Raw genomic sequence first — 288,358 nt, 5'->3', positions numbered from 1 at the left:
ATATATGGTATAAATGCTGGCTAAATGTTACTTGCAGTAAATGTAAGCAAGAAAATGTTTAAAATGAACTTGTGGATCTGAAAAAGGAGACTTCCAGGCAGAATGTTGAAAGCACCAACTGGCTTCCTTTAACTGACTATGAAAAAGTACATGACCCGAGGAGAGGTGACTTCAGCATCATGGCAAAGTGAACTTGCGTGGGACTCTCTCCCCTCCAACATACACCCAAAGGAGCAACCATATTCTGACAGAAAATACCCTAAAAGCACAAAAATCCTCAGAGAGTCATGGCAGCCACATGATGAAGGGCAGAGAGGCTGGAGACCCCTAGGAGGAGCTGGAATGGAGTAAGACAGATCTTCATTCCCTCCTCTAAAGACTGCAGTCGTTGCTGCAAAAGGCTCTTTGGGAGGCTCTGCAAGGGAGTAGGGAAGCGGTCACACATTCACAGGATCACCCAGGACTCCCTAGGGGCCTTGAAGCCTAGAGGGAAGCCCTCTAATGGGGCAAAAGCTTTCGTGCAGGGTGACCTCATCAAACGAAGACCCCAGGAGACCAGATAGTGATAACCAATCAGGAAACACCAGACTGGACACAGGATAAAGTGCCCCTCCCCTGACCTGCACACTGCACCATCTTGGCTGAAGGTGGAGGGCAGAGACTACACAGCTCTCAACTACCATTCTGTGGTGATAGGCTGTAACTGCAACTGAATAATAACACAGTGGGAAAGCCCTGTCCTTCCAACATCAGGCAGTTCATCAAATCTCCAGACCAGAGAGAAAATGATAAAGACCCAGAACTCAGTCCTGAGGATATGGAAATAAGCAAACTAAATGGCAATAATTCAAAATAGCTATCATCAAAAAAACTCAATGAGGTAAAAGAGAATATAGAGAAACAATTCAATGAGCTCAGGAGCTACTTCACAAAAGAGATTGAAATGATAAAGAAAAATCAATCATAAATATTAGAGATGAAAGGCACAATGAACAAGATAAAACAAAAGAAGCATTCCCTGAATTCTTGTGTGGACACCATAGAGTAGCGAATCAGCATAACCAAAGATAGACATTTTCAAATGGTCCAGACAGAGGAGGAGAGAGAACTGAGACTAAAAAGAAATGAAAAAAGTCTCCAAGAAATATCTGACTCAATGAGGAAATGCAACATAAGAATTAAGGTACGAAAGAAGGTGAAGAGAAGGAGAATGGAGCAGAAAGCATGCTCAAAGAAATAATAGCAGAGAACTTCCCAAATCTAGGGAATGAGAGGGAAATATGTGTGGAGGAAGATTTCACAGTTCCTAGATTTATCAATGTAAAAAGACGTACTGCAAGACATATAGCAATAAAACTGGCAAAAAATGAGTGACAAAGAAAGAATACTCAGGGCAGCAAGGCAGAAGAAAATAACCTACAAAGGAACCCCTATCAGACTTTCAGCAGATTTCTCTGCAGGAACTTTATAAGCTAGGAGAGAATACAATGATATATTCAAAACTTTAAAAGATAAAAATCTTCAGCCAAGAATACTCTATCCAGAAAAAATATCCTTCAGATAGGAGGAGAAATTAAATCTTTCCCACACAAACAAAAGCTAAGGGACTTCATAGCCACGAGAACCCTCCTACAAGAAATGCTCAAGAAGGTCCTCGTACCTGAAAAAAGAATAAAAGGGAGAAAGGGGTCACAAAACACAGAGTAAGGAGACAAATACATAGACAGCATCAGAATAGGATAGCAAATATTCAACTATAGCATTAGGCTAAACAGAAAGAAACACCAAAAACAAAGACAATCTTGTCACCTTAACCACAAACTCACAACACAAGTTGGAATAAGATATGAGAAAAATAACTTAGGAGGGGAGGAGGAAAGGGACTGAATCAGTTTAGACTAAGGAAATAAGAGTCCATCAGAAAATGGACTATGTTATGCACAAGATTCTGAATACAAACTTCAGGGTAGCCACTAAACTAAAAAGCAGAATAGAGACACAAAAAAATAAATAGGAAAAAAATAAAAAACACAGTATAACAGACTGCATAATTCAATGGGTAGATCAAAACACACAGGACAGGAAAGAAAGGAAATGCAGGAAAACTGGAAAACGAGTAATATAATGACAGAATTAAGCCCTCGTACATCAATAATCACCCTCAATGAAAAAGGATTGAACTCTCTAAATAAAAGACACAGAGTGGCAAGATGTATTAAAGAACAAGATCCAACAATTTGTTGCCTCCAGGAAACATATCTCAGCTCCAATGACAAAAACAGGCTCTGAGTGAAAGGGTGGAAGACGATCCTCCAAGCTAATGGCAAACAAAAGAAAACAGGTCTTGTAATACTTATATCAGACAAAGTAGACTTCAAAATAGACTCTTCACGTAAAGAGAGACAAAGGGGGCAATATGTAATGATCAAGGGGACACTCCATAAAGAAGAAACAACACATAAATATCTATGCACCCAACACAGGAGCACCAAAGTTCATAAAGCAACTATTAACACACCTAAAAGAAGATATCAAAAATAACACAGTAATAGTAGGGGACCTCAACACCCCACTCACATCATTGGACAGATCATCCAGACAGAACATCAACAGGGAAACAGTGGAATTAAATGAAAAGCTAAAACAGTTGGACTTAATACACATTTATAGAACACTCCATCCAAAAACAGCAGAATACACATTCTTCTCAAGTGAGCATGCAACATTCTCAAGGATAGACCATATTTTGGGAAAAAAGGCAAGCCTCTATAAATTTAAAAGAATTGTAATAACAAGCATCTTCTCTGATCATAATGCTATAAAGCTGGAAATTAATTATAAGAAAAAAGCTGAGAAAGGCACAAAGATGTGGATACCAAACAATATGCTATTGAACAAGCAATGCATCATGGAAGAAATTAAAGGAGAAATCAAAAAATATCTGGAGACAAATTAAAATGATAAAATGTCATACCAACTCATTTGGGATGCAGCAAAAGCTGTATTAAGAGGGAAATTCATCACAATACAGGCACACCTTAACAAACAAGAAAAATCTCAAATAAGCAATCTCAAAGTATACCTAGCTGAATTAGAAAAAGAACAAACAAAGACCAAAGTCAGCAAAAGGAGAGAAATAACAAAAATCAAAGCAGAAATAAATGCTATTGAAACAAAAAAGGCAGTAGAAAGGATCAATGAAACAAAGTGCTGGTTCTTTGACAAGATAAATAAAATTTACAAACCCCTAACCGGACTTACACAGAAAAAAGAGAGAAATCTCAAATAAACAAAATCAGAAATGAAATAGGGTAAATAACAACAGACTCCACAGAAATACAACGGACTACAAGAGAATACTATGAAAACCTATATGTCAACAAAATGGGTAACCTAGAGGAAATGAATAAATTCTTAGACTCTTAAAACCTCCCAAACCTGAGCCAAGAAGAAACAGACAAGCTGAATAGACCCATCACAAAGAAAGACATTGAAACAGCAATCAAAAGCATCCCAAAGAATAAAATCCCAGGACCAGACAGCTTTCCTCGGGAATTCTACCAAACTTTCAGAGAGGATTTAATACCTATCCTTTTCAAGCTATTCCAAAACATTAGGGAGGATGGAACACTTCCTAACACATTCTATGGGGCCAACATCACCCTGACACCAAAGCCTGACAAGGACAGCATAAAAAAGGAGAACTACAGGCTAATGTCACTGATGAACATAGATGCAAAAATTCTCAACAAAATTTTGGCAACCTGAATTCAGCAATACATCAAAAGGATCGTACATCATGACCAAGTGGGATTCATACCAAGGACACAGGTATGGTTCAACATCCGCAAATCAATGTGACACACCACATAAACAAATTAAGGAATAAAAACTACATGACCATCTCAATAGATGCAGAAAAAACATTTGACAAGATCCAACAGCTACTTATGATAAAAATTTTTAACAAAATGGGGATAGAAGGAAATTACCTCAACATAATAAAGGCCATATATGACAAACCCACAGCCAACATCATACTCAATGGGCAAAAACTGAGTGCCATGCCCCTAAGAACAGGAATGAGACAAGGATGCCCACTATCACCACTCTTATTCATCATAGTACTGGAGGTTTTGGCCAGAGCAATTAGGCAAGAGAAGTGAATAAATGGAATCTAAATAGGGAGTGAAGAAGTGAAACACTTGCTGTTTGCAGATAACATGATCTTATACATAGAAAACCCAAAAAAATCCTTTGGAAACTAATAGAAATAATTAACAACTACAGTAAAATTACAGAGTACCAAGTCAACTTACAAAAATCAGTTGCTTTTCTATACTCCAGTAATGAACTTACAGAAAGAGAACTCAAAATATAATTCCATTTGCAATTGCAACTAAAAAAATAAAGTACCTAGGAATAAATTTAACCAAGGAGGTGAAGGACTTATACAATGAAAACTACAAGACATTACTGAGAGAAATTGATAATGACTTAAAGAGATGGAAAGAGACTCCTTGTTCATGGATTGGAAGATAAACATAGTTAAAATGTCCATATTACCTAAAGCAATCTACAGATTCAAGGCAATCCCAATCACATTCTCAACGGCATTCTTCACAGAAATAGAGCAAAGAATATTAAAATTCATATGGAGCAATCAAAGACCCCGAATTGCTAAGGCAATCCTGAGAAAAAATAACAAAGCTGGAGGTATCATAATCCCTGACTTCAAAATGTACTACAAAGCCATAGTGGTCAAAACGGCATGGTACTGTACAAAAACAGGCAGTCAGATCAATGTAACAAAACTGAAAGCCCAGAAATAAAACCACACATCTATGGACAGCTAATGTTGACAAAGGTGCCAAGAACATACAATGGAGAAAAGACAGTCTCTTCAACAAATGGTGTGGGGAAAACTGGACAGCCACACACAAAAAAATGAAGGTAGGCTATTTTCTCACACCTTACACAAAATGGGTTGAAGACTTGAAGATACATCCTGAAACTATAAAACTCCTGGAAGATAATATTGGTAGTACACTCTTTGACATCGAACTAAAAAGAATCATTTCAAATACCATGTCCTCTCAGACAAGGGAAACAAAAGAAAGAATAAACAAGTGGGAATTCATCAGACTAAAGAGCTTCTGCAATGCAAAAGAAACTAGGATCAAAACAGATAACCCACCAATTGGGAGAAAATATTTGCAAATCATATATCTGACAAGGGGTTAATCTCCATAATATATAAGGAATGCATACAAATGAACAATAGGAAAGCAAACAACCTGATCAAAAGGTGGGCAGAGGAGATGAACAGGGATTTTTCCAAAGAAGATATACAGATGGCCGATAAACACAGGAAAAGATGTTCAACATCACTAATCATCAGGGAAATGCAAATCCAACAAACTACACTAAGACACCACCTTACACCTGTTAAAATGGCTATAATCATTAAAACCAGAAATAACAAATGTTGGAGAGGGTGTGGAGAGAAGGGAACCCTCACACACTGCTGGTGGGAATGCAAACTGGTGCAGCCACTATGGAAAACAGTATGGAGATTCCTCAAAAAACTAAAAACAGAAATACCATAATGACCCAGGTAATCCATGACTGGATATTTATCCAAACAACTTGAAATCAATAATCAAAATTAACATATGCACCCCTATGTTCATTGCAGCACTATTCACATGAGCCAAGACATGGAAGCAACCCGAGTGCCCATCAACCAATGACTGGATAAAGAAGATATGGTATATATACACAATGGAATACTACTCAACCAGAAAAAAAGACAAATTCGTCCCACTTGCAATAACGTGGAAGGACCTAGAGGGAATTGTGCTATGCGAAATAAGCCAGTCTGAGAAAGCAAATCCCAGATGATTTCACTCATATGTGGAATATAAAAAATTACATGGACAAAGAAAACACTTCAGTGGTTACCAGCGGAACGGGAGTAGGCGGAGTACAGGGAGTGAAAGGGAGCACTTATTTGATGACAGACAAGAAATAATGTATAACAGAAATCTCACATTGATGTAAACTATTATGAACTCAGTAAAAAAAAAAAAGTATATGACCCAAAACGAAGAAAAAAAGGACTTAAAAGGAGCCATCAGTTTTTAAGGAGAATTTAGGGAATTTCCAACACAGGACTTGCTGAGTTGAAAAATAAAATGTTTCCTCCAGTTTCTCCCACTATCCAGAGTTTGATCAAGTAAGAAATGGTTCCAGAGCAAAGAGCAATTCCAGGAAGCTGCTAGTGTAAAGGTTAAGTCAAGGATATGGCTATAAGACATATCAGAAAGATTGAGAGAAGCCTATCTGGTAGATATATGGGTATTGCTTTAATATTATAGAGTGGATTGTAGTTTGATAAATAGAAGTCTAAACACTATTAAATGAGGTATTTTACTTGGACTGAAAGTGACGGAAACAATTCAAAATGAAAAGATGCCTTTAAGATCCCAAACATCTATGTTCAGGAAACAGACTTAGAAAATTACTCAGTTGCAAACATACTCTGTTTTTTTATGGAACAGGAACACAAAGGGCCCAGATGGTGAAGCCAAGAGCCACAAAGAAGCGTTCTCATTAAACGGAATTATTCCTAACCAAGGACCATTCACTGCCCCTGAAAAGGGGAAATTGGCAGCATGTGGTTGCCTGGATTCAGACTACTGCAATCCAGTGGCTGTGATGTGTCTCCCATATTTCCCTCCTGTATTGGGAGGTGGATTAATGTCCACCCTAATGGCCTCAATTTAACTTAATCATCTCATTAAAGGCCTTCTCTCCAAATACGGTCACATTCTGAGGTACTAGGGATTAGTACCTCAGCATATGGATTTTTGGGGCACACAATCCAGCCCATAACACCTCCTATTTGAACAGGAGTGTCATGCAGTTATCCCCTTTTTGTCACCCCATTTTGTATTGGGAGTGAAGGGCAGCAAGGCAGATAGATCTCTGAACTTGAAAAAACGTTCACGCAAAGAACCTCATTTACAGTGGGACTTGATTTAGATGATGAAATCTTGCACCTCAAACCTGAGCATGGTGCCATATAGGATGAGAATTCAGGAGGTTTTAGGGAGGTGAATGTACCTTGTATGTGAGAGGAATGTAAATAATTCTGCAATGATAATCAAGGTAAGTTTCAGTCTCTATATTTTTGTTTGAGTTTGCTATGCAGCAATAAGTAACTGAAATTGTCATCACATATACAGAATTATTAATTAGCCGTTGGAAATAAAGTCTGGAATTTGATTCCAATTGGAGGTAAAAATTTTGGAGACACTTGCCTATGGAAGGTTTTTTTTTTTTTTGATTCTTCTCTTTTTTTTTTATTGAGTTATTGATAGGTTACAATCTTGTGAAATTTCAATTGTACATTAATGTTTGTCAGTCATGTTGTAGGTGCACCACTTCACCCTTTGTGCCCACCCCCCACCCCACCTTTCCCCTGGTATCCACTAAACTGTTCTTGGTCCATAGTTTTAAATTCCTCATATGAGTGGAGTCATACACAGATTATCTTTCTCTTGCTGGCTTATTTCACTTAACATAATTCTCTCAAGGTCCATCCATGTTATTGCAAATGGAATGATTTTGTTGTGTTTTGCAGCTGAGTAGTATTCCATTGTATATATGTACCACATCTTCTTTATCCATTCGTCTGTTGATGGGCACTTAGGTTGCTTCCACGTCTTGGCTATTGTAAACAGTGCTGCAATAAACATTGGGGTGCACAGGACTTTTGGGATTGCTGACTTCAGGCTCTTTGGATAAATACCCAGTAGTGGGATGGCTGGATCGTATGGTAGTTCTATTTTTAGTTTTTTGAGGAATCTCCATACTGTTTTCCATAGTGGCTGCACTAGTTTGCATTCCCACCAGCAGTGTATGAGGGTTCCTTTTCCTATGGAAGGTTTTTAAAGTCACATGATAAATATTTATCACATTGAGTGAGAATTCTAAGAGAGAATAAATTGGTAGCAGCATGAGGAATAAGAAAGAAGTTTAAAAGCAGAAACGTGAATGTGCACAGGAGAATTGGGAACAGTGAATACATAGTCTGACGTAACTGGAGAAAATTATAGAGCAATGGGCAGAGAGGTGCCCTATGTCCTGCACAATAGTGACTAAAGTACAATATATGTCTTTTGACCTTAAACTCATCTACATCTAGTAGGTTCAACAAGTCCTAAGAAATAAGAAATACATTCTACTGCAAGGGAAGAAGTTATAAAGAGAGAGAATTACAGCAGAGAAAATGATCTCCTATGGCTATTGGAGGTCAATACAGGGAGGAGGCAAGACTAAGGAGAGGTGAGAAGAATCTCTGTTGTCAATATTATTGGGTAAATTTAATTGACTGTGTGTCACCTTTATATTTTGTACAACTTCTATATATCAAAATCTTTCTAAGAAAGAGATTAAGTTTTGTGTTTGTGTATATTAACATTATATATCATATCATAATCTCATTTTCAAATAAAAGTCCCATTTCTCATTAGAGAGCAGCAAGAGTAGACTTAGTTTTCTATTATTTAATCTTTAAAATTCATTGTATTTTCAAAAAGGTCTAATTATTTCTAATGGAGAGAAAAATGAAAAGTTGTATCAACTATCAACAATTCAAACTCATCCTTTCTCTAATCTGCACGTTGACAAGTAATTCTAGCTCTTTAACAAAGTCCCTCATCTTTTCAAGCTCACCCCACTCATATCAGCTTTACCCAGACTAGAGGTAACTTCCCACTCTTTCCTTTACATTATCCACCCTGCCTCTTTCATCTTGTCTCTCTGTACTGTACCCTCTCCTCCAATTCACTTCTGTTAAAACCCTGAACACTCTTCAGGCCCAGATCAAATTTCATTTATTACTCAAACAGTCTCAACACAACTGATTGGATTCTTCTCTTTCCCTGAAACTACGAATGGCATTGAAATACGTGTTTCTTACATAAAAACAAAAACTAGTTAGAAATTATAATAGAAGAAAAAGAGTTCCAATTAGGATAGTAACAGCAACAAATAAATTGATAGGAATAGGCTTAGGAAATGCAAAGTGATATAGTGAAAATACTGAAATTCTACTGTAGACTGGCCTGGTTCCTTCAATGGATAAAATAACCCAGTATTGCTGAATGGGAGAGGGAGTGTGAAATAATCAGATCAGGATAAAGAAAAAATGGAGGCCAAACACTCTGTAATATGTGCCTGTGTGCCATATTAAAAATGGGAAGTTTCATTTTAGGATAGATGGGAAACCACTGAAGACTTTTAAAACTGTAGTTGCATAACCAGATTTTTATTTATGAAAGAGTATTCCTTTAAAAGGCAGTAAAGTAGACTGTATGGGTGTGAATATTAGATATGAAGAGAGATCTACTAGAGGGCTAGAGAGATATATGGGTGATATTTAACAATCCCTGGAGTAATCAGTTCAACTTTCATAGTGTTTTCTGAAACACAATACACTCAGCAGGAGCAGGCTTAGTGGGGAACACAATAAAATTTGATCATTGAGATTTGAAGCAGCTGAAATTCATCTGTATACATAGGAGGACATATAGTTCTAAACTCAGGAATGATGTTTGGGCTGGTCCTTTGTACACTTTCAATATGCACATGTTGAATAACTATATAAATGAGCCACTAGCATATGTTGGTACTTGAGGTCATGGATGGGATAAATTCAGGGCATGTGTGTATCATGAGGTGAGAAGGCTTATGACAGAGGCACGATGAACTCCAACTTTCGGGATGAGGTGAAAGGAGATCTTCCAAAGGAGAATGAGAGAGAACAGCTTTTGTTGTAGCTGGCACACCAGGAAGACCAAGGAAAGCACATGCTTTAAAGACTGAATGGCTCACAATGGCAAGTGCCATAGAGGAGCCAAGCATGATCAGACTTTAGAAAATGTCTCATTTATTTAAAGATATCAAGTTAAAAAATGCCTTTAGCAAAGCTTTTCAGTGATGTGAGAGGAGTCATGAGTTGAAGAGTGACTGAGACAATGCTGGCAAGTATCTGTCAATGGCTCACATTGATGATGAGATTCATAGAACTTAGTTAAATTTTAAATTAGAGAATCTTACACAGGTTTACTTGATGGTGGGAGGGATCCAGCAGTCAATGGAGAGAGAACAGTTACTCGCTGAGAAGGCAGAGGTTTTGGAGTCTGGATTGCAGGTTGGAGGCTTGGCCTTAAACCAGAACCTGGATCTGTTGTTTCTTTCTCCACGTGTTTTAGTTCCCATTCTGAGAATTTCTCAAGTTGTCCACTATATTGCTGATTTTATTCCCGCAGGTTGAGATTTGTTCTTCACATTTTTTACCCTGTCTTGCATTGCAATTTCACTCATACTTTCCTTGTGAGATGTAATTTCAAAAGTAAGCTTTTCTGCCTCAGCCCAGATTCCTCTTTCCCTTAAATTGTAGCATCCTTTCATAACCTCCATTTCCTAAAATGGAGAAATATCAACTTCTGTCAAAAGATAAAAGATATAATAAGAAGATAATTGTTTATTACAGGCTTATAGATTTTTTTCTCTTATGTTTGTGAAGATATTAGTATTTCTTATTTTTTACAACTAAACTTGAAATTTTATTAGCTAATTCACAAAGTAAAATGAAATGATAGACATGTAAACTATTCTGTATATCTCCTTCCTTGAAATTCGGTGCACTGATAAATTTTTTAGTATCTGGAAGGCATACTCTGAAGGAAATGAAGGCCATCTTTCTGGGAGGCTACATGCAGAGTTGAGGACAGGTCATGAAATTTGCATTAACAGATGTAGGCTTAAGCTCCAGATCTTCCACTTATTAGTTATTTATCTTTGCATAAATTGTTAAACTGATTGTAAGCTTTTTCATGTGACAACTAGGTGGATAACACATTTAATTCACAAGTATGTTGAGAGATTTAAATGAGATAATTTAGTGCTATTAAGCTCTGAATAAGCACTGAAAATGGAACGCTGTTATTATAAAATAACGTTTAAGTATAGACACAAAAATTGTCAATTCATTACCGTATCAATCTGAGTCATAAGGGAAAAAGATCAAAATATGTACATATAGATGAGATGGAAATTATGGACAAATATCAACCACTAGCTTTAGGATATATTGCTTATAGGGAGGTGACAGGAGATGTCCCAAATCACAGGATACAAATCAATCATATATTTGACTACAAACACACAAACAAAATTTCTTGGAGAGACAGAATTTAGAAGTTAAGAAAGTACAATTGGTTCTCTATGAATTGAAGTTTTTATAAAACAGTTTTTTATTCTTAAAGCTTATAGTATTTTCATCTCGTTCTCTTGCTAGTACTTGGCCTCACAATTACTGCTCTAATTTCTGAGTAGGTACTATAGAGCTGACAGGAGCCCTGTTTTCAGTTCAGCCTCTTATCTACTCACTGTTTTAACTGTAGACAGTGTTGTCACTATTTAACTGACAGAACTCTTATCTTGATACTGACAGTTTCCTCCCTACTTGGCTATTGCAAGTCAGAATTTCTCTGATCTCTGTGTAGTCATTTATCTGTGAGTTACTTAATAATCAAGTTTACTGAATTATTAGTAACAACAATGGATGGAATGCACGTTAGCCTTGATGCTGTTCTGTCAGTTCTTGTTACCAACATCAGTAGAATTTGACAGTAGATTCAGTTCTGTGTGGTTTCCTTCACAAAACCATGCCTTAAGATATAATTAGAAACTTGGCAATAGTACCATGATAAATGATCAGTATTCTGATATGATCTTTTTCTTTCTCCCCACATCAATAAGCTTTATGCTGCATCTAAAGGCAGTCATTCAAAATTTTTTAATGATGGTGATTGCAGTATTTTGCTGACTATTCTGCAGTCTCTATAGCTGTAAGAGCTGACAATTAACTTCAAAGAAACTAAATTCATGTCACAGTCTACACTAAGCATAATCCACAGGCTGTCCAAACTGCATATGGGCAATTCAGACCTGAAAGATTACTCTGAATTTTGCTATGTTAGCAGCAGTTCTAATAAACGAGGAACTCAAATACCAATAAAAAAAATCAGATTTGACAACATCTGGTGTTAATGACATGTGTATAGAGACACGTATAGAGGATCCAAGAAAAGGCAAAGAAAAAAACCATTGAGAGCAGTTTATGTGAATTTCAATGACGTCAAGGAGAACCAGAGCACCCCAAAATGACCAGTATTCCTTAACAGATCACACCATCCTACTCTGATCTTTTCCTTCTATTCTGGCAAAGTCAATATGACAGGAATCATTAAATATATGACAACAGGTCATTTCAGAGGACAATGTTGAAACTGTCTATGATACCTGCCTGATAACATGCTAGAAACTAAAATAGAAACATTGATTCTCACAGTTGGAAAACAATCAGTAGGTAATTGATGAGAGGAACTCTTCTCTGCAGCCCTGATATATGTTTGCTCGTGAGACCCTTAATAGTCCTAGTTTTAGGGAACTCGTTATACAGAAGGTAAAGTGATATCTATGGGTTTGATAGACATGAATTTGAATCCTTGATCTACTTTTCTAGTAAATGACCTTGAGAGATTTAAATAAAATCTCTAGTGTTCAATTCCCTCATTTTGGAATAGGGAGATAATCTCAAGCTAAAGACCATACTCACTATTTTTCAAAGATCATGTAGTGGTGTTTTCTCTCTCTTTTTCAAGCTGTCCACTACCTTAGTTCTGAACCAATATTGACCGATATTGCCGCTAGTATATTATTGGTTTATGTGTTCTTTCTACATTCACCTCCAGCATGAAGACAGAAGTGGAGGTAATTTAAAGTCACATCGCCCTCAGAAATGCAGACGTCAGTGATTGAATCATCATTTTAAGTTATGTTTTAGGATTTATACTGCCAGTTAGACCCAGAACCTACCAACCTCTAGGCTAGTTTAGCACCCAGGAAACTGCTCTCGCAGGATACTTTTGATCTTAACAGGAAACCAATGTAAAGCTAAATAAATTAAATTCTGACTCTTATAATTTCAGACAGGTGGGGTTTGATACATTAGGTCAGTGACATCAGTCAGGATCCACCTCCTTTATGTCCTTCTGTTTTGTCTTCTGAATTATCAGTTTCATTTTAAGATCAGTGCCCTCACATTGCAAACAGTTGATGAATGAATGACAGATGAATGTTAACAATTCCTAGGATCATATATTTAACACCTGCACAAAAGCCCTTGCTTTACTGCAGATCAACTGAATGTGTATACCAACCCTGAAACATTCAGGATGTGCAGACTACATGCCAATGGTCTTAGATGTGGTTGGGCACTCAGCCCTAACGCAATCACTGTGCCTTGGGGATGTGCAAGGGGATCTAGGGATGGGATTAAGCCATCTAAATCATCCTGCTAAATGGATGTCAGGGAGGCAGTTACACTACCCCCTACACCTGGGTTGCCACCAAGACTTCTATGTTCTCCTAATGTCCTATTGTGTTTCTGGATACTTAGTCCAATATTGATACTTCCCTCAGGACAGGCAATTTATGGTAAATGCTTTCTCATGTTTAGGTAGCTTAATACCTACTTTTCTGCTGCTAGTCCTTCATCCTATCTATGGAATATTTCACAAAAGTCTTTATTATTAAATTTATTTTGTTTTTGTGTTTTCTTTTTTTGAGGAAGATTAGCTCTGAACTAAACTACTGCTAGTCCTCCTCTTTTTGCTGAGGAAGTCTGTCCCTGAGCTAACATCATGCCCATCTTCCTCTACTTTATATGTGGGATGCCTACCACAGCATGGCATGCCAAGCGGTGCCATGTCCGCACCCGGGATCCAAACCGGCAAACCCTGGGCCGCTGAGAAGCGGAACATGTGAACTTAACCACTGCGCCACTGGGCCGGCATTTTATTGTTAAATTTAAATTTTAAAGGTGCCAAGATAAAATAGGTATAACAAACCAAGTACGTTGTGAGACAGACCACCTTTTGGGATTTGCTTAAAGAAGATAAATAAAAATCAGTTACACTCCTCATAACTCATAAGCCCCTCCCTGTCATCAAGCATGAGAGGAGATTGGAGATTGCAGGAGGCTCTATATGGAATATTTTTCTGTAATGATCTTTTGGAGTACTTCAAATTCTACTCCCCTTCCCTCCGAAAATTGGAAGTAATGAAGACACTTCTCAATATCTCAAGTCAAGGGGAGGGGCCTCACGGAGACTACTCTGAGAAATGACTATATGTCTTATGTCTTATCCCATGCAGCTTGACAAGGGGTACAAGGCACACGCAGTGGACTTGTGTTAACTTCATACCTTAAAAACCTAAAGGATCCATCTCTTGGTGGACTGGTTAGCTCTTGATATAAGTAGTGAACAAGTGGCCGTGCTGTTCGTAATAGTAAAATATAAGTTTGATTTTCATGTGGCCCAGATCAAGTCAATGCAAAAGACTCAGTCATTAAAGGGATGTATTCAGATCTGCCCAGTGGAGAGGGGCAACTGCAGAGGTTTACAGTGTGAATCTATTCTTCCATTTGGCTGACAGTCTTTTGCAAATATAATTTGTCTGTGAGTCGTTTATCTCCACCTTCTACGCTCTTTGTAACCAAAGCGGGTCCAGGGAAGCTTCTACTGCCAGCTGTTGGACCCCACTCTGTTATCGTAAACAAGTAATTTAGATGCTGCATCTCTGTGGACCTTGCCTCCAAGAAGCATTCTTTACTGGCTGTTTCTGAAAGCAGGAGCCACAATGTCTTTTCCTGATTGTTTTTACAGTTCTTCTTTCTCAATTCCACTGTTTTTGGCAGATTTGCATGTTTTGTGTTTGGAATTTTAAATGTTTTCTAGTTCTGACAACTATTGAATTTGTATTTTTGTTTCACATTATGTTTCTTCTTTTTAAATACTTCCCAAGAAAAAGGATGGAAAGTAACAGCTTTTGTCATTATACTGGAAATCTCTCATTATTATTATTTTTTTTTGGTGAGGGAGATTCACGCTGAGCTAACGTCCTTTGCCAATCTTCCTCTTTTTGCTTGAGGAAGATTGTACCTGAGCTAACATCTGCGCCAGTCTTCCTCTATTTTTTGTATGTGAGATGGTGCCACAGGATGGCTTGATGATCCAAACCCACGAACCCTGGGCTGCCAAAGTGAAGGGAACAAATTTAGCCACTACCCCATAGGGGTGACCCCTCTCTCATTATTTTTTAACAGGTGAATTTGATGCACATCAATCAATAAATTTTTTTTCAATTTCTCTTTATATTCTCTCCTCACATCATGCTACTCCTGTGTTACCAGTCTTCAAACATAAATCTCATGTTATTCAGCTATTTTACTGATTTGGGGGGCAATTATATTTATTTTTTTGCAAGATTGGTGATTATTTCTTGTATATAACAGCCTATTCTTGTTTTGTAGATGTGATATCCTCTTTATTTACTTTACTCTGTCTCTCTAGACATGAATTCTACTGGTTTTAATTTTTTTATATTTGCTCATTTAGCACATTATGTGTGTTTAATCTTCTCCTTAGTTTTCATACTATTTGTTTTTATCAGATAGTTGTGATTCTTGGATATGTATTCACACTCACAAATGAAAGACTTGATTGATAAGTATAGCTCTAGTGTACGTCCTGCTACTGACATAAAGTTTTTTACTCTTCACCAGTGATGCCCACACAATTTTGGGCCCTGTGTGAACTTTAGGCAGTCTTACCATTCATGTTTTCAGGAAGTCTTTCTCCAGGCTTGAAAGTGCTTTCCTCATGCATTGATCAGTACTTAAGTGAATAATACTCAAGAATGACCCTCCACAGATCTCCAGAGAACCTTCCATGCAGCTCTCTCCTCTCTAATACCTTGTCTCATGAACTCTAGCAACTGGGTCTTGCTAGACTCCCAGCTCTGTCTCCTTCACTGAGGAAGTCTTTCAGACTCCTCCAGGTTTCCCATTCAAAGGGATTTTAATGGAAAAAAAGTTACACATATATTCTCTTTCAGTGTGGGTGTGCTTCCGTTTAGTCAAGTTACCTGAGTCAAGTTTTAGAAATGTTAAGATGTGAGCAATTCATATATCACCTTTATAACTAGAGGTGGGAATTGCTATATTATTAACAACTTTTACCTCCAGAATGATAAGAAGGGGTCTTTGGACTTGACATCCTCCTCATTTGAGAGGAACTCATGAATCATAACATCATTATACATTAGAAGATCACCCGGATCATGAAAGTGAATTGTCAATTTGCTTCTTTTTAATGTTTACATTATCATATGGATCAAATGTGTTTCATCTTCAAATTAATACTTACAGCCAGAAATAAAATTTTAATTACCCCAACTTTCAGGTTTAATAAATCGTTAATGGTCACTATGTGGAATTAGCTTAGTTAAAATATAAGTTTTTTATTTTGATTCATGATCAGTCCCAACATCTAAACATGGCTTATGAGACTATAAAAAAGTGTCCACAACTAAAGACTTAGTGTATACATTGTACACGTAAGTCAAAGGAGGCCTATTTTTCCTGAGCTTGAAAAAGTAAAGTCCTGAATTGTTGTGTCTGACAAAATACAGATACACCCACAATGTGTATCCCCTAGGCTTTTGCAAGGAAAAGAAAAAGGGACATGTGAATAATCAAATTAGTATGTCACTGTCATATTTATTTCAAAATTTTGTAAGAAGCTTAAATCAAACCTTTGCTTATAAATCTCTAAGGAGTATAAAACATTCAGTTTTTATTTGATTTTTTTTAAATCATGTTAAAAATAATATTTGTGTGCAGTGTTCTGTATTGATATTTGTCCTGGAAATCGGGAGAGGGCATAATTTCAAGGTAAAAAAAAAGCATAAAAAATTCTACTCCTCCTGAGCATTTTAAAGATGTGTAAGTCCATCTTCAGTATGTGAGAAAGTAGAATCTCATTCCATCCTGTGCTAGAAATGCTTCCTTAAGATCACCCAAGTCTCTCTGTTTTGATACACCAGGAAATGGCCTGCTGTTACAAGGTTGAAATGTAGTCAACAGAAACTAAAGCATTTACATCTCTGGAAATGAATATCTCTAAATATCATTGATGCAGTTACTGAATTCATATTTTCTGTGTCCCATGAGTGTGTGTAATTACGTGAGCTCTCATCATAGGTGGTCTTTGTGACCAAGCCAGGTTTCTTCAATGACAATATCTTTCTGAGCTTTCTCCTTAATTTTTTCTACCACTTAATCTTTTTTTTCACTACCTTAGATTATATATGGGTATTCAAATATATCACCTCCTTAAACTTGGAAGCTCTTTTCAAATCACCTACTGTGCTATGTTCATCTTTGCTAATGACTGTGGAGCCAAGGGAAGTACTCTGCCTAGAGAACAAACGGAATGAAATTAATAAGAATATCAACAGAGCAGAAGACAGATTTACGATTCTTTGTGAAGAGATATTGGCAGGTAAAATAAGAGGCAAACCTGCATGAAATACACAATTATCTGTGTCAGTAATTTCAAAATGCTTATCTCACAAATTTACTTTGGGTATTTCCAGTTGTTAAGTTTGTTTCTAACGCTTTAGTTAAAGAACACATTTAAGTATTGTGGTAGGACTATCTGAGCTTAGTTGATGGATCCTACTGAGTCTTATAGGTACAATGCAAAATCAGCATGCTGACAGAGACAGTTACAGAACTGGATTCCTGTCCAGGAAATTATTACCTTTGCACCAAGTGTGGCGGCAACAGAGAAAAAAGTCACAACACCTGAGAAATAACCAATGTCAGAAACTTTGAAGTTAAATTGGTTTGGAAGTTGAGGCCATCCTTAATGAACAACCTTTTACCTGTACCTCTGAGAGACTGATAACTTACAGGAAAACAAAGATTATTGTGGAGATATGACATTATAATCTTAACATATTAATTTTTCTCTACAATACAATCTCTATAATACTACTTGTTAATGATTTGTTTAGTGTTAATTATTTTAGAAACTTAAAATATATATAAATCAGATGGTGTTCTCTGTGTGTAGTAAAGAGAACATAATGTTTGTAAGGATATCAAAGAATACTTTTTAATGCCTAGCAAAATGTATCTTGGCATTGCGGATCAGCTAAACTAATTTATGGTTGTGTTGATATGATATACTATTAGAGGTGCACACAGTAACCTATGGGAACACAGAGGAGGGCCTCAGAAACAGACTGTCTCTTCAGAGATGGTTATCATGATGAAATCAAAGACTGAGACTTGAAGGATGAGTAGAAGTACTTGGGGGGTAAACAATAAAAAATCAATGTGGTAGACAGAGATCATGTGGAATTCCTCTACTCTCCACAGCACTCACAAACCAGTCACATAGATACATAGATATTTATTATAAATGCAATAATTCATATACACACACAAATACAAACATATGAGTATCAAAGAAATGAAGCAACCTTCCAGGTATCAGATAAAGAGGAAAATATATCATAAATGGAAATTAAAAAAAAGTGGAAATTGAGCCATTTTCTCAGAAGTATATGGAAAACAAAAGTAACTTGTTGGTGGGGATTCTCATGACCATGTGGAGGATTAGTAATTCAAACTGCATGATCCATGCATATTATGGAGCTAGAACTCAAGTTTTTTCTTTCACAAAACCAAGACATCTGAAGAGACAATATTAAAAATAGAAACTTGGAGTTTTTTGGAATTGAGGAAAGATGTATTCTAAGATAGAATGAAGCACTCTGTATCCTGAAAAAGATAACTAAAACCAAATTAATCCCTGTATGCATCTAGTGACACTACACAAGAAAAATATTAAAAGTCTAGAGAGATAGATAATATAGGCCACTTAAATAGGAAAAAGTATCACAATGAGAGCATCCAACTCTTCAGGGAATATAGAAGCTCAAAGTTATTGAAATAATATATGAAATAGTAGAATAAATTAACAGTAAATTCAGAAATCTACACTCAGTAAAATAAATATTTAAGAATGAAATTAATAAGGTAATTTTAGGCATACTAAAAGAGTTCATTAAAATACACATTCACTATTGGATTTTTATATATATTCATTGGAGAAATGTCTACTCAGCTATTTGGTCCATTTTTTAAACTGAGCTGTTTGTCTTTTTCTTGTTGTGTTGTAAGAGTTATTTATGTATTCTTATTACAAGTCCCTTATCTGATATATATCCTTTACAAATATTTCCTCCTATTCCATGGGTTGTCTTTGCCCTTTATTGTGGTGTTTTCCAAAGCACAAAATTCTTAATTTTAATGAAGTTAAATCTATCTATTTTTTGTTTTATCACTTGTGATGTTGGTGTCATATCTAAGACAAAATTGCCTAATCCAAGGATAAAAGTTTTGCTCCTATATTTTCTTCTAAATGTTGTATAATTTTAGTTCTTACATTTAAGTCAATGATTCATTTTGAGTTCATTTTTGTATGTCATTTAAAGTGTCTGTCTTCATTGTTTCTCATGGATATAAAGTTGTCCCAACATCATATTTTGGAAAATATTGTTCTTTCCTGAACTGAATTGCCTAGACATCTTTGTCAAAAATCAGTTGATCATAGGGGCTGGCCCGGTTGCCTACTGATTAAGTTTGCGCACTCCACTTCGGTGGCCCAGAGTTGGCAATTGCATCCCCAGCACAGACCTATGCACTGCTTATGAATCTGTGCTGTGGCAGGCCTCCCACGTAAAAAATAGAAGAAGATGGGCACAGGTGTTAGCTCAGGGCCAATCTTCCTCAAGAAAACACACACATACACAAATCAATGATCATGAATGTAAAAGTTTGCTTCTGGAATCTCAATTTTATTCTATTGATCAATATGTCTATCTTTACACCGGTATCATATACTGTCTTGATTATCATAGCTTTCGAGTAAATTTTTAAATAACAAACATTAATCCCTCAACTTTATTGTTCTTTTTCAAGATTATTTTTACTATTCTTGGCCCTTGCATTTACATATGAATTTTAGGATCAGTTTATCAATTTCTGCAAGAGTGACATCTAGATTTTGATAGGGATTGTATTGAATCTGTAGATCAATTTAGAAAGTATTGCTATCTTAATAATTTTCAGTCTTTTTATCAATGAATGAGATACCTTCCATTTATTCAGATCTACTTTAATTTCTTTCAACAGTGTTTCATAGTTTTCAGTGTATAAGATAAATGTATTTCTAAGTATTTTATGTCCTTTTGGATGCTATTGTAAATGTAACTGTTTTCTTAATTTCGTTTTTGGATTGTTCATTGCTAGGGCATAGAAAGACAATTAATTTTTGTAAATTGATAATGTATCTTGCAACTTTGATGGACATATGACTTTCAATAGTCTTTGTGGTGTGTTTAGCATTTTATATCAGATCAGATCGTCCGCGAAGCGGGATTATTTTACTTCTATCTTTCCAATCTTGATGTTTTTTTATTTCTTTGTTGCCTAATTTCCTTAGCTAAAACCTCTAGCTTAACGTTGACTATAAATGGAGAGAGTGGTCATCCTTGTCTTGATCCTGAATTTAGGAGAAAATCATTCAGTGTTTCATCATTATGTACGATGTTAGCTTTGTGGTTTTTATAGGTGCCTTTTACCAGGTTTAGCAAGTTCTCCTCTTTTCCTAGTTTGTAAAGTGTTATATCATGCAAGCATCTTGGTTTTTAACAAATGCTTTTTTCTGCATTAATTGAGATGATAATGTTTTTCTCTTCTTTATTCTGCTAATATGGTATATTACATTGACTGATTTTTGTCTATTGAAACAATTTTGTATTGTGGTGTAAATCTCTCTTGGGTAATGATTTGCGATCATGTTTACATAGTGCTGGGTTTGGTTTGCTATTTTTTAGGGGGGAGGATTTTGTATCTATAGTCACAAGAGATATTGATATGTAGTTGTCTTTTCCTGTATGTCTTTGCCAAGCTTTTCTACTAGAGAAATACTGCTGCATAGAATGAGTTAGAAAGTGTTCTTTTCTCTTCTAATTTTCGGAAGATTTTATAGAGAATTGATATTAATTCTTTTTTAAACATTTGATAGAATTACTTATAATGCCATCTGGAACTGCTAATTTATTTTTTGGTAAATTTTTAAAAATTATTTACTAATTGACTCTCTTTCTTGTTTTCAGTCTATTCAGACTTTTTATTCTCTCTTGACTAAGTCATAGTAGTTTATGTATTTCTAGTAATATGTCCATTTTATCTAGGTTATGTAATTTGTTGGAATATAATTGTTTATAGTAATCCATTTTAATCTGTTTTTTTCCTTCTGTAAGGCCAAAAATAATGTATATTTCAGTCCTGATTTTAATAATTTGAGTCTTCTCACTTTCTTTCTTGGTCAGTATAGCTAAAGGTTTGTCAATTTTGTTGGTCTTTTCAAGAACGAACTTTTGGTTTCATTGACATACTCCATTGCTTTTCTATTCTCTATTTCATATATTTCCATTCTAATCCTTATTATTGCATTCTTTGTGCTTGCTTTGGGTTTAGTTTGCTCCATTCTTTCCAATTTCTCAAGGTAGAATGTTAGGTTACTAATTTTTAATTTTTAAAAATATAGGTTTTTTGCAGTTCTATATTTTTCTCCTAGCACTGCTTTAGCTGCATCATGTTGGCTTTACTTTTTACTTTTATTTTCATTCATCTCCAAATATTTTTTTAATTCCCTACATGATTATTCTTCAACTCTGCGTTTATTTGGGAGTGTAATTTTAATTTCCACATAATTTTGAATTTCTCAAATTTATTCTGTTTTTCATTTCTAGTTTTACTTGATTATGGTAAGAAAATACGCTTTGTATGATTTCAATTATTTTAAACCCATTAGTATTTGTTTTGTGGCCTAACGTATACTCTATGCTGAGGAATGTTCCCTATACAATTGAGAAGAATTTGTATTCTGTTATTTGGGGTGGAGTGTTTTATAGATGTTTATTAGGTCTAAATGGTTTATAGAGTTGTTCAAGTCTTCCTTATTGATCTCTGTCTAGTTGTTCTATCCATTGTTGAAAGTGGGATATTGAATTCTCCAACTATTATTGTTAAGCTTTTTATTTCTCACTTCATTTCTGTCAGTTTTTGCTTCATATAATTTGGGCCTCTGTTGTTAGTTTCATATGCATTTATAACTGTTATCTCTTTCTTATTGATTGATGTTTTCATAGTGATAAAATATCCTTCCTTGCTCCTAGAAACAATTAGTGTCTTAAAGTCTATTTTGTCTTTTTCAGTATAACTACACCAGCTTTCTTTTGTTTTATCTTTGCATGATGTGTCTTTTGAATCTTCTCATTTTTTAACCTCTTTATGTCTTTGAATATAAAATGTGTTCTTTGTAGGGATCATGTAGTTTGGTCATGTTTATTATTTTATCTGTCTGCCTTTCAATTGGAAAAATTAATTTACATTATTTAATGTAATTACTGATAAGGTAGAATTTATGTCTGCCATTTTGCTATTTGCTTTTTATGTCTTATTCTTCTTCTATTTCTCCATTGCTGTCGTTTTTTGTGTTAGATAAATATTTTATAGTGTACCACTTCTTCTTGTCATTTCTTCTACTATATAATTTTAGTTATTTTCTTTCTGATTGACCTGGGAATTACAATGAACACCTTAATTTATAAATACCTAGTTCAAATTAATACCAAATTAATTTCAATATTAGCCACATACTTTGCTCTTATGTACTTCCATTCCCTTCTTTTTACCCTGTGTTATTGTCATAAAAATTGCATATTTATACAGTATAAGTCCATCAACACAGTTTCATATTTATTGTCTTAGACAGTTATTTTTTATATAAGAAGGAAAAGAGAAAGTTGTAAATGAAAAATATCTTTAAAGTGCCATTTAAAATGACATTTGCTGGTGTTGTTTCTTTTATGAGTTTGAATTGCTATCTAGTGTCCTTCATTATCAGCCTGAAGGACTCCTTTAGTGTTTCTTGTAAACCAAATCTGCTAGAGACAAAGTCTTTCAGTTTTTGTTCATCTGGAAAGTCTGAATTTCTGCTTCATTTTTGAAACATAATTTTTCTGTGTATTGAATTTTTGTTGACAGTCGCTTTCTTGCAGCACTCTAAACATGCTATCCCATTGTCTTCGGCCCTCCATGGTTTCTCATGACAAATCAGCTATTAATCTTATTGCAGATTCTCTTGCACGTTAGGAGTTGTGTCCCTCTTGCTGTTTTCAAGATCCTTTACTTGATTTTGGTTCTCCATAGTTTGAATATGATGTATCCAGCTGTGGCTCTCTTTGAATTTGTCTACTTGGAGGTTTTTTTAGCTTTTGGAATGTGAAGATTAACAGTTTTACATCAAATTTGGGAAGTTTTGGCCATTATTTCCTCAGGTATTCTTTCTCTATATCCTGTCCTTCTAGAACTCTCAAAATTTGTATGTGGGTATGCTCAATGGTATCTCACAGACGTCTGATGCTTTTTGATTTTTCTTCATTTTTGTTTGTGGTTCTTTGACTGGATCATCGCAATTAACCTATCTCCAAGTTCACTAAATCTTCTGCCAGTTCACATCTCCTGCTGACCACTGTAGTAAATATTTTATTTTATTTATTACAATTCTCAACTCCAGAATTTCTATTCAGTTTATTTTTATAATTTATATCTGTGTATTAATATTTTCTGTTTGGTGAGACACTGTTCAGATATTTTCCTTTAGTTCTTTGGGTATGATTTCTTTTAGTTATTTGAACATATTTAAGATAATTGATTTGAATTTTTTGTCTCATAAATTTAATGTCTGGGCTTCTTAGGGACAGTTTCTGTTGACTTTTTTTCCTATATATGAGCCATACTTTCCGTTGTAATATAGTTTGAAATCAAGGATCATGATGCTTCCATCTTTGTTCTGTCTCAAGATTGTCATGGCTATTTGGGGTCTTTTGTGGTGTCATATAAATTTTAGTATTATTTGTTCTATTTCTTTGAAATATGCTTTTCAAATTTTGACAGGGATTGCATTGAATCTGTAGATTGCTTTGTGTAGTATGAACATTTTAACAATATTAATTCTTTCCATCCATGAGCATAGACTATCTTTTCATATGTTTGTGTCTTCCTCAATTTATTTCACTAATGTCTTACAGTTTTCAGTGTATAGGTCTTTCACCTTCTTGGTTAAATGTATTCCTAGGTATTTTATTCTTTTTGATGCAACTATAAATGGAATGGTTTTCTTAATTTCTCTTTCTGGTAGTTCATTATTAGTGTATAGAAATTCAATAGATTTTTGTGTATTGTGTTCATATCCTGTAACTTTACTGAATTTATTCATTAGTTCTAACTATTTTTGGCAGAGTCTTTAGGATTTTCTAAATATAGTATCATGTCATCTCAAAATAGTGACAGTTTTACTTCTTCCTTTCCAATTTGGATGCTTTTTCTTTCTTTTTCTTGTCTAATTGCTCTGAAGAGGACTTCCAATACTATGTTGAATAAAAGTGGTGAAAATGAGCACCCTTGTCTTGTTCCTGATCTTAGAGTTGAGTATGGTGTTAGCTGTGGGCTTGTCGTATATGGCATTTGTTATGTTGAGGTACATCCCCTCTATACCCATTTGTTGAGAGGTTTTATCATAAACGGATGTTAAACTTTGTCAAATGATTTTCCTGAAGCTATTGAGATGATCATATGATTTTTATCTTTTATTTTGTTAATGTGGTGAATCACATTTATTCATTTGTGTCTGCTGAACCATCCATGCACCCTTGGAATAAATCCCACTTGATCACGGTGTATGATCCTCTTAATGCTTTGTTAAATTTGGTTTGTTAATATTTTGTTGAGGATTTTTGCATCTATGTTCATCAGGGATATTGGCCTGTAACTTTTTTTTTCTTGTGTTGTCTTTGTCTGGTTTTGGTTTTCAATGTAATGTTGGCCTCACAAAATGAGTTTGGAAACGTTCCCTTTTCTATTCTTTGGAGGAGATTGAGAAAGATTGGTATTAATTCTTCTTTAAATGTTCAGTAGAATTCACCAGTGAAGGAGTCTTGTCCTGGACTTTGTTTGGAGACATGCTTTCCTGTTTCATTGCATGTCTCATAATTTTTTGTTGAAAATTAGATACTTTAAGTAATATAATATGGCAACTCTGGAAGTCAGATCCCTCCCTGCCCCAAGTTTATTGTTATTGTGTTGTTATTGCTGTTTGTTCATTTAGTGACTTTTCTATACTAATTCAGCAAAATTCTTATTTTTTGTCATGTGCAACCACAGAAGTCTCTGTTCAGTTAGGTCAGTGGTCAGCTAATGATTGGATATTGATTTTCCTGAATCAATAAGAGTCCTAAACTTTGCTGAAGTTATGTGTGTGTTGAGGCGTGCATTCAATGCTCTGGCAGGCAGTTTACAACATTGCCTTATTCTTCACTTTCTGCTTGCACAAAGCCTCAAGGTCAGCCAGAGATGAAAGATTAGGACCTTCTCAAGTCTTTCTTCTGCATGTATGCAGCCCTGCACGTGAATGTGGTCCTCTAGATTCCCAGGAACATGTCAAAGCTTTTCAAAGTCCTTTATGGTTATCTAATTTCATATCTTTTCCTTTTAAGTTTTTTGATCAGTTTCTTGGTAGCCCTAACAACATCACTGCCTCAGGCAGATGCAAAAATAAACCAATTGATGCTGATTTTGCCCAACAAATATCCCAGGGAAAAAGCTATTTGCATTGAGCAAGCTGTAAGTCACTACGAATAAAGACAAGCCTTGTGTATGGTGTTTTCCAGTAACTTCCAGATGAGTCAAATAATGACAATTCTCTAGGAATAAGGCGGTTGGGAAAACTCCAAACTCATTCTTCTCCCTTTAGTGGCTACTTATTTGCTGGTTTTCATGGCCACCATGATTATAAGACTGTTGATTTCTAAGGCCCTTTTGGAGCTGGAGACAGTGGAAGGGGAAAAGGGAAATTTAACATGCCACAAAAGTCAGTCTTACTAAGATTTAGCTGTTTATCTTGAACAAACTTCCTCATATTATTTCCAACCTTTGTTAAATTTCCAGAATTCCATACAAGTTGATTTTGACAATTTTTACCAGTATTCTCATTGCTTTTTTGGAGGAGTAAAGTTTTGGAGGTTCTTATGCCATCATTCTGGAAGTGCTCTCCTATTTATTGTTTCTAAATTTCAGTACTGCCTAATAAATCTGCGCTGAAGCCAAAGACCTAAGCCTTTAATAGCCTTAGCATAAAAATATCTTTCAGAGGCCAGCCCCATTGCCTAGTGGTTGATTCGGCACCCTCCACTTTGGCAGCCCAGGTTCACGGGTTTGCATCATCCCAGGCATGGACCTACACCACTTATTGGCCATGTTGTGGCAACCTACATACAAAATAGAGGAAGATTGGCACAGATGTTAGCTCATAGCGAATCTTCCTCAGCAAAAAAAGAAAAAATATATATAAATATATCTTTTAAATCCAAAGTTAACGCCAAAGTTTATGTATTCATCTGGGATTTATGGAAAAATTCTAAGAAATGTAACAATTGAAATATTTTGTGATAAAACTGAATACAAAGATAATTGAAATTAAATAAGGTTAATTCAAGAACCTACAAAAGAGGAAGTAACTCAGAAGGAAATAGAAGAAGTAGAATAATAAAAGTAAAAAGAGAAATTAATAAAAGAAGGAAATAAAGGAACTACAAGGATAAAAACTTATATAAATATACATGGAGAGAGAGAGAGATTTTTATTTTAAGGAATTGGCTCACACAGTTGAAGGGGCTGGCAAGTCTGAAATCTGTAGGGAAAACTGGGAGCCTAAAGATTCAAGTAACAGTTTGTGTTTCAGTCTTGAGGCCAAAAGCTAGAAACTCAAGCAGAATTTGTATGTCACAGTCTGGAAGTAGAATTCCTTCTTCTCTGGGAAACCACAGTCTTTGCTTTTAAGGTCTTCAGCTAATTAGATGACCCTCACTCACATTATGAAAGGCAATCTGCTTCACTTAAAGTCAACTGATTTTAAATGTTAATCATTTCTAGAAGCTACCTTTACAGCAATATCTGGACTAGTATTTGACCAAACAACTCATCAACATAGTCTAGCCATGTTGAAACATAAAATTAATCATCACACTTGCACATACAGGCAAAGTTAGAAAGGGATTCAATGCTACTTTTTGTAGTGACTTCAGGCCCATTTTTCTCCAGTTCTCTTGCTTCTCCCCATCCATGTCTTGGCTTTATCTTCAGACAGTTAATTAGATATTGCAACATTTCCAGGCCTCATATTCATGTAGGACAAATCCAAGAAGAAGGAAAAGTATCTTCCAATAGCTCACTGTAAGGAAAAAAAATAATTACTTTGCAAATATCAGTTGGAATCACTTTGAGCCAAGTGTGTCACAGAGTCATTTGAGAATTAATCACTGTCTAGGAAGATAGAATTGACCCTGACCTAATGAGTTCTATTCTATAGATGAGTCTAGGGTCAGCTTCTCTGAGTTCTGTAGTATGGAAAGGAATAGATAACTGAATGACCTGGAACTCTTTTGTAAATGATGAAATGGGATGGATACAAAGTGGCAAACAGCAATGTCCCCTGCCATCAACAAACCAAAAGCTGGTTCTAAAGACAACAGCAAAAACAACAGCATCAGCAGCAAAATTCATGAAAAAGACAAAGGGCAGAAGAGAATAATTAAATAAAAATAGAGACACCTAAATAAACACTATGGAAATAAAAAAGAAGCATGACTGTAGCTAGAATATTTTTTAATATTAAAGAACACCTTGAACAAATTATGCCAATATATTATTTTGAGCTCATTTACATTATTATGAAAGGAATAAGTTTAGAAAAGATATAAATTACAAATATTTATTTTAAAATGAGTAGAAATCCTAAGTAAAACAACAAAATAAATAAATAAATTAAATTGTTAGTTGCCTCTACTCCTTAACCAAAACATCTAGATACGGACAGTTTTATAAACAAGTTCTGTCAACTTTAAGGAAGAAATAATTCCTACCAACAGGAAAATGATTTAAAGAACATGAAAAGATATGAAACTATTTTATTATATGAGTGGAGTATAACATTAACACTAAAATAAGTAGAGACAAAAAGTAGAAAATTATGGTCCAATCTAACCTATGATATATATGAAAATATTCTAAATAAAGGATGGCAAGTTAAAACTAACAAAGAAAACATTACTAGATAAATTTGGTCCCAGGTGTGCAAAACTATTTCAACATTATAAATCTATATATGTAAATCAACACATTAATGATTTATGTAGAAAAAGAAGGATATAAGAAATATAATCAGAAGGATGTAAGACAATATATAAAAAATAAAGTTAAAAAACATTAATAATGAAAAATTCTAAGACATTTAATACGTACTACTGATAAATTTTCTGGGCACACAAAAAGACAAATTTGAAATGAAAAATGTCTTTTACAATACTTGTAGTAAACCTCACACTTAGTGCTTAATCTAATAAGTATTCCAATTAAGCTTAAGTGGAAACCAGTCATAACCCTTATAACCCTTAGTGTTCCATTGTCAAAGAGAACCAGCACCAGACTCCAGTTAAAACAATAAAGATAGATTATATTCAGGAACTATTACAATAGAGAAAAAGAGACCTCTGTATAGAACTGGGCTCAATTCCAAATATAGTAAAGACAGCTGGGATTTAACAGCCAGGGAGAAGATTTAGAGAGGGGGACATTCACTAGATGGAAAATACTGAGAAGAGACAACAAGGGTGGGTGAAATTCTTCCTAGATTGACCTAATAGGATTCTTGCTGATGCAGGCCAGGATGACCAGATATCAAGAGTGGAAGATGAGGAATTTTACTAGATATTGAGAGTGCTCATATAGTAAGGATGAGGGAGAGTCTCTCTAAAGTGACAGCAGGATTCTTGCTAAACTGGGCTATGCATATCTGGCAAGGATGGGAGTCAAGGTCAAGGTCTTGTCAAGAAGAGACTGAGTTTGGTCAAGGATAGTGTCTTACTTTATTGGAAATCTAAGCCAAATAATGAAACAAGATAAAAATTAAGACATTTGGAAACAGAAAGATAATTTTTCTTGTTTTAAAATTATACTTTAGAGAGTTAGATCAAGATGGCAAAGTAGGAATATCCTTAGCTCACCTCCTCCCATGGACACACCAAAACTACAACTACATATAGACCAACAATTGCTGAAAATGGCCTGAAGACTAACAGAACAGATTTTCCACAACTAAGAATATAAAGAAAAAGCCACACCAAGACAGGTAAGATGGGCAGACATGCAGTCTAGTGAGAACCCTCACCCCTAGTGCTGCGACACACAAGTGAGAGGGATACCAAACAGTAGAGGTCCTCCCAGAGGAACAAGGGGCTCTTGCCCCACCTCTGACCTGCACTTGGAAGATGGGTCCTCAATGTTTGGCTTGGAAAATCAGTGGGGCTTATGTCCAGGAGAATCAGAAGGCTAGAAGGAATCAAAATCCCACTCTTAAGAAAGGTCTTACAGAGGCCAGCCCCTGTGGCCTAGTGGTTAAGCTCAGCATGCTCCACTTTGCTGGTCCAGGTTCAGTTCCCAGGCATAGACCTACACCACTGGTCTGTTAGTGGCCATGCTGTGGCAGTGGCTCACATAAAAGGGAAAAAAGGATGAATATTAGCAACAGATGTTAGCTCAGAGTGAATCCTCCTCTGTACAAATAAATAAATAAATAAAAAGAAAGGTATTACATAATAATAAAGGGATCAATCCAACAAGAGGATATAACACTTGTAAATATCCATGTGCTCAACATGGGAGTACCTAAATACATAAAGCAAATATTGACAGACATAAAGGGAGAAATTGACAGGAATACAATAATAGTAGGGGACTTTAACACTCCACTTACATCAATGGATATCATCCAGACAGAAAATCAATAGGAAAACACTGGACTGAAACAATACATTAAACCAGATAGACTTAAAAGATATATACAGAACATTTTATCTAAACTGTGGAATACACATTCTTTTCAAGTGCACATAGAACATTCTCCAGGACAGATCACACATTAGACCACAAAACAACTCTAATAAATTTAAGATTGGAATCATCTCAAGCATCTTTTCTTATCATAATGGTGTGAAATTAGACATCAATTATAAGAAGAAAATGGAAAAATCACAAACGAATCTAAACAACATGCTACTAAACAACCAGTGGGTCAATGAAGAAATAAAAGAGGAAATCAAAAAACACGTTGAGACAATGAAAATGTAAACACAATGTTCCAAAATTTATTGGATGCAGCAAAAGCAGTTTTTAAGAGGGAAGTTTATATCTATACATGCCCACATCAGGAAACAAACACAAAAAAAGTTTAAAATAAACAATCTAACCTTACTCCTAAAGGAATTGAAAAAGTAGAACAAACGAAGCTCAAAGTACTAGAAGGAAAGATCAGAGAAGAACAAAACTAAAAAAATAGAAAAGATTAATGAAACTAAGAACAGGTTCTTTGAAAAGATAAAATTGATAAACATTTAGCTATACTCATCAAGAAAAAAAGAAAGAAGGCCCAAATAAGTAAAATTAGAAATGAAAAAGGAGATGTTACAACCAACACCACAGAAATACAAAAGGTTGTAAGAAAGTACTACAAACAATCATACACCAACAAGTTGGACAATCTAGAAGAAACAAATAAATTCCTAGAAACATAGTCTGCCAAGATTAAATCTGAAAGAAATACAAAATCTGAACAGATTGATTAGTAGTAATGAAACTGAATCTGTAATCAAAAGACTACCAAGAAACAAAATTTTAGGACCAGACAGTTTCACAGGTGAATTCTACCAAACATTTAAGGAAGAGTTAACATCTATCTTCCTCAAACTATTCCAAAAAAATTGAGGAGACATTTCCTAACTCATTCTATGAAGCAAGCACTACCCTATTACCAAAACCAGACAAAGACACTACAAAAAAAGAAAATTACAGATCAATGTCCCCAATCAACATAGAAGCAAAAGTCTTCAACAAAATATTAGCAAATTGAATTTGACAATACATTAAGAGGATTATACACCATGATCAAGTGGGATTTATTCCAGAGATGCAAGGATGGTTCAATATCTGCAAATCAATCAACAAGATACATCACATTAACAAAATGCAGGGTAAAAATCATATGATCATCTCAATAGATGCAGAAAGTGAGTTTGACAAAATTCCACATCCATTTGTGATAAAAACTCTCAACAAAGTGGGTATAGAGGGAAGATACTTCAACACAATAAAGGCTATATATAACAAATCCACAGCTAACATTATACTCGATGGTGAAAAGCTGAAAGAATTTCCTTTAAAATCGGAAGATGACAAGAATGCCCACTTTTGCCACTCTTATTTATCGTGTTATTTGAAGTCTTAATCACAGAAATCAGACTAGAAAAATAAATAAAAAGCATCCAAATTAGAATGGAAGATAGAAAAAAGGTCACTATGTGCGGATGACATGATACTAAATTTAGAAAACTCTAAAGACTTTACCAAAAAATATTAGAACTGATAAATTAGTTCAGTAAGGTTGTAGGTTACCAAATTAATATATAGAAATTCATTGTCTTTCTATATACTAATAATGACCAATCAGAAAGAGAACTTCAGGAAAAAATTCAATTTATAATTGTTTCAAAAAGAACAAAATACCTACGAATAAATTTAACCAAGAGAGTAAAAGAACTGTACTCTGAAGAATGATAAGACATTGATGAGAGTTTGAAAACAACACAAATAAATGTGAAGATATTCTGTGCTCCTGGATTAGAAGAATTAACATTGTTAAAATGGCCACACTACCCAAAGCAATCTATAGATTCACTGAAATTCTTATTAAAATACCAATGGCATTTTTCAGAGAACTAGAAGAAATAATTCTAAAATTTATATGGAAACACAAAAGACCCCACATAACCAAAGCAATTATGAGAAAGAAGAACAAAGCTGGAGGTATCACAGTCTTTGATTTCAAACTATATAACAAACCTATAGTAATCAAAATTGCATGGTCCTCGCACAAAAACAGACACATAGATAATGGAACAGAATAGAGAGTCCAGAAATAAACCTATGCTTCTATGGTCAATTAATCTATAACAAAAGAGGCAACAATATACCTTGGAGAAAAGACAGTTTCTTCAATAAATGATGTTGGGAAAACTGAACAGTTACATGCAAAAGAATAAAACTGGACTATTTTTACGTGATACACAAAAATAAACTAAAAAGGGATTACAGACTTAATTGTAAGACATGAAACCATAAAACTCCTAGGAGAAAACATAGGCAGTAATCTCTCTGACATTGGTCTTAACAACATTTTTTTTTGGATCTATCTTCTCAAGCAAAGGCAACAAAAACAAAAATAAGCAAATAGAACTACATCAAACTAAAAAACTTTTACTTGGTGAAAGAAACAATCAGCAAAATGAAAAGGCAACCTGCTAAATGGGAGAAGATATTTGCAAATGATATATCTGACAAGGAGTTAATATCCAAAATATATAAAGAACTCATACAACTCAGTCCTTTTAAAAAATATCTGATTAAAAAATTGGCAGAAGACCTGAACAGATATTTTTCCAAAAAAGACATACAGATGGCCAACTGACCTATGAAAGAATGCTCCACATCACTAATCATCAGGGATATACAAATCAAAACCCCAATGAGATATCACCTCACATCTGCCAGAATAACTATTATCAAAAAGACCAGAAGTAGCAAGTGTTGCAAAGGATGTGGAGAAAAGAGAGCCCTCATACACTGTTGGTAGGAATGCAAATTGGCGTAACTATTGTGGAAAACAGTATTGAGGGTCCTCAAAAAATTAAAAATAAAACTACCATAGAATCCAGCAATTCTGTGTTTGTGTAGTTACCCAAATAAAACAAAACACACTAATTCCAAATGATATATGCACCTCTATGTTCATTGCAGCATTATTTACAATACCCAAGATATGCAAGCCACATAAGTATTGTGGTGTGTATATATGTGTGTGTGTATATATACACACACACACATATATAGATATATGAAGGAATATTATGAGGCCATAAAAAATGAAATTTTGCCATTTATGACAACACAGATGAATCTAGAAAGTATTATGCTTAGTGAAATAAGTCAGAATCTACAGGCAAATTGTAAAATGAGCAGATTTGCCAGATAAATTAAAACATGGGAAAATCAACAGGATTCTAACAGCAGTTCCCACTTAGAAAAATCAAAGTACCAGTAAGATGTCTTACCTTTTCATTCAAAAACATCTATTTAGATTTGAAAAACAATTGTGGCAAAAAATATAAAAACATTATTGAAGTACCTAGAAGGTGAACTGAAAAAATGAAATAACCCATTTTCATGACTGCAGGAATGCAATTCTGATAAAATTATTAATAATAAGACTTAAAACCAACAATTATTGACACTCTCCATATGCCAGACACATTTTCCAAGTACTTTACAAAATGTATTTTATTTAATTCTTACCACATTATTTTGAAGATAGTTTATGATTATGTTCGTTTTAAAGGTGGAGGAACCAGGTGGACAGAGATAAAACAATTACTCACTGTCACAGTTAAGTAAGAAGCAGAAGTGGGATGCAAATTTTCAAATTCTGATCTAAAAATATAATTCAGCTCCAACAAAGAAATCCAAAAGGACAAAGTATTTTTGAAATTTTATAGAAGATTTATTCTCAGAATATTCAGAAAATTTTAATTTATTAATTCATTTAATCCTTAAAAGATACCCATGAACAATGTAGTATTATCTCTATTTTGTATATGAAGAAACCAACACACAGAAAGTTAAAGTCATTATCCTATGGTGGCTCAGCTAGTTGGTGGCAAAGCTGGGGTTCTGGATAATCCAATTCCAAAATCTAGGCTCTGAAGAAGTACACATTACATATATTTGTATATGTTTCAAATGTGAGAAAATGACAACGTTGTTTAATTCTTGATGATGTTTTTGTTATATACCTCTCTAAATTTCTTTATATAAAATTTTTAATAAAAAATAAAGCAAAGCATATTCTAAGTAAGCAAAGTTTTAGTGGCAAAATACAACAGTGTTTGTTCACTATTACTGACATGTAGGGCAAAGTAAGCTGTATTTGGAAATGCAAATGTATTTGAAATAGTGTAATTTCAACGTTTGTCAGGCTAATGAATTTAAGGTAGATGAATCTTTGATGAATTTTGGTAAATGATCATGATTCCTTATACATAATTCATCCTGTCTACAATGTATAAGTTACAGTTAAAAGATCAAAGAAAAGAGGCAGAGAAAACAATTAGAAAAACACAATAATAGTTTAAATGAGAAACAATGCTTACTCAAAAAGTAAACATAGGACTAGTGAGAAGAGAACATAAAAGTAAAGCATTAAAGAAGTAAAAATGGCTAGACTTGGTGATGATGGGACACTACAGTGAATTCCAGGCATCTGGCTTCCCTAATTAGAGATAGAATGGAATAGATCTATATACTGAGACCCAAAAATTAGGACTGAAAAGGAAATTATTTAATATGCTAAGCTTGATTGTGAGAAATCCAGAGTATCACTTCTGCAGCTGATTTCAAAACTCAGGAAAGAAGTCAGCAAAAATCAGAGTCAGTTCAAAATTACAAAGAGTATGGGGTAAAGACAGATTGTTAGAGAATCTGAGGTGTTATCCACAAAGAAGGAAAAGGAGGACTTTGGGGAAAAAGCATAAAAATGAGAGCTTAAAGGATAAAAAGAATCATGACAGAGGTTGGTAATGGGAGCCAAGAGGATAAAGTGTAAGTGAGTGAGTGGCCCACGGTATAAACAACAACTTAGTCAACTAAGGTTGACTATAAGGTTGAAAATAAGAACTGCAATAACCCATTGTTTTTGGTGGGATGTTGAGCATCAGACAATTTTGTCAGAATTATTGCAATGTAGCATTAGTTACGGCAGATTAAAAGCCCTCAGATATCAGAGGATGAGAAGAAATTGAGTTAGAAGGGTGGGCTATGCCAGTGAGAAGTTTGGCTGAGAAAGGTAAGGGTGGGGGAGGCAGAGGAGAAGAGTAGCAAGAAAGGGAGGTGGAATAAGGGAGAGGGGATATTGTTATTGTTGTTGTTTCTAATTAAAAGTTTCCAATCTTAGGGGAAAGAGCTAAAAAAGGAAGAGGTTTAAAGAGGGAAGTAATTCATGAAGAAACTTCTTAGAGCTTGCAAAAACTTTGAGCAAAAGTGGAACCCAAGTGCATGCTATATCAGAGTTAGATATAGCACCTAAGAATGAAGTGTAGTCTGTGAATTGGCCCAGTACTCCTCAATGTGTGGGTCACAGATCAGCAGCATCAGCATTACACTGCATTAGAACCTCTTGGAGTGACACCCAGAAATCCACCTTATAACAAGATCCTCAGGTGATTACTATGTACTTTAAAATTTTAGTAATGTCATAAGTGATGAAGAGTTCACAAAGAGGCATAGGAAGCCGTTGCAGACAAGATTTTAAAATCCACCATCAGAGTCAAACATAAGTAAAGAGCTAGAACACAAGGAAAGGAGACAGGTGTTTGAGAAGATGACCTACATGTTGGAATCTTTCAGTTTTCCTTTTCACATAATGTAAACTGCCATCAGCTCTATCAATTGTATTCAACAATTCCAATTTGCATATTGCATATTACGTATTTAAATGTATGGAATATGTTTTTACATATATGCAATCTGATAAGCCAAAAATAGCTTTCTTAGAGAGTCACCATCTCAAAATATTTCTGTAAACCATATTGTTGAGCAAACTTTTAAAAATTAGATGATTAAAATTATCATAAATGAGAAGTGACTTATTATTAAATACACCATATATAGCGAATTACAAAATACATATGGTATGTCATACACATATAAAATAATTACTGTCTTTTGACCTGTTTCCCACTAGATTTGACTCTTTATGCAGTGACAACTCATTCCTGAGAAGGGTAGCACAGGTTGAACAAGATTAGATTTACTGGCCCTTTATTCTGCTTTACATACATTTCTGGCCCTTTCCTTATCATGCCTCTTCTGGAGAGTTAACTCATCTCCTGAGATACTCACTATCCTAGTGTGACCTACTTATTGTGTTAGCCAATGAAATTGATTGAGTAAGGAGCCTACTGTAACCCTGAAAAGAGCCCACATTCCCAGTGAGATGCTTTTTATTCTAATATAGGGATTAATTCCAAGACTAGAAATTTGGGTATACAAAAATTATATAGTTTTTTCTTCTAAAACTTCACTTAAGTTCTAATTTGAGTCCCAAATTCTGCATAATAACAAATAATTGAATATAGTAAAATAATTTTTTGAGTTATTCCATTTTGATTCCAAAATTATGTATTCCTTATTTCTTGCTTTTCCTTTTTCCAAATGACATCACAATTCTGGGAGTCTTGAGTCATTAGAGAAATATATCTAGGAAATTTATGAAAATAAAACTTGAAACAATGACAACATAGCCATAACTTTTGCTAGATAGAAAATCTAAATAGATATCAACCTCATCAGACCCAACACACTCTCCCATTGTAGCCAATATTTTGTAATGTCTGTTTTAATATTGAAATTTAAATAGACTTCATAAACTATCTACACATATGAGTTCTAAAATAATTTATAGTATTCTCATTATAATATAAAGGTCTTATAGGAAGTATTTTATAGGGGAATAAAATCTTGTTTCAAAACTAAAAAATATAATGGATACTCAGATGTTTATATACATTTAAAATGAGTAAGTTTGAATTTAAGAGAAATAAAATGACCCTACACCATTTTCTTAAAAAATTAAAGAGAAATGAAGGAGCAGATGTAGATTTTAAATTAGACACTAGAATAAAAATTAGTATAATAATAAGTAAGAATAAACCATTCATTCATGTCTATGGTAAGAGATTAAGTAAGGACAGCAAGCCAGGACAAATTATTTTTAAAGACAAGAAAAAGAGATGTCTTGCATATGACCTGGACCTTATTTAAAGTGTAATATCAAAATAAACTTCTTTGTCATATTATGGAATATGATTTTAACAAAATATGGCAGGAAATATATTTTGTACCTTGTGACCTATCACATACAGACAAACACATTTAATCTGGAGATGATATTTTAAATAGGTGACAGGGAGAGAAGAAATAATATGCAATTTAATATTAAACATTAATGGATAGTATCAGAGTAAACCTGAAGATAAAGAGGCAACCCTTAGATAAATGAAAAATAATATTCAATTTTTAAAACATGGATTTTTAAAAATTCTGCTTCAACAACTATAAAAATACATGCTGGAGAGAGTGACATCAGCATCATAGCAGAGTGAGCACTACTGGTGATCTCTCCCCTCCATGATACAGTGCAAATAACATTCATACTCCAACAGGGGTCATCCATGCAACACAAAAGACATCTGAGAGACACATAGAGCCATATGTCAGAGGGTAGAGAAGCTGGAGCCCCCCTCGAAGGAGGTGGAACAGGGTAAGAGAAAACATTGCTCCCTCCCCAAAAGACTGCAATCCAGGACTGTACGTGGCCTCTGAGAGGGAAGGAAGTGGAGAGGGAGAGCCCATTAGTGAGAACATCAAAGATTACTGAGGCTGCTCGCAGCCTAACGGAAAACCCCCTACCGAGATGAAAGCTATTGCAGGGGTGACTTTATCAAGCCAACACCCCAGAGAAGCAGAAAGTGAGGGCAAAATGAGTAAGCCTGCAGGAGCACACAGAAGAAAGCGCCCCTCCCTCTGACATGCCCAGCATCTGCTCCAACACCTGGGATCTCTGCAGAATGCAGAGGGTTCAGAATACACAGCTCTTGACCCCCACCCGGTGGCAATAAGTAGTAATAGTGATCAATAATACCAGGATGTGAAAAACAGAGCCACACCCTCTAGCAGTATCAAAAATCATATTAAATCTCTAGACCAGAGAGAAAATGACAAGTACCCAGAAATCAGTCCTGAAGACACAGAAATATACAATCTAAATGATAAATGAGAATTCAAAATATGTATCATCAAAGAACTCAATGAGTTGAAAGAGAATGTACAGAAAAAAATTCAATGAGTTTAGGAGCTACTTCACAAGAGATTGAAACTATAAAGAAGAATCAATCAGAAATATTGGAGGTGAAAGACACAATGGATGAGAAAAAACAAAATATGGATTCCCTGAATGCTTGAGTGGACGTCATGGAGGAGCTAATCAGCATGATCAAGGATAGACATATTAAAATGCTCCCAACAGACAAGAGAGAGCTAAGACTAAAAAGAAAGACTCCGAGAAATCTCCAACTCAACTAGGAAATGTAACATAAGAATTATAGGTATCCAAGAGGGAGAAGAAAAGGAGAATGGAGCAGAAAGCTTGTTCAAAGAAATAATATTGGAGAACATCCCAAACCTGGGGAAGGAGATGGAAATCCACATGGAAGAGACTATCAGATCTCATAAATATAGTAATGTAAAAATACTTGCTGCAAGGCATATATTAGTGAAATTGGCAAAAGTCAGTGACAAATAAAAAATAATAAGGGCAGCAAGGCAGAAGAAAATAACCTACAAAGGAACACCATCAGACTTTCAGCAGATTTCTTTGCAGAAACCTTACAGGCTAGGAGAGATTGGAATGACATTCGAATCTTTGAAGGACAAAAACTTTCATCCAAGAATACTCTATCCAGTGAAAATATCCTTCAAGTATGATGGAGAAATAAAAACTTTCCCAGATAAACCAAAGCTAAGGGAGTTTGTAGCCACAAGACCTTCCCTACAAGAAATCCTAAAGAAGGCCCTCATACCTGAAAATAAGTGGGATAAGGGAGTTACAAAGCATGTAGTAAGGACTTAAATAGGTAGACAAAATCAAAAAATTGTAGATATACATAAAATAGGTTAGCAAATACTCAAGTATAACACTAAAGATAAAGGGAAGGAAAACACTGAAAACAAGGGTAATCTTGTCATTCTAACCACAAACTCACAACACAAGATGCAATAAGATATGACAAAAACAACATAACAGGGAAGAGGAAGGGGACTGAATCGGTTTACTCTAAGGAAATAAGAGGCCATCAGAAAATGGATGATCTGACCTATGATATTTTGCATATAAACCCCATGGTAACCACTAAACAAAAAATTAAAACAGACATACAAATAATAAATAAGGAGAAAACAAAGAAACCCAACATAAAAACCCCACATAACTCAATTGGCATACTGAAACACATGGGACAAGAAACAAAGGAAATACTGGAGAACTGGAAAATAAGTGATAGAATGAGGGCATTGAGCCCTCATATATCGATAATCACCATAGATGTAAATGGATTGAATTCCCCAATAAAAAAAAAACAGAGTGGCGAGATGGATTAAAGAACAACCAAACAATATGCTGCCTCCAAGAAACACATCTCAGCTCCAGTGACAAACATAGGTTCAGAGTGAAGGGATGGAAGACAATGCTCCAAGCTCATGGCAAACAAAAGAAAGCAGGTGTTGCCATACTTATATGAGACAAAGTAGACTTCAAGATAAGACAGGAAAAGAGAGACAAAGAGGGGCAGTATATAATGATCAAAGGGTCACTCCACCAAGAAGAGATAACACTTATGAATATCTATGCACACAACACAGGAGCACCAAAGTTCATAAAGCAACTATTAACAAGCCTAAAAGGTGATGTTAATAACAACACAATAATAGTATGGGACTTCAACACTCCATTCACATCAATGGATAGATCATCCAGAAGGAAAATCAACAAGGAAACAGTGGAAATAAATGAAAAGCTAAAACAGTTGGACCTCATAGACATATATAGAGCACTCCACCCAAAACAGCAGAATACACATTCTTAGCAAGTGTGCATGGATCATTCTCAAGGATAGATCACATGTTGGGAAACAAGGCAAGCCTGAATAAATTTATGAAGATTGAAATAATAACAAGCATCTTTTCCTATCAAAATACTATAAAGCTAGAAATTAATTACAAGAAAAAAGCTGTGAAAGGGACAAAGATGTGGAGACTAAACAGCATGCTATTGAACAACAAGTGGATCCTTGAAGAAATTAAAGGAGAAATCAAAAAATATCTGGAGACAAATAAAAGTGAAAATGTACCATACCAACTCATACGGGATGCAGCAAAAGCTGTATTAAGAAGGAAATTCATCACAATACACGCACACCTTAACAAACAAGAAAAATCTCAAATAAGCAATCTCAAACTACACCTACCTGAATTAGAAAAAGAAGAACAAAGTCCAAGGTCAGGATAAGCAGAGAAATAAAAATCAGAGCATAAATAAATGCTATTGAAACTAAAAAGACAGTAGAAAGGATCAATGAAACAAGGAGATGGTTCTTTGAGAAAATAAACAAAATTGACAAATCCCTAGCTAGACTTACAAAGAATAAAAGAGAAAAAGCTCAGATAAATGAAATTAGAAATGAAGGAAGAGAAATAACAACAGATACCACAGAAATACAAAGGATTATAAGAGAATACTACGAAAAGCTATATGCCAACAAAATGGATAATGTAGAAGGAATGGATAAATTCTTAGACACTTACAACCTCGCAAAGCTGAATCAAGATGAAGGAGAGAATCTAAGTAGACCAATCACAAGTAGAGATATTGAAACAGTAATCGAAAGGATCCCAAAAAGTAAAAGCCCAAGACCATACAGCATTCCTGGAGAATTCTGTCAAACTTTCAGAGAAGATTTAATACTTGTCCTTCTCAAGCTATTCCAAAAAATTAGGGAAGATGGAGCACTTTCTGACACATTCTACAAAGCCAACCTCATTCTGATACCAAAGCCTGACAAGGATAACACAAAAAAGGAAAACTACAGGTCAATAATGCTGATGAACACAGATGAAAAAATCCTCAACAAAATATTGGCAACTTGTGGGGCTGGCCTGGTGGTGCAGCAGTTAAGTTCATACATTGCACTTCTGCAGCCCACGGTTTACCAATTCAGATCCAGGGTGCAGACCTATACACTGTTTGTCAAGCCATGCTGTGGCAGGCATCCCACATATAAACTAAAGGAAGATGGCTATGGATGTTAGCTTAGGGCCAGTCTTCCTCAGCAAAAGAACAAAACAAAACAACAAAACAAATTAGCAACTTGAATAAAGCAATACATCCAAAAGATCATGCATCATGATCAAGCGGGATTTATACCAGGGTCACAGGGTTGCAAATCAATCAATGTGATACATCACATTAACAAAATGAAGAATAAAACCACATAGATGTAGAGAAAGCATTTGACAAGATCCAACAGCCATTTATGATAAAAACTCTTAAAAAATGGGGATAGAAGGAAATTATCTCAACATAATAAAGGCTATATATGACAAACTAATGGTCAACAACATACTCAATAGGGGAAACTGAAAGCCATCCCTCTGAGAACAGGAACAAAACAAGGATGTCCACTATCACCACTCTTATTCAACATAGTACTGAGGGGTTTGGCCAGAGCAATGAGACAAGAGAAAGGAATAAAAAGAATCCAGACAGGGAGTGAAGAAGTGTAACTCTTGCTGTTTGCAGACAAAATCTTATATATAGAAACCCTAAAGAATCCATAAGAAAACTATTAGAAATAATTAACTACTACAGTAAAGTTGCAAGATACAAAATCAACTTACAAACATCAGTTGCATTTCTATACTCTAACAATGAACTTACAGAAAGAGAACTCAAGAATACAATTCCACTTACAATCACAACACAAACAATAAAATCTCTAGGAATATATTTAACCAAGGAGGTGAAGGACTTATGCAAGGAAAACTATAAGACATTGTTGAAAAACATAGATGATGATATAAAGAGATTCCATGCACATGGATTGCAAGAATAAACATGGTTAAAATGTCTATAGTACCTAAAGCAATCTAAAGATTCAATGCAATCCCAATCCCATTCCCAATGACATTTTTCATGGAAATATGAACAAAGAATCCTAAAATTCATATGGGGCAACCAAAGGCATGTAATTGCTAAAACAATCCTGAGAAAAAAGAACAAAGCTGGAGGCATCACAACCTCTGACTTCAAAATGAACTACAAAGTCATAGTAATCAAAACAGCATGGTACTGGTACAAAAACAGGCAGATCAATGGAACAGAACTGAAAGCCCAGAAATAAAACCACACACCTACAGCCAGTTAATCTTTAACAAGGGTGCCAAGAACATACAATGGAGAAAATATAGTCTCTTCAATAAATAGTATTGGGAAATCTGGATAACCACTTGCAAAAGAATGAAAGTAGACCATACACAAAAATAAGCTCAAATGGATCAAAGCCTTGAAGATAAGTCCTGAAACCACAAAACTCCTGGAAGGCAATATAGGTAGTATACTCGTTGACATCAAGCTTAAAATGATCTTTTGAAATACCATGTCTTCTCAGACAAGGGAAACAAAAGAAAAATAAACAAGTGGGACTTCATCAGACTAAAGAGCTTCTGCAAAGCAAAAGAAAGTGGGATCAAAACAAAAAGACAACTCACCGATTGGGGTAAAATATTTGCAAATCATATATCCAACAAGGCATTAATCTCCATAATATATAAGGAACTCACACAACTTAACAAGGAAAAAACAAACAGCTCAACCAAAAAATGGGCAGAGGATATGAACAGACATTTTTCCAAAGAAGATGTACAGATGGCCAAAAAGCACATGAAAAGATGGTCAACATCACTAATCATCAGGGAAATGCAAATCAAAACTACACTAAGGCGTATTACTTACACCTGTTAAAATGGCTATAATCACTAAGGCCAAAAGTAACAAATGTTAGAGAGGGTGTGGAGAGAAGGGAACCCTCATACACTGCTGGTGGGAAGGCAAACTAGTGCAGCCACTATAGGAAACAGTATGGAGATGCCTCACAAAGCTAAAAATAGAAATACCATAATGACCCAGCTATCCTACTACTGGGTATCTACCAAAAAAACTTAAAACCAACAATCCAAAGTGACATATTTACCCCTATGTTCATTTCAGCACTATTCACAGCACCAAGACATGGAAGCCATCCAGGTGCCCATAGACCGAGGATAGGATAAAGAAGATGTGGTATGTATATATATACAACAGAATACTACTCAGCCATACAAAAACACAAAATCATCCCATTTGCAACAGCATGTATGGACCTGGAGGGTATTATGCTAAGCGAAATAAGCTAGACTGAGAAACACAAACACCATATATGATTTCACTATGTGAAGTATAAACAAACACATGGACAAATTAAAAAGTTCAGTGGTTACCAGGGAAAGGGGGGTGGGGGCTGGGCACAAGGGGTGAAGGGAAGCATTTACATGGTGACAGACAATAAATAATGTACAACTGAAATTTCACAATGATATAAACTATTATGAACTCAATAAAAATAAATATTTTAAAAGTTGCATATATATATATATATATATATATATATAAAAACAATAAACCATACCTACACCAAACCCAAAAATTAATTCAAGGTGAGTCATAGACCTAAATGTGACAGCTAAAAATTAAAGTTACAGAAGAAAACATCGGAGAGCAAATTCACAGCTTTTGGGTAGGCAAATATTACTTAAACATGACAGAGAAAGAACTAACCTTGAAAGACAAAACTGATAAATTTGACTTCATTAAAATTGAGAACTTCTATTATCAAAACACGTCAGCAGGAAATTGAATATATTTGCTATATATATATATATCTGATATATCTGATAAAGTACTGTATCCATAATATATAAAGAATTCTACAGATTAATATGAAAGTTTTTTAAATGGACAAAATCTTTGAACAGGCACTTCTCAAAAAAGGAATCTAAATATACATCTGCCTTATGATACAGCAATTCCATTCCTAAGTATGCCCTCCCCAAAGTAGCATATAAGGGCGTATGTCTGTAAAAACTTGAACAAGCATGTTTGTAGCAGCTTTGTTCCCAATGGCCAAAAACTAGCAACAACCTAAACATCCCTTAACAGGTGAATGGATAAATAAATTGTGCTGTATTCATACAATGGAACATGATCCAACAATTGAAAAAGGAGAAACTACTGATATGCAAAACATAGATAAATGTCTGAAATATTACGATAAGCAAAATAAGAGAAATGCAAGAATACAAACTATAGATTATATTTATATGAAACTGAAGAGTAATTCATGTGATAGAAGTCAGAAAACTTATCTTTGAGAGATGGGATATCAACTAGGAGGTAACAGAGTTTCCTTGGAGGCTAAAAATGTTTTGTATATTGATCTGGGTGGTGGTTACACAAGTATATACATCTGTAAAAAAATATCCATGCTTAAGATTTATTTTACTATATACAAAATAATCTCTAATTTTAAAAAAGAATATATATATATATGTTGGAAATACAATTTTGATTTATAGTTCTTAAAATTAATAAGATTCTTGTATTTAATTGATGTTAACATTAATATTAGGCCTAAATATCTTATGAGGAAACTCAAAATGATTTTATTGTTTCTGCATTAATTACACAACTACACTGAAACCTCTTTCAACCAAATATGTAACTGAGACAGTCCACAATAAATAATTTAGCTTCCTTTAAAGAATTTTAAAAGAATGTGATTTGGGTTCATTTAATCTGAAATAATGCTCCCAGGTACATACTTATTTAGAATTATTATGCCTTTTCAATGTCAACCCTTTTATCTTTATGAAATGCCCCTCTTTATCTTGAAGTCCTCATTTCTGGTATTCCCATACCAGTTGTCCTAAAATTGAAGTTTGTGGGGCCCGCCCAGAGGTGCAGCGGTTAAGTCTGCACATTCCACTTTGTGGGCTCATGGTTCACTGATTCAAATCCTGGGTGCAGACCTACACACCACTTGTCACGCCATGTTGTGACAGGCATCCCACACAGAAAATAGAGGAAGATGGTCACAGATGTAGCTCAGGGCCAAGACTTCCTCAGCAAAAAGAGGAGGATTGGTAGCAGATGTTAGCTCAGGGCTAATCTTCCTCAAAAAAATTTGAAGTTTGCATGGTATAAATGTTTCAATCATTTAACTTTCACTTTCAACCTGTATCCTAATATTTCAAATACCTTGTTTTTAAACAGAATTACTTGAGCCCTGATTTTTTTTTTTTTTTTTTTTGGCAATCCAGCATGACAATCTCTGTCTTTGAATTGGAGTGTTTAGTCCCAATTGTATTTAATGCAATTATCTATGTGGTTGAATTTAACTTTACCATCTTGAAATTTGTTGTCTATTTGTTCCATCTTTTATTTATTTTCTCCTCCTTTACTGCCTAGTTTTGATTAACCAAGGGCTTATTTTAAGCATTCTTTTTTACATACTCTATTGATTTTTAGCTTCTTGGGGGTTTTGTTTGTTTTTTAAAGTAAGTGCTCTAGAAATTGCAATACACACCCTTAAATTGTCACACTGCCTTGAATTAATATTATATCACTCTGTGTATAATGCAAAAACCTTACAATATTATAACTCCATTTATATCCTCTCCCATTCTTTGTGCAACTATTCTTATATGGTTTACTTCCAAATACTTTATAAACCCCATCATACATGTTTATAATTTTTGCTTAAACATATCAATTGTCACTTGCTATTAAACAATGCTAAAGGAGATATATAAGTGTTAAAGGAAATATATAAATTAAAATGAGTGAATTTCTAAGAAAAATAATATAAAATCATTATATCAGAATTTATAGAATACCTTAAAAGAATGGATCAGATGAAATTTGAGATCACTACACACTATTATAAATACAAATTAAAGAATGAATATAAATGCATTAAACTCCCAGCCCAAAAAATATAGAAAAGGAGCAATACAGTGAACCAAAGAAGACATGAGAAGGAAAATAATAAAAGAATGAATTAAAGTAACGAAGAATAGAAAGAGAGTAGATTTGATGAATAAATAAAAATCTTGATTTGTGAAAAATTTTATAAAAATATAAACCACTACCTAAGTTGCTTAATGAAAAAAAAGCTAAAGCACAAAAATACATGATAAGTGAGCAAAAATAACCAGTGATATGGAAGAAGGATGTGGTAATAATAATAATAATAATAGAATAGACACATATAAACATACACAGATAATGGCTCTAAAATGGTATGCCCATGTCCTAACCCTTAGTATCTGTCTTGTGTCCTTATTTGAAATAGGGTCTCTGCAGATGTAACTAACTTAACAGTGTTTCCTAAATCCAATGATATGTGTCCTTAAAAGAGACAAATTTAAGACTCAGAAACACACAGAGAAAAAAAGCCATGTAAATATGGAAGAAGAGATTAGAGGCCAGCCAAAAGCCAAGGAATGCCAAGGATTGCCAGCAGCTACCAGAAGTCTTGGAACAATTCTTCCTGAGAGCTTCCAAAAGGAACCACATTACTAACAACTTGATTCTGGACTTCGGGCCTCCAGAACTGTGAAAGAATAAAATTCTATTATTTTAAGTCACCCAGTTTGTGGTAATTTTTTATGGCAGCCCCAGGAAATTCATACAGATTTTGGTGCTAGGAAGCAGGGTGCTGCTGTAACAAAATCCTGGAAACATAGAAGTGGCTTTGGAATCTGGTAATGGTAGAAACTGGAAGAATGTTGAGGCACATGATAGAAAAAGCCTAGATTGCCTTGAAGAGATGGTTGGTATAAATATGAACATTAAAGGTGAGTGCTCACATAGAAATAAAGAATACAATAAAGAAAAGTTCTACTTTCTTGGAGAACAAATATATTGTCATGACCACTCCATTGGTAGAAGCATGAACATTGAAGGTGTTTATGTTGAGATCTCAGAAAGAAATGAGGAACATATTAGAAACTAGAAGAAAGGCCATCCTTGTTATAAAGTAGCAGAAAATTGGCTAAATTGTGCTCTACTGTGGGGTGGAAAGATGAACTTGTCAGAAATAAACTTGGCTATTTAGCTGAGGAGATTTCCAAGCAGAGTGTTAAACAGGAACCCTAGTTTCTCCTTTCTGCTTACAGTAAAATGTGAGTAGAGAGAGAAAGACTGAGGAAGGATTTGTTAAGCAAAAAGGAACCAAGACCATGATTTTGTAAATTCTCAGTCTATTCAAATTTCAAAGGATGCTAAAATTAAGAAATCCATTGTTGGGAAAGCATGCTTTAAAAAGAAGTTCAAGGATGTGGCTGGACCACCTTTAGCTGAAGAGATTAGGTGTATGAGTCATCGACCTAATCAAGTATCTTAGCAGAAGCCAGAAATAAAGATAGAATTTTCCAGAAAAAATATGTGGAAGGCTCTATTGTCTAATGGTGTGGACCTCCATGACATAAAAATGAGACCTACAAGAGTTTTGACAATACTATACTACTGAAAACACTGCCAGCCTAGACTGAAAGGGACAGAGATGTTATGAAGTATAGGAAGGCTCTAAGAACTTCTGAAATTCTAGAGGCAGGAAATGGAATGATAGAACAGCTAAGCTATAAACATGTGCTGTCTATCAAGGAAAAGAAAGAATGATTCTAAGCGTTGAGTTTCAGATAAGAGGCAGAGGCCAGGGAAATGAGGCCAGAGGCAGGTGCTAATGGAGCCTCCATGTTCCCAGAGAGCACAGCATCAAGTCACACAGGATTATTCATAGGCCTTGAGATGTAATATACTTTGCCCTGCTGGACTGAAGTGACTCCTTTATTCCTTCCATTTCCTCCCTTTTGGAATGGAGATGTCTGTCCTATACCTGCTACACCATTTTATTTTGGAAGCAGATAACTTGTTCTCTAGTTTCACAGGTCCACAAATGGAGAGGAATTTGCCCCAGGATGGATCATACACAGAATTTCACCAATACCTGATTTAGATAACTTAAAAGATGAGATTTAGAACTTAGAGTTGACGCTCTAATGGATGGAGATATTTGATGATGTTGAGATGGGATGCATGACTTTTGCATATAAGAAGACATGAATTTTGAGGGGCCAGATGGCAGACTATAGTAGATTTAACTTTGTCTCCAAAAAGATATGTTCCAGTCCTAACCCCTGGTACCTATGAATGTAGCTTTATTTGGAAATAGGGTCTTCTCAGATATAACTAAGTTAAGGATCTTGAGATGAGATCATCCTATAATTAAAGTTAGCTCTAAATATAATGAGACAGGTAGAGACACAGAGATACACAGAGGAAAAGACCATGTGAAAATGGTGGTAGATACTGGAAGGCAGCCACAAACCAATCATCACTAAAGATCACCAACAACTACTAGAAGGGATGGAATATATTCTGTCTCAGCCCCTCCAGAAGGAACCAACTCTGCCAACACTTTGAGATTTTTTTTCTTCTGGCCTTTATCACTGTGAGAGAATAAATTCCTGTTGCTTTAAGCCACTCAGTTTGTGATTATTTGTTATCTCCAGGAAACAAATACAATATACATACAGATACACAGATGTAAAAGTATCTGTAAACATATGCATGCGCATATATGGATGTTGGTTAAGGGTACAGAAAAATTCTTTGCTCTATTCACAACTTTTTTGTAGGTCTGAAATTATTTCAAAAGGAAAAGTTGAAAAATGAAAATATATTTTGAAAGTCAATTGACATTTAAAGGAAATTATTAAGAGAAAACCTAGTCTCATGTTTATGCACATATTCCTGTTTCCAGCAGTCTTCATTTCCTTCTGTATATAAATTTTTTATCTGACATTTTCCTTCAGTATAAAGAATTTCAATGTCATATAGATTCTGACAATTGGTGACAAATTCTATCAACTTTTATTTATCTAAAAATATCTTCATGTAATTTTGCTTTCAATCTCTAAGCTAATTACCTGGATATAAAATTGTAAGCTCAGATTGGTTTTTTTAGCACTTTAAAGATGCCATTCCATTGTCTTCTGCTTTCAATTTTTAAGGAAAGTAGTCAAATTTCACTCTTACTGTTTGTCTCCAGTATGCAATGTATTATTCTTTGCTGGTCTTTTAAAAGATTTTTCCCTTTTTCTTTGGTTTTCCTCGATTTGACTGTAATCTACTGAAGTAAAAGTTAATTTTTAATTATTATTCTTGGGGTTCACTGGGATTCTTGGATCTTGGAATTGATGTTTTCATCATAGATTTAAAAATTGTAGCTATTATTTTTCAAATTTTTTTCTGCCACAATCTCTTTCAATCAATTGTTCATCAATTGTTCAACATTGTTAAATCAATCAATATGATGCACCACATTAACAAAATGAGGAATAAAAATCACATGATCATCTCAACGATCAGATGCAGAGAAAGCATTTGACAAGATCCAACATCCATTTTTGATAAAAACTCTCAATAAAATGGGTATAGAAGGAAAGTACCTCAACATTATAAAGGCTATAAATGACAAACCCACAGCTAACATCATACTCAATAGTGGAAAACTGAAAGCCATCTCCCTAAGAACAGGAACAAGACAAGAGTGCTCACTCTCACCACTCCTATTCAACATTGTACTGTAGGTATTGGCCAGAGCAATTAGGCAAGAAAAAGAAAGAAAAGGGGTCCAAATTGGAAAGGAAGAAGTGAAACTTGTTATTTGCAGATAACGTGATTCTCTATATAGATAACCTTAAAGAATCCACCAGAAAACTGTTAGAAATAATCAACAACTACAGCAAAGTTGCAGGGTGCAAAATCAATTTTAAAAAATCAGTTGCATTTCTATACACTAATGATGAACTAGCAGAAAGAGAAACCAAGAATACAATCCTATTTACAATCACAGCAAAAGAACAAAATATCTAGGAATAAACTTAACCAAAGAGGTAAAAGACCTGTACACTGAAAACCCTAAGACATATTGAAAGAAATTGAAGAAGACATAAAGAAATGGAAAGATATTCCATGTTCATGGGTTGGAAGAATAAACATAGTTAAAATGTCCATCCTATAAATCAATCTACAGATTCAGTGCAATCCCAATCAGAATCCCAATGACATTCTTCACAGAAGTAGAACAAAGAATCCTAAAATTTATATGGAACAACAAAAGACTCTGAATAGCCAAAGCAATCCTGAGAAAAATGAGCAAAGCTGGAGGCATCACAATCCCTGACTTCAAAACATACTGCCAACCTATAGTAATCAAAACAGCATGATATTGGCACAGAAACAGATCAATGGATGAGAATTGAAAGCCCAGAAATAAAACCACACATCTAAGGACAGTTAGTCTTTGACAAAGATGACAAGAACATAGAATGGATAAAGGAAAGTCTCTTCAATAAACAGTGTTGGGAAAACTGGACAGCCACATGCAAAACAATGAAAGTAGAACACTATCTTGCACCATACACAAAAATTCACTCAAAATGGATTAGAGATTTGAATGTAATACCTGAAACCATAAGACTCCTAGAAGAAAATATAGGCAGTACACTCTTTGACATTGGTCTTAGCAACATCTTTTCGAATACCATGTCTACTTGGGCAAGGGAAACAAAATGAAAAGTCAACAAATGGGAAAACATCAGACTAAAAAGCTTCTGCAAAGCAAAAGAAACCATGAACAAAATGAAAGGACAACTCAAAAACTGGGAGAAAATATTTACAAATTACTTATCCGACAAGGGGTTGATCTCCAAAATATAGAAAGAATTCAAACAACTCAACACCACCAAGAAAAACAACCTGATCAAAAAAATGGGCAGAGGATTTGAACAGACATTTTTCCAAAGAAGATATACAGATAGCCAACAGATACATGAAACAATGTTCAATGTCACTAATTTTTAGTGAAATGCAAATCAAAACTACAATGAGGTATCACCTTATACCAGTCAGAATGGCTATAATTACCAAGACAAAAAATAACAAATATTGGACACAATGTGGAGAAATGGGAATCCTCATACACTACTGGTTGGAATACAAGCTGGTGCAGCCACTATGGAGAACAATATGGACATTTATTAGTATATTTTAAAAAGATTTTTAATAGTCATTTCAAAGTCCTTTACATTAATTCCAATATCTGGATTCTCATGGGTCTGTCTCTATTGTCTCTTTTTTTCTCTTGATTTAAAGTTGTATTTTCTTATTTCTTCCTGTGTATTTTAGTTTTGCATGCTATTCCAAATATTGTTTTTAAGTAAAGATAGTGCAGAGTAGAGTACATTTTAAAATTTTATTTATTATTTTCCCAGACAGTATACGTCCTCTGCTGTAAATGGCAGTTATAATGAAGGGCTGATCATTTTGATTCCTTCAAGGCTCAGTTGGGACTGGACCACATTTTTCTTTAGATTGAGTTCATTTCAAGTTAACTAAATCTTTAAACTCTATGCCACTATCACCAAAGGGCTGAAATTTGACCTTATATGATTTGAACTAAGAGGGAATTGTTACAACTGCAGATAGTTTTTCTTCAACTTTAGATTCACTTCTTTCAGGACCCCAGAATCCAAGAACTTTGAGGATGCATGACATCACATAAATTCCCTTTGAGTTACTCCCCCTTTGCTACTGATCCCTTAGTTACAGTCTGATGGGAGGGAGGCAGAGAATCATTGTTACTGAGCTATTTATTTTCCCATCTGGAGCTTTCCAGACACCAACCATCCCTCTAGTTTATCCTCTCACCCAAAGCTTGACTTATTTTTTCTCAGTTCTGCAAATTTTCCAGTCCCAGCCCCACTCTTCTGCCTACCCAATATATAGAAGATGTCATGGTTCTCTGCTTATATGACAGATTGGTACTTCTCTAAATTTAATCATGCAAGCCTTTTTGTACCCACTGGTCTTCAATAGCCTCATAGAAAAGTATGATTTTATCTTATCCATTAAGTTTTTATCTTTTTATTAGGAATGATGATCATTAACATCCTTCTGCATTCTAACTAGAAGTGGAAATCTTATCCTTAATTTTTAACAAATGGCTTAAAATGTCATTAATATTATAATATAATAAACATTATGTATTTAAACAATTTCTTCTAGATACCTATCTTACTTCCAATTAGATAAAATGTTAAAATTCTTCCTCATCATTGTTGCAGTTTACTAAATAACTGTCATTCAAAGGACAGATGTTAAATTAATTACCACTCATACCATATCATTCTATAATTGGTCAAGTATTTTACTAAGAATTTTAATAAATAAATGTCATCAGTAATAATTAAATAGCTAAAATGCTTGATATGATCTCTGAAAGTGTCTGTAACGTAAATGCATGTTACAGACAAATTATAGCTATTTCCTCTGCTATAGAAGAAATGACATTGGTAAAAGGAATTTTTTTCTATGAAATAATGTTTTTTTAAAGATCTTATTTTTTTTCCTTTTTCTCCCCAAAGCCCCCTGGTACATAGTTGTATATTCTTTGTTGTGGGTCCTTCTAGTTGTGGCATGTGATATGCTGCCTCAGTGTGATTTGACGAGCAGTGCAATGTCCGCGCCCAGGATTTGAACCAACAAAACACTGGGCCGCCTGCAGTGGAGTGCATGAACTTAACCACTCGGCCACGGGGCCAGCCTCCTCTATGAAATAATTTTTAATGGCTATGTACACTGGCGATCTCTTTGTATCCTTCATAAGTAATTGTGTTAAATTAGCATTTTCTGTATGATTTTTTCATTCTTTTTTTCACACAGGATGCTTTCATTGACTTGCTATACAAACGTGTTGGATTCTAGTCTGTTACATGGTTATTTTTGAAATGTTTTGACAACTCATTGATTCTTCTTAACACAATATCATTGCTCAATTGGACACAAGATGTTACTTCATTTAAATTTCTTTTTTTTTTTTTTTGAGGAAGATTAACCCTGAGCTATCTACTGCCAGTCCTCCTTTTTTTTCTGAGGAAGACTGGCCCTGAGCTGACATCCATGCCCATCTTCCTCTGCTTTATATGGGTGATCCCTACCACAGCATGGCATGCCAAGCAGTACCATGTCTGCACCAGGGATCTGAACCAGCGAACCCCAGGCCACCGAGAAGCAGAATGTGCAAACTTAACTGCTGCACCACGGGGCTGGCCCCTTCATCTGGATTTTTTATCAGTGTATTAATAGCCCCTCTCATACTTGGTAAGATTAATTTTCTTCTAATATTCCATGGCTTATCACAGTTATTACTTCTTGCTACTGCTTATATACAATTGATGCTTTTGTCCTGCCGATTAGAAGGGTTTTAAATATTCCAAAGATAATATTTCATGGTTTTCCTCTGCATGTCAGAAGCAAGATATAACTTTCCCAAATATTTTAGTACATATAGGCAAAATATTTACTTAATCTTGACTGTTTCCTTGCTTAATTAAAACATGTTTTTACATAGTAAGAACTGTACACAAATATATAAAAATAATTTCAATTATTCAATTGAATGTCAATGCTTAAACTTAATTTTATGAAAGAAGTTTAAAAAATATATTTATACATATATGTAGAATAATCTCAAAAGTGACAATAAAAATTGAAGACCCATACAGGTGTGTTGAGTTGGTGGCTCAAATACTTAGTTATTGACATAATTTCCCAAAATAAGAAATTCTTGGAAAACTTCTAAGCAAAAACTTTATTTCCCTAATAATAAATGTATATGCATACCTAGACAATTCAGTAACTAAAAATACTTCAAAGTGTAATTTATTGATACCAAAATGGAACATCATAGACAGTTTTTCACCTGTCTAGATGTTCTGTGAGACATTTATTTGTCAGGTGGGATGCATAAAAATTTTTCATAGGGGGCCAGCCCAGTGATGCAGCTGCTAAGTTCACATGTTCCATTTCAGTGGCCCGGGGTTCACTGGTTTGGATCCTGGGTGCAGACATGGCACCATTTGGCAAACCATGCTGTGGTAGGCGTCCCACTTATAAAGCAGAGGAAGATGGGTATGAATGTTAGGCAGGGTCGGTCTTCCTCAGCAAGAAGAGAAGGATTGGTGGCAGGGCTAATCTTCCTCAAAAAAAAAATTCTTCATAGACAAGACTTTCTCAAATATCATGGGTCACCTATAACCCCCAAGACAACATGGCCACTTATAGAATCATGGCCTAAATAAATTAATTAAAACAGAAATCACAAAAGTCAAATTTTTCAATGTAAAAACAAAAGCACTGGAAATTATTGACCAAGGGATATAATGTTAGGTACTGTCTGGGATGTTGGGGGAGACCAGTCCATTTTTCAAGCTGTACTTCTACCACAGATATGTGAAAAATCTAGATAAAATATGTCCCTGTGAAAGCAACTGGGTCATGCTGGTTTTCATGGGAGCTCTTTAACCATTTTCACTATTTCCTCCATGCTAATTTGAATCTGTCTCTCCTGGAATATATTTTTTGATTGTACATTTTTTAATTTCTAAGAAAGGGGGCTTTTATTTGAAATTAATTATGGTAATATATTATGGTCAGAGAATGTTCTTTAGATTATTTCTGTCTTTTATAGTTTAATTAAAGTTTTCTTTGCAGCCTACACCATGGTAAAATTTCACATAAACTTGAGAAGAACAGATATTCTTCGCTATTTTTGTTGCAATTTTGAAACATAGCTGTAAAATCTGCATTGCTGGTTATGTTGTTTAGGTCTATATTCACTTATCTGTCTTGTATTGAAAAATATGTGTTAAATCCTCCCACTATTAGTTTGGTTCTAGTCTTCCTAGCATCTTTAATTCTGTGTTTTCTCCTCTAAGACAGATGTTGAAGTGATACTGGAACAATTATAAATAATGATAATTGTTATATTTTCACTGTGAACTATACCTTTCAGCTTTATAAAGTATCCTTCTTTGTATCTTTCAATGCTTCCTAGTTTGAATTCTACCTCATCAAAAAACAAGTTTGATACTTTTTTCTACTTTTCATTTACTATTCCCAGTATATATTTGTCATTCTTTTGTTTTTAAATTTTATGAATACTTTTTTATAAGATGGGTTTCTTTTACATAGTACAGTGCCAGATTTAACTTTGTTAGCTATCTGAAAATCTTTCTAATTGCTGAGTTAAGTAAGCAAAGTTGCATTTTTATGTGATCAGATGTTTGGTTTTGGTTCTATCATGCTGTTTTATTATTGGATTGTAGTCTGATTATGTGAACTATTTTATTTATTTTGTATAGTTCTTTTGCTCTATCAGAAGCAGATCCAGGGAAAAACACTGCCTGGGTTTTTGCATGTTCATTACAGCCTGCCTGGCAGTTTGAAGGTTAGTTTGGCTGGATATAAAATCTTTGGTTCCTATTTTCTTTCCTTGATTAGTTTAAATCTTCTTCTCCATTGTCTCTGGGCATAAGCTGTGGGTATCAAAAAGTCTGATGTCAATCTGACTTTCTTTCCTTTATAAGTAGAATGATCGAATGTTCATTTCTGCTGGGATATTCCTGGTTTAGAATGGTTGTCCCACTGCAGTCATTAATATCACTCCTTTTCCTCTCAGAAGTCTCCTGGGTTGCAATGACAAATTATCTGATCACTCTAATTAAAAGCAACCTAGTCTGTTTCCTTGGATGCTCCAAGGATATTTTTCCTCTCTTTTTCTTTAGAATTCAAAAGTTATACTAAAATATGTCTCAGCATTGGCCATTCAGAGCTGATTTTATCTAGTATGCAGTGTGTTCTTTCAACACAGACTTCCAAGTCAGCTTTATTTCAGAAAAGTCTTCTTTAATTACAGTTTTTGCCTTTTCTTCCATTCCATTGCTTTGGTTCTCTTCTTCAGTGTGTCCTGTCAAACACACACTGTGTTGCATAGCTGTCACTCTTCTGTCAAATCATTTCTATCCATATTTTATTTCTCTTATGGCATTATCCCTGGTGTTAATTCACTCCTGTGCTCCTTATAGTTTAATCTTCTTTTCAAAAATGATTTTTATTTATTTCATTATCGATTCTTCCTTAGTTCTGTCAGCTCTTTTCAAACCCACCTTTTCTGCAATCATCTTGCTTCTGAGCATTTGTAATTCTAATGTGTGATTTACTTTCATAAATTTTATAGTTCTTATAATTTATTTTAATTCATTTTGAAATGTTAAGTTATACACTGTATCCACGTTGACATCTTGTCTTCCTGGTTGGTCTAGCATTGTCATGTTTTTAGGACTCATTCTCTTTACTCTCCATAGAGTTTTCATAAGACTTTTATGGGATCTGACTGTAGTATTTTCTCTTGTTCATGTTAAGTGAGGTGATTTTTCCTCTATTCTTAGAAGAGGAGGTGGATTTGATAACTTTTCTAGCTTCATCACTCTACAGCTCTTGATGTCTGGAACTTCCTCTTATCATTACAATACAGTTTTCAAAAATATGGCTTTAAACTTTTTGAAATATGCAAACACAGTTACTTCTCCACCTTTTGTCTGGATAATTTTTCTCTTTTGCCCTTACTGACCATATCCTTGTTAATGTGGTTCCATTCACAGAAATTTCACCTTTGTGTGAGGCTTTTCTTTGGAAGGATCTTTGGTTGATGAATTAGAGCTATTAGGACTCAGACTGCTCTGGCACCAACTGTTGGTATGAAATCTTTCATTCACCTGCAAATTGCAACCTGAAAATTTTATGGCCAGTTGTGTTGCCCTCCTTAGCTTTCCTTCTTTCACTTGTGGAAATTAGCTGTTAATAAATGTTATGTCCTCTGGTTCACAGACACATTAGAAATTGCTTTACTTTACATCCACTTCTTACTCATAGCTGAGGAAATAACTCTGGTGTTGTCCCAGGTTTGTCTCCACCCTTCTATGTTTTGGGGCTCACAGGGCTACCTTATCACCACATATTGTAGTAGATGTGTCCTTGGGTCTTTGGCTTTACTATCCTGTAGATAATAAAGTTATCCTGCCTAGAATAGTGTGTGGAGGGGTGGGAGCGATCAGGAAAGATTTTTAAACTATGCTGTTGCTGCCACTCCCTTGTCCATCACATTTCTTCTTCATTTTTTTTGTTTTCAATGGAAGATTTTTTGCCTCTCATTATTTTACAGTCATTTTTGGTGTCTATTATTTTACTTTCCTAGGGCACAATTTCTCTTGGTTTGGATTTTGCATACAAAAAATATATATATATATATATATAAGATTTTGTGTACAAAAATATATATAAATATATATATATTTATATAAATATATATAACTTTTACATATGTATATGATTTTGTTTATAAAATTTTAGGTTGGCTATAACCTTCAGTGGAACTCCTCTTTTTTTTCTTGTTTTGCTCATCTCTTCATTTCTGAGGTTTTGTGGTTACCTCTATCCAGACTCTCAGGACCCCCAGTAAAGCATCAGATGTTATAATGACAGTGGAGAGCGCTCACCCACTGGATTGGCCTACTTTCAAATTTGGGGTAGTTTAGTTCTTTCCTGTCTTATAGCACCTTTCAGGATAGCAATTTCTGACTAAGGGGTATGCCAAAGTGTGGTCACTGTCGTTTCCAGACTTCATTCACAGGCTTTTACACAGGCTTCTGGGTCCCCCTGCCCCTATTATAACCTATTTTTTTCCAAGAATGAACTCCTTTTGTAATTTCTGTGTCAGTCCCAGTGTCTGGGTGGCATACAGCTCCACCCCAAAGCTTATGTAACATATGCTCATTGTCTTCTTCATAAAGATATATCTGGTTCCTGAACACAGCTATATCTAATAATTCATTGCTTATTAGGGAGTGAGGGTGTGTTATGGGAATGGTTGCTAGGAATGTTCCTTTTTGGGTGAAATCATTGGGCCATTTTTATTAGAAATCATTATTAGTTACTTTTTCATGGTTTTACAAATCATTTTAATTAAAGCTAGTGAAATATCAGTGTACTCCTGAGCAATCAGTTACAGGTTGCCCAAAGATGAATGGAAACAATAAACAGTCCTCAGGGAATAGAAGTCTCAATACATAGATAAGGCATATTCAGAAATATCTTCAAAATGGATACCAAAACCCTGCCAAATATAAATGAATAGTTAATATACAAGTACAAATATGCTAGATTAAAGAGCCATGAGGTGGTAATCTGAATGAAATGGAGACAAATGCTTTGCTTCAGAGGAAACATTCTGACACTTCTATGGTCATTTTCTCACTAAGAATTAAGTAGATGTTTCCCCTAGAACGAAGTGGCATTTACTACACAAAAAAAGTTCCGACTAAAGTCCTTGATATCTTTATAAATTACCATCGTCAATTTAATTAGATAGGCATTAGATGAAGCAAAGTGGCCTGTCCCAACTGGTAAAGCTTGGGTCAGTTTGTTTCCTGTGATGAAATTTTAGGATGAACCAACACTTCTGAAGAAGGTTTCCGTTGAAGTATGCTTAATAGAGGGCTACAGAGTCAGTGGCATCACTGAGGGGTTCTTCTGGCCAGCAAGGTAGGTGCCCTGTCACTCAATCTCCTCAGCCTATACATTCTCTCTTCGACACTGAAGATTAACCAGTTCCTGAGAACAGCTGCCACTACGAAGCTGGTTCATGCACCTTGCAACCTCCTTTAGATTTTCATGTATTGTTGAAATGATTCAAGAAAATATGCACCATATTTATGTGTGACTTTGTGTGCTCAAAGCAGCTTCTTATCTTTCTTATCTGATTTTAAGTGAAACTGCTCTTGATCAGCTTAAACTTTGGAACTTAAATCCTCAAGAAATTAGCTGTGCAATTATGGAAAAACGGTCCTAAATCATTGTTTTTGCTTTGCCAGCAATAACTAATTTGAGGGATAGGACCCACACATATCAACATAAAGTAGTGCGATTTAGCAGTGATTCTCAAAGGTGGATCACACTTCCTTCCTCTATTGCAAAGTATTGATAAAGCATACTGTGGGAAAAATACACCACAGAATATTATTAAAAATATACTATGTATTTTATATCAGAGATATGTGTGTGTCTGGGAATATAGTAAATTTATATATTTTAAGTATTTGTATATGTATATCAATTATTTGAAATAATACATTTCTTGATAGTACAGTTTTTATCTACATTGTTAAAATGACAGTCAAGGAAGAAATATTCCCATGGCAAATTATAAAGCGTGTTACCTAACTAAAAGTTTATAATTGCTCGATGAGACATTTTACAAAGATAGCCAAAATTATTACTTGGAAGGTGGTTTGTTATTCATTTTGAAGCTATAAAACTTAGTTCCACTGCACATCTCCATTAATATTTAAGGAATGTAAATTATACAACTATTTACTTTCTCATCTATAGTGATAAACTTTAGTTACAATTTCATGACTCTAAATTTGACTTACTTTGTAAACTTTCTAAGTGCATGGGTACAGAGAGGAGAGTAAAAAGCATTTAATGGTGAGTGATAAAAACAAAGTAGATATTCATAATGATTGATGGGTTCAAAAGGACTGCCGTATCTATCTGAAATCAGAGACCAACTCATTTTTTAAGGTTAGTTGTTAAAGGACAATGTAATCTCTGTTTAAAGTACACCAAGATGACATATTTTCACTAAAATCATTAATAGATAATTGGAAAAAGTGCATAACATATTTTAAAGGAAAAAATAACCAGCACACAAAGAGAAATAAATGAAATCAACAGAAACAATCTACAGTATAAATAGACTAACAAAGCATCTTATATTAGAATTATAAGGAATACAATTTAAAATTATTAGGCTATGTTCAGTAATTATCTGTACATTTCTATATTAAAATTATTATTGCTACTATAAATTCAATTACATAAAATGTTTAAAATAATTCATTCATTTAAAAAATACACAAGACCCAGAAAATCTATAAAAGAAAATTATACAACAAAAATTTACAATAATTTAAATTATGATCTCAGGTGAGAGGTTTAAAAGCAGGTTAGAAGAATTAAATAAAAACTAATAACCTAAATTAGGGGAAAAAGCAGTGCTTGAAACTCATCGAAAGACACCATTGTATAGTTTCAAGAAGCCCTAAGAACTCAAGCATAATTAAAAATACATAGGGGCCAGCCCCCTGGCTGAGTGGTTAAGCTTGTGTGCTCTGCTTCATCAGCCCAGGGTTTCGCTGGCTTGGGTTCTGGGCCTGGACATGGCACCACTCATCAGGCTACACTGAGGTGGCATCCCACACCCCACAACTAGAATGACCCACAACTAAAATATATAACTATGTACTGGGAGGATTTGGGGAGAAAAAGCAGAAAAAAAAAGATTGGCAACAGTTTTTAGCTCAGGTGCCAATCTTAAAAAAAAATATGAAAACCACATCTAGAAACATTTATAGTATAACTATGATATAAATTACTGAGAAAAAAATCTTAAAAGAAGCAGAAAGCAAAACAGAGATTATCTCAAAAGAAGCAAGCATTAACAAAACTGACTTCTCAGCAGAAATAGTTGAGGCCAAAATAGAGTCAATGGCATCTTTAAAGTGATAAGAAAATAACTACCAACCTAGACATAAGAAAATAACTGCCAACCTAGACATCAATACCCAGGAAAAATATACTTGAAGAGTGAATGTGAAATAAAGACTTTTCAGGGAAAAGAAAAGCACTAATTGTATTTAGTGCATCCATACTAAAGGATACACTAAGGGGTATTTCTTTAAGACAGAAAAATATAATTCCACATGAAAGGCAAGAAATTCAGGAAGAAATGAAAGACAATCAAATAGTAAAATACACAGTTTTGATTGAAGATGCATAAATGCATAAATACATGAATTGTGAATGATTAAATATGTAAAAGAAATAGTAAAAATGTCGTGTGGAAATGTATGTGTTTGTATGCATGTGTATATATATATCTAACTATATCTCTATATAAAAATGATGTTTGATATTTCTCTTATTATTCAGTTTAATTTTCTTTGATCTAAGGGTTTAGAGTTGTATATTTTAGTTTTGAAACAACTATATTTCTTTTTGTTATATATATAAATATATATAGATATAGATATAAATATAGATGTATATATATCTATCTAACTAAATCTGTGTTTTCTCTCTGTGTTTTCATATAAAGCTATTTATTGATAAATATATTCCAAAATATATTAGATTAAAATAGAATTTTAATAATTCTATTATTAAATAGAAAATAGATTAACCTAAAAAATGTCCCTCACTTGGGAGGGGAAGAGCTCAGCCCTCACCCTGTGTCCCCCAGTATAGGGCTGAAATGAAGAGAAAACCTCTAAGCCCCTTTCCTGCTTCCTGAGTAAAAGAATTTCCCGTGTTGCCCCATGGCCTGGGACTTCCTCTCAACTTCCAGGGTATGGCCTTCATCTGGGCACCTGGGCAAGGAGGTCAGCATGGGACGGGAAGGGTCAGGTGAAGGTAGGGGCAGCTTTCACTGAAGGTCTCATTCTTCTAGGTATTGGTATGCAGAGGTGAAGCCTTTCTTCTTCCATTGGCCCCTTTATCAATCTATCTATCTATCTACCTATCCATCCATCTATGTATCACAGAGAGAGAGAGAGAGAAATAAAATAAAATATCAGGAGGAGGTAATTAGAGGAGGTAAACAGAATTAACATATTATAAGGCCTTTGTATTGATTGCGAAGAAAGGAAAAGTACCAAGTAACATTACCTAGATTTTGAAAGGTAAGAGTTTATACTGAAATCTCCAGGAGTAGTGAAAGAATGTATAAGTCAGAAACCATTAGAAGAAATGTTGAATAACAAAAACAAGATAAATGAAAGCAGTAACAGAAATAAAAAAGAGATCCAGAAGAGGGGAGAGAGAGAGAGAGAGAAACAGAGAGTAAGTGGTAGATTTAAAATAAATTATCTAGTTACAAATATTTTTGGGAAAATTACCCTGTATAGACAACTGAAAACTGGATAAAAAGAACCCCAACAACAAGGGACAGTCCTCACTAAAGTGGAAGAGGCAGAAATTCCTTCTGTAGAGGAAAACATCCACCTTCAGGAGAAGCAGAGTTTCTCAGCCAGGCAGGTGGGAGCCACCCTAAGGTGTGCAGCCCTCCCTGGAGAAGTGAGGTCCTGAGCAGGGGCCTGATACTGCTATAAGCATTGTTTAGACTCAGCACAACTGAGACAAAGGTCTTACTATTTGGCTTTCTTGGCTATTAACTGCAGCAGGGAATACACCTTGAAAAGCTATTGGATGAAAGCTGAAAAGACCGGGTCTTAAATGGCCCATGCACAAACTCACCCATCTCAGAGAGCAACCTAAAATCACCAGAGAGAAGGCTGACAGTCCTTTGGTGAAAAGAGACTCACTTGGTAGGCTCTGGGTGCATCTCAGTGAGAAGAGAGATCTCTCCATAGACTGAGACATTGGTGGTGGCCATTGTGTCACCTAGTCCAGGTGTGCTGACACACACAGTCAGATGCCATTGAAGTTCTTCCCCTGACCTGTTAGCCCAGAGGTCTGCCACACCCACTAGAGTGCAGATTTAATCTAGTTCAGCCAGGGAAGACAGCCACCCTAGGGACAAGCCTTGCCCAACAGTAAGCCCTCAGGCTACTTGTCGGCCTGCATTGAGTGGGTGCCTTGATCCTCTACAGGTAGGTGAGTGTGTCCAACCCTGTGGGGCAGGGCTTGTGTGAGGACCAGGTGAACTGTGGGGGAGCATTGTTGGAGAGGTGGGGGCCTCTGCAGTGGGGTGTTGGGGTATGCTCCAAGGGCTTTGGAAGTGTGCACAGACCAGGACTATGTTGACAGTTTGTGTGGTTCTGTGGGGGGTGAGGCTTATCAGCTGGCAGAAGACTTGTGCTTCACAAATAGCCATAAAAAGGATCAGCCCCACCTTCCAAAGCCTGAAACAATTGAGTGTTACCATGCATAGGGCCAGACCCACTCAGTGGTACTCCCAAGAAAACTGACAACAGCCTTGTAGGCCTGAGGCCTATCAGAACTGTAAGCCCCTGAGCCTAGCAACCAGCTAGACTGGGTACCTACCCAATTAACAGGAAAGTTGCAAGAGGAATGTGCTGTTAGACCTTGTAGCCAATGGTGTTGAGGATCCTCAAACCAGATTTACAATCAGCTGGCCTGGGAAGGAAAGACTAGACTCCCTGGGTACCTGCATTAAGAGCAGCCCTGCCACAGCAGAAGGACACAACTAGCCCACAAAGAGTCCTAAATTAGTTGGACTGGTGATGAGAGGGAAGCACACTGGTGGGCCTCAAAAGGCATCTCTTACATAAGACAAGCAAAAAGAGAAAGGTATGACACATTTAAAGTGCTAAAAAGAAAAAAAAACATACATCCAAGAATACTCTGTCCATCAAGGTAGTAATTCAGAATGGAAGGAGAGATAAAGAGCTCCCCAGAAATCAAAAATTAAAGGAGTCTATCACCAAGAAACCAGTTGTACAAGAAATGCTAAAGGGACTTATTTAAACTGGAAAGTGATGAACACAAATAGGGATAAAACAATTATCAAAAAAAAATCTCCCAAAAAACTAAGCACTAAAATCACTGGTAAAAGTAAAAATATAGTAAAGGTAGCAGATAAACTACCTGTGAAGATAGTATGAAGGTTGATAGACAAAAGTACTAAAATTACCTATTTCAATGATAAGAGGGTAATGGATAGACACACACTAAACAAGAGACTATATATGATTTGAAAAATACAAAATGTGGGAGAAGGGGAGTGAAAAAGTAGAGCTTTTAGAAAGAGGTCAAGCTAAAGAGTCTATCAACACAATATAGACTGCTATGTACATAGAATATTATATAAGATCCCCATGGAAATCACAAATCAGAAACCTATAATAAGTAAGCAAATAAATAAGACAAAAGAAATCAAACATATTACTAAAGAAAGCCATCAAAACACAAGAGAAGAGAGCAAGAGGAAAAGAAAGGAAAAGGGAAGAACTACTAAAACGCCCAGAAAAAAAAGTAACAAAATGGCAATAAATACATATTTATCAATAACTACTTTAAATGTCAATGGACTAAATGCTCCAATCAAAAGGCGTAGGGTAGCCAATTGGATAAAGAAACAAAAGCTATATATATATATGCTGCATACAAGAGACACACTTCAGACCTAGAGACACTTATAAACTGAAAATGAAAGGATGGAAAAAGATATTCCATGCAAATGGCAAAGGAAAAAAAAAGCAAGGGTAGCAATACTTATATCAGACAAAGTACACTTTAAAACAAAAACTGTAACAAGACACAAAGACAGGGACTACATAACGATAAAGGGAACAATCCAAAAGGAGATATAACACTTGTAAATATCTATGCATCCAACATAGGAGCACCTAAATATATAAAGAAATTATTAACATAAAAGGAGAAATAGACAGTAGCACAATAACAGTAGAGGACTTTAACACTACACTTACACCAATGGATAGATTGTTCAAACAGAAGACCAAAAAGGAAACACTGGCCTTAAACGACACATTTGACCAGATGGACTTAGAGGATATGTATAGAATATTCCATCCAAAATCCACAGATACACATTCTTTTCAAATTCACATAGAACATTCTCCAGGATTGATCACATATTAGGCCACAAAACAAGTCTCAAGAAATTTAAGAAGATTGAAACAATACCATGCATCTTTTCTGACCACAAAGATAAGTAACTAGGAATCAACTACATGAAGAAAATCAGAAAAAGCACAAAAACGTGCAGATTAAACAAAATGCTACTGAACAATGATTGGGTCAATGAGGAAATCAAAGGAGAAATAAAAAAATTCCTAGAGACAAATGAAAATGAAAATAACACAGGCCAAAATCTATGAGATGCAGTGAAAACAGTTCTAAGAGGGAAGTTTATAGCAATTCAGGTCTACCTGAATAAAGAAGAAAAACCCCACATAAAGTCTAACAGCGCATCTAACAGTACTGCAAAAAGATGAACAAACAAAGCCCCAAATCAGCAGAAGGAAGGAAATGATAAAAATCAGAGCAGAAATAAACGAAACAGAGACTTAAAAAAGTATAGAAAAAATTAATGAAACCAAGAGCTTGTTCTTTCAAAGTAAACAAAATTGGCAAACGCTTAGCTAGATTCACCAAGAAAAAAAGAGAAAAGGCTCAAATAAATAAAACCAGAAATTAAAGAGGAGAAATTGTAACAGACACCTCAGAAATACAAAAGTTAATAGAGAATACTATGAAAAGCTATACTCCAACACACTGGATAAGCTAGAAGAAATGAATAAATTCTTAGAAACATACGACCTTCTAAAGTTGGACCAAGAATAAGTATAGAATTTGAATAGACCAATAATCAGTAAGGAGATCAAAACAGCAATCAAAAATCTCCCAAAAAATAACAGTCCAGGACCAGATGGCTTCCCTGGTGAATTCTACCAAACAATCAAAGAAGACTTAATACCTATCCTTCTCAAACTCTTCCAAAAAATTGAAGAGGAGGGGAGGCTTCCTAACTCATTCTGTGAAGCCAAGATTACCCCGATACCAAAACCAGACAAGGATAACACAAAAAAAGAAAATTACACGTCGATATCACTGATGAACATCAATGCCAAAATCCTCAACAAAATAAGAGCAAATCGAATAAAACAATACATTAAAAACATTATACTTCCTGATCAAGTGGGTTTCATTCCAGAGATGTAGGGATGGTTCAACATCCAGAAATCCATCAACGTGATACACCACATTAAGAAAACAAAGAATAAAATTTCTTGATCATCTCAGATGCTGAGACAGGATCTGACGAGATACAGCATCCATTTATGAAAAAAATCTAAACAAAATGGGTATAGAAGGAAAATACCTCGCCATAATAAAGCCCATATATGAGAAATCCACAGAAAATATCACTCTCAATGGAGAAAAACTGAAAGCTATCCCTCTAAAACAGGAACCAGACAAGGATGCCCACTGTCACCACTCTTATTTAACATAGTATTGGAAGTCCTAGCCAAAGCAATCAGACAATAAAAAGAAATAAAATGGATCCATGTTGAAAAAGAAGAAGTGAAACAGTCACTATTTGCTGATGACATGATTTTATATATAGAAAACCATAAAGAATCCGCTAAAAATCTTTTAGAAATAATAAATGAATACAGTCAAGTCACAGGATACAAAATCAACATACAAAAATTGGTTGTGTTTCCATACACTAAGAACGAAGTGGCAGCAAGAGAAATTAAGAATACAATACCATTTACAATTGCAACAAAAAGGATAAAATATCTAGGAATAAACTTAACCAAAGAAGTGAAAGATCTGTATGCCAAAAAATATAAAACATTGTTGAAACAAAACGAAGAAGCCACAAAGAAATGGAAAGATATTCTGCGCCCTTGGATTGGAAGAATTAACATAGTTAAAGTGTCCATACTTCCTACAGCAATCTACAGATTCAATGCAATCCCTATCAAAGTTCCAACAACATTTTTCACAGAAATAGAACAAATAATCCTAAAATTTATGTGGAACTACAAAAGACCCCAAATAGCCAAAGGATTCCTGAGAAAAAAGAACAAAGCTGGACGTGTCACTCTCCCTGATTTCAAAATATACTACAAAGCCATAGAAACCAAAACAGCATGGTACTGGCACAAAAACAGACACATAGATCAATGGAACAGAATCGATAGTCCAGAGACAAACCCACACATTTATGGACAGCTAATATTTGACAAGGGAGCCAAGAGCATTCAAGGGAGAAAGGAGAGTCTCTTCAATAAATAGTGTGGGAAAACTGGACAACCACAAGCCAAAGAATGAAAGTAGATCTTCATCTTATACCATGCACAAAAATCAACTCAAAATGGATTAAATACTTGAATGTAACACCCGAAACCATGAAACCACTAGAAGAAAAGATAGGCAGTATGCATTTTGCCATTGGTCTTATCAGCATATTTTCAAGTACCATGTGTGACCAGGCAAGGGAAAAAAAGAAAAAATGAACAAATGGGACTACATCAAACTAAAAAACTTCTGCACAGCAAAGGAAACCATCAATAAAACTAAAAGACAACCTAACAATTGAGAGAAGATATTTGTAAACCATATATCAGATAAGGGATTAATATCCAAAATATATAAAGAACTCATACATTTCAACAACAAAAAACCAACAACCCAATTAAAAAATGGGCAAAAGATCTGAACAGAGATTTCTCCAAAGGAGATACACAGATGCCCAACAGACATATGAAAAGATATTCATCCTCATTAACTACCAGAGAAATGCAAATCAAAACTACAATGAGATATCACCTCACTCCGGTCAGAATGGCTTTAATTAACAAGACAGGAAACAACAAATGTTGGAGAGGATGTGGAGAGAAGGGAACACTTGTACACTGCTGGTGGGAGTGCAAACTGGTGCAGCCACTATGGAAAGCAGTATGGAGTATCCTCACAAAATTAAGAATAGATCTGCCATATAATCCAGCTATCGCACTGCTGGGTATTTATCCAAAGAACTTGAAAACACAAAGGCATAAAGATACTTGAACCCCTATGTTCATTGCAGTATTATTCACAATAGCCAAGACTTGGAAGCAACCTAGGTGCCCATCAAGGGATGAATGGATAAAGAAGATGTGGTGGTGTATATACATAATAGAATACTAAACCTTAAGAAATGATGAAATCTGGCTATTTATGACAACATGGATGGACCTTGAGGGTATTATGCTAAGTGAAATAAGTAAGAGGGAGACAGTCAAATACCGTATGATCTCACTCATAGGTAGAAGACAAAAACGACGACAAACACATAGCAACAGAGATTGGATTGGTGGTTACCATAGGGGAAGTGGGGAGAGGGGAGGGCAAAAGGTGTGATTAGGCTCACATGTGTGGTGATGGAGTTTTTGGGTGGTGAATATGATGTAATCTACACAGAATTCAAAATATACTATGATGTACCTCTGAAAGCTATATAATGTTATAATCCAATGTTACTGCAATAAAAAATCAGTCAATAAATAAATAAATAAAATAAATTATCAAATTATATTGAATGTAAATTGGACTCAAAACTCCAACGAAAAGACAATCAGACTGAGTAAAAGTAAAACAAAAGAAAACAAATTTTTATACTCTTAGTGACACATGCCTAAATCATGAGGATGCAGAAATCTTGAAAGTCGAAGAATGATAAAAGATATAGATCATTTAAACTCCCGCCACAAGAAAGTACCCATATTAATATCAGAAAAGAATTTTAAAAATTAATCAGAAAGCATACCAGAGATTAAGAGTAAAAAAGATTTTCATATACCAGAATGGATTCAGCAGAAACATTTGCAACTCTAAATTAGTATGTACCTAAAAATATGGCTTCAAAACATATAAGGCATAAAATTGGCCAAATATAAGCATATAAAGACAAATCCACAATCTTAATGAGAAATTTATTTTCTCTTTTTTAGTACCTAATAAAAGAATCAAAAATATTGCTGAAATATATGATTTAAGCAATACAGTCAATTTCACCTAATAAATGTACATAGATGTTTATGAACACACAAATATAAAATACACATTCTATTCAAGCACGTGTAATATTTTAATTATGACTAGATCATAAAACTAGTTTCAAAAAATTGAAAAGATTGAAATCATAAATAGTACTTTCATTGATGAAAATTTAACTAAATTAGAAATAAATACAACATAAAGAAATATAGATGTTTCAAAATTAAAATGTATAGCTCTAAACCCTTAGGTCAAAGAAAATTAAACTTGGGCCAGCCTGGTGGCATAGTGGTTAATTTTGCGTGCTCTGCTTTAGTGGCCTGGGGTTCATGGGTTTGGATCCCAGGCACGGACCCAGAACTACTAGTCAAGCTGTGCTGTGGTGGCATCCCACATAAAATAAAGGAAGATTGTCACAGATGTTAGCTTAGTGACAATCTTCCTCACACAATACACACATACACACAAACACGCAAAAGAAAATTAAACTGAATAATAAGAGAAATACCACACATGAAAAAGTGTGATACAACTAAACAGAATTTAGAGGGAAATTTATAACCTTATATGAATATATTACAACAGAAAAGAGGCTGAAAATCTCCAAAAGTTAAGGGAAAAACATAACAAAATTAAACACAAGAGTAGAATGAGGTACAAATAACCAATGTCTGAAATGAATAAGGGTGCATCACTTCAGGTCATGCAACCATTATAAAATAATATGGACAAATTTATGTCATTATTCAATGAATTAAAATATATATGAAATATAAAAATCCTTTGAAAAATGTAATCTATCAAGACTGACTTGTGAAAACTTCCAAACTTGAATTTGCTTATAATTATTCATTTGAATTAGTGATCAACAACATTTGCACACACACATCTACACATGCACACACTCATGCACACACAACACACACAATCTCTACTTTTCAGTGGCTTCCCTGACAAGTTTACCAAACATTCAAGGACAAAATATTTTCCACTTGCACACTCACCTCCAATTATAGGGGAGTAAATGAACACTCCCCAATTCATATTAGCTTCACCTTGCTTCACAATCTTAATACAAAAAATTTTTAAAGAAAAGTATATAAAAAGAAAACGAAAGTCCACTCTTACTTATAAACCTAAATGCAAAAATTCTAAAGAAATATTAGCAAAAGAAATTTAATTTTATAGAAAAAAGACAACATAGTATAAACAAATTCTGCTTATACCTGGTATTAACAGATTGGATTAAAAGTAGTAAATCAAAAAAGGAAAGAAAGAAAGGAAGGAAAGAAGGATAGAAGAAAGAAAAGAAAAAGAAAGAAAGAAAAGAATCAGCAGCAAAAAGCAGGCCTGCTAACAAGCCTGGGTACAGGTCATGTACTTTAAGAGGTGAAGCTGAGTTGATACGCAACTGTTGTGCTCTTATAAGGCTTTACTTGTTTAGAGAATTTGTGCATTTTGATTTATAAGTGCCGTTGCTGTATCAGTTCTTTATCATTTTGATGATTACCTCTGAGGGAGGAGGGATCCAATAAGGGGGATATCCAACTTAAAAAAGTAGTGAATCAAATAGTGTGATTCTCTACACAAACAAAATAAAAAGAACAATCTTAGGATCATCTGATAGATGCAGAAAATTTATGTTATAAAAACAAATATCCATTCATAATAAAACAACTTAACAATTTTGGAATAGAAAAATAACTTTTTTAATGTGATAAATCATATTGCAAAACATAAAACAGTTATATTACTTAATGGTGAAATGTTGAAAGCTTTCCATTTGAGACGCAGACCAAGACAAGCATGTTTGACTGCAATACTTCAGCTTCACGTTGTGTCTTAGGATTGTGCCAGTGCAATAAAACAAGAAAGAACAATTGACCAAATGAGTGGATGAATAAATGAATGAATATTGAAAGGGAAGAAATTAGGCAATCATCTCTCTGATTGCTACTACAGAAAAAATTGTGAAATTCCTAAGGAGACACATTGGGTGCACTAACAACATCACCTACAGATAAGCTAATAGAATTATTAAGTTTAACAAAACTATTTGATATTGGGACAATTCATAAATCATATTTACAGTCATGCATCGCTTAACGATGGTTATATGTTCTGAGAAATGCACCATTAGGTGATTATATTTTTATGCAATCATCATAGAGCATACGTATACAAACCTAGATGGTATAGCCAATCACATATCTAGACTATATGGTATTAGCCTATTGCTCCTAGACTACAAAGCTGCACAGCGTGTTACTGTACTGAATACTGTAGGCAATTGTAATACAATGGTAAGTATATTTCTATAGAACCAGATCTAAACATGGAAAAGGTACAGTAAAAATGTGGTATACAAGATAAAAAATGGCACACTTGTATAGGGCATTTACCACGAACAGAGCTTACAGGACTGGTACTTGCTCTGGGTGAGTCAGTGAGTGAATGTGAAGGCCTAGAACTTCACTGTACACTACTGTAGGCTTTATAAACACTGTACACTTAGGCTACACTAAATTTATAAAAAGAAATATTTCTTTCTTCAATGATAAATTAACCTTACCTTACTGTAACATTTTTACTTTATAAATTTTTTAAACTTTTTAACTCTTTTGTAATAAGCTTAAAACACAAACACATGTTATAGCTGTACAAAAACATTTTCTTTCTTTATATCCTCATTCTATAAGCTTTTTTCTATTCTCAATTTTTTTTTTACTTTAAACTATTTTGTTCAAAACTGAGACACGAACATACACATTAACCTCGGCCTACACAGGGTCAGGATGATCAATATCATTGTTTTCCACTTCTATACCTTGTCTCACTGTAAGCTCTTCAGGGGCAGTAATACGCATGGAGCCGTCATCTCCTATGACAACAACGCATTCTTCTGGAATACTTCCTGGGGACCTATGTGAGAGTCTTCCTTAGGAGGTGCCATTCTTTTCAGAAATATGTCCATAATGTTTTGCTTGGCTTGTTTCTGTTTTTCATCATAGATTTGCCTGTAAGCTAATAATGCATCATGAACATTCCTCTCTATTAATGAAAACTTTTTGGTGTTGGGGTTCACATTTTCATATATTTTAAGGAGCTGCTTGTCTGTAAAAACTTCTGCTAAACTCTTCACTGTGAATTTTGCCTAGGATTCTTCTTCCTTTTCTTCTCTTGCAGTTTCCTTTTCTCTTGCCTCTTCTTCCTCTGTGCACACTTGCTCCAGTTCCAACGACTCCTGATTAGTCACTTCCTCAGGAATCAATTCTAGGATCCACACCCAGGTTAAAGTTCTTTGACATCTTGATTACAACCATGTTGATTTTTACAACCTTCTCATCCTTAGCAAATGCTCTGAAGTCATAGATGAACCTCTTGAGTCTTTTCTTCTGGATGCCATTTATACCTTCCTTTGCGACATCACCCAGAGATCAAGCAAGGTTCTTGATGCAGTCATAGATGTTGCAATTCTTCTAGAACTGCATCAATAATTTCTCAATGTCTCAATTGCAGCAATAGCCTGGACAAAGGTCCTTCTCAAGTAGTAGGCCATAAAAGCTGCTATTACTCCTTGATCCATTGGCTGGATCAAAGAGGTCATGTTTGATGGAAGAAACACTGCTTTGATATTGGGATGAATATTGCCAATAAAACAAGGATATCACAGAGCATTATCAGACAAATCTTGAAAGGTAAGTTATTCCCCAAACAGTACTTCTTCATTTTGCTGGCATAGCACTTTAGGAGGGCATCTTGGAAGAGAAGCTGGGTCATTCATAATTTCTTATTGCTACTCTACTACACTGGCAGTGTGTGCTTATTGATATGCTTGAAGGTCTTGGGGCTCTCACTCTGCCAGATCACAAAGGGTTTTGATTTGTAGCCTGCAGCATTGGCCCCAGGCAAGACTGTTATCTTGTCCTTGAAAGCGTTGAAACCTGGCATTGACTTGGCCTCCTTAGGGCTGAAAGTCCTTTCAGGCATCTGTTTCCAGAATAGGAAGTTTTCATCCACATTGAGTATTTCTTCTGGCAACTAATTTTTCTCCACAATCAACTTATCTAGAGTTTCCAAAAATTCTTCAGCTGCCTTCACATCAGCACTCACAAACTCACCACTAACTTTCACATTATGTAATGAATAACAATTCTTGAATCATTTAAACCACCCAGAGCTAGCAGTAAATTCAATATCATAATCAGGTCCAGCTTTTTCTTTTGACATTGCAAACAAACTTTTTGCTTTGGCTGTGATTGTCATGGTGCTAAGAAGGATATGCTTCTGTGTCTGGTCTTCAGTTAAGATCATTAGAAGTTTCTCCATGTCTGACAGAGGACCTTCTCTAATTTTTGTTAGTCTCATTGCCTTTGATGAAGCAGGACCTTTAACAACTCTGTCACTTTGTTCTTGTTCTCCAAGAGTGTAGCTATGGTGGAATGGGACATGCCTGACTGATGAGCAATAACCCTCACTAATTTTCCATCTTCATAGTCCTTAATCACTTTCATTTTTGTTTCCAGGTCAATCACTTGATGTGACCTCTTACTGACAACATTAGCAGTGGATTTTGTATGCTTAGGGGCCATAATGAACAAAACAAAATGAGACTAAATAGAGCACAAAAGAAAATGATGCAATCAAGAGATGTGGTAAACAGGAGATGTACGAGGCTGCTGCAAACATAATATGGCATACTGTTATACTGTAAACAGTTTTTCATATTAGCAGAAAGAGTACATTCTAAAATAATGAAGAACAGTAGTACAGTAACTACATAAACCAGTAACATAGTTGTTTATTACCATTATGAAAGATAATGTACTGTACATAATTGCATGTGGTATACTTTTATATGACTGGCAGCACAGTAGGTTTGTTTACACAGCATCACCCTAAATTCATGAGTAAGGCATTACACTATGTTATGGGAACTACGACGTCAGTAGGCGGTAGAAATTTTTCATCTCCATTATTATTTTATGGGACTACCACTGCATATGCAGACCATTGTTGACTGAAAAGTTATGTGGCATGTGCCTGTGTATACTTACAACAAAATTTAAAAATGAGGAATTCAGAAATACAATTTTCGATAACTTCAAAATATCAAAAACATACTAATAAATTTTTTAAATGTGTATAAAATATGCAGAAAACTACTAAATATTATTGAAAGAATTAAAGAAGACATAAGCAAAAGGAAAAATAGATGACATTCATGCATTGGAAGTTTGAGTATAGTCATGCATCACTTAATGACAAGGATACGTTTTGAGAAATACATCAGTAGGTGATTTCATCATTGTGCAGAGTGCACTTACATAAACAGATAATACAGCCTTCCGCACACCTAGGTTAAATGATATTAATCTTATGGGATCACCACTGTATATGTGGTCCTTCATTGACATCTTGACATCATTATGTGGTGCATCACTGTGTTATAATGAAGATAATTTTCTCCATATTGACCTAAAGATTCAATGTATTCTCACCTATTAGAAGTTTTTTGATTGAATCTGATGAGCTGATTCCAAAACATATGTGAAAATAGTGAGGACCAAGAACAGCTAAGGTAATTTTAATGAAAAACTACGTGAGAGAACTCAGTTTTTCCAATATCAAATCTCAATATAAAACTACAATAATTAAAATGGTTAGCTGATAAAGCAAGAAGAAACAAACCAACAAAACAGAATTTAGAATCCCCCAAAATATCCACAAATACATGAATATAGATTTATGAAAAACTGGCACTGTAGAGCACTGGAGAAAGGAGATGTTATTGAGCTGTAACTGACATATAACATTGTATAAGGTTAAGGTGTACAATACAATGATTTGATATATGTATATATTGCAAAATGATTACAGTAAGTTTAGCTAATATCCATCATCTCAAGTTACAAAAATTTTTTTTTCTTGTGACGAGAATTTTTAAGATGTAGTCTCTTAGCAACTTTCAAATATATAATACAGTATTATTAACTATAGTCACCATGCTGTGCATTAAATTTCCAGAACTTATTTCTCTTATAAGTGAAAGTTTGTACCCTTTGACCACCTTCACCCATTCCCTACTCCATCCTCTCTGGTAACCACCAATCTGTTCTCTGTTCCTGTGAGTTCTTCTTTGTATATACCCTCATGCATGGCATAATGACATTTCAGTCAACAACGGGCCACATATATAATGGTAGTCCCATAAGATTAGTATCATGTAGCCTAGGTATGTAGTAGGCTATAATGTATAGGTTTGTGTAAGTACTCTCTATGATATTCGTACAACAATGAAATCACGTAACGATACATTTCTCAGAATGTGTACCCATTGTTCAGAGACACATTGACACATAACTATACATACCACATTTTCTTTATCAATTCATCCATCAAGAAATTGATTTTTCCATGTTTTGGCTATTGTAAACAATGCTGAAATGAACCTAACTAGACACTTTTTCAAAGATGATATTCAAATGGCCAACAGGTACATGGAAAAATACTTAACATCACTAATCATCAGGGAAATGCAAATCAAAACCACAATGAGATATCACCTCATACCTGTTAGAATGGCTAATTATCAAAAAGACAAGAGATAAGTGTTGGCTAGGATGTAGAGAAAAGAGAACACTTATGCATTGTTGGTGGGAATGTAAGTTAGAACAGCCACTATGAAACCAGTATGGACGTTCCTCAAAAATTAAAAATAGACCTACTATATGATTCAGCAATTTTACTTTGGGGTATATATCCAAAGGAAATGTTATCATTAGCTCAAAGAGAGATCTGTACCCCCCGTGTTTATTGTAGCATTATCTACAATAACCAAGACAGAAAGGATTATTTTCCATTAAATGGTGCTGTGGCATTGGAGATCTATGTGTAATGATAAATATAACATGATTTCTATCACATACCACACATAAATAGCAATTCCAAATTAGTTGTAGCTATATAAGTCAAAGGAAAAATAATAAAGCTTAACCAATAATGTAAAAGGAGAGTTTTTGATGTATCAGTCGATAAATAGTTTTATAGAACACAAAAAACAATAGGTATAAATTTAAAGATTGATACATTTAGCTACATTGTTAAGAAATCTTTGTCAAACTACGCTATTAAGAATGAAAATGAAGTCATCGAATGGGAGAAGATATTTGCAATACAAGAAAAATTGTCAAATAGCTCATATTGAAATGTATAAAGACTTCCACATACATATGAAATCAGACAAACTAATTGAAAAAAATGTGTAAGAGACTTCAATAGTCACTTAACAAAAGAAAGTATACAAAAGACTAATAAATTTCTAGCCAGGGAAATACAAAGGAAACCTTCATTGAGAGGTTACTGGTGGATACACACCAGAAAAGCTGAAATTCACATGACTCATCATGGCATGATTTAGAAAGAATGTGGAAAAAGAGAAACTCTCTCCCAGCTAGCAGGACAGTAAATTGGTGTAATTACTTTGGAAAACCATTTGTCTATACTTAATATGTTAAACAGATACAAATCCAATGGTCCAACAAATCTACAGGCATACAACCAACAGAAATGAAGGCAAGTGTGTACTAAGAGACATTCAATTTACTTTTCAGTACATAAATTATATTTCACAATTAAAAGGTTAAAACATAAGAAAAAAAATGCAAAGATTCCACAGTGTATCCAGGGTACATCCTTAGTAAAGGATCACTGTCACATTATGAATTTCCTGGGCCATAGGTTTGCTGGCATTTCATATCTCAGCAATCCTCCTGTTCCTCTCCGGTTATGTAGCAGTCTTTGTTTTTCTTTTGTTTTTGCAGGTGCGATTGGGGAATGACATTGACCCAGTTCTATGGTAAACACTGATTGCTTCTGACAAATCAAAGTCACACCTTAGTTAGAATCTGAACTAATCTAATCATGAGTAAGCCATTCAACAAACAGAATTTGTATAGCTAAAAGAATTGAATTAGAAATTGGAGTCTGATCCAATTAAACTGAACCATGAAGAGAGATTTATTGAGACTTTTGTGAAACAGCATTGCTCAATCATCTGAAAAATCTACCAGAAGTCATGAATTTGAAGCCTGGAGCTGTTACCACATATTTTCCTGAGTGTGAGAATCCAGACTTAGGTGAAAAAGAAATCTGTCGTACTTGAAGAGAGAGAGAAACTGGGTCTTTGCCAAGCGTAGCCACTAAATCAAAGCAAACCCAACGCTTGCTCTACCTACGGACTTCGTAGTTTTGTGAGTGATTCAGTTCAATTTTTTTGTTATTTGCTTAAACTGATTTGCATTGTTTTTTTCTTTTGATTACTTGTAGCATTAAAAAGCCCTAATTGACAAACAGGAACCACAAAATTGCATATAATTAAGATACTATCATCTGATGTGATTGAAAGAATAAATAGAAGACTATTCTGAGTTAACTATGTATTTATGAGAAAGAACACTGCTCTGACATTTAAATCAGTCTGAGACCCAGCTGTGAGCAGAATTCGAGCAGAGTATGAAATGTGACCTAGGGTAAGGACATAACCCCTTTTGGTTTTAGTTTTTCATCTAGGAAATGAGGTTAAGATTAGAAATATATTTCATTGGGTTTTCAGGATGTGGCATTATAGTTCAGCACTTAAGAGCATAAACACAGAAGCTGAACAAAGTTAGATCTTAGTTCCAGCTGTAAAATGTGGATGATAATAATACTGAGGTTATAGGATTTTTTACAGAAATTAAAGGAGTTATTTTATGCAAAGTATTTTGTAAAGTATTGAGCACTTAGTATGTTCCCAAAAAAAATCACTATTAATATTCATAGCATTATTGCCTCATGTATAGAATGAAGGAATTTGGCTTATATAGATTCCAAGGTTCTTTCTACCTCAAACTTTGTAATCAATGGTTCATGAAACCAGTCATTTGGAAAGACAAGGAAATTCCAAGAAAATTTCAGTATCTTATGTGAGTTTGTCAAATGGATGTATTTATATCTATTGGAGTAACAAAATTAAGAAAGAAATTCCTCTGCTGTCTGCATTCTCATTATTCGGTTGAATCATATGAAATTACTATTTCTATTAGTCAAAATGGCCAAATAGATTGCTGACTTCCCCATTTACATTTAGAAGCAAGATTGCTAATTTGAGACTGACTGGGAAGAGATCACTGGTAACAGACAGTGCTGAAGTTAAGCTGGCCATTCTATAAACAGTTGATCCAACCAAAATACCACTGCCTTAAGCCCTCTGTCAAGGTTCCCCTGATACATTGAACTGTGCTTTGAATTCACTAACAAAAATCTATTGTAGCGTCATGTTTTAAATTAGACAATTATAGGAGCCATTTTCCCCACCTGTTTACTGTTATTTTTTTGTAGTAATTAAGACGTAATTTTTATTGTTGTTTTACCGTCACAGGGAGTCATATAAAAGTTCTGGTCAGGAGGGAGTTCTTAATCATAAAGTTTTTATTTAAAAAGAAAGAAGAAAGAAGGCAAGAGATGCCCATTCTCCTAAACTATTTAATAAGCATCTTTTCTAATACGCTTCATAATTTTTTGCTGGGTATGATTTATCTATCTGTCTACCACTTCTTGACTATTTTATATAACTCTGTAGTTTTCAGATTATCAGTTACATTATGAATTTAATGAAATGATGATAGATTTTGACTTCGTGTGTGTGTGTGTGTGTGTGTGTGCTGAGGAAGATTTCCCCTGAGTTGACATCTGTGCCAATCTTCCTCTATTTTGTATGTGGGTCACTATCAGAACATTGTCGCCAATGAGTGGCGTAGGTCCACACCCAGCCTAGGTTTTGACTTCTATAACATGTTTCCTAAACCTAATCTGATCAACAAAATATGGACTCAGTTCAAGAGGGTCTAAGTTTTTCTAAATAATCACAGGTAAGAAAAGGCTGAAACATGGATCTCCAAAGTCTCAGTACCATCTTAAATTTTGGCCATAGCATTCCAAGAAATTTGTTTCAACGCTCATAAATTTCCCTGTGGTGTTTGCTACTATGTTAATTTTGCTTTGATTTAAAAATTATAGAAAAATAAAATGCTAAAAATAAGTATAATAGTAATAAAATTTAAACACTGATCACTCAAAAATAAAAAAATACAGCCCCTATGATTTTTTAAAACAGGTCTTACTATTGAATAATGAAATCTCAAAATCTATCTTAACATTAAATATGCTCATATACATGGAAGAAGAAGAATGTATTTCATCATCTTGATGTTAGAACTGTTTCATGTTTAAGTCAAGATGTTTATTTATATACACAAAATACTTAACTATCAATTAATGATTAAATTGTGTGAAAAATGTTTGAAAGAATGACAGGCGGTTTCACTTTTCAATCAATCAGTATAAAATCATTTACACACAAGGAGGGGGAAGATAAGAAATTCTTCAGTGAATTTAAAATATGGAATGCAGAAAATTTAATGATCCAAGGCTCAAAAGATGGGATCATTTCTTTGTAGGAAAAGCATAGTCTCTTAGGAAATAGAACATGCAAGCCCCACAAGATCCATTTCTTGAAGCATTCTATTCACGTAAGAAGTCTTAGTAGGTATTGTTCATTGAGTGGAGTGAATTTTTCTATTTCTCTCTGCAGTCTGTGCTTTCTCTCAAAGAAAATAATGCATTCCAGTAGGAACTGAGAAAGCAGCCTTAAATTTGTCTCCACATTGATGACTACCACTGCCTATCAGTCATTACTGATTCTTAACCATACATTGAAAAATTTAGTATAAAGTGAGGTCCAAATGAATGTTAGATAGGCAAGAAGCTTCATAAATAAACAAAGCAATCTATATTTACTAGGATTTCACCTGAAATGTATGTAACAAACAACGGCAATGGAGTGAGTTTTACATATTTGAAGACTAGTAAAGTTCTGACTTATAGATTGTTTTTCTAATTTTCATTTTTAATATTAGTTATAATCTTCTTCATGTATAAGTCTAGAGTGCAGGTTTTCTAAATTTTTTTATTTTTAAATACAGTCAAATCCCTTCATTATTTCCTTTTTTATTTCACACTTTGGGATCATGCTTAGAAAGTCATCCATAAATACATTACCTGATAGTACTTACTTCACATGAAATATTTCACCCTCCTAGATTTATTTTGATTAATAGTGTAAGGCAAATACCTAATTTTACTTTAAAAATTATTAGTCCGTTGTACATAACCATTTATTAAATTAATATATCATTTCTCCACCAATTTTATATAAAAATCTTTTTAGCAGAGACTCAATCCATTCATTAATGATGTTTATTTTCAGTGCTATGGTTATTAGACAGAGTGCTAAACTTAGGGAATACAGTGATAAGCAGCAGACAGATCACATCCCTTGAACTTCAGCATATGGAGAGGGAAGACATGTTAGCCAAGTATCACACACAGAATATTGGAAGAGAGTGTATTAAAATGGCACCTGACCTAGATAGAATGTGAAGGAAGACTTCTCCAAAGAAATGCTACTGAAGTGCAATCTAGTCGATGAGTAGGATCAAATTAAATAAGCAAAGAGGCATGCTGGTGGTAAAAGGTTCCAGGCACAGGGCATCACCTATGGAAATGCCCAGTGTTTGGAGGCAGATGATCTAATGAAGCTATAGAAAGTTAGTGTGGCTAGAGTGAGAAAAGAAAGGGGTAGTGTGGTGGGGAGTAGGGCTGGAGAATGGGACAGGAGTCAGATCATACAGAGCCTTGTAGGACAACGTAATGAGTCTCTTCACAATGTAAAGTCAACTAGAAGCCATTGAAGTGTAATAATCATGGGTTAAATGATTAACAGTTTACTGAGGAAAAGTGATTCTAGCAGCAATATGAAGTGCAGACTGGAGGGTCGGCTGGACAGAGCTAGGTGCGAGATGATGATATATTGGACCAGGACGATGACATTGAAATAAATGCTAGTAAATGGATTCCAAAATGCTTCAGAATATAAAACATAATGACAGATTGGGTAAAAGTGTACATGCATAAGCACTAGCTTTTAGATTTATATGCATGAATGAATAATGATGTCATTCACTGAGTGAACATTGTTTGAGAAGGTGGAATGTATAGACTGTGAGTCCAGGCTTAGTTGATTTTTAGGAGACTGAGTCATCTAAAATAGAAGTTACCAAATTTTGTCTGTAAAGGTCTGGATAGTAAATATTTTGGGTTTTATGTGAGACACATAGTCACTGTTACACATTCTTCTGTTTACTTACTTTTTCTATATCTACAATTCTTTAAACATACAAAAACCATTCTTAGCTCCTGGGATATAGAAAAAAGGGGGCAGGATTTGGGCTGTGGTTGCAAGCTATCAATATGAGTGTCTGGAGTGAAGACAAGGCCATCTGAGTTAGAAATGTGAATGTTTAGCTTTAGTTATCGTCAGTGAGTATTTATGCAGTAAGTGAAGCTATGGATATAGATGAATTTGCCTAGGGAGAAATTGTAGAATGAAAAGAGAAGAGAGACTGTGACTGAGCACTGAGGAACTCTGATACACAACTGTCTAGTAGAGAAAGAGAAGCTTTCAAAGAACACTGAAATGACTATGAGAGAAGTGGTAAGAATGCGATGTCATGGAACTCAATGAGAGTCAATGGAGATTGTTTTTAAGATGGGAAAAACTCAAAAACCTTAAATGCTGATGAGACAGATTAAACTGATAAAAATCTTAATTCAATACTGGAAAGATATTTGATAATGAATGTTTTCTGATAAAATAGAAGGAGATATAACGATTGGACTTTATTTATAGGAGATACACATCCCCTATTACAGTAAAAAAAAAAAAAAAAGGAGCGGGGAGGAGTGCAGATGGAGGTAGGTTTGCAGATGTGGTAGCAGCTAGTTCCTATCTGGAGAATGTTACTTGACGAGAGTGAATGGACAAGTAAGGAGTGGGTATAGTAGGTTTAAGAAGAAAGATAGAGGAAATTAGTAGACTTGCTTGGTAGTTTAAGGGCCTATAAATTCATAAATTCATGGAAGTACTTTTTATTTCTCTGAGATTTTCTAGAACAGTGTTTAGTGCTCTGATATAGGGCAAATATCAAGTAAAAACAAATGAGCAAAATGATATATGCACTTATCCCTTGACTTATCATGCTCCCAAATAAACATTAGCAAAAATATAAAATGATGTATGCATAAAATTATTAGTATGGGCATTGTTTTAGATAGAAAGTATCTATGTAAGAATAGGAAGACCTGTTCTCTCTTCTCTCCCAACCCAATCATCTGGGTTTTCCTCTGTTTGTAATTTCATTCTGTAAATAATGTAATAAGTATATTCTGTTTTATAACTTACTGAATTCTTCAATACTTTTTCCAATAGGTTCAACCAAATAATCTGAATTTAAGATAACTGATTGTGCCAATATTTTTCATTGTACAAAATGTAGAAGGATTGTAGCCATAATTTTAAAAAGTAACCCTATGTCTTCCAGATGTACATAGGTTGAGGGGACTCTTCCAAACATCAGGCTAATTAATCATTTTTTATTGTTACTAAATGCATTCATTTGTTCCTGGTCATATTCAACTGTTACTCTTTCTTGCATCTCGCATGAATGTAGGAATTTCTTTCCCTTCAGCCTATGTGGGTAGTAATTCTCATCTTCTTCCCTCTCCACCTTCACTACTGTGGCCACTGTGGGATAAGCAATTAAGCTATAACTCTTGTTTGTGTTCTTTCTGAACCTGGGAGATTTCCTTATTAGTGTGTATGTGTGTGTGTCTAGAAAGAGACAGAAACAGAGTCAAACAGAGACCAAGAGAATGAAAAGGAAATACACTTTCTAGGACCCAAAGTCAAAATTTGAAGCAACAAGAATATTTAGATTTGGGGCTTAAAATATAAACAGAATATATCCACACAAATGACAACTAATCAATAATTCCATGATGATGTAAGTCTATACTTTATTTGTATGGATATGTGTTCCACACTATATAGTTATATTAAAACATCAGTGTACAATACAATCTGAATATTAAAATTGCATTTTTAGAAAGTCTTGTGTATGGACATCTCATAGAAAATAATTAAAATCTATACATTATCATATCACTTTGTTTTGAGTACGCTTATAAGTAGCATTGCTTTCTTCTAACTAGCTTCTTGTAATATTTGATTTACTTTCCAGTGAACATGAATTATTTTTAAAATCAGAGATGAAATAAAAGCATTTCTTTAAGACTAGAATGCAGACATATTTAAATTATTGATGTAAAAGGAAAACTCCAAATTAATTTCTGACCACAGCATACCTAGTATCTAACAATTCAAAGTATGCTTTCTTCACTTGTAAAACACTAATGCAAAACTGCAGTCCTCCTTACACTTAGCCCAAAAGTCCCCAAAGATATTTTCAAAAATAAAAGGTAGGAAAAGAATGCCTGGATTCATTTTTTTTTTTAATTTTCTGAGCATTCGAACAAAGCAACATGACAAAAATAAGAGACGCATCCATTGAAAACAGGAGAACAAATTTTTCATTGTACATGATATGGTTGTATAGACAAATACCAAAAAAGTAAAATAAATAATAATAGAACAGGGACTGGCCCTGTGGCCCAGTGGTTAAGTTCACGTGCTCCCCCTTGGTGGCCTAGAGTTTCACTGGCTCAGATCCTGGGCCTGGACGTGGCACCGCTCATCAGGCCATGCTGAGACGGAATCCCACATAGCACAACCAGAAGGACCCACAACTAAAATATACAGCTATGTGCTGAGGGAATTTGGGGAGAAAAAGCAGAAAAAAAAAAAGATTGACAGCAGTTAGCTCAGGTGCCAATCTTTAAAAAGAAAAAATAAAACAAGTAAGAGTCCACTAAGATGGTAAATTGTAGAATAGATATGCGAAAATCAACTGTTTTTCTTTATATTAGCAAATATTTTTTAAAGTTAGTAAAAATTCATCTGTAGTTCATGTTAAATTTTGAAATTGAAATAGTGTATTTTCCCCACATGATTAATTATATCCATAAAAATATTTAAAATCCACATTTCCCACTAAATAATATTCAGCTACTGAATATACGAAAATGTCTTTCAAGTAAAGAATTTGTTATTTGGCTGACCCCAACAAGTACTGCTCTCTTAAGGAATGGCAGAACAGCACTTCAACATGGCAGAGAAGCGAGCAGGGGCCAGCACCCCTCCCAGTTATTATCCTCGTGTTAACTGACTCAGTTTGCATGGAACCCCTGCTTACATGTGAGCAAATCCACAGGAAATCACACTTTTCACATGCACGATTTTAACTAGTTGTTTTTCCCCCATGAGGCACCAATATATTTTAACATATACATGCCAAAGGAAATAGAAGAATAATATTTGCCAACTTTTAATAATGAGGTACTTGTTTTAAGAGAGGAAGACTTGCAGATTTACTAAATAGCTTACTTTAAATAAAAGCATGCACAGGAGTTGAGCTTAAAACAATTGCAGATAAAAGTATTTAATTCAAAATTCAGATATTTCATTTTTGCTTCTCTTTTAGTGGTGATTACATAGAGCTTGTGAAAATTAGAATATATTATCAACAAATATTCTAAAAAATAAATTTGCAAATAAATGATTCATATAGCCTGAAATAAGATGAAGAAAGCAGGAAGGGCTGCATATGTGACACATCATAACCTGTTTCAAGGTTTTGCATGCTCCCTACCCTAGCTGGATATGCTGGCGCAGAAAAAAATAGTGCAGAAGAAAAAAGTCACTACCATTCAAGAAATAATTACAAGTAAAATATCTTCAGTGTATTCTTTTAGTTTCATATTATTGTTTCTCTGTTCTGGAATGTCAGAAAAAAATATTACTGCTATCATAAATGAAGCTATATGAGATACTTTCCAAAGTCATAGAGACTGAATAATGCTAGGGTTATCTAATGAATACCATAAGTGTTTTAAATGGGCCAATTTAATTTGTCCAATGACACAAGAATGCTGTTATCCACGAAAGACCTTGTAATTAAGCTGAGGACTGTTTTAGTCCATTAGCACAATATGTATCACAGAACTAGAGTGAACTAAAGCCTTCCAGTCCCGTGTGCTGCCATGGGTAATAAGACTTCTTTTTGTCTACAATTTATATGCTTTATTTCCATTTAAATAATCAGACAGTACTATTGGATATAATATATTTGGTTTTTGCTGCTTTGTATTTTCAGTGAATCCCTGGAACACTGTAAATACAAAATGGGCGGTCCTATAGAATTGTTGGCAGGAATCCAAATAATGATCTTTCTGTCATGAAAAAATAAAATAACGTCAGCAAGATTTCTCGTCATGTGACTCTGTAAATCAATATCTAGCAATGTTTTCATAAACATCACAAAATTTCTTATGTATCTACTTTGAAATAAATGTGGTTACAGGGCCATGTTTTATGGATTTCAGATAAAGTATAGACTATTCACATTGAGTTTTTATTCTACTTAACTAATTTTGAAAAGAAGTTTTCTTATGAGTTTTATTTTACAACATCTTCCTAATTTTAAATTAATAAAGTGGAAGATTAAAGAATATAAAGAAGAAATTAATCTTTCATAATTATGCTGTATTTTTAATCTGCGCATAAAGTTAGACACATATTTGATCCTATTGTGCAGAAGAAGATTATAGCTTGTTTTTTAAACTTAAACTAATAGTATACACATTAAGTATGACATTAAAAACAACTACCTATACGTATTTCTTGAGGGAAATATTTTTATTTATAAAAATTTATTATATTAATTTTAGAAATTACTTAAATGTAGAAAGAAATATTAAAAAATTAGCCCAACTCATGCTACTCAAAAATACCCCCAACTAAACTGTGATGTGTATTTCAGACGGTTATAATATATATCTGAATGTGACTACGGTGCATGAATGTGTGAATATACTTTACATTAACGATGTGCTAATAAAAAAGTTGAAACATCTCTTCCAGAGGTTATATTAATATGTCATAATATATTCACCAATTCTTATAGGAAGCTTCAGATCTATATAGATATGAAAAGTGTGGAAATAAATATTTTCATCTACAAACCTTTGTTCAGAATCCAGGTTACTTTCTTAAAATAAACTCACAGGAATAAGGAAAGGAAAAATATAAAATAAAAATCACTGTTGGCCCAGAAATAGATTACTATTACAGTAAAATAACTGCATTAGGATGTTCTACATGTTGCCTGCAATTCCAATTATTTGGCTCTCTGGATGTACCAAGAGTTACTAAACCACGAATATCTACAGGAGTACAGTAAGATGAATTCCTAGAAGTGGCCTGTGAGAATTTTTGTTTTTGTACCTTGCCATACAACTTGTGGGAAAATTTGACAAGTCTTCAAGGCCATTAGTCATGTATGAAAACCCTTTGTCTTCATACCTCTATCAATGATGGATATCATTGCTATATTTGCAATATATAATGGCCTTTAAATAGAATTTCATTGTTATTTTATTTTCCTTTAGTTACAATGAAATTTGAATATTTATTTAAAAAAATTTTATCAGCCAAATGGGCTTCTTTAGTACATCACTTGCTCATGTTTTTGCCAGTGTTTTTATTGCAGGTGCTTGTCTTTCTCTAAACGACTTGTAAGATTTTCATTAAGGATGCAATACTTGGGATATGTGTTGCATTCACTCTTGAGATGGTCACATGACTTTATGTTGTCACATAACAATTGCTAATGGTAATTTTTGACGTATGATATATGGTTTCACTTTTGATATTCTTAGGGAAGTCTCTTTTGTTTCAAGAGAAGTATTTATCAACATCTTTACTATTTATGCTTTATTGTTATTTGCTTTTAGCTCATTTTCTATATTTTGAAACATGGAGTGGCTTAACTTTTTATTTATTCTTTTCCAAAAAGCCTTTGAAAATAGGACTACTGTTCGAATAACCCATTTTCTCTCTTCATAAACACCATATTTATGATGTAATAAAGAATAACATTCATTTAAATCAATTTTTCTGCATTTAAGGATACTTTCAAACACAGGAAAATAATAACTGATATTTTCTTCAGCTCACCAATGGTTTGATTAAAAAGAGGAGATAAATATACAGATCTGGCATCTTAACATACATTGTGAGATGAGGCTCTCTACTGATCTCAGACGCCACCATAATTAATGAATAATGAAAAGTTACTTCCTTACCGATTTTGCCCAGTGTGGAAACTAGAATCTTTGATTCTACTTATCAATTAAGATATGTCTTGTCCAATATTTATCTATATATACTGACATATGGAGGGCTCCTTATCTCATAATTTTATAAAAACAAGTAGAGACTGACTGAACACACATTCTGTGATGAAAACTCCAGAAGATTTGTTATAAAAACTCATACAATGAACGGTACAGGATTTAAAGTGTATTGAAATGCGTGTCTTCAGTTCCTTCTCATTAAAGACCTAATGAGATTTCTTTATCACAGTGGCTAGAATCTTGCTCAGTCTGAATTTCTTTCCTAGTTTCTCATGGTGAAACTTGGATATAAATTTCCTTTCTCATGACTCTCATTTACAATGTCAGGCAATTCCTAGTTTTTCTTCACGACCAAGGAAGTGTTTAGACAATGACGCACCACTCTGTCTTTAAGAATACAGTGCAAGAGACTGCCTTCTCTTTGGCAGTTGTGTTTTATCCATGGGCTCGGCAACCCAGTGTGGCAATGAGGGAGGTGAGAAGGCGGTTAGCCCTCTTTTTACAAAACTAGTCACTTCCTGTTTGTTGTCTCAGGCAAAACTAGCTCCCTTGTGACTTTGCATTGACATACTTTGTATGTTTGTGGCATCGTAAAATATCCACCAGTCAACAACTTGGCTAACATTTTATACATTTGAATGCCAGTTTTTATCTTTTCTAGCAAATATGCCAATTCTATTATTTAAATCTGAGCAGTTGGTTTATAAAAGTATAGCTTCTGCCAGAACCCAGCACTGCCCTGAACCATTTTGAATAACAATGAATCCTCAGGGGTCAGTATTGCTCTGTGTTCACTGACAGCTCACATTATTAAAGAAAGTGTTTTTTTTTCCTTTCTGTCAAATCAAAATGTGTCTCTACATTTTCTCAAGCAATTGCTTATTTCGAATATCTGTCAGATTTGCCATTGCTGTTAGATTAAGGTCAAAGTTGACAACTGAACAGACATTGATAACATTTCCCAATAACCAAAGGGGACAATCCTGATAACCTATTTTCACGCTGGAAACTTAGTTCTTACTTGATTCTACTTAACCACCTAAATATTGTACTAAGTAAGAACATATCTGCTAAAGGTATGGAAAAACAAGTTTGACATTTAACAGAGACTGTGTTCTTTAAAAACATTCTATCTACCATGATTGTATTCTTAAAGTATCATTACAAATTCAAGCTAAGTGTCTAGAAATATTTAATATAAGTGAACCTAACAGAGAGGCAGTAGTTTCTAAAATATTTATTGTATGCACACATCTGTTGGTTACACATGACTAGCTAATCCCATCTTGGGACTGATTATGTAAAAATACTTGCACCATATGTCATTATCCTAGAATATTTGCATGGGCAAGTTCATTAACATTTTCACATGTCCTTTTCAAACAATGAAATAATTTTCTTTGTAGAATTAAGAGCAATGCTATTAAAAAATACGTATAAATTGTGATGAATATAGCATTTGTGGATAATGCACTGATGTCCACACTTATAGTTATTCAGCTGAAACTTGTTCAAAGTCACCTCTAAGATGCTACAATTGATTTTCATGCAAATTTCATATGATAAGATTTAATAGCAAAAGGGAAATGTTTCACAAATTAAAGAAAGAAATTCATTTCCAAGTGCTTCAACACATCTCTTGATTAAATTACTTTCAATAGGACGACTTTATTTTGAAGGTCAAAGGACTTCCAACAAAGAAAATAGAGGGCTCTCTGACCCTCTCAAAAAAGATAACTATAAAGTGCACACATTTATTACTAGAAAAACTCTAAATCATTTGAGACCATAATATACTGTATTTTTACTTTCTTAGTAATATCTCATATATACTTGTAAACATGTTTCCAAAAATAACCTTTAAAAGCTCTATTTTTCTTGACTTTATTTTTAAGAAATGAAAATACTTAAATAATGTTACTCAAATTTCACTTCTATATTTTTTGGATGCATTTGTGTTATTTGTATCTGAGACAAAATATCTGTACTCAACACTAAATATAATCCCAGTTCAAAATAAGTCTAAAAAGGAGCTCATCCACAATAACTTCTCTTCTAAAGCTTCCCAAAGGCTGCTGAGTTCACAATGGTTCATAGTAGACAGCATTTTCTACATTATGTTCTCTCTCTTTGACTGAATACCATGAGAATCCCTGGATTGCAAAGAACTCAGTAAGTAGAACTCTGTCAAAAGAAATATTCTGCTGGGCAGTATGTATTTGAAGTAACTCTAGTCAGAGCTGAAAGACTTGAATTTTCTTGCATTCTTAAAATTACAAACAGAATTTATTTTTATTTTCCACTGCTCTAAGTCTTGCATGCCTTTGGGCATTGTATGGGGATTCAGAAGAATAATGAAATTAGATGATTTTATACTGCATGACATACTAGTTGTGGTAATCAGTGACAAAAAAATATCTTTAGATTTAATTAGTGGGCACTTGTATATCAGGTTTCTTTTTTTTAGTCTAAAATTACTTTAAAGTTTAGTTTCTCCAATTTTGCTCTATATTGTAAACACTTAGGAGAAAAATTTATTATAGCCTCTCACATATTAAAACTAATTACATAAATTCATATATCATGAAAACTAGCACTATTTGTATGGAGACAAGTCCTTATTTGAGAGAGAAATTATATTCACAAAATTAATTTGTTGCTTTAAAAAGTCATTGAAAACTGTTTTACTGCTAATAACAAAAGTTCTCTATTGTAATGATAGGCATTACATTGAAAGAAATCAGCTTCTCTCTGAAAACTAATGATGCTCAAGATGTCAGTATGTATAGGTACTACTCAGGAACCTAGAAGAGATTGTAAGAAAATAGAGTTTGAACTTTTCCTTTTTTAGTCTGTAAACACTTTTTGCATTTGACACAAAATTCATATAGCATAAAATTAACCATTTTAAAGTATACAATTCCTTGGCATTTAGTGTATTCACAATGCTGTGAAACCATCACCTTTCTAACTTCTGTGGTTTTTATCACCAAAGAAGAACACTTTGTACCCATTGAATAATCATACCCCACTTTTCTCTCCCCACATTTCCAGGCAATCTACAGTAAGCTTTCTGTCTTCATGGATTTGCTTATTCTGGATATTTCAGATAAAAAGAATCATTTAAGGGGCCAGCCTGGTGGTGACCTGGTTAAGTTCACACATTCTGCTTCAGAGACCAGGGGTTTGCAGACTTATGCACCGCTTATCAAGCCATGCTGTGGTAGGCATCCCACATATAAAGTAGAGGAAGATGGGCACAGATATGAGTTCATGGCCAGTCTTCCTCAGCAAAAAGTGGGGGATTTATGGTAGATGTTAGCTCAGGGCTAATCTTCCTCAAAGAAAAATAGTAGTGAAAGAAAAAAAGGATCATTCAATATGGGTCCTTTTGTGTATAGCATCTTTCACTTACCTTATTGTTTTTGAGGATCATTCAAGTTGTAGCATGTATTAATACATCATTCTTTTTACAGCTGAATAATAGTCCACTGTATTTATATACCACAATTTATCTATTCATATGTTGATGGCTATCTAGGACAACTGAAACATCGACTTTTTGGCTGTTATAAAGAATGCTGTTTTAACCATTTGTGTATAAGTTGTATATTGCCATAAATATTCATTTCTTTTGTGTATATACCCAGGAGTGGAATTACTGAGTTATATGATAATGCTCCACATCCTGGCCAACGCTTGTTATTTTACATGGTTTTGATTATAGCCATCCCAGAGGGTATGAAGTGGTATCTCACTGGAGGTTTGAATTGCATTTTCTTAATCACTAATGATGCTAAACATCTTTTCAGGTGCTTGTTGGTCATTTGAATATCTTCTTTAGAGAAGTGTCTGTTCAAGTAATTGGTCCCTTTTTAAATTGAATTGTCTTTTTGCTGTTGAGTTGCAAGTGTTCTTTAATTATTAGAGATACTAAACCTTTATTAGGTATGTGATTTGCAAATATTTTCTCCCATTCTGTAGATAGCCTTTTTACTCTCCTGATAATATTTGTGATGCCAACAGCTTTTAATTTCTATGTAGTCTAATTTATCTGTTTTTTTCTTTTATTACTTATGCATTTGGTGTCAAATGTATGAATCCATTGACAAACCCGAGATCAAAAAGATTTACCCCTATGTTTTCTTCTAAGAATTTTATAGTTTAGGCTGTTATATTTAGATTTTTGATCCATTTTGAGTTAATTTTTGTATATGGAGTGAGGTTAAGGGTTTGACTTCATTCTTTTGTATTCTTTGCCTCATTGGATAGTCTTGACACTCTTATCAAAAATAAATGGGCCATAGATATTTGGGTTTATTTCTGAACTCTCAATTCTATTCCATTGATCTATAGGTCTATCCTTATGCTGGTACACACTATTTTGATTATTGTAGGTTTGTAATAAGTTTTTAAATCAGAAAATGTGAATCCTCCAACTTTATATTTTTCAATATTATTTTGTCTGTTTGGGACGCCTTGTGATCTCAAATGAATGAGCTGCTTATTAGTACAAAAGAGACTGACATTCAAATAGAACATTTGAGGACGGGATTCTGTGCTGCTTCTTATCTGGATAAGATGCCATCTTCATATTTTGAATTTAAAGATTATTGGTATTTTGGGTTGTAGCTATACTAAAAATGTTTTTATGGAATCCAATTTGAGGACACATTCCAAATAGTCTGCTTATTTATTTTCAAATCATGGCCATTTGATTGTATTGTTAGTGGTAATGGAAGATTTATTATGTTTATTTTAAAACCTTAAAGACTGTGCAGTAAACACGGGACTAGAATTATATATGGTGAAGAATAGGTGCTACGACAATGTCTTAGCAAGAAATTAGCAATGCCCTGGCAAATTCTGAGTGCCACATTAAACGTGCAGGAATACTCCTTGGCATGTAGTTTTCTTCTGAAATCCTTGATTGTAAATTGAATTCCTTCTCAAAGTGCCTAGACTGCTGGATCCATGAGGCAGTAAAGAATAGGAATACATTGAGGACATTTTTCATATCTTGTCTTCATAGCCCCTTATCCTGGATTCACACCATTGAAATGGTGTGGAAAAACCATGTGAGTTTCAAGTTTTTTGATAAGGACAAATGAGTCTGTATAAGACAGAAAAGAAAATAGTCATATATAAGGAAAGAGATTGTAGTTCAGAGAATCAAATCACTTTAAGAAATTACATCAGATTTCCACTTATAACAATTTCTTCAAACAAAAAGAAATTTTTAGAAAACTTTGCCAAAATAGAGAAGAACAGATGATTATGAAAATGAAACAATCCAAGAACAAGAAAATTACACAATGGCTATGTATAAAACTAAGTATGGTGAATGGACATCAGGCTGAATGCTAAAGAAACATTAATCAGAGGAAAATTTTAAAACTCAAAAACATCAAAAGAAGGGGCCAGCCCCATGGCCAAGTGGTTAAGTTTGGCATGCTCTGCTTTGGCAACCCAGGTTCCATTCCCAGGCATGGAGCTATACCATTTGTTGGTCGAAATTTTGTGAAAGTGACCCGCATACAAAATAGAGGAGAATTGGCACAGATGTCAGCTCACAGTGAATCTTCCTCAATCAAAAAGAGGAAGATTGGCAACAGATGTTAGCTCAGGGTGAATCTTCCTCAAAAACGAAAAGCAAAAGCAAAAAATAATAAATTTATGAGAGGATAGGTAAGACATAAATCAAGAAGTTCTAATCTGTGTAAAATATAAGTATAAATTAAAAGGAAGGAAAATAATGAAAATGATAAAAACTTTACAGCGCAGGAGGAAGCTATAAATTTGCAAAATGAAAGAGAATAGTCAATATTAATAAAAGAATACTGATCACAACACACAAGTTGGTGAACACTTTCAATTTCAGGAGCAAAGAAAAATCTTATAAACCACATAATCAGAGAGTATAGTATCTGTTTTGTTCACCACTGTACTGCCAGAACAACATAGTACCTGTCAATAGTAAGTGCCTAATAAATATAAATATTTGTTAAATGAATATATGAATGCATAAAGTTCAATTTATTATGGACATTATGCCTAACATAAATCACACTAAAATCCATATACAGAGATTTGAGAATTGTTTTGATTCTATTATTATAAAACAAGATAAATATTACTTGAGGAAAATGGGCATCAGAAATGAAAGCTATGATAAACTTGAGACATACTAGCTGAAGAATCTTTCTGAGGCAAAAAGGTAAAAAAAAATCTTCCGCAAAAAGTTACAAATAAGAGTCATGTCAGCATCATGGCAGAGTGAGCTCTCCCCTTAAACTCTCCCCTCTAAGATACAATGAAAAGGACATTCATACACCAACAGAGGACACTCACACAACACAAAAGACATCTGAGAGGCCCACACAGCCATATGTCTGAAGGTGGAGGTGCTGGACCTCCAGGAGGAAGTGTAAGGAGTTAAGGGGAATCTTTTCTTCCTCCCAAATGGCAGTGACCCTAGGACTGTGCATGGCTCTGAGAGGAAAGGAGGAAGGGATGGTCCTCCATAGGAACACCATTGCTCTCTGATTTCCCTCATAGCTCATGGGAAGGCCAAACACAGAGATTATTAAGCTATTGCAGGGGTCTCTTTATCAAGGTAGCACCCCAGGAGAGCAGATAGTGAGCACCCAGCAAAAATGCCCCCAGGATGGTGCAAGCAGAAGAAAGCACCACTCCCCATGCTCAGCAATCCAGGTCACCCCATCAGCCAGAGTGCCACACAGACAGAAAAGCAGGCAGCAGCTGGGGGTATTGCACAGGTGGAAGAAAACGCCCCTCCTCCTGCCTGGCACTCCAGTCAGCCGATTGGTCAGAGCATTGCACAGACAGAAAAGCAGTCAGTTGCTGGAGTGAGGCAGCAGCAGATTGCAGTGAGCTCCTGACTCCCACTGAGTGGCAGCAGGTGGAAGCTGAAAATAGATACTATCACCATGCAGAAGCACAAATATATACTCTTAAGCAGTATGAAAAAAAACATCAAATCTCCAGACCAGTAGGAAAATCGTAACGAGTACCCAGAAATTAATCCTGAAGAAGCAGAAATTTATAATCTAAATGACAGAGAATGCAAAATAGCTATCATAAAAAAATTCAATAAGTTACAAGAAAATACAGAAAGACAGTTCAATGAAATAATGAACTCCTTCACAAAAGAGATTGCAATTATAAAGAAGAACCAATCAGAATGTTGGAGATGAAAAACACAATGGATGAAATAAAGAAAAATAAGGACACCCTAAAAAATAGAGCGTATTTTTGGGGTTCAGAGTTGGCAATTTAGAGGACAGAAATATAGAAATGCATCATATGGAGGAGGAGGGAGAACCAAGACTAAAGAGAAGAGAAGAAATTCTCTGAGAATATCTGACTCAAGTAGGAAGTGCAACATAAGGATTATAGGTATTCCAGAGGGAGAAGAGAAAGAGAAGGGAGCAGAAAGCTTGTTCAAAGAAATAATAGCTGAGAACTTCCCAAACCCAGGGAAGGAGCTGGGAATACAAGCAAAAGAAGTCAATAGATTTCCTAACTATATCAATGTAAAAAGACCTTCTCCAAGGAATATAGTAGTAAAGCCGGCCAAAATGAATGACAAAAAAAAAAGTATGGGAAGAAAGATAGAAGAAAATAACTTATGAAGGAATCCCTATCAGGCTTTCAGTGAATTTCCCAGCAGAAACCTCACAGGCTAGAAGAGAGTGGAATGATAGATTCAAAATTCTAAAAGACAAAACCTTTCAGCCAAGAATACTCTATCCAGCAAAAACATCCTTCAGGTATAATAGAGACATAAAATTTTTCCCAGATAAACAAAAGCTAAGGTAGCTCATTGCCATAAGACCCCAACTACAAAAAATCCTCAAGAAGGCTGTCATAGCTGAGAAAAGAATAGGAAAGGGGCCACAAAGCCCTCAGCAAGGAGATAAATAGGTAGACAAAATCATAAAATTTCAGCTCTTTATCAGAACAGGTTAGCAAATATTTAATTATAACATTAAAGGTAGAGGGAAGGAAAACCTCAAAAATAAATATAATCTCATTATTTAAGCACAAACTCACAACACAAGATGGAATAAGATATGACAATCATAACTTAGGAGAGGAAGAACAAAGGGATGGAATTGGCTTAGTCTAAGAAAATAAGAGGTTATCAGAAAACGGACTATCTCATCTATGAGATTATTTATACAAACTGAATGGTAATCACTAAACAAATAAGTAGAACAGAGACACAAATGATGAATAAGGAGAATAAGAAAATCATCATAGAAAACTGCCTAACTGAATTGGTAGTTCAAAATACATGGGATGAGAAACAAAGGAAATGCAGAAGAACCAGATAACAATTGATAAAATGGTAGCATTAAGCCCTCATATATCAATAATCACTCTAAATGTAAATGGATTGAATTCTCCAATCAAAAGACACAGAGTGGTGAGATGGATTAAAAAACAAGACCCAACAATATGTTGCCTTCAGGAAACACATCTCAGCTCCAAAGACAAACACAGGCCCAGAGCAAAGGGATGGAAGATAATACTCCAAGCTAATGGCAAACAAAAGAAAACAGGTGTTGCCATACTTATATCAGACAAGTAGACTGCAAGATAAAATAGGTAAAGAGAGAAAAAGAGGTGCAGTATATTATAATAAAAAGGACACTACACCAAGAAGACATAACACATAAATATTTATGCACCCAACGCAGGAGCACCAAAGTACATAAAGCAACTATTAACAAACCTAAAAGGAGATAGTAACAACAGCACAAAAATAGTAAGAGGACCTCAACACTCCATGTACATCAGTGGATAAATCATCCAGACAGAAAATCAACAAGGAAATAGTGGAATGAAATGAAAAACTAAACCAGATGGTCTTAATAGATATATATAGAACACTCCATCCCAAAACAGAAGAATACACATTCTTCCCAGGTGAGCACACAACATTCTCAAAGATAGACTATATGTTGGGAAACAAGGCAAGCCTCAATAAATTTAAGAAGAATCATACCAAGCATCTTTTCCAACCATAATGATATGAAACTAGAAACCAACTACAAGAAAAAAGCTGGGAAAGGGACAAAGATGTGGAGACTAAACAATATGCTACTGAACAACCAATGGATCATTGAAGAAATTAAAAGAGAAATCAAAAAATAAGTGGAGACAAATGAAAATGAAAACACACCATACCAACTCATATGGGATGGAGCAAAAGTCATCCTAACAGGGAAATTCATAGCAATGTAGGCCCACCTTAACACAAAAGAAAAATCTCAAATAAGCAATCCTAAACTACATCTAACTGAATTAGAAAAAGAAGAACAAACAAAGCCCAAACTCAGCAGAAGGAGAGAAATATTAAAAATTACAGCAGAAATAAATGAAATTGAAACAAAAAAGATAGTAGATAAAGGATCAATGAAGAAAAGAGCTGATTCTTTGAGAAGATAAAAAAATTGATGAACCCTTAGCCAGACTCACTAAGAAAAAATAGAGAAGGTTCAAATAGATAAAATTAGAAATGAAAGTGGAAAAATTACAATGGATATCACAGAAATACAAAAGATTCTAAGAAAATACTGTGAAAAACTACATGCCAACAAATTGGACAGTCTAGAAGAAATGGATAATTTCTTAAATTCTTACAATGTTGCAAAATTGAATCAAGCAGAAATAGAGAATCTGAATAGAGCAATCACAGGTAAAGAGATTGAACCAGTAAGCAAAAACTACCAAAAATTAAAAGTTGAGGACCAGATGGCTTCACTGGAGAATTTGACCAAACATTTAAAGAAGATTTATTATCTATCCCTCTCAAACTATACCAAAAAATTAGGAAGACAGAACACTTCCTAACACATTCTATGAGGCCAGCATCACCCTGATACCAAAGCAAGACAAGGACAACACAAAGAAGGAAAATTACAGGCCAATATTGCTGATGAACATAGATGCAAAAAACCTCAACAAAATATTGGCAAACTGCATACAGAAATACATTAAAAAGATCATGTAACATGATCAAGAAGGATTTATACCAGGCACATAGGGTTAGTTCAACACTTGCAAATCAATCAATGTGATACACCACATTAATAAAATGGGGAATAAAAACTACATGATAATCTCAACAGATGCAGAGAAAGCATTTGATAAGATCCAACATCAATTTATAATAAAAACTCTCAATAAAATGGGTAGAGAAGGAAAGTACCTCAACATAATAAAGGCCATATATGACAAACCCATAGCCAACATCATACTCAGTGGGGAAAAACTGAATGTCATCCCTCTGAGAACAGGAATAAGACAAGTGTGCCCACTCTCACTACTCCTATTCAATATAGTACTGGAGGTATTGGCCAGAGCAATTCGGCAAGAAAAAGACATAAAAAGGATCCAAATTGGAAAGGAAGAAGTAAAACTGTCACTATTTGCAGATGATATGATTTTATATGTATAAAACCCTAAAGAATCCATTGGAAAACTATTAGAAATAATCAACAACTACAGCGAAGTTTCCAGGTACAATATCAACTTACAGAAATCAGTTGCATTTCTCTACTCTAATAACAAACCAACAGAAAGGGAACTCAAGAATACAATCCCATTTACAATCACAAAAAAAGAATAAAATATCTAGGAATAAATTTAACCTAGGAGGTGAAAGTCCTATACAATGAAAACTATAAGACATTATTGAAAGAAAATGATGACATAAAGAAATGGAAAGATATTCCATGCATATGTATTGGAAGAATAAACATAGTTAAAATGTCCATGCTACCTATAGGAATCTACAGATTCAATGTAATCCCAATCAGATCACCAATGACATTCTTCATGGAAATAGAACAAAGAATACTAAAATTCATATGGGGCAACCAAGACTCCAAATTGCTAAAGCAATCCTGAGACAAAAGAACAAAGCTGGAGGCACTACAACCCCTGACTTCAAAATATTCTACAAAGCTATAGTAACCAAAACAGTATGGTACTGGCACAAAACAGGCACACAAATCAATGGAACAGAATTGAAAGCCTAGAAATAAAGCCTCACATCTATGGACAGCTAATCTTTGACAAAGAAGTTAAGAACTTATAATGGAGAAGGGAAAGTCTCTTCAATAAATGGTGTTGGGAAAACTGGACAGCCACATGCAAAGCAATGAACATAGACCATTATCTTTCACCATACAAAAAATAAAACCTCAAAATGGATCAAAGACATGAAGGTAAGACCTGAAACCACAAAACTTCATGAAGTAAATAGAGGCACTATACTCTTTGCCTTCAGTGTTAAAAGGATCTTTTTGAATACCATGTCTACTCAGACAAGGAAAACAAAAGAAAAGATAAACAAGTAGGACTTCATCAGACTAAAAACCTTCTGCAAGGCAAAGGAAACAATGAACAAAACTAAAGGACAACCCACAAACTGGGAGAAAATGTTTGCAAATCATAATCTGACAAGGGGTTAATCTCCATAATATATAAAGAATTCACACAGCTGAGCAACAAAAAAACCAAATAACCTGATCAAAAAATGGACAAAGGATATGAACAGACATTTTTCCAAAGAAGATATACAGATGGCCAATAGGCACATAAAAAGATGTTCAACATCACTAATCATTGCAGAAATGCAAATCAAACCTACACTTAGACATCACCTTACACACACTAGAATAGCTATAATCACTAAGACAAAAAATAACAACTATTGGAAAGGTTGTGGAGAAAAGGGAACCCTCATACACCAGTTTTGGAATGCAAACTGGTGCAGCCACTATGGAACACTATGGAGATTTCTCAAAAAAATTAAAAATAGAAATACCATATGACCCAGCTATCCCACTACTAGGTATTTATCCAAAGAACTTAAAATCAGCAATACGGAGAGACTTATGCACCCCTATGTTCATTGTGGCATTATTCACAACTGCCGAGACATGGAAGCAACCCAAGTACCCATCAACTGATGATTGGATAATGATGATGTGGTATATATATATATATATATATATATATATATATATATATGTGTGTGTGTATATGTATATATACACGCAATGGAATACTACTCAGCTATAAAAAAGACAAAATCATCCTATTTGCAACAACATGGATGGACCTTGAGAGTATGATCTTAAGGGACATAAGCCAGACACAGAAAAACTAACACTGTATGATTTGACTCATATGTGGAAGATGAACAACATACAGACAAAGAAAGCAGTTTAGTGGTTACCAGGGGGAAGGGGGTTGGGGGTTGGGCAAGAGGGGTGAAGGGGTACATTTATATGGTGATTTACAAATAATAATGTACAACTGCAATTTCACAATGTTATAAACTATTATGACCTCAATAAAAAAACTGTTACAAATAGAGATACAATACCACATGGAGAGAAATATCAAAGTGAAGAGTGACCAAGTGATGAAAGCTTAGAATGAGAGATGTTTTGATTAAACAAGCTAAGAATTGAATTAAGAGCATGAATTGAAGTAAAATTGTTGCACAATGGAGTATAGTTATAAAGGGCAAAAAACAGCAAGTAACTTGGAACAAATTTTCCATATTAACGTTAAAGTAATATTAGGGGAAAAATGGTTGTTTCGATAAGGGTCTGATTATTTGGCCTCATTCATAGCTCTCTTGTGTCCTTTAATCTAGAGTATCTCCTACATCTTTCCTTGTCTTTAATAACTTGACATTTTTGAAGAATCCAGGCCAGTTCCTATGTGGAATATGCTTCTGTTTTCAGGTTTATCTAATTTCCTCATGATTAGGCTCAGGTTGTGCATTTCTGATAGGAATAACACAGAAGCAGTGTGTGTTTCTCTCAGTGTTTCCTATCAGGAAGCACATTCCTCCCATTTCTGGTCACATTAGCTTTGACCTCTTTGGTTAGGGTGATGTTTGTCAGAGTTCTCCACTGTAAAGTGATTAATAAGTATATTGCAATTAATAAGTATTTTGTGGGTCAATACTTTGAAGCTATATAAATAGGTTGTTATTCATTCAATTTTTATCCACCAGTTTTAACATTCATTAAGTGTCCCTACCTGAATCAACTATTCCCCATGAAGGATAAAGGAGAAGAAGGAAAGGCCAACATAAAGCTTGGCCCTGGATACTCTGGGTGCTGCTTCAGGGCTGCCTAGCCTGAAGAAGGAAGATGGAGGGAGGAGAAAGGAAGAAAGATGAAGCTAAAATTAGTGTGTACTGATTTTACAATAAAAACATAAGTAATTGTTAAATAATTTATGTTATTTTGGGCATATTCCTTCCAGGACCTGTCATATTCTACAGTAGAGATAGAAATTCATGCATTGGCAAGGAGGACAGAGCTTCCTCTGGCCATGGAAATAAGATAATATATTTAAGTAAAAATAAGTAGAGCGTTAGTGTCTGAGGAGAGGAAAGTTATGAAAATTCTTATGTAATGATCTCTGTTTTCTCCTCAGTAGAAGTGACATTTATTTGCAGAATATGAGATGGAGCAAGAAGAAATTTAGGCCTGAAAAGAATGACCAACTGTGGACTGAACAATTGCTGAGAGTCAAGTGGCTTGGGAAGCGGACTCTGCAATGGAGATTTGCCTGCACCATAGTGGAAAGAGGATTGGCAGAGGGATAGGAAGCTGCAACACAGTCACAAGAAAGGCCTCAGCCATTCCACAGGGGTGCTGGAGCTGGATGCTTGCCCATTTAGGGTGTCCCAATTGGGGTGAGGGGCCTAGGCCTTTATCCCCCCCCCCACTGCCCTGTCACTGGAAGCAGACTGCCTCCGGGAAAGTGGTGTGACCCTGGCTATGGCAACTTTTTTCACAGAAGATTAACAACCTGGAGGGGAAACACAGAACTAAGTTCCTAGCTGTCAACACTCCAGATTGCCAGAGCCATGGATCTCAGTCCTGGAGAGGAGTGGGAAGGATCTGAGGGGCATGGCCCAGGATCATTGCACAAGGACACAAACACTCTTTAAATCCAGATGGATGTGTAGATACAAGGGCAGAACCTGCAGCAAGAGTTCGGTGTACACAGATCTACCAGAAACAGGTCCTGTCTATCACATATTTGTCAGCTTCAGCGAATTTGAGATCTAGACTTCTGTTAATGGTAATCAATGATACAAGCAGAATATTGCTTTAAACGCTTGTTTACAAAGTGCTGGAACCTGAATTTGCTATGTTTCTTATAAGTTAATTTATTTACGGCAAGGGGGGAAAGATGTGAATAGAAAAATCACAGATGAGAACATTTTTTTAATACTCAGAGGAATGTGCAGGTAGGAAACTGGTGCCGGGAGAGTAGAATAATTACAATCTTCCTGTCAATTGGCTTAAGGGGTAAAACATCATCTTCCTGCTTTATGAATAAACAAAATTTGAACATTTAAGGCCTCATCAGAGAGATCTGTCACTGAGAAACATTCATTTCTTTGCTGCCTACAGGGCAATCTGTCGCCATTGAAGGCCATTGACTATTAAATGCTTAGATGAATAAGTGCTTATGACGTCTGCAATTTCTAATTAGAAAATGAGACAAAGATTAAAACATTTTGAGACAAGGCTTTTTATGGTTTCTGTTTATAAATCTTTAGGTAGTTCTGTTGAAATTAAATACTGCATCAATGCTTAAACTTCTGACCATTCTTTCTCATTTTGTTACATTTTGAAGAAGAGAATACATTTTAATATGTTGTAATGTGTCTACACAGACAAAATAAACTACAGGTTGAGTATTTAGTGAACACTGACCAATGTGTAATTCAGAAATTCGCCAAGTTTATCGTCTTCTGACCTCTTCTGACTGTTAAAAATCATTTAAGACACCAAATAGCTTTTGTTGATGTGGGTTTTATCTATCATTACTTACTGTTTTAGAAAAGGAAATAGATATTTTCAAAATATTTATAACTTATTGAAAAATAATTATAAAAGTATTATTGTTTACCATTGAAAGCATATTTTTAAAGAAAAATAAGCACATTTTCAAAAACAAAAGTATGTATAATGAGTACAGTGGCATTGATTCACATTTTGCAAAATTTTTTAATGTGTGGCGTAGAAGTCAGCTGGATTCTCACATGAGCCTCACATTCCGTCATTTGCCATATGGTGCTTTGGTTGAAACATATGAGGAAAACTTAGCCCCATACAGATATATATTGGAAAAGGAACATTTTGTAATTAAATTTTTTATTTTGAAGTCATTGTAGATGCACATGCAGATGTTAGAAATAGTAGGGGAGATCTTGTGTACCCTTTACCCAGTTTTCCCCAACAGTAACATTTTTCAAAGCTATAGGACACTTTCACAGGCAACATATTGACTCTAATGCAGTCAAGATCCAGACATTGCCATCACCCCAAACATCCCCCCGTTGCCCTTTTACAGTCGCATCCACTTTCCTCATTAACTGCTAGGACAATTAATTCTCTTCTCCCTTTTTACAATTGTCATTTTAAGAATAAGATATAAATGGAATGTGAGATTGGCTATTTTCACTCAGCATAATCCTCTGGAGATTCATCCAGACTGTTGTGAGTATCAATAAGTTTTTTTCCTTTTATTTGTGACTATTACATATGGTAAAGATTACCATAATTTGCCTTGAAGGACATTTGGATTGTTTCCAGTTTTTGGCTATTATGAACAAAACTGCTAGAAATGGTAGAGTACAGGTTTTAGTGTCAACAAAACTTTTCCTTTCTCTCAGATTAAGTCATATGGTAGATATATGTTTAGTTTTTTAGAAACTGCCAAACTATTTTCTAGAGTGCCATTTTACATTCTCAGTGGTCATATGTGAGTAACCCACTTTTTGTTAATCCTCATTGGCATTTCTTATTGCCACTATTTTTTTATTTTAGCCATGCTGGAGGGTTGTAGGAATGTCTCAATGTGGTTTTAATTTGTATTTCCCTAATCGCTAATGATGTTGACATCATTTCTCATGCTTATACGCAATTTCTATATCCTTTCATTGAAATGTCTCTTCATGTATTTTGCCTATTTTCCAATCAAATTGTTTTATCTTTTACTGTTGAGTTTAGGGAGTTCTTTATATATTCTAGATACCAGTCCTCTGTTGGATATGTGATATGCAAATATTTTGTTTCATTCTGTAATTGTCTTTTATACTCTAAACATGGTTTTTGACAGAGCAAAAAGTTTTCATTTTGATGAAATCTAACTTCTCAATTTTCTTTTTATGGATCACACTTTGATGTTAAGTCTAAGAACTGTTATTTAGAACAAGACTTTCTTATCTTGAAGACTTTCTTCAAAATTTTTGGCTAATAGTGTTATAGTTTTATATCTTATGTTTAAGCCTGTGATCCATTGTGAGTTAATTATTTATAATAATCTTGTATATTAATTTTTGTATAATTTCATATATGATTTAGATCGAGGTTCTTTTTTTTTTGTCTGTGGATGTCCGAAGACTCCAGCACCATTTGTTGAAAAAGTTAACTTGTCTCCATTGAATTGCTGTTGCATCTTTATCAGACTTGGTTCTGTATATTTCTTGGGTCTATTCCTGTGTACTCACTTCTGTTTCATTGATCTGTATATCTTTCCCTCCACCAATAGCACATTGTCTTGATTACTATAGCTAGATAATATATCTTCAACTTGGGTAGACTGACTCTTCCCATTTTATTCTACTTTTTTCAAAATTGTTTTAGCTATTCTAGTTCCTTCTTCTTTCAATATAAATTTCATAATAAACTTGTCTCCACATACCAAATTTATTGCTGATATTTGGATAGGAATTGCGTTAAACTTGTGTATCAATTATTGGTGAATTAACAACTTTGCTACATAAATCTTCCAATACATGATCGTAGGATGTTTATCCATTTATTTAGCTATTTTGTTATTTATTTCATCAATGCTTTGTAGTTCCCAGCATATAACTCAAGTACAAGTTTTGTTAGATTTACACAAATTACATTTTACCCCATTGTAAATTATATTAAATTTTTAATCTCAAGAATCTATTCACTGCTACTCTCTAGAAATGTTGTTGATCTTGTATCCTGTGACCTTGCTGAACTCAATTATTAGTTTTGGGAGTTATTTTGTAGATTCCTTAGTATTTCCTATGTATACAATAATGTCACTGGCACAGAGGGGCGATTTTATTTCTTCCTTTCCAAACTGTATGACTTTTTTTCTTGTCTTATTGCTCTAGCTAACCTCTGCTCTTGACTTCACTAGGCCCTCTCTGGCACCAGTTCAGTGGGGAGATTGAGAGGCATCTCATCACCACCTGGCAAGGGTGAAAGTCTGTTCTTCTGCCGAGCCTCTGTTATCTGGGTGAGGGTGGGGCCACAGTTTTGTCTGAGTGTTTGTCTAGAGTAGAGCTATTTTTATTTAAAAGTTTTATCTTGCTAGGCTGCCCTTTTCCCTGACCGTTGGCTAGAAAGAGCAGGCTTTCAGGGGCTTTTGAGTCTCTGCTAGTTGCCAGCACCCAGAGGGAGAAAGAACATCCAGGGACTACCCTTGTGCCATTCCTTGGGTTCCAAGGTCTGTGATCAGTCTCAAACTTTCAGAATATTCTTAGGCTTGTTTTAGATAGACTCCAGGGTTTTTATGAGTACTTAGCAAGAAAGAGTAGGGAAAAGTATGTCTATCTCATCTTCCCAGAAATGGAAGTCTCAAAGTCAAGGGTATTTTGAAGATATTGTCCTAAAAATATATATATTTTAAATTTTCTTATTATTTTTTATCAAAGATGAGACCAAATTAAAATAAATAATCTATTTGGCAAATACCTTGATGATATTATCTTGCATGAGTTAATGACAATGATGAAAGTTCTTTATCATCAATACTATTATAATATATTTTAAGACCAAAACATGTAAGTAAGTGCTTACCTAAAGACTAAAAATTGACAAAATGTATTTTTTCCTAAATATTCTTTTTTGCACCATTAGATATGAAAATGTTTGATAATTCAAATTTATCCAACAGATTCACATATGATTTTTATAGATAAAGCCAGTCAGACATAAAAACATATAATAATCAAAATAGGACTTGGTTATTTGAGAGTTTATGTAAATCAATAATAGACTTCTAGGTCAGTCTTTTAGGTATATCTTAATTCTTACTCAGCAATGCCATTGAATGCCTTATAACATAAACCTGATGTTATCATGAAGCTACATCACTTTAAAAAAATTGTAATATTTGCAAATGTTATAACTTATTCAACACATATCTTTTAATAAAATTATGATTTGAATGTGTGTGAAAAGATAAGAAAATGCTTCTGGATGAAAAACGGCAAATTCATGTCAGGGAAGAGATCAATCTTGAACCAAATTCTCTGAAGAATTAACATAAGCAGAGATGCAGTAGGTTATATTAATATGACTGGAATTTGAATTTTGAATTCTGACTCATATCCTTCTGATAGGACCTTTAGTTTTATTCTGAAGTAACCAACTAGTATGTATTTTATTATCCCAAATCTTTGAGTTCTGAGTCCTACATTTTACTTCTTATCCACATTACAAATGACAAAACAAACTTCTTCCTGGAATTTTCTTCTTGGCCAGGTTTACCAAAGAAAGAAGAGGAATGATATAATAATCAATAGAAGTTACTGTTCCTACAATGTAATTATAAAAGTCTCTGTATTTATGTCCACATAAAGAAGGAAATCTTATAAATGTGCCCTAAGGTAGCTTTAAAATAAGGAATATTTTATAGTTTTCAGTGTGTAAGTTTTTCAATTCTTTTGTTAAGTTTACTCCTACATATTTTATTCTTTTTGTTGCAATTGTAAATGGGATCGTATTCTTAACTTCTCTTTCTGCTACTTCATTCTTAGTGTATAGAAACACAACTGATTTTTGCATGTTAATTCTGTATCTTACAACTTGTGTGTATTCATTTATTATTTCTAAAAGTTTGTTGAAAGAAATTGAAGAAGACACAAAGAATGGAAAGATATCCCATGCTCTTGGATGGGAAGAATTAACATAGTTAAAAAGTCCATACTTCCTAAAGCAATCTACAGATTCAATGCAATCCCTATCAAAGTTCTAATAACATTTTTCACAGAAATAGAACAAAGAATCCTAAAATTCATATGGAACAACAAAAGACCCTGAATAGCCAAAGGAATCCTGAGAAAAAAGAACAAACCTGGAGGTATAACACCCTCTGATTTCAAAATATACCACAAAGCTATAGTAACCAAAACAGCATGATACTGGCACTAAAAGAGACACACAGATAAATGGAACAGAATCGAGAGCCCAGAAATAAACCCACACATCTATGGACAGCTAGTTTTCAACAAGGGAGCCAAGAGCATGCAATGGAGAAAGAAGAGTCTCTTCAATAAATGCTGTTGGGAAAACTGGACAGCCACATGAAAGAGAATGAAACTAGACTGTTTTCTCACACCATACACACAAATTAACTCAAAATGGATTAATGACTTGAATGCAAGTCCTGGAACCATTAAACTTCTAGAAGAAAGCATAGGCAGTACGCTGTCTGACATCAGTCTTAACAGCATATTTTCCAGTACCATGTCTGAACTGGCAAGGGAAACAATAGAAAAAATAAACAAATGGGACTACGTCAGATCTAAAAGCTTCTGCACAGCAAAGGAAACCATCAATAAAATGAAAAAACAACCTCAAAATTGGAATAAGATATTTGCAAATCATATACCTGATAAGGGGGTAATATCCAAAATATATAAAGAACTCATACATCTCAACAACAAAAAAACTAACAACTCAATTAAAAAATGGGCAAAAATTCTGAACATTTCTCCAGAGAAGATATACAGATGGCCAAGAGGCACATGAAAAGATGTTCAACATCATTAACTATCAGATAAATACAAATCAAAATTGCAATGAGATGTCACCTCACTCCCATCAGAATGGCTATAATTAATAAGACAGGAAACAATAAGTGTTGGAGAGGATGTGGAGAGAAGGGAATCCTCATATACTGCTGGTGGGAGTGCAAACTACTGAAGCCATTATGGAAAACCGTATGGAGATTCTTCAAAAAATTAAAAATAGAAATGCCGTATGATCCAACTATTTCACTTCCGGGTATTTATTCAAAGAACATGAAAACAATGCATAAAGATGCATGCACCCCCACATTCATCACAGCATTATTTACAATATCTAAGACTTGGAAGCAACCTAGGTACCTGTCAAGGGAGGAATGGATAAAGAAGATGTAGTATATATACAATGGAATCTTACTCAGCCATAAGAAACAATGAAATCTTGCCATTTGTGACAAGATGGAAGTACCTGGAAGGCATTATCCTAAGTGAAATAAGTCACAGTGAGAAAGTCAAATACCATATCATCTCACTCATAAGTAGAAGATAAAAGCAATGACAAACAAACAAATAGAAACAGAGATTGATTAGTGGTTACCAGAGGGAAAGCGGGGAGGGAGGAGGATGAAAGGGGTGTTTAGGTATATGTGTGTGGTGATGGATTGTAATTAGTTTTTGGGTGGTGAACATGATGTAATATACACAGAAGTTGAAATATATAACCATGTACACCTGAAATTTATGTAATGTTATAAACAATGTTACCACAATAAAAAAGAATAAGAAATTAAAAATAAATTAATTAAATTAAATAGAGAAAAATAATAGAGAAATCTGAGACAGTCAGATTGCTGCAAGGAAAATAGAGAAAGGGAAAGAGAGAAAAGCATAAGTGGAAAGACTTAAAAGGAGGGAGAGGGGACTAGACAGTGGAAGTGTTCACAGGCACAAACCTAGAACTAAACAGAATCAAGGCCCAGGGCAACTGAGAGTTAAGAAGCAAAACAGAAGAGAAAATGGTGTCTAGGAGGAAAGGATACAAATTCAAAGGGCAAACACCATATCTTCATTTTCACCAGAGAGCAACAGGCTTGCAACATAATTTTCTCTCTGCGGTAACTTTCTCCTGGAATCCTGAAGTTACAGTTCCCCCTCACCCTTCCTAGGAGAACCAACTCCTCCTGGCCAGTTGCTTCAGAGGACTCCTCTGCTCCTTGTGCTCAAGTCCCCACATCACACTCTCCAGAGAGAATTTCTTACCCTGAGGGGCCATGGACAAAATTCAGTATAATTCACGTTGTTCATCAACCTGGTTGCAGAAAATCATTACACTTTTATTTTCACTAATCAGAAAAGGCTGACTGAGGACCTGAACTTTCTCCAAGGAGGCAGCCACAACGTCCTGCCCCCAGGGCCTAACCCCACTGTCAGTGGATACCACCCCCACCCTGCAGTAAGAGGAGAAAACAATCAAAACTGCTGTGAACAGAAGGAGCAAAATGGCGGGGTGAGCTGACCTGGGATTCTCTCCCCTCCAAAATACAACAAAGGAATGGAAAAACTGAATTTCAGAGAATAAATCTAATGCCAACATGTTAGAGACCTACAATACCAAGAAGGCGGAGACCATAAACCTTACTTACAGCCTCGGAGACACTGGAACGGTAGGAGAGAACATCGCTCCCTCCCCTAGAGTCTGCGATCCTTGCTGAGTAGCTCGGGAAGGAGCGGGGGAGGGGCCGCGCGACCAGGGGATCATCCAGGACTCCTGCCACTGGTTCAGTGGAAACCCGCTGACGGGGGGAAAGCTTCCATCTGCAGGGACCCCATAAACCCAGGGCCTCAGGAGACCAGAGAACAGAACTAATCTGAATCCAGATCGGCGCTCGAGAACAGCAGCCCCTCCCTCCCAGTAAAGCCACTGGGTGCAGCCATCTTGCCCGAAGGTGGAGAGCTCATAACACGCAGCTCTCAACCCCCATCTAGTGGCGACAGTCTGTAACTGCAACTGAATCCTACCACCATATGAAAAAACCGCTACTCTACCATCCAGCAATTTATAAAAGCCCCAGACCAGAAGGAAAACAATAAAAACATAGAATTAAGTCCTGAGGACTTGGAATTAGGTAAACTAAGTGATAATGAGTTCAGAGCAGCTATAATCAAAAAACTCAATGAGGTAGAGAGAAAGATAGAGAAACAAGCCAAGTTCTGGAGTTACTTCACAAAAGAGATTGAAATCATAAAGAAGAATCAAACAGAATTACCAGAGATGAAAAACACAATGGACCAGATAAAACAGAATACAGATTCCCTGAATGCCCGTGTAGACACTATAGAAGAGAAAATTAACATAATTGAAGATAGGCTGAGTGGGTCCAGACAGAGGAAGAAAGAGAACTAAGAATTAAAAGAAAGGAGGAAAATCTCCGAGAGATAGTGGATTCAATGAGGAGTAAGAACATAAGGATCATAGGAATTCCCGAGAACGTGGAAAAGGAAAATGGAGCAGAAAGTGTGCTTAACGAAATTATTGAAGAGAACTTCCCAAATCTAGGGATTGACGGAGAAATGTGTGTAGAGGAAGCTTTCAGATCTCCTAGATTTGTCAATGTAAAAAGACCTACTGCAAGGCACATACTAGTAAAATTGGCAAGAAGCAAAGATAAGGAAAGAATACTCAGGGAAGTAAGAAAAAAGAAGAGAATAACCTATAAAGGAGCCCCTATCAGACTGTCAGTGGATTTCTCTATGGAAACCTTACAAGCTAGGAGAGAATGGAGTGACATATTCAAAGCTTTAAAAGATAAAAATCTTCAGCCAAGAATACTCTATCCAGCAAGAATTTCCTTCAGATATGAGGGAGAAATTAAATCTTTTCCAGACAAGCAAAAGTTAAGGGAATTTGTAACTAAAAGCCCTCCACTACAAGAAATCCTCAAGAAGGCTCTCATACCTCACAAAAGAAAAAAGGCAGAAAGGGGTCACAATCCACAGACTAGGAAGACTGATGGATAGAACCAGAACAGGATAGCAAATATTCAATTATAGCATTAGGGTAAAGGTAAGGAAACTACCAAAGCAAGGATGATCTTATCACTCTAACTACAAATTCATAACACGAGTTGCAATAAGAAATAAAAATAATTATTTAGGAGGGCAAGAGCAAAGGGTCTAAATCAGTATTGGTCAAGCAAGTAAGAGACCACCAGAGAATAGACTATATTATACACGAGATTCTAAATACAAACTTCAAGGTAGACACTAAAATAAAATACAGAACAGAGGCACAAATCATAAATAAGGAAAAATCTAAGAAACCCAGCATAAGAAATTGCAGTATTAAATGGGTAGTCTAAAGCACACAGGAAAAGAAATGCAGGAAAACAAGATAATGAGCGACAGATTGACAGCATTAAGTCCACATGCATCAACAATCACTCTCAATGTAAACGGATTGACCTCTCCAATAAAAAGACACAGAGTGGCAAAATGGATTAAAGAACAAGATCCAACAATTTGTTGCCTCCAAGAAACACACCTCAGCCCCAAGGACAAACACAGGCTCAGGGTGAAGGGGTGGAGGACAATACTTCAAGCTAATAGCAAGGAAAAAAAGGCAGGTGTTGCAATTCTTATATCAGACCAAGTGGACTTCAAAATAAGACAGGTAAAGAGAGACACAGAGGGACAATATATAATGATCAAAGGGACAGTTCATCAAGAAGAAATAACGCTTATAAATATCTATGCACCCAACACAGGAGCACCAAGACTCATAAAGCAACTATTAAGACCCAAAGGAAGATGTTAAAAACAACACAATAATAGTAGGGGACCTCAACACCCCACTCACATCAAGGGACAGATCATCTAGACAGAAAATCAACAAGGAAATAGTGGAGCTAAATGAAAAACTAAAACAATTGGACTTAATAGACATATATAGATCACTTCATCCTAAAACAGCAGATTACACATTCTTCTCAAGTGCACATGGAACATTTTCAAGGATAGACCATATGCTGGGAAACAAGGCAAGCCTCTACAAATTTAAAAAAATTGAAATAATAACAAGCATCTTCTCTGATCGTAGTGCTATAAGGCTAGAAATTAATTACAAGAAAAAAGCTGAGAAAGGCACAAAGATATGGAGACTAAACAACACACTACTGAACAAGCAATGGATCATTGAAGCAATTAAAGAAGAAATAAAAAAATACCTAGAAACAAATGAAAATGATAGCATGCCATACCAACTCATATGGGATACAGCAAAAGCTGTATTAAGAGGAAAATTCATCGCAATACAGGCATATCTTAACAAACAAGAAAAATCCCAAATAAGCAATCTTAAAGTACACCTAACTGAACTAGAGAAAAAAGAACAAATAAAGCCCAAAGTCAGCAGATGGAGAGAAATAATAAAAATTAGAGCAGAAATAAATACTATGGAAACAAAAAAGGCAGTAGAAAGGATCAATGAAACAAAGAGCTGGTTTTTTGAGAAGATAAATAAAATTGACAAACCACTAGCCAGACTTACAAAGGAAAAAAGGGAGAAAGTTCAAATAAACAAAATCAGAAATGAAAGAGGAGAAATAACAACAGACTCTGCAGAAATACAACGGATTATAAGAGAATACTACGAAAAACTATACGCCAACATAATGGATAACCTAGAGGAAATGGATAAATTCTTGGACTCCTACAATCTCCCAAAGCTCACTCAAGAAGAGGCAGACAATTTGAACAGACCAATCACAAGGAAAGAGATTGAAACAGCAATCAAAAACATCCCAAAGAATAAAACCCCAGGACCAGATGGCTTTCCTGGGGAATTCTACCAAACTTTCAGAGAGGATTTAATACCTATCCTTTTCAAGCTATTCCAAACAATTAGGGAAGATGGAACACTTCCTAACACATTCTATGAGGCCAACATCATGCTGATACCAAAACCTGACAAGGACACCACAAAAAAAGAGAACTACAGGCCAATATCACTGATGAACATAGATGCAAAAATTCTAAACAAAATTTTGGCAACCAGAATTCAGCAATTCATCAAAAGGATCATACATCATGATCAGGTGGGATTCATACCAGGGACACAGGGATGGTTCAACATCTGCAAATCAATCAACGTGATACACCACATCAACAAACTGAGGAATAAAAACCACATGATCATCTCAATAGATGCAGAGAAGGCATTTGACAAGATCCAACAGCCATTTATGATAAAAACTCTGAACAAAATGGGCACAGAAGGAAACTACCTTAACATAATAAAGGCCATATATGACAAACCCATAGCCAACATCATACTCAATGGGCAAAAACTGAACACTATTCCCCTGAAAACAGGAACGAGACAAGGATGCCCTCTATCACCACTCTTATTTAACATAGTACTGGAGGTCCTGGCCAGAGCAATCAGGCAAGAAAAAGGAATAAAAGGAATCCAAATAGGGAGGCAAGAAGTGAAACTCTCGCTGTTTGCAGACGACATGATCTTATATATAGAAAACCCCAAAGAATCCATTGGAAAACTCTTAGAAGTAATCAACAACTACAGCAAAGTTGCAGGGTACAAAATCAATTTGCATAAATCAGTAGCATTTCTATATTCTAATAATGAACTAACAGAAAAAGAACTCAAGAACACAATACCATTCACAATTGCAACAAAAAGAATAAAATACCTCAGGGTAAATTTAACTAAGGAAGTGAAAGACCTATATAATGAAAAGTACAACGCCTTTCTGAGAGAACTGGATGACGACATAAGGAGATGGAAAGACATTCCATGCACATGGATTGGAAGAATAAACATAGTTAAAATGTCCATACCACCTAAAGCAATCTACAGATTCAACGCTATCCTAATCAGAATCCCAAGAACATTCTTCACAGAAATTGAACAAAGAATCCTAAAATTCATAGGGGGAAACAAAAGACCGCGAATTGCTAAAGCAATCCTGAGCAAGAAAAACAAAGCCGGCAGAATCACAATCCCCGAGTTCAAAACATACTACAAAGCTACAGTGATCAAAACAGCATGGTACTGGTACAAAAACAGGTCCACAGATCAATGGAACAGAAATGAAAGCCCAGAGATAAAAACCACACATCTATGGACAGCTAATCTTCGACAAAGGAGCAGAGGGCCTAGAATGGAGAAAAGAAAGTCTCTTCAACAAATGGTGCTGGGAAAACTGGACAGCTACATGCAAAAGATTGAAAATTGACCATTCTTTTTCACCACACACCAAAATAAACTCAAAATGGATCAAAGACCTAAAGATTAGGCCAGAAACAATAAGTCTTCTAGAAGAGAATATAGGCAGTGCACTCTTTGACATCAGTTTCAAAAGAATCTTTTCAGACACTATAACTCCTCAGTTGAGGGAAACAATAGAAAGAATAAACAAATGGGACTTCATCAGACTAAAGAGCTTCTTCAAAGCAAGGGAAAACAGGATTGAAACAAAAAAACAGCTCACTAATTGCGAAAAAATATTTACAAGCCACTTATCCGACAAAGGGTTAATCTCCATAATATACAAAGAACTCACACGGCTTAACAACTAAAAAACAAACAACCCGATCAAAAAATGGGCAGAGGACATGAACAGACATTTCTCAAAAGAAGATATAAATATGGCCAATAGACACATGAAAAGATGTTCATCATCGCTAATCATCAGGGAAATGCAAATCAAAACTACACTAAGATATCACCTTACACCCGTTAGACTGGCAAAAGCATCCAAAACCAAGAGCGACAAATGTTGGAGAGGTTGTGGAGAAAAAGGAACCCTCATACACTGTTGGTGGGAATGCAAACTGGTACAGCCACTATGGAAAACAGTATGGAGATTTCTCAAAAAGTTAAAAATAGAAATACCCTATGACCCAGCCATCCCATTACTGGGAATCTATCCTAAGAACCTGAAATCAGAAATCCCAAGAGTCCCTTGCACCCCTATGTTCATCGCAGCATTATTTACAATAGCCAAGACGTGGAACCAACCTACATGCCCAGAAACTGATGATTGGATAAAGGTGATATGGTATATATACACAATGGAATACTACTCAGCCATAAAAAAAGACAAAATTGGCCCATTCGCAGCAACGTGGATGGACCTCGAGGGTATTATGTTAAGCAAAATAAGCCAGTCAGAGAAAGACGAACTCTATATGACTCCACTCATAGGTGGAAGTTAACATATTGACAAGGAGATCTGATCGGTGGTTACCAGGGAAAAGGGGGAGTGGGGGGAGGGCACAAAGGGGGAGGTGGTGTACCCACAACATGACTAACAATAATGTACAACTGAAATCTCACAAGGTTGTAATCTATCATAACATTAATAAAAAAAACACAATTAAAAAAAAACACTAAAATCCAAATTGGAAGTAGTTGCTCACAGAGGATCAAATCAGCCTTGTGACAAAACACATGGGAATCAAGTTTCATAATAAAACAAGACACAGAGAAGACAAGTGAGGGAAAAGACAGAAGAGATGAAATCTGTGGGAGAAAGAGAAACATGAACAAATATACAAAAACAATAGTTCAATTTATATCTGAAGCAGATAGGCTGCCCTCCCCACAACTTCTGGTCAAGTTAGATACAGAGAAGCTTATTTTCTGAGAGAATTTGGATAAAAATGAGCTGAAGTGTGGTAGGTACAGGGACAAGACCCCCAGAAGGGCAGCACAGAGGGGTTGTGAAACATACTGTGAAGTTAAGTTCCTTCCATGATCAGGTGTGAGGCCTTGGCTTCCTTTTTCTCTGTGTCCTTGTTCCCTCATTTGTAAAAGGGACACAATATTGTCCATCTCACAGAATTAAACGTTACCTCTATTGAGCACACATAACAGTGACTAACATACAGTAAGCAGTAAGTGAATATCAGCTCTTACAAGTTGGGGACATCAGTGCTCCATTTCAAAGGTAAAATACATAGTTGGGACCTCCTAATTTAGGATTCATTGCCATCAATGTTAAAATCAGTAAGCAATCCAGCTGGACTTTGGTCTAAACTATTCCCTATGCATTAGGTTCTGGTATTGTTTGGGGGACTGTCTTTACAGCAATGGCAATGCTTATTATTATCATTTTCATAAATATTTTAATGCACATTCAGAGAAAGTAAATTAAAAATATATTGTCTGCTGCTAGGCTAATCCAGACCTTCTAAGTCAAGTTTTAACAAAGCATTGAGTGGAGAAACTTGTCTTCATCATATTATCATCTGAGTCCTCATTTAAATTCCTTCCCAGAATGCATTTATCCACAATCCTCTCCTCCCATCAACAAAAAGTCTTGCTCTGGAATGCGGTAGTTCATCAGTTAAGTCAAGTCCTTTCCACATGATTTCCAGTTGAGGGCATCACCCTTCAGCACCAAGGAATGGCATAAAGGAAATAAGCATCTTTAGGCTGGAACATCTTGAACACGACACAGGTAAATGAACACTGACTGGTGAATAACCTTGTTGGTCAGTATAGCTGAATGTGCGTCTACTCTCAAATTCCACATGTTGGTATCTTTCAGGATCAAATCTCTTTTTGTGAATACATTGGCTTCTGTTCAGATCTTAGCACTGATTACTTCTTACAATCTATTGCCAACAATTTATCAAAGTACTGGTTAACATAAACCTTTATGATTACTCATAAAATTACTGAGGCTCAATATTTATTTAGCCATCTTACTGTGGCCATGAATTCCACAAGGTGACTATTGGTTGGATAAAGAAGTATTTATTTTACTGTGTTCTAAATTTACTACCCTCTTAATTTCCCTTAGTGTTTCTATGACAAACTTTATACTCAGGCATTTGGAAAGTCACACTCGTTCATCATGTTGCTCATAACTCATTTGCAATCTGAATAACATTCATGCTCTCCCCAATTTTGGGAATGTTTCCCTAGACCTTAACAGGTTTAAATGCCAAATTTTAAAAACAGAATTATGATATTTCATCACCTCATGAGGTTGAACTGTTCCTGTTTCACAAGTGCTTTAGATATTGTTGCTCTTTTTGCCAATTTTTGCACATTTTGTCTGAACACTAACGCATAAGATGATTCAAATAATCGTTCGATTAAATGTAAAATTATGCTTAAAATAATCAAAGTAAACAGATTTGCACTACATTTCAAAAAATTATATCTATATAATTTACGTAAGCTCTTCTCATCTTGGCTTCATTATAAAAAATTATCTTGACTTAGTAGAGAATAAAAAGTTATACTCTAAAATTTGCACGGTGGCTATTTCTTGGAAGTAATTTTTTCTCAATTACTTTCAAATATTCCTCTGTCTTCTTCATTCCTATAATTTTTACTATTAAATTAAAATATTTATAAATAAATAATGTTTTAAATAAAAATTTTCAGTTTTATGAAAATGCTACATTGTACAAATTAATATCTATTTATATTTCCCTATCTGAAGATACTGTTCATGTCACTGTCCTTATTTTTCATACCTTTTTTAAACAGCTTTGTTGAGATATAATTTACATATTTATGTCTATAATCCAATTGATTTTAGTGTATTCACAGAGCTCCATCATCATCACCACATCAATTTGAGAATATTTTCATTACCCCAAAAAGAAATCCCATAGCCATTAGTAATCACTCCCCATTCTCCAAACTCCCAAAGAGAAAGAAGGAGATGGGATGATGGAAGCAGATCTTGCAATGATGCAAGGAAGGGCTGTGCATCAAGGAAAATGGGCAGCATATAGGATTTTTAAAAGACAAGGAAATGAATTTTCCACAAGAGCCTCCAGAAAGGAATGGAGGCCTGTTGACACCTGGAATTTAGCTGACTGAGATCCATGGCAAATTTCTGACTTAGAGAACTGAAGGGAAGAAATTTATTTTAAGACACAAAATTTGTTACAACAGCAATAGAAAACTACCACACTAGTGTATAGAAACAAAATTGATTTCTGTGTATTGATCTTGTATGTCACAATCTTGCTGTACACACTTATTTATTAGTTTTTAGCGAATTCCTTAGGATTTTCTATATACAAGATCATATCATCTTCAAATAGACAAAGCTTTACTCCTCCTTTCCAACATGACCACATTTTACTTCTCTTTCTCGACTAATTATCCTAAAACCTCTAGTACAATTTTGAAGTGTCAAGAGCAGAGATCTTTGTCTTGTTCCTAATCTTTGAGACCAGCACTCAGTCTTTCAGCATTAAGTGTGATGTTACCTGTGGGTTTTTCATAGATATTCCTTAAAGGTTAAGACGTCCCATTCGATACCTAGTTTGTTGCATGTTTTTATCTTGAAAGAGTGTTAGATTTTGTCAAATACTTTTTCTGTGTCTAGTGGGAGAATCATGTGATTTTGCCCTGTGTTTTAAGGGTAACTTGGATTTGTTTTAACCAGATATCATAAGATATGCAGACCAAAAATGACTGTTATGAAGGAATGAGTTTGCTCACAGTTCCCTAGACACAGGAGGCATGGCATGCTGTTCAGGGTCACATAGGGAAACACCAGGGTTGGTCAGGAGGCAGAGAGAGTGGAGGAAAAACATGTGCAAGAATCTTTGTTGTAGTTTCTGCACAAAGAAACAGGTGACACAGAGTAAGCAGATATAGGATTGGCTAATTTGAATAATTTCATTGGGTTCTAGGACAAAGGAACTGTCTCTAATTGTCCGATACCTGGATCTGGGGTAATTAGGGCAAGGAAATAGTAGCCCTGAGTGTGAGAACCAGATAGAGAAGGTGGTTGAGGTGTAGACTCTGGATTAGTTGATTGGTTTGCACATGAATGGTGCTCTTGTAGGTAAGTTGTTTGCTATCTCTAGGAATTGGCTAACACTGGGAGGGGCAGTCCTTCCAGGGTCAGTAAGGCCCCAGATATCAAAACATCAGAAAACAGAAGAATAAAAAGACATGCTTAAAACGCTCTGTATTCTATTGGAATGGTATATTGCATGAATTGATATTTCATTATTAAACCAAAGTTGTATTTCTGGGATAAATTCCACTTGATCCTGATGAATAATCCCTACATGTTGCTGGATTTTATTTGCTAGTATTTTGGTAAGGATTTTTGTGTCTATATTTATCAAAGATATTGGTCTACAGCTTTCCTTCTTTTTTTTCCTTGTTTTGTTATCAGGGTAATGATGACCTCATAGAATGAAATGGAAAGTTTCCCTACTCTCCTTTTTTTTTTCCACAAGAGATTGTGAAGAATTGGTGTTAATTCAATACCAAACACTTAAAATTTGATAGAATTCACCCATGGAGCCATGTGAGTCTAGTCTTTTCTTTGTGAAAAAATTTTAAATTGCCAATTTACTCTCTTTGCTTGTTATAGGCCTATTCAGATTTTTTGTTTGTTCTTGAGTCAATTTCAGTAGTTTGCGTCTTTTTAGACATTTTCCCCTTCTGAAATCTTTTGAGTCAATTTTTGTTTTTATTTATTTATTTTTTTGCTGAGGAAGATTCACCCTGAGCTACCATCTATTGCCAATCTTCCTCTATTTTTTGTATGTGGGTCACTGCCACAGCATGGCCACTGACATGTAGTGTAGGTCCACTCCCGAACCTGGGCCACCAAAGGAGAGCATGCCAAACTTAATGACTAGGCCACCAGGGCTGACCCCTTGAGTCAAATTTTAAAAGCATAATTTTATGTAAATTTTCAAATTTATTAATACAGTTGTGTAAATATTTCTGTACTAAGTTTTCTCTAGTTTATATTTGGTATTATGTCTCCTTTCAGTAAAACACAGTGAAAGACCAGGCAGAGGGGAACATTCAGCAAGGGGTTTTTTCAGAACAGACATGCAAATATTTATTAGGTTGTTCAACGTGAAATTGCCTTTTATAAAACTCAAAAATGGTCAAATATTGCTATATATATATAGTTCTACCTTATTAGTTACCAAAAAATATTTCAGTATTGATCTGTTCAAAACTAAACTAAACTTGGTTGACCTTTCTTTTCCTATTGGTTGTTCTACTCCCTACATTAATCTGCTAATGCATAAAACACCTAAGCAAAAACAAAATCTTAGACACCTTGAGAGAGACTTTTTTTTCCCTGAATATAAAACATGTTTTCCTCTGCTTTAAAAACCTTTTACTGACTCAGTATGAAATCCAAACTGACTTGTAATAGCTTGAATTCCTCTTCAATGCCTTCCCACACCCCTTTCTGTTCTCTAAATTCCAGTGATGACAAGTTACTTCCAGTGACTCATTCCTCTATGATACCCATGCTTGTTCCATTTGGCTGTATGCTTTGGCAGCCCAGTGAACACATGCTCATATTTTAATTTTCAACTCAAATATCTACAACTGTACATAAGCTCTTCTGCCATCCGTCCTGCCTTCCTATTAAAATTTACCAATTAGCTACATATCTTCACCCAACCCTGTACAAATCCTATCATAAATATTATAACACACTGTTTATAGAAAGCTATGAGGACACACGCAAATGCACACACACATGTACACACAATTTGTATTCCTCTATGAGATTCCAAGTTCTTTGTAGGCAGCAACATGTCTTATTGGTACAATTATCTTAGTGTTTATTTTTTATTGGGGCTCACTTGGTAAGAACTGCAAAAAAACGGAAAAGATAGATCTGTATATATTATAATGAGATGGAAGCAATTTTTAACAAACTAAAAGCTTCAACAAACAAATGTATCTTAATTTCAATATGGATTTCTTAGAACACTGTGGAAGAAGCAGAGGATTAGGCAGAAGCCCTGTAGGGAGGAAAGGAGTGGTGAGCGTGAAGGGCACAGGAATAAATAGATGAGAATCAATGAATAAGGTTGTTAATCAAGGCACAGCTTTCACCAAGAAGAATGAAATAAGCTAGGATTTGAAGAGGATGTATGTTTATTTTATATTTAATGTTTTTTGTTCGTTTACATTTAATCTTAATAAAATTCCTATAGTATGACTAGAATTTTCTATCTAGGTCTATTGTGTAGTAATTAATAATAACTCAGAGACTTTTTTAATATTAATGAGACTGGTTAGTCATGTGATATCTTAAAGCAGAAATTTTTGAAAAGCTTTAAATATCACTTTTCCATATTTCTAAATTACAAAGACTTAGAATATCATGAGAAAACTACATGCATGAAGATGAGTGACTTTCCCAAAGTCAATTATTACATAAGAAGAGAAACCAAGTGTGTCTCATTCCAAATTCTGTATTACCTCCCCTGCATTGTCTTGCCTCTCTATGGCTAAGTGGGGTAGATATATTCATTTGTTACAGAAGGAAGGTTATTAGGCATAGATGAACTTCTGTTGAAGTAACCATCAAGTTTGTAACATATTACAAATATCTAGTCCACATTAGATTAATCCTCAGATGGCTGAGGGGTTTGAATTGGTATGGAGCTATTGATACTGCTTCTCCAGGCAGATGAGTCGGTGGACGTGAAGGAGCGCTTCAAAGACATGATTAGAGTGTGGGATCAATCCCAGAGGCCTCCCAAAAACTCCCTGGTATTCTAAGCTATGATTCTTTCCATTTGTTGAGTAGAGAACTAGAGATTAAGCACTCTCCTTAGACTGTGAACTATCTTTTCTCTGTTCCATGGGAATATTTTTGTCTCCAAATGAATTTAGGCAGGTTATACTGGAGTGGTGCAAATTTCGCAATAGTTTATGGCATGGTGAGAAGGACATTGTCTTTGACGTCAAGAGCTAAGTGGTCTGGGTTCCACAAAGTGGTAGCTATAGATCCTTGGGCCTTTTAAATTCTCTCTCTTGGTTTGGCTTCTTCATCTCTAAAACAACAAGTAATTAATTCCTACTTTACTTATTTTTCAGGACAGTTGTGAAGATTAAATGAGAAGTTATTCGTGTCTTGTAAACTATAGAAGTCTGTCCAATATTAGGCACTATTATGTAAATAGCTGAATAAAAGGAAGACTAGATTTTCAGTAAAGACAAAGTCAATCACTCAGCATGAAGAACATGCAGCTATAAAAGATTATAGTAGAAAAGAAGATGCCAAATATTTTCTCTAGATTAGATGTAGATTGTATTTTTAAACCCCACTTAAATACCACTTCATCCTCCCATATTTTAAATAAACTGTTTCATTTTAAAAATAATTGTTCTTTGAAGAGATTGTGAAAGATACAAAAACTTTTACATATGAAAATAAAAAGCACCTTTATGTAAATGCTGACTTAGAATGCTGAGGTTATCTATAATTTATATGAATTTTTTTACACGTACATACTGAATAGCTCTTTTTCTGGAGTTTTAAACATGTTTACATGCTTTCAAAATCATACGTAAACATTCATTTAATAGCTACATAAAATTCTTACAGTGCATATTTTGCTTCTCTTCTTGTACGTTTTGTTTAATACCAATCCTCTCTCATCTTAGCCAGCAGCAAACAATATCAGACAACTTAGCTGACCTTAGCCTGTTGTTTTTCATCTCAGCCTGTTATCTCCTTATGGCTCTTTGTTATTAATTGATGGAGAAATATATTGCTATAAGTACCCAACTCCTGCCTGGATTCCCTGTAGACATAGATAGGAGATAGAGGCCAGTAGAAAAATGCCCCCACTCACACACACACACAGACACACACACGCACATATACACATACACACACCTGTTCATCCTGGAAGGGCAGCACTGCAGATCCACACCCTGTTCTCCCTAGGGATCCAGGCTAAGACCACTCACTTCGCTGGTCTCTCCAGGTGTCCAAAGGCTCTGAGATACCCAGGTGCTTCAGTGGGTGGGTCTACTTCTCCCTGCCCCCTCCTCTATCCCTGGACTTGGACTTCCTTTGGACATGGGAAGTTTAATGTGATGGAAAGGCTGGACTTGGGACTTTGGTCATCCCAAAAGCAGGAGGGCATGGCTGTCTGGTTTATGAATCTTCAAGCAAGAGGCTGGAGGCAGTGAGAACTAAATCCCGCCTATTTCCAGGACTAAAAATTTGCTTTATGAAATGCCTGTGCCTTAGCTAATTTTGTTTTTGCTTTTTCCTCACTGGCCCTGTGATTGGTGGAAATCCTTCTCAGATTCTGGAAGTGAGTATGCTGGTAATATTTACGTTCTCTGTTGTTGTGACTTTGCTGTTTTTTCTATCCCTTCACAAGGTGGGAAAACACTTTGAGAAGCCATAGCTAACCACATACGTTTTATCCTGGAAGTTTAAATCATTTTGTTTATGTGTGGCAAAAAAAAATATGCAGTTTGTCTGGGAGAGAGGTTAAGCTGTTTGCTTACGATAGTGTAATTTTTAAAGATATAGCAGCAACATGAATAATTTCTTATAATTACTTTCACCATGTCACAACTAATTTGGCTCAATGATGATGTACTAGTTTGCTAGGGCTGCCATCACACAGTGCCATAGATTGGGTGGCTTAAACAACAGAAGCTTATTTTCCCCAGGTTCTGGAGGTTAGAAGTCGAAGATCAAGGTATCAGCAAGGTTGATTTTTCCTGAGGCCTCTTTTCTTGTCTTGTAGATGGCCTTCCTCTTCTTCTGTCTACACACGGTCTTTCCTCTGTGAATAGCTGTGTTCTAATCTACTCTTCTCATAAAGATATCAGTTGTATTGGACTAGATGCCATGCCAATGACCTCAGTTAAACTTAATTACCTCTTTAAAACCTTTCCAAATATGGTTGCATTCTGAGGGACTGAGGATTAAGGCTTCAGCATATAAATTTGAAGAGGACACAATTCAGCCCGTAAGAGATGTTAAGAGCAATCCAGAACGATTTTTCAAGAATTGATTAATATGATACTATTGCATTTTATTGAAAAGATAATTATCTTTTTTAAATTGCTACTAATTTATTTTAGATGTAAATTCATACATCAGACTGAAATTGTTGTTAGTTCACATAATATTTAAGCTACGCATTCAAACATTATGCTTCAAGTTCCTATCAAGAGCATGAGCATTCATTATCAAGTCAAAATAAAAATGAATTGGTACCAGAAAAAAAAAATCTTTCAGTGGATTTTATAAAAGTTCCTTTATAATTTAGCAGTGAGGACAATTAAAAGAACTAGCATCTACATTCAGATTCCAATTCCATTGTCTGTTTGAAACGTGGACAGATAAAATGCCTTCAAGGAAATGTTTGTAATTATTGTACTAATGTGCTTCATATTCTGCATGTTCAGGGAATGCAACAAAATCTTAAGTAATAGTGTTTCAAAACCAAAGCTATTGTTCCATCATTATCAGCATTCTAATGGCCCCTTGCCAACAATATACTGGGACATTTTAAAAAGCTTTGCGAACAGTAGTAAGAAATGAATGCTTCTTATCATTGTTCAAAGAAAACCCACAGAAAAGAATTTAAATATCTTAAGTAAAATATGTTAATAATCCTGAGTTCTATAATAACACTCTTTATTGCAAGAGTTTATTAAAAACAAATGCATATGGTCATTTAGAAGGAACAAGAAAAGTTATCTTTGGAATTTGAAAATAAAATATACCCTTTAAAGTCATATAACAATATTTTGTCCTGTGCTTTTTTATTCTAAATTCTTTAGTATTTATAAAATAAATTTTATATGTCACATTTCATGTTTATTAGAGTTGGTTATTTTCATATTAAACTATAAAATTTTGTGCCTTATTTCTTTTATTTTTATAGTTTAAAAGAATTTAATCTTGAACTTTTTATCTTATAATTAGAAGTTTGTACATTTCACCACATTCACCCATTTCCTCCACAGAATGTCCACCTCTGCCAACTACCAGTCTGTTCCCTGTTTCTATGAGTTCCATTATTTTAGATTCCAGATACAAGTGAGATGATACATTATTTTTCTGTGTCTGACATATTTTACTTAGCATAATGTCCTCGAGATCCATTGTCACAAATACAACATTTCCTGCTTTTTCATGGCTGAATAATATTACATTGTGTATGTATATATACAAATATGTGGTATATATATATATGTATGGATATGTACATCACATTGTCCTTATGCATTCATCCATTGATGGACACTGGGTTGTTTCTATCTTGGCTATTGTAGATAATGTTGCAGTGAACGTGGGGGTGCAGATATCTCTTCAAGATAGTGATTTTTGTCTACTTTTGGTAAATATTCAGAGGTGGAATTGCTGAATCATACAGTAATTCTATTTCTAGTTTTTTGAGGAAACTCTATACTATTTTCCGTAGTGGCTGCACCAATTTGCATTCCCACCAACAGTGCATGAGTGTTCCCTTTCCTTATTTTTTACTTCACAAATTATTCTAACAAGCTATATGCCATTATATCAAGCAGTTTAGAAACATTTCAAAATACATAAACATTTAAGGTTAAAGGTTAAAATGTATTTATTTCTGCTAAACAGTGCTTTGTAACACAGAGTGAAGTGAAAAGTTGAAATTTATCCTATTTCCTATTACTATCGTCCATTGTTCAGTCCTGATATTAATTTTTGGCACTGACAATTTGAAATATTTTGTTTTATATATGCCTTGATGTTAACAAAATAGTTGTATATGCTATTTTTCATTAAGATTTCCGCTTCCCATCCATCTGCATCCTTCTTTGTTGTGGTGGTTGGAGGACTGAAGAGAAATGAAGTATTGTGACAGCAGCAGACTTCCAAATAGCATTAATTGAAAACAGAATAGTAAAATTTGACTAAATGTTTTCAAAGAAGAAATTAAGCCATGTTCCCTTACATTCTATATCACTTAACATTTGATCAGGTCAGAAAACACATAACTATAAACCTCCAATATCTTAATTGTACTTTTTTTTTCTTTTTTTTTGGTGACGAATATTGGTCCTGAGCTAACATCTGTGCCAATCTTCCTCTATTTTGTATGTGGGTTGCAGCCACAGCATGGCTTGAGTGATGTAGGTCCGAGTCTGGGATGAGAACCTGCAAACCCAGGCAGCCGAAGCAGAGCATGTGAACTTAACTGCTACACCACTGAGCTGGTCCCATTAATTGTACTTCTTTTTATTTTCTCAAACCAACTTTCCACCTTCATCCCCTCATATCTGAATTACCACATCTACCTTGTAACTGGCCTCTTGTCTGGTTTCTTTTACATTCAAACTATGACATTCATCAAACTTCCTAACGTAGGTTTTCTTTATTTCACCCTTCTCTTCCCTGCTGAAAAATTTATACAACCCCATCTCCCACTAAATTTTTTTTACTAATACGGACAAGCAAAAAAAATTGTAAAAGCTGTGATCCAAACTTAGGTCTAGTGTTTCTCAACTCTAAGTAATGGATGGGTGATTTTGCATTGAAAAAAACTAAATTGTTGTGGATCATATGTATCAACTGAGTCATCCTTATTTTGATGCTCCTTAATTTGATGATGTTGTTGAATACACGTGATATAAATTGAGTGTGAATTTCTCATGCCTGAAATTTCTATGCAACTATAAAGCCAAAATAAATCTTTGAAGTAAATGCAAACAAAATGAAAATAATATTAAATCAATAAAGCAAAGATGCTTAAAACCACTGCTAGTATTCACATTCTCCTTAAGATGCTTAGAAATGAAACATGATATTTCAAGGAAAAGGAAGATGCATAAAAATTTTAATTTAAAAGAGAAAACTATTGTTAAAAATAACTGATTTGACCATTGGCCTGAAAAAACCAAATAGCGAGTTATTTAAAATAATAAAAATACAGCAAGGGGCAGGTCAAAGGGAAACCTTGAAAAATAAATGGTCTCCGCTATAGATCAATGAAGACTCACTTGAAAATACAACATAAGAAAAAAATCCCATGCATAATGGGAACAAATATTATAATTTACATGGAAGTTAACTTGAAATATACCAGATCTTGTGGAGGAAATTGTTTTAAAGGAATAGTGTGTGTAAAAAATTATCTGAATAAATAGAAACATATTGCATGTTCATAGATAGAAAAAAGAATATGCAAATACTCACTTCTCCCTGAATTAAACTGCAGATTCAATGCAACAGCAATCAAGACATCAATAGAATTTTCAGTGGAAGTGGCAAACTGATTCTAAATTTATAGAGAAGAATAAATATGCAAAAATATCACATGCATGCATATAGATAAAATGTGTGTGAGTAAAATGTAAATAGCGAAACAGATTATTTACATAGTAAATAAATATAGGATCCCAGGGGTAGGGAAGGTCATTCTTAAATAGAGAAAAATAACCATAATGGAAAATAATTAGTAATTTAACTAAATTAAGAGGTTTAAGTAACAAAGGACTTCACAAATTCAAAATAAGTGAAACATTTTGAGATATATATTTAAAATATATAATAGGAAAATGGTAAATATTCAGATTATATAAAGAATTTCTATAAATTAATACAAAAAATTGAGCTATAAAAGATGAGAAGATTTATAACTAAAAAATGGTTAATTCATATATAAAATGATATGAACTTCACTAGAAATTAGAGACAGAGAAATTAAAACAACAATGAAATATTATTTTTCATTGATAAAAACAGGACAGCTTAAAGTTTGATAATATTGCTTTGATTTATGAAAGAGTAAATCGGTGAGCCTCTCTGAAGAGCAATTTGGAAGTATGAATGAATTTTCCCCCACAATTTTGTTTCTAGATATCCATCCTACAGATGGTCATACAACACACAAAGGAGAAAAAAGAATAACATCCATTGAAGAGTTTTAATAGCAAAAATCAGAAACAACCTACACATATCTGTTAACATGAGAATGGCTTCAGAAGCTGTGGCATATTCATACTTTGAAATACTTTCCCACAGTTGAAAAAGAAGATAGATTCATATAAATTCTCTTCTATAACTCACCAAGGTACATCATAAAACAAACAAAATAATATAACACAAGATACAATACATACTTTCAAAAGACCCTTAAACGCATATATTTTGTACAAGGAGACATATGCATAGAAATATGTCTGAAAATATCACATGAAATTGGTATGTATCATCCACTCCAGAGAAGAAATACAGCACTGGAATAGTGTTGGAAGATGGAAGAGAATTAAAGATCTTTTGTAGTGTTTTGTGTTTGTTTACGTTTGCTTATTTGTTTAAGCATTAATTATGCAATTAAAAATTAATTTAAAAATAAAAGTTTGTAACATGAATTTAACTTCACACATTTTTTTGGGGGGGTGGAAACCAAATTTAGCTCCTGTACTGTTTTATTTTTAGTGTTACCTCAAGGTTAAGTGTAAAATCCTTGACTTTGGAATGTAAAGAGTTGGTAATACAGAGATATATTGCTGATGACACACACTAGCTAATGCAAGCAGGCAAGTTCTGCAACAAGGTACGTGTGGAGTGAGCTAATGGGAGAGGCAGGAGGGAAAGGTTCTAGAGACACACAACCTTGTTATGGAGAGGCAGGCCCTCACTGCCACGTCGCTGGTGTGTCAGCAAACTGCCCTAGCAACATCTCTTCCTCCGGTCAGCATAAAGTTTTTGCCTCATCCTCTGCGTGTCATGGTTCACAGAAAACCCTATTCCACACTCTCTATGAGATGCAGTGAGATTGATGCTTTGTCGGTATTTAGTGATGATCGGCCAAGCTTTCATGCGGAAACTCACTAAGGAACAGTGAGTTGCAGCAGCCAGGAGCCTTCTCACAGATCATTATCAGGGCATCCCTCTGTCTGTTTTCTTTCAAACACAAGCAACTTGTTGATATGATTTTACATAATTAATAACATAATGAAAAGTATGTCATTCCCAATAAGTAAATTATAAAATAGCTGAAGTTTAAAAAATGTGTGAAACATATAAATACTATTGAAATTCCCTGACAACTAAAAGAATATTTTGGTAGAGTCACATAACATAGGTGTATTGGTGAAATTAATCAATATTAAGAAGCTATTGACTATCCCCAAATACATATAAGTAAAAAGTCGTTCTTGCGGCTGGCCCTGCAGTGTAGTGGTTAAGTTCAGCATGCTATGCTTCAGCACCACTGGTTCAGGGTTCAGATTCTAGGCATGGACCATTTGTCATCCATGCTGTGGCAGAGACCCACATACAAACTAGAGGAAGATTGGCACAGATGTTAGCTGAGGACTAATCTTCCTCAAGCAAAAAAATTGGAAGATTGGGAGCTGGCCCTGTGACCGAGTGGTTAAGTTTGTGTGCTCTGCTTCGGTGGCCCAGGGTTTTACCGGTTCGGATCTTGGGTGCGGACATGGCACTGCTCATCAGGCCATGTTGAGGTGGCATCCCACAAGACACAACTAGAAGGACCCACAACTAAAATATACAACTATGTACTGGGGGGATTTGGGGAGAAAAAATCAATTAAAAAAAAGGAGAAGAAGAACATTGGCAACAGGTGTTAGCTCAGGTGCCAATCTTTCAAGAAAAAAAAAGAAAAAAACTTGGAAGATTGGCAACAGATGTTAGCTTAGGGTGAATCTTCGTCAGCAAAAAAGAAAAAAATCATTCTTATAAATATTTCATTAACTTCTTCCATTTTTAGAAATAATTTTCTTTCTTGTGCTTTTTGGAAGTTTCTCAGCATTTTGCACATCAAAGCTATCTAGGTTTTGGATTGAACACTTCACTTCCGCTGGTATCCTTGCCCCTCGTTTTCCATGCCACGCCCATCTCAATCAGCTGCTTGCAAATATTGTGTATCTACACATTTGCTCTCATTCCTTCTTCTACAAATCTGTGATATCATCAGGTTCAGGGAGGCTCCTGTAACTTGTCAGCTATTTAAGATATGAAGGTCACTGATATTGCCTCACAGGGTATTCCACTTGCACATGGAAACTGTGCTCTGTCTACTCACCCATAAGCAAGAGAGTTATACCCTCTCTTAGCATTTTCCCTAATTTAGTCTATTTCCAAAGCACTTGGCTGGCTTTTACTATAGATGGAACTTTGCTTATAGCTGTTTCCTAGTTTCAAAGAAGAAAGAGTTTTCTGATTCTTGTGCTCAGTACAGCATGCGATTAGTTTGAGGGCAGAAAAATGAGCATAATTAGTATTTGCCTCTGTTATTATCTGGATAATCCATTATATTTTTTTGTAAACATAACCCAGCTGTTATGTATACATGTAAATATATATAATCCATGTTATGTATATAATATGAGAAAATTAAAGAAAAATCCCAATTTCTATAAATTGCAATATTTTGGCAAAAATACTGTAATTGAGATCACGTGTTTGTTTTGAGATACACATATCTTATGTGTTATGCAAATAAAAATAACCATCTATTCAAATGTAACTGTGGAATATGATAAGTATATGTACTAAGGGAAAATTACGAAACAAAAGACAACAGTTATCTAGAATAGAGAAATGTGCTTGATTAATTCTGATTTCCTAAACTATTTTGTTGATTATTTACAACTGTGACTGATACGTTAATTTCTGAATTTTTTAACCAAATTTTCTAAGGTGATGCAATGTGCTTTATACATAATTTGTCATATAATTATGCCAATTTCTCTGTAAAAGTCAAAATAATTCTTCAACTAAGAGCTGCCAAACTTAATTGAATCTAACAATAATAATAATAAAATTAAACTATTATACACCCTAAGATCTTAACCTGTTACCTGTTATGGAAACATTTGCAGAACTTAGTGATGACTAGCATTGCTGCAAATCAAGAACTATGTACTCAAAGACATTCAAAGTTTGCCATTTATTGGAAAATTAGAATGAATACAATCCAAAATCAATTTTTCCCTCTAATTGTAAAAAATTTAATGAATTCTTATGATACAAATTTCAGAATCAAACTTGTTCTAGAACACACAATGTAACAGGTAATCTATGCACTGTAGAAAGCAGCATTTCATAGTGCAGCGAGCTCTATGACATTACATGAAAAATTGAACTTCCCCAGGGGACACTCAGGACATACTGTCTTTCACCCTGAAGTTGAAAATTCTAGCCTTAACTTTGACTATGAAACTTGGGCTATATCTTTGGACCAACCACAGTTGTTAGGGTCCTGGTAGCTTAAATTTAAGTTGATCTGGGCCTTCGAGCAAGTTATTCAAGATTTCCAGAGTAGGGTCTTACTCTCAAGGAAAGCCCTTTCTTACTACAGAGAACTCTGAATCTTAGATTTTTCTGTGATCCAAATGAGGTCTCACCTGTGAATACCGTGGTATCTTGAAGCCAGACCACAATGTCTGGGATAATTTTGTGGCATGGTTGTTATTCTACTCTCTAAACAAGGTTAGAGTGGTTTGTAGACCTCTATGACTTATTGGAATTTCTAAGATTCTTTTCTTGTTTCTCTTCTGTTCTATTTAACTTTTTTTCTCATTTTATTTTTTCTTTAAACTTTAAACTTGTTAATGGTATGTGGTCTCATTGGTGATTTGGAGAATAAATTCATTACTGACCTCTGCTTTATAATGAAGAGAGAAAAATCACAGAAATCTGAGTTCTCTTGATTTCTTGCTTTAAAAGTTAAAAACACATGCAGGCCTGAATGTAAAAGAGCTAATTTAGTCAATTCAATTACTTCATAATGCAAGTGCAACATATCATTAATGCTATTTCCTCCCATTTGGTTAATGGATTATCTAATTGGTTTAATATAAAAAAGTAAAACAGAATTAGATGCAGATGTTGAAGGATTTTATTGAGAATGTGAGGCAGAAAAGAAACAACACAAAATTCTGTAATGACAAAGCTAAGGCATGAAGTAAGCTTAATGCATTTTAGATTTAATTTTAACAGAATTAAGTCATGACATTTATATAAATCGTTTGCAATGCTGTTGCTGACTTACCGTGTGCTCATCTTAAATCCATCTTTACCTTAAATCCATCTTTACCCGAAGCACAGTAATTTAAGCAAATCAAGTCCCAAATAATTTGACTACATATTGTGTCAAATTGGATGCCCTTGCCCCATTTCTCTTGTTCCCTTGATCCATCACCAAATTAATGCTCAATTTTGAAAATTAGACTCTTGAAAAGACTTCCCCCACTTGCCAGCACTATTGGGATATTCCACTCTCCCTCCCTCCCTCCTTCTCACCTGTTCTTCCTTAGTTCCTTCATTTTGAAAATGAAAATAGCTACCTATGCAGGTAAATTTTAAGCTTTCAGAATCTAAAGTGGAAAGAAAAAACTCATTTCTATAGTCTGACAAACCAAGAGAACTTCTCTCAAAACTTTGGACCTAAAATGTAATCTTTGTCATTTATTCTGCTTTGTTTGTTTTGTTTTTCTTTCACTTTGTTTTATGGGAACAAAGAATACAGGAGGTGGTTTTCTGGGTCCTTATATATTGACTATGTCCTTTACCCTCTCATGTTAGTCTTTTTATGACTTAAATATATTCATTGCATAAAGAATGTAACTCTGGCCTTTTTTCTAAATTATTTTTTCAAACAAATACCTTCTCTTTAAACAAAATAGTTATACACATCTTAATTTTTCTCTTATTTTAAATCTTAGATATATTTTGTACTTTTTCTTTCCCCATATCCCAGTTTTTGGTAGACTAAAATTTATTTTTAAGTTAATTTTTGTGTTTTGTATGTTATTTCCCTAATGGACAACCTTCATATTTTACAAATAGTTATCAATCTATATTTTTCTGACAAATTCAAGAATTATTTAGTTGCTACAAAGTAGGGAAATATAGAATTATTTCCTTCCTCATTTAATGGTTCACAGTTCGTTGAGATCATCTGAAGTTTTGATTCTAGATTGTTGCTTGCGTTTATGTCAGTAGTTTGTACACCATGTCTCTTTCACTTTATTTCTATTGGCGAAAAAAAATTCAAAGGTAAACAACCTGTAATGTTTTGCAAAACTTGTGTAGAAGTGAAATATTACATTCCTCTTATAACCCATTTTTTAGTTTTCTTTTCAGTTTATAAGCCTTCCGTTTCCTTCAGATTTCACTGTTTCACCCCATGCTGACAAATGGGGCTTTGTCCAGAGCCCTGAGACCACAGGCTCTCCTAATTAGTGCTGCTTGTGAGAGAAACTCAGAACAAATAGAGAAGAGAAGAGACTGGTTGATTCTTGTGGATGAAATAGAACTTTAAATAATGAAAGCTTGTTGAAGAAATAATTTAATAGACTTAGAAAATGAAGCATTACACACAAGACTATAATCTTATTTTCTATATGTGGTAACCATAAAATACTTATCCTTGAATTTCCCCTGGAAGGTAAACTTAATCTCTGAGGAATTTTTTCCCCTAGTTAGTCATGATGATAATGTTCAGATTTGTAAGTTTATGTATATAATTTTAGAAGATATATAAACATCCATTCCTCTATTTTAGTTAAAAAAATCATATTTTCTTATCTTCCTTTTTGCTAAAAGAGGAATAAACTAATGCTATCTTGTTTTAAAATAATGAGTATGTATGATTATTGTCACATCACCTGTGACATATTGGAAATGAACAGCTTCAGACACATCTATTCTTCTGGAACATTGTGTGTATCAGGAATAATATTAAAGTATCTGTGATATTACTGGCTTTTTATTGGCCTTTGACTCCATAGAAAGTAATTCTAACTCATCTCTGTACATATGGAATCTGTACCGTGGGAGCAGTCTGTGGAGAAGCCAGTCAAACACTTCTGCTCATATAAAGGATTGTTGGTATTATTTTCTTTTCTTTATAATTTGTTTCTAAATTATCTGAGAAGGAACCGAAGGCCCACTGCACTGTGGAAAGATAGAAGCTATCCGCAAATTTTATGTGCAAATGACAGGTGAGTCTAGGAATTATACACATTTACTCTTTTGTTCACAAGCTTTTTTCCTATTCTGTGGCACGTTTTAAATGACAGTATTTTAAGAGAGAAGATTGAAGTGAGCTGAGTAGGAGGAAAAGCAAATGACCAACTACTTCTCTGGTTTCTGGACTCCTGGGACACCTCTGTCGAAGGAGAAAAGCCTGTCCACTCGTCCCACCTAACTCTCTGGTTCTACACTGGAGTCGAAGGCCAAAGCCCCAGTGTGCTTTAACAAATGTTCATTTTCTGGTCTTTGTCTTGTGTACATGTAATTTCTTTCTGGTTATGAAAAGGATAAAAATCATATGTGCTTGAGTTGTAGATGCTTTCTTAATATCACTCCTCCCTCTAATATTTTATAAAAAGCAACCCTATAAACAAATGTGCTCTGTGATTCCATCGGCTATACAATGTATAATCTCCAAATCAGCTGACATACACTCCTCAAAGAGACACTTTTAAAAGAAACACAATTCCTCTGCACTTGCACTATAGTCTAAAATGTTCTCTTTCACATATTTCCTAAAGAAACCAAAGCAAGTAAATAGTTTGAACAAATCACACTGACCCTCTGTATAATTAATTTCATGGAAATGAACTGTGACTTGTTGCCAGCAGCCTATATTAGTAATTTTTAAAAGAAACCACCCCATAAAAATATACTTATGTAAATGGTAAATATTTATACTAATTATAAATTATTTTATATATTACACATAATTATAAAATATTAATCCTCCTCATTTGGGAGGATTACCATCCGAAGAAGCACTGCTGAATTTCTGTCCCTGACAATACAAATAACATCACCAGAAAGGTCGCCCTTTTGCAATTACTCACTAAGAAGTTTAGAACCAAATTAACTCCTCAAATTAGCTAGTTGGCAGATCAATGAGTTATGCATTTTGAGCTCATTTAGGCCTCATTTCTAAACTCACTGTACCTTGTCATTTTTAGTGTTCAGTAGAGGGTGATGAAATGACCAATTTCTTGATAAAATTGTTATTACATGTGTATGTGTGTGTGGGACATGTTGTATCAATATTCTTAAAAATGTTCATCTACTTTGACTCAATAATTTAATGTCCAAGAATATACCTAAAGTTGTAATTAAATATACATATGTTGATTTATGAGCCATAATTTATTATGTATTATTTTTAAAAGTTAAAGTTATAAAATAACATCAGAATCCAATAATAGGAGAATTGTTCATTAAATTCTGTGCTAATAGTACAAAATGTGCTATTATAATACATTTAAGGTGAAGGAAAAGTTCTCATGGAACTATTTTTTCCTCAATGGAAAAAAAGAGTATATTAAAATGATCATTTTATAGGACAAAAGAAAAAGAAAATTATACGAAATATTTAGAAGACAACTGGGTTTTTGTTTTGTTTTGTTTGCGATTGTCCTTCCAGTGAGCAAAGAGTAAAAGAATAAAAACAAACATTTGGCAATCGTCTCATGCATTGAATGATTGCATTGTTACAGAAGAGGCAGATAATCTATTTATGAGTGTTGAGTATATTTTACAAAATGCTCGCTTGCTAAAACATTTTCTGGGAAATGTACAAAAATTCAAAATATAAAATCAATCATAATTAGTAAAATTACCAAGAAGAAAAGATATAGGATCCAACATTACCATTTACACAACTCACCAGGCAAAGCAAATAAACTAAAATATTCTGTCTTTGGATGGGAGATTTGTGATATTAGTAAAAATATAGTAAGAATAAGAATCTCTTCACTTTAAGTCTCTCAACTAGAGAAAGGTGACTTCTTGCATATAAATTAATTCCTGTGAAGTTAAGCAGGTATAGGCAGATTCAATAGGCCCCAGGCTTTCCCTTACACACTGGAAGCCACGCTCATTCTAGGTTACTGAGCTTTGTTCATATGCCCCAATCTGGGAAACCTTCTCTCAACATGCAGAAGGCTGTACAGAAGAATATGTGGAGGAAAAAATGATATAATGCACCATACTCTATACCACAGTCTTTATGGAGAACAGCTAACCAACCAACCAACAGGCAGACAAAACACTTGATATGTTTCCTGTAAAAACAAATGACTACAATCCACTCGTATAAATTAAAAAGCATTTTGAAAATAAAGTCTTGTCTTCAATTTCTATACCAAATGGTCCATAAAGGAATAATTAAAGATAGAAATATAATAAAAATGCAAACCTCTGTGAATTTATATAGTAGTGGTGTCAGCAAGACAGTGGAGCAGGAATCCTATTCTTTATATGTGGCACATTTTTTTTCCTTTTTGAGGAAGATTAGGCCAGAGCTAACTGTTGCCAATCCTCCTCTTTTTGCTGAGGAAGATTGGCCCTGAGCTGACATCCATGCCCATCTTCCTCTAATTTATACGTGGGACGCCTGCCACAGCATGGCTTTTGCCAAGCGGTGCTATGTCCTCACCCAGGATCCGAACCAGTGAACCTCGGGCTGCCAAGAAGCAGAACGTCCGAACCTAACTGATGCACCACCAGGCCGGCCCCTGTGGCATATGTTTTTAAAATGCAGTTTAGAAAGAATGAAATTGCATTTAATTCAGGGGTTTAGAAAAGTCTTATATGAAAAATTTCAATGAAATCTTCTAATGAAAGATATATACCTTTAAACTGAACCAAAATCCATTTAAAGTATTTTAGATATAAAAAATATTTTCATATTATATATTTACATTTATGTGTGTAGTTATATTTTCTATATAAGTCATTTATTCTGCAGTTATATATGTGGATATATATGCACACATACATTCGTATTCAGAAATACATACACACAAATCTACTTACATTTCAAAAGATGTTTTTCTTAATTAAAATATTATAAGCACCAAAGTTTAATAATTAGGAATAAATAAAAAGAGTTTCTTCCACAAAATGTTGCCATTTCCCCACTAAAAAGTCTTCTTTAATTTTCTCTATATTTTGCTAAGAAAACTTAGTGCTAATAGCTAACTAAGTATTTTGAAAGCTTGTTTGTAATGTTAAACAGCTTGAACTGTTACTATAGAAAACCAGCTAAGGCTAGAATGAGCCTGACTAGGACTGTTGTTTTTGACTGATGATAGCTATTTGAACAAACCAAGCAAGCTTCAAGGCAGCTATTGAAGTAGACAGAGTAACCCATTAAATTATTTTAAGATAAAACCATGGTAAACATCTCAGACCATAGATTATTCACATGAGATATCCCTTATTTTATTGTTATCAGGAGAAAATTACATCTTTGAAACCTTCACATTAAGAACACAGTTTTCATTGACTTTTAGTTTTGTGTTGAACCATTTAGTAAGTTGGAAAGTAGGAAACAAAGCTATGTACTGATAATTGACTAATTAATATATACTAAATGTATAAATTATGAAACTATTTAAATTGGTAACAAAGTATTTTTTGTGATTTTATAAATACATCACGCAGAAATAGATAAAATGTTAGGCCAAAATCTGCCTGGTATTGGCAATGAATGTTACCTGGTAACACAAAGAGCATACTATATTTTTCTTAGTAATTTCATTGCCATATAATTATACTCCATAAGACTCTGAGATCCTGTCATTTTAATTACAGGTGGGAGAGCATGCTCTCTTCCCCTTGTTCCATCCTAACCTACCTTGAAGCACCATATAAAACCAGGTGGTTACTTGGGACATGTCAAACTAAACTGCTTTCCTTCTATGCTCTCTCTCAGGGCTATTTCATTTACTGCTCTATATCTCTAAAATCATTTTAGAAATTGTCTTCAAGGCAATAAGAATAAAAAAGGAATGAAGGTCTATGAGCTGCAGATATTTAACATATAAATGTGTTATTTATAAGCAACAGATTTTTGCACTCTGAAATTTCAAGGTAAGTAATGGTTTATAATAAGAGATATACATTTAAGTTAAAGGACCCAAATGCTTTGAGGGACATAATATTCCAGAATGTCATGCTTCAGAGAACACTGTTTCTGAAAATCACTTTCAAGCAAAGGGTCTATTTTGGCTCAGTGTTAAATGATTGCATTTCTAGTACTGCTTTCCACTGGGATTCTATGTGGTGTCAGAGAGAGAGAGATGGAAGCAAGCACCTGTTATTATCTCAGAAGACAGATAAGAATGTGTATGTCAATTGGGCCTACTTAAATCTATGAATATGACCAAAATATTTGAAAATTATGTCATACCAAGAAAGATAATGGTTTTCTGAAAGCAGAGTTTAAATACTTGGAAAACCACACGGAGGAAATAGAAAGGAACTATTTATCTTCAGCAATAAGACAAAGTTAATCTACTGAATTTGAATTTAAACTATTCTGAAAACCAAATTCTATAAGAAAACCCATTTTTAATTGTCTTTACATTTAAAAAAATAAAAACTACATTTGATTTTCAGAAAGTCAATGACTAAGTAGTAATGATAATATAGTAATGGCCTTGTTGAATAACTAGCTAAATAACTTCCTTAGATTGACTTCTAGTTTTTATTGTTTTTTAAAATGTTTAGTTTGGCAATGATTTTTGGGATCTGCCAGCTAAAGCACAGGCAACTAAAGCAAAAATGAACAAATGAAACTTCATCAAACTAAAAAGCTTCTGCACAGCAAAGGAAACCATAAACAAAATGAAAAGGCAACCTATGGAATGGAAGAAAATATTTGTAAATCATATATCCAAGAAGAGGTTAACATCCAAAATATATAAGGAACACGTAAAACTCAATAGTAAAAAAAATTAAATAAATAACACAATTAAAAAATGGGCAAAGGACCCGAACAGGTGTTTTTCTAAAGAAACCATGTAAATGATCAATAGGTACATGAAAAGGTGCTCAATGTCATAAGCCATTAGGGAAATGTAAATCAAAACCACAATGAGATATCACCTCCTACCTGTTAGGATGGCTATTACCAAAAAGACTGTAAATAACAAGTGTTGGCCAGGATGTAGAGAAAAGGGAATCCCTGTACGCTGTTGGTAAGAATGTAAATTGGCGCAGTCCTTATGGAAAGCAGTATGGAGCTTCCTCAAGAAATTAAAAAGAGAACTATCATATGATCCAGCAATCCAACTTCTGGCTATATATCCAAAGAAAATGAGATAACTATCTCTAAGAGATATCTGCACGCTGATGTTCATTGTAGCATTATTCACAATAACCAAGGCATGGAAACAACCTAAACATCCATCAAAGGATGAATGAATAAAGAAAATGTTGTGCATATATATATATACAATGAAACATTATCCAGCCATAAAAATGAAAATCCTGTCATTTTCAACAACATGGATGAAACTGCAGGGCATTATGCTAAGTGAAATGAACAAAGCAGAGAAAGACAAATACTGTACGATACACTTACATGCAGAATCTAAAAAAAAAAAGAAAAATGTTGAACTCAGAAACAAAGAGTAGATTGGTGATTGCCGGGGAGTGGAGGTTGAGAGAAATGGAGAGATGTTGGTTAAAGGGAACAAACTTTCAGTTATCAGATGAATAAATTCTGGGGATCTAATGGACAGCATGGTGACTATAGTTAATAATACTGTATTGCATATTTGAAATTTGCTAAGAGAGTAGATCTTAAATGTTCTCACCAAAAAAGAATTATGCTACCACTAATAATAATAATAATAATTATGTGAGGTGATGGATGTGCTAATTTGATTGTGGTAATCATTTCACAACGTATACATTTATCAAATCGTCACACTGTACACTTTAAATATATTATAATTTTACTTGCCAATTATACCTCAATAAAGCTGGAAAAAATATGTCAAATATACAAAAGAGGACGACTAATATTTTTCCGCTTAAAGAATGATGTTAAAACCAATGCATTCATCATAAGAAACAGAATGTTGTCAGTCCCTGTGAAACCTGCTCTGTACCCCCCACATCACATCACTGCTCTCTCCACCCCAAAAATAAACAACTGTTATTTTGAATGCCTGTGAATTACTCCCCTGAATTTCCTTAAAGTTTTTACCACATATGAAAGATTCTCTAAACAATGTATTGTTCAGATTTGCCTGGTTTGATCTTTATATTAAAGCAATTATTTTGTGTATATTCTTCTGTGACGTGCTTTCTCCCTCCTCAACATTAGCTTTTTTTAATTCATCCAAGTTGATGTCTTTAGCTGTGATTTACTATTTTTCCTTTTGAATTTATTTTGTGAATAAGCCAAAATTTATTCAGTTGTTGATGAACATTTGAATTGTTTCTGCTTGAGACCATGACAACCAATGCTGCCAAAAGTATTCTTTTATATTTCTTCTGGGGCACAGACACAATAAATGCTCCACAGTAAATATCTAGGAGTGATATCTTTTATAGTCATAAAATTGATGAGTATTTTCATTTTTCTATTCTCTGAAAAAATTTGCATAAAATTGTAATCACTTGTTCTTTGAATGTTTGGTAAAAATCACCTGTAAAACCATCTGGACTGGGTATTTCTTTTGGCAGAATTCTTTTTTTTGTCTGTTTTTAAAGATTGGCACCTGAGCTAACATCTGTTGTCAACCTTTTTCTTCTTCTTCTTCTTTTTCTCCCAAAGGCATCCCCAGTACATAGTTGTATATTCTAGTTGTGAGTGCCTCTGGTTGTGTTACTTGGGATGCTGCCTCAGAATGGCTTGATGAGCGGTGCCATGTCTGCGCTCAGGATCCAAACCGGCCAAACCCTGGGCCACCAAAGCAGAGCACTCAAACTTAACCACTCAGCCACGGGGCCAGCACCTTCTTTTGGCAGAATTCTAATTCAACTCTTTATATTGCTAATGGTGCTGCCAGATTCTGAAGTAGATGTTCTTGCTAGCAGACTGGATTGCATTCCCTTTGGATAGATGGTTTCTGGCCTCTAGCTCTAAGGTTCACCTCAACTGAATTGTGACAAACAACAATAGTTACAAGGTTAAGGCCACTTCCCATCTCAAGTGTGGCAGGTACATTTTTCACTTAATTTCACTCTCTTCTCCAATGCCTGCTGCAGACATCATTAACTGAAAATGAACCTCTTTTCGGGGACCCAAGATTCAAGGCATGCTACCTCTCATCATGGGGCTCTGAGCAGCCATAACAATGGTTTAATTTAGCATGTATTATCTCTTTCCCACCTGAATTTGAAGATACTCTTCTCATGTTTTAAAAGCATCTAATATTTTTTGTCATATCATTTTTTCTAAAAAAAAATCTCAATTTTATTTTTTCAACAGTATTTGACTTAGTTATTTTCAATTTAACTGCATTCTATTCTGTCAGTAATTTATTTATGTAACTAACTTTTCTAAAGGCTAACAGAGCCAATTGGACCATTTTGGGGGAAATCTATGGCTTTTAAATGAGATTGCTTGTTTGTGGAAATGACCTTTATATGAGTTACTGATTCTTTTTCATCATATCTGGTTTCATCAAATATGTTTTCTATTTTCCATGTCTTATTCTAAATACTGAATATACTTTGGTTAAGTTAATCATCACAGCATTATTCTGAGGTAGACATTAATATCACTTCTTACAGATAATAAAACTAGACTCAAAATGGTTTAAGGAATTGTCCTAAATCATCTTGCTATGAAGGAGGGTCAGAATTCAAGAGCTAGTCTCCTAAATCTAAATGTTGTTCTCCCACTAGCCATAATATAACTGTTCAATGGGATATGCTCTAGATACTTCTTCCCAAATACATATTTTTTTCATTCATTAAATTTACAAATTTTAAATTTATTTTTGTCCCAGGGGTACTTCCTTTACCATTTCATGCCCCAAATTTCCAATAGGACCAAAATTCTTTCCCCAATATGTGCAAATCAGTAACTTACCTGATAGTTTTTTTTTTCTTTTTCTCAGATTTGTTGGTCCCTATTCCTGAAGCTTAGCTGTTCACAGTCATACTTCATCACAAAACTATTCCCACTGGCTCATCCCAGTTTTAAGTCATTCAGATCCATGACTCCCAGTCAAATTTTAAAGAATTATTGAGAATGATAGTGCAGGAGATAAATGCTTTGAGATCTTATATTGCTAAAAATGTCTTTATGCTAATCTCACATTTGATAGACAGTATGGCCATCAATGTCAGGTTTGAAAATATGTTTTTTCATAATTTAAAGATAAGTCTCCAATGTCTCCTATGGTTTTTCTGCTTCCTGATGTGTTTTGTTGTCTGTGAACTTGTTCGTTCTGGTCTATGTCTTTCGTGCCTGGTGCTCCTGGATTGTCCAATAATATATGTAAGAGCGAGTTTCTAAAAAGGTTGATTGGAAAGTTTCCTGTGGGCAGAGCTTGTGCACAGACTTCAACCAGAGGACAAACAAAAGGATATCCTCATTTCAGTGTACCTATGGGCCTTTCTTTGAGGCTGAGCAGCTCATAAGCCTGACTGCTGCTTTGTGAGAACAGGTGGAGGAAGAGGGATGAAGATCTCACATTCAGTACTTTGAATTTCACTCGAACCCTGTTTTCAATGCTGGCCCTTTTCCTCCATGCCTAGTGCCTTTTTCATAGAATCTTTTGAGTGTCTATTTCTAAATTTCTATCTGACTGAGAAATCACATCAGAGGATGTAAGTTCCTTCACCCCCAGATTCAAAGATATTCAACTGTTCCAATTCCCTAAACTTTCTAGAATTCTACAGTGTGAACCATCTACTTTTTCAGTCTCCCCTCACCCTCAGACGTAGGGTATGTCACAGCATTTTTTGCTGTTATTCAGCTCCCACTCACTTACCGCTCTATAGATTCCAAGGATTTGTTGACATCTCTTTTCTCTTATTGCGTTCTATTCTCCTCCAGCTTTTTGTCCTTTTATTTGACACTGATTTTCCTGTACTGTCAATTGCTTGAAGGAGCAGGAATAGATATGTATTTTTGGACCACCACATTTTACCTGACTCTCTTTCTGCTACATCCAGTGTCTTTTTCCATATATATCAAATACCATCTCTAATAGATCTTGGGAGTAACTCAGCCACTCTCTACCAGCCAGAAAGTAAGAAATGAAGGTTGAGTCAGGAGTCCTATAGCATTTCAGACAAATGGAGAATCATCATTTTAACAGTGTCTAGGCTTCCCTCATCTCTGAACACTCCCATTTTTGTCATTCTCCAGCCACACTTGGTCCTCTGTTACTACCTGAGTACCTCAAGCCTGTTGCTACCTTCGAATCTTTATTTCGCTCTTCCATCATCCTCAGATATATTTCCCTTTACAGGTCCTCTCTCAGATTAACCTATCTAATACCATGTCCCTTTACCTGCCATTCCCTACTCTGCTTTACTTTCTTTATAAAAGTCATCCACACTTAAATCCTTTTATCTATCTACTATCTATCTATCTATCTACCAACCCATATACCTATGTTTTTGCCTATTTCCCCTCTTTACTCTCTAGGATTTAAGTTCCATGAGAACATGGACTTTCTCTGATTTGTTCACTGCTTTGTGTCAAAAGACTTCCTGGTACATGGTAACTATTTTGGTGAAGAAATCAATGCGTTTGGGGGATGAAAGTAACAACTGTACTGGTACGTAACTGGAGATTCCTCTATTGACAAATTAGAAATTGTTGAAGTGATAACTATGAAATACACATATATATCTATAGATTTTTTCATTTTGTTTTTAAATATTTTTCTTATTACTTTTGCTGGGGTTTAACAATAGTTTTACATTTATGATTGTATTTGAGTGGATATGAGCTAAGCATGATGTATGAAATAAGAAAAATTGTGAAATTCTGCCTGTGATATCTTTTTAGCATCTGTCTATCTTGTGTACATTTACGCTCCTGACATTCTTTATCTTTTAGATCTTAGGACCAAAGATTACAATTCTGAAAATGTCTATATATGTTTCCTTCTGTCAGGATCAGCATTGGAACTATGTTTCTACCTACCTATTATCATCAAAAGGGGCAATTTGGTCTCCTTGGCACAACATAGTTCCTTGAATAAAACCCAAAAATCTATTGAAAATCTATAGTTAAAAATTGATTATTTTCAAATGAAGTAAAGCTGTATGCCTCATTTGCATCATTTTGCTTGCTCTATCATTTTGTTTAGCCATTTTGGACCTAGATATCATAATTACATGTATTATCTCCCTCCTCCTTGGGCTCTTCTTTTAACACTGTTACTATGTTAACTCTATTATTAACTCTGAAATTCAATAAGAAAACTAATTAATTTTACATAGAACAGGAAACTGTATTCTCTAGAAGTCCTTAAACATGAATAGAGTTTATAAATATAAACTCCAAAAATGTAAGAGGCAAGTTATAAGACCAAACCCTTTTAATTAACAATCCTTGAAAATTCCAGATAAAATATTTTTAAACATTATTTTAAATTCATGGGAATTAAAGAAACTCTTCTGAAGCCAAAATTGACAAAAGCCCACAAATTTAAAAAATGGCAAAAGTATTGAAGCAAACATTTTCTTGAGAGGACAAGGATGGGACATCTGCAAGAAGTAGGAGCTCCTAGACCCTCCCTGAGGAGATTGCAAAAGAAAACAAACAAACAAACAAAGCAAAAACCATCTGTCACTATGAATTCTGAGCTATTAACTGCCATTTTCTTTACAGAATGGAATAAACACTATGTGGACCTAAAAATGTCAAATCTAAAATTCAATTTAAAGTGACCCTAATTGATAGTGAACATAATCTCATTTGGAAGAAAGTACTTTAAACCTAAGCCTTAAAGAATTTATGCAGGTGAAGTTAAGACAATGTGATTTCAGAATCAGAAATTAAAGAATGCAGAAGGAAATAAATCCCCACAAGTGAGGCAGAAAAACTGATACACTTCAGAATTGAATTGAAAGGTCTTTGGATGATCTATTAGAGAACTTACAATAAGATGCTTTCATATAATTTTAAAAATAAAAGAAGTTTTAACTAAAAATGAAAAGGCAAATGGGGAAGTGAGCCTTACAGAATGTCTAGAAAGACAATAAATGGTTAAACAGCATGCGAGACAACACTGGAGAGAGCATTACTGAATTGGAAGATAGATTTGGAGCAACTACTTAGAAGGCAGCCCAAAGGCAAAGAAATAGAAATATAAGCTAGAGATTAAATGAAGAGAACAAACATATTTTTGATCATATTCAAAAGGAGATAATAGAGATAGTGGGCAGGGGTGGGGTGATATTCTAAGATACAAAGCCAGCTCTGTTGGTCTGGTGGTTCAAGTTTGGCACTCTCACCACTTCAGAGGCCCAGTTTCATTTACCCGTAGTGGAACCACACCACCTATCTGTCATACTGTGGTGGTGGCTCACATAGAAGAACTAGAAGGACTAACAACTAGGATATAAAACCATGCACTGGGGCTTTGGGGAGAAAAAAAAAGAGGAAGATTGGCAACAGATGTTAGCTCAGGGCCACGCACTCCCTGCAAAAAACTATTCTAAGAGACAATAGGTGAGAACTTTTTAGAACTATTGAACAAAACCAATTCTTAGATTCAGGGAGACTGATGAACCTCAAATGAGATAAACAGAAAGAATAGAGTAAAGCTATAGAACAGGAACAGTAAGAGAAAAGAATGTGAAACAGCCCAGAGAACAGAGATACTTCCTACAAGGAATGGCAATGAGACCAACAACTGGTTTACCAACAAATCAGTGGAAGCCAAAGACAAGGGAAAAATATTTTCATAGCTGTTGATTGGCACTTGTTCCATAAGATATCCTAGAGATGTTTGCACCAGTTCGCCAGGAAACATGTACGAGAGTGTTTATAAGCATGATACTATATCATTTCAAATATGTTGAAGAAACATGAAAACATTTAAATGTGAAGATAAATTTGAACAGTTAAATTTGTAAGATGGTAAATGAGGGAGCTTCAAAGATAATCTCAGGGATTTAAGACTTTTAGAATGGCTGAATCCTTGGCAGAAAATAAGTCTATGTCACTGCTGGAGAAATTGGGAGACACCCTTGAAATAGAATTTAAAAGACAGATGCTCGACAAAAGCATAGATGGTTCCACAGGATCCTCTAGAAAGGAACAATTTAGTTTGGATATTTACTACTGAAATTAGTGCCAAACAGAAAGTTTTAGTTATTTTGTTACAGAAAGAAGCTTTCTTTATTATTACTTTGTGATAAGACTTTGACATGCTTTGGGATCCTCAAATTTGATTTTTGTCATGTGATTCTTTTATGCCAATTTTATAGTCAAATTAATATAGCTATAAATTTATGATCCTGTAAATAGAAATTCTGTTTTTTATGTCAGGTGTATATGTGTGTAATATTTACTCACATTTACCATATCATTTCTAACTACCTAGACCAACAGCCATCACTTCTCCCGTAAACTATACAGTAGCCTCATAATTTTTCCTTGTGCTTCCAATCTTGCTTTTCGACAAGTGATCACTTCTGTATGTAGGCTTTCCCTAACCACCCAATTTAAATTACTTCTCTATGTTTTACTCTTTTATAACAACACTGCACATTTCCTTATAATAGCAAAGTATTCCTAATTCTTTCTTTCTGTTGCAGGTATCATTACTGTTATTCATTTCACTTATATATAAACTATAATCATTGAATATATTGGTACTGTTATTATTTTTAATAAACCATTATCTGTTAGGTCAACTAAGAATTAGAAAAATAAAAGTTTGTATTTTACCTTCACATTTCTTCTCTAATGGTCTTCCTTTATGTAGATCGAATTTCTGAACTATATCATTTTCCTTCTCTCTGAAGAATTTCTTTCAATATTTCTTGTAGGTCAGGTCTACTGGCAACAAATTCTCTCAACTTTTGCTTTTCTGAGAAAGTCTTTATTTTGTCTACACTGTTTTTTATTAACTATGTTTTTAATTGCAATAACATTGGATTATAATATCATATAGCTTTCAGATGTACGTCATAATATATTTCGAATTCTGTGTAGATTACATCATGTTCACCACCCAAAAACTAATTATAGTCCATCCCCTCACATGTGAGCCTAATCACACCTTTTGCCCTCCCCCTCTCCCCTTCTCCTATGGTAACCACCTATCCAATCTCCATTGTTATGTGTTTGTTTGTCATTGTTTTATCTTCTGCTTATGAGTAAGATCATACGGTATTTGACTTTCTCCATATCACTTATTTCACTCAGTATAATACCCTCAAGGACCATCCACGTTGTCACAAAGGGCCGGATTTCATCATTTCTTATGGCTGAGTAGTATTCCATTGTGTATATATACCACATCTTCTTTATCCATTTGTCCCTTGATGGACGCCTAGGTTGCTTCCAAGTATTGGCTATTGTGTATAATTCTGCAATGAACATAGGAGTACATGTATCTTTATGCCTTTGCGTTTTCAAGTTCTTTGGATAGATACCCAGCAGTGGGATAGCTGGATGATATGGTAGATCTATTCTTAATTTTCTGAGGATACTCCATACTGCTTTCCACAGTGGCTGCACCAGTTTGCACTCCCACCAGCAGTGTATGAGGGTTCCCTTCTCTCCACTTCCTCTCCAACACTTGTTTCCTGTCTTGTTAATTACAGCCATTCTGACCAGAGTTAGGTGATACCTCATTGTAGTTTTGATTTGCATTCCCTGGTAGCGAATGATGTTCAGCATCTTTTCATATGCCTGTTGGCCATCTGTATATCTTCTTTGGAGAAATCTTTTGGCTATTTTTTAATCGAGTTGTTGGTTTTTTTGTTGTAGAGATGTATGATTTCTTTGTATATTTTGGATATTAACTCCTTCATTTCAAAATATACTACAAAGTCATAGTAACCAAAACAGCAGGGTACTGGCACAAAAACCAGACACACAGATCAATGGAAGAGAATCGAGAGCCCACACAAAACCCACACATTTATGGACAACTAATATTCAACAAGGAGCCAAGAGCATACAATGCAGAAAGGAGAGTCTCTTCAATAAATGGTGTTGGGGAAACTGGACAGCCACATGCAAAAGAATGAAAGTAGACCATTCCCTTACACCATGCACAAAAATCAACTCAAAATGGATTAAAGACTTGAATATAAGACCTGAAACCATGAAACTTCTAGAAGAAAACATAGGCAGTACACTCTTTGACATCGGTCTTAGCAGCATATTTTCAAGTCCCATGTCTGACTGGGCAAGGGAAACAAAATTAAAAATGAACGCATGGGACTACATCAAACTAAAAAGCTTCTGCACAGCAAAGGAAACTATCAACAAAATGAAAAGACACCTAACAATTGGGAGAAGATATTTGCAAGCCATATATCAGATAAAGGGTTAATTGTCTACACTTTTGAAGGATAATTTTGCAGGGTACAGAATTCTTGGCTAGTGAGCCTTTTCTCTTAACACTTTCAATATTTCACTTTTCTTTTCTTTCTTGCATGGTTTCTAAGGAGAAATAAGATGTAATTCTTATCTTTGCTCCTCTATAGGTAAGATCTTTTGCCTCCGGCTTCTTTCAAGGTTTTTCTTTACCTTGGATTTTCTGCAGTTTGAATATGATATGCCTAAGCGTAGTTTTTGTTTTGGCATTATCCTCTTTGGTGTTCTCTGAGATGTGTGGATCTGTGAGTTGGTATCTAACATTACTTTAAGGAAATTCTCAGTCACTATTGTTTCAAATATTTCTTCTGTTCCTCTTTTTCTTCTTCTTCTTCTGTTATTCCCATAATGATTATGTTAGACTTTCTGTAGTTGTTCATAGTTCTTGGAAATTCTATTCCTATTTTTTTCAGTCTTTTTTTCTCTTAGTTTTTCCTATTTGGAAGTTTCTATTGAAATAGCCTTTAGCTCAAAGATTCTTTCCTCAGCCATGCCCCGTCTAGCCATGAGTCCATCAAAGGCATTCTTCATGTCTATTACAGTGTCTTTAATCTCTAACATTTCTTTTATGTTCTGTCTTAGGATTTCCATCTCTCTGCCTACATTGCCCATCTGTTCTTGCATGCTGTCTAGTTTACCCATTAGAGCCATTAGCATATTAATCATAGTTGTTTTATATTTCCAGTCTTATAATTCCAACATCCCTGCCATATCTGACTCTGGTTCTGATGCTTGCTCTGTTTCTTTAAACTGTGCTTTTTGCCTTTTAGTGTGCCTTGTAATTTTTTTTAGAAACTAGTTATGATATATTTGATACTATTTCTTGCTGAGGTTTCTGTTCATAGATTCTGCTCCTGTAACTTGTAATTTTCTACATCTGCCTGTCTGTCTCTAACTTGGGGGTTGTAGTTTTCCCTGTGACCTCACTGCTCTGATGGATCTAAGAAGAGTTGTTTATTTTCAGTTCATTTAGCTTTTAACTTGTTGTTAGGATGGAGTGACAACTTCCAAAGTCATTACATGCTAGAGTAAAAACAAGAACCACATTTCCTTTGAAGTACATGGCTTATAAATAGTTCTTTTGTGACCTTATTCTTTATGTATCTACTATGAAACTCAAAAGGACAAAAACCGTGATCCTTATACTCAGTAACTTATCCTTAGTATTGATCTCAGTTCCTAGTACATAGTAGGAAATTTCAACATTTCAGATGTAATGAAAAAGAAATTGGATCTTAGATCTATTTAGTCACTACAACAGATAATATGCTACTACTTTTTAAAAATTATTTCTACTTGAAAATTCTCTACTGAACTGCAACTTTTAAAATAATACCAGCTAAAACTAAGTTAGTTTCATTTGTGCCTAGATACACTTTTATTACTGGTTTATACTCATGTGAATAATAAAGGTAAGTAGTTTTTGAGATGCATATGCAGAAGCTATTCTTTCATAGATGGTGTTTACTTGTAACAGCACCAGGCGATGTGTTGTGATCATTGCCTCAAGGTTTACCGTGAGTTTGACTTCTATTAAAATTAATGAGAATTGCTCGACTACCTCTGTGCATAAAGTACTAGAATCCTGTACATAGGCTATGTCCCCTTTGGGTTTTTATGCCTAATATATGTCATTAAACCATAATGGTAAACATAACTACTTGGAAGTTACATTTCACCTTTTCTGCCTGTGGATCTCAAATGAAATTCAAACAATTAATTGTGTTCATAGCACTTCTGCAAGGTACTTTTGAAAAGCAATATATGAAGATATCCTACACCATTTCCGAAGTTCAGTGTTGGCTAAAGAAAAGTGTATCCTTACAACTGCAATACTTACAAATCCACAATATACAGTGGTAGGAAATATAAATATGATCTCCAATCTAATTGGGCAAATAATTGGCAGATATATTTAACTCTTAAAAGTTCTGCCAAGATACAAGGCTTAGTAACTGCAGAGTAAATTAAAGTATTCAAATATATTTTGGATTCTATTTTCATGACCTGTCCTCAGCAGATATGCTTTCCCAAAATAAGTTAAGAAACAATATTTGTAGAGCATTAAAATATCATCTCCTCACCTCTGCTGGCTCTGGTGAAGTCTAGTAAGGCCCAAGCAGCACAGAAAAGACAGAGGAGATATGTGGGTTGTTTAAACCTGGCACAGAAAAATGACACACTAACAACTGGAAAGAAGCCACTGGGCCTGTGGGCCAGTATTTAGCGAGATGTGGTGAATTAAAACTTGATTTGCAAGCATGGATAGTCAAGAAAATACTGTTAGTGCTGTTTTGCAACAGGAATACAAGCAGTGATAAAGTCAGGCAAGGGTCTCAGGAACCTCACATTCTAGTAGGAAGAGACAGAAAACAAATAGGTACGTGAGCAGTGGTCAGACATTTTGGTCTGAGGACCCCTTTATACTTTTAAAAATTAAGAACCCTAAAAACTTTTGTCTATGTGAGTTATATCCACCAGTATTTACTATAGTCGAAATTAACACAAATTTTTTAAAATACTTGCTTATTTATAAATAACAATAACAAAACCATTACATGTTAACTCAGCAAATGTTTTATGGTAAAAAATAACTTTTTCAAAGCAAACACAATGAGAAAAGTGGCATTGTTTTACATTTTTACAAATATCTGTAATGTCTGCTTTGATAGAACACAGCTGGATTCTCATATCTATGTCTGCTTTAAATGTTTGGATATGTTTTTTTGAATAAGTATGTAAAGAAAATCTACCTTGGAAATGACAGAAATGTTTTATAGATATTCTTCTTGATACTACACTAAAATTCTACAAGAGGTATTTGCACAAGGATTAATTGTAATGTGGAATCTGAAGTCATATTAATGAACTTTCCATATATTAAAATCTTTTATCTGTCTTTCTCTTTGAGTGGATCTTTTACTCATTCATGATCCTGTAAAATCATGTATTCAGAAGATGATTCATGTATTTATGCAGATCTTCCAAATGTTGACACATTTCATTACACTATATATATACACATGCACTATATATATATATACACACACACACATATATATATACATATATATATCACTTTTTTTAAATCACATTTGTTAGTATCACCCTAAATGCTATTGAAAAGACTTTAAGTATTTAAAGGGAAGCTGTCAATGGTGACAAACACAATTTTCCAAAATTCTAATTTTCACTTCAAAGCTTTAATTTTGTCACTGGTGACAAAATACCTTCAGTTGTGTGACAGATTCAATTTGTCCATTTTCAGGAAAGTACTGTGTCTTTAGCAATTTTTTAAAAAATAAAGATGGTTCTATATGAAGAGGTATCTAGTCTGGTTCACAACTCAAACAATTTCACAAGTGCTTTTCCTCGAGAACCCTGCCATTCTCTGGTATGCCACTGTCTTAGTCTGTTTAGGCTGCTATGACAAAAATGCTGTAAACTGGGTGGATTATAAACAACAGACAAGATCAAGGCACCAGCAGATTCATCGTCTGATGAGTCGCCACTTCTTTGTTCACTGATGTCACTTTCTTGCTGTGTCCCCACATGGTGGAAGGGATGAGCTAGCTCTCTGGGGTCTCTTTCATAAGGACATTAATCCAATCATGGGGGCTCCACCCTCAAGACCTAATAAACTCTCAAAGGCTCCACCTCCTAACGTCGTCACTTTGGGGATTAAGATTTTAACCTATGAATTTGGAGGGGACATAAACACTCAGATCATAGTAGCCTTGGACACACTTAATAGAGACTTCCCATTTCATAACGCTGTATATTCCAAAAGCATGTACTAAAGGCTCAAAGAATAGTCATATTAATATTTTTTCTGCTTCATCAAGAGACATTCTTAAGTGAATCTGGCTTTATTTTTTTACTGTAAATGTGTGGCAATGAAGACTTCAATGATCAGTTTGTTTTTGCTGCCTTAGTTTATGCTAAAACGTCAATAGTTTTACTACAATTGCTTTTGTACCATTGGTGCAAATGAAACACATTTTCATTTGCAAATAACATCTTAATATTATTATAAAAATATTTTTTATCTCATAAACTCGCTGATAGGATCATGGTGGGTCCGATGGACTACACTTTGGGAACCATTGGAGTAAACAAATAAATTATCAAAGTAATTACAGATTATGGTAAAGGCTGTAATAATAATAAAATACATGAGGGGGGTGATTGATGACTGGTCTGTATTAGTTTCATATAGAACCTTTTACCTGTCTGTAAAGGTGACATTTGAGACCTAATCCAGCAATACAAAATCTGTCAGAGCAATGCTGAGTACACAAGCTCTGCATTTGGCAATTATATTACTCATTCCAAGAAAAGAAAGAAGCCAGTGTGACTGGAACCTAAAAGAGGAGAGTGGTGAAGCTGGAGAGCTAGGCAGTCGTGAGGTAAAGTAGAGGTTTGTAAGCTATGGGAACCAATTTGAATTATATTTTACCATCATAGGTGCTAATAGAAGATTTTAAAAAGAGAAGAAAGTAATCTAATGTGTGATTTTAAAAGAATACTTCAGAGGTCAGCCCCATGGTCTAGTGGTTAATTTTGATGTGCTCTGCTTCAGCAGCCCAGGTTTGGTTCCTGGGCAAGGGCCTACATGACTTGTTGGCAGCCATGCTGTGGCAGTGACCCACATACAAAATAAAGGAAGATTGGCACAAATGTTACCTCAGGGTGAATTTTCCTCAAGCAAAAAAAAGAAAAAGAAAAAGAATACTTCATGTAGCATGGACTGTAATGGGCAAAGATGAAAATGGTGAAACCAGCTAAAGCATAAAAGATGAGGACTTAGACTAGCATGGCCGTGGCAGGACTTAAGATGGAAATAGGTAAACAGATCTGAGATAGAGTTTGTGCATTTTGCTTCTAGGAGATGCACATGAATTTGACCTGGGAGGTGAGAACAAAAGGAAGACTGAGACCAAGGAAATTCATGGAGTTTGGCCCAGTTTATTAAAAAGGGAGAAAGTGGTTTGATGGGTGTTGGGGGAAAGATGTTGAAGGATACCCTTGGGGAAAACCAGGGGGTCTGTTTTTAGCATGTTAAGTTTGAAATGTATACTAGACTTTGAAGTAGCGCTATCAAATGTGGTTGAATATTTGGCTCTGAATAACAGGGGAGAGGTTAGAACTTAGAGAGATGTCTAAATTTTTATAGTTGGCATTTAGATGGTATTTAAAGCATGGACTGGAAGAAATCATGTAGGGAGACAGTATGTGAGCATCAAGACGGGAAGAGGACCCAAGATGGAGCCCTGAGCCTGGCAAAACTTGGGTGGATTTTGTGTATCATGAGTTGTTTTCTTCATTGTGGATATCCTGTTGACCCAGCATTGTTTATTGATATAATTGCCCTTTTCCCACTGAACTGCACTGCCACGTTTATCATAAATTACATTTTTACATATATGGGATGCAGTGTCTGGACTTGCTATTTTGTTACAGCTATTTTCTATTATTGTACCCTGTGTTAATTACCAAGTTTAATAAATCATGTGATCCAATAAACTAAGCTCTCTCATATTTTTCTTCTTCTGGATTGTCTTGGTTATTCATGGCTCTGGCTTTAGAATCAGCTCATCAAGGTCCATAAAACAAAATAAAACAGAAAACAAAAATATTCTGGAGTCTTACTTGAGATTGCATTGAATCGATATACAAACTTGGGGGGAAAATGACATCTTTACAATACTGAGTATTCCAAACACAAACACGATATATCCCTGCATTAATTTAAGTCTTTTTAAAATTCTTTCAACATTATTTGTAGTTTCGTGCTTAGAGATCTTGTAAATCTTTTGTTAAATTATTCCTAGGTATTTAAGTTTATGATGCTATAGTAAATGACATTATTTTAAGTTTAATCTTCCATTTGTTGCAGGGTATACAAGTAAGTTGTATTTTTGTATGTTGACCTTTAACTCCACAAGTTTGCTAAACTCACTTATTGTCTCAAAATCCATCCAATAAATTTTTGGATTTCTATTTATACAATCATATCATCTGTGAAAAATGACCTTTGTATTTCTTCCTTTCCAATCCTTAAATGTTTGTCTTATTGCAATGGGTAGGAATCTAGAACTATAACATTTATTTTCTGCTTGCTGCAATCCCTTAAATTTTTTGAAAAACTATGTGCAATTTTGTCTTTATCTAAATTGATACCTAGAATTTATCATCACAAATTTAAATAGTTACAAAGGATGTAATTCTTGGCATATGAGAACATACCAATTTAAAAATAAAACTCTTTCACCTCTCCTTTAAATGTATCAAATATCATCTAAATACTATAGCACTTTGATATCTTGCATCTTTTATTAAAAATATACTCTTAAATGGTCAATTATTTCACATCATTTTTTGTTCTCTTTGAATTCATATTTCTGTTTCATATCCTTTACAAAATTTTATTTTTGCAAAATATATTTTTATTCTCAAAAGTCTTTCATTGGTCTTATTACAGTGTTCTAAAACAAAATTACACATATTAATTATTATGATTTTCAAATTTTTTCTCATATCCATAATGCAATAGAGCTTAAAGTGCTTTTCTCAATTTTTGTTACATTTATTATTAGCATACAATTAAACAAGATAAATATATTACAAAATTTTACGAGAGGGAGATAGTCTTAGGCCATTAGTAAGTGGTGATCCTCCAAAGGTATATTAATGACTTACCTAAAAATGTTAAGACAGAATAAAGAGTTGGAAAGAATGAGAGGAAAAACTAAAGTATAGAGAAGATAGAAGTGCCAGTGTCAACAGCCTCTTAATAAGAATACCACAAGGAGAGAAAAGAATAAATGATACCAAAACAAAAAATAAAAAATTTAAGAATACTGGCTAAGAATTTTCCAAAATTGAAAATGCTACATACAAGAACTTAGACTTAAATTTTTGTTACTATCATTACGTGCTAAAGAAGGCACAGTTGGGCATCATTAAAGCCGTACAGAATAAATGTAAGATACTGCTACTGGGAAATGTACAGTCAGAGAAGACAGCAGAGGACTCAGCCACCTTCCTTTCACTATCTTGGGAAAGCTATGCTTGGAGGTAAGAGGGGGCAGGGAGTACTACCTAAGTACACCACGGAAAGGAGTCCAGTGGAAGAACTTGGCCCTTTAATCCCGCACAGATGTACAAGCATGAGGGGCTGGCTGGGATAGCCATACAACTAAAAAAATGGGAACTTTCTGTTCAACGTGGGCCTGATTGGAAAACTGAAGCCAATGGCTCTTCGGGCTGGAAATGGCCTGTTCTTCCATTGAATTAACCCAGACATGTGAATCAGTTCTTCTGTGAGCTACCAAAGGGAGAAGTAAATAAGCTTCATATTGTCCAGATTCATCTCTCCTCATTATGATTATGATTATCATTGTCATTATTGCTTCCAACTTACATGCACTTTGGTCAGACAGTGTGATCTCTATTATACTGATTCTTTGAAATTTTTTAATGGATTAGAACATGGTGAGTTTTTGTAAATGTTTTATGAGCGCAAGTTTCTCAAATGTTTTGTTCACATCTTCAACCATACCCTTTTCCTACAACGCTCTTCACCTCACTCTCCTCCACCCAAATCTTATTTATCCTCTAGGTCTCAAACTGAATGTGACTTACTAAGGAGTTGCTTCCTCACTTCCCAGTCAAAACTTCTCCCCCATAATATTCCTGCTTAGTAAGCTGGACTATTACTTTTTGGCTTGATTAAGACTTGGTTAAAACTTTCTATAAATCAGGTCACTTATCAGAATAGTGATTGGTAATTTAATTGTGTGAGTGCAAATGTGTATAATAAATTTATAAGCTCCCTGAATGCAGTCAGTCTTGCTAGACTTTTATTCCTAATACCTTATTCTGTACCTGACTTAAGTTAGAGTTCAACATATAAATATAAATAATAAATGGATTATTGAGATCACAGATTTAAGAGGAAGGAATAGGGATGATGAGCTCTGTTTTTTGCACAGTAAACATGAAATGGTTCCAGGACATCCATTTGGGGGTTGGTTAGCAGAGGTGGGATATGTGGGGCTGGCCCTCAGAAGAGAAGTCTGGACTAGAAGTATAGATTTGGAGACTCTCAGCTAAAGTTGACAATTAAGACCATGGGACACAGTAATCTCACCCAAGACTTTATCATGGTCTGGAAAGGGAAAGCAGCCAGGGATAGAATCCTGGGGCACACTGACATTTGGAGAGTGAATGAGAAGCCCAGAGAAGAAATAGAAAAGTGTATTCTCACATCCCTGCCTTGAACAAGGATGGTCACGTTCCCCTCACAGTCTTTACTCTGTTTACATATCTGTGTCTTCAAAGAACTGCGCTTTAATCATCTTTGTATCCCTAGCAACTTGTACCAGTACTCATCAAATTTAATCCATTGTATGAGTCACTGTTTCAATGAATATAAGCTTATCATTTAAATTTTGCTTTTTTAATTTACATTTTCTCTTTTATTCCTAGTTAGGAAACAGAAAGATAAGATTGTTGTTAAAGAATTTATCTCCAATGTTTTGATTGCTTGAATGTTCTCTAAGCTCTAATTTGCTGTTTCTTGACAAATATCCTTTCTTAAGTTTGACTTTTTGGTAAAGTACTGATCTCCAGTGGTGGGCAACAGGAGTAGAAGAAATCAAATACCTCTTTGGCTGACATTAATCAATAGGATTTTGCTGCCTTTTTAAAATACCCTTAAAACTTTAGTCCTCAAAATTAATAGGAGTGAGTCACTAAAGAAATCACTTAGAGCTGTGTACATCTGATCTTATAAAATGAATGCAACATTAGAAACTTATTCTTGGTAAAATCCACATATGCTTTTCAGAAATTACCTTTTGATCCCAAAAACCCAACTTTCTAAAGGTGTGTGGTCAATATTAGGATTCTCATTTGATATCAAAAAACATCAAAACACCTAATCCAAGATTGATAATAATGTGAAACATTACCTTAAGTCTTGTAACAGATTACATGTTGAGTCAAGGTCAGTATCACGTCTCAGTACAAGCCAGCTGTTAATAAAGCACAGGATGGGATTTCTTGCCACTTTGAGTATATAGTGGGACTTAAGTAGCTTTATGCTCACCCCTATACCATTTCTTCTCCAGACATGTGTACCCAGGGATGGATCCAGGTTTAGGGGGACTGAGGCTTACACAATCCAGGCAACACATCTTAAAACTGGCTGGCAGAATTATGAACCACTTCTTAAAATTTGTAGATATTCAAAAACTAGCTTCTGGCTGCATGCATTTCCAGCCTCATTGCTCCTCCACACCCACATACTTATAGTGCCAGACCCTGTAGGACTCATCCTCACAGCCATGCCACCTTTGTTTCTTGGCCAGGTTTGCACTCACTTGCTCATTCTTGGGCCCTGGGTCTCCAACATTGCCTCAAATTTACACAGACACTTCTGAACTTCTAGCTATTTGAAATTTAGGCTTCTGCATACTATAGTGCATTTATGCCACCACACTGCTTTTTATTCACAATTACTGATTTCATGCTGCTTCCTGAGGATCATGCTTGCCAACCTCCCTCTCTGATGGAAAGAATCTGGCCTCAACAAACAGAGCGGAAATGTCTGCAGAGTGGAGTTGCAGAGCACTTGGCCCAGTGCACACCTTCTTCATAACGATATTTGTGGTCTGATTTATTTACTTGTTCCACACAAGTGCATATAGATTCCTCTTTCTCCAAACCTAGTGGTTTTAATTCATAGTTGTGTCTTCACCTGGTTGGCTGCCTCCTCATTCACTACACGTTATACTGGTCACAATAACACACTTAGGCCAGGACAAAGGCAAGGCCTTAAACCATTGGTCCATTTGCTAAATTCTGGGCAAGGCTTTCCCCAGAACCGACTAGAGGAGAACTGTAATGCTAAGCCTTCTCTTTTTAGGTTTGGAAGCATTCTTTTGACTTCTATTTTTACAACTATTTAATAAATACATTTCCACAAATCGAAAGCAACTCTTTTTTTGTTTGGTTTTGTTCTTGGTGTTTTTGGGGGGTTGTTATTAGTTTTCTTGCTTCCTCTAACAGCAAACACTTTTATTGTTGTATGAAACACAGAACATGAAATTACCATTTCAATCATTTTAAAGTGTAGAATTCAGTGGCATTTAGTGCATTCATGATTTTGTATAAACATTACCACTGTCTAGTCCCAAAACACTGAAGGGAAACTTCATACCCTTTAGCAGTCACTTCCCACTACCCACTATCTCCAGCCCCTGGCAATCACCAATCTGCTTTCTGTCTGTATGGGTTTTCCTATTTTGGACATTTCATATAAATGGAATCATAATATGTGGCCTTTTATGTCTAGCTTCTTTCACTTAGCATAATGTTTTCAAAGTTCATCCCCATTTTAGCATGTGTCAGTACTTCATTCCTTTCTATAGCTAAGTAATATTCCCTAGTATGGATAGACCATGGTTTGTTTATCCATCTTTTGGCTATTGTGAATAGTGATGCTATGAAAAATCTTGTACGAGTTTTTGTTTGAACACTTGTTTTCAATTCTTTTGAGTGGAAGTGTTGGGTCAAATTAAAAAATAAGCACATGTCATAGAGCATTATAAAAGGCACTAAACTAGTAGACCAGACTAAGCAACGCTACCTCTAGCATGTGTTTCATGAGCACAGCACTCACTAATTACAGCATAAAGCTAGATATCCCAGTTCTCTTGGTCTCTGTTGGCTCGTTTATAAAATCAGTACAGTATTAGCTTTGCTTCCCATCCTGTATTCTCGTGAAGTTCAAATAAATAATGATTGTCAAAGCATATGAAAAATCACAATGTACTTGACAACCCATAAGCATGATTCTAAACTAATAGGAATAATTATGATTATTATAACAGTGGGTCATGGGATGCCCAACTATGCATTGCTGTTGAAGTAGGGAGTCTCTTACATACATTAACTTAATGATTCCCTGAGGAAACATTCAGATGGTAGAAGTGGTACCCCAAACAATTTGGAGGTTCCTCAATAGGTTAAAAATAGCATTATCAAGAGCAACTAATTCTTAACCATCTGTTAGTACCAAAGACTGATATATATCTTTATGACATCCAAATAGAGTATTTTCATGTATTAGGCAATATCCGAAAGTGTGTATCTCAGTATAATCAAATACATTCCTTAAAACATTTTAGAAAAGCTAGGAAAACACAAAGAAATGCTATTTTCAATAACATTTTCATGGAGAATTGCATAGTTTTACAGTTCCTTTTTTCTAAGAATGATTCTATCAATACCCTCCATCTGCCTCATCTTACTTTGTCTTCATCTCTACTCTGGGAGTCAGTAAAAGATGATAAAACTTCCAATAACATCATTTTCTTGACATTTCAGGAATAATATTTGGAGGCCTTACCAGTGCAGTTCAACAGCTTTAGCAAAGATTTACCTCTTTCATCAGATCAGAAATTTAGCTTGGAGAAAGGGAGGTGGTAGGGAATTGGTTTGGAAAACATTTGCCCTTTTCATTCTTCAGTTTGAGAAAGAATCACAGAACATGGAGCTGAATGAGTCACATAGTTTTGAATTTCATATGGTGCCCCAAACACCACAGGCTGTGTACCCTTCAATCAAAATGAAAATTATAGCCTTGAGCTGCATTTCTATCAGAGAAAAGCAAATGTTGTTATTTCTGCACTGAAATCAAATTTAACTGGAATGATTCAATAAAATTATGGTATCATTATAAATGTTGCACTTTTCCTTAAGGTTTGATTAGTCTAGACACCTGAGCTGAGAAATGACTGTTGCTTCAAAGCATACTTGGTAACTTTGATTAAATATTTATGTTAAATGTAGATCTCTTAAAACCAAATGTGTTCCAATCAAGACACCAGCAAGTTGGATAGACATCCTGTCAGTTTTAGAGTACCGGTTGAGGCGGTACAACTTGGGGTTCAACCAACGTGAGTGCACAGCCCTTACATTTCCACCACTTTGAGGGAGGTCATGACAGGACCTTGTTTCACGTGGCAGCATGTAAACAACTCACTATATAGCAATTTTCAAGGATTGTCCACAAGAATAAAGAGTGGGTGACATATAGTTTGTTGTTTCTCTCTTCAACCTCTTCTGTCTTACAGGACAGCCGCATATGTGCTCTCACTTGAAAATAAAATTCTAAAATACTTCTCAGGGTAACTCTCACTCATAATCTTTCCTTATTATAAATGTTCTTAGTTCTTATTTCCAGTTATTTTAGAATTAAAATGCATATCTTCAATTCAAAATATTCCTTTTTCATTTGCCTTTAAACTATGCTAAATCTATAGGGTATTTGCACATGCATTCTCAAACAAAACATTAATATATACCTAATAATTTTTAATGCAGGAACATGGAAATCATCTTTAGTTTTCCATTTTCATTCCTCCACACTCCATCAGGTACTACATATTGTCAAATTTTCCCAACATGTTTTGTACCTACAGTCTTCCTGCATCCATCTCACCCAGACCCAATCCCTTCAGCCCCTGCATTGTGCCAGCCCTCAGCCTGCAGCCTAGACTATTGCCACTGACTCTAACTAGTACTCCTTCCCTTTATAGAATTTGTAATCTGATATAGTCTATCCACATGGTTCCAGAGAGATCTTAAGTAGACCAAATATGAAGTGTTTATTTGCGTTGGACTCACTTTTAGACCTTCATGCTTCTAAAGGTAGTTCTTACGTATTTATAATTCTATTATGTTTTGGATTTAAATTTTGTATCGTGTGCTATGGAGATGTATAAAGGATTTTATTTTCATTTTATTTACAGGGGAAAGAAATACATGCTTGCTTTAAAAAGTTCAAACAATACATATTTTTAAGAGTGACGCTGAAAGACCCCTATGCTCACTCGCTCAAGAATAACCAATGTCAGCAGTGTGTTGTGTGCTTCCCAGGAATTTCAATTTCTTCCATGGCTTCCCATTGCTGATGGAATAAATTGCTGTCTCCTTAGAATTCTTTTTTTTTTGGTCCTCCCTCTCTTGATTCTCTCCTATTGCAACACAAACTCTGATGGGAGAAAAACACAGACTGCGTTTGAACATATACCCCTGTTTTGCTGCACCCCTCTATTTCTCAAACTTCAGATTAAGCAACTCTTCCCTTAGAAAAGTGTTCTTATTGGCTTTTCTTCTAGTTGGGGTTTTTTATTTAAAAAAAAAAAAACAGATGATCAAGCCAAATGAAGTTGAGGTTATTTAAAAATAAGATCTTCAGGGGCTGGCTCCATGTCCCAGTGGTTAAGCTCAGCATGCTCCACTTTGGCAGCCCAAGTTAGGTTCCCTGGCATGCATCTACATGACTCTTTGGCAGTCATGCTGTGGCAGTGACCCACATTCAAAATAGAAGAAAATTGGTGCAGATGTTAGCTCAGGCTGAATCTCCCTCAAGCAAAAAATAAAAAGGAGAAAGACTGGCAACAGATGTTAACTCACAGTGAATCTTCCTCAGCAATAATAATAATAATAATAATAATAATAAAATAAGATCTTCAATTATGATAGATTTTATAGAAACTGGAATTAGAACAGAGGTGTCAGCATTACATCCTTTCATCTTGTCTCCATGTTTATCTATGTCATTTCTTCTGTTCTCTGAAATCAAGACCTTCTTCTCAATAATTGAATTGAATACTTTTATTTACTGTTTCCATATGATTTTAATTTATAAGTAATTTTGATTGCCTTGGCCCTGCTTAAAGTTATACAAACTTCCACCTTTTGCTTCTCTGGTTGTTTCTCCAGCTTTTACATTTTCCAATTGCAAATTCCTAGCATAAAAATCTTTTTGGTACAATATGCTTTTTCCTCCTACGTCACAAGACATAAATTGCTTGCCAGGCCCCATGTGGATACTCCCAGGTTCAGGTACCCACTGCTACCTAGGGGCAAGAGATCACAGGTTACTAAAGATGGCAATTGACCCTCAGTATGACCATGGGGAGTACGATAATCAATTGTATATGTCAACTTGGCTAGGTTAGTGTGTACAGTTGTTTAGTCAAAGACTAGTCTAGAAGTTGCTGGGAAGGTATTTTGTAGATGTGATTAACATTTATAAACCAGTTACCTTTAAGTAAAGGAGATTACCCTCAGTGTGGATGGGCCTCATCCAATCAGCTGAAGGCGTTAAGACCAAAAACAGATTTCCCAAAGAAGAAAAAATTCCACCTCAAGACTGTAATGTAGAAATTGTGCCTGAGTTTCTGGCCCAATGATCTGCCCTACAGATTTCAAACTCAATACTCTAATATCAACTCTTACCTGAGTTTCCAGCCTGTCAGCCTGCCCTAGAAATTTTGAACTTTCAGCCCTCACATTCATGTGAGCCAATTCCTTAAAATAAATCCCCATAGCTATATCCTCTCTATCCATATCCATATTTATACCTATATATTATATATCCTATTGCTTTTACTGTTCTGGAGAATGTTGATGATACAGATTACTAAGTACCAAGAGTGCTTCTAGAGGAACAGATCTTAAGGATGACTTTTCTGAATTGGTTCTTGGTTTCTGGAATTGGTTCTACATTTTGATTGCATTTAAAAACACTAATGATTTTATTTCCACTAGTAGAGAGCCCTGATAGTCCATGACATGATATAGTAATAGACATTTGCAAAATATCACCATTGGACACTCTTAATCAAATACGTATAAGAGGCAAGTTTCTGTGTGACCACATATTTAATACTTTTGAATGTTTTTGTCAAGCTAAGGAAAATGACAAGATTGGCAGTTTGCTTCCAATTGTGTTGGACAAAATGGTGAAAGAAAAGGAGGAGCTTGGGGCTTGAAATTCCCAGCTCAAATTCTACATAAATGATTTGAAATTTTCTATGCCTGCCCTGAAGGAAACCCTTACCTGCTGTAGAGACAGAACTGAGATTGCTAAAAATGAAACGCAGAGTCGCATCCTGTGAGTTGCTGAATTACAGCACAAAGTGCAGGGTGTTTACTGTTGAAGAAAGAGCACTGATTGGGAAGAAACAGGATCCTAGAAATTGGAATAGTAACATATGGGCAGATACTAATGAAGTTGGGAACACTGAGCTGAATACTGCTGAATCTTCTTTGATAGTAGAGGCAGCCCACTCCTCCCTGCCTGAGGAGGTTACTTCTGCTTTTCCTGAGGTAGTTGGTCTCCCATGAGGAACTTATCTTGCAAGGTAGTGCTGATTCTCTTCAGGACCCACACCCACCAACTACCCTTTTTTGCTCTTAGACTTATAACTAGGCTCATATCCTGACAGGCCCCAAAAGGTGAGTTACAAAGTGTGACCCATGAGTAGATGTGCTACACTCCCAAAGAACTGCATGATTTTTCCAATTTATACAGACAGAATTCCAGGGAACAGGCATGTGAATGGATATTAAGGTTTGGGATAGTGGTGGAAGGAACATAAAGTTGAATCAGGCCAAATTTATGGGGTATGAGCCCACTAAGCAGAGATTCTGGATTTAGTATATAGCTAGAGGGGTTGGAAAGAGATCTAACACTTTGTCTGCTTGGTTAGCTAAAACGTGGACCAAAAGTTGTCCTATATTAAATGAAGTTGAAATGCCAGAACTGTCTTGGTGTACTTTAAAGGCCAGCAATACACCTTCACTCTCCAACCTCAGGACTATATCAACTCTCCAGCCCTATGGGATAACTTAGTATGTAGGGACCTTGATCACTTTCCCCTTCCATGGGATATCACACTGCTGCATTACATTCACGACATTATGCTGATTGGACCAGCAAGTAAGATGTAGCAATTACTCTAGACTTATTGGTAAGATATTTGTGTTTCAGAGGGTGGGCAACAAAAATTCAGATGCCTTCCACCTCAGTGAAATTTCTAGGGGTCCAGTGGTGTTGGGCATGACTGGATATCCTCTCTAAGGTGAAGGATAAGTTGTTCCATAGGCCCTTTGAACAACCAAGCCAGAGGCACAATACCTAGTGGGGCTCCTAAGATTTTGGAGACAACATATTTCTCAGCAGAGTGTGCTACTCCAGCCCACTTACCAAGTGACCTAAAAAGCTGCTTGTCAGGGTGAGGCCTGGATCAAGAGATGGCTCTGCAACACTTCTAGGCTGCTGTGCAAACTGCTCTTCCAATTGGGCCATATGATCTACCATATCCAATGAAGCTTAAAGTGTCAGTGGCAGATAAAGATGTTGTTTGGAGCCTTAGTCAGGCCCCAATAAGTGAATCACAGTGCAGACCCTTAGAATTTTGGAGCAAAGGCCTGCCATCCTCTGAAGATTACTTTTGAAACATAGCTTTTGGCCTGCTACTTGGCTTTATCAGAGAATGAACACTTAACCATGGCCCACCAAGTTACCATGCAAACTTATCAGCCTTTCATGAACTATATGTTGTCTGACTTACCAAGCCATAAAACTGGGAATGCATAGCAACACTTCATCATAAAATGGAAGTAATGTTTATGAAATTGATCTCAGTAAGCCCTAAAGGCACAAGTAAGTTATATAAGGAGGCAGTCCAAATGCCCATGGCCCACATTCCTTTTTACCTTACCTTCTCTCTCCCAGCTCCTAGCTATGCTCTTATGGGAAATTCCCTATGATTAGCTGACTGAGGAAGAGAAAACTTAGACCTGGTTTATAGATTGTTCTGCACTATATGTAGGCACCGCCTGAAATTGGACAGCTTCAGCCCTGCAGCTTCTTTCTGGGACATTCCTATAAGATAGTAGTAAAGGGAAATCCTCCAAGTGGACAGAACTTTGAGCAATGTACCTGGTTTTTCATTGTGCTTGGCAAGAGAAAAGGTCAGACATGTGACTGTATACAGATTCATTGGCTATGGCCAATGATTTGGCTGGATGGTCAGGGACTTGGAAACAATATGATTGGAAAATTGATGACAAGAAGTTCTGAGGAAGACGTATGTGAGCAGTCTCTCTGCATAGGCAAAAAACATGAATATATTTATGTTCCATCTGAATGTTCACCAAAGGGTAAGCTCAGCAGTGGAGGATCTAATAACCAAGTGGATAAGATGACCCATCCTGTGGATACCAGTCAGCATCCTTCCCCAACCACTCCTGTCACTGTCCAATGGGCTCATGAACAAAGTGGCCATGATGGAAGGGATAGATGGACTCAGCAATATGGACTTCCACTCATCAAAGCTAACTCAGCTAAAGGTATCACTCAGCGCCCAATCTGCCAGCAGCAAACACTAAGTTTTCGATATGACATCATCCTCCAGGAGAATAAATCAGGTGCCTGTGTATAATATCCTTGCTTTCTCCCCTCTCTTATTCCATTATCATTGTACCATATAATGTACTGACCTTACAGAATAGTGTTTAAGTATTGTTAACTTTACATCATAGTATTTAAGTTACAGGATATAAAGAAGAGGAGTAAACATCACCCAAGGAATTTGCATCCTATTCTGGGGAAAGGGTTAGTGTGCTTTCCATTGTACACAGGATAGTTGTATCATGTTAAATGAAAGCATTACTTTACTATTATCTTTATTTGCAGATTATGTGGTATGAGGAAATGTGTGTGGGTGCCAAGCTGACAAGGGGTGGGCTGTGCTGATTAACTGTATGTATCAACCTGGCTGGGCCATGGTGCCCATTGTTTGGTGAAACACTAATCCATATGTTACTAGAAAGGTATTTTGTGGATATAATTAACATTTACAATCTATTGACTTTAAGTAAAGGAGATTGCCCTGGATAATGTGGGTGGGACTCATCCAATCAGTTGAAGGCCTTGAGAACAAAAATAGACTTCTCTGAGAAAAAGGAATTCTGCCTCAAGACAGTAATATAGCAATCCTGCCTAAGTTTCCAGCCTGCGAGCTGCCTTACAGATTTCAGACTTACCAGGCCCATAAGTGCATGAGCTAATACAATTTCTTAAAATAAACCTATCTATTTATCTATCTAGTATGTATATGAAAGTCATATCTATCCTATTGGTTCTGTTTATCTGGAGAACCATGACTGATACAGAGTAATCTCCATTTCAAGATGACGGTTGACACTATGAAGTATTTCTTTGACAGGGCTATGCTGTATTTTTAGGGTAATGTTAATTGCCATTACAAACAAACTCCAACATATCAGCACTGAGAATAGAAATTCATGTCTTGCTCATACAGCATGTATTCCTGGTGAGTAGTTGGTCCCACACAGTGAAAGGCACTCAGGCCTCTCCTATCACATGACTTCACCTTCCCCAAAAGCCTCAATTCCCTTTCATCCGGATGCTGGATAAAGAAAGAAAGCGAAGTGCTTACCCTCTTCTGTTAGGCTCTTTGGTCCAGAAGGGACACACATCAGTTCCATTCACATTGCATTGGTAAGAACAAATAACGAGTCCTCACATTTTCAAGAGAAAGTGGAATTGGAATCCCTTACTGAGTTGCCACACCTCAGCAGCAGGTCTACAGTGTGTGAGAGAAAGAAAATATTCGTGTGCATTCACATTATCACACCAACCATATACAATATTTTAACAAGAGCAACAATAACACTTTCACTTTCACTTTTATATATATATATAAATTCCTTTGCTAAGCAATATGGTTTTAAATGCCTGGAACAATAAATAATGACCTGAGGGTCTATAAATTTTAATATATTAAAGTACATATATTTTTTTAATTTCATGATTTTTTGGAGGCAAATTATAAACATAGTAGTTTGACCATTTAAAACAAGAAAAACTAATATAATTTTGAGATATAATAAGGATATTATGTCATGGAACAGGAAGGAACATTATACTCCATTTTAGGACACTAAAATGTTCTGCTGACCTGCACTTGGAATACTTTGTTCTGTGCTGATGACTCAGATGTAAGAATGATGAAGTGAATTGGTTAGAATTCAGAGAACAATGAAAAGGAGGACAGAATCGATGGGACTGATTAAGAGAAGGGCAGGAGGAACTAAATAATAGCTGCAAAGTACTAAAAATAGAAATATAGAACTACATTATTCAATCCTGACCACTACTTATGATGCAACTTCGTTTTATTTTTCAGTGCTTTCACTTAATACTATATCCTTCATTACATGTGAACAACACTCCAGTATAGTAAATCATGAATGGGAGTAAAGCCTATAATTTTAATTAGCGTATTTTGAAGTGTTTCTGATTTGTATGCATTTGATCAAATTTTCATTTACAATGAGCAATTTTTTCTTTTTCATGTAATGTTTGACATTACCAATTCTTTCTTTAATGAAATGCCAATATTTAATAAAATGCATTTGATTCTTAATGTGACTTGTCAGAAAGTTTTCTCCCTAAAATATTTGTATAATGGAAACTCAAAACATAGCCAGTTTCCACCTCAGTTGACAGGTAAAAGCAAGCAATTTTGCTATTGTCTTGTTTCCTCTGTCGGTATCCCCTTCCTCTTATATCCATGTGGTCAAAATACACACTCAGTGCTGCTCATCTCTACTCCTGATTCCTTTCGGTGTTTTATCCTTGCTCCAGATAAGCATGGATGCTCACAGATTCTCACCTGGGGTACAGGCATAGGGAACTTGCAATGCTAAAACTAGGATTAAAAATATATTCATAACCAAAAGAGACATTATTTTAAAATCATTTTTTATTTTCCTTTGTCCAAATATATAACAATTTTATCTGTTTATTTCATAGCAAATAGAGATTCTAATTGATATTGACCCTGGTGCTCAAAGCACACGGAGCGATTCAGCATTGTTCTATTAGCCAAACTTACTATCCATTCCTGTATTCACTCATCCATTCATTCAGTCAACTAGATATGTAAGCAGAGAGCTAAGAAAACAAAGTACAATAAATCACCCCCACAGGGAGATCTCTGAGAGTAGGGATCATGTTTTTCTTTGTACTTCCTGGACTTAGTGGGCACTCAATAAATGCTTTTTGCCTTATATGGCAGTTAATAAATATGTTAAATTTAAATTGGGAGACCAAGCGTGCCACCACACCCTTCCTTCCATACTTAACGCTCATGAAGAGAGAAGGGCAAAACTGTAAGTCACGTAATATAAAAATAAGCAAAATTCTGATCCATTATTTTATTATATTACATGACACTGTATGTTTGATGCATAAACAAGAAAAACTCAAAAATTTAATCTCTAAATTTTAGTCTCTTCAGATTAACTTTTTAATCTCATCACAGCATATTTGCATATACACAAACAGTACATTCTCTATGTACCTGTATATGCTTTTGAAAAATAATATTATGACATAAATCTGTTTTGTATCTATTTTTAAAATTGCCATATGCTATGAATATTTTCTCCCATCAGTAAATATTACTGTCTGATGCATATTTTCATGACTTCATTGTGTGATGTTCTGAGTTCCACAGGGACCAAGTATGTAGGATGGGACGTGACAGTAAGGCCTGGGGTCTCATCTCTTTAAATGTTATCTCCATCTCTGGAGGAGGACCTTTACTGGCACTGAAAACTCATGGAAATACAAAAAAAAAGGTGATGATCAACGCTTAAAATGGTATATTCTGCTCTCTGTATCTCTCTCTATATATATGTCATCTTATTTATGTATTATATATAAAGTTGTTAGCATCTTTTTGCTATTGCAACTAATGCTAGAACATATATTCTGTACACAAAATTATGGAAAATTACTGGGAGAGGAACTGTCTCACCCAAGCCTATACTAAATTTTAAGGTTTTTTCATATACATTCCCAAATATCTCTATAGAATGTTTTTACCATATTCGATACCCTCAGTAACCTTGCAGTCCAGACAAGTCTGTGTCTCCAACTTTCAAGTAGCAGCTGGTTTTGTAGGGTAAAGTAAGCAGTCAAGGGAGTAGAGCTCATCTTTCACTTTTCAATGAAAATGTCTTTTTTTTTTTTTTGAGGAAGATTAGCCCTGAGCTAACATCACCTCAAATTCTCCTCTTTTTGCTGAGGAAGATTGGCCCTGAGCTAACATTCCTGCCCATCTTCCTCTACTTTATATGTGGGATGCCTGTCACAACATGGTTTGATAAGTAGTATGTAGGTCTGCACCTGACATCTGAACCAGCAAAACCTGGACCACCAAAGCAGAGCACAAAAACTTAACGGCTACACCATCAGGTTTGCCTCTAAAATGGCTTTAATTGCTACTGAACACAAATATTTTACATGCTATTTCATTTGACACGGTGGTTAACTTCCTGCTAACCTCTGATGAGTTTTTAAAATTGTGGAGACTAATAATTTGTCTGCAGTGCATGTAACACATACACTGTATATATGTAGTGCTAATCAGAATAGTGAAGATATGTTTACATATTGTGATTTCAAAAGCATATATGTTTCCTCATTTTAAATTCATTATTCAATTTTAATTTCATTCTCAATAAGCTGTATCACTTCTTCATGTAGTATTTTTTTTCAGGAATATTCTCTGGTATAAATGAAAAATCATGCTCTCAGACGTAATTTAAACACCTGTTCAAGTTATTCAGGGGTGAAGAGAAAAGGTAAAAGTTTACACTCATGTGCCTGATCACACAGTCAGAAAGGAGAGAGTTAAAACTAAAGGAAATTGCCACAGTGAGCATTATATTTGGCAGCAAATTGCATTTTCTGTGCTTGCTGTGGTAAATGGATTTAGCAGAAGTGCTGCCATTTTCTTCATTAACAACGCCCACTGTGCCACTTTACCTACTCTTCAAGCATTCTTCTCCCAGTAAATTACGTGGGGTCATTAGAAGGGATGTGATATTTCTCTTCATTTGCTTTCCAGCTGCCTGTATTCTCCTCCCGCCTCTCTTCTGTGCTGAGACAGGAGGATTTGGTACAGTTTGGGGGCATGTTCCTTTAAATCACACGGCCAACGCGATTCCCCTTTCAAGAAGTGAACTAGCATTTACTAGGCTCTTTCATAATCTGTTCCTCTATTTTGTCCATAAATTGACCAAAGTTTCAGTGCATAGATGCCACGCTTCCTGGTGCCTGCGTTGGAAGCCCTTGCCCTATCTGGAGACCGCTGTTTGATCATTGTGCTATTTCTACCTTGTAGAAGCTTATGTTCTGCCCTTGACTACACTAATCTTCTGCCATTTCTTCTTACCAATATTTCTCCTCATTTTCATCTTTGGTGTCATTAAATTAATAAACAGAAACCTCATTAAATTGGAGTCTGAGGGCCAAAAGGGGAGGCTCTCAGACACTAGATCCATAGAGAGCCCAACAGGAAGAAGAAAGACTTCCCCTTCTTGACTGGCAAGAAGTTCAGCCAATGAGAGACGGTCACAACTCAGCCAGTGAAAAGCCACCACACCTCAAAGCTATTTACAATAGCTCTCTCAACTTCCTTTTCCTCTCTATAACAGATTTTCTCCTCCTTTGCTGCTGGGAGACTTGCATGTAGCTGGCCTATGGTTGCAGACTGCGACCTGCACTTCTCTGCCGATCCTCCGTAAACCTGTTTGTGCTGAAGAAATAACTGGCTGTCTATTTGTTTAAAGTCAATAGTGTTGTTAGACTTAACTATTAGTTTTGAATCACTGGGTTGGTGGTCCAATAGACTGTGGAGAGGATAGTAGCAGGGGTCTAGCAATATTTCCAAGGAAATTTCTCTCTTCCTAGTTTCTCAGAAAAAGTAAGCATATTTTTAGTTAATCTACTATTGAGCCACTGACACGTATTTGTTGAGCCCTGTTCTTGAAGCTGGAACATTAGTGATAATAAGACAGAGAAGGTCCTTTCCCTCCTGGATTTATCTTGAGGGGAAAGTAGAATAGAGACTATCAATAGAAGTCATTTAAATTTTTTTAATTAAAAAAGATAATTTTAGAAAAAGCAAGGACCATGAAGAAATAATTTCAGGGATACATGATGATAAAGTGAAGAGTAAAATGTGTTGAGAGAGTAAATATTTTTTAAAATAATATTTAAAAAAAAATAATTCTACCTGCTGGGTTACAGCTTATATTGAAAACTAGATGCAGAAAGCAGGAGACAACTCAAAGAACATCCGTAGAAAAAATAGGAAAGCTTTTGCATCCATTACACAAACATTGGGTGCTATATAAAGAAAAGAAAGAAGAAAAGAAGAAGAAGGGGAGGGGTGGAGGAAGATGAGAAGGAGATGAGAAAAAAGGGAAAGAGTTAAGGGAACATTTTGAGAGCTTTTGAGTTCATGAATATTTAAAATATGAGCAGATTTTTAAATAAATAAATAAAATTTGAGGAAATACAATTGAAGAATTTCCCCCCAAAACAGAAAGGGCAAAGAAATAGAAGATATGAGAAAAAATACAAGAAATATGGTTTATAAATCCAAATTTCAAATCAGAATAACCAGAGTACTAGAAAAGAGGAATTGAGAAAATCCTGGGGAAAAGAGCATTGAATAAATAATATGGAAAGTTTTCTCAGGATCTGAGTTATCAAATTGAAAGGGCTCACTAATGGCACAGTACAATTAAGAATAAAGAAATAAGATATTGACTCAATATAGTAAAATATTAGAATACCAGAAAGAAAGAGAAGATCCTAAAATTTCCTTCCAGAGAGAGCACTAAAAAATAGTGATAGCTTTTTAGAGTAAAAATATCATCATATTTGTCAGTTACAATATGGGGAGATAAATGGTGATTGAACAATGCTCCAAGGTTCAGAGGGAATATGGTTGCCATCTAGAATCTATATCTGGTATCATTTGATTTTGAAAGTGAAATAAAGAAATGTTTAGATGTGCAAGTTATCAAATAATTTGCCTCCCTTGAACTACTTTTTGGCAAACTAATGGAAAGTATGCTCTCCTAAAAAGGGGAAATAAACAAGAATAGAAATACGCAGGAGCCAAGGAGCAAGGGATACAGTCATTGCAGAAAGAAAGGGGATTCTCAGAATCATAAGGAAAATCTTAGGATAACAGCTGAAACAGAGTCCTAGAGAGCAATAGTCTAGATTTGAACCACAATTACGGAGGGTTCCAGTAGACAGGAATGCCTCTAAGGAAAAAAAATTAAGAAAGATAGATGACCTTATTTGTTGAATTATGTTGAAGGAGATTTGCAGTGTTATGGGAAATTTTAGTTACATAGAAAACTAAGCAAATGAAAAAAGAAGGCAATTATTAAGTCAAGGGAAAAAATTAGAAAGGAAATGAAATGTAAGCTTACCAGTCAACCATAATCACATATTTATAGTGATGTAAATACAGGTAAATGAAAACCAATGTAGCCAAAAATTACCATAACTATATTGGAAAAATGAGGTGGGGAGGTGGATGTGTATGTGCATGAAGTAGTGTTACATAAGCATGCAAAAAAAGCTAACTATTCATTTTCCACAACAGGAAGTCAATAAATGTAGTCAAATTTAGGAAAAGTCTTAACTTTAAAAATCAAAAACACCATGGTAAGCTTGTCATTTAGAAATATGGAGATAAACAGCAGAAGAAACACAACAGCTAAAAGGATGAAAAATGGCAGCAACCAGGGACTTGACTCTACACCACGTCAGAGGATGTTTGGGTTTTTTAAAAGTATGTGCATGATGATTAGTGATCTTGAGCACTTTTTCATGTACCTATTGGCCATTTGTATGTCTTCTTTGGAAAAATTTCTATTCAGATCCTCTGCCCATTTTTCAATAGAATTTTTTGAGTTTTTTCTATTGAGTTGTATGAGTTCTTTTTATATTTTAGATGTTAATCGCTTATCAGACATATGATTTGCAAACATTTTCTTCCATTCCATAGGTCGTCTTTTCATTTGGTTGATAACTTCCTTTGCTGTGCAGAAGGTTTTTAGTTTGATGTAGTCCCACTTGTTTATTTTTGGTTTTGCTGCTTGTGCTTTTGGTGTCATATTTCCCAGATCAATGTCAAGGACCATTTTCCCTATTTTCTTCTAACAGTTTTATACTTTCAGATCTTAAGCATTTAGTCCACTTTGAGTTAATTTTTGTGGAAGATAGAAGTCCAAATAATCAGGGAAATGCAAATCAAAACCGCAAGTTATCACCTCACACCTGTTGGAATGACTATTGTCAAAAAGACAAGAGCTAAGTGTGATGACAATATAGAGAAAAAGGACGCTTTGGTCACTGGTGGTGGGAATATAACTTGGTACATCCCTTATGAAAAACAGCATGGAAGCTCCTCAAAAAATTAAAAATATACCTGCCATATGATCCAACAATCCCTCTTCTGAGTATAAATACGAAGGAATTGAAATCACTATCTTGAAGAGATATCTGCATCCCTGTGTTCACTGCAGCATTATTAGATAGCTATCTAGATAGATAGATAGATTGATTGATTGATAGATAGATAGCCGGCAATGAAATTGCCTAAGCTTTTGCCCCATCACAATTGTGCATTTGCCACCATCAAAAACCAGGAAACTGAAATGAACTTCAGAGTTTCCACGAAGAAAGAACGATCAAAAGGCTGGAACATTTGAAAGAATATATATATATATATATATATAGTCACCATAGCATTATTCAATTTTTTTAATCTGTTAACAGACATTAAGGTTGTTTCCATGTTTCATGAAGAATATTATTATTGTGAATAATATTCCATCATAAAATGAAGGAAATCCTGGCATTTGTGACAGCATGGATGAACTTTGAAGGCATTATGCTAAGCAAAATAAGTCTGATAGAGAAAGACATAGACTGTGTGATCTCACTTATACATGGAATCTAAAAAGTTGAACTCATAGAAACAGAAACTAGATTGGTGGTTACCGGGCTCTAAGGGGTAAAGAAAAAGGGGAGATTTTGGTCAGGGTGCGCAAATTTTCAGTCATAAAATGAATACATCCTTGGATCTAATGCACAGTGGTGACTATAGTTAAGAATGTTGTTTTGTATATTTGAAATTTGTTAAGAGAGTAGATCTTAAATGTTCTCACCATACACAAAAAAATGGTAACTATGTGAGGTGATGGATGTGTTAGCTAACATTACTGTGATAATCATTTCACAAAATATATGTGTATTAAAGCATCATGTTGTATATTTTAAAGTTACACAGTATTACTTGGCAATTATATCTCAATAAAGCTGGGGGAAAAAAGAAATTGTTGAAGACACCAAATTTTGAAGACTTCATATGAAAAATAAGAATGCAAAGTATCTCAATAAATTTTATCTTGTACACATATAACAGATAAAATAGTGATTTAATTAAATACAAACAGGAAATTGTGTTGAACTTTGTGAGGTAAGTCCCCTTTCCTCCCTATGAGACTACCCTCAATTCTACCTCATCACTGATGTTTTCATGCAGGCTGAGTCTGCTTAGCAGAGAGCTGAGAAGAGAGCAATGGGGACATATGAGATACACACATAGAAAAAGAGATGTCGCTTGTTTGGATAGAATATAGTCTCTTCCTGCCCCTGCTAGTGAAATATCAAACACATAGGTTTGAGAGAGCACTAAATCATTTGCCTCTTGGGACATTCATAGATCAGAGCCAACAAAGTTTCAAGGAAAGGAACCAAACTCCTTTACTTAACCATTTTAAACCAGATGTCCAAACATTTACTAATTAGTGAAAAAGGGAATTGACTGGGCTTATTTTTCATAAACCTGCAAAAAGATTAACATTTTAGAATGAAACGGAATTTTATTTTAATGACTTATTTATGATGTATTACATGTACATGAAGTGATAACTACAGAAAAGCCATCCTTTCAGCCTCTACCCAAGGTGCTTTATTGCCCTTTCCCATTTTCTGCAGAATTGTGCTTCTTTGGCTGTCTGCATGTGTAGGAGACTCTCGTAATTCAGAAAATCCCCTCATCTCCCATTTCCTTCTTCCCTCTTTCTCTCCCTTTCTCCTTCTTTCTCTTTTTCTGCTTCTTTTACACTTAAGCAGCCTCTTGTACAAAGTATCAGTGTACATTTTCTAAATATGTGTTTCATTTGTTGCCACTTCAGAGGAAATGAAAGTTCTTGATCATCATGCTATGGCTGCATCTCAGCTTTATCATATTAACCAGTGAAGGGTGATTTGTTTTCAGGGCCATTTGATTTTGAGGAAAGGTAATGGCATGTTTTCATCTATTCTATGTTCAGGGCCACATTTATTTTATTTCTCTACTTTGCAATTGCTATGTTTGAAAAAGATTGATAATTTTACACTATTCCTTGCATTGGAGAAAGATATATATAATCGTTCTATTCAGTAAACAGCATTTAAGTTGTCATAGAACCAGAAAAGCAAGAGATAGTCATATTAAAAATAAATAACTGAAAAAGATATGTTATTTCTATTGGTGATCCTAGGGAGAATATTCCATTCATTCAATGACTTTAGTAACTTACTGCATACAAAACACTATTAATCTTCATTAAAAATTGTGAAGCATGTGTCTAGCTGGAAGCACTATCAACCATCTTTTGAAATATCTTTTGGAACATATTAGCATTTTACAGTGTGTGATGTTTGATGTAAGGGACCAAACAGAACTTAAAATTTAAAGATACATTAATGTCTATGTTAGTATAAAGAAGGGGTCAAATAAAATAATTTACTCAATTCAGTTACTCTAAATGAAGTAGCCTTAAGGCAATTCAATAAATCCTAGGATTTACATATTCCTTACGTATTAAGGAGTGGACAAGTTCTGATATTTGAGGAACTTTAATATAATTATTAGCATTTGGAGATATCTGCATTTGGGTGATTAGAAAATAAAATGTATTTAGAATAATAGTAATCAAATAATAAAATATTTCTGCTTATGTCACAAATATTTCAGGACTTAAAATATTGGCTTGAGGATGCACATAAAAGACTAGCACAGTCTCTAAAATCCACAGTAAGACACTTAAATACTAATCATTTAATTACTAAGACATTTAAATACCAAATTATTTATTTATTCATTCATTCAGACCATGTTTACTAGGTACTAAAGAAGCTGTGGTAAACAAAACACAGGACTCAGATTTGTAATAGAGAGTAATCAACAAATAGTGTGCTATAAACAGTAAAGCTACAAAGAAGTATATGGTGCTACAAGAATGAATACTTAACCTCTTACTCGTGGGAATAAGGCTATCACACATCTTAAGCTTAGCTCAAGGAGTAAATCTTTAAGTTTCTTATTGGAAAAGCATATACACATTGCAATATTTGTCATAAATACCTCCCAGTCAAGCCAACATTGTAACAATCCATATTCCATCAGGGGGAGTAGGAATATCGTCAGAAACCTTGCAAGAAGCTTGGAACTTGACTGGCAACTAAGAGGTAATTGTAACTGGAACTTCCAGCCACAGATCTTGCCATGATCTTCCAGCCTCTTGGTATCTTATGAGTTGTAGCATTTGTCCATTAATATTGGGCAAGTCTCCAGATGGATCCTATATATGACAGAGATCTAAATATATCTAACCTCAAATGCCACATGAGTACACAAATTTGAAGGATTCCAGCTGAGACTATAAAATTCTATGAAATGGATGCTACAAAATTATTTAAAACAGAAGAATTATAGTGTCTCAGGGAGATAAATATACTGCCTGTTATGAAGGCCCTTCCACAGGAAAAAGAGGACAGAAGAATGGCTGCCGAGGTAACTTTAAAACAGACTCTGGACCAGTGGTCCTTAATGGCACACAATGATGCTCACTTAAATTCCACGTAAGTGTCCTCCTTATCCAGCTTCCCCAGCAGAAAATGCTGTTCTGGGACACTAAGCCACAACCACTTTTATTCGTAGAAGACATTCCCTGGAGGTGGACCTTGTCAGAGGTTATATTCTGGAAAACAATTTAGATAAGGAGAGTTTCCTCCAGTTATATATAGATAGCAAGTGAAAAACTCCTGCTAAAATTTTTATCAGTTATTGATCTCTTCTCCTACCAAGTTAAACCATTAGTTTACCTGCTGCGGATACTTTTTTCACTTATCAGATAGCATGTATGTGCATGCATATGTGTGTGTATGTGTTAGTCAGCATACTCTGTCAATCAAGCAGTTTTACTCTCATCACAGGCGAATTCCAAACATTGTGTGGATTTACAGAGGAGCAAATTGGTCTCTTGCCCCAGAAGACCCCTGTGTCATGTTATTTAAGCAGGAAGAGTTAAATTCACGGAGATCTATCAGTTGGAGATTAAAGGGGCTTTTCTGTAGTGCAAACTAAGGCAAAGGCCTTCCTAGAAAAGCAGGGAGTTTGCGAATGAATCCATTTTCAGAAATTCCCCTGGATTAAAGTCATCACAGACCATAAATTCTCTGGACCAATTCAAATATGTGAATTTAATGTAAACCATTAGAAATGACCATTGGATCATTTGTGTTTACGGGTTACGTATTAACTAGAAAGATGAGCTTTGGGAGGAAAATGAAAGTATATTTTATCCTTGACTTCTGATGGTTCAACTTATGATTTTTCAACTTTACAATGGTGTGAAAGTGATATGCATTCAGCAGAAACCACAATTCGAATTTTAAATTTTCATCTTTTCTTGGGCTAGCAATATGTGGTACAGTCCTCTCTTATGATACTGGGCAGCGGCAGCAAGCCGCAGCTCCCAGTCAGCCCTGTGATCCCAAGGGTAAACAACCAGTTCACTTACAACCATTCTATACCCATACAACCATCTGTTTTTCACTTTCAGTAAAGTATTCAATAAATTACGTGAGATATTCAAAAGTTGATTATAAAACAGGCTTTGTGTTAGATGATTTTGCCCAACCGTAGGTTAATATAAGTGTGCTGAGTGTGTTTAAAGTAGGTTAGCCTAAGCAACAATGTTCAGTAGGTTAGGTGTATTAAATGCAATTTTAACTTAATATTTTCAACTTAACAATGGGTTTATAAGGTCATAACCTTACTGTAAGTCAAGGAAGACCTGTACTACCAAAATGAGGTTTGCAAAAAAATCATACTACTTGGTATTAATTATTGAGTACCCCCCAAAAAAATTTGCAAAAAATATAATATTTGACACAAATTAAAACAGACAATTTACCAATGTAAGATGCATAAACTTTGTTTGTCTCTTACCTGAAAGTACCAAGTTTTAAAGAAAGTATTAAAAATGTTACATATTATACCTGTTTTCTCAAAGTTAAAGGCACTTGTAGGAAATACACCACTTATTAAGCATAACTCAAAGAAGAGAAGTAAAACAATCAATAATACAAAATTATCTTGGAAAATAAAGGGCACCAGCTAAAGATAATAACTAGGTGTTCTATTCAGTCTTGCTCAGACTAGTGAATAGATATTTCAGTTTTCAATAATTCAGTGATATCTTAAAAAAGTAGCTTTAATTATATGTTGTTTTAAAGACATTTTAAACAATGTAAACATTGACAGAGTTAATATACAAGTCTCTCTCAAGCTATGCTTACTGGAGATAGAGTACTAGGGGGAAAGTTCATTTATTACAATACCCATGAGATTAAATTCCTCGTGCCCTAAACCTGTTGCAAAAACCCCTTATGTTTTATTCTCTTGAATAGTTCAAATCAATTAAGCCAGTGGGCAAATAATTAATGTTTCCTGTAAATAATGCAAGGAGTATATTTGGCTAGGAACACATTTCTTCTATGTGACTAATTCTTTATGTTGGCTACATAACCAATAATTTTATGTGTTAAAACCAGAAATATAGCCAAAGATATAGCCATTAAAAATAATTCGTATTTTTGCCAAATATGTATAAACTTGTATATTTTCCCTCATTAATGCATTAATAAAATGAACACCTCTCTCTCTCATATATATATATATATAAATGAACAAATCTAAAGACAAATGCCTGCCTTTATGAATGTACTTGTAATTAATTGTTTTCAAAGAAAACTATAAATAATTCTCTAAAAGTTTGTATATCTATATTTCTATTTAATTTATGACCCAAATAATCCAACCTCATGGATCCCCCAAAAGCAACTCTTCTGCATGTTATTTTTTCATTTTAAAACTTGATAAAAGAAACAATTATTTGACAAACTGGATAAATAAAATATACACTTGGATTTAGGGAGGGGAGAATGGAAACAGCTGCAAAGGGAGAGGGAATTGTATAAATGCAGGAGAGTGATGCAGGTGGATGTTTACAGGAATTATTAAGTGATAAGTATTATGGAGTCTTGGGCTGTCCATTGACTCTAAAGCCTCCAATAGTACAGGAATGGCTCAGCTGGCGCCCTCAAATGACTGCATGAGTGCTTTTTGCTCACTGGAAAGCACAAAGATGAGGATTATTTCTAGGACTGACCAATCATAAATAAGGTTTTACCTTGAAAAAGTGATACAGAAGGTAGAGTATATAAAAGAGACTTTGATCTTGGCCAAAGGGAGGCCAAAAAGTCACGAGTGGGGATAAGATTCAGATATTGCAAGCCCTAGTATATGAAAATAATTTAAGAAAGAAATAGAGTATATATTATAAAGGCTTTTCCAGGGGTCAGTGTCACTGCATGCCATGCAATGTAATTGTGGTGATAAAAAATGCTTGATTCTTAGTCTTCACTTTAAAATGAACGGCTTAGTTGATGTGGAAGACATAGTTGGTTGTTTATACAATAGCCATTTCCTCCTTTCTTCGACATCTGAATCCTGAGTTTCTTCATCCTCCTCTGAGCAGTCATGCCTTTCATGGAAAGCTGGAATATTCCCAGAAGCAGAAGCAGCATATTCATCAGCCTAGGCCAGTTCTGATGATCTCCTTTCCCAGACTAGGTGTGTGATTTCAACATGGGTGTGAAATAAACTCTGCCCAGCAGATGTTACAAAAAAAGAAAAGAAAGAAAGAAAGTTTGCTGGAAGGCCCTGGGAAGATTTTCCTTATTCGTGATAAGACATAAGATAGAGATTTTCTCTCTTCTGTCTCTTCGTGCATGTGACAATTTGAATGGAAGCAGCCATCCTAGCACAATTAGGGCAATACCTCAGAACTGCAGAGGTGAACTGGTTCCATAATAATACCGGGGCTTTTAATTAAACAACCATTGCCCCTCACACTCATATTTCCTTTTTTATGATGTAACATCTTTGTTGTTTATGCCATTTTAATGTGCCATTCTATTATTTGCAGGCAAAGCATTCTTAGACATACGTTAGGAGGTTAGAGGTAAGATGGTAAGTTTGTAAAAGTAGGTCAAGGTAAGATTACCAAGGAGGCAAAAGCCAGACCAAAGAGGGTGGGCTTTACTTGGTAAACAGTGAGGGGTCATTGGTGATTTTTGAGCAGGGGAGAGACATGATGAGGGCTGCACTTCAAAGGATTAATTTAGAAATTATTTGTAGGAAGGATTTAAGAGAAGGCTCAGAACATTTCACCACTTGAAACACATTGTTGAATATTCATAAAAACTAGTTCATTGCTCTGCATAAATAATTTTTAAACACAAAGTAAAATACAGTATGTGTTGCCATGGAAGTAACAAAGCCTTGGCAAGAAAATGACAAGCACAAAAGATGATGCTATTGTAATTTAAATTAGTATAAGCTTTCTAGAGTTTAAGTATGCTCCCAGGCAGAATATTTTGAATACACAAGGAAAAGATTATGGTTATTTTGCAGTTCTTACTAAAAAAGAAAATAACAAAAGTGTTTTTTTTCACATGAGACCTATAAGACTAAACAAGATCAAGTTCACACAGTCAAAAAGCTGACTCAGGTTTGAAAGAGTGAATGAGTGGAGCAAATAATGCAGACCCAGTGCAGAGCTCAGCTCTGGTGTTGGTGTTAGCACTTGTAATGGTTGTAGTTATTCTGATAATGATTACAACAGCTAAAATTTATAAACCCCCAATTAAGTGCTAAGCCTTATACATGATACACAGAGGCAAGCAGCATCTCTTTATCCCTTACTGTCATTCACATTCACCATCAGTGCTGAATTCAGAGATAGAAGAAACACCACTAAGTGAGAAATAAAGCTATAAAACCTATAAATTGTTAAATCATGATTATGCCAAAATTTTCAAAAGTATGAATTAATAAAGAGCTTGAAAAGGATCATAGGTATAAGAATGTTAATCTAAAGGAGATAAGTATTTCAGAGTTTAAAGTTTGAAAGACGTTTTGAACACTTACTTAACAGGGAAATTACTGTATATAAAAAGGAAAGAGAGGTTATGAACGCTGAAAAAATTTTCCTTAAATAAACTGAGTGCATATAAATGTTACATTAAGTCAACACAGGGAGGGTTGAGAGTGGGTGGAGAAGAACAAACACCTTTGAACAATCAAACATCTTTGAATGTATAACTTAAGACACAACCTCACAAAACTTGGCCATGATATTCTGGCATGGCATTTCACGTGTCTCAGGTTCACTCATTATCATTTCTGGTACAGACAGCAGGGTGTGCACACATGCATATCTCCCCTCATTGGACAGTAATAAATGAACTAAAAGAATTAAAAATTCAGACAGAAACTCCACCAATCATGAGGGCTTTCTATGCCTGTAATCCATCTCCACAAAGCTTAACTAACCTTCTAAAAGCAGTGCTTCTCTGGGCCCTGCCCCCAGAATTCCTGAATCAGTAGGTTGGAGGGAGGGTGGCTGAGAATTTGCATTTTCCAAAGTTCCCAGCTGATGCTGGTGCTGCTGTTTCCCCACACTGAGAACCACTGTACATAGAGAAATCTACAATGCATCTCTCCAGATGGCCAGTGGTTCCCATTCAAACTCCCTCCAGGCTTCCACAGCCAAACTTCTCAAAGAGGCTATCTGAAGATACTGAATCCACTTCCTGACGTGCGATTCCATCCTCAGGCCACTTCAACTTGATGTCCACTTCAGTCTTGCTTCAGAAGCTGCTAGTTAGGACTGCCAACTCCCTCTAACATCTAAGTAGACCTCTCAACCTCAAGGCACCTTGCTGACCACTTTATGCTCTGGCTTTTAGTAACAGTTCATCTTTCACGTTTTGCTCTGGGACACCAATGCATTTACTTATTTTTGCTCTCTTTTGTTGATCCAAGCATCTCACTGGTTTCCACATTGTAACTAGGTTTATCTCCTAAAAATTCCAATAAGATCATATGAATTCCTGTTTAAATTCCTTAAGTTTCTTCCCACTTCTCTTAGGGTTTCATCTACCTGAATTGCATTGCTTACTACTTATTCTTCACATTGAGGCTTAAGCCCTCTCCCTGTGGAAAGTAGTCTTTGCTTGTTACACTTTCTAAGAGAACCTTGAACTTTGCGTTAGTTTACTAGGGCTACTATGACAAAATGCCACACACTGGATGGCTTAAGAATTTATAATAAGAATTTATAAGAATTTATCTTCTCACAGTTCTGGAGGCCGGAAGTCCAAACTCAAGGTTATTGGCCTGGTTGGTTTCTTCTGAGGTCTCCTTGGCTTGCAGATGGCCACCTCCTTACCATGTCACTGTGTCCTCACACGGCCTTTTCTCTGTGCAAGCACATCCTTGCTGTCTTTCTGTGTGTACTGATCTCCCCTTCCAATAAAAAACACCAGTCAGATTGGATTAGGGCCTACTGAAAAAAAAGAACCCAAAACACCTCCTTTTAATTTAAGCACCTCTTTAAAGGCCCTATCTCCAAATACAGTCACATTCTGAGGTTCTGGATATTAGGGCTTCCACAGATGAATTTTGGGGAACACAATCAGCCCATAACAAACTTCTACACTGCAGCTCTTATTAAAATTGTAATTAGATTATTATTTAACTTCCTTCCATGCTATGGTGCTCAATGCTGAATCTGAAACACCTGCCACCATGTCTGCTCCATAGAATGGTCAAGGTTAGCTTGTTTCCTATGGAATGTCAGAATCATGGTCGGGAGAAACAAGGATACAACAAACTTGGATCCAGCTTTCCCTTCACTGGACTGGAGGTTCCCAAACGCAGACTCACCAAACAAAAGTTCTGATCCATGTGGCTTCATGATGACCTGGCCTTTCCTCATGGACTGGGGGTCAGTCCGTGGGACAGATGCAGTTCCAAGGCAGAACAGTCAAGGGATTGAAAGAAGAGATAAGAATCTAAAAATCCACTTAATGGTTGGGTGAAGTTGATAACCAAGAAGCAGTTCACTCCTCAGTTCACCTTCTTGAGCAGCTAAAAACAAAGAATACAAATAATCAATATTCAATCTCCTAGTTCAAGTTCTCATTATTGCATCTAATAATGCCAAAGCAAAGATGTGTGCAAGACTCAAGGCCAATCTATTCTTTCTGTTCTGTAGCACCCTTTGTTCTGCTGTTGGTCAGATTGAACAAGACACACTTCCTGATGCACAAGCTGTTGTCCAGACTCCTAGACCTTATATAGCAGGTAGGTCAAATAAACTTGACATACTGTTCCACCTTATTATAAAACACAATCACTGCTTGTTGGAAAAAAACAGAAAGTTTACTGAAATCTATAACAGTAATGAATGTTGCCATTTAAGAAATAGCCACTGTTAACACATTTTTCCATGTGTCTAATTTTCTATGCATACTTTATGCAAATGTACATATTTAACAAAAATGTAAATATGCCATTTACTGATTTTTTCCCCAGCATTTTAGCCTTATAGTGATCCTTTAATTGTGAGAAACCCTTTAGATCTTCTAAGTTTCATTCTTATATCTATCTCTTTTATCCATGTAGAATTGGTTTTGATATATGTTGTAATGCGAGAATATAGTTATGCTTCTTTTCTTTTTCTCCCTTTTAAAGTAAAAAAAAAAATTTCTTCCTTTAAAATTCAAAAAAAGCATTGCTTATTAAAAACTTCAAATGATTCAATAAGCCTTTAAGTAAAATAAGATAGTGATCCATTATTATTTCTCTCTCCACACCCTAAACCCACACCTCAGAGTTTACCACAGTTTACATTTTTCATGTAGATTTCCAGACAGTCTTTCTTTTATGTATCATTATTGGGGTAGTTATGTCTTTTTTATCAATTCATTAATAAATTATACCACAACTTGCTTTTCATACTTAACATTTGCTTGGAGGCCATTTCATGTTACCAAAATAATTTATTTTTTTTCTATTTGTCTTTTTTCTTTTGCAAATAAAACTGCAACAAATACTCCTGTACATATGTCATTTTACACAAGAGTTATGACGGTTGCAGGACCAAATTCTGAAATTTAAATTAGAAATTAAATTTTGACAGAGACTTCCAAACTGATTCCAGAAAGTTTGTATCAATCTACATTCCCACCAACATATAAGAGTAGTCTTTCGTCCCATGTCATCCCCAACTTAGCATATAAAATTATCTTCATTTTTTTCACAACTAATGGACAAGAATTAGTATCCAGGTTCTTTAATTTGCATTCCCAAACTTTCCTGTGTTTGAGATTTTTCCTCTTTTTATTTGCATTATTTATTGTGTTTATTTTCTTTAAACTGGGCATTCAATTTTAAATTGTGTTTTCAAATTATCAGAAGTTTTTATATTCACATTTTGTTGAAGATTAAAATCATTTCCTTGTTTTATTGATGGCAGATACTTTCACCAGTCTATTATTGCTTTTTAACCTTTATTTACAGTGATTTCACTTTTTCTGTTGTCCAACTTCTCAATTTCTTGCCTTGCTTAAGTATTCCCACGATAAGATATAAACCTATCCCTACACACTTTTATCTAGAATTTTAAAATTGGTTATTTAAGTTTAGATCTTTCATCAAGTTGGACTTGAGTCTCTATGCTGTATATAGACCGAAGATCATATATGGACCTGTAATCAGGGAGGGTTTATACCTCTTGTCTCTGCAGTCTCTCTTCCCGTTTCTTCACAAAGCTGCCCCAGTCAGATTTTTGTCTTCACTCGCTTCTCCAATGATTTCCACATTACCAAATCCAAGAATTATACTTTGATCCTCCGCATTCAACCTAATAGCTTCATTCGCTATTGACATTCGTCCCTTTTTCTTGGAACACGTTTTTCCCTTACTGTCTGGAACTCCCCTCTTGACTCTCTTAGTGTCTCCTTGGCCAAACCTCCAAATATTAGAACACCCAGGACTCAGTCCTTCGATTTTTTCTAAGTGTGTGCATTCTCTTCCTATGTGATTTCATCAAGGAAAATGTCTCAGTCTTGGACTGCCTAAAAATATATTTATTTTTCCCTAACATTTGGATAATGGCTTGCTCTACATAAACGCTTTTCCCATATCAGACCAAAGCATGGACTCTGAAGCCAAGCTGTCCATATTTGAATCTCTTTCCACCACTTACCAGCTATGTGACCTTAGGCAAGTTAGTTATTTAATATTTTGTACCTAAACTACCTTCTCTGAAAAGTGAGGGTGATCATAAGTACCCACGTCATCAGAGTGTTAAGAAAATTCAAAGAGAAAACATGAACAAAGAACTTAGACCAAAGTCAGTGCTAAATATGTTAGCTATCATTATTATTTGATGACATTATGTATTAGAATAGCTGATGCTAGCCTGTGTCTTGTTAGTTTGTAAGTAACTTTTTCAAGATTTTCCACTCTGAAAAGTTTTAGGATTTTCTCTTGGAGCACAGAAATTTCACTAGGATAGCTTTAGAATCTTTTTTTCTCCAAAAATATATCACCCTATCACTTGGTAATCCTTTCAATCTGAAAGCCCATGTCTTCTCAGTTCTCGAACTGTCTCAACAATCAAGTCTTTGTTTTTTGCTCTTTTTCCAATCTTATGGCTCTTCCTACAGAACTCTTATTATGTAGATATGGAAACTTCATGATCAACGTTACATGTCATTTATCTCACTTTTCACATAGTTTCCATCTCTTTGTCTTTTTACACTATATTCTTGAAAGTCTTTCAGCTTAATCATCCAAATCACCAATTCTTTACTAAATGGTGCCTTTGAATTGTACCCTTTAGGTACTTTTACTTGCAATTTTCTAAATAACTTAGGTTGCTTCTTTGCATATCATCATGCTCATTTGTCATATAGAATAACACTCCTTAAAGGTATAAATTATATTTTTATTAAAGTCTTCTCTTTTCTGTTGTTAAAGGTAAAAAAAGATGTTTGTTAAAGATAAAAAGGTAAAAAACCTTTATTCAGGCTATTGCAATAAGGAGAATGTTCATTAATGAGGAATGTCTGAGAGAAAAAGAATGAAATCTTGGGTTTTATAAAGACAGGTAAAGAAGTGAGTCTTAAGGAAAGATGGAAACAAGTCTTATCTCCTAACATAAGGTGGTCCTTTGAGGTTAGCCATCTCTCAGAACCCAAAAAGGCAGGGACGTTTCTCAACCTTTGCTGCTTTCCAGAAGCAAGGTACGCAAATAATTTTCAACATTGTCCCTGTAACTAAGTCTGTCGTTTGTTTGTTTGTTTCATCTTATGGTTGAATTTGGTAACTTGTTTTCACACTATTGAGTTACTATAAATGTATGATAATTCTCCATTGTGTGTCTGTGTGTATGAGTGTGAAATGAGAGAATGCCTATAACATTATATCCTTCAGCTATTTTCATTAGTCACATAAATTTTCATAGATGCTGCCACACTTTTTAGTGCAAATGATCTGGCGAGTTAGGATGTAGGAGCAAATACACATATCAATATTATCATCGACTACATTACTTAACTTTGCTATGGTTCCTCTTGCTGAGCCATTTCAGTGTTTCTGTGACATGTGGTAGTGGTGAACTAGAATCTCAATAGATCATATAAACAATGAGAATCCTTCCCTTGCTGTTTCTTTTAATTTGAATGGCCACATTGCTAATGAAGTGGCACCAATGCCAGAAACATAAGTAGAACTTATCACAAATATATAAAGAACTTACATAACTTAATATAAAAAAAAACCAATTAAAAAATTTCTGAGGACTTGAAGAGACATTTTTCCAAAGAAGACATACAGATGGTCAACAGGTACTTGAAAAGATGTTCAATATCACTAATCAGGAAAATACAAATCAAATCCACAATGAGATATCACCTCACACCTGCCAGAATGGCTATTATCAAAAAGACCAAAAATAATAAGTTTTGAGGAGGATGTGGAGAAAAGGGAACCTTCATATGCTGTTGGTGGGAATGTAAATTCATGGAGCCACAGTGGAAAACAGTATGGAAGATCCTCAAAAAATTAAAAACAGAAGCACCATACAACACAGCAATTCTACTTCTGGATATTTATTCAAAAGAAAAAAAACATTAATTTGAAAATAATATATTCACTCCTATGTTCATTGCAGTATTATTTACAACGGCCAAGATGTAGAAGCAAACTAAGTGTCCATCAATAGATGAATGATTAAAGAAGATGTGTTATACATATATACAATGGAATATTACTTGACCATAAAAAAGAATGAAATCTTGCCATTTGCAACAACATGGATGGCGCTACAGTGTATTATGTTATTTCAAATACATGAGACAGAGAAAGACAAATACTGTATGATTTCACTTTGATGTGGAATCTAAAAAATAAAACAAATAAAAAAACAAAACAGAAATAGATTCATAGATACAGGATACAAATTGCTGGTTACCAGAGGGGGAAGGAGTTGAGGGGGTGCAAAATAGGTAAAGGAGATTAAGTAGTACAAAATTCCAGTTATAAAATAAATAAGTCTTGGGGATGTAATGTATAGCATAAAGGATTTAGTCAATAATATTGTACTAACTTTGTATGGTGATAGATGGTAACTAGACTTATCATGGTGATCATTTTGTAGTGTATATAAACATCCAATTATATGATGTACGCCTGAAGCTAATAGGATATTATATCTTAATTACACTTTTAAAAATAGTAATAATTAAAAATAAATAAAATGCCATACAGGGTCTCATTAGTAGTCATTCACCAAACTAGTTGCAGGAATTCAGCTGTGTAAATACTGGTCCAATTTGTTTTCCAGATCATTTTAATAGTCAAATAAAGAGGATAAAAGATTTCAGGCAATCATCCTGCCCTATTCCCCCTCTGCCTCACCTATTATCTGCAAGATAGAGATTCCAGAGATTTCCAAATGTGGCTAATCTCCCAGCAGTTTTAAGGGATAGGCGTCTAAACATGATGACCAGAAGCATAGTGTGTGAGGCACATGGGTGTCTCATAATCAGTCGTGGTAAGAAAGTTAGAGAAATTCAAGGGGGACAGAGTCCTGTAAAATCCAGAGTTAGCTTAGTCTCTATTTGCACTGTGGTAATTACCCCCACCCTCTCTGTTGTAAGAAAACAACATAAATCTCTACAATTTTTCTAACACAATGTGTAGCATTTAATGAAAAATTTACAAACCATTACAATAGGATCAAATGAACACAAAAGAAGTACAAAAAACAATTTCAGAGAAACAATTTCAGAGGTGGTCTAGTTATTGGAGTTTTCAAAGAAGAATTTTAAAAAGCTAGGTATGTACATTCAAAAAATAGAAAAAATATTTTAAAAACACATTAAAAAATATATGGCTTACAAGCTAATGGAGAGAAATTGAGCATAAAAAATCTTTTGATTAATCCAAAAGAAGGAAATAAAGCAAAAAAAAAGAAACATAAGACAAGCGGTTTGAATAGAAAATAAATACAAGATAGAAAAAATATATATATCAGTAATCGCATTAAATGAAAATGTATAAATATTTTAATTAAAAGGCTAAGACTGTCATACTAGAGTAAAAAGTGACAATATGCTGCTTACAAGAGACACATTTTTAATATAAAGATGTAATTTTAAGTAAAAGTAAATTTAAAGAAAAAGCTACCATGCAAAACTATTCAAAAGAAAGCTTATATTGCTCTACTAGTGCCTATATATATAAATGCACATAGTTTATAGCCTTTAATACAATGTTAAAAACAAAGAAGGCTAAAATTTAATTACCATACAATTTAACAAAACTGAAACTAGAAGAAAAAGAAAATGTGACTAGGCCTACTTCTTTTAAAGCATTAAATCTGGAGTTGAAACCCTCTCCATCAAATGTAGAAATCTACAGGCTAGATGACCTCATTCTTAACTTCTTTCAAGCATTTAAAAAAAATTGCACAATATTTTATAAAAATGAAAATGGGGGACAGCTCTGCATTCTAGGAGGCTAGAATAAACTTGATACCAGAACTTAAAAAGGACATAAAAGGAAAGAAAAATTGCAACCTCAATCTCTGTTATGAACATAGAAGCAAAGCAAATATATATAAAATATCAGAAGTCAAATTCAGCAATATAAGTAAAGGTAACACATTATGACCAAGTTGGGTTTATTCCAAGAATGCAAGGTTGACCAACAATTGAAATTCAATCGGTTTAGTTCCACATTGACAATGCAATACAATACATTATGAAACGCTTTTGGATTTACAATAAATCTTTCATTTGCTTTATAGTTTTCAAAAATTCTTCTTTATTATGGCTTTTTTAATGGTCCTCATACTAGCGTTTCAATTGTTATGTGTTCCTTTCCTTCAGAAAATTATTTTAAAAATTTTGCTGCTAATTAAAATCCTAAAAGTCATTTGCAGTATCTTTATATTTCAAAAAATATATCCTACATTAAATAGCATTTTACTGTTAACTTTTTTACATTATAACTCAGAATTCAAATGGAACAGTAAATGGTTAAGAACAGCCAAATAAGCTTTGGGAAAAAAAACAAAAGACAGTGTGAGTGGTAGGAAAGAAGAGTTGGTCTACCACATATCAAACTATGTCAACTAGTTATGTTAATAAAAACAATGTGATATTGGCACATATATAGGCATGTGAATCAATTGAACAGAATAAGAGATCCTGATGAATCAAAGGCAAAAGGGGAAAAAGTTAATGTGTTAGGACAGCAGGCTTATTAACTTGAAAAGGCAACTTTTTCTTAAACATAATCCCAAAGACCAAGGTACTAAACTAAACTTAAAAAATAAAAGTAGCTAAACTTACTAACACAAAAAGATACCATAGATAAGGTAAAAGACAATCAATAGATTGGAAAAACTATCCATGATATAAATATTCATAAACATACACATATTCACATAAATCATAGAAAAGACATCTGCTTAGAATTATATAAAGAAATGTCCCCCCAAATCAAATTAAATACCATATTTCCTTTCCTCTCATATGCTAAAGTCTAAACCCCTTAAGACACTCACTTGTCTTATGTCCCCGTTTCTGATCCCCCTCCCCTTCTCCTGAAACCATTCCAATGATTCCTATGGAATTTATGATTCCTTATTAGCAAAATCCCCTCTGTCCTCACACTGTTCTCTGAATTCACCTTCTTGATCCAATAGAACATTGACTCGTTCCTACTTTGCTTCTCAAATATTGGCTGTCTCTCTTTTTTTTTCCTTTTTATAACCTCCATGCCACTAAGCCCTTCTCATGTTTGCTTTTATTTCAGACCACTTTCTCTTTCTGCTCTAAAAATAAGACAAAACAGAAATAGAACTGAGTATAATGTTATCATGTTACATCACTTGAAATCCTTCACTGTGGCTTTTCTCCACTAACACTAATGGCATCCCCATAATGTCTCTGAATCACTAATCCTATTTAATTCTTGTTGATTTCAATACCCAACACTCAGGCCTCTCAGTTCCTTGTCATACTCCTCTCCTCAAATGAGTTTGCTTTCTTTCCTACCTCAGCCATCATTTCCCTGATCTTACCTGAGTTCTTTTCATTACTGCAACTCCTTCTTAACTTTAATTTCACGCATCCTACTCTATGAACTCCTCCTGTTTTTTCCAACTGCTTTCTCTACTACCCTGAAATCTACAATGTTTCACCCCATGGGAACCTCTACTGTACTACCAACAGTTTCCTCTGGCCATCGCTCTTTTGTTGGGCCCACTCACCTCCTCACTTGGCTTAAATTCCACAGTCAATCATTATAATCATTTTTTGTCATAATCACTTGGCAACACTACCACCTGGCTTAATCCAGCTTTACGACCACTCCTCCCTTCAGCCTCTGTGCTGAATGACTTGAGGAGAAGAGACAACCAAAACTAAGTATTCTTGCACTAAACTCATGGTCATCAACCTCAATTATCATGCCTTAATCCATTTCCTCTCCCATTGTGGTATATAGGCATTATATTAAACATATGTTGGATTTTGTCAAATGCTTTTTCAGCATCTATTGATATGATCATGTGTTTTTCTTTTTCAGCCTGTTGATGTGATGGATTACCTTAATTGATTTTCAAATGTCAAACCAGCCTTGCATACTTGGGATAGATCCCATTTGGATCCATTTAGAGCCCATTTGGTCATGGTGTATAATACTTTTTATACAATGTTGGGTTCAGTTTTCTGATATTTTCTTAAGGACTTCTGTATCTATATCCATAAGAGATATCAGTCTGTAGTCTTTTCTTGTAATATCTTTATCTGGTTTTGCTATTAGACTAATGCCGGCTGTCACAGAATAAGTTAGGAAGTATTACCTCTGCTTCAAGCTTCTGGAAGAGATTATAAAGAATTGGTATAACTTCTTCCTTAAATGTTTGGTATAATTCACCAGTGAACTTATTTGTGGCTGGTGCTTTCTGTTTCAGAAGATAATTAATTATTGATTCAATTTATGAAATAGATGCAAGCCTATTCAGACTGTCTATTGCTTCTTGTGTGGGTTTGGTAAATTGTGTTTTTTAAGGAACTGGTCCATTTCATCCAGGTTATCAAATTTGTGGATATAGAGTTGTTCAAAGTATTCTGTATTACCATTTTATAATGATCTTAGGCTCTGGAGTGATGCTCTCTCTTTCATTTCTGATATTATAATGGAATTTGTGTCCCCTCTTTTTTTTCTTAGTTAGCTTGGCTAGACGCTTATCAGTTTTGTTGAACTTTTCAAAGAAACAGTTTGGGGTTCTGTTGATTTTCTCTATTGATTTCCTGTTTTCAATTTAATTGATTTCTGCTCTAATTCTTATTTTTTATTTTCTTCTGCTTTGAACTTATTTGCTCCTCTTTTTCTAGTTTCCTAAGTGTAAACTTACATTATTGATTTTATATCTTTATTTTTTTCTGATATATGCATTCAATCCTATAACTTCCTCTCTAAGCACTGCTTTTATGCATTCCACAGATGTTAAGCTTTCATTTTTATTTAGTTCAATATATATTTTAATTTCTCTTAAAATCTCCTCTTTGACGACTGTTATTTAAAAGCATGTTGTTTAATGTCCATGTAATTTTAGATTTTTTAAGTCATCTTTCTATTATGGATTTCTAGTTTAGTTCCACTGAGGTCTGAGAGCAGACATTGCATGATGCCTATTCTTATAAATATGTTAAGATTAGTTTTGTGGCCTAGAATGTGGTTTATCTTGGTGAATGTTCCATGTGAGCCTGAGAAGACTGTGTATACTGCTGTTCTTGGATGAAGTAGTCTATAGATGTCAATTATATCCATTTGATTGATGGAGTTGTTGAGTTAAACTATACCTTTACTGATTTTCTGCCTACCAGAGTTATCCATTTCTGACAGAGAAGTGTTGAAGTCTCTAACTATAATAGTGGTTTCATTTATTTCTCCTTGCAGTCCTATCAGTTTTTGCCTTACATATGTTGATTCTCTATTGTTAGGCACATTCATGTGAAGGATCATTATGTCTTTTGGGAGAATTTACTTCTTTATCATTATGCAAGATGCCTCTTTAACCCTGATTGTTTTTCTTGTTCTGAAGTAAGCTCTGCCTGAAATTAATATAATATCTCTCACTTTCTTTTGTTTAGTGTTAGCATGGTATGTCTTTCTCCATCCATTTACTTTTAATCTATATGTATCTTTATATTTAAAGTGGGTTTCTTGTAGACAACATATAGTTGGGTCTTAGTTTTTGATCCACTCAGATGATCTCTGTCTTTTGATTGGTGCATTTAGACCATTAATGTTCAAAGTGAGTAGTAATATAGTTAAATTAATATCTACCACATTTATAACTTTATTATTTATACCCTTGTTCTTTGTTCCTATTTTTGTCTTCTATAATTTTTCTACCTGTTGCAGTTCTAATTGAGCATTTTATAAGATTCTATTTTCTCTTCTTTCTTAGCATATCAGTTATACTTTTTTCAGCTTTATTGAGGAATAATTGACAAACAGAAATGTGATATATTTAAGGTTTACAACTTGATGTTTTCGTAAACGTACACATTCTGAAATCATCACCACAATCAAGCTAATTAACATATCCATCACCTCATATAGTTACTATTTTCTTGTGTGTGTGTGTGCATATGTGTATGTGTGTCTGTGAGTACTTGTGGTAAGAATGCTTAAGATCTACCCTTTTGGCAAATTTCAAGTATATGATACAGTATCGTTAATTATAGTCAATGTGCTATACATTTGATCTCCAGAATTTATCCATCTTGCATAACTAAATCTTTGTACCCGTTAGCCAACATCTCATTTCCTCCTCCACCCTAACCTTGGTAACTACCATCGTACTTTCTGCGTCTATGAGTCTGAGTATTTTAGATTGCACATATAAGTGATATTGTGCGGTATTTGTCTTTCCATGTCTAGCTTATTTCACTTAGCATACAGTCCTGAAAGTTCATCCATTTTTTCACAAATGGCAGGATTATCTTCTTTTATAAGGCCGAATAATATTCCATTGTGTGGGTGTGAGTGTGTGTGTATACCACATTTTCTCTATCAATTCACTTATTGACAGACATTCAGGTTGTTTCCATAGCTTGGTAGTTGTGAGTAATACAATGAACTTGGGGCTGCAGTTATATCTTTGAGATCCGGATTTCATTTCCCTTATATATATAACCAGAAGTGGGACTCCTGGGTCATATAGTAATTCTATTTTTAATTTTTTAAGGCTCTTTTCCATAATGGCTGTACCAACTTACACTCCCACCAACGGAGTACAAGATTCCCCTTTCTTCACACACATGCCAACACATTTTCTTTTGTCTTTTTGAAAAACAGGCATTACAATAGGTGTGAGGTGATATCTCATTGTGGTTTTGATTTGTATTTCCCAGATAATTAGTGACATTGAGCACGTTTTCATATACCTGTTAGCATTTGTATGTCTTCTTTGGAGAAATGTCAATTAAAGTCTGTAGTCCATTTATAAATCAAGAATTTTTGCTATTGGATTATAGGAATTCATTATTATCTATTTTGTAGATTAACGCCTTATCAGATATATGTCTTCCAAATATTTTCTTCCATTCTATAGCTTGTCTTTTCACTTTATTGTTTGTTTCTTTTGCTTTGCAGAAGATTTTAGTTGATATAATCCCACTTGTCTATTTTGTTTTTTTTTCCTTGTGCTTTTGGTATCACGACCAAGAAATCATTGCCAAGACTAATGTCAAAAATGTTTTCCCCTATGTTTTCTCTGAGTAGTTTTGTAGATAAAGATTTTATGTTTAAGCCTTTGATACATTTAGAGTTGACTTTTGTTCATGGTGTGACATAAGGATCCAATTTCATTCTTGTGCGTGTGTATATCCATTTTTCCAAACATCATTTATTGAAAGACTGTCCTTTCCCTATTGTGTATTCTTGGCACTCTTGTCAAAGATCAGTTGGCCATAAATATGTGAAGTTATTTTGGGGATCTCTATTTTGTTCCATCAGTTTATATGCTTATTATTATGCCACTTACATACTATTTTGATTATGGCTGCTTTGTAAAATATTTTGAGATCAGGACCTGTGATGTCTCCAGCTTGTCCTTCCTGCTCAAGGTTGCTTTGGCTACTAAAAGTTTTATTTGATTCCATAAGAATTTTAGGATTCTTATGTAAATGTATGTACATTCTTATATAAATGTAAAGAATGCATTGGGATTTTGATAGGGATTGCATTGAAATGATAGATCACGTTGGGTAGTAAAGTATTTTAATATTAATTATTCTAATCCCTGAACATGAGATGTCTTTCCATTTATTTGTCTTCTTTAATTTCCTTCATCAGTGTTTTATAGCTTTTAGTGTACAAGTCTTTCACTTCCTTAGATAAGTTTATTCTTTTTGTTTCTATTATAAATAGAATTGTTTTTTTAAATTCCTTTTTGGATAGTTCATGCTACTGTAGAGAAATGTCATTGATTTTTGTATTTTGATTTTGTATCCTTCAATTTTACTGAATTAACTTGTTATTTATAACAGTTTTTTGTTGAGTCTTTAGGGTTATCTACGTATGTAATCATGTCATCTGCAAATGGATAATTTAACTTCTTCCTTTTCAATCTGAATTCCTTTCCTTTCTTTTTCTTCTCTAATCTTCTGGCTAAGACTTCCAGTAATATGTATCCAGTAATATTGAGGTAAATTCTTTCTATATCTATTTTGTTGAGAGTTGTTTTTTATTATAAATGAATGTTGTTTTGTCAAATGCTTTTTCTGCATCTATTGAGATGATCTTATGCTTTTTAATCCTTTATTCTGTTAATTTGGTGTATCCCATTGACTGATATACATATGTTGAATCAACCTTACCTACCAGGCATGAATCCCACTTGATCATGGTGTACAAATCTTCTAATGTGTTGTTGAATGCAGTTTGACAGTATTTTATTGAGGATTTTTGTATCTATGCACATCAGGGATATTGGTCTGTAGTTTTCTTTTATTGTAGTCTTTGTCTAATTTGTTATCAGGGTGATGCTGACCTCAAAAGATGAGTTTGGAAGTGTTCCCTCTTGTTTAATTTTTGAGAATAGTTTGAGAAGGATTGGCATCAACTTTTCTTGAGATGGATTTGCACCAACGTGTTTGTTAAAGTTAACATGTGAAGCCATCTGATCCGAGGCTTTTCCTTGATGGGAGCTTTTTAATTATTTATTCAATTTCCTTATTTGCTATTTGTTTGCTCAGACTATTTCTTCTCCATTTATTCTCAGCAGGTTGTATGTTTATAGGAATTTACCCATTTCTTCTAGGTTATCCAATATCCAATTTGTTGGTGTGTAATTGTTCATAGTATTTCCCTATCATCCTTTTTATTTCTAAGGCATCCATTATAATGTCTCCTCTTTCATTTCTGACTTTATTTATTTGAATGATGTCTTTTTTTTTCTTAGCCTTGCTAAGAGTTTATCAGTTTTGTTTATCTTTTCAAAAAAACAATTCTTAATTTTGTTCATTTTTCTTTTTTCTTTTTTTTGTTTTTAAAGATTGGTACCTGGGCTAACAACTGTTGCCAATCTTCCTTTTTTTTTCCCCCAAAGATTGGCACCTGGGCTAACACCTGTTGCCAATATTTTTTTTTCTGCTTTATCTCCCCAAACCCCCCCTGTACACAGCTGTATATCTTAGTTGCACATCCTTCTAGTGGTGGGATGTGGGACGCCGCCTCAACATGGCCTGACAAGTGGTGCCATGTCCGCGCCCAGGATCTGAACCCTGGGCCGCTGCAGTGGAGCGCGCTAACTTAACCACTCAGCCACGGAGCCGGCCCCTTGTTCATTTTCTGTATTGTTTTTCTATTGTCTACTTCATTTATTTCTGTTCTAATATTTATTATTTCCTTCATTCTTCTAACTCTGAGCTTAGTTTGTTCTTCTTTTTCTAGTTTCCTGATGTGTAAAGTTATGTTGATTATTTGAGGTTTTTCTTCTTTTCTAATGCAGGAATTATTGGTATAAACTTTCCTCTTGGTACTATTTTTGCTATACCCTGTAAGTGTTTGTATGTTATGTTTTCATTTTCGTTTGTCTCAGGATATTTTTTAAGTTTACTTTTGATTTCCTCTTTAACCCAATGGTTGTTCAAGAGTGTGTTGTTTGGTTTTCACGTATTGTGAATTTTCCCAATTTTTAAATTGTTATTTATTTCTAGTTTCAATTCATTGTGATCAGAAAGGATATTTGGTATGATTTTTATCTTTGTAATTTTTTTAAGACTTGTTTTATGAACTAAAATGTGATCTATCCTGAAGGATGTTTTCATGTGCACTTGTATGCTGTTGCTGCTGTGTGAAATGTTCTTTATATGTCTCTTAGGTCCATTTGGTCCATAGTGCAGTTCAAGTCTGCAGTTTTCTTTCAATTTTCTGAGGGGATTATTTGTCCATTATTGTAAGATGGGTATTAAAGTCTCCTACTATTTTCATATTGCTATCAATTTCTCCCTTCAGATCTGTCAGTGTTTGCTTTACGTATTTAGGTGTTTTGATGTAGGGTGCATATATCTTTACAATTGTTATATTTTCCAACTGAATTGAAACTTTCATCATTACATAATGACCTTCTTTGTCTTTAAAGAAGTTTTTGATTTAAAGCCTATTTTTGTCTGATATAAATATAATCACCTCTGCTTTCTTTCAATTACCATTTACAGGCAATATCTTTTTCCACCTCTTCACTTTTAGCCTATGTGTGACCTGAAATCTAAAATGAGTTTCCTATAGACAGCATACAGCTGGCCCTTGCTTTTTTTATCAATTTAGCCACTCTTTGCTTTTTGATCGGAGGGTATAATCCATTTCCATTTAAAATAGTTACGGATAGATAAGGATTCACTACTGCCATTTTGTTAACTGTTTTCTTTCAGTCCTACAGTGTTTTTTGCCCTCTTCTAATCTCTTTCTGTCTTCTTATGTGTTTAATCATTTGTTGCAATAATAAACTGATTCTTTTCTGTTTTTCTTTTGTGAAACTTCTATAGCTATTTTCTTTGTGATTACCCTAGAGCTTATATAAAACATCTTATAGTTATAAGAATCTTTTTTAAGTTGATAACAAGTTAAATTCACTTTCATACCAAAACTGCACTTTTACATTTCTTGCTCCATATTATATGCTATTGATGTCACAATTTACATCTATTTATAGTGGGTATCCATTAATGCAATTTCAGTTATAGTTATTTTTAAAACTTTTGTCTTTTAACTTTTATACTAGAATTAAAGGTGATTTACCCACCACTATTATGGTAACAATATTCTGTATTTGTCTATATAGTTACCTTTACCAATGAGTTTCATACTTTCTTATATTATTATGTTGCTGCTTAGCTTCCTTTTATTTCAACTTAAGGAATTCCCTTTAGCATTTCTTATAAGGTAGGTCTAGTGGTAAATGAACTCCTTCAGTTTTTGTTTGTTTGAGAAAGTCTTTGTCTCTCCTTCATTTTTGAAGGATGGTTTTGTCAGGTGTAGTATTCTTGCTTGGCAGTATTTTTCTTTCAACACTTCAAATACGTCATCTTGCTCCCTTCTGGTCTGCAAGGTTTCTGCTGAAATACTACTGATAGTCTTATGAGGGCTCCCTTCTGCATGGCAAGTTGCTTTTCTCTTACTGTTTTTGAAATTCTCTTTCTCTTTGAATTTTGATCATTTAATTATAGTGTCTCACTGTGGGTCTCACTGAATTCAGTTTTTGTGTGTTCTTTGAGTTTCCTGGATCTGAATGTTTATATCCTTGCCCAGATTTTGGGAGTTTTCAGCCGTTATTTCTTTGAATAAGCTTTCTGCTCCTTTCTTTATCTCTTCTTCTTCTGGAACTCCCATAATGCATGTGTTGGTTTACTTGATGATGTCCCTTAAGTCCCTTAACTCCTTTACACTATCTTCATTCTTTTTCTTTTCTTTTTTTTTTTTTTTTAATGCTCCTTTGACTGGATGACTTCCAATTACTTAACTATGAGTTTGCTGATCGTTTTTTCTACTTGATCTAGTCTGCTGTTAAACTCTTCTATTGAATTTTTCATTTAAGTCATTGTATTCTTCAGCTCTATGAATTCTGTTTAATACTTTTTTCCTATCTCTTTGTTGAAATTTTCATTCTGTTCTTTCATTGCTCTCCTGATCTTAAAGAGTATCTTTATGATCATTGTTTTGAAATCTCCATTGGGTCAATCACATTTTTACATTTTTTTAGGGTTGGTTTCTAAAAATTTATCTTGTTCTTTTATTTTTATTTGTAAGACTTTTACTTGTTTCTTCACTTTTATTAATTCTCTGTATTGGTCTCTGTGCATTAGATAAGTCAGCCATTTATCCCAGTCTTCGCAGGCTGGCCTTGTACATGAGAAGACCCTCACCAATCATCCCAGTCAGACATTCTGGGTGTCTCTCAAAAGTTGGTGTTTATCCGAACATCTGTCACTTGAGTACAAGTCAATGCCTTGAGTAACAGCTGGAAAAGTTGGGGCACTAGTTGTGTGGCCCAATTACTTCTCTTCTCAGCAAGAAGCTGAGAGATAGAATTTATCTCCTGTTCCCTCTGCACTTATCCAAGCAGAGGAGCTGTGGCAAATGTCTTCATGATTTTTCAAACCTCATGCTCTTTGAAACATTGCTTTGCTCTCTGTAGCCTCCAGGAACGTAATGAATACAGATAGCATAAGTTCTCATAGACAAGTCAGAAGTCAGAATCTTTAGTAGCAGCCAAAAAGGTTGGGGGCTAGATGTGCAGATCAATTCCTTCCAGCGAGAACATGGAGACTTGGTTTTATTGCTGGAACAAACCAAAGAGAAGACACAGAAGGTGACAACACATCTGTTCAAAACCACTGCTTTATTCTCTATAACTCCCAGGTGATTGGTGAATGCTGGTATTGCCACCTCCCAGAGACAGGGAACTTAGAATTCAGACCCTCAGGCAGTAGCCAAAGAAGTCAGGATGTTAGGCATATAGCTTTCCAGGGAAAAGCTAGGAGCTGGCCTCTATCACCTGATCATATGATCCTAAGCCAGGGAAATGAGCTATGGGAATTTCGTGCATGCCTGTTCAAAACTGCCACATTGTTTTCTGTAGTCGCCAAGGGGCTAGCATGCTAGACCCAGCAGCTTCCAGAGGCAAGTGAGTTAGGAACAAGTTCCTAGGGAAACAGCTGGAAAAGTTGGGATGCTAGAAGCAAACTCTTTGTTCCTCAAGGAGAAGCTGAGAGTTGGGAGCTCCCTCCCAATTTTATGGTGCTGTGCAGGGAGTGGGATTTATGGTAAACGTGTGTCTCAGCTATTCCTACATGTTTCAATGTGCATAGTTTCTCACTTGCCTGGTGTGTAGGGGTCTCTCAACCAATTTCTGTATTTTTCACGTAGGAAATTGATCTGTGTATAGCCATTGAATTGGTGTGTTGTGGGGGGAGGGAAAACCCAGAGCTCCTATTCTGGCATCTTGCAGACATTACTTCTCTAAGTTATGCTCCTTTTTTTTTTTCTTTTTTAGTGGTTTCCCTAGAGTTTGCAATATGCATTTACAACAAATCCAAGTTCACTTTCAAATAACGTTATACCACTTCACAGGAAGTGCAACTATATTATAATAAAATAATCCTAATTTCTCCCTCTTGTCCCTTTTATTATTGCTGTCATTCATTCCATGTATACATAAACATATATATACAATATGTACAATACATAATATGTAATATATACACATGTTTATATATATATACACAGACATATATACACATAACTATAAGTAATTTAAAACATTGTTGATATTATTTTCAGCAAACTTTTATTTGTTAAATCAATTATGAATAAGGAAAATAAATTCTAGCACTTCCACTTCCCAGAGACAGAGGAGTTCAAATCCAGACCCTTAGATTTTCATTTTATGTTCACTTATTCCTTCTCTGATGATCTTCTTTTCTTTATATAGGTCTACATTTGTGACTTCCTTCTCTTTGAAGAAATTCTTTTAAAACTTCCTTTAAGACAAGTCTACTGGTAGCAAATTCCATCAAATTTGTTTGTTCAAGAAAGTTTTTATTTCTCCTTTACTTTTGAAGCATAATTTCATAAGGTATAGAATTATAGGTTGGTGGATTTTTTTCCCTCAACAATTAAAATATTTCACTCCATTATTCTCTTGCTTGTATGGTTTTTAATGAGAAGTCAGATATAATTCTTATCTTTGTTTTTCTACAGGTAAGGTTTTTTTCAAACTAGCTTCTTTCAAGATTTTTATCTTTGATTTTCTACAGTTTGAAGACAATATGCCTATGTGTAGTATCTTTGTCATTTTTCTCTACTTGGTGCTCTCTGAGACTTGTAGATCTGTGGTTTCATGTCTGACATTAATTGGGGATGATTCTCTGGCATTATTGCTTCAAATATTTTTTTGTTTCTTTCCATCTTTTCCATCCAATATTTCCATTTTGAGTATGTTGTATCTTTTTTAATTGTCTCATAGTCCTTGGATATTCTGTTCTTTTTTTTGTTTGTTTAGGCTTTTTTCTTTTTAGTTTTGGAGTTCCTATTGAGATATCCTGAAGTTCAGAAATTCTTTCCTCAGCTGTGACCAGTCTACTAATAAGCCCATCAAAGGCATTCTTCAATTTCTGGGGGTGGGGGTGGGGCAAGAGAGGAGAAGTTTTCTGTATTTTATAATTAGATCTCATCTGTTGGCAAGCCTGTGCCTCTTGACTGTGACTGTGAACTTCACAAGTGATTCTCAGATTTCCCCTCTTTAGGTGGGATAGGATGGCTAAGGTGGGCTACAGTCAGCTATTTCCCTTCCCTCAGCTCAACTAGGCTCTGATAAAACCCTAGCAGGTTAGGCTCTGGTTAAATAGTTTCTTCTGAGGGCAGACTTTATTAAGAAGAACAGAATGATCTGGTGTCTTTCAAATGACTCCTTATCCTATGCCCTGCCAGAAACCCTATGGAATTTTTCTTTGATATTTCTTGTGAAAGCCTAGTTCAGTTGCTGGAGGTAACACTCACAAAAGAATGGGTTCTCCTTGAGTTATTAACTCTTTGACTTTTCCACACTGAGCCTCCAGCAATTTGTTAATAACAATTTAAGTTTTTCTACCTGGGACTAGTTCCCATGAAAGTTTCTGCTTGTGAGTTTCTGCTCTGGCAAGTTGTGATTCTCTGTATTTGCCTCTCTCCAATTTAGGGGACATTGATCTGCCCTGTGACCTCACTTCTCTTATGGATCTAAGAAGAACAGTTGATTTTTCTATTCATTCAGCTTCTTTTCTGTTAGGACGGAGTGGTGACATCCAAACAGCTTACATTCTAGACAGGAGACTGGAAGTTCTACATTTTTTATTTTTAAGCTTACTCTACTTTACAGAGAAGGAAGAAAAATACAAGTTGAATACTATGCTTTTTCTTTTTATAGGGCATTATCATTCTTAATGCAAATTAAAACTAAAAGGAGATTTTATTCCCCTTAATTTTTTTCTCAAGCCTTAGTTCATTCTTAGACTTTATTTTCCTGGCACTATTATTATAGGTCAGCCCCACTCTTTTGAAAATAGGAAAGGATGACTTGCACTATTCTATGTAGTTAATTATATTATACCTTTATTTTACTTCAAAATTTTACTAAGAAGACTAAATCAAGTATTCATGGGTACTCTATAATTATATCCAGACACCAATTGTTTGTTCATCAGATAAATACACTTTTAATTAGATGTGGAGAACAGAAATCTGAAAATGCACACCAATCTTTTAGCATTTCCCCAAATTTTCTTATGTCTACTCAGAACACATCATTGTTCTGCAAACGAACATCCATCTGTTATAGTAGGAAGAAAATGTGATCTTTTGCTCTTTAGTTCCTATTTTCCCATTAGGCTTTATAAGGACAGGAAATGAGGTCGAGGCTATACTTTTGATTTATTGCATAACTGAACAAATTTATACAGAGAAAAGTGCTATTTTAATTTTACACACTTCAATAAACACACATACATATGTTCAACCTTTAACTGTAGTCATAAAAGTGATTAACTGTGAGGATTCTGGAAATAGAGTGAAAACACACATTAAACTTTCACTTTTAATAGTATTATTTAGAATTCTATTATCTAAAATTAAGGATAGGTTTCTAGTATTTTTTTAAAGTGCACATTCTTTAATTTAGCCTTCTCAAGCTATTTACCTATTACATTGCATTTTCTTTTCTCCATTACAATATGTTCATGCTTATCATCCTAGAATAATATGTTATGAATTTTTAAATTCTGTCAGTAGCCCTGCAATATCAAACGAATACCTAAACTTTTCCTTTTAGTCAGGTCTTTGATATCGTTATCACTAAGATTTCAAAATAGATCAAACAATTTTTTATGAATGCTTTTCTTCAGGAAATCCTTATTTTTACTATCACAGATTTTTTTAAGTACATTATCACATAACTTATGTTTCGTGTTTATTATTTACTTATTATTTCAACTAAGGCATACATTTTGAGTGATAATTTCCTTACAAGTTTCCCGGCTCACCCCTCACCAAGGTACAAGATATATATCTAGGTCTGGGTCTCTTTACATGTACTAACTACCCCTTGGTGAAGTTTTTTTTTAATTTTGTAGTCTTAACTCTTTCTTCTTTCTCTGACTTTCTCTGCTATTTTCTTCTATTTCCTCAATTAATTATTATCCTCTACCTAATATTATCTTTCTAACCCTGGAACATCTACCATGGCTATTGTGAAGCTCTTGTTTATTTTTTCAATGACTTCTTTATTTGTTCATCATATTTATTTCTTTATTTTTATATATGAATTTTCCAATCTAATATCTATTATGTTTTCCATTGTACCCAGCATGTTTTTAAAAACCTTCATTATATTTGGTATTTATTTATTTGGAAATAATATCTTCTAATCTCAGGTTGTTTCCTCTAAACTAACAAAAAATCTGCTTGGATATGACATTTGGAGAACTTTCTATACATTGAAAACTCCACTTATTTGCATTGGACTCTCAAAAACAATTAATGGAAACAATTTCTGAAATAGTATATGTTAAACCAGTAAATGTCACCTTTTATTTCTACTCATAAACTTGTAAAATAATCACTCTACTTCTGTGTAGAGAATGAACTAGAGGTGGGAGGCAACTGAGTTTGTTGTTATAGCCATTAAAATAGGAGAAGATGCAGACTTGTATTGTAGATGTGGGTGTAAAAATATGAATGACCTCATTAAAACAATGTAAATAAAATTGGCAGGACATGATGAAGTAAACTAGGGCCGAAGAAAAAAATATTGTGAGGAATCTCTCTGTTGGATTTTAACACTGATTGCCTTTTACTAAAATGTGGAAAAGTAAAAGGGAAGTACATGGGTGAGAGATCAGAGGTTCAATTCTGAATACCTTTTGCTTGAGGTGTGTGTTACAGAAACAATTGGAAATGTGCATTTGGGAATGAGACAGAAGATTCAAGGGTTTAAAAGATAAATTCTGGTGGGAGTTATAAATCTGGAAGTTATTTGTATATAGATGACACAGGGTAATAAAAATAAGTGCTAAAATTTATTGAGTCTTAAGGCACTGTGCTAAGTGTTTTACATGTGTTATCTCCATTCGTACTGAAAACAATGTTTAACCTAAATATTGTTATAAATTCCATTTTACAGGTGATTACTCTGAGACCAAGGAAGTTAACCAACTTGCCAAACAAAAATCATAAAACCCATGACTGTCAAAATTCAAAATGTTGCTTTCTGCCTAAATACTTTGCACTCATAACCACTATATTTTACTCATGATAGACTACAGAAGGAAGAAAATATAGCACAAGATTTAATGCTAAGTATCTTGGCATCTAGAAGATAAGTAAAGAAAATTAGTGGGTAAAGGCAACTAAGAATTCCTGATGAGAAACCTAAGCAGAAAACCAGAACAATGTACCATGTAAACCAAGTAAAAGAAACTTCAGGAAGGAAAGAACTGTCTAGATATTTCAAATAGCGTTGAGGTATGTGGTAAGATGAGAACTGAAAATGTGCATAAGACCCTACTGTTAGGAAAGCCATAATGTTCTTAGCAAGGAGAGTTTTGATATGCATACAAAAGCCAGGATAAAATGGACAAAAGTCAATACGGTTGAGGGTGTTCACGCAGTTGACATATCCTGTACTTCCCACAATAACAACAATAATAATAACAGAACAAAAAGATGTACGCATGCTCAGTAACAAGAATAGAACAGAAATGCAAACCACAGGGCTAAAGATGTGAGCCTTCTTGTTTCTGAGCCCAGGGGAACAAATCTATCTACCTGGGATGGAGAAAATAGAAGCAAAGTATGAAACCAAAAATTGGACTGTATCACTCCACTGCCTATGTTCCTGCTCTCAAAGAGAGAGGAATAAAATCTTGTATCCAATCTAGACCAGGAGCTAAAGGTTTCAGAAATTGAGCCTAGGGAAGAGGGTATCTCCTCACCAGGAATTCAGTGGAGCTACCAGCTGGCTCTATGCCTAGATCTGCACAGCGCAAAACCTCTGACATGCCTTTTAAAGACACATGCCTTTTAGACTGGGACCTTGTGTACCAGGTGGAAGAGGCTGTGAAAAGACAATTAGGAAAAGATAAACATGGGTTGGAGTGAACCAAAAGAGAAGAAATTGAAGACACCTTAAAAACAGATACTGAAAATAAGTCTGTAAGCCACACAAACAAAGTGTTTGATGAAATCTAATGCTAAGAAAGGCAACCAACAGAATGAATTACTGAAACATGAATGCATTTCAAATTAACTTAATTGTATGGAAACTTATGACTTTTGAATAGGTATATTTTGGATGAGATAAAGGAAGAAATAATGCCCATTAAAATAGGACAAAAATTTGTAATACAAAAATAGACATAAGTAAAACTACATCAAGTTAACAAAAAAAACCTATCGTGCTTTCTATGGTATATATATATATATCATATATATTATATATAATATGTAATGATATATATAGTATATTGTATACTTGCTATTTTCCAGATAAAGAACATTACATCTATTAATTCATTTCATCTTTATAACAATTCGTAAAGAAGCTACTTTTTATCATTGTCATTTAAAAGACCAAGAGGGGCTGGCCCCATGGCCAAGTGGTTAAGTTCATGCATTCTGCTTTGACAGCCCAGGGATTCACTGGTTCAGATCCTGGGCACAGACCTAGCACTGCTCATCAAGCCATGCTGAGGTGATGTCCCACATAGCACAACCAGAGGACCTATATCTAGAATACACAACTATGTACTGGGGGACTTTGGGGAGAAGGAAAAAAAAAGGTTGGCAACTGATGTTAGCTCAAATGCCAATATTAAAAAAAAAAAAGACCACGAAACCAAGGAACAAACTTGGTCAATGACTTGCCCAAGGTTACACAGCTAATAAATGATGAGATTGAATTCGTACCCATGCAGTCTAATTGCATAATCCATGCTCTTAACAATTTCTCTTTTTCTCTTTTCTCATTTCTCTATGCTTTCCCTTCTCATTTTCCCTAACTACTTCATCCTCCTACTTATTAATTATTCACTCAAGTTTGCTTATTCATCACTGCCTAAATAATTTGTCAAGGAATGAAAGTAGTGTTAAAGAATTCCGTATCTATTATTTTTCCCTGAAGTTCTTTGTATATTGTTACGTTTTCATTTATGTATTTTATAGTATTGCACAAGCAAATTATTATTAATGATTTTGTAAAAGGTTAAAAATACCACCTCTTTGATCCAACCAATAGATGAAAGAGTTATAGGAGCTTTTAAGGCCTACTACCCGAGGAAGACTTTTGCCCAGGCTATTGCTGCAACTACGGAAGACACTGATAAGGCATATATGCAATTATGGAAGAATTACAACATCTATGATGGCATCAAGAACATTGCTTGGGCTTGGAGTAATATCCCCAAGGAGTGTATGAATGACATCTGGAAGAAGATATTCAAGAAGTCTGTTCCATGATTTCAAAGGATTTGTCAAGGATGAGGAAGTTACAAAAATCAACAAGGCTGTGGTTGAGATAGCAAACAACTTGAATCTGAGTGTGGATGAGGATGACATCGAGGAACCCCTAGAGGTGGTTCCTGAGAAATTGACTAATGAGGAGTTATTAGAACTGGAAGAGGGATGCATAGCTGAAGAAGAAGCAAAAGGAAAGAAAATTGGAAAAAGAGAAGAACTCTCAAGAAAATTCATAGTGAAGGGTTTAGCAGAATCTTTTACAGTCCTCAACAAGCTCCTTAAAAAGTTTGAAAATATGTACCCTAACACCAAAATATTTTTATTAATAGAAATATTCCTCGTGCATTATCTGCTTACAATCAAATCTATGATAAAAAAAAAAGAAGCAAATCATCATAGACATATTTCTGTAAAGAGTGAAACCTCCTCAAGAAGAGTGTCAGACAGGTCCTTCAAAAGATATTCTAAAAGAAAGCATTATTATCATAGGAGATGACTGCTCCATAAATGTTACTGTCCCTGAAGACCTTCCAATGAGACACGATGTGGTGGCAGAAGATAGTGATATTGATGACCCTGACACTGTGTAGGTCTAGCTAATGTGTGTATTTGTGTTTTAGTTGCTAAAAATAAAGTTTAAAAAGTAAAAACAAAAAGGCAAATTTAAAATAGAAAAAAGCTTATAGAAAAAGAATATAAAGAAAGAAAATATTTTTGTACAGCTGTAAAGTGTTTGTGTTTTAAGCTATTATAAAAGAGAAAAAGATTAGTAAAACAAAATGTTTATAAAGTAAATATAAACCAAAACAATTAAGTAAATTTCCTGTAATCTTAAATTTGAGTCAAAATATTGATACATACTCAAATTTATTTTTCTTTTCAAAATAATACACTTATCTAGCTCTATGACTGGAAAGGATGTAGAAGAAATAACTTCATAGTAATAAACATCCTTAATACCCTGAGTGTGGTTTTCAATATCAACCCCAATAAAAAGAGATCTTGGGGTGATGTCAGCATCATGAGAGTATGAGTCATTTCTTTTTTCTCTACTCTTCAATTTACAACTAATTGGACATTCATGACCTAAAAAAAACTCAGCTTACCACAGCATACCAGATCCCTCAAGAGATCCTTACATCTATGCTCCTAAAATGGGTGGAGCGGATCATGGAAGAGGCAGTGGAGTGAAAACAGTGGCAGTAGGTCTGGAGGTGACAGATATGGTGGCAGAGAAGATGGCAGTAGAGAAGGCAGTAGCAGGTTGACAGCATAACAGCACACTATTTCTGGTAGAGGAGGTAAAGAGTGAAGGCAGCGAGTGGAGGTTTGCCCACTGTGTGTTCTGCAGGTAGAGGGAATCATTGCTTTCTCTGAGGAGAGCACAGTGAGTGGGGAGAGGGAAAGAAAAGGGGAGTAGGCAAAGACAGCTGAAGTAAAGGTTCTCCTGTTGTCTGCACTGGGATTCTAGTCTACAGATTTCTGACATGCCTTACTCAAGGTTCCCTCTACTGGGAAATGGGCACGCCAAAAGCTCCAACTGCTATCTACACACCTCCTTCCATTCTGCCGCCACCATTTTTTATGACAGATTTTTTTTGACATGTGTTCCCACTTGCAAACTTTAGTGATGAGTTAGCTCTGGTGGGAGAAAAACCCAAAAACTTGTGCTACAACACCACCTTCTGAAAAACAAAAGGAAGATCTCTAATTACCAATTTGAACTGTTATTATCAAAGTAAACAAGGCCTTGCCTACATAAAAAAGGTGTTTCCTACTTCAAATGCAAAAGCACTTTTCATCAAACCCTGTGGAAAATCACCATAATACAGTATCACAAAAAAATGATAATTTTCCAGCAACTGAACCCAAGCACACAGAATATTGTGATCTAATTGATAAGGAATTCAAAATAACTGTTATGAAGTAATTCAATGAACTCCAACAAACTCAGAAAAGCAATAAAGTGATCTCAGGAATAAAATTAATGAAAAGGAATACTCTACCAAAGAGACTGCAATTCTAAAAAGGGACCAAACAGAAGCTCTGGAGCAGAAGAACTCAACAGATGAGAGGAAGAATGCTTTGGAAATAGAGTAGATCAGATGGAAGAGAGAATTAGTGAGCTGGAAGATAGAAATCTAGAAATAATTCAGGTGGAATAGGAGAAAGAACTAACATTTTTTAAAAAGTGAAGAAACCCACGAGAGCTATCAGACTTCTTTGGAAAGGGCAAGATAAGAAGAGTGGGTGTTCCAAAAGAAGAAAAGAGGGAGAAACAAGAAGAGAATTTATTTGAAGAAATAATAACTTAGAATTTCTGAAACCTGGGGAAGAAACTAGATATACAAGACAGGGGAGCAAATAGAATACCTTATTATCTCAATGCAAAAATACCTTCTCCAAGACACCTTAAATTAAAATTGTCAAAAGTCATTGATAAGGAAAGAATTTTAAAGGTAGCCAGGGGAAAAAAAGCAGTAACCTACAAAAGACCCCCTAATTAGGTGATCAGCAGATTTCTCAGCAGAAACTCTACAAGCCAGGAGACAGCAGAATGATATATTCAAAATACTGAGGATAGAAACTGTCAGCCTGGAATATGCTATCTAGCAAGTTGTGCATCTTACATGAAGGAGAAATAAAGGCTTTCCTAGACAAACAAAAGCTTAGGAAGTTCACCACCACTAGACCTGTCCTACAAGAAATGTTGAAATAAATTCTTCAGATGAAACAAAAGCACACAATACTGTGATTAAGGTGATAAATAGTCAGTCAGAATTCGAAAGCTGTAATTCTTTTTTAGAATAGTATGTTAAACTCTATAACATAAAGCTTAAAGAAAAAGAGTATTAAAAAATATAGCTACTACAACATGGTAACAAAATCACAGCATAAAAAAAGATAATTTGTGACATCAAAAATATAAAAGGGGAAGAGTAAAAGGATGGAACATTAACAGCCAAATGCAGATAAATTACTATCAGCAGAAAAAAGACTATTTTATCTATTAAATGTATTTTGTAAAGCTTTGTGGCAACCACAAAGCAAAAGTCTTAAGCAGAGACATGAAACATAAAAAAAGAAGAGAAAGAGCAAATCACCATGGAAAATTACCAACTTATAAAGGTAAACAGAAACAGAAGAAAAAAGAAACAACGGAAAAACAAAACAGCCAGTGGGCAAAAGATAAAATAGAATTAGTAAGTTCTTACATATCAATAATCACCCTAAATGTAAATGGATTGAACTCAGCAATCAAAAGGCACAGAGAGGATGGATGGGTAAAAAAACAAACCCAACTATATTCCTTCTGGAGCCTCATCTCAGCTCTAAAGACACACATTGGCTCAAAGTGAAAGGATGGAAGATAATAAATGGAATAAATAAATGGAATCCAAATAGAGTTAGTACAACAAGAAGACATAAAAATTGTAAAAGTATATGCTGCCAACACCCAAGCACCAAACTATGTTAAGCAAATAATAACAGATCTTAAGGGAGAAATAGACAAGACAATAATAGTGGGAGACTTCAATACCCAATTATAATTATTGAATAGATCATCCAGACAGAAAATAAAAAAAAAAAACATTGGGATTGAACCACATTTTAGAACAAATGGAATTAATAGACATATAAAGAACTTTCCAACCAATAGCAGCAGAATATGCATTCTTCTCAAGTGTACATGGAAAATTCTTCAGGATAGATATAGGATAGGACACAAAATAAATTTTACCAAATTTAAGAAGATTGAAACCATACCAACTATCTTCTCTGACCACAGTGGTATGAAACTAGAAATCAACAAGAGGAAACTGAGATCTTGTAGAATATGAAAACTAAATAATACACTTCTAAACAACTATTGAGTCAAAGAAGAAGCCAAAAGAGAAATGAAAAATTATCTCTAAACAAATGAAAATGGAAATATAATGTATCAAATATTTTGGTATTCAGAAAAAGCAAGTCTGAGAGGAAAGTTTATAGCAACAAATGCACATATTAAGAAGTTAGAAAGATTTCAACTAAGTAACCTAACTCTGTACTTCAAGGAACTAGAAAAAGAAGAACAAATTAATCTCAAAATTAGAAGAAGGAAGAAAATAATGAAGATCAAAGTGGAAATCAATGAAATAGAGACCAGAAAAAAAAATAAAAAGGATCAAAGAAACTAAGAGCTGGTTCTTCAAAAAAATAAACAAAATTGACTAACCTTCAGGTAGACTAGCTAAGAAAAAAAGACTCAAATAAATTAAATTAGAAATGAAAGAGGAAACATTACAACTGATACTACAGAAATACACAGAATCATAAAAGACTACTGTGAATAATTATATGCTAACAAATTACATAACTTAGAATAAATAAATATATTACTCTAAACAACCAACCTAGCAATACTGAATCAGCTAAAAATAGAAAATCTGAGGATACCAATAATGGATAAAGAGATTGAATCAGTAATCAAGAAGCTCCTAACACAGAAAATTCCAGAACCAGACAGCTTCAGTGGAGAATTATATCAAACATTTAAAGAAGAATTAATACCAATTCTCCTTTAAATGTTTCCAAAATAATAAGCAAACACTTCCAAATTCATTCTACAAAGCCAACATTATTTTGATACCAAAACCAAATAGGATATCACAAGAAGAGAAAACTATAGATCAATATCCCTGATGAATATACATGCAAAAATCCTCAACAAAATATTAGCAAACTGAATTCAAGAACACATTAAAAAGATTATATATCATGACCAGGTGGAATTTATCCCTGGGATGCAAGGATGGTTCAACATATGCAAATAAATAGATGTAATACAGCACCTCAATAAAATAAAAGATAAAAATCACATGATCATCTCAATAGATGCAGAAAAAGCATTTGTCAAAATACAACATCCTTTCATAGCAAAACCCCTTAACAGATTGGTATAGATGGAACATACCTCAACATAACGGAGGCCACATACAATAAAACCACAGCTAACATTATATTCAATGGAGAAAAATTAAAAGTGTTTTCTCTAAGATCAAGAATAAGACAAAGATATCCATTCTCACCACTCCTAATCAATATAGTACTGGAAGTCCTAGATATAGCAATCAGGCAAGAAAAAGAAACAAAAGGCATCCAAATTGGAGAGTAAGAAGTAAAATTGTTGCTATTTACTGATGACATCATCTTATATAGAGAAAAATCCCAAAGAGTCAGTCAAAAAACTGTTGGCATTAATCAAGGATTTTAGCAGAGTGGCAGGATACAAAATCAACATACAGAAATCAATTGTATTCCTTTACACTAATGATGAAGCATCTGAAAAAGATCCCATTCACAAGAGCATCAAAAACAATAAAATACTTAGGGATAAATTTAACCAAGAAAGTGAAAGATCTATACAATGAAAATTATAAGACTTTGATGAAAGAAATTGAAGAAAACACTAACAAATGGGAATATATCCTGTGATCATGGATTGAGACAACTAATATTGTTAAAATGGCCTTACTACTCATAGCCATCTCCAGATTCAATGCAATCCCCAACAAAATACCAAAGGCATTCTTCATAGAAATAGAAGAAACAATCCTAAAATTTGTGTGGAATCACAAAAGGCTCTGAATAGAAAAAGCAATCCTGAGAAAAAAGAACAAAGCTGGATGTACCACATTTCCAGATTTCAAACTATATTACAAAGCCACCATAATAAAAACAGTACATTACTGGCACAAAAATAGACACACTGGCCAATGGTACAGAATAGTGAGCCCAGAATTAAATCCGTGTATACAGTCAACTAATATTTGACAAGGGAGCCAAGAATACCAATGGAGAAAGGATGATCTCTTCGAAAAATTGTGCTTGGAAAATTGGAGAAACACATACAGAACAATAAAACGGGACCCCTATCTTACACCACTCACAAAAGTTAACTCAAAATGGATCAAAGACTTAAACATAAGACCTGATACCATAAAACTCCTAGAAGACAATGAGGGAAGAAGCTCATCAATATTAATCTTGGCAATGATATTTTGAACATGACACCAAAAGCACAAACAACAAAAGCAAAAAACAACAAATAGGACCACATCAAACTCAAAAGCTTCTGCACAGCAGAAGAAACAATTAACAAAATGAACAGATGACCTACAGAATGGGAGAACATTTTTGCAAACTTTATGTCAGATAATGGGTTTCTATCAAAAATAAATAAAGAATTCAGTCAACTTAGTAGGAAAAAAGGCAAACAATGTAAGTGAAAAATGGGCAGAAGAACTAAACAGATATTTTTCCAAAGAATATATCAAAATGGCCAACAGAAACATGAAAAGATGTTCAACATCACTAGTCATCAGGGAAATACAAATCAAAACTACAATGATATATCACCTCACACATGCTAGAATGGTTATCATCAAGAAGACAAGAGATATCAGGTTCTGCTGAGGATGTGGTGAAAAGGGAACCCTTATACATAGTTGTTGGGGGCGTAAATTGGTGCAACCACTACGAGAAACAGTATGGTGGTTCCTCAAAAAATTAAAAATAGATCTACCATGCCATCCATCAATTCCAATTCTGGGTACCTAAAGGAAATGAAAACAGGATTTCAATGAGATACATGCACTCCCATGTTTATTGCAGCATTATTCACAATAGCCAAGATATGGAAACAGCCCAACTGCCTGTCAATGGATGAATGGATAAAATGACGTGGTTTATATACACAAGGGAATATTATTAAGCTATGAGAAAGGAGCCATGAGATTGAGGACAACATGGATGGATCTTGAGCACATTATGCTAAGTGAAATAAGTCAGACAAAGACAAGTACAGTCATGCACCATATAATGCCATTTTAGTCAATGATGGACTGCATATATGACAAAGTCCTGTAATATTGGTACCATATAGCTCAGGTGTGTGGTAGGCTATACCATCTAGGTTTGTATAACAGTCTATGAACATCATAATAGTCTATGATGTTTGCACAATGAGGAAATGGCCTAACGACGTGTTTCTCAGAACATATCCCTGTCATTAAGTGACTCATCACTGTACTGTATGATATCACTTATATGTGAAATATAAAAAAGCTAAACTTGTAAAAAAACAGAGAGTAAAATGGTGATTACCAGAGAATGGAGGGGGTGGGGAGGGATAAGAGTGATTGTGTTTAAAGGTACAAACTTGTAATGAGCAGTAAATAAGCCATAGAGATCTAATGCACAATATACTGAATATAGACAATGATATTGTACTATAATTATCAAATATGATAAACATTGCTACATCAGCAATCATATTACAAAATATAAATGTATCAAAGTAACATGCTTTACACCTAAAACTTATACAATGTTATATGTCAAACTTATTCAATAATAAAATAATTCATAGATCTTATAGTAAGAGAAACACTGAGTAGGTACCTTTTATGACATTATTTTTCATGACCTAGCCCAACAACTATACATTTGCTTGTAGTTATTTTAAGAGGAACAAAAATAAAAGACCCCTAAGGCAGAACATTTTCAAAAGAAAAGAGAGATCTTAGATAATGTTTGATGCTAAGACTGAGCAAGAAACATACAAGATAATGGGAAGGCAAGGAGATGGTCAAATAGAGTCATGTCAAAAAGATACAGCAGACTTCCATTGTCTGGTCCAATATGAAAAGAGGTTGAAAGTCGTCATTCCTTTCCTCAAAACAAGAAAAAAACTAAACAAACTAAAAATCAACAATTCCTCTTAGATACATCACAGAATTGAGGTTACAGGATAAATCACTCTCTAAAAACTGGAGAGTTAGACAGACTGAGAATCACAGCTTACCAGGAGCAGAAGCCTGCTGATGGTGCCAGGACTGGTGGGAAACCTCTAATATGATTGAGGAATTGCTGGAGGCTCAGTGTGAGGTAGCTTGAGAGTCAAAAACACCAGGTTGAACCAGTCTTCAGGGCCCTCACACTTTTGCGAGTTTTAATACCAGGAGCCATACCAGCTTCTCAGGATGAAGATTACAGAAAAATCCCCTTGTGTTTACACATATCTACAAATTCCCTTTTGCCGTGCAACCTAACATATTCACAGGTTCCTGGGATTCAAATTTGGACATCTTGGGGGCCATTATTTTATTCTGCCTATGACAGTATTGTTAGGAAGCTTCTAAGAGAAAATGTACACAAAATGTTTTAAATAATGCTATGACAAAATGATTCCATTTTTTTCTTATTGTCTCCTCCTCCCTCTTATTATGAGACTATATATATTTTACCTGATTTTTTGCATCTTTCGTTTGAGAATCTAATCTGAATTTTATTTACTACATTTTTCCTCCCTCATATTATTTTCTACCCTCACCTTTTCAATATTTATTTAAGCATCCTGAGTCTTAGAAAAAGTAATCCTGTTTGACAGTCAATCTCTGCCTTTTATTCCCTCATGATTGACTATTTATATCTCCTTGCTATATTCTCACATCATCCTCATACTCTCTATTTGCCTTCACGCTGTCACATCTAAGGATGCATCACTTACGAACCATTTTCTCAAATGTTTTGACTATTATGTTACCTCTAGATGAGCACTTTTTCTCTTCAGATACTAAATACATTGACACTTCACACTTGTGCAAAACTCAGGATACCTCCTTGTTGCTCTGTTTTAAGGGAAATGTTTCTTGGTGGGTTTTCATATTCTAAAATTTTCCTCACATGTTCTCAGAACTGTTAATGGAGAAAGAATTTGATCACTCTATTTCTGAGCAGTACAGAAAAGTAGAACTTTATCAAGTATCTAGTGGGCAGGATCAACACAGACAACTAATGTAAATAACCCAGTACACAAAGTGACATTAATGCAAACTTGGATTTTAGAAGTGCATGCAGTCTACAGTGAAACAAAGTGGAGATGGGCAATTGCTTAGAATGCCAGAAGCAATTGTTTAAAGTTGGAAATGATTGTTTTTGAGGCAAAAATTGTCCTGATGAATATTCTTTTTTATTCAATGCATTAAACAATATACTCTGAATCACTTCGGTTAATATTGCTTTCATGGATGAAAGGGAAGAGGGTTCTGTGGAAATAATTGACTGTGTCCCCTCTTGTTAATTAATGGTTTAATAGGAATAATAGAGGTAGGCTAGAGCTCAATATATTCTAGAGAGGTGTATTAATTACTAACAATGTTTAAAATTACCAAGAATATAATATTACGTTAATAATATAATATGATATAAACAAAGACTGTGTCTAAATAATGTCAAGTATCCAGAATAAACCAGAAAATGGCCAACAAATATTCAACAATTCATTGAATAAGTATTTGGAAATATCCAGTTAATATACTGAATTTTTCCCATTTTATCTCAATATTTGTCATTACAGAAACACACTTTCCAGAAAATTAATTGTTTTTGTCATTTTTCATATGTCATTTGCTACCTAGACAATATTTCACCAAGATAGAATACTATAGTTACCTTATGATAATGTATATTTTCTTAGTAGAGATGGGTCACTAAGCCTCCATTAGCAGTGCAGAGATATCAATGATAGTCAAAGTTACATATTGCTTCGTATAATATTATAAATGAATAAAATTAGGATAAAACTGATCTTGCTTGACCAGACCCAAAAGCATCACTGCCATTCATTTGTAAGGCCCTGAATTAAACTGCAGCACCCTGGACCAAAAACGATTATATAGTATTAAAGCACAGATGTTATACTTGAAATTTGATTCTCACTGATTGGTGTTCCTTTCACTTGGACCAAGTCAAGCTAGCAAGACTGACTCATACAAAATATATTTGCCCGAGGAATCTGTGGTTTTAATATCTAGTTCACTGCAAAATATAATGAAATAGAAATTACAAAAATAAGATGACTTAGGTTAACACATTCAGTTGAACTTTAAGACATATGGCTCTCCAAAGTATGAGAAAATGTTGACTTGGGAGATGCTGAGGTCCAATAGGAGGAGCTAGAAAATATGAAGAAAATTAGCATGCTCTGAAATCACAGAAGAGGAGGGGTAGAAAGAATGAACTGACTCCCTTAGCTGGGGTGAGGTTTGTGGAAAGAATGGATATGAAAACACCTGGATGTTGCTTTGCCTGGTGTCCGGACCAAATAGATGACATCTGGAAGGAGTTTTGTCAATATGAGGAAAAGGTAGGGAGGAAATGTCAACTACATCTCATCCCTGGACTTAGATGACGGTATCCAAGCAACAACGTACAGATGCTTTGGAGGAATGTGGCAACGACCTCCACATGGTGGAGGTGACCTTGAATACCACCTGGGTTCAAGGCTGTAACAGTCACTCATGAATAGATAATGGACCAATGTTCTACAGAAACTGACAAGGGGGCAGGTTATACGCCAGTGTCCTATGAGACCAAGAAATCAAATAGAAAACACAGAAAAATGGCTCTCAGCAGGATGACTCAGGACTTGACATTGTCTAATTTAATGCAACAATCATACAAAGAGTATGTTTTAACACCACAGATGAGAAAACTGAGGCATGGAGAGGTCAAGTCTTTTGTATAAACTTACTCACTAAACCAATAGCTAAGCAGGCATTCAAGCCAAGTATGTCTGATTTCATCATTTTTCTGTTAAACATTCCAATTCAAAAAACATTTAGATTAAGTTGAGAGGATAATACACAGCAACACTTCTTTAAAAGTCCTCCAGCCTTTGAGAATACATATCACTAATAAATAAATGTATTATTAGCTTCAACATTAACCACGTAAAAGACTATGATTTCCATATCTAATAAAGGTTAATATTTTCTATAGCTCATTTAAAATTGAAGACAGTATAAGGTGTTCAGTTTGTTTTATCTGGTGTTGGCAAAACCTAACCCCCAATAAGACGTAAGATGACATGTTACACAGGAATGAATTTTCACACAAATTCTTTTATATATGTAAAATCATGCAAAAGAAGATTTGAGTCATAAACAGTGTATATGTGTGTACGTATATGTGTGTGTATATATGTGTGTGTGTGTGTATATATATATATGTATATATATATACACTACTGGTATATGCACATATATACCAATAGATTGGGGTTGAAGAGAGAGATAGGTCTATAGGATAGAGGAGTATCCTACCCTTTTCTCTTTTTGTGTGTGAATTTATCCTTCTCCTGATTGGATATGAATCAGTCATATAGTTCCTTCCACCTTGTCTCTCACTCCTCTTTTTTCCCTAATTGCCTTAAATTTAACTTATCGGTCTTCATTATACTGTTTCCTTTCCTTTCTTTCCCCAAGAGAGGAAGGACACAGAGTTAGGAGAGCTGGAGGAGAATGTATATATTGAAGTTCTTTATTTTTCCTCTTCAAGTCTTGACAGAGACAGTCATTTATTTGGATTGCTAATTACCATCTACAGTATAACATAATACTTTAAAATCTTGAGAAATTATTACTGTAATTTTTTCACTTCATTCTTTTATATATTTTGGATAAAAATACCCAAGAATTCTGGTGTTTGGCAATTTTATATCTTATATAAAGAATTTTTTATTCTAACCACTTAATTGACTTAATTGATTTAATTTCATGAAAGTAATAGTTGCAAGACATTCAAATAAATGTATTGACATAAAAAAGACACAAATTGAAGGACAATTGTCGAGTGACGTAAAATTAAGTAATTGGTTAATCTGTGGAAATTAACTAATTTAAGTTGATGAATTGTGAAACTGTGTTAGAGTTGTCTTACTCATCAAAAATGAATTCTTCTGGTATCTGTTAAAGCTTAGGAAGAAAGTGTTATAGAACTCTTTCTAATCCTATTTAGTACACCAAGGATTGCTTTTCTTTTATAGCGCACTTAATTTGTATGTTTAAGAAAACTATTTATAGAGAGGTTGAGTGCATTGGAAAGATCAATACTCTACTGAGGTTGGTATTTTTCAGCATTTTCTTTAGCTGATGCTTTATAAGGTGCCAGAAGCACTAATGAAATCTTTAATTTTTCTCAGATCTCTGATTTCTCTAATTATCTATATTTCAATTATGGGCCAATCTTATACAAATTAAATAATACTTCTGGAAATTTTATAGAAGTATTCTAAACTTAATTATGGTGTTAGGGAGTTCATTCTAGTCAGTCGAGAATGGCGTAGAGCTTGTGAAAAAATAATCACTAAATTTAAGGGCTATTCACATTTAAGTCATTATAAACATAATATCTCACAAAACTTATTGAAAACATAAGATGAAATTTCAAATTTAAAAATCTACTAAGCAGTGTTAACGAATTCAAACACAATACTTAAACTGTTTTATAATTAACAAGAAAAATGCTGAAACAAGATAAAACTGTCATTTTTCACATCTGAACAAATACAAGTATTAATAATGCCAATATTTAAACTAACTAATAGGATACATAATTCTAAACACCATAGCAGCAACATAAAAGTGGGCATAATAGTATATTAAACTGTACAACTACACAAATTAAATGTGACATCATTCTTATATGTTTTATAATTACCAGGATGCATTCACAGTCAAAAAAAAAAATCTCTGGGTAAAAACTGCATCTGAACTCCCTCAGTTCAATCAAACACTAAATAAAACAACATTTTGAACAATAAAAATATCCTTAGTCATCAAACTTTAGTATTTCATTGTAATTAATTCTTGTGACACAATTAGTTTAGATACAAAAGAAGGTGATGATTAAAATACATTACTGATTTACTCCAATGCAGTCCTATCTGTTTTCATAAATTGAGTGGGTAGTTATAGCTATGAGAAAGAAAAAAAAGATATTTTAGTTAAACAGAGAAAAGAGAAAGACATCCATGGGGATCCTGACTCTTGCTCTTGGCCCAAGTGTGAACATCTGTGTTCTGTAAGGAAAAAGGGAAGAGGTATGACATGCTTATATAATGTCCTTTGATAACTTTCATTCTATTCTTTATTTTTGCAATGTGACTGAAGAGTTTCAGATTGGTAATAAGAAAATATGGATGATAGTGTTGATTATGATAAAGATAATGTAAAATTCCCTAAACATTATCTTGTAAATTAGAGAGTACTTAACAGCTTTAAAAATATTCATACTAACAGACACGATTGGTATGTCTTCATTTAACTATGAGTCACATATAGGCTCAATAAGGTTAAATAATTTATCCAAAGGCACACTGCCAGGGGGTGGCAAGACCTGGTAATATTCAACCATCAGATACCAATCCCAGTACAAATTTCAAGATCCCACAGCTGCTGTTAATTCTTGTGCTATTTCCACCACTAAGTAGCTTTCTGACCAACAGCTAGCCAGCAAGCTGGTGGTGGCCATTGCACTGCCCCGGGGCTCTGGTTTCCCAATCTATGTGACATCTTTGTATTCAGAGGGTTCTTAATCCTGTCTTTGATCAGAATCACATAAACTTTTTTGGAATTAAAATCCCCATGTCTCATTTCCAGAGATTGTGATGCAGTAGATTCAGTATATTTTCTTTTAACTCTCAAAAATTCTAATGATAGTTAGATTTTTTTTACCTCTGGAATAAATGAGTAGGTATTTTCCAAACTAAAAATTCCATTACTTCATAGCACCTCCAAAGTACTTCATTTTCCATCTTTTTCTAATTTCCCTTATTCTTTCTCCTGTGCTCTTCTTGAATTGTGAGGAGAAAAACCCACCCTGCCATAAGAAGACAGGACTCATTTTATGTCAGTAGTTAGAGAACCTTAAAGTATCAAAAAAAGGCAGATTTTTTTCGCTTCACTGAATAAACAATGTGTCATCAGCAACTCTTTCAATTATTTTGTTTAAAGCTTGCCCACTTATGACTACATGGTCCATCTTCCTCTTTTTTCTTCCTTCCTCCCATTATCTCACAGCAGCCTTTAGTTCTACTTCTGAAGTTATTGGAGGTTTTATTAGATTCTTTTTTAAGGCAGCTTAGAAAACGATAGAGTAGCCACTGTTTCAAAGAAAAGATTTGCAAGAATGGCTAAGTCCTCAATGCCCGGGAATGAGTTAACTCTTAAAAATGGGTTATTATTGTCCAAATTACATTAAAGAATAGATTAAATAGATAATAGCACAAAGAATATTTGGTGGAAAACCGTAATCATCCTGTGTAATACCACCCCAAATATTGGGAGATTTCCATTCCCCCCAAATTTAATGGCTTCATAAAATGACTTTAGGAAAACATTTCTAAAAATTTCCCTGGCAAATTTCACACCTAAATAAATAAATTTAAAGGTAACCACTGGAACAATTTAAAAATGGAGTAAATAACCCAAATAATTAGATTTTTAAATTTTTTTTAAAATTTGCCTTCATAGGAAAAAAAGAGAAGCCAATAAAATGACAATTTGTTTTTAATCAAGAAGGAAAGAAATGACCTAAGCATTTCACTCAACAACTTGGAAAGATAACTTTGGACATGTAGACAGAAAGAATAGCAGAGACAAAAGAAGAAATTAACTAGAAAACAGATGTTAAAGATAGTCCTTAAAAAAAGCCTGGAGGCTCAATTTCCAAACAAAATATAATGATAAAATATACAATACCAAATCTCTAGCTAGTTTGATAAAGAAAAAAGAAGAAACAAATCAGATGAGAAATGAGAGATGACTACAATTAGAAGTTAAACTTAAAAAGAACAATACATACATGTATATATACATATACACATATATACATATACAGGGACATATAGAAAAATATACACTAAATAATAAATTAAATTATTAAATAAATTTAAAAATATCTATAAATTTCTGGTTTCCTTAGGAAATATAAAACACCAAAATTGAGTCAGTTAGAAGCAATTCTGAGCAGACCAATAACTATGTGAAAGACAAAGTTGTCAAGAATCATATCCTAGAAAGAAATTGATTACATGAGAAATTCGTTACATGTTCTCTCAAACAATCAAGGAAAAGATAATTTTTATTTCATGGAATCCATTTCAAAGTATGAAAACTGTAAATATTTCTAGTTTGTTTCATGAAAGTTTCATTTCTAAAACCTAGCAAATACTGAAGAAAAAACAATATCAATCTCAGGAATGGAGCGGGGGAAAAAACACCTGAAACAAGTATTTGCTAGCTAATACAAATTAATAAAAGCTAATGCATAGGCTGTAATGCAGCGACATATTGTTAGGAAATATGCTCAGATGAGGCATCACATCACAGAGAATAACCAGGTGATTACCTTAAAAGCTGTCAAAGATGTGTGATAGGGGGGCTGGCCCCGTGGCCGAGTGGTTAAGTTCGCGCGCTCCGCTGCAGGCGGCCAGTGTTTCGTTGGTTCGAATCCTGGGCGCGGACATGGCACTGCTCATCAAACCACGCTGAGGCAGCATCCCACATGCCACAACTAGAAGGATCCACAACTAAAATATACAACTATGTACCGGGGGGCTTTGGGGAAAAAAAGGAAAAAATAAAATCTTTAAAAAAAAAAAAAAAAGATGTGTGATAGGATTCAAATCCACCCTTGATTAAGAAAAGGGAAAATAATCTAGATAGAAGGATATTTCAATAACATAAGCAAATAACTGTCATAGAACCAGTCAAAACCATATTTAAAACAGAAACCATAATGAACGATTATATGCTAACACTCTCTGGGAAATCCTTGCCATTACAATAGACCACCTAAAGCTACGCATAAAGCTCAGAAGTGAGATAATAAACATCATTGTTGCAAGAGAACATTCAAGAGAATAAAATGAAAAATTACGAGCAGGCTAATAACAGAGATCAGTTTGATGCATTTTTTAAAAGACACAGAGATGAAGGTGCTAGCTAACATTGCAATGGCAATCACACTGCATTGTATAAACGTATCCAGTCCACATGTGGTACACCTTAAACTTACACAGTATTGTATGTCAAATATATTTCAATTAAAAAATACATTTTGCAGGAAAAAGATGAAGCAACATTTTCTCTATACCAAAAATAACAGAAATACAATTTAAAAATAGACAATAATAACAAAAGTCTAAAATACCTATGAATGAAAGTACTAAGAAGCACCTGATACATATATGAAGATATTATAATTCTTTATCGTCAAACCTAAAAAGAATTTCAATACATGTAAGTACACCACACTACCCAGTGAGAAGATTCAATATCCTGGAAGTCAATTCTCCCCAAATTAATTTATTTATTTTATATGAAGCAATTAACATCCCAGAGACATTTTTAAGATCTTTTAAGGTAATTCTGAGGTAGATTTAGAGAACATAAGTGTGAGAATAGTCATGAAAATATTGAAAGAAAATAAGGAGAGTTTGTATTTTCACGTATAAAATTAGGCAAGAAAATACGTAATCGAAAGAGTACAAAAAAAAATGTGACTAGAAATTAAACAGGATAGTGAGTGTAGAGAGACTAAAACTTTGAAAGACTTTTGTATATGAAAATGGAAATATTCTGTATTAGCGAAGAGAGAGCACAATATTCATCAGGGAAGGTTTAAAAATTTTAGAAATGAAAGGCAGGAGCTAGAGGAGAGAGGGGGAGGGGAGGGGGAGGAGCCTGAGGTGGAAGGGGAGAAAAGAAGAGGCATAAGGAGGAGGGATGAGAGAGAGAGGCAAGGAGAAAGTGGAGATGGAGAAAAGGACAGGCTGAGCTGATGTTAGGCACAGTGCTAGGAACCCACAAGACTTTTAAGACCCACAAAAATGCTTTAATTTCTTTTAATAATAAGGAGAAAAAAATTAACGTTTAGGTGGAAGATAATGTCCTAAAACATGTAATATGACTATATTCCCCTTTATACTAATGTAGTCGTTACATACATAGCAGACGTTTGTAGTATATACACGCCCGGGTTTGGGCGCGCGCGTTTCAGTGCAGGGGGGCGCCGGCCGGCGTCTCCATGCTGCTCACCCGGCCGCTTCTCCTCTCTGGGCGGCGCCTGCAGAGGAGGCTCCCCGCTCCCCTCTGACTCCCACCTCCCACCCTGCCCCGACACAGGCTCCCGTAGGCTCCTCCGGAGGGGCCCCAGGCCACCGCCTTGCCCGGGGGAGAAGGGAGCCGCGGGCGCAAGGGGACACGCCGCCTGTCCTTGCTGGTCCCTCTTCCTCGGGCGCTGTGGCCGGGACAGGGCCGCGCAGCGCACGCTAGTCCTCCAGCTCTTTTCTCTCTCCCACCGACCCCGAGTCCTCCACTCCTATCCTGCCCCGCCAGGCTTGCCCTGCCTCCTCAAACCTTGTCCCATCGCCTGTCTACCAGGCCCTGGATGGAGCGAGCACTGAGTCCCATGCTCCTGGAGTTTGCATTCTAGTGGGGCGACGATACAACCAAATCAGTAAGTATCTATCAAGTAATACCAGCAGCACCCCTTCTTCGAGGGGTAGACCACCTTTCACCTTTCTTCATAACGGAGGACAAGTGGCATTCTATCCAAGGAAGAAACCAGATTAATGAAATGTTTACTTAAAAATGTAGAACTTTTGTATCTCCAAAATGACCTGAATAAATGAAACTAGAAACAACAAACAAGAAAGTAAAATTCAGATAAATTAAAATTTCAGGATTAAGGAAGAAATCATTCAAGATTTAGAACACATGTGAATATTGTCTTGCGGCAAGGATCATTTTGTTTTTTCTAAGTATGACATAAACAGTAGAAAATGTTAGATAAATGAATTCTATACCTCAAAAATATCACCTACAAAGTGCTCAATTGAGATAAAAATATTTGTAACAAATGTGAAAGATAAAATATTAACTCTGCAATGTAAAACTAAACTCAATAGGTAAAAAGGTCAGTACCCCCTATTCCAAAATGGCAAAAGAAATTAGCAAAGCAACTCATTCTCATAAACAGAATTCAATAAACAAGAAGAAGGCACAGTGGGCATAGGCAATCAAAGACATGCAAAATACAAAGGAGAAGGAGGCATGAGTAGCACAAGAGGGGAAAGTTTATGTACGGAATTGGCACTCAAAATATACCTGTGGGAAATTTGTGTACTGTCTCATAATTTAAATTTAGCATCATGTATAAAAAAAACTTTAAAAGGGCTAGCCCAGTGGCGCAGTGGTTAAGTTCACACGTTCTGCTTGGGGCCTGGGGTTCGCAGGTTCGGATCTAGGGTGCGGACATGGCGCCGCTTGGCAAGCCATGCTGTGGCAGGTGTCCCACATATAAAGTAGAGGAAGACAGGCACAGATGTCAGCTCAGGGCCAGTCTTCCTCAGCAAAAAGAGGAGGATTGGCAGCAGATGTTATCTCAGGGCTAATCTTCAAAAAAAAGAAAAAAGAAACTTTTAAAACTGTACCCTTTGAACTAGCAATTGTTTTTCTATAAATGTATGTGAAGACATAGGCATGAAAGTCCGTGTGCAAACATGTTCACCCCCGGACCGCTTATACTCGTGTATGTCTAGACATGTGAAAGATTGCAAGTAAATCACAGAGCAGCCAAAGAACGAAATTCAAGACTGTGAGTAACAAGAAGATGGGTATTTATTGACATGGTAGGAGACTAAAAACATTCTTGAAGAATATTCACCAAAATATCTACAATGGGTATGTTTTGGTAAAAACTTCCTTCCTTCTCTTCTCCATTCGCTCACTCTTCTTCCTTTATCAATCCATTCCTCTCTTTTTTTTTGATTATTAAATTTTTTTTACAATTAATAAATATCATTTGTATAAAGAAAAAATCAAAATTTAATTTGTCTGTTTACGTAACTGGCCTTTTCTACTTTGTTTTTTATTTTTTTTTGTGGGGTTCTTTTTTGGTAAATGCAGACGTAGATAAATATATTAGTATGTGTGGATATAGATGAAGGCTTAGATTTAGCTGTAAATATAAAGTGTTTAAAACAGAACTATCTGGGGCCACCCCGTGATGGAGTGGTTAAGTTCGGGAGCTCTGCCTCGGCAGCCTGGGTTTCGCTGGTTCGAATTCTGGGCGTGGACAGGGCGCTGGTCGGCAGACCACACTGAGGCAGCATCCCACAAGCCACAACTAGAAGGACCCACAACTAAAATATACAGCTATGTGCCAGGAGGATTTGGGGAGAAAAAACAGAAAAAAAAAAAGAAGATTGGCAACAATCGTTAACTCAGGTGCCAATACTATAACAAAAAACACAGAACTGTCTACTAAAATGTCAAATTTTTGCATAGATGGCCTATTTACATTTTTGTGTAATTGCTTAGACATAGTTGTAACAATTGCTTACACATTATTTTATGTTCTGCTGTTTGCTTAAAACATATCCAAAGTGTTTTCATAACCTTCGCTTTTAATGACTGCACTATGATAACTATTAAAGAATTCCCCAATGCATATATTCAGACCTGGTGATACTCACTTTTCTGATTCATCTCATATGTCAAAGATAAATAAATGTTTTCTAATATATGATAAACATCTCATTTTATTTCTTCTAAATTTTTTGCTTATTTACATTTAACTCATAATATAAGTGATTTTATTTTGATATTTAAGATGTAAACAAAACTTTTTCTCTATTTATTTCAATGTTCTCAGTCATTTTGTTCTTTAACCTCTCCTTATGAAAATATCAGTTTTCCTATAATGGAGTAACAAGTCTTACCTTTCAAAATCAGGGAAATATTATGCCACATAGTAAATCAAAGTCTCCCAAATGTTAAAAAAATTTTATAATAATCTTAAATTTATAATTTGTTTTATCCTAAATTAGTATGTCTTTACTCTTTTTTTCTTACCTTTTCTATAAAACATGTATGTTTAACTTTGATTTTAGATATAATACCTATATTATGTACAGGAAATACCCCTTTTTTAACTATTTAAGTAGGTTTTATATTAAAATATATACTAAATGTTACCACATCAGGACAAAACTCTTTATATTTATGATATAATATTTATAATCTCCCTTATATTACCATTCTTTCATAGATAGGTGGAAAACTTTTCATTGTTATTATTATTGGTATTATTATTTAGTTATTTCTTTAGCTATTATTATTTGAACATATTGCCGAATTCTGTTTATTATGAGATTATGGTATTTGGTCCTGTAATTACTGAAGAAAAATACTATAAATTTCTTTTTACCAAAAAGCTTTATGATCTCATTGTGCATAGATGTCAAATCTGGGAAACCTGCCACCACCCTTTGCAAGGAAATTTTCTGCCTCTACTAATAAAATGGACTTCTGGTTTTTGGCTCCACGTGTAAGGTGCTTGAAAATCGCCAGTACGTTCTGCCAATAAGTAAAAAGCTGAACAAACTGAACCATCAATGACTCTTCTTAAATCCATAAGAGACATGAGGTCACAGGGCAAACTGATGCTCCCAAGGTTGGAGAGACTGATAGGTGAAGAGAGAATCACAAATTACCAGAGCAGAAATTCGTAAACTGAAACTGCCAAAGGAACCAGGGCTCAGGTAGGAAAACCAGAACTTTAATCAACTAACTACTAGTATCTCAGAGTGGACAAGTCTAAGAGTTAAAAACTCCAGGAGAACCCAGTCATAGGGGAACCCCCAAACTTTTGTAAGTTTTACCTCCGGGAGCTGAATCAGGTTTTTATAGTGAAGGTCACATAAAAATTCCCTCCTGCTTCCAGCAGTGTGCGGGGGAAAGAACCATTTTGAAATAAGCCAGAGGACTCTGTTCTTCTTAAAAGGGTGCTCTCAGGAGAAAGTGTTTAACCTGCTGGAGTTTTATCAGAGCCTAACAGACCTAGGGGAAGAGAAATACCCAACTCCAGTCTGCTTTAACCTTCCATGTGGGAAAAGGGAAATAGCAAACCCTATCCCACTCCAGCCATACTGACCCACCTAAGTGGAGAGAAAAAAAGTGATAAACACTGCAGAAGTTCACAGTCCAGGGGCACAGTTTTACTAAAAGACTGAGAACTAAAAGAAACAATTACAGAAGCTTCCCTTCTCCAACACCTTGCCACCACATTACCAAACGCCTTTTATGGCACTTCATTTTACATAGTACATCATGTTTCGCAATCAAGAAAAAAATCACAAGGCATAATAAAAGATAAAAAGCACAGTTTGAAGAGACAGCAAGCATCAGAACCTGATATGGCAAGGACGTTGGAATTATCAGACTGAGAATTTAAAACAGCTATGATTATTATGCTAAGGGCTCTAATAGATAAAGTAGACAGCATACAAGAATAGATCGGCAATGTAAACAGAGAGATGGAAGTCCTAAGAAAGAACCAAAAAGAAATGCTATAGATCAAAAATACTGTAACAGAAGTGGAAAATGCCGTCGATGGGCTTATTAGTAGATTGTACACAACTGTGGTAAGAATCTCTGAGCTTGATGATATCTCAATCAAGACTTCCAAAACAGAAAAGGAAAGAAAATAAAGATTGAAAAAAAATCCCAGAATATCCAAGAACTATGGGACAACTACAAAAAGTGTAACATACTCATAGTGGGAATACCGGAAGAAGAAAGAGGGAAGAGAACAGAAGAAATATTTGAAACAATAATGACTGAGAATTTCCCCAAATTAATGTCAGATACCAAACCACAGATCCAGAAAGCTCAGAAAACATCAAGCATAATAAATGCCAAAAAACTACACCGACACATATCATCTTCAAACTACAGAAAATCCAAGATAAAGAAAAAAATCCAGAAAGAAACCAGAGGGAAAAAACACCTTACCTATAGAGAAGCAAAGATAAAATTACATCTGACTTTTCCTCAAAACCACGCAAGCAAGAAGAGAGTAAAGCAAAATATTTAGTGTTGAGAAAAAAGAAAACACCAACAGAGAATTCTGCACCCTGTGAAATAATCTTTCAAAAGTGAAGGAGAAATAGACTTTCTCAGACAAACAAAATTTGAGAACACATGTTGCCAGAAGTTCTTTAGAGAGAAATAAAATGATATATGTTGGAAACCCAGATCTGCACAAAGAAAGGAGAAGCAAAGAAGGATAAGTGAAGAGAAAATAAAAACATTTTTTTCTTATTCTTAATTGATCTAACAGATAACAGTTTGTTCAAAATAGTAATATCAAGAATATGCTTGATTATGTATATTTATGTATATAATATAATTATATATATAGCTTCTGTACACATATATGGGTGAAATGAATAACAACAATGATATAAGGGACAGGAAGGAGGAGTTGGGAATATTTCTTATTGTAACAAATGGCTATATGGGTACTCATAATACTCATGACGTAGTGTAATGTTATTTGAAAGTGAACTTGGATTAGTTGTAAATACATATTCCAAAATCTAGGGTAACCACTAACAAAGGTAGTATAACTGATATGTTAAGAAAGGAGAAACCATGATGGGACCGGCCTGGCGGCACAGAGAAAGTTTGCGTGCTCCACTCTCTGCTTCGGCTGCCCAGGGTTTGCCAGTTCAGATCCCCTACGCACTGCTTGTTGAGCCATGCTGTGGGACGTCTCCCACATGTAAGGTAGAGGAAGATGGGCACAGACGTTAGCTCAAGGTCAATCATCCATCAAAACTGCTAAAACACTATCAGTCTAATACATTTTTTTATATTCTTTTAAGTTTTCTTGTGGAAAATTGTATTATTTTGTAAATAGTTACCTTATTTCTTCCTTTTTATTCTTAATTTGCTTAATTTTTTTATGATCCTTTTTCTTTGCCTAGAAATTTCAATGATTCATGTATTTTTATATAGTCAGTTGATTACACAAATAACATGAAATAGATGAAATTTAAAAATCCTTAATAATAGCTTAAAAACCGAGTAAGGCCATTCAAGCCTCAACCCTTAATTGCCAGTTAGCTTGCTCCAGCTTCCCCCATTCATATAAGAAAATATGGCTGAGAGAGATTTTTTTTCTACCTCATTAGATTAGCTAGTGATTTTGACTGATTTTGGTTTCCTCATGATGACAATATAACTGCAAATGTATATTTATTGTAAACAAATACTATTTATTTTTCACATTTTACCAGATTTTTTTGGGTCATATGTTGTTGTTTTTGGTGTTAGGTCTGACGTTAGAGTCTGTAATCCAATTCATATAGCAGACTGATTCACATATTCATTTGGATAAGCAGGTGCGTGGTCTCTCTACATGAAGAGAAGAATTCGTTCTAGAGTATTAAAAAGAAGAGCCTTTCTATTACATATAGATGGCATAAGGAATAAAGTCCAGCAGAGCAGAGGGCCTAATGCATCTTCAGTAATGTACAGATAAAAACTTTCTAAATTAACTCAGCAAATTGTGTTGTTAATTTGACTAAAAATTCCTTCTCTTAGAATAGTAAATAGTCCCTGTAAAATCTTATTTATACTTAACTTACTTGTGAAAATTGTTTTCCATATATTGCATAAATAGCACTTTTGCTTATCAAATTATCTCAAATACTGTATTAATTGACTCTAAATTAATGATTCTGCTGTATTTCAGCTATTCCATAATTAAATTAGCAATTTTTATCAGCTTAGAATTAAAGTTTTTCAATCTTAAAAGAGGAATTGAAAATAGCAAAAATTAATACAATTTAAACTATATTAGGGCATCACTTTCTTGATTTTAGCACTATGATAGAAACTGATCTAAAACATTTATATCTTTTTGTTATGTGTAAAATTTTCCATTTTAAGTTGTTTCTTAGCAGGAAAACATTTTCAATCGATGTGCAAGGAAATGGAACAAAGAAATTTAAAATCATTTTTTTTAAACTTAACCTTTCCCATGTTCTATAAATATGGACACTAATCATATGAAGTTGTATGAAGTAGTGGTGTTATAAGATCATTCAAGAAGAAAATGAAAAACTTAGGAATGGACTTAGGAATTAATAAAAATATTTTAAATTAATTATATTATCTCAGGGGCCGGCCGTATGGCCGAGTAGTTAAGTTCCCCCACTCTGCTTTGGCAGCCAGGGGTTTGCCAGTTTGGATCCTGGGTGCAGACTTATTCCTCGCTTGCCAAGTCATGCTGTGGAGGCATCTCACATAGAAGAACTAGAATGATCTACAACTAGGATAGACCACTATGCACTGGGGCTTTGGGAAGGAAAAAAAACAAAAGAGGAAGATAGGCAACAGATGTTAGCTCAGAGCCGATCTTCCTCACACACATACAAAAAAATTATATTATTTCAGTTTTGAACATGTATGTGTGATTTAAAAATACTTGTTACTAATCATAATCTTATAATAAAAATAGATACTCTTAGGCTTTTGTTTGGCCCATCTGTATGCCTTTTTTTGTTTATAACGGCAAATTTCTGAATAGCTAGTTTCAGATCATTTGGCTGGATTTACAGCAGTAAGGTGAAATAAATTGAAGCAATGCTTCTCAGTATATGAATATGTAGGGCATCTATGTACACATTCACAGCTGGATGCTCATAATTAAGCAAAAGAAAATATTTGAAAAATTTGGATGAAAAAGGAATTTTTTCCCAGACTATTCAAACCAGGTCAGGAATTTTTAACCTGTTGCCCATGAATAGGCCTTATCTTCTGAATCTCTAAAACTATACTCATATTTTGAGTTGTATGTGTCTCTCTCCCTTTTTTTTTTAAGAAAGAGTTCAATTTTCCTCAGAATCCGAGTGGAATACATGACAAAGAAAAATCACTCCTTAGCTAGGTGAAGGCAATAATATCAATCTGAGCAATGAGGTTTGAGTTGTCTGAGATAGTCCACTTTCATTATGGTCTGGGAAAACATAGGGAAGTTTTATTTAAATAGAAAATGGAAGCGTCTCTCCACATCTCCTCAAACTCTATGCCATCTTTAAAAAAATGTTAACATTCAGGAGTGTTTTGCTTGTTTGTTCCATATGTTTGGCAGATCTCAGGAATTGACGAATAGAAAAAAATTAAATCATGGCTTTTTATTTATTGACATGTTTAACCATGAAGATGACATACATCCTTCATTATACAAATGTCCAGAATGAAAATTCCCTATTATAAACCTATGCACATTTTAAATAGCTGAATAAAACATTTTTACATAATCGCATTTTAACTTTCAGATTACTCTTGTGTTAAAGATGACAGCAAAAGTTTTTTCAAAATGTAATGGAGGGAGATCTGCTACCAGTATTAGCAGACCAGGGAATTTGAACTGGCCTTCTCAAAAGAATAACTGGAAAAGCTAAAGAAAATATTTAAAACATGTATTAAAGTAAAGTAGAGTTAAAGAGATGATAAGGAATTACATAGATGAGACTTCCAAGAAGAAGAAAGTCCAGAGAGATAAACCTTGGCTCTTAGGGTTTTTCTAAGGGGATCTATTTGTTATAGCAGAGGCTGCAGAGAGGCTGAGAAGATGAACAGTATGTTGTATAGGCTTATGGGGCTAATAAGAAAAACAATGAGAATTCAGAGCCCAAGAAGGGAGAGCTGGTTGGGCTTGTCAAGGGTAGCACCACAGGAGATAAATTTTCAAAGTGTGATCCATGCATCCTGGATAATTCCTCCTCACTTGACTTCAAGAATGAAGCACAGAGGAAAAATGATGAAAAATACACAAAAGATCGAAAACATATAAGTTGGAGTCTTAGAGTCAGAAGAGTGAGCTTAGAGAAGAAGCGATACCTGAAAACATACCAAAGGATATCATAGCACAGATTTAACAACATGCAGGCTAAATAAAAAGAAAAGCACACTCAGTGCTGAAAAACAAAGTCAAGGGTGCGGCCCCGTGGTGTAGTGATTAAGCTTGCGTGCTGTGCTTCAGCAGCCCAGCATTCACAGGTTCAAATGCTGGGTGAAGACCGAGCACTGCTCATGAAGCCACACTGTGGTGGCATCCCACATAAAATAGAGGAAGGTTGGTACCATTGTTAACTCAGCAACAATCTTCCTAAAGCAATAAGAGGAAGATTGGCAACAGGTGTTGGCTCAGGGCCAATCTTCCTCATCCCACAGAAAAACAAAAAAAAAACAAAGTCAAAAGGAAAACTGAAAGCAAATGGAGAAAAAGATATGCTGCTTCAAAGGGGCAACTAAGACTGACAACCCAACTACTAAGCTAGAAAAGGGAGGAAATACAATGATAGAAAAATACTTAAAAATGCAAATGAAGGCAAGAAGGGAAAGAAATGAGAAGATAAAGAGGTAATATAAATAGCAAACAAGTAATAAGATGGTAAATTGAAACTCAAATATATGAGTAAATATATTAACTGCAAATGAGTTCTACACTCCAATTAAAAGCCAAAGATTGTCAGAGAGAAAGCAAAGCTTAGGTTCATAGAAACACACCTGAAGTAAAAGAACGGGGAAATTAAAAGGGTAGAAGATATATCAAAAGGGCATTAATGGGAAAAAAAGCACTAGACAGAAAGAGGAGAAAGAGGACATCATAATGATAACATTTCAGTTTACCAATAGGCAGAGCTGGGACTAAGGTGGGATAAGTGAGGCATCAAGGCATAACATTTAAGGAAGGACGCACTCTCAAGTGCCAGCCTTGCACTTGTGTGACTCAGAGTGTGAAGACCTCGTTAAATTCTGTATCGTAGGTGCCTCAATTGACTCATCCTAGTCCCAGCCCTGTCAGAAGATGAACCAATTCTAAATTTCTATGAATCCAATAACTTAGCCCTAAAATAGTAAAGCAAAGCTTGATAGAATTAAAGGAGAAAATGACATATTTAGAATCATAGTTGAAAATGTTAATATATGTCTTTCTATAATCAGATGAACAAGCAAAACTATTCAATACGAAAATAAAATATTTGAAAAATATGATCGACAAGCTTAACCTAACTGGTTTATATAGAAACCACACTAATTTTTCTATGTATTCATTCAAATATGTACAGAACATTTAAAAATCACCATATGCTGAATCAAAAAGCAATTCTCAACAATTTTAAAGCATGCATAGTATGTTCTCCAACTACAGTATAATTAAGCCAAGTCAATATCTAAAAATTAACTAAAACTCCTTACATGTTTGGAAAAAAAGAATTGTGCTTCAAATAACCAATGAATAGAATAAGAAATCAAAAGGAAATTAGAGAATATTCTGTTCTGAATGATAATAAAAATAGTTCATATTTAAACATGTGGGACACAATGAAAACAGTTAATTAGAGAAAAATTTTTAAGCACATAGCAAGTATCAAAAATATCTTAGAAATTATTGTAGAATTGTTTTGGAGGAATCTACCTTGAGGAAATAAATAGTCAAAGATTAACATAACACATTTTAAAGATAGTTCCCTAAGGTAAGGGAACAGTTAAAATATTATATTGAATCTATCATTTGCAATAATATGCAGTCAACAAAACGTTAATTTTTTATTATATTGGAGTATATGCACGATATAAAATTAATTGAAAAAACAGACTACAAAATTGTATAAAAGTGTAATCTCAACTACTTGTGTATGTCAGCAAAATGTTAATCACGTTTTCTCTCAAATGTCTGAATTAAAGGTTTTATTATTATTATTATTGTCATTATTATTATGTTTTCTTTATTTTACTAGTTTTTTAAAACATATTTTTTAAGCAGAAAAACAAAAAGCTATTTCTAAATACTTGGACTTGGGTATTTCCAATGCTATCTAGTGGAAAATTACATGTCACAGCTCAGCTTTGGCGCTTACTGAGTAATGTGCTTGGGACAACAGCAGTTGTCACTTGTGGCTGTGGTCACAGCCAGGGCAACCCACAGGGTCCCAAGCCCTTTTTGGGGGCACTCAAATTCTCTAGTTCTAAAATGAAAATAACGCCTACCTTGCTTTCCTCCCACAGGTTACTAGAAAAAAACACACACACACACACACACACAACAACAACAGACAGGATGATACAGTGGAACGCACATTAGGAACTGTAATCATGGAAAGGTTTACACACATCTATAATCACCCGGCTAGTTCATGGCAGAACTGAGGGAGAACTATAGGGACAGGATTATGCAGGCTCTCTCTAACAGAGCAATGAGCTCGCAGGAACTCGGATTCTCCCTTCCAGCAGGAGGGGCTCTCCCTCAAAGTAACTCTCTGGGAGAAGCCCCCAAGGGAGAGCCTGGCAGACAGAGTGGCTTTGCTCAGCCTGGGCATCCTCTGGTATCTAGCACCACAACCTCCGTCATTTGTGGGTCGTCCCTTCCCTTAGGCAGAGGAATCGAGCCACCCATTACTTAGGATTTCTTTTCCACCCCAAACCGACTGCTTTGTGGTTTCCCAATGACTCTCCAGCTTTCAGAATTTGGTAGCCTGAGTACTAAATTCACATTAAAATGCTGGGCTTTGCTGGTCTCTGGCCACAGCAACTGCCCATCCACTTGACCACTGTTTATTGAGAACCCACGGGCGTGGATTTGGGCCCTGGGACAAAAAGAAAAAAATACCTGCCCTAAGGAGTTTACAGTCTAGTGGGAAAGACAGAGAATCAACAATAAGCATAAAAGTAAGTAAATTATACAATGTTATAAGGAGATGTGGGGGAGGTATGGGGGAAATTATTGTTAGATGATCGGCGGAGCCAGTGGGAGGAGGAGTTGAGATAGAAATCATGTAAATGGCATTGTCAGGACAGAACTTAATTAGAAGATGATTAGAACCACTTGACTTTTCAAGGTCCTGAACATCTTAAGTGCCCTCCCTGACATTTAAAAAGGGTTTCTGCTTCTGAGAGGACACAAGGGCTTACACACTTCAAATTCCCTGAGAACCTGAAATCCCAGATTTGTTTAAGCTGTTATTTAAGCTATTTACTATGGGTGTTAGTGCAAGGTAACTTCATGGTTTCTGCTCTTTGAATGTCCTTTGAAACAGTCTTAAAGTGAATTAGACTACCTGGAAATATTTTGCGTTAAACAAACCAGCTCCTTTATTTTCTGTCTTCTGACAACTTTGCATTGCCATTTGTAAGAGGTTCATGCAAACTGCAATTACATCAACATGTAGCCCTGAAAGCCCATGAGAACTCCAGGAATTGATGAATCTGCACAAAATAAAGTTTCTGGATCTGAAAACAAATTTAGGTGAACGGAAAAGTACTTATCAGAAAATCTAGTCCACATTTTATCCCATCAGCTAAATTGTTCCAAAACTTAACAAAAGTGAGGTGGTATCAGCTTTTAGCATCTCTAATACATTTCTTTATTGCATACAGGTTTTGAATCACACTGAAACCACAGGATTGTAGTTGCCATGAGTTGCATTTTATCAGAACAAATGAGGGTGTCTTTTTTTGCCATACGAATTAGAGTGATTATTTCAACTCAAGCTGCGATAGTTCTAGGGAGACTGATTGTACATATATCATTGAAAACAAAAGAAAGAAAAGATCACAGTAGGATTCTGCAATGCAATGTTTGGTTTTGTTTGTGTGTGTTTTTAATACAGCTACTTAGTAGTAATTTGTTGCCCTATTCCTTCCACATTTTGCTAAATTCAGAACCTCTATAATTGTCATGTTTACAGCTAAAGATGCTCATGATCCTTTTTCTGTACTGAAAACTTAAGAATGCTACAAACCAAGCTAGATATCAATTAAAAGCTACTGATTGTAAATTTAGAAGATATTAACTAAAAAATTTTTAAAAACTGTTCTCTAAGGTTTCATATGGCCCAACATCATATGTTTAATAGATCCTTCAATTAACGCTCTTCTACATTGCATAGTCTCATGCTCTGGGCTGAGGAGAGTCCAAAAGAAACGGACACAGAGCTTCTTGTAAAAATGCCTTTTCTCACCAACTTCGCTCAAATACCTTACAACACAAAACCAGAATAAAGAGAAGTTCAGGAGGACCTGTAGCTTTCATTGAAATATTTGAGTGTATGACAGAATATATAAAATGAAATTCCTTCTTACTTTTATGTACAAAAGTAAATTTCAGGTTTTTATAAAACTCATTAGAAACAATTTTGCTTTCAAAATTTTGTTGTTTTGTTTTTATTTTCGTTTTTTATTGCAGTAACATTGGTTTATAACATTATATAAATTTCAGGTATACGTGGGAATATATTTCGAATTCTGTGTACATCACATCATGTTTACCAGCCACAGACTAATTATAATCCATCACCACATATAATCCGGTCGCCCCTTTCACCTCTTTTCCCTCCCCCTTCCCCTATGGTAACCACCAATCCAATCTCTGTTGCCATGTGTTTGGCATTGTCTTTATCTTCTACTTATGAGTGAGATCGTACGGTATTTGAATTTCTTCCTCTGACTTATTTCACTTAGCATAATACCCTCAAGGTCCATCCATCTTGTCACAACTGGCCGGATTTCATCATTTCTTGTGGCTGTGTAATATTCCATTGTATATATAAACCACATCTTCTTTATCCATTGGTCCCTTTATGGGCACCTAGGTTGTTTTCAAGACTTAGCTATTGTAAATAATGCTGAATGAACATAAGGGTGCATGTATCTTTATGTATTTGTGTTTTCAAGTTCTTTGGATAAATACCCAGAAGTGGAATACCTGGAACATATGGTAGATCTATTCTTAATTTTCTGAGGAAACTCCATACTGTTTCCCATAGTGGCTGCACCAATTTGCACTCCCACCAACAGTGTATGAGGGTTCCCTACTCTCCACATCCTCTCTAACACTTACTGTTTCCTGTCTTATTAATTACAACCATTTTGACCAGAGTGAGGTGATAGCTCATAGTTTTGATTCTCATTTCCTTGATAGTTAATGATGTTGCACATCTTTTCATGTACCTGTTGGCCATCTGTGTATCTTCTTTGGAGAAATCTCTGTTCAGATCTTTTGCCTGTTTTTTAATTGGGTTGTTAGTTTTTTCATTGTTGAGATGTATGAATTCCCTGCATATTCTGGATATTAACTCCTTATCAGATACATGGTTTGCAAATATCTTCTCCCAATTGTCAGGTTGTCTTTTCATTCTGTTGATGGTTTCCTTTGCTGTGCAGAAGAATTTTTAGTTTGATGTTGTCTCATTTGTTTATTTCTTCTCTTGTTTCCCTTGCCAGGTCAGATATGATATTTTTAAAAATGCTGCTAAGACCCATGTTGAAGAGCGTACTGTCTATGTTTTCTTCTAGAAGTTTAATGGTTTCAGATCTTACATCCAAGTCTTTAATCTATTTTGAGTTGATTTTTGTGTATGGTGTAAGATAACAGTCTACTTTCATTCTTTTGCATGTGGCTGACCAGTTTTTCCAACACCATTTATTGAAAAGACTTTCCTTTCTCCGTTGTATGTTCTTGGCTCCCTAGTCAAAAATTAGTTGCCCGTATTTGTGTAGGTTTATTTCCAGGGTCTTGATTCTGTTCCATTGATCTGTGTGTCTGTTTTTGTGCCAGTACCATGCTGTTTTGGTTACTATGGCTTTGTAGTATATTCTGAAATCAGACAGTGTGATACCTCCAGGTTTTCTCTTTTTTTCTCAGAATTCCTTTAGCTATTCAAGGTCATTTGTTGTTCCATATAAATTGTAGGTTTCTTTGTTGTATTTCTGTGAAAAATGTTATTGGAACTTTTATAGGGATTGCATCAAATCCCTAGATTGCTTTAGGAAGTACGGACATTTTAACTGTGTTAATTCTTCCAATCTCAGAATATGGAATATATTTCCATTTCTTTCAACAATGGTTTATAGTTTTCAGTGTGCAGAACTTTCACCTCTTTGGTTAAGTTTATTCTTTGGTATTTTATTCTGTTTCTTGCAATTGTAAATGGGATTGCATTCTTAATTTCTCTTTCTGCTACTTTGCTGTTAGCATTTAGAAAAACAACTGATTTTTGTAAGTTGATTTTTGTATGCTGCAACTTGACTATATTCATTTATTATTTCTAAAAGATTTTAGTGAATTCTTTAGGGTTCTCTATATTTAAAATCATGTCATCTGCAAAAATGACAATTTCACTTCTTCCTTTCCAATTTGGCTCCCTTTTATTTCTTTTTCTTTCTTGATTTCTCTGGCTAAGACTTCTAATACTATGTTAAATAAGCGTGGTGAAAGTGGGCATCCTTTCTGGTTCCTATTCTTAGAGGGATAGCTTTCAGTTTTTCTCCATCGAGAATGATATTAGCTGTGGGTTTGTCATATATAGCCTTTATTATGTTAAGGTACTTTCCTTCTATACCCATTTTATTGAGAATTTTTTATCATGAACGGATGTTGTATCTTGTCAAATACTTTCTCTGCATCTATTGAGATGATCATGTGATTTTTATTCTTCACTTTGTTAGTGTGGTGTATCACATTGATTGATTTACAGGTGTTGAACCATGCCTGCATCCCTGGAATGAATCCTACTTGATCATATTTTGATATCATATCTAACTTCTTGTTTTGTCTGTGTGTATCCATTACCCTCTTATCATTGAAATAGGTAATTTTAGTGCTTTTGTCTTTTGATCTTCATATTATCTTCATAGGTGGTTGATCTTCTACCTTTATTGTATTTTTGCCTTTACCAGTTTACCAGTGACTTTATTGCCTTTTTTGATAATTTCTTTACTCCTGTTTGTGGTCTTCTCTTTTCTACTCAAATAAGGCCCTTTAGCATGTCTTGTAGAACTGGTTTCTTGGTGATAAACTCCATTAATTTTTGCCTGTATGGGAAACTCTTTCTCTCTTTCCATTCTGAATGATAACCTTGCCAGGTAGAGTATTCTTGGCTGTAGGCTTTTTCTTTAGAACACTGTAAATATATCATATCACTATCTTCTAGCCTGTAGGGTTTCTGCTGAGAAGTCCGCTGATAGCCTTATTGGATTTCTTTTGTGTGTCACTTGTTGCCTCTTTGTTGCAGCTTTTAGGATTCTCTCTTTTTCTTTAATTTTGGACATTAATTACAATTTATCTTGGTGTGGACCTCTTTGATTTTATCCTGTTTGGTGCTCTCTGTGCTTCCTGTACTTGGATGTCTGTTTCCTTCCTTAGGTTAGGAAGGTTTTCAACTATTATTTCTTCAAGTAGATTCTCTTCCCCCTTATCTCTCTCTTCTCCTTCTGGGACACCTATCATACAAATGCTAGTTTGCTTGATATTGTCCCAGAGTTCCCTTAGACTGTTCTCATTCTTTTAAATTCTTTTATCAGTTTAGCTTGGATGATTTCCTCTAGTCTTTGGTGCAGCTCGCTGATCTAGTCTTTTGTATCATCTCCTCTGCTATTGAGTCCCTCCAGTGAATTTTTCATTTCCAGTATTGTATTATTCATTTCTGATTGTTTCTTTTTTTATATTTTCCAATTCTTTGCTGACATTCTCACTGTGTTCATTCAGTCTTCTCCCAAGATCAGTGATTATCCTTATAACTTTTTGTTTGAACTCTTTGTCAGGTAGATTGTTTATTTCTGCTTCATTTAGCTCTTTTTTCTGGGGTTTTGTCCTGTTCCTTTGCTTAGAATGTATTCCTTTGCCTCCTCATTTTGACTCTTTATCTTTGCTTATATCTATTATTAGATGGGTCAGCAATATTTCCTGATCTTGGAGAAGTGGCTTTTTGTAAGAGATGCCTTTTGAGGCCCAGCAGTGTGCTTCCTTCTTGTCACCAGTCCAAATGTTCCATGAGTGACCCCTGTATGGGCTACATGTGTCCTCCTGCTATAGCAGGGTTGCTCTTACTGCAGGTTCCCAGAGAATCTAGTGTTACCTCTCTGGCTGATTGTTTGTAAATCGCGTTTGGGGAACCCCAGCACAGTTGACTGCAAGGTCTAATAGCACACTCTTGTTGCAGTATTTTTGTTAAGTGAGTAGGCCCCCAGTGTAGCTGGTTGCTAGGCTTAGGGGCTTACTATTGCTGTAGGCCTCAGGCCTGCAAGGCTGTTATCAGCTCCCTCAGGATTGCAGCAGAGTGGGGCTGACCCTACTCATGGGAGCACCCAATTGTTTTAGGCTTTGTAAGGTGGGGCCAATCCCCTATGTGCCTATTTGAGAAGTACAGGTCTTCTGTTACCAATAAGCCCCACCTTGCACAGGTCCACACACACCGTCAATGTAGTCCTGGCCCATGCACACATCCAGACCCCTGGAGTATACCCAGTAACCCCACTGCAGAGGCCCTCACAGTCTCCACCAATGCCCCCTGCACTCCACTCACCTTCTCCTCACACAGGCGCTGCCCCACAGAGTTGGACAGATTTGCCTGCCTGCAGAGGGTCCAGGCACCCAGTATATGCAGGCCAACAAGTAGCCTGAGGGCTTGCTGTTGGGTGGGAGCAGTCCGTAGGGCAGGCTGCCTGCCCTGGCTGAGCTGAATTAAATCTGTGCTCTAGTGTGTGTGGCAGGCTCTGGGCTAACAGGTGAGGGGAAGAACTCTAGTGGTGTCTGCCAGTGTCTGTGTCAGTGTGCCTGTACTAGGTCACAACAATGGCTGCCACCAATGTCTCAGTCCCTAGAGAGGTCTCACCTCCCACCAAGATGCACCCAGAGCCTACCATGTGATTCTCTTTTCACCAAAGGACTGTGCGCCTTTCTTTCTGGTGACTTTAGGTTGCTTTCTGAGATGGGTGAATTTGTGAGTGGGTCCATTAAGAGCTGAGTTTTTCTGCTTATGTCTGATAGCTTTTCTGGGATAGGAGTATTCCTTGTTTCAGTTAATAGCCAGTGAAGTCAGATATTATGACAGTCATCTCAGTTGTGCTGAGTCCAAAATATGCTTATAGTAGTAATGTGCCCCCACTCAGGTCCCCCACTCTTCCAGGGAAGGCTGTGTACCTTAAGATTGCTCTCAGCTGGCCAACTATGAAGCTCCACAGCTTTCAAAGTTGGTTTTTTTCTCTCCAGAAAGGAATTTCTGCCTTTTCCACCTCACTCAGGACTGTCTCTTATTGTGGGGTTCTTTTTATTCAGTTTTCAGGTCTCTCTAAGGAGTAATTTGGAAGGAATAGTTGTAACTGGTTGTGTTCATGGGAGGAGGTGAGTTCAGACTCTATCTACACTGCCATCGTGACATCTCTGCTTTCAAAATTTTGAAATCCACTTTCTCTCTTATATTCATTTAATAAAAATTCAAATTAAAGTTGAAATGAAAACTATACTGATTCAGAAGCTATTTATACTTTTGCTTTGAATCTTATCACAAAATTGAGGCTGAACCAAACCCCTCCTCCAAGACCAAGGAATTAGGTGCAAAGTCTTTAGTAAATTCAGTAGGGGCTGGGCCTGGCCCCGTGGCCGAGTGGTTAAGTTCATGCTCTCCGCTGCAGGCGGCCCAGTGTTTTGTTAGTTCGAATCCTGGGCACGGACATGGCACTGCTCATCAGACCACGCTGAGGCAGCGTCCCACATGCCACAACTAGAAGAACCCACAACGAAGAATACACAACTATGTACCGGGGGGCTTTGGGGAGAAAAAGGAAAAAATAAAATCTTTAAAAAAAAAAATTCAGTAGGGGCTGCTTGGTGAGATAAGTGAGTCAAAGGGTTAGGTGGGACAAAACAAGATGGCAGCTTCCAGGGGAAGGAGTCAGCTCCTCTCCTTTTGGTTTCAGTGAGCAGGAGAAAAGTTGAGAGATGATAGTTAACTCAGGCAAAGCTGAAAGAGAATTCTTGATTCTTCCAAAAGCAGTGTTTTAGGGGGCACTGCTGGAGGTTTACTTCAGAAGAAGTAAAGCCACACTTTTACATGTCCAAGGAAAAATAAATTCTAATTACTGTTTGAAGTTAATAGAATTTGTACATAAATGTCATTTAGAAATCATTGATTTATCCATTTGTTGTTTGATGCATGTGGTTAAGTACTAGTTGGTGCAAATTGATTGTAAATTGGCAGTTAAAGGATCCATTCTGTATTAATGGTGTGACCAGAAGTGATTAGAAAGGGAATTTGCTATCGATCAGTATCCCCTGAAAATAATTCCTGTAGAAATTAATGAAAATTTCTTAAATAAATTTTCCCTAAAATCCAAAATCAATTTTCCAGAGGCTTGTGGTTTTTCACTTGCAGTTTTTAAAACCACACCACATACTTGCAATGCTTGATCATGCTGCCATGTGGAAGAATTCCTTGAGCCTGATAGAAATATAAGTCAAGTTTAGGCATTAATAAAAAGAAAGTCTTTTTCAAAGTCATATGAGATCCTTTCATATTTGAGAAGAATGTCAGAGGTATAAATGCTTGACATTTTACTTTCTCTCCCATTCCAGTTTTCTCCATTTGATTTGGGTATATCAATGATTTTGGGGAAAAAATAGACTGAACCTGAAGAACAAAGCATTCTATAAGTATTAGTGACATTGTAATGGTGCAGAAAGATATATCAAAATTATTAAAAGATACACCTCATTGAAATCTTTTATATGATACACTAAACTTAGTTATCTTTTTTAAAAAAAGTAATATATTTGACTTCAGACCTTTCTATTTGGTTATCATAAGATGTCCCAATTCAGTGGAAAAGTAGAAAACATCTACATTATTTTACCTGAGGCATAACTAGTGGAAAGTGCCCTCCAATCAGGTGCCATAAATTGTATCTTGAGTGTCAGAAGGAAATTGCAATATGCATATATGTAAATCATTAAAAATGCAATGTCTTTTCAAGCTATGTATGAAATGGAATGAGAGAAACTATATGGCCATATCTCAAGACTAAAAGGAAACCCAGAATAATTTCTACTGGATGGAGAACAGTGACATGCTGTGATGATAAAAATTTCCCCAAACTACCATTAATATCTAGAGAAAAGGTGGCAATTATTATTATTAGACTAAATAACAGAAACAAAAAAATGACTATGTGGTAGAGATAAGGAAATACATTTTAATTACAAGACAAATTAAGCAATGAAATAGTTGGCAAGGGAAAACATGGTAACACAGTGTATGTAAGATATTATGTGTAAGATCATGGTAAGAAAACATATGTAAGATATTATTGCAGAAGGCATAAAAGTCCTTTTCCACCAATCCAGGGTAATCATGTAATGACAAAATTTCCTATACAGGGAGAATTAATAGATGTGCTCACTTCAATTCATTGCTGAAATATAAAGGATTTCTTATGTGTAGAATAACCTTATTTGAAGAAAAAGAGACATTTATTCATTATGTAAATGGAGAAGAAAATAATTACTGCTGGAGAAAAGAACGACTTAAGTGTATTTAAACAGTGTACGATCTGGGTCATTCGCTGTGAAGGTTTTGAAGATTTTTGCCTCTGTTTCAATTTCCTTCTGTCATTTCAAATCCTAATTATAAAAAGAGAACATCACTACTGGTTACCATAATGGGATATCATGATGCAATAATTATCAGAGGAATTTGAGGTCCTGAGATGGAAAGAAATTTAAGGCACAGTCTTTTAGTAATAAATGTCATAACTTAGATTGGGCCCACACCAATTTAAAGTTTCAGTGACAATGGACACAAAAGCGGTATGTGACCTGCATTTATTGAATGCCTCCAGGTGGCAGCTACTCTGCTAATTGCTGCAAGTTAAAGATCAAGACAGATACAGTGCCTGTTCTTATCAAATGAGGGAGAAAAGCAGTACAAACAATTGGTTAATTATAATTAGGGCCGATGCCTCAAAGGAAAAGTGTGAGGTGCAAAAAGAGAACATAACTAGAAGATCTAATGTTAAATACTAATGGAAGACTTTCCTCAAAATAGTGAAGTGTAAAGGAGTAAACCAAGAAAAATGCTGGAAGGGGAGATATTCCAGTCAGAGAAAATTGCGCATGCAAAGGCCCTGCATTGAGCTTTCTTAGCACATGAGAAGGAAAGAAAGATGGTCACTGTGGTTGATGCATTAAAAGCTACAGAGAACATGGAGCCTGATGAGGTTGAAGATCCAGGCCAGACCTAGACCATGCAAGCTTTTAATGCTCCATTATGAATTTTGCAGTTTATCCTAGAACAATGCAGAATGATTCAAAAGTGTGAAGTAGGAAAGTGACGTGATGATTTTACGCTAACTCAATGAGTTGTTCACCACCCTGTTCATCGGGGAATTGACCAGATGTCTGAATTTTAGTGACAAGAGAAATCAGACAAATCCGCTCAATTTAATTAGAAGCTGATGATCAGGGTTGCCTTAATCCCAGAGATGAAATATTGTGACAGGAATATTTACATGTTTTGCTAATATTCAAATTGAATCTGTGACAAGCATAGGGGTCCTGGATCTTGGACACTGAGAATAAAGATCCAAGATAGTGAAGGGAACATGGAAAACATGATCTATCAAGTTCTGGGGATAAGGGTTTGCAAAGGGCAGCCTAGATTTGAAGAGCTTGGTCAAGGGGATGAGGGTTTGTACTAGGTTTGTGCAGTGCTCTTGGCCTGGTAGATAACTAGTGCACAAACTGTGAGGGTGGCATGTGAGGGGGGCAAAGCACTGCCACTCACTTGTGAAATTTCCCTTCTTTCATGAATGAAGCAGTTGAAAATTTGTTTTCCTTAATCTTATGATATTATTTACAAGTCTAGGTGATTGTTTTAGGTTTGTATAGCTGCTGTAACAAATTATCACACATTTTGTGGCTTGAAACAACAGAAATTTATTCTTTTAGAATTCTGGAAGTCAAAGGTCTGAAATGGCTTTCACTGGACTGAAATCAAGGCATTGGCAGGACTGCTTTCCCTCTGGAGGCTCTAGGAGAAAAGACATATCTTTGCCTTTCCCAGCTTCTAGAGGCTCCCCACATTCCTAGGCTTATGGCCCTGTACTCACATCACTCCAACTCCTGCTTTTTCAGCTCCCACTCTCCTGCCCCGCTCTTTCCCTTATAAGGACCTTATGCTTATATTGGGCTCCACGACATAAACCAGAATAATTTCTCCTTCGCAAGATACTTAACTTGACCACATCTGTAAAATCCTTTTGTCATGTTATGATAATAAAAAATAAATATTTGGGTTTTGTCTTCAGTTTTTAGCATACAGCCCGTAAAACCCTTGGAATCTCCAGAGAGATAAGGGTGTCTTTTGTATGCTAATGAGAGGACTGGTGACTGGAGGCCCCTAGAGACCTTCAAAATGAGGACTGATTACCAGAAAGAACTAGACATGTATATTAGTCAGAGTTCTCCAGAAAACCAAACCAATAAGATATATATAGATCTGTGTAAGGGAAATTTATTATAAGAACTGGCTCACACAGTTATGGAGGCTGAGAAGTACCACAATTTGCCATCTGCAAGCTCAGGACCTGAAAAGCTGATGGTATAATTCACCTCCAGTTAAAGGTCTGAGAACCAGGGTCTGCCGGTATAAGTTTCAGAATTTGATGGCCTGACAACCAGGAACTCTGATTGTCCCAGCTCAAGAGAGAGAGAATTTGCCCTTCCTTCATCTCTTTGTTATTCAGGTCCTCAGTAGATTGGATGAGGCCCACCCACACTGATGAGAGTGGGTCTTCTTTACTCAGTCTACTGAACCAAAAGCTGATCTCTTCCAGAAACACCCTCACAGATACATCCAGAAATAATGTTTTACCAGCCACCTGAGCATCCCTCAGACCAGTCAAGTTGACACATAAAATGAACCATCATAGTGTGATTAGAGGATTGAAAGTTTCAGCCCTAACTGCAGACTTCCAGGGAGGGAAGAGGGGCTACAGATCTGGTTAATAACCAATGGCTAATGATTTAATCAATTGTGTGTGTGTGTGTGTGTGTGTGTGTGTAGTGAAACCTCCATTAAAACCCCTAAACAACTGAGTTCAGAGAACTTCTAAGTTGGTGAACACTGAGGTCCTGGTAGGGCGACATACCTGGAGAGGTCATGGAAACTTCTGGCTCCTTCCCTCATACTTTACACTCTGCATCCCTTCCATTTGTCTGTTCCTGAGTTGTGTCCTTTATAATAAATTAGTAAACATAAATAAAGAGACTTCCTGAGTTCTGTGAGCTATTCTAGCAAGTTATCAAACATGAAATGGGGGAGTGTTGTGGGAACCTCTAACTTTGTAGCCAAGTCAGGCAAAAGTGTGGGTACCCAGGACACCGAATACTTGTGACTCATATCTGAAGTGAGAGAAATCTTGTGAGACTGAACCCTTAAACCTGTGGCATCTGATATTAACTCCACATAGTTAGTGTCAAAATTAAATTGAGGGACTGGCCCTGTCATCGAGTGGTTAAGTTTGTGCACTCCACTTTGGTGGCCCAAGGTTTGCCCGTTCAGATCCTGGGTGCAGACCTAGTACTGCTTATCAAGCCATGCTGAGGTGGCGTCCCACACAGAGGAACTAGAAGAACCTACAACTAGGATATACAACTATGTACTGGGGGAATATGGGGAGAAAGGAAAAGGAAGATTGGCAATAGGTGTTAGCTCAGCGCCAATCTTCCTCAAAAAAAAAAATTGAATCGAATTGCAGGACACTGAGTTTGTGAATGGAGAGTTGGAGAATTGGTGATTGGTATGGAAAAAACCCCACATATTTGGTCTCAGAAGTGTTGTGAGTAAAAAAGTTCACACGTTAAGTCACATATTTACAAGTTCGGGCAATTAAAACAGAAACGTCTTTGGGAATCCATTATTCTACCTACCTCAGTCCTCCCTTTGATACCCTAAAATCCATGCCCATCCTGTAAGTGAGCAAAAGTTAGGCCATCTTGTTTTGCTAAACGACCCCAGCCCTTCCTCTGTGTGACTACCTGCTGCTTTGCACTTACTTTAAAAAAATTCACATGCTCTCCTGATTTATGGCCTCCACTTACGTATGTCCTCCCCAATACCTTGATAAATTAAAACTTTGTTCTATGAGTTTCTTTCCAGAAACAGGCTGACCATAGGCAGGAAACACACCTATGAGGTATCCATCACAGCTCACAGAAGAATAGAACAATGTCATACCTGGAGACCAACATCTCTGGCTCCCCTCCTTACTGCCCATTTTCCATATATAACTGCTTCAAGATTCTGTAATTTTTGAAGACGGGTTTTTGAGACATAAGCCGCCCATCTTCTAATTAGGCAACTTGGAGGAGGCTGTTTGGGGATTTTTCCCTGCAGCTGCTGGGCAGCTTTGTCCGCCTGGGGAATTCCCCTTGTGGCTTCCTCACTTGCCGACTGCTTCTAATGCTTCAGTGATCGGGAAACGAAAAACTGGATCATAAGCTGAGGAGCTTATAACTGCAGCTAGGTGAGTTGTATGGAATGTACCATCCGGGTACTACATTTGTTTGTTCTGGTCTGGGGGTCTTAGGCCAAGGTCCATCTGGCTTAGGTGCCATTGTTTAGGGATAAAGGAAAGTACCAACTGCCTGGTATATTATCTGGAAGACTAGTCTCTTCCTTTTCTGTGGTGCGCACCTGTATGTTCTGTTCTCCTGAGTGCGTGTGTCATTCCACTAGTCTGTGTGGCAGTTTTTCTCTGTGTCAGAATCCCACAGCACACTTCCAGTGCTTGTTACATCATCTGTGGGGATGCGAAGTTTGTGACCTTTTCTGTCAAGTATCAAGCCAGAACTATATACCTCAATTCGGGCTCTGCTGTTTGTATGTTAACCCTTAGGAAGAGGCCATGAGAGCACGGCCTGACCATCTTTCCTGCTCTTTGTCTGTCTTGCCCAGCATCTTCTTTGCTTCCATTGTGTAAAAGTTAGGTTTTGGTTTAAAGAAAGCTGGATTTGGACTTCCTGCAAAATAGAAGATCTAAAAAACTTTCTATCAGGCACCCAAGCCCCTACACGGATGTTGGGAAATTAGATCTTTACTCCACCTTAAGCCATTAACTCTTGTCTCTTTGACTTGTTCAGCACTGGTGCAAGAACTGTATGCCTGGGCAGAGTGGGGTTTGGATAAGGCCTAGAGTTATCTGGATGCCTGAAGTCAACCTCCACGCCCTTCTCCCGGTCCGTTATTTGTCAGACACAAACTTTACCACCATGGGCACTACCCTGTCTGTTCCAAGAAAGAAAAAGAGGCCCACTAGGGTGCATGCTGGCCAGTTGGGCTGATTTCACTTATGAGCCCATGACAAAGAAAAGGATGATCTTTTACTGTAATGTAGCCTGCCCCAGTATATACTGGGCTCAGGAGAAAGTAGCCCAAAACAGGTCACTCAATTATGATACCATTTTACATCTAGAATTGTTCTACAAGAAGGAAGAAAAGGAAAGTAAAATCCCCTATGTTGGAGTCTTTATGCTGCTATAACTAGATCAGGGAAGAGGGGACAATGGACTGAGGAGTCCCCTGGCTCCTCTTCCTCCTATCCCTTTTCCAGGCCAACTGCTTGCCCAAGGAAAATGACTGAAGGATTGCCAGGTCTAAGAGAGGGACTCTGTCTTTCTCAAACCTGGCAAGGGACACAATTTTAGTTAAGGGGCTCTTCCTAGAGCGGGGCAATTTCCACTGTGACAATATCCCCTGGATATGAATGGACAAGGGCAACCGGCAAGCTTCGTTTCGATGCACTCTCCTTTCTCTACCTCAAATCTTTTAATTAGAAAAATTTTAGGGGCCAGCCCTGTAGCCGAATGGTTAGGTTTACACACTCTGCTCCCACAGCCCAGGGTTTCGCTGGTTCAGATCCTGGGCGCAGACAGAGCACCGCTTGTCAGATCACCCTGAGGCGGCATCCCACATGCCACAATTAAAATATACAACTATGTACTTGGGAGATTTGGGGGGGAAAAACAAATAAGACTGGCAACAGTTGTTAGCTCAGGTGCCAATCTTTAAAAAAAAAAAAATTTATATGCCTGAATGCCCTGTTCTCCTCCTGGGATGAAACTTTCTGTGTAAATTGAATGCTCAAGTGAATTTTACTCCAGGCCACTTAGAGGTGCAAGTGCCACCAGAACTATCGGTTCCAGATGGCCCTGCTAGGTGTTCAAATACCACCACCGAACCAATTGCAACTGGAGATCTTCAAGGAGATAAGACTGGAAGTGTGGGCAGATAAGAAGCCTGGGAAAACAAAGCATGTCCAGCCAATACATATACCCTTGAAAACCCAAAAGATAAAGCCTAGCCTGAAACAATATCTGCTAAAACAGGAGGCTCAGAAGGGTATTCAGCCAGTACTGCAGAAATTCCTGCTGGCGGTATTAATCAGACCTTGCCAGTTGCCATATAATACTCCTATTCTCCTGGTCAAGAAACCCAATTCAGAGGAACATCAGTTTGTTCAGGAACTTCATGCCATAAATGAGGTGGTTCAGGACCTGCACCCTGTGCTGTCCAACACTTACACCTTGCTAACCAACATCCTGGGTGAATTCGGCTGGTTTTCAGTTTGGGGACTTAAAGGATGCATTCTTCTGCATACTGCTCACAGAAGAATCACAACAACTTTTTGCCTTTGAATGGCGTGACCCAGACACCCAGGCCACTCAATGATATTTTTGGACAGTGCTCCCCCAGGGCTTTAAAAACTCCCATATGCTATTTTTGGAGGGCCTAGCTAAAGACCTGAGCCACTTACAATTACAAGAAGGTCTGCTGTTATGGTATGCGAACAACTTACCAATAGCAAGCCCCCCTTGTGAGCAGTGTCTAGCCAACACAATAAAGACCTTGAATCATTTGGCTGAATGTGGGTATAAGGTCTCACAAAAGAAAGCACAGACCGCCAAACAAAAAGTTACATATTTAGGATTTATGTTATCAAAAAGCCAAAGGGAAATGCTGCCAGACCAAAAGAAAGCTATAGCATGCCCTAGCCCTCCCACCACCCGGCAACAACTAAAGGGATTCTTGGGCATGATTGGTTTCTGTTGAATCTGGATTCCTAACTATGATCTCATAGTGAAGCCCCTCTGTGAGGCTCTAAAAGGACTAGAGGTGGAGCCACTAGAATGGACAAAGGAATGTCAGGAGATCTTTGATACCATTAAGACAAAGTTAATTTCAGCCCCAGCCTTGGGACTTCCTAACTTGGACAAACTCTTCAGCCTATGTGTACATGAAAGGCAGAGAATAAGCTTGGGGGTATTAACTCAAAAATTAGATATGACTACCTAGCCAGTGGCTTATTTTTCCAAGCAATTAGATCAGACTGTTACAGGCTGGCTCCCCTGCCTCAGGACAGTGGCTGCTACTTGTGACATCCTGCAGGAAGCTGAAAATTCACCCTAAGCCACCCACCACAGTATATGTGTCACATCAAGTACTCACATTATTAGAACAAAATGGAGGCTATTGGCTCAATTCAGAAAGAATGGGCAAATACCAGACCATCCTTTTGGACAATCCAAATGTACGGATGCAAGTATCCCTAAACTCAGTCACCTTCCTCCCCAATTAAGACATCAGAAGCCTTAGAACATGACTGCTCACAAGTTATTGAGACAGTGTATTCTAGCTGCCTGATTTGTTGGACTGTGTGCTGGAAGAATCATACTTGTAACTCTTCACAGATGGCAACAGATTCATGGAGCAAGGTAAGAGACATGCAGGGTACCTGGTCAAAACTTTATAAGAGACTTTATAGGCAAAAACCCTACTCCCAGAGACATCAGCTCAAAAGGTGAAAATCATCGCCCTCACTTGGGCTCTACAGCCAGCTCAAAGGAAAAAGAGTAAATATATACAGAGATTCCTGTTATGCCTTTGCTGTAGTTCATGCTCATGGGGCAATCTGGAAAGAAAAGGGACTCTTAACAGCAGGAAAAAAGGGAATTAGACATGGTCCTAAAACCTTAAACCTGCTAGGTGCCATTAATGAGCCTGCTCAGGTAGCTATCACACACTGCTCTGGCCACCAGAGGGAAAATCTAATGGGTCCAGAAGTACATCTCATAGGGCCCCATCGACAAAGGACTATATAACAGGTGACTAAAAATTACATAATCTGTGCAAAAAACAGCCACAAGACTGCTCTGGTCCCCAACATCTGAGCACCCAACGTAAAGGAAGTTAGCCTACTGAAGACTGACAAACAGACTTTACCCAGAGGCCCCAGGAAGCTGGAAATTTTAGGCTTTTGTTAGTATTTGTGGACACCTTCACTGGGCGCAGAAAAGCCTTCCCCACTCAGACTGAGAAAGCATCAGAAGTCACTCATATGTTGCTAAAAATATTCATCACTAGGTGTGGTCTGCCTAATACCTCGCTGAGTGATAATGGACCAGCTTTTGTCTCCCAAATAACCCAACAAGTGTCCAAAAGCTTAGACATCCAATGGATTGGATATACACTCAACTTGGAGGCCTCATTCAACTAAAAAGACAGAAAAAATAAATCACACCTTAAAAAGACCATTACCAAAATCTGTCAGGAAACACAACTAACTTAGCATAAGGCACTGCCCCTTACCCTGCTACAGGTTAGAGTAACTCTCTGAAGTCGACTTAAATTAAGTCCTTTCAAAATTATATATGAAAAATTCTTTCAGGTATCTTCCCCTGGAACTGAATCTCTGGACATTTTAAGGAATATTATGATTGCTAATTATGTTAAATCATTAAGCTCTGTATTAACTTCTGTCCATGAGTTTCCTTCTCATAGATGTGCATATCTGCCGAACATGCCACTACATGCCTTCCAACCAGGTAATCATGTTTTGCTAAAAGCTTGGAGATACTAGGGACCCAAAAACCAGTTGTCACTCAAATTAACTGGCCCCTTTGAAGTTCTCACCACTCACTCATCTGTAAAATTTGTAGACATAAAGCCCTGGGTACATCACTCCTGGATTAAGGCAACCTCAAAACCACAGGAAAGTATCCCACCTGTATCGAGGGGGAAGTGAGTGGCCGAATCCCTTGGAGAACCAAAATATGTCTTTTAAAAAAAACACTTTGATCTAATCTATCTAATCCTTCTAATTCAAAAGAAAAGTAACTGTTTTCCATTCTATGGTCCCCGTATGAAGCCTTGATTCAGCAGGAAGCAGCTAGAGGAATTACAATGCCCCGTCTCCTCCTTGACCATAAGATTATGGGTTACTACGGACAGGGGGGGAATTGTAAGTGAGCAAAAATGAGGCCAACCTGTTTTGCTAAATGGCCCCAACCCCTCCTCTATGTGACCTACCTGCTGCTCTGCACTTACTTTAAAATATTCACATGCTCTCCTGATTTATGACCTCCACTTATATATGTACTTCCCAATACCTTGACAAACTAAAACTTCGTTTTATGAGTTTCTCTCCAGGAACGGGCTGACCATAGGCAGGAAACAGACCTGGAAGATATCCATCACAGCTGACAGAAGAATGGAATAATGTGATGCCTGGAGCCCAACATGCCTGGAGACCAACATCCCTGGTTCCCCTCCTTACTTCCCATTTTCCGTATATAACTGCTTCAAGATTCTGTATTTTTTGAAGAAGAGTTTTTGAGACATTAGTCATTCATCTTCCCATTAGCCAGCTAATCTAACTAAACTTCCTTTTTCCGTCTCTGACTCATTGTGATTAATTGGCTCAGATTGCCCCGGCAAGCAGAGTGAGCCCATTGCTCAGTATCAACCCCCTTTGCAAAATACATTCACCCCATTCCAACATCCCCAAACTTTTCAACATATTGCAGGCTCAACTCAAAGTCAACAGCTTAAAATTCCCCAATCTCATCATCTAAATCATTTAAATCAGGGATGAGAGGCTCTGGGTAAAAGACCATCACAAGGCACATTCCTTGCCATCTGTGACCCTGTGTAATCAAGAAATAAGTTACATGTTTTCAAAATAAAATTCTGAGGCAAGCATAGGATAGCAGTTATAGACACTCTCATTCAAAAAGAACACTGAAGGAAAAAGGGAATGACTAGTCTCAAGTAATTTTGAAATCCAGTTGGGCAAACAACAGGTTTCAAGGCCTGGGAATAATTCTCTGTAGCCTGTGGTTTCATGTGTTTGCAGTAATTTTATCAAATATTTCCATCCTGTCGAATTTGGGGAGTCTAACAGTCCTCTTTCTTGCTGTCCTCTCTGCTGTCCCTTTCAGACTAAACAGGCTGTGTTTTAGCTGGCAGAAAATTCTCAATGCCTTGTGTATCTCCTGTGTGTGACATAGGGATTCACTTCATTAGATAAGAGGCTCCACCACAGATCTTTCATAGATAATTGTATCCCTATTTTTGGCTTCTGCAGAGATGATTGAAGGGACCCATAACCACACACTTAATTTCTTCAAGGGGCCCTCTCTGTTACTGAATACTACCATGCCCTTTAGTTCTTTCTGAGGCACTATCAAAAGAAAAGATACCAGCCACACCCTAGTTTTTCTCTCCAGATCATGCTTTCCTGACAGAAAATTGTTCAGTATTAGCATCTTTTGCAATCTAGATAGGCTGAGAATTTCCAAAATCATCAAATCTTTGTTCTTTTTTGCTTAACAGATGTTGCCTCAATTTGTCTGTTTCCTCTTATGTTTTATTATAAGCAATAAGAAGAAAACAGGCCATACTTTCAACACACTGCTTGGAAATCTCCTAAGCAAAATGTCAACGTACGTTGTTTACAAATTCTGCTTTCCACATAGCTGTAAGATACTAACAACTAAGTTTTCTGCTCCTATAAAACAAAGATCCCCTTTCCTCTAGTGTCTAATAACATCTTCCTCATTGCTTTCTGAGGTCTCATCAGCGACAACTTTAATGTCCATATTTCTACCAGTAGTCTACTTGTGATAATTTAAGTATTCTCTAAGACAATATAGGCTTTCTCTATAATGCTCCTCATTTCCTTCTTAGTCCTCACTAGCAGAGGTGTGGTTAAAATTCATATTTCTACTAATAGTCTGTTAAAGGCAATCTAGGCTATTCCCATTGTGCTTCTCAAAATTCTTGAAGCATCTACCCACAGCCACTTTCACATTTTTATTTATTTGTTACAACAGTACCCCATTTCTGATACAAAAGTCTGTATCAATTTCCTATTGGTGCTGTAACAAATTATTACAAACTTAATAGATTGAAAGAATACAAAATTTATTCTCCTAAAGTTCTGGAGGCCAGGAGTTCAAAATGAGTTACACTAGGCTAAAATCAAGGTGTAGGCAGGATTGTGTTCCTTCTGGAGGTCCTAGGGAGAATCCATTGCCTTGCCTTTTTCAGCTTCTAGAAGGTACATGTATTCCTAGGCTCATAGCCCCTTCCTTGCATCACGTCAACATCTCCTTCTATTGTCATATCTCCTTCACTGATTATCACTCTCCTGACGCCTCCTTTCACTTTATAAAGACTTTGTGACTACATTAGGCCTACCAGATAATAAAGGATAATCTCCCCATCTCAAGACCCTAATCAGATCTGTAAAATTATCTTTACCAGATAAAGTAATATAGTTATAGGTTCTGGGGATTAGAACATGGATATCTTTGGGGGACCATTATTCTGCCTATACAATGACATAGCCAAATTTCTGGGAATAATGGAAATATTTTCCTAAGCATCCAAATCTCCCTTTCCAGAAACTAACTGAAAGAAAAAACACCTTAGCAATAGTAGAAATCAAGAATATACATCAATTGTACTTTCTGTCAAATAGGATAAGAAGGAATAAATTGAAGAACTCTGAGAGTCAACTCAGATTTCAGCTTCTAGATAAAGCACAGATTTATTTCAAGGAGTCAATGGAAAGGTCTAGGCAGAATATGCTTCACACAGCCTGATTTAGAAGAGCGGAGATGGCAAGAAAGAGTTTACCTTGAGAGAGAAAGGAACTAATCCACATGGAATTTCACTTCCTGCTGTAGGTCAGTGTGTAGCCAGGTTAGGCTGCTGCCTAACCTGCTAACCTGCCTGAGGCAAACAGTCACACCAAACCGAAAGCTTCTCCCTAATTTATAATCAATCTAATGCAGTGGAATTCTTTTTCTGCTATTCATTCATACACTCATTCAACAAATTTTTAGTGAGTGCCTCCACACCTGTTACAGGTTCCTGGGATAGTGCAGTCAATAAAATAAAGTCTCTCCTCTCATAAAACTCACGTTCTAGTTGGGAGAGAAAGACAATAGAAAACAAATAAATTGTAATAGGATCAAGTAGCACTAAGTTCTGTGAAGGAAAATAGTGCAGGATGACGTAATAGGGAGGTGAAGAAGGGAATAAAGACATTTGAGCAGAAACCTAAAAGAGAGAAAATGAGTTATCTGAATGGATATTTAGGGGGTAGGTAGAGGGAAGAGCAAGAATGAAAAGCACTCCCTGGAATGTTATAAAGACAGTGGGGAGCCAGGGTGGCTGGAGAGGAGAAAGCAAGGGGACATTTGAAAGATAATGAGGCTAGAAAGGTGATCTAGGTTCTGATCATGTAGGTCAAGCCTCTGAAGTTTATTCTAAGAATATTGGGACAGAGGAGTGCAGAGATCTAATTTACATTTTAAGAGGTAGGCAGCAGTTTACCAGCTACAAGAGAGGCCTAAGAGTCAGTAAGAATAACAAAGTTAGTAGTTTGTTGTTGCAGAGAGTAAGTAGGGCAGCTTTAGTTAGAACTCCACTTGAGCACTGTGATATGGAAAGGGAAAAGAAGGAGGGGATTGCGAGCTGCCAGAGAGAGGGAAGCATTCCCCGCTCACTCAGTCCACCACTGTCTATACATCCACAGTCAGTTTCCTGAATTGACCCAAAAGCATCAGTGATGACACATGCAGAGAATCAGGCTTCTCCACAGCAATGGTTCTCTGTGGAGTGGAGAGCTCTTCTTCAAAAAAGAGAGAGAGATTCAAACTGAAATGGAAATGGTGTGCTATGAATGAGGGACAGGCTAAGAAGCATGGCCAAGTAAAGATAGCTAGCTAATGTCAAGGTGACCACAGCAAATTCAGTGAAGAAAATGCCCAGGGCCAAGAACTCCTTCCCTGAGAGGTATTGATCCATGTGCTTCCTCACCTTCCTGGGGCACTTGGATAAACAAACCCATAACAGAAACTTACCCTTATCACAATCATGCTGAAAACTAAGAAAAGGACTCTGATAGTATCCAGACATACAGTATTGTATCCAGCTATGATTTACCCATATTTATCTGGGATAATTTTACAAGCAGAGGTAGATCTGTTCTCTTCCATAGGTGAGTTAAAAAAAAAAAGCACATAGGGCCTATGATTTAATTTGCATTAGGAAAGAACAAAAATAACACTTAAGAGTACTATTTGAAAAAGATGAATTTAAGGCAGCACCTTTGTGCTCAGAATCCTTTCAGAAGATGTGGATAGCCTCCCAGAAAACATGTACAGAAAAATTCAACTTACATGTCAAAGGACAATTTATTCTCATAGACAGATCTTAAGAGCAGTGGTATTCATATAATAAAGCAATAGCCCCTTATTTGAAAAGATCACAACAGCACTAAATATCAAACTTTACTGAGTTTTTCCATAGCTGCACTAAAGTTGAAAAGATTTAAAAGTCTCTGACTAAATAGGAAAAAACAAAATGAATTAATACAATATCAACAATGATGACTGAAAAATAACAAATGTAAAACGTAAGATATGTAGAAGGAAGAAGTTGGTAAAGAAACCAGAAATTTAGAAATTAGAAACCTGAAAGTACAAACGTTTTCAAAATATGTATTTATCATGATGTTCTAAGCCTCCTGAAAACATATTCTAGGAATATAACATAATAATAATGACCATTATACTTGAGAAGTGTCATTAGTTTATTTTTCCTCATATTTCTCATTTTGTACCTGTGTTTTGTTTTTTATAAAATGGATATTCAGTATATGTAGATTAGAACATTGCATGCAAGCTTCTGTTTAGGATTTAGACAGATGGAAAGAGGATCACTCCCACCGTTACACCACCAATAAAATAATGCTAGAAAATCTACAAATTCACAACTTTTCTTGAACATATCAGAAAGCTGAGGTCACTGGGTAACCAATTAACCTGAAATCTAAGGAAAGACAGGCTTTTCCAGATAGAGATAAGATATAAGCACCTGTTTGCCTGGGTTAGATGCTGGTGGGCACTGGTAAAAAGAAATCATCTACAATTTATAGTGAATTACCAAAGACTGACTGTGGGATAGCAAGACAATGCAGAACCCCTGGGACCTACAGACACAAGGGAGATTCAACACTACCTGCAGGCTCTTCTCCATGTACCTCATTGGGTGCTCACAAAAATAAAAGACTGGCAAGATTCCTGAGAAAGTGTTCTTCCCAGTGTGAGCCTGGGGAGAGGGACTGCAGACACTGCTGCAAAGGCACAAAACTTCAACCAGACCCTTATCCCTTCACCCCTTGGAAAAAAACATCTTAGGCTGCTGGATAAAGGGCAAGAGCATTTCTTTGCCCTGGGGAAAACCTCCTGCAAATGAGGTGAGTTGGGGAGAACTCATTCCCTCTGGGAGAAAGAAAAGACTATATGCCAAGTTCACATCTACAGCTGGGAGTAGGGCAGGAAGACTGAGAAAGCCCCACTCAAACATGGTAGGAACCCATGTAGGGAAGAATCAGTGAACTTAAAGATAAATCAATACGAATTACCTGAAATAAACACAAAGAGAAAAATAAGAGGTGATAAAACAGAGATGTAGGGAAATATAAAATGTCAGCAAGTGTGTGTAATTACAACCCCAGGATCCCAGGAGGAGAAGGGAACAGAACACTGCAAAAGAAATATTTGAACAAATAAAGGCTGAGAACTTTGCAAAATTAATAGACATCAAAACACAGATCCAAGCTCTCAGAACACCAAATAAGATAGATACCAAACACACATTCATATGATCAACTCAATAGATGCTGAAAGAACCTTAGGAAAAAATCAATATCTATTTGTCATAAAAACTAGAAGAAAGAGACATCCTTATTCAATAAGAGACATCTATAAAGATCTTACAGTTAACATCAAACAAGTGGTGAGAGAGCCAATGTTTTCCTCCTAAAATCAGGAATTAGGCATGGGTATCTTCTCTCATCATCCTATTCAGCATAGTACTGGAGGTCTATGAGAATGGACTAAGCAAATGTAAAAGTAAAAGAGCTATACAGACTGGAAAGAAAACACTAAAATTAAAATAGTCTCTTTTCCCAGACTCTATGGGAGAGAATGAAACAAATTACTACAGTTAAAAATGCTACTAGAACTAATCTGTGTGTTTAATAGGGGACAGGATAAAAAGTCAATATGTAACAATCAACATACAAAAATCAATTACGTTTCTACATACTATGAGTGATATCGACCCTGACATCAGTTTCCCCACATTAAACCTAGCATACATGGGGTTAAAATCGAAACACTCATTCCCTGCTTACTCTCTGGCTTCCTGGCTCCAGAATCCACTATCCTCCATGGAGACAGAGGCTGCCAAGGACAAGCACCTGGATTATGTCCTCCCCGCAAAGGGATACAGGCTGGTGGGAAATGTGCTGACCAGCAAGTTCATGGGCTCCCTCCTCTCTGCAAGTAGTCTCAAGGCCAAAGACAGGCTGGTGGGGAAGCTCTGACCACCAAGGCCATATTCTCCCCCTCCCCTCCTAAAACCCCAAGTAAAAGCTTCCTTTTAGCTTTTTGGGGAGTGTGGAATTTCAGCGTTAGCTACCCTCTCTCCTTGCTCAGCGTTATGCAAAAATAAAATTCCTACTTTCTTCCATCACACTAGGTGTCAGAGATTGGCTTGCTGCACAACAGATGAGCAAACTCACTTCAGGTTCAGTATCAATTTGGCAACCCAGATGGGACAATGTCCCAGGTGGATGTCTTGCCTGTGGCACACCGGCCTCTGGCTAAAGGCCTCTCTTGGAAGCTGTCCTGCAGCTGCCTGAGCCCTTTATCTCAGGGACAGCCCCAAGTGATTGACTGCTAGCCAGACATCGTTGGCACACAGTGCTTTTGCTTTGGTGTTGGAAGAAACTAGGTATAGGACTTAGGAAGACGTCTCTTGTAAGTAGCTGGTAGTTTTTGTTTTTGTCTTTGTGTTAACCTTTTCCAACAGGACTGGCCAGAAATAATGGGTACCTTGGCAGCCCCCTGGTTTCCCTTTGCTTTGAAGTCACCAGGACACCCTGGCCAAATTTTGGTAAGTCCCCCGGGTGTGCACAACCGAGATCCCTTGTCCTTGCTCATTTGGGAAGATCTGTGTAGCTGATCTTCATTTGTTGGGCACCCACCGAGTGTAGGACACGGACTAAGCTAGGACTGGAAGCACTTTGGTTTTGGGTTTTGGTCTTTGTTTTGGCTTCCGTTTGTGGCCGAGGGTTTTTGGGAAAGCGCACTTGTTTGGTATTTGTTGTTGTTTGTCCATTTGTCTGTCCTTTTAAAAGTGTTAACATGGGAGGTGCTGCATCTATTTCACCTAAGAGCCCCTTGGGAAAAACTTTGGCTGATGGTTGACCTATAGCTATAAGCCAATTTCTAAAGAGAGGTGATTTTCTTTTGTAACACCATGTGGCCACAATATTCTTTAGACTCTGGAGAAAGAAAAAATGGCTAAACGATGGATCCTCAAGTTAGGAAACTTTCTAGAGCTCTTATGATAAACAACTGTTTTATTGGTACCTATGAAAAGACCAAATTAAAAGGAAACTATATTGACTAGTCTTAAGAACTTCATCAAACTTGGGGGTCTCAGCTTCTCGTAGTCTTACAGATGCTAATGAAAATGTTGGCTAACAAAGAGAAATCAGAAAAGGAAGAGTCACAGGACTTATCCCAATGGGATAAAAATCTTTAGCTAGTTATTAAAAGAAAAATGGGATAAATGGAACAGATATAAAGTTAAAACAAAGGTTTTAATAAAACACCGCCTAAGGTTGGATGGGCCAAAGTAGATGACCCACCTATTGGCTCCCCAACATTAAAGGACATTAGACAAACCTTTTCTATTTACCCCAGTTTGAAAAATTTAAAAGGTCAGGAGGCAAAAATCAGAGTGCGAAACCTGACCAACAATTGTTTGGGGAAACAGTTAGGCTACTAAGATTAATAAGACTGTAAAGATTAAAGTGTTTAAGCTAATATTATGTGAAGAGGTTATGTCAACTTTGCCTGGATGTTTTCTTTGGGAATAAATGTTATGTCTAACTGGGAATGCTTTCCCTGAACAATATTGTAATGCCAAAACTTGTTAATAGAATTCCAATGTAAGTTATGATTAAAAATATAAGGGTTAGTAAAACTAAGATAAAGTTTTGTAAAAATTGATATACTTGAACATGCCAATTTCAGTTCACCCAACCGGATGTATGCAATTGGAAAAGCCAGTTGCAACAATGGGGAACCTGTTTTAATCTTTTGAGGCTTCTAAATAAAATTAGAAATACTTTACTGCCTCTTTAAGAGAAAATAATTAAATAATTAAACATGCCAGCAGCCAACCCAAATCTGCTGCTTTTGCCTACTCTCTTGCTGAGCTTCCCAGCAAGCTGAGCTGAGCCTCAACTCCCCCAAAATTCCTGATCTAAAATTGAACAAGTAAAAATAAGCACAACTTCTGAGATAATTTGGATTGTAATGGCCATGCTGAAAACCTGTTCCAGAAGAGGATTCAAGATCTCTCATAACGAAATGCAGTCTTTAATTAATATGCAAAAACTTCTAAGAGACAAAGTTATTTAACATGATATAAAATGATCTTTGATGAATGAAACCCTGTTGAAGTTTGCTGGTTTCATTTAAAATAAACATGTCCTCAAAGTTATCAGCATTGGCTATAATGCAGACATACAGCCTGGGTTTACTGGTCAAATGAACTCATGCCATCTCTGTTACAAAATTTATCCGCAAAACTCGTAACTCAGTATAATAGCTGATTTTGTTTAATGTCTCATGGAGTTTTTATAGACGATCTAAATATAATTGTTAAGAACAGGTAAACTAAATAAATGTAAAAAAATAAAAGTTTTTGGAAAAACTTTTTAACAGTAACTATATGTATAATAATTATATTATGATATATGTACTTAAAACAACTGAGGATGATAGTTAACTGCTGTAATGTCACATGAAGTTTTTAAGAGTAATTGTTAAAACTGGGTAAGAGTTTTAAGTACAATAATTATGTTTTATAGTCTGCATACTTAAAAAAAGCTTCCAAAATCTTTTTGGAAACTCAAATTTTATAGCTTTACTAAGTTAAGTTAAATAATAACAGTTTATTGGGTATCTAGGTCATTTCCACATAAGATAAAGTATTAAAGGTTAACGACTAAGCATGTATTTATCTGCCTTTGGTTTCTTATATCAAAGAGACTGAAAAGTGCTTAAATTTATTGATAAAAGTTTTATGTATGCTTAGAAACTTTCTATGACAAAACATATTTCTAAAAGGTCTGTATACAAGGAAAGTAAAATATATGTTTTCAGTAAAAAGATATAAAGAATGAAAATATTTTTGTTTCTTGAGTTGAGAAAGATAAATTTGCCCTAAAGTGCTGGGACAAAATCTGAATATAAAAAAATTACCAAAGATTTGTAAAAGTAAAGCCCTAAAGAAATTTATGTATGGTCAAGTTGGCCAGGATTAAAGTAAATCCAATTAAGTAAATAAACTTATATGTCAAAAGTAAACTGGTACAAAATTAAAACTTGCTTTCCTCTTTCTTAAAAGGTTAATTTTCCTAAATTTTTAATCTGTTCTTGATAAAAAAGATTATAAAAAGGCTTTTTTGACTATTTTAACTCTGTTTCCCCTTGACTGTATCTGTTGTCGCTTTGAATAGATACCTGAACATGTTTTCACAGTGAGATTTGTTTCCTATCTGAACAAATGTTTTAAAGCTTTTAAAATTTTTGGCAAGCTCCCCTGACACACAAATATTCAAGTCTTGAATAAAAGCTTTCTTTTGACCTGGAAGAGGAGGGAAAGTTTCTCTGGGGATTTTCAAAGGGCCCCTGGGACTTCTTGAAGAAATTTGCTCTCTTCCTATAAGAAAAAAATGCTAAACTAATAAGGCTTATTTTGCATGTTAAATTACATGAGAAGTATTATCAAATAAGTAATGATAAACTTTCTTAAGTGGTATTATGTAAATAAGTGTTATTGATATAAGTATTTTAAAAATTATCTGATCTGTTCTGATTGTCAGGTATAATCCTGGTTATTATCTCAAAATGTTGTATATCACAGACATGATCAAATGCCCTTGTCAATTACCATTTTTGAATGTTTTGTTATTTATAAACAGTGGCTGTTTTACTTTGATGTTTTTGCAAATATGTTTCATCTTCAGAGAAATTCATGGAAAGGAGTATGACACTCTAGCATACAGGTTTCCAATAAATGTTCAGATTGTAAAACTAAACTGGGTAAAAATCACAAAACTCCAACAGAGAAATTGATGACCTCACAAACTGCTGACAGAAGATTAAGATCAAGAGCCAACTACACAGGACAGAATAAACTGATAGGGATGATTATAACCTTTATGACTTTTTCATTGAGATACTGCTGATTTTTGATGTTTTGCTTTTTTCAGATTTAAGAAAAACTTTTTCTCTATTCTCTTAAAGAACTATGACTTATAGCAATTTGTAAACAAAATTGAAATATTTGTCTTTTCCTCCCTATCTGAACCCTCCAAAAATTTAAAAACCTCTGATGAGTAAGTATTCTTATTCTTATGGCAATATAGTTGTTTGCATAAGTCCAATAAGAATCTGTTGTTCTTTTAACAGGACACAATTGGAAACACTGGTTATATTACCAAGGCTTTGACTGGAACATCATATTTGAAAAACATACAGGCTTGGATATAACAAGACAGCTTTTGAGGAACGAAGGTTGACATTCTGGAATAAAGCCACTTGGAAATATTGGCCTGGTACTGTGCTTATGGGTTCTGTAACCTGGTAAGGTTAAGCAAAGAGTGTCGCTCCCTCTGGTAGGTAAAAGGAACCTCAATATTTTGGGGAACCTCAGGAAGAGAGGTATTCACCCAAATCTGTAGGTACTGCAGGTGGAATCTGATAACAGTTCCTTTGCTTGGCTTTCCTTCAGAGGCCTTTAAAGTTCAACCTGAGATTCCTTATAAGGTTCCAGCAAAGCAGATTTAAAAGAGCCTGTATGATCAATTACTATTCTTGCTGTACTTATGTAAATAATTATGCCAAATTTATTAAAACTAGATTTATTTTGAAAAACAGTTAATTTGGCTATGTCTAGTGACACTGAGGGTGACTTTAGGGAGGAAGATTATGTTTCAATTGAAACTATAATACATGTTTATAGATATTGAATTTTAGTTTTTTCAAATGTCTTTGAAATTTCTGTTTTACTTCTGTTAACTGGACTGGATCTTGAATTCTTCATCTCCTGAAATATCTGGCTAAAAACCTCCAAACTAACATTTTCAGGGGTTTTTTTTTCCCATCCTTTTCATTTGGAGTCATTAAAAACTAAATCTGCTCTTTTTCCTAAAGCCTTACAAACTGAAGCTGGAGGACCTAATATAAACTTAAAAAAGATTCGTGTCTACTGCTGTGTAAGCCACTCAAAAATCTACCTGAGTGCCTGATAACACCATCAGAGACATTTCAAACTGCAAAAGATGCTTCGACCCTGACTTCTAGGAATCTTGGTTGGCTGCCCCCTGGGCCCAGAAACTGGTTTTTAATTTGCTCCAACCATTAACATTGTTTTTCTGTTTTTGTTTCTCTAGAAAATCTTCTTATTAAATACCTGGTTACTTACTCACATGATACAGGCCTAACTTCAAGAGCCCACCAGCATCACCACCTTATTAAAAGACTGGTTCAATGAGATGAAACAACCTATGCCCCATTTCAGCAGGAAGTAGCTAGATTGGTCACTGCCCCAAATCCCTCAAGATTTAGGGATGGACATAAAATAGGAGGGAGTTGATATTGACCCTGATATCAGTTTCCCCACAGAAAACCTAGCATACATGGGGTTAAAACCAAAATGCTCATTCCCTGCTTACTCTCTGGATTCCTGGCTCCAAAATCCACTATCCTCCATGGAGATAGACATTGCCAAGGACAAGCATCTGGATTATCTCCTCCCTGCAAAGAGATACAGGCTGGTGGGAAAGCTCCTGACCAGCAAGTTCATGGGCTCCCTCTTCTCTGCAAGTAGTCTCAAAGCCAATGACAGGCTGGTGGGAAAACTCTGACCAGCGGCCATATGCTCCCCCTCCCTTACCTAAGACCCCAAATAAAAACCCTTCCTTTTAGCTTTTTGGGGAGTTTGGAATTCCAGGGTTAGCTGCCCTCTCTCCTTGCTCAGCACTGTGCAAAAATAAAATTCCTACTTTCCTCTACCACACCCAGTGTCAGAGATTGGCTTGCTGTGCAACGGGTGAGTGAACTCACTTCAGGTTCGGTATCATGAGTGAAAACTTGGAAATCATAATTTTAAAAAGTACCATTTACAATAGGAAAAAAACCCACATGAAATGCTTAGCCAAGAATATTAGAAAATATGTGTAGCATCTGGGTGCTAAAAAGTGCAAAACTTTAACAAAAGAAATACATGGAGAGATATCATATCAGCATGGCCTAGAAAAGTAAATATTGTTAAAATGTCAATTCTCCTGAAACTGTTCCACATATTCAACACAATTGCAATGAACTTTCCAGTAGTATTTTTTGGAAAAAATTAAAGATTTTATTTTAAATTATGGGAAAATTAAAAAGATACTACTTAGCCAACAATACATAAATGAATAAATAGAACAAATTTGGAGGATTCATACTACCTGCTTTCTAGACTCATAATAAACTACAGTAGTCAAGGTAATATTGTAATAGGCAATTAATAATCATGTAGCTGAACGGAACAGAAGAGGAAGGCTGGAAATATGCCTACATATATATGGTCAATTGATTTTCAACTAAAATACAGAGGGAATTAAACACAAAAAGTCTTTCCTATAACTCAATCCATACCTCTTGCCCTGTACAAAAATTAACTCAAAATGAATCATAACCTAAATATAAAACCTAAAATTCTAAAACATGTAGAAAAAAACTTGTGAAAATATTTGTGATCTTGAGTTAGGAAAGATTTTTTTAGATACAATAACAAAAGTAGAATCCATAAAGAAAAACAATAATAAATTGAACATCATTAAAATTAAAATTCCTGTTCTTAGGAGGACAGTGTTAACAGAAGGAAAAGACAAGGCAAGCCTTAGACAGGGAAACAATATTTGCAAATCCTATATCTGATAAAGGGTGTGTAATCAGAATATATAAAGACTCTCAAAACTCAGGAATAAGAAAACAACCATTTTTTAAGAATGGGCTAAATGTCTGAACTGACAATTCATACAGAATATATATGAATAGTAAATAAACATATGAAAAGTTGTTCAACACCATTAATCATTAGGAAAACGCAAATTAAAAATGAAATGCAAACTGCTATAAATCTATGGTAGTGGATATAATTTTTAAACAGGCAATTCTAAGTGCTGACAAGGATGCTGAATTACTGGACTTGTGCATTGCTGGAGGTAACGAAAATGATACAGTCACTTTGTAAAAGAATTTAGCATTATCTCATAAAATTGAACACATGCTTACCATACCAACCACTTTTAGACATTTACCCAGGTGAAATAAAAACTTATGTTCACAAAAAAATACCTGTATGAAAATGATCATAGTGGTCCTATTTATGAATTGGAAACTACTCTTATGTTCCTCAACTACAAATTGGGGTACAAATACACAGCAGAATACAGCTCAGCAATAACAAGGAATGAACGACTGACTCATGCAGCAGTATAAATCACTCTCAAGTGGATTATGCCAAGACAAAGGAGATAGATTTGAAAGGTTACACACTACGTTATTCCATTTATATGCCATTCTGTCAAAAGCAAAATGATAGGGCAAATAGTAAACTAGTGGATGTCAGGGCTAGAAGCAGGGAGTTGGGGGTTGACACTGCCTACAAAGAGTTTATTGAAGTGATGGAGCTGTTCCAAATCGTAATTATTGTGGTGCTTACAGATGGTATACATTTGTCAAAACTCTCAGAACTATACATTAAAAAAAGCTGAATTGTACTCTATGTAAATATATCTTTATTAAACACAGAAAAAATAAATACTAAAGAAAATCAAATTAATTGTCCCAATATTATAATCAGAGATGTGATTAAAAATGCATGTGGAAGAGGTTTAAAATAATTTAATTTATTTCCAGTAAAATTTAGTAATAATCTAAATATTCACCAGTCAGAAAATGTCAAAAGGTAAAGCATAAAACAATGGAAATTTTTTTAAAAAGGAAATTATAACAATTACCAGAAAAGTTCTAAAAAGAACTATATTGAGAAACACACACACACACAGTCAATGGTTTATCCAAAAACTTGGATATTTTGTACTACTTCAATAATATCTTTATATACTGATTTTTGAAGGTTTATGGCAGCTTTAATGTTTTTATCTTTTCCCTGTGAAAAGACACCTAGAAGTTTCTAGTGAAGAAAACTTAAAATGAATTTGCAGTCTAACTTCATGGAGGATTGGTTGCGTTATTGTTAAGAGATTGGATATTGCAATGATTTCACTATAAAACAAAATTCCTGCACTGAACTGCAACCAGTGAGAACTGCGGTTTACCTGAGAGACGTCTGTACTCAAAAGGCCCTTCTGAACCAAAGAATACTTCTCAGTTTGTTCTACTGTGACTAATATGTTACAACAGCAACAGTTTTGTTGTTTGTTTTTAACCAAAATTAAATCAGACATGTAGATATATTGAAACAGAATATACCCAGCACATACTAGGGTTGGGACTGGCAGGCAGATCTCAATTCAGTGGCCAGATTTACCACACGTTAACCACAAGATCGCAAAGAGATTTCTGACGTTTTTAAGTTTTTGTTTTCCGATTTAAGAAACAGAAATTAGAAAAAGAATGGAATGCAAATTCTCCATTTATTCCTTTATTTGACAATTATATTTCGAGTATCTACTGTGGCATGCACTGAGCTAGAAAAATCAGCAAGGGAATTCTCTGAAGCTTTCCACAGCTGTGCAGAAGACATATTAATCAAATAATTTTAATAAGCATACGAATGCTCTAAAGAAGCTCAAAATATTCCATGAGAGTAATGGAAAAGGGAGACCTGACCTGGACTGGGTTTGAAGCTGTAGGATTAGGGGCAGGAAAGGTTTTCTCTGAAAAAATATTTGAGCTGAGATTGTGAGCCAAAAGGAAGCCTATAGAATAGCCTGTTACCTGCCATTAGGTAAGTGCTCAATAAAAATGCCTATTTTTTGCAGGGGAAAAAAAATCAAATCAGCCTACAGCTCTAATGAAATGCCCATGAAGTTCAGATCAACGTCAGGTAGGACTACAGGAGCTGACTCAAGAACTTCTGCTGCCTTTTATAGCTGTTGAATGCAGGCAGAACACAAGGCTCTAAAGAACAATTGTAGGCTCTTATTGCAAACGTCTTGTCCTGAATACTGACGCTTACGGCTTACTCGACTCTCTCTTCTTTCAAGCCATGCAAAGCTTTTAGTAAAATAAATTTCTCGACACCTACCTGGCTGCAATCAATATGATCCACATCACTCTCCACTGTGAGGGCTATAAAAATAGAATCTGAAATTTAGGCTTAGGACTCTAGGGAACAGAAACACACATAAGTAAGGGAAAGTGTTTCACTTTGAATTCTGATACCTGACATTTGGACCTGAAAAGTCAGTGGAAAATGACAGAAAAGTAAAGCAATGTAAGAAACAAGAGCCTCATAGGGAAATGATGTCACTAACATTTTTCCTATTTATTTTAAGCTTCTTTTTAAACTTTGACCTTAAGGTTATAAGAAGACTTCTCAGAGTTTTTTAATACAATTTTCTGTGGATGAAGAACTTACAGGAAATGTTTATCTCTGGAACCACTCATCCTTAAATGCTTTGAACAAACCACAGCTGGAAGAATCATTCCTTCTCTTTATCTTCCCAAGTTTGTTCTCTGTGGAAGGAGGCCATCACAGAAGACAGGGTAGGAGGACGAAACAGAAAGCCAGCACTTAGCAGTTTGGTGTATTTGTTTCATTTCCCAATGGTTTCCCTCAAAATGAGTAAAAGTGGCAAGTAACCCTCATTATCACCTTCTAACTGACCCTGATCCTTGGGTGTTTTTCATCTTTACAGAAAGGAGAAATTTGTCTCCTGGCAACTTAGCTATAAAAACATAAAGCTTTAGGGGGCCGACCCGTGGCCAAGTAGCTGAGTTTGTGTGCTCTGCTGCGGTGGCCCAGGGTTTCACCAGTTTGAAACCTGGGCATGAACATGGCACCTCTCATGAGCCATGCTGAGGCAACATCCCACATGCCACAACTAGAAGGACCCATAACTAAAATATACACAACTATGTACTGGAGGGCTTTGGGAGAAAAAGGAAAAATAAAATCTTTAAAAAAAAAAAGACATAAAGCTTTAGAGTTGTGCTAACCTTAAATAAATTGACTGCCAATTATTTCTCCAGCAAAATAGGTTTATTCAGGATCAGCAAAGAATTGCACTTTGGGGTCTGCACCCATGGCGAGTTTCACACAAGTCTCCTGTAACAAGAGGAGAAATTCTTTTATTGAGGGGAGGAGGCAGTCAGGAGGGCTACTGTCATCAGAGAGTTCCAGGTGTGCTGGCCTTTCATTGGCTGAGTTGTGACAGTCTCTCATTGGCTGAGCTTCTTGCTAGTCAAGAAGAGGAAGTCCTTCTTGTTGTTGGGTTCTGCTATGGAGGACTAGGGAGAACTCCCCCTTTTGGCCTTCAAGTTCATTTTAATGAGGTTTCTGTTCATTAATTTACACAGTTTGAAAAACTTACAACATACTCTTATACAGAATCTAGCTCAGTATCCAATTTTTAAGGATGAGATAATAGGGCCTGCGTGGATTCTATGTCTTGCTCAATACATTACTTTTAGTGTCGTGGACTTAAAACTTAACCAATCCTGGAGGCAGGTGAGGGGCTGAATGGTTTATTTTAAAAATAACCCATACCACGTTAATCACTTCTTCAGAAGGTATTCTTCCAAATATCTTTAGTCCTTTCTACACTTTGGACCACTTTCTCTAAGCGTTCTTCGTACTCTCTGTTCTATCTCATTTGAGACACCAGGCAGATTGTATTTCTCAAAGATGTCTGCATCAGTTCTTCCTATCCTACAATGTGAACTTGCCACCTTCCAATCCATGAGTGGGGTTGTGATCCTTCCCTTTCAATTTGGGCAGGCTTTTGATGCGTCTTTACAGATGTGACAGTGTATGACTTCCAAAGCTGGGTCATAGAGAGCAAAGCAGCCTCATCAAAGAAGATATACAGATAGCAAATAAGCATATAAAAGATGCTCCACATCATTACATCATCACAGAAATGAAAATTAAAACAATGATGATCTAGGGACTGGCTCAGTGAAGTAGCAGTTAAGTTTACTCACTCTGCTTTGGCCACCTGGGGTTCACAGGTTTGGATCCAGGGAGGAGATCTAGCACCACTGGTCAAGACATGCTGTGGCAGCATCCCACATAAAATAGGGGAAGTTTGCCATGGATGTTAGTTCAGGGCCAATCTTCTTCACAAAATAAAAAATGACCTACTACAACACATCCATCTTACCATACAAGTCAGCAATGATGCTCCTTGGTATTTATCCAAGTTGAAAACTTATGTGCACACAAAAACTTCCACATAGATGTTTATAGTACCTTTATTCATAATTGTCAAAACTTGGAAGCAACCAAGATGTCCTTTAGTAGGTGAATAGATAAAGAAACTGTAGTCCCTCCAGACAATGGAATATTATTTAGTTTTAAAAAGAAATGAGTTATCAAGCCATGAAAAGATGTGAAAAAATCTTAAATGCATATTACTAAGTCAAAAAAGCCAATCTGAAAAGACTACATATTGTATAATTTCAGCTCTATGACATTCTGGAAAAGGAAACTTTGGAGGCAATAAAATGATCAATGGTTGCTGGAGGTTCAGGGTGAAAAAGAGAGAGATGAATAGGTGAAGCACAGAGGATTTTTAGGGCAGTGAAACTATTATGAATGATACTACAATGGTAGATACATGTCATTATACTTTTGGCAAAGCCCACAGAATGTACAACACAAAGAGTCAAAGAGTCAACCCTAATGTAAACTATGGGCTTTGAGTGTCAATGTAGGTTCATCAGTGATAACAAATGTACAGCTCTGGTGGAGGATGTTGATAGTGGCGGGAGGAAAGCTATGAGTGTATGAGGACAGAGAGTGTATGAGAACTCTCTGTACTTCCTTCTTAATTTTGCTGTGAATCTAAAGCTGCTCTTAAAAATAAAATGCATATTTTTTTTAAAAAAAGCAATACATCTTCCACTTGAGAATTCTTGTCTGAATGGGGCATTGTTTTTGGAGCTCTGAGCCACAGTGTGGGAAGATATGTCGTACAGAAGCCTAGGAAATAAGGAGAGGCCATCTGTATGTGCTCCAGGGAACAGCAAGAAACAACCTCCAGACTTGTGTGTGAAGATACCTCAGATAAAACCACCCTTCAGCTGTGGAGTTACTCTAGGCATTGAGTATTCCTGACAAAGCACCAGAAATTTTGAGGAGAGATGGATTTCCCTGCTGTGCCCTGCTTAAATTGCTGAGCCACAGAGTCTAGCAGCACAGTAAAATCATTGTTGGATGCCACCAAATCTTGAGATGTCTTGGTTTACAGAACGATGATTGGTTCAGGTACTGACAGGATGATGTGGGAGACACATGCTCAGAGGAAACCTGCTGCAGAGCTCAGTTTGTGGACCAGGCTTTCTGGAGTTCAGCCCTCCACAGGCACCATGTGGGCTCGGGACCCTCTGAAGGCCTATCCATGTTGTGACCCATGATTTTCCACTTGTTAAATACCACAGGCAATCTAGAGAACAGTAGCACAAAGTGGTTCATTCTGAGACTGATCCCCTTTCCAAGAGAACAGAGGCTGAATGTGGGAGGAGAAGCATGAGGAAATTGCCAAAAACAGAAAAGTCACTTCACAGAAGCCAAAGTGGATAAGCAGAAACTGAATTCGCTCTCCCACTGAATACAACTAACTAGGCTTGACATAGGAACAGTGTACACAGGTAACCCAGGACAGTGGTCCCTAAAGAGGGGAAAGGAATAAGCTAAGTCCTATGATTGCCCCACCTCACTGCCTGGAGAGAGCCCAGGCCATAATATGGGAAAGGGCAACATAGGCAGAGCCTGAAAGTCTCCTTGAGTAGATGAGATGCCACTGAAAATACAGGGAGACCAAGGCAGGTAAATGGTAACTGGGAGGAGAGAGTTATCCAGAGAGAGCTCCAAAGGGTCTCCTTCTGGTCTTAAACTGAGTACTGATCAGCACATTTGTGCAAGGACACAACTGAGGCTGGGAAAGAAACACCAGAAAGTAGCAGAGAGGAGCGTCCTGGAAGCTCACACAGTGACAGGACTGGATTATGTTCACACTGGCCAGAGAGGACACAGGACACTGGGTGGAGCCCTCAGAAGGGTCTTGGGTTGTGGGCAAAGCTAGCTCTAGACAAAAAGCTGCTCAAGTCCCACTATGTTTGTTAAGCTTACTCTCAGAAGGATCAAACTACTTCCAAGTCACTTGCCTGCATCCCAAAGCTAAACTCAAGAATATTTATGGTAATACAAAAGTACCCAGCACCCACATGGTAAAATATACAATATCTGGCATCAAGCTGAAATAAACAGACACGTAAAGATGCAGAAAATTATGACCCGTATGGAAGAAAAAACTTAGTCAATCAAAATAGACCTAAATATGACACAGATAATAGAATTAGTAGACAAAGACATTGAAAAGTTACTGTAAATATAATCCAAATATTCAGGAAATTGGGGAAATTCTTGTTAACCAGAGATTTGGAAGATATAAAAAGAGATCCAGTGTAAACTTCTAGAAACAAAAAATATGTCTGAGATGAAAAATATACTGGATAGGATTAACAGCAGATTGGACACTCCACAAGAAAACATGCATCAACTTGAAGATATAGCAATAGAAACTATCCAAAATGAAATGTACAGAAGAAAAAAGAGTAAAAAGAAAGAAGAAGCAGAGAAATCAGACCATTGTAAATACAAACTGGAAATGCTGGAGCAGATGAGAACTGAAAGATACCAAAAACTAATAAGCAGCAACCAAAGAGGCCGGTAAGATTCGATTTGACACTGTTAACTCAGCACAAATTGCATTGATGGCTGCTACCCACGTTGGCTCTGATATTACCTAAATGTGACACATTTCTGTGGGCTAGGAATAAGGAAGGTCTTAAAACAGCAAAGCCTAGCTAAGCCCAAGTGGTGCCATGAAGGAAGAAATTCAGAGATCATTGACTGTGCATAGACTTACTGTTTAAAATACATGAGTTGCAACTTCATTGTTACCATTTCTAGTTATTTGTTTCATTATACATTTAATCATATTTTTCTATGATAGATAAAGCCTTTATTCATAAAAACAGTAAATGATTTTTTAATTTTTTTTATTTTGTAATAATTATAAATTTACAAGTTGTAAAGATGGTACTGAGAGGTGCTGTGTATCCTTCACCCAGCTTCCTCAATGGACACATCTAACATAACTGTAGTACAATAGGCAAATCAGCAAAGTAACATTAGTATTGTATGTGTGTATAGTTTTAAGTCACTTAATCACTTGTGTACATCTGTAGATGTAGTCCCTCAATAAAGATATTGAACTATTCCATTACCACTAACAGATCCCTTGTGCTCTTTATAGTCACATTCCCACATCCCCCCTACTCCATCCCTAACCTCTAGCAATCACTAATTTGTTTTCCATATCTATGATTTTGTCAATTCAAGAATGCCATAGAAATGGAATCTACAGTAGTTTGGCTTTTATCACTCAGAATGATGCCCTTGAGATCCACCCAAGTTATTGCATATACCAATAGTTTATTCCTTTTTATTTCTGAGTAGTATTCCATGATATTAATGTATCACAATTGGTTTAACTATTCACCAGTTGTAAGACATCTGAGTTTTCTAGTTTTTGGCTATTACAAATAAAGCTTTTCTGAACAATCCTATGAGGGTTTTTTATTAAGCGTAAGTCTTCATTTCTCTGCGGTAAATACCAGGGAGTACAGTAGCAAAAATTGCCAAACTATTTCCTTAGTGGTTGTACCATTTTACATTCCCATTGAGGAGTGTATGAGAGACCTCATTTCTTCAAATCCTCACCAGTATTTGGCACTATCACTCTATTCTATTTTAGCTATTCTGATAGATGTGAAGTGATATCTCATTGTAGTCTTAATCTGCATTTCTCTGATGGCTAAAGATGCTGAACATCTTCTCATGTGCTTATTCGCCTTTCATATATAGTCATGGCAAAATGTCTCTTCACGTCTTTTTCTCATTTTCTAATTGAATCCCTTTTTTTTTTTTTGGTGAAGAAGACTATCCCTGAGCAAACATCTGTGCCAGTCTTCCTCTATTTTGTATGTAGGATGGCGCCACAGCATGGCTTGATGAGTAATGTGTAGATCTGCACCCAGGATCTGAACCCTTGAACCCCAGGCTGCCAAAGTGGAATGCATAAACTTAACCACTCAACCATGGGGCTGGGCCCTAATTGGACTTTTTTTATATCTAAGTTTTGAGATTTCTTTCTATATCCTAGTAATGAGTCCTTTGTAAGATATGAGGTTTGCAAATATTTTCTTCTGGTTTATAACTTGTCTTTATATCCTCTTAACAGGATTTTTCACAGAGAAAAATTTTTAGTTTTGATGAAGTTCAATTTATTGATTTCTCCTTTTATGGATCATGCTTTTGTGTCATGTCTAAGAACTCTTCATCAAGTTCCAGGTCCCAACATTTTCACATGTTCTCTTCTAAAAGTTGTACAGTTTTGTTTTACATTTAAATATATGATCTCTTTTGAATTAATTTTTGTATAAGGTGTGAGATTTAGTTCCAGGTTCACTGTTTTACATATACATATCCAATGGTTCTTACACCATTTCGTAAACAGACTATCCTTCCTCCATTAAATTATTTCTGCACCTTTGTCAAAATCATTTGACTGTACTTGTGTGGGTCTATTTTTGGGTTCTCTAATTCTGTTCTCTTAATGTATGTGTCTATTCCTCTACAGTCTTGATTGCGGTAGCTACATTATAAATTTTAAAATCAAGTAGAGTGATTCTTCCCACTTTATTATTTTTCAAAATTGTTTTAGCTATTTTAGTTCTTTTGTTTTTCCAGAAAAATCTTTGAATAATCTTATGTCTACAAAAAATTCTTGATAGAATTTTGGTAGAGGGGCCAGCCCTGTGGCTGAGTGGTTAAGTTCGCATGCTTCACTGCAGGTGGCCCAGTGTTTCGTCAGTTTGAATCCTGGGTGTGGATATGGTATCACTCATCAAGCCACGCTGAGGCGGCATCCCACATGTCACAACTAGAAGGACCCACAACTAAGAATATACAACTATGTACCGGGGGGCTTTGGGGAGAAAAAGGAAACAAATAAAATCTTTTAAAAAAAAAAAGAATTTTGGTAGATATTCCATTAAATCTGTACATCAATTTAGGAAGAATTAACATCTTTACTATGTTGAGCCTTCCAATCCATGTACATGGTATGTCGCTCCATTTATTTAGATCTTTTTTGAGTTCTTTCATTAACATTTACTAGTTTTCAGGATACAAGTCTGGTATATCTTTTGTTAGATTTACACCTAAGTGTTTCATTTCTAGAGTGATTGTAATGGTATTGTATTTTTGACTTTTGTTTCCATATATTTGTTGTCTAATATATAGATAAATTGATAGAGATATATATAAATACACAATTGATTTTTGTATTTTTTTTCTTATAATCTGTGATCCTGCTGAATTTATTGCTTAGATCTAGATGTTGGGGTCGGGGGGGTTGGCATATTCCTTGGAAAATTTTATGTAAACAGCCATTTCATCTGCATAAATGTATTGTTTTGTCTTTTCCTTTTAAATCTGTGTGGTTTCATTTCCATTTTTTTTTCTTTATTATATTGGCTAGAATTTCTAGCACAATGTTGAATAAAAGTGATAAGAGTAGACGTCCCTGATTTGTTCTCTATCTTAGGAGAAAAGCATTCAGTCTTTCACTATTAAGTACAATGTTAGTTATAGGGTTTTAGTAGATGTTATTTATCAAGTTAAGGAAGTCTCCCTTAGTTCTAGTTTTCTGAGTTTTTACCACAAGTGGTTGTTGGATTGTGTCAAAGGATTTTTATGCATCAATTGATGTGAATATGTGATTTTTCTTCTTCAATCTGTAAATACAGTGGATTACATTGTAATTGTTTATCTTTGAATATTGGACCAGTCCTATATATTTTATCATAATGTATAATTCTTTTTATATATTCCTTAATTCTATGTACTAAGAACTTCTTCGTCTACATACATGAGGAATATTGGTCTGTGGTTTCTTCCTTTGTACTACCTTTTTCTGGGTTTTATAGCAGAGAATAGTTTAAGTTATCTGAATTTGAACATCTTTCCTCCTTTTCTGTTTTCTGGAAGGCATTACATAGAATTGGTGGTGTTAATTCATCTTTAAATATTTGGTAGAATTCTCCAGTAAAACCATCTAAATTTGGAAGTTCTTTTGTGACAGTTTTTAAATTGCAAATTCAATTCCTTTAATAGATATAGGGCTATTCAAATTATCTACTTCACAATGGACACATTGTGGTAGTTTGTGCTTTTAAAAGAAATAGTTCATTTATACTAAATCCCATGAAATTTATGTGTTTAGAGTTGTTCCTAGTAAACCTTTATTATCCTTTTGATTTTTGCAAGCTCTTCAGTGATATCTCAGTTTCACTCCTGATATTGATAATTTGGGTTTTTTTTTCTTTGTCAATCTTCTAGAGATTTGTGGGTTTTATTGATTTTTTTTTTCAAAAAATAACTCTTTGTTTCTTGGTTTTTTTCTATTTTTCTGTTTTCAATTTTATTGAGTTCTGCTCTTATCTTTATTATCTTCTTCTTCCGTTTGCTTTTGAGTTTATTTTGCTCTTCTTTTTTTCTCATACCTTGAGGTGGGAGCTTAGACTATTGACTTAAGACATTTTATATTTTATAATGTAAGCTGTTAGTTTCATAAGTTTCCCAGAACTGCTTTACCCGAATCCCACAAATTTTGGTATGTTGTAATTTCATTTTTATTCAGTTCAATTTATTTTGTTTTAATTTCTCCTGACACTTCCTTGTTTAGTTTTCAATTATTTGGAGATTTTCCTGTTATCTTTCTATTACTGATTTCTAGTTTGATTCCTTATGGTCAGAAAACACACTCTGTATTATTTCTAACCTTTTAAATTATTTAGGGTTTTTTTTTTCCCCACAAAGGTCTGGGATACGGTCTATGTAGGTATATGTTCTACAGGTACTTGAAATGAATATGTATTCTGCAGTTGTTGGTGGAGTATTCTATAAGCATCAATTATAGATGGTTCTTTAATGATGTCATTGAGTCCTTCTACATGTGGCACATGATTTTTATATAATTGTTTTGGAAAATAATGGACTAACAATATATTTCAAATCATCTGTACCCTATATCTGTCATGAAATTTCTATCAGATGTCATTTACTTTTAAAAAATTGTATTTTGGTTTTCTTAGTTCTTTTAATTTCTATCCCTCATGCCCTTTGTGGTACTTTGGTCATATCTACTCTACCTTGGGGTCTTTGCAATTCAGTTATTATTTCTGAAGTGATTTTGTCTGTCTTATTTCTCAATTCATGGTAAGAATTTGACTGGCTCACCTTTCACTTCTTCCTAGTTGTCTATTTCCATTCTGAGTTTTAGAATTACAGATACATGATATTCTTTTTGATTTGCATTTGCTTTATTTAATTAAATTTGATTCTTTTTTTATCTTGTGTTACAATTTTTCTCTATTGGATGGTCCATCCCTTTTTAAAATCTTTTCAGTTATTTCATTTTTTAGTTACTTTGCACAGATGTCATGTTGATCTTTCATGATTCCTAAATTAGATATTCTTGGAGCAACAATAGCAAGCACTCCTGGGGTGGGAGTGGTAGTTATGTGGCTTCTGTTGTTTCTTAGTTCAAGAGTGCCCTCTTCTGCTGCTATGGTAAGTACTCTTTCTTTCATAAATGGAGCCTGATGTTGCTACTGTTATTAATTTGATATGCTTTTTTCTGATTTTTTAAACTAATTTGATTCAGTAGGTCCTGTTTCCTTCTTTCTCTTAATGACTAAACCTCCAAAAGTGTTTTCTCCTACTTCCAAGATATCTTCCTTTTGTAGAGCAATGTGCCTTTCCAACACTGTACCGTGACTTTTCAATTCTTCAGTGGCCAGTGCTCTGGACCACTGGGCCTCACGGTGAGCTTTCAATATTTCCCAGTTCAGGAAGAGACCTCTTCCTACTGTGGACGAACTCTTGCTATTGTTGTCTATGTTCATCGCCACTGGGATCCGACCACATCCTCATCCTTCCACTCCTCACTCTCAGGTCTGGTGTAGGCTCAGATGTTCATTTCCCTACTTTCATGTAACTAAACTTTCCTTCATTCTCTTCTTCCTGGTTCTACACTCGCATGGGCTCTGGATAATTTATTTAGCCTCTCGTCTAATTTGTATGATTTTCCTTGGATACGTGGAAAGATCTTGCCCTTCTTTTACAAAATCCAGGTATTTTACTTATTTCAGGCTCAATTGCTCCATGTAACACAAATTTATCTGAAATTATCTGATCTATTAATTTCACTTCTATGAAATACAACTAAAGAAAAGTATGGAATTCAAATAAAAGTTTATGTACATTGACTAATGAAATTTAAAATTATAATATAAAATTGGAAATAATGTGCTCCAATAAATAAAAATAACTTTGTTATAGCCATAGTCTAAAATATATTTTAGCCTTTGCAAATTATGTTTGTGAAGAATAACTAATAATGTGGGAAAATATTCTTATTAATTGGAAAATTAAGACAAAATTTTATGTTTAATGTAACTTCAATGTAACTTTTGGTATTTACGCATATATATACATAAGTAAAAGTTAGAGGGAAATAGTCAATGCATAAACAATGGTGAGATGGTGGGTGATTATGTTTCTATGTTGCTATGTTTCTATAAATTTAAAAATTCCCTCAAGGAGCATATATTTTTTTCTATTCTTCTTTTTGCACTTTAAAAAATATATAACGTTTGATCTTTTTAGGAAAGTTAGAAAAATTGAAAAGGGCAGCAACACAAACTAAACTAACAACAAAAACTAGGAAACCAACAACAAAATTTTCTCATAAACCAAAAATAATCCATTGGAATGCAATAGAGGAACGAACCTACATCACAGCAGCAAGTAAAAATCTTTTAAAAATCAAATAATACCGTTAATTAAACTCATCTATTACCAAAAATTCCAAAACTTTACTGTGGAACATAAAGGAATTTGTAAATTTTGAATAATTGGATTTATTTTTTACATTTATTGCTAAAATTTCAAAATTATAAACATGCATTTTTTCCCCAAATTTACCCATAAACGTTATGAAATTACGTCTGTTTGTGTGTTTACATCCATAAAGCTACAGTTACAAAGAGAAGACTCTGTAAAAGTATGAGATTTGGAAAAATAAGAACACTAAAAAAGAAACTGCCATTTCTGATAGTTAAATATATTCTGAAGCTTTAACAATTAAAGGTACTGCTGGTATAATAAATAAGCGCTGAAGTAAGGAAAGGTAAATAATACAAGAAGAATAAACGTGAAATTTCATAATTATAAAAATGGTATTCTAAATCAGTGGGGGAAATTGTGGACTATAATTCAAGTACTTTGGAAATGAATGGATATTTATTCAGAAAAGTACAAAGAAAGGTGACTTTCAGGACCTCCGGTTTTTAAGTAGAGAAAGAGCTGATATTGCCCCTTTTTCCTTAGAAATTTCCACTGGAAAAAAAAAAAGCAGAATGAAAGACAGAAACCAGACCTTAATTTTAATGATACATGCTGTATCTTTAATAATGAGGATCCACAAACGTGAGGATGTGCTTCCAGATGCAGGAAAGGTCGAGCAGAGCATGGCAAGATTCAGAAAGAGAAGGCTTTTAACACAGATCTCAGAAAGAGGTGACCAGGTCAATAAGTTCACGTCTGGATCAGTGGGAAGAGACATCAAGAGTACAATGGCAGTAGGTGTTACCTGGGAGCTCATTCTCCTCAACGTTATCATATTTATTAAGAAAATTTCACTACAGATGACAGTAGGGTGTCTTCTAATTTGCATCAAGCCACCATGCTCGTTGGTGGGGTGGCTACCGGGCTTCCAAACCCACGACTATTCCCAGTAGCGTCAGCCCACTGCCAGTTGCTCCAACGTGGGAACAAGGGGCAGGGAGAAATCTCTCTCCCTAAGGAAGACTGAAAGATGCTGAATACTCAAGAAGTCCCTGAGACAGAGCCAGACCTTCTCTGGCAAGAGAGAAAGAGCCCAGGTTTCAGAAGTCCTGTAGCCTGCTGAGATTACTATCGCATCGACTGCCTGTCCTAGTCACTGCTGCCATGACGTCACCCGTAGACAGGAAGAGTCACTTTTTACCCCTCACTTTGGTGGGTAACTCGCCCTCTACCTCTCCACTGGATGGATGCCACCAAATATTTCTGGTGTGTTTTGTTACCACCCCACCCAGAGAGAAAGGGAGAGGGGGAGAGGAAAATAAGTTTAATTTCTTAAATTAAAAGGAAATTATTTAAAAATAAATATCATCAATACATATATCCAGTTAAGACGTTTTTCTCCTAAACTCGATTACATTAAATTTTTAAGCTCTACTTTAGAAACTGAAAAGAATGTGACATAAATCACTACACTGTGACACTTATTAAAATATACCTTTAGAAATGCATTATTTCTGGGACAGGATTAGCCAGCCTTCCTTCCCTCTGGCTTTGTGGTAGCAAGTCTGCCAGCACTAACTTCTGTAAACTAACCCTTCTTGTTGGCGAGTCAGAGCATTAAGGTCCTTACTTCTCCAGCAGAGGTTTCCCTGAGTGTGACCCAGTTGAGTATGATATGCTGTTATCTGAATCATTTGGTCGTTTACTAGGGAAAAGAGGGAAAGTGCTCTCCTGGGAGATCGGCCCAGTAAGTACCATCTCCTCTAACCTCAAAGCAGCTGGACAGTTCCCAGCATTTTGACTACTTTCAAGCTAACCTCTTGACACAAATATTCAATGATGCAAATGTAAGACACCAATTCTTCCTGGTAAACTCCAGAAATGTGGTGCATTGAGTTTATACTCTTAGATTACTTTAAATTTGTTAACCATAAAATGCAACCTTGAAGATTTCAATCAACTTTCAAAAAAATTAAAAATAAGACACCGTAGATATATAAGTACAGAAAAAGTATATACTTCAGAAAAATACAAATAACATGATATTAGACAAATGTGGCTAAGAAACTAAAGTACATGTATATATGCCAATAGCAAATATTCTATAAATGTTATTTTGAATGTTCAGCTAATCAATATAGAGACAACTATTATTTTGCTTAAATATGCAAGGATATATGTTATTTTTGTGGAATGATAAACAATTATTTTATAAATTAAGCAACATAGTAAAGTTCTTCATTACTCAATAAATAAATATATCAAAAATTATGTAACTTTAATTCTTTTTAGTATCCCTTTGTCACTCAAAAGTGTTCCATTTTAGACAATAAATTATATAATCATTTTATACATAGATAACCTTCTAATAAATATTTAACAAATATAATAATAGTAAATAATAACTATGAGTTGAGTTAATAGGTCAATAGTATGTCCCTCTCATACCAATTCTACTAAAATTTTGTGTTTTCTGCCTATTTTGCTATTTTGTTCTTTCCTTTAACAGATGGTTTTGGTCCTTTCTAGAAGTAAACCTGGGTAGAAGGACATTCTTCTAGACAGATAAAGCATTCACTTCCTTGTAGAGTAGAGTCATTATGTTTAGAATAAGACTGACAGTTCTCCACAGTTATGTCTTAAAACCTCAAGACATTCTCAACCCATGCCCCGGAAGTAGAACAGATGACTTGCCAATGTAAAGGTAATGAAATGTGATCGTCAACAGCATGAATTCTGGGTCAGAGGTCATTCTAGGTAGATATCTGGATCTGGCTCTTTGTTAATTGTGTGGCTTAGTAAGCTGTTTAAATCCCTATACCTGGGATTTAAATCTCTTTTTCTCTAACAGAGATACTAATAATGTCTACCTCAAACTGTTGTTGAAGGATTAAATGAGATACTTGAGATTTTATAAACAGAATGTCTTTCAGTCAAAAATATTTAATAAGTATTGGCAGTTAATATTTGACAAAATACAATCTCCTCTACTAAAAAAGCAAACACATTTTAATCTGCAATTAAAGAACAGAGAATAAAAGTCTAAGGCGATATCCTTGAAAGAGGTAATGAATTCATTTAAATTTATTCAAAGTGAAGAATAGTTGATTGGGATAAAGTTTTGGTAGGGAAGAAAAGGGATATTACAAGGGTGTTGAGCTCTTGGGGAGTCACCAAGAGAGTCACCATCTCAGTCTGCTCAGGCTGCGATAACAAAAGGCACAGACTGGGAGAAATGTATTTTCTCACAGTTCTGGAGACTGGAGTCCCAGATTAGGTGCCAACGGTCAGGTTCTCGTGAAAGCTCCCTTCTGGCTTGTAGGACAGCAGCATTCTCACTGTGTGCTCATGTGGCTAACAGTAACCATTGGGAAAATTTTCAAGATATGAGGTGAAATCAACTTTACATATTTAGTATTTGTCTAAATCTGACTAGTCAAGCACTGAGCAAATACCCTGAAACAGATATAATCTGTTTTCCCTATTGTAGTTTTAGAAAGACTAAAGATTTTACCACCAATTTGGAATACCAAGGTATACATCATTACAATATGCAGGAAACAAAATAATAAACATGGGAGTCAAAGCCCCCAGGAGAGGAGTGTGCATGTGGGTATGAACCTTTCTGAAGGTCTTGATACTCAAGGCATGGTCCACGGGTCAGCAACATGAGCACAGACCAGTAGCTAATTAGAAACACAGAATCATAAAATTGGTCAATGGCACAGAAATCATGAGTATCACTGGGAGAAAGAAAACCTGGTCAGAAATAATGGACAAAGTTCTTTAAGTTGATTGGTTTCCAGGACTGGAATTCAGGATATGTGACTTATAGTTCAGTGTTCTTTCCATTTTTCCTATAATTTTTACTAACAACCTCAATAGATTATGAAAATAAAAAGTCATTGGCAAATGTCTTAAACCCCTATATCCAAAAATAGAGTTATATTTTAAAATACTAAGTATGCAGAACTCATTTTTAAGAACTTTTTCCCCCTTCTCTGTATCTTTTTAGGTACTGAGATCGCTACTGATGAAGAAGCATTTGTTTAAAATTTAGCAGTTCCTTTAGTTTCACTTTAGTTTCTGTTTTAAAAAACTCTACTGAAGAATAAATGACAAATATAATTGTATATATTAAAAGTGTACAACATGATAATTTGATATATGTATGCATTGTGGAATGATTACCAAGATCAAGATAATTAACACATCCATCCCCTCACGTAGTTAACCTTTTTTGTGAGAATGCTTAAGATCAACTCTCAGCAATGGTCATGTATACAATGCCATTAACTATAGTCACCGTGCTGTACATTAGATCCTCAGAACTTTTTTTTTTCCGTGAGGAAGATTGGCAACAGATGTTAGCTCAGGGCCAATCTCTTTTTGCTTAAGGAGGATTGTCACTGAGCTAACATCTGTGGCAGTCTTCCTCTATTTTATGTGGTATGCCACCACAGTATGGCTTGATGTGGTGTGTAGGTCGGTGCCCAGGATCGAAATCCGTGAACCCCGGGCCCCTCAAGCAGAGCTTGTGAACTTAATTACTATGCCACCGGGCTGACCCCTAGATCCTCAGAACTTTTTCTCTTATAATCAAAAGTTTGTACATTTTGGCCTACATTACCCGATTTCCCTCTCCCCCCAGCCTCTGGCAACCACCATTCTATTCTCTGTTCTATCAAATAAGCTTTGCTTTTTTTTTAGATTCTAAATATAAATGATATCATACAATATTTGTCTTTCTGCTCATCATATTGCCCTCCAGATTCATTCGTCTTGTTGCAAATGGGAGAATTTCTTTCTTTTTATGGCTGAACAATAATAATAATAATATTCCATTGTGTGTGGGTGTGTATGTCTGTATATACAGACACATATATATGTATATATATATATATCACATTTTTTTAATCCATTCATCTGTCAAAGGACCTTTAGGTGATTTCCATATCTTAGCTACTGTGAATAATGCTGCAGTGAACATGGATGTATAGATATCTCTTTGAGATACTGATTTTAATTTCTGTAGATATATATCCAGGATTGGGATTGTTGGATGATATGATAGTTCAATTTTTAATTTTTTCAGGAATCACCATACTGTTTTCTATAATGGCTGTATCAATTTACATTCACACCAATAGTATATAAGGGTTCCCTTTTCTCTACATTCTTGCCAACATGTTATCTGTTCTTTTGATAATAACCATCCTAACAAGTGTGAGGTGATATCTCTTTGTGTTTTTCATATACATTACTCTGATCATTGGTGATGTTGAACATCTTTACACATCCTCTAGTTTCTCTTCAGATCGTATAAATCTCTTGCTGTTTCTCTTTTTTCCCTTTTTTAAATCAATTCCTGTTAAAATTAAATGTATATTATTTTAAAAATAAAATGTAACATTAATTTATGTATTTATTGAGAAAGAGAAAACTGCCAATTAAATGATAACACAGTGCTTCCTAAAATCTCAGAATTTTTGTTTTATATTTGATATCATCATATTTCCGCACAATATTGTCCTTTGTGCAATCCAGAGAACTTGATATGCAACATTTCATAAAAGTGCTCTACTGTTATCTCCGGGAATTTTTTTCAAGACACCTACACCCTTCTGCAAGTTTTGATACTCTAATTTTCTTCATACTAACAAATAACAACCTGGGACATATATTTCTTCCACAAATGGTTCTGAAAAGTTTTGCTGACTGAAACACTGCAGCTGACTTCTCTTGTATGTCATCAGGAAAAAGGGCAAGCTCTGTGCATGCCCCGTCATTGTAGGTCTCATCAATTGCAAGGCACATACTGATTTCAGATATGCAAAAATATTAAAAAACTGAGTATCTTATCCAGCATCTTTCTCTCTCCTTTCCTTCCCTCTTCTCCTTCATTCTTCCCTCTCTTCCTTCCTTTTTCTTTCTCTACTATTTCATAAATCCTTTCCCCCTCTAAACTTAACTCTGCATGAAAACCAGCTCAATGAGAATAACACAAAAGTAGCTGGAGAGAAAATAGGCACAGACTTTTAAAATTTGCTTTACATTTTTGTAGAATAGTAGCTTTGAAGATTCAATAATACAGAAAACACAGCAAGCCTCCCATTCCAGGGGAATATTGCTGCACTTGGAAGTCTTTGGGAACACTTGTAAATTATACTATTTAGAATCTGTAGGGACAATGAATACATGAAAGGAGGTAGAAATGTTGTCTAAATAGCCATGCCCCCAGATAGAAGGTATCTGAGTTTATTTCTTCATTTTTACAATTATAGGAAGTAGCACATAGTGGGCATATTATTGAACAAAGCTTGAGAAATTGTTTATGCATATGCAGTTTGACATAATGAGAAACTAGAGGATTTTACGATCTTAGCAATACAAGAAAGCAGAAACAATTTTTCATTTCTTTATTGCATAGTCTTAGCTCCTATCCTCTTGGTATACTAAAAGTCCCTGTCCTGGTAAATTTTCTGCATACGCAAATAGAATTGTGATACAAATAAATACAAGAAAAGGAGCTTAATATTTGACTTAATATGCAATTTGGTTTGTTTATGTTAAAAAAGGAATATTGGGGGGCCAGCCCAGTGGCATAGCAGTTAAGTTCGCATGCCCTGCTTCTGCGACCCAGGAGTTCACAGGTTCAGATCCCAAGCATGGATTTATACACAACTCGTCAATGCTGTGGCAACATCCTGCATACAAAATGGAGGAAGATTGGCACAGACATTAGCTCAGGGACAATCTTCCTCACCAAAAAAAAAAAAAAGAAAGAAAGAAAAGAAATATTGGTATCTTAGGAATTACAAAACCTATAGCAATTATAGGTTGGACAGTGATTAAGGTAAGGTTTCTAATTTGCCTTTTTAAAAATTTAATGCAAAAAGTAAAATTTGAATATTGGAAATTAAAGTTCTTTAAAATAGATACCAAGCTTATTATTTCACATATGTGATAAAAGTATATAAAATGCAAAATAAACTTCAGTTGTTTTTATTAATGAGTATGTTTGTGCCTTTCAATAGCTGAATATTTGTTAGTTTATGTGGCCATGAAAGATGACAATGGCTTCATGTTCTCTTCTATGACATGGGCAATCTCCTTCAATCATCAGTTAATTTAGGCTTTAGTGGTCATATTGACTCTCTTCTTTTAATAAAGAAATGTCATGCAAATTAAATAATGAAAACAATTTAATTCTCATGTACACAAAACGTTCTAAATTACAAGAAAAACCTTATTTGGAAAATAATAATACCTAATAACTAAGTCCACATATAATGAATCTAGAAATCCATTGCAGTGGTAGCTTTCATAGATATGTCACTAATATGTGTCACCACAGAAGATGTGTGCCTCATAAGCTGTGATTTTTTTAAATTATCCAGATACAAGTTCAAGGAGAAAAAAAAATTAGGAATTAGAAAAAAACTTTGGAGAGAGAATAATGATAGACCACAAGTCATAATTGTTTTCTAGGATTATTATGTATACTTGCACATTCCTTGCAGCATGTATTGGAAGTAATTGTGCACAAGAGCATGGGCAAACGTAGGTTCAAAGCCTAGTTACAGCACTAATAAGGCAGCTGTTTAGTCTCTTTCAACCTCAATTTCTTTCTTTATAAGATGGGAACATTAGTGCCTATTATTAAGAATGCTGGGAGGCTTGAGTGAGTCAGTAAATGTAAATCCACAGTACCTGGTATGTTCAGAAATGGTAGCTATTATTTGTAGTAGTAGCAGTAAAACTAATACTACTATTGAAATAAATATAGTAATTTTATTTTAGGAAGTATGTAAGAGATGATTATTATGGGTCTAGGACATTCTTGTTATTGAAGCGAGAATTTCTTTTAGAGGTCCAAGTTAAGTCTTAGAAATCTGCCACATCATAGCAGCAGGAACCGGTCTAATTCAAGACATCAGAGTTTTTCCAAAGATTTTTTTACTTTGAAAATATTAAAATATGATCTTCAATCTTCTTACCACCACCAAAGCCCATATTGCATAATGAAGGAAAAAAAGAAGAAAAAGGGGAAGACTGTGGTTGTGTTTCTTTTTCTAATGTATATAGTCTACAGCATTGATAATTTATCGTATGTCATACTCCTCACATCTTACAGTGTTTTATTTCCAAAAGTACTCCCTCAAAATTGTAAATAATGGACCAAGAATGTCCAGATCCCTAAGAAGATGATGAAGGCGACCATAATGATGCAGAATGTGATGAAGGTATTCTAAAGTAATTAGCTGGGAATATAGTATAAACAAGAAAAGTCATCATGCGAACAGATAGTCATTCACAGCTAGTCTTCTGGAAAAGTGCAAGATCTTTGGTTTGTATTCCGAAGAGGGCACTCTGTTAAAAATCTTCTCCCTTTCAAACTAACTTTTCATTTTTGTGTACCCATTTCTGAAATTTTCCCTTTAAGACACCACCACAAAAAAAGATGCTTAGTGCAGAAATATATTTTCTGCTTCAAAGGATCACACAGTCCATGAATTAGTCAGTTTTTGCTGCAGTACCAAACAATCCCAGCATCTCAGCCCTTAGCACAAACATTAATCTCTTGCTCATGTAACATGAAAGCAGTGGCTTGGTCTGAGAGGTCAACCATATTTCTTCTCATTCCAGCACCCAGGCTGAAGGAGCTGCCCTACCTGGAATATGTCATTTTCCTAGTAGAGGGCAAAGGCACAGAAACACTCAGCCGAACCCCACAGTGGCATTGAAAGCTCCTAGAAAGCTGTGGCATATGTCATATCCATTCACATTCCACTTTCTAAAGTGTACCACATGGCCAAGCCCAAATGGATTGGTTGGAATGTATACTCCTATTGCAGGAGGTGAGAATGAATATGTGTGAAAAATAAAGTAACACATCATAGCCACATTGATAATATGTAATATATAAGAAAACAATGTAAACCAAACAGCCAAAATTGATAGTAAAAACCAAACATGTCACTAGAAGTTCAAAATAAAGAACTAACAATATATAGGCTGAAATTATCTAGGAACATTTCACCAAAAAAAGAACTCAATATTTTGGAAATGAATGAATCATCTTAACCTCCAATCCTATCAATCCCTAAATTATGTCAATTCAATCTATGGAAAATCTTATAAGTCTGCCATTTCTCTCCTACCATTATCACCACTCTCATGGCTCAGGGTCACAGAACGTGTTGCCTGGACTATTTGAGTAGATTTCTTCACGTGTCTATTCAGGCCTCTCTCCAATTCATCATCCTTTTATTGCCGTATTGTCTTTCCATTGAATAATCTGAAATGCCACTCATCCACCCAAAAGTCTTCAATATATCATCATTGCTCACTGGATAAAATCTAAAATGTCTTCCATTAAAGTGCTTCATGTATTAGCCCCTGCCTACCAACATAGGCTTCCTTCTTTCCTTTGCTTCCCCTCCCATTTCCCATCCCAACGGGTCCTGAACTATTAGTAGTTCTTGACTATACTTCATGTTCCTCACTTCCTTAATCCTGCAGGGTTATCCATGATGCTTAATTGGAAAGATCTGTCCCTACTTTGAATGTCTGAACTCTTGCTCATCTTTTAAGTCTTAACTCAAATAACACCTCTCCTCTGGAGTTTGTCCTGATTCTCTGAGACAAATTAGATGCTTCTTTTTCTATGTCCCCACTGAATTCTGTACTTATAATTTCAATATATTATTATAATGCACAATAAGTGTTTATTTGCATATCCTCTCCTTACTGCCCATTGGATTCCCTCACTTCTGTTTCTTTAACTTTTGATGATATAACCATATATTTTTCTACAGCATTATATCATTGTGACCACACTCGAAGTGGTACTGTTACATTAGCTTCATGTCTTTCTCTGAGAACTCTGATTTAAATTTGCCAGTAAAAGAAAAAAATGGTCCCACTTGTTCTCAAAAAAATCTTTGTGTGTGATATAATTGATAGCCATCTTTTGCAAAGAAATTAACACTTCTAACTAAATGCTCAAGTAATTTTTAACATTTCTATATCTTATTAAACTACTTTACATTTTAGTACCAGAACTGTGGAAGCAATAGTGAAATAGAGAGAAATTATAACTGGGACTGAAATAAGCATACTTGAAGTATGCAGAAAGAAGCTATCTCTAGTGAGAGGTAAAGAGTTTGCAAATGTTTACATATTGCCTATTAGAGTGTATCATAACAGTTTGATAGGACAAATGGAACGTTTACCCATATTGAAGGAGTGAGTTCATTGTAAAGAACATCCTTGTGGAATTTAGCTTAAATTTTTGAGTAAACTGAAATTTTTTTTAAATGTGTCCTACGTGACTACTACAATATTTTTTTCAGGACATAACAATACTCATATTCAAGTAAGAAATTCAGTAGTCTTCTAACTTAATGTACTATGGTTGAGAAAGACTGCCCTTGTAATGTATTTCTTTTTCCTTTGATGAAAGTCATAACAAAAGCTTCTGAGTGCTGAGATTCCCTCCATCTTCCCTTCACCATCCTCATTTCTAAGCTGCACAGGAACTCTGCAAATGACTTGACATCTTTCATATATGGTACATGTGATGGGACGTCTCCTTGGATGGCATTGTTGGCCTTTCTCTCTTCCCTCCCAGTTCTTCTTACCCTGTTGGTGAAATATAAATGCTCATCTTTCCTTGTAAAAGCTAAAGAAAGACAGAAGGTTACCCTATACAGCTACTTGACTATCCTTGGTAACATGAAACCATCTATTTTGTTAATCCTCTGCTGTTTTTGGTTTTCTTCTT

This window comes from Equus asinus, chromosome 1 (assembly GCF_041296235.1).
Source record: "Equus asinus isolate D_3611 breed Donkey chromosome 1, EquAss-T2T_v2, whole genome shotgun sequence".
Lineage (NCBI taxonomy): Eukaryota > Metazoa > Chordata > Mammalia > Perissodactyla > Equidae > Equus > Equus asinus.
Note: the sequence above shows the minus strand (reverse complement) of the source record.